General features: G+C 40.6%; 1 long non-coding RNA gene across 3 annotated transcripts; it reads right to left on the bottom strand.

The window, feature by feature from the left end:
- Positions 1-147,673: 147,673 nt before the first annotated feature.
- On the bottom strand, positions 147,674-287,285 carry LOC102452623 (uncharacterized). 3 transcript variants are annotated; one of them, XR_001367901.3, is made up of 12 exons: positions 287,005-287,285; positions 255,859-257,073; positions 226,851-226,944; positions 217,061-217,197; positions 183,064-183,267; positions 180,695-180,877; positions 177,950-178,171; positions 177,019-177,207; positions 157,796-157,894; positions 157,121-157,264; positions 151,490-151,648; positions 147,674-151,398 (listed from the first exon to the last, which is right to left on the bottom strand). It is a non-coding gene; the product is annotated as an uncharacterized LOC102452623 (long non-coding RNA). The 3 variants fall into 3 exon arrangements; XR_001367904.3 differs by lacking the exons at positions 255,859-257,073; positions 287,005-287,285 and adding an exon at positions 251,415-251,858; XR_012905267.1 differs by lacking the exons at positions 177,950-178,171; positions 255,859-257,073; positions 287,005-287,285 and adding an exon at positions 251,415-251,858.
- Positions 287,286-288,358: the final 1,073 nt, after the last annotated feature.

Below are 288,358 nucleotides of genomic sequence, written 5' to 3'. Positions count from 1 at the left end.
CACATCCTGGAGCGCACAGCTGCTGACCCTCCCCCCCCCCCCCAACTCTACCCTTGCCTGGAGCACAGACTTGGAGGAATGACAGAGTCACACAGACCTGGGATGATTATCAGTGTGTCTGGAACTTTCACATGAAGAAATACATTTCTGGATCATTTCATGAGGCGTACCGGAGCAGTCGACAAAGGCTTTCTTCTTGATCGTGGTGTGTCCAGACTGCCCTGCTGTGCCGCCAAACATCTGATCGGCACAGCGTGGTGGCCATTTTGATGTAAATGAAGCAGCGATTACTTAAATCGCTGCTTCATTTTCCTATGTCTAGTAAACTCATCTACATGGCTCGACGGAGCCATGTAGTCTAGACATACCCTAGATTAAAGAGTCAGCTTAATAAGGCAGTTTGTGGAGATATAGCTTATTGAGATAAGTAACACTAAAGGAGATAAATAAAAGGAATTATCTTTGCATTATTTCACTTTTATGACATCCTATGGCAGCCTGCAGCCTTTATTCTCCTGACCAATCCTACTGATTTCATCTGGACTACTCAGGTCAGTAAAGATGGGGCCTCTCTTACAGTTGGTAGAGGGTTTTGTATGATTGCTAACTTAGGTATGTTTACTATCTAGCTCATCTTTTACTAACAAGAAATTGAAGGATCTCATCACTAACTAAAACAAATCATACTATATTTTTATCTTCACCATCCCTCAGATATCTTACTCCTTCACAGCTGTCCATAGAGGACATCATGGTGATAACTGATTTTCACCTCATTGTTTGTTTTCCCATGTGGAGGGAAGTTTATTGAATGTGGTATTTGTGATGCTTTGACGATGCAAGGTTGAATTCCTGGCCCTTTGAACTCTACTCTTATCAGAAAGCAATGTTAGCTTTATTTTAAAAATCCATTGTTTTGACTGCAGTTTAGAGCAGTGTTTTGCCAAACTATTCCTCACATTTCTTCCATCTATTCCATTTTAAAAACGGAAAAAAATATGGCTTTTCCCCCTAAAAAACAAACTATTTCATGTACATTTTCTCCATCTCTGTCTTCTTTAAAAATGTCACTGAGTCAAATTCTGCCCTTAGATGCATGTTCAGAGGTTCTGAATAAAGTCAAGGGGACCTGCACATGTACAGTTCAAGGTAGAATTTATCCCTAGTGTAGATGTGTACAAATTCCAATAGAAACAATTCACTTTTCCTGAAGAAATCCCTTCAAGAATTTTGTTAAGTTAAAAAATATTTTTCATTTCCTTTACAAGGAAGACTACAATTTTAATAGATTTATATAACCTGCCTGCTTTTTAATAGAGCAGGGATGGAGCAAAAATTCCTTTTTTTTTTTTTTTTTTTTTTTTTTGGAAAAGGATGGATCCCCAAACACTAGTGCTATGGAAAAGTAAAATATCAGAAATTCTTTCAACAGAAACAAATGACAGCCTAATATCACTATCAAATATATTTCATAATGTAGGGTTATCATTTTCAGAACTAATATAAATATATAATATGAGGTTGTCCAAACACAAATGAGTCTTTCAAAGTTAACCAATTTAAGTCATGAATAAGATTTGTTAACACTTGTTAACATCCATTTATGTTAATAATGATAAAATTAAAAAGTTAAAATGCAGTTATGGTCTGAGAAGTATTTATTCAAAAACGTCATCAGAGCACTCAGTATATCAGCTCTTAATATGTCAACAGAAATGTAGGCAATACTTAAACTGTGAAAAGTAAGGGTTTTAAGTACTTTGTTGCATTATACATTTGAAAATGGGCCCATTGTAAAGAAAAACTTTACTGTGAATATTTCAATTACAAATTTTCTAAGAAGGACGGCTTCTGACTAAAAGAGGGAGAATTTTTTTGTTGATTATGGTTTTATTTTTAAAATATAAAATTCCCATAAGTTAAAAATGTAACTTAAAATTATAAAATTCTGTGCAACAGAAACTTTGACCTTTTCACAGATCTAGGTACAAAGCCACCAAATCAATCACTTATGCATGTGACCAGTCACATACACAACTTCACTTTAAGACTCCAGGAGGAGATTTCAGGCCTGAAAGTTAGAAAAAATATCTTTTGATTTGTAAAGTGAACACATTAAAAAAGTACAAAGAAATAATAAATATCTATGCTATATTTAGATAATTACTTTTCAGAGGGATAAAAGGAATGCTTTTATACTCTACCTGGTCTCAGCAGTGTCTGTGTGTGGTTACTATTTTAGCAGCAAAATTGTGGGTACCAACAAAGCCCACTGAGTAAAGTGAGATTTCAGCAGTTAAAGTATATTCTGGAACCATCACTGCAGCTAAGTTTTAGACAAGGAAAAATGGCCTAAAACCCTGTCAGTATATTACCATTACTGAACAGCAATGTATTGCTAGTAAAATTTTGTTCATTAAAAGCCAGAGGCATTTATGAAAAGACATTTGAAAAATGGAATGGAAAGTTGCTGTAACACAGAGGAAATGAACATTGAGGGTGTGTCTAGACTACAGAGATTTTTCGAAAAAAGTGGCCTTTTTTTGAAATATCTTTACTTGCGTCTAGACTGCTGCTGCGTTCTTTCGACCGTGGAAAACCTCGTTTTACGAGGAAGAATGCCTTTTTTCGAAAGTGCTCTTTCAAAAAAAGTGCTATATAATGCAAACTGTGCGTTTTTGAAAGAGAGCATCCAGACTGCCTAGGTGCTCTCTTTCAAAAAAGCGGCTTTCTTTTTTGAAAGTACTGATTGTACTCTAGACACACTTTTTCGAAAGAGGCTTGCAGTCTAGACATAGTGAGTGATGAATGTTATGTTAACATCTGCACATGGAAAATAGTAAAACATCAAAAGGATAACATAAAAGAAGCACTAGGCACTGGCACTGGAACATGTGAAGTGACAGCATCAATAATGGAACAAATATTCACGGAAGATACCCAACAGAACCAAGAAAAGAATGGACACAGAAGATGCTATATACATTATGTAGATTCTCAGATTCCAAGACCAGAAAAAACCATAGTGAACAACTTGCCTAATCTTCTGTATAAGCTCTGTTACTTAGTGAGGGTACAGAAATAGCAGAAAATGTGAAAATAACAAGTGCTCAATGACTCTTTTTTCAGTTTTCACCAACAGTTAGCTATCCAACTGCTACTTAACTTAATGAATGCCAGTGAAAAAGAGGTATTATCAGAGATTAAATGGGAGAAAAACAAGTTAAAATTTGCATAGACAATTTAGATATTTTCAAGTCACCAGGGTCTGATGAAATACATCTGAGAATAGTCTAGAAGTTGACTGAGGTGATATCTGAGTCATTAGCAATTGTCTTCAAAAAGTCATGGAAGACAGGTGAGATTCCAGAGGACAGGAAAAGAGCAAATCTAGTGCCAATCTATAAAAAGGGGAATAAGGACAACCTGGGGAAATACATACCAGTCAACTTAATTTCAGTACCCAGAAAGATAAAAGAGCAAATAATTAAGCAATCAGTTTGCAGACATCTGTCTTACTTCAGAGGTTGGGCTAGCCAGACTCTGCTCTCAGGTTTGGAGGGTAACCAAGAAGACACAAATTGCTTAATTCGAATAAATGCAAGGTTTATTAGATATTACAGATGATATAAAAAGAAAAGGCAAGAGGAGGCTTACAACATCCCTTTGGCTTCCTGGGGACTCTGACTCAGCAAAGGATGGTTTCCTGGGCCAAGTCAAAAAGGCACCTCTGTACAGTTCCAGGTTCTTCGGGAAGGCCAAAGGGCATTGGCAACAATAACCGATATATAGCCTGTACACAAAATTCTAGAAGCAGCAACTAACTATGTGCAGAGGAAAAAACAAAAAAACCAAATACCTACCTCTGTGAGAAGAGTCCCACAGACAGGCTTGTTTACCCCAAAGCTTATCTAAACTATCTCTCTAACAAGTTAGCTAGTGGGGAATTTTCCTTGCTAACGGCAGGCCAAAGCCTGCTTTCTAGTTTGCAGACATGAGAACTGGGAATATTCACTAACTTCTCAAAATACAATGGTCTTCTGGTTTTCCACCCACAACAACATCTAGAAGATAATAAAGTGATAAGTAACTGTCAGCATGGATTTGTCAAGTACAAACTGGCTACGTCTACACTGGCATGAATTTCCGGAAATGCTTAAAAAGGAACAGTTTTCCGTTATAAGTATTTCCGGAAAAAGAGCATCTACATTGGCAGGATGCTTTTCCAGAAAAGCCCTTTTTTCGCGATCGGGGTTTTTTTGCGGAAAAGACTACGGTGCTGTCTACACTGGCCCTTTTCCGGAACAGTTTTCCGAAAAAAGGAATTTTGCCCGAGCGGGAGCAGCATAGTTTTTCCGGAAAAGCAGCTGATTTCTTACAGTAGATCGTCAGTGCTTTTCCGGAAATTCAAGGGGCCAGTGTAGACAGCTCGCAGCTTATTCCGGAAAAGCGGCTGATTTTCCAGAATTAGTGGCCCAGTGTAGAGACAGCCACTGTGTCAAAGCAGCCTGATAGATGTCTTTATAGTGTATTAGGCTTTGTATATAGGAGGAAGCAGTAGGTATGGTATATCTTGATGATAGTAAGGCTTTTGATACTATCTCACAAAACCTCATTAAAAAAATTAAGGAATTGAACCCTAGACCAGGACTGGGCAAAATACGACCTGGGAGTCAGATCCAGCCTATGAAGCCACTAGAACCAGTCCATGGACCATCCTGTCAGGACCCTCAGACATACAGCTGCTGCTGGTTCAAAGTGAAGACCAGCACCTCTCTGCTCTAGATTGCGGGGGAGACTTCATGTGATATCTCTGCCCCTCACCCAATCCTCAGCCTCTATTGGCCAGAAACAACTGGCCAATAGAAATTAACCCAGCCAACCTCTCAGCTCCTATTTGCTGGAAACAACCAGCCAACAGGAGCTGAGAGATTGGCCTGGGGCCTAGGGTCAGCATAAGCCTCTTTCCCCTCCCAGAGCTGAGACCCACATGGAGGGAACAGCCTGCAGCTCTAAGTGATCTGGGGCTGCAGCAAAAGAGAACCCAGCCTGCCTTGGAAGTGCTTCAGGGCTGCTGGCTTAGGTAAGCGCCTCCCACCAAAGCCTGCCTCTGGCATCCCTGCCCTTCCTATACCCCAACTCCCTCCCCCAGGTCACCATCCAAACCCTCTGCACCCTCCTTTCCTAAGTCACAATACCGTCCCAGGCCCTGTACCCCTTCCTCCCCCAGGCCAGAATCCTCTCCTGCACCCAACACCCTCCCAGACCTTGCTCCCCAATCTCCTGACCCAGGTCATAACACCCTCCTTCACCCAAACTCCCTTTCAGACCTCACACCATCTCCTGCACCCTAGTCCCTTTCCCCGGGCACCCTTTTCCACCCAACCTCCATCCTAGACCCCACATCTCTTCTACAGAAAAGTGCAGCCCTTGACCACTTTCCAAAATCTTGGAGTGGCCCCCACCAAAAATTATTGCCCACCTCTGCTCTATATGGAGGTGGATGCATAAATAGTTGGGTAACTACTCTTTGGAAATTGTTATCAACGATGCACAGTCAATCTGGAAGGTCATGTTGGGTGCAGTCCCACAGGGATCAGTTCTGAGTCTAGTTCTAGTCAATGTCTTCATCAATTAGTTAGATAATGGCACAGAGCGTATACTTATAGGCTGTCTCTACATTGGCACCCCTTTCCGGAAAAGGGATGTTAATAAGACACTTCGGAATTGCAAATCCACGGGGGATTTAAATATCCCCCGTGGCATTTGCATTTACATTGCTGCCGCTTTTTTCTGGCTCGGGGTTTTTGCCGGAGAAAAGCGCCAGTGTATACACGATTCTCCGGAAAATAAGCCCTTTTCTGGAAGATCCCTTATTGAAAGTAGGCAAAAACCCCGAGCCGGAAAAAAGCGACAGCCATGTAAATGCAAATGCCACGGGGGATATTTAAATCCCCCGCGGATTTGCAATTCCGAAGTGTCTCATTAGCATTCCTTTTCAGGAAAGGGGTGCTAATGTAGACACAGCCATAAAGATTGTGGATGGTACCAAGCTGGGAGGAGTTGTAAATGGTTTGGAGCAGTGGTTCCCAGCCTTTTGTTACCAGGGACTGGCAAACCCATTCATAAACTTCTGGTGGACCGGTAACATTTTATTTGCATATTCCTTATGCAAATGATAAATACGCAAATAAAACATTACTGGTCTGCCAAAAGCCTAGCCCCCAGAGTCCCTTCACTACCCCCAGCATCAACCACTAACCGGAGTCACCTGTACCCAATCCTCCCAGTGCCAGCCCCCTGCCACTTAGCCTTCTCCACCACCAGACCCCCCAGTACCAGCCTCCTGTTTCCAGAGCCCCACTGCACCCAACCCCCCAGAGCTCCCCAGTGCCAGCCTCCAATATTAGTCCTGTCCTCAGAGTCCCCCAGTGCCAGCCCTGCCCCCATAGCCCCCCACTACTAGCTCAGCCTCCAGAGTCCCCCATCACTAGCCCTGCCCCTCTCACCTAGCCTTGTGCTGCTGCCCATGTCACAGTGGCATTGGGGGCTGGGGCTGGGGTACACCACCCTAGTGTACCTCCCCTCCTGACTTGGCTGTTGGGAAGTGCTCTTCCACAGCTGGAGGAGACCCTGCCCTGGCCTTGTGCTGGTTGGCTGAGAGGCAGGATACACCTCTCCCAAGCAGCCATGGTGAGAACAGTATACACCAGCCCCCAAATCCACTGCTGCCTGACAGCCAGAGGTCCACGGACCAGCAGTTGGCCACAGCCCAGTGGTTAGAACAGCTGGTTTGGAGGCTAGGATTAAAATTCAGAATAAACTGGCAAAATGGTCTGAAGTAAATAGGATGAAATTCAACACATTCAACAAATGTAAAGCACTCTACTTAGGGAGGAACAATCAGTTGCACACATACAAATTGAGAAATGACTGTATAGGAAGAAATATCACAGAAAGGGTAATATTGGATCAGAAGCTAACTCTGAGCCAACAGTGTAACACTGTTGCAAAACAAACAAACATCATTCTGGTATGTATTATCAGGAGTGTTGCAAGCAAGATGCAAGAAATAATTCTTCCACTCTACTCTTCTTATAAGAAGGGAGACAAATTATTCTCCTAAACCTCTGAGGCTAAGTCAAGAAGCAAAGTGCTTAAATTGTAGCAAGGGAGGTTTAGGTTGGATATTAAGAAAACTTCCTGTCAGGGTGGTTAAGCACTGGAATAAATTGTCTAGAGAGGTTGTGGAATAACTATCATTTTCTAACCCACTCTTAAAAAGTTCCAGATACCTGACAGGGAGGGCCCAACTAATCCTAGCTCTGCCTTGAGTATAGGAGACTGAACTAGAAGACCTTTTGAGGCCCCTTCCAGTGCTATGATCTTTTGATCCTATAACAATGGTCACAGAACTTCTGTGGTAAGTTGTTCTGATGGCTTATTGCTTTCACTGTTCAAAAGGCACACTTTATTTCCAATCTAAATTTATCTAGCTTCAGCTTCTAGTCATTGGACCATGTTACAGCTTTCTCTGCTAGACTGAAAAACCCATTATCAAATATTTGTTCTTCAAGTAGGAACTTCCAGAATGGACTCAATTCAACCCTTAAACTTTTCTTTTTAAGCTAAATATATTGAGCTCCTTGAGTCTATCACTACAAGGCCATATTTTCCAACTCTTCAGTCATTCTCATGGCTCTTTTCTGAACCCTTGCCAATTTTTCAACATCCTTAATTGGATTGATGCAGTATTCTAGAAGCAGTCATGCCAGTTCCACATACACCAGGTAACATAACCTTTGTAATCTTACTTGAGATTCCCTCCCCTGTTTATGCATCCAAGGACCACATTAGCTTTCTTGGCAACAGTATGACACAGCAAGCATATGTTCAGCTAATTATCCACCACAACCCCCAAATCTTTTTCAGAGCCCCTGCTTCTCAAGATAGAGTCCCCCACCCTGTACATGCATTGTTCCGAGGTGTATACATGTACACTGGGATGAATTCAATAACATATTGTTTGCATGTGGCAAACTTAATAAGTGATCCAGATTACTTAGTATCACAAACTAGTCCTCTTCATTGTTTACAACATCCACCATTCTTTGTGTACCTGTAAACTTTATGAGTGACAATCTTATATTTTCTTTCAGGTCATTAATATAAATGCTGAATAGTGCAGAGCAAAGAACTGATCCTGAGGGACTCACTAGCAACACAATTGATGACAATGCTGCATTTGCAATTATATTTTGTGACCTATTAGTTAGTCAGCTTTTACTTCCTTTAATGAGTGTCATGTTAATTTTATATCATGGTAGTTTTTTAATCAAAATGTTGTACAGTATCAAATCAAGGGCCTTTCAAAAGTCTAAACCTATTACATCAATACCATTACCTTTATCAACCAAACCTATAATCTCATTAAAAAAAGATTTCAAGTTCATTTAATAAGATCTATTTTTCATAAACTCCTTGCTGATTGGCATTAATTATATTACCCTCCGTTAATTCTTTATTAATCACATTCCAAACAAACTGCTCCTTTATCTTACCCAGCATCAATGTCAGACTGACAGCCTATCATTATATGCATTATCCTTATACCTTTTTTATATATTGGGTATAACATTATCTTTCTTTCAACATTCTGGAACATCCCCAGTGTTTTCAAGACTTATTACAAATCAACAATGGTGATCTCATGAGTGCCTGAGCCAGCTCTTTTAAAAACACTTGGATGCAAATTATTTGAACCTGCTGATTTAAATATGTCTTTAGAGCTGCTGTTTAACAATCTCCTTAGATATAAGCAGAGTCTCCCTTGTGTCCCTTTAATTCTGTTATCCATTTTCTACAACTCATTACCATCGATTTCCACTTTCTTCCATTTGTTATTTACATATACATTTTTATAATGGCCTTCACTTCCCCTCTAAACCAGGTCAATTTTTAACCAATGTGACCTTCTTTCTCAATTGTAGCTATTGAAGCATTTCAAGTATTCTTTAAAACTTCCCAGTTACATTCATATTTTGTTAATTACATTTTTCCTCCAGCTGATTTGATTTATAATTTTTCATCTTAAAACCATCAAAAATATATATTATTGCTCTGGACTTTATTCTGTTTGCATATTATGAGTCTGGTCACGTTCCAATCACCTATACCTAAGCTACCACTAAGTTTTGTTCTGTGATCATTTCTTCTTTATTTGTTAAGAAAAGGTCAGCTAAAGAACTCCCCAGTGTTGGTGGCAACACTTTCTGTGTCAAATCATATAGAACATTTGTATGGTGGGAATGAAGGCACGGTGGAAAGAATTTGTGAATACATATTCAAGGCCAGTTTAAGATCTGGAGCAGTAGGCACGACGTAACTTGGATAGCTTGCTGTGTCACAATGACTCTGCCCTTTAACTGTGGCCCACTCTTGGAAAATCCCAATCAGAGAAGGCTACAACCCATTAAAGAAGGACAGAGTGAGCCAACAGGAGGGTGTTGGGACTCTACTTTAAAGATACTGTTACCTGATTTGAACATATTGGAAACTCAGAGCCAAAGGGTGCTGAATGCATACAGACCAATGTGCTAACAAACAAAGGAAGGAGTCTTGGTTATTCAGAACACCAAATCGAACCAGAGTACATGTAAATACATGTAAATGTGGGTGGTAAGAAAAATTATGTTGTTTTGGGGAACTTCCACTTAGGAGTCATATACTGGCAGTCTCATGCTACCAGTGATAAAATATTAAGAGATTCTAAAAATTACAGATAATAATTTTCTAATACAAGGGGTATCACACCCCACACAAGGAAATCTCACAGATGAAAAGACTAGAAAAAGGGCCTTCTAGTGAGAGCCTCAAAGAGTTCAAACTGTTTAGCTTCTCAAAAAAAGATTGACAGGCGACTTTGTTGCAGAAAATATCAGGTATTAAAGGGTTCTTTATTCTAGCAGAGAAAGGCATACCAAGCATGCACTCAGTAATCAACCTGTGTATATACATTTATATTTCAGTACTTTGGGACAGAGGGGTGATTTTGTTTTTAACTTAGTTTAAATCAAACACACACACAAAACCATCAGAGCGATAGCAGAGTTACTCTGTATCTAGAAAAACTTAAAAAACAACAAATAGTCTATTAACATCTTAAAGGCTAATAAAACATGTAGATGGAATCATAAGCTTTGGTGGGCATAACCCACTTCTTCAGATGAGAGGAGTATTAAAAGTCCAGATCCAAGAATGAATAAGGGAAGGGGGAGGGAGGAGGAAAAAAGGAGGAAAAAAAGACAGCAATAGATTGTTCAAGTAGTTACAAGAGGTTAATAAGAACAATTCTCCAACAGGTTTCTGTGTGTTGCCTTTTCGGATATTTGTTTTGTGTCCATTAATTCTTTCCTGTAGAGACTGTCCAGTTTGGCCCATATACATGGCAGTGGAGCATTGCTGGCATTTGATGGCACAGATCACATTAGTGGATGTGCAGTTAAATGAGCCCTTGATGTAGTGGCTGATGTTGTTAGGTCCAGTGATGAAATCGCATGTGTAGATGTGTGGGCAGAGTTGGTATCGAGGCTGATTTCAGCGATGGGTTCCTGGATGATTATGATGGAGGTGTGTTGTGTGGTTACTAGAAAGAATTTGTTTGAGGTTAGGGGATTGTCTGTAAGTGAGGACTGGCCTTTCCCCCAAATGAGGTGTCATTTTCCAGGATAGGATGTAGATTGTTGATAATGCGATGGAGAGGTTTAAGCTGTGGGCTGTAGGTGATGACAAGTAGAATTTTGTTTTCTCTTTTTCGCCTGTCTTAAAGTAGTTCATGTCTGGGTATTCTTTTGGGTACACTATAACCTGCCCGGGCACTCATTAATTGATCTCCAAGTCACTGTGTTGTTTCAGGGCAATTCTACAAGCCAAATACATAGGGAAGAGTTGGAACTTAACTTCATTTACAAGTTTGAGTCTTATCAGAATGGAATGAACAGGTATATCAGCTAGCTGACACAGTTACCTTCCACAACCTAATGATTTAACCAACCAAACAAACAATGGAGGTACTAATTGTTCTTATCAGCCACTTGTAACTACTTGAACAATCTATTCACTGTCTTTTTTTCTCCTTTTTTTCCTTCTCCTCTGCCTTTTCCCTTATTTATTTTTGGATCCGGACTTTTAATACTCCTGTCATCTGAAGAAGTGAGTTATGTCCACAAAAGCTCATGATACCATCTACATGTTTCGTTAGTCTTTAAGGTGCTACTAGACTATTTGTTGTTTAAGTTTTACAAAAAAACCACAACCCATTTTCAGTAAGAATAGTTTATAAACAACCTCTATTTTTTACCTAGAAACTATAGAATCCAAAGCTCATGTTTAAAATATGTTCCCATTTTTAAACAAGTGACTGACATCAAATCTCTGTTGTACAGTGTATCTGTATTCCCCACTGATCTCAATAAGAATTTTACTATGGACATTAGCGGAAACTGTAGCAGAACCCAAACCATGTTAGCAAATTGTTGAGATTTGCCTGCCATTTCCCCACCAAAACATTCTTTCCTAGTTCCACCTTCACCTTTCCCCCCTTATTTTATGTAATGGGTTATTTATTTCAATAATTTGCCCTAAGCCTTCATGTTAATTAACAAACAGTATGGGAACATTTTGTGCCTTGTGGTTGTTCTTCCTTCTTTTACTTCTGTCTGTTTTGGTTTAGCTTTTCCTTTGCACCTTTCAGTGTTGTTGTCTTCATCGTCTTCATCTTCTTCTCTCTCTCACTTTCCTCTTACATTTGACCCTTCTCATCCATCTCTCTTTGCTTGCCCAAGATTATGGAAATGAAGAGAAAGGATCATTGTGAGCATATGACTTTTGTGAGTGGGAGATGGGCAGTGCTATTCAAGGGGACCCTCATGGAGATGGACAAGGAGGGAGATATTTTGGGTAGGATATGGAAGAGAGGAGATGGATATTAGGCAGAAGCTCGTTTGCTCCTTGAGTATGGAAGAAAGATGTAAAAACCCATGTAATTCTAAAACCATCTAATTTCAACCAAAGATCCCTAGCATTGCTAGAGGTAAGCCTGATGCATTAGCTATTACAATAGGGAGCATATTGCTGGAGCTCTGCTAGCAAAACAGCATTCAAGATAAACCTGAATCAGTTTACTTATACAATAAGTTACAGAAATGAAGAGGCCCTTCTGGCTGTGAATGGAGTGAACAGTTTGGGCCTGAGGGCTCCATGGAAAAGGGAAGACTAGGCAGTGATGTAGAAACGCTGAGGTAGAGGATCTGACAGGTGATGCTGAGAGAGGAAGGGAGAGAAACTCTTTCCTCCTCTTCACCATGCTGCTACGAAAGGCTTGTCAGAAAACCAAGAAATCAGAAGCATGAAAAATTCTGAGATTGACATTTGTTTTCATTTTACCTCAGAATGAAGCCTTTTGAAATTTCTCACACAAGGAGAGGGGGGAGGGACAGAGAACACCTGGGAGGGGAAGCCCAGAGTCATAGAATCATGGAACACTAGAACTGGAAGGGTCCTCAAGAGGTCATTGAGTCCAGGCCTCTGCCCTCACGGCAGAACCAACCACCATCTAGACCATCCCTGATAGATGCTTATCTAACCTACTTGTAAATATCTCCAGAGTTGAAGATTCCACAATTTCCTGTTCCAAAGGACAGAAAAACTGATGCAGGCAGGTCCACTGGAATGAAAACAGAACTGAATATCAGCATTATATTAGTGATACTGTATCCCATAACTTCTTCTTACAAGCTCCCTTACTGGCTTCACATATATCTACTATATATTTGAGAGAGTTTGTTTGTCTGTTTGTTCAAGAACTCCCCTTAAATGGCAAGAGCTAAGACCACAGAATTCAGTATACAGCTAACTCTTATCATAACTTAAAGCAACGTAAGGGTTTGGCTGTGCCAACAAAAATGGGATTGCTTCTAATAAAACCATACTGAAAAGAGACAGAATCACCAAACAGGTGAAAGGGCCTAGCTGGAGTATACCTCATTGCTCTAGCCCCAAGCTTCCCATCCCCCAGGTGCCCTTTAGGGAGGACAGGGGGAGAGGGAGTTGAAGCTCCCCCCCTATTTTGTACTAGGACATTGCTGGCTATTCCCTTTTATCAAGGAGCAATGTGAAAGTGCACAGTTTGCTGCATTCCTCATTCTTGTCTGAGGAGTGCAGGGGGCAGACAAGTTGTGCTCTTTACTCTCACTTCCTGACAGGGACAGGAAGCAGAAGAGCAAGCAGCAGTCATTTTCCTTTTAATTAAAAAAGTTAATTGAGTTATGGACCTGAACAACAGTAGGTGAATGTGCTAATGCAATATATTAAACACATGGATGACAGGATTGAACTCTGTGGTATTTCTAAAGAGAAAGAGTCATCAAGAAAGATCTATTCTGCCCCACCCCCTCACACACAGATGCTGTACTTAGTAGGATAGTGCCCTGTAAAGAAATATTTATTGTCTGATGTTTCGTCATTTTCCCCATTATTCAAAAATATGATATTAATGCTAAGAGGTAACACCCTTTTGGTGTATAAAAATCTATAGAATGACATTATAGTTATTTTACTGCCTTACTGAATTTACATAGCAACCTTAGAGCTACCACCACCACAGGGTAACTTGTGTTACCTATTCAAAGACCTCTACAAGAGCTGGAAGATGCTAAGATTAGAGAAAGGGGAACAAATTTGAGGAAATTAGCAGCCCAGACACACAAAAAAGATTCATTAAAACATTCCAAGGGTCAGAAAGGAAACAGCTTGTTTTCTCTGCTAGAATATTTATGATAGAAATCATATAGCTGTTTTTATTACTGACTCTGTGCATGCACTTGTAGAAAAGCTTTTGTTATCCACCAGCATGATGCTATCCTATATCATTTTCTTGTTTTTGAGGGTCACTTTTCTTCTTATGATTGCAAGCTATATCAGAGTACACTTTCTTTGAGCATTCAGAAAAAAGCATGCCTTTTTATTATGTGACAGCAATTTTTAAGTTACTTTGGCTGTATTTCTCCCAATAATACAATAAATAGCTGACCAGATGTATTGGTTAGGTTTAGTAGATAGATTCCTCTCCAACATGAAAATCTTGTAAATGTTTATTCAGTACTTCTGCTTTCGCTCTAGTATTTTTTTGCCTGAGTAAGACTGAGATTTTTGCCTGAATAAGACAGCAGCATTGGGCTTTCTAAAGGAGCCTGTTTTTTAAAAAAATCTTTAATTTACTATTTTATACTAATAGAGTTCCTAAAATACACTTGAGTTGGCTAATGTCTGACTTTAAAAATATACAAATAATATGCAGAAAAATCACTAAATTACTGAAAATGTATTGGACAAATAACACAGCAGATGCTTTAGATATATGAGTGATGCTGTGATCCTATTCTTACGAGTTTTAAATAGTAGTTTAAGAATGAAGTGAAATCCTGATCAACATTGAACTGAAAGACAAAATTCCAATGCGATCAGGATTTCACTTAAGGATATTTACAAGCTCTATGTTTCCATTAAATATGGCTGTTGTAGAGGAATAAGTGTCTTTTAAAAGTTTCTAGAATGGCTGAGGGCAAACTGGCTAAGGCATAATCTAGAGAAATCTGAAGTGATGATGCTGGGTTGTGGGAAGAAACTGGATGTTTGTAAGGGATATATCTGCACTTGTGGTGGAAGTGTATCCATTATTTGTGATTCAGATCTGCAGCCTTGGAGTTTAATTATATCCTGGACTGCTTTTGCCAGATAAAATAATCGCTATAACCAAACATGTTCTATTTTATTGGTGCCTACCTAACATCATCCACCCTTATCATCTCACAATTATGTTGTTGCAATGAACACTGCATATCAGGATCACTCAGAAACGTGAATGCCCACTGATTTCAGTTAGGTTTCTGAATGGATTTCAAGGTGGTGGTTTTAAGCTACTGTATTAGGTTCTGCATGGATTGGGGTACATTAACCTCAGGGATTGTGTCTCTCCTCCAGCCATCTTTTTCCAGCTGAAACTCTCTCAATGCAAGGAGATGCTGCAGTGTGTCCTCTTGAATGAGCTTCTCCCTTTTGTCCATCTCACAGCCTAGATTTTTTAATATTCTAGGTATAGTGCCAACCCATCTTTTCTCATGAGCATTAAGATGATTGGAGTTGCAGGAGGTTAGCAGATTATTTATGTGGGATCTTACTTTAGGTGGGGTTAGTTGTAGTTCTTTTTGTGTCTTTGGGCAAGACTTTTAATTGGATATCAGTCCTTTGGAAGTTTGAAGAAATGAAATACAGAATAGATACATTTTAGAATGTTATGTTCTTGAATTTTGGGAGGTATCTACAGTTCTAGATAATAAAATAAATAATGGAATGGCAATATAAATTTTGAGGTCTCTCAAATCCTGTGCTGTATATGAAGCTGAAGGTCCAGCGTGTTTCATCTGCACTCCTGGGAACTACAAGTTGTGGACTACAAACTGGGTCATGTTGGGAGTTCCTGCCAGGATGTACCCTGTGTGCCCAAGAGGGTCTCAGCAGGGACCGAGCTAGAAGCAGCAGGAAGACTGCATGGAGAGAGGAGGCAGGGGCAGCCCGTGGATGTAGGCAACCTCGGCAGTTGCTTAGGGCGCCGCGTTTAATGCGGCGCCCAATGATGACGTCACACCATTGAGGGCTATGGAGGCAGGGGCACCGATCATGCATTCCGTCTAGGGCGCCAGTTGCCGGCAGCTCTCCTCGAGGGGCTGCTGAACTGTGATCCTGTTCTGTGTTGTTTGCAGAATAAAGCCTGTTCCTGGTGGTTTGTGTGAGTGGGTCCAGTCTGAGATGCACACACACTAATACACAATGTAGAGCACACAAAGGAGCCTCAGGCCTAGTCTCCCAGCACTGGGTAAAAAGTCACAAGGCTTCCCCTATGTGGAATGACTTCATACTAGGCTAGTGAACAGTAGGGGTTACATATATCATACCAGTATTGAGAAGTTCTAGACAGCACATTTAGTGCAGCATACATTTTAATGTAGAAATGCTCATTTCTAGGCATTCTTACATTAAAAGCATTGAAAAAACCCCCATCCTTTTCCAAATGAGTCTCATTTGCAAATTCAACGGTAGGGTAAGGCCTAAAATAATTTTAACAGCCAGCTGTAAATCTCTTACTGAATAGGAACCTAATCTTTTGATCAAAACATGGGGTATTCCTTCCAGAAATTGATTAGCTGAATGTACAAATTGCAGAGAATTCTAAGTATTCTCGTCATCTCTTCTAATTAAAATTTAAATTGAAAACTGGGTTCTAATGAAGAGAAGCTTAGTATTGGTCTTGTGGGAACTTCCTTCAGAGGGCAAGAGGGGGAGGGAAATGAACAAAAGCAAAAGAGATTTTGCCCACGCATTTCCTTAGTATATTCCATATTGCAACATCAAAAACCATAAAGCAGGTCCCCTGTTTTGTTTAAAGGAACCAAAGCAGGTCCCATTGTTCTTCTCAACATTGCAAACAAGTGGGAAAACATTTCTATTTCTAGTGGAGGAGAAAACTGTGATAAAGCAGAAATTATATCAGAATTTTGTTTACTTCAATAAAGTTGCTACAGTATTTGTGACCTTCTGATTGTCCAGCAGCTCAGCTCTGCCCATGCAGTCATGATTTATGGTAATAAACACGCATTGATACAGACTTCAGAACCTTCAGATAGAAAGATCTTGACCTGCTCAGATCTTGCACACTGAATAGTCTAAATTTGCTGAACTATTAGAAAACATCTTAGGGAAGTACAGAAGCCAATCTCGCTACACTGATCTGTTTCCACAATGCAGATAAATTAGTTTTTAAACTTTAAAATGATGATTTAATGCATTTTCCAATGTGATAAAACACAAAGGTGTCACATGCTTAAGTTAATAAATTGCTCAATGCATTGGAAAATTCCATGTGAATCAAATGATAAATTCCCAAATAAATGAAAACATGAAAGCAATATCATGTCTCAGAAAATGGCTGTGTTCCTGTATATAGTGGTCTAATATAAAATAATGAAAAATACTGCAAACACGTTGTATTTTGAAAGCCTGTTTCTGTGCTTGTCAAGAGCTAAAGTTTAAATGAGCAGTTATCTAATTCACCATCAAAACTTTCTACCAAGGTCTGCCTGCGTTCAGAGATAAAAATACATTGCAGAAAATGCATGAGACTATAAAGGATCAACCAGATCACCTCTGTCTATATAACAAAATAGGTCACTCTATATCTCTCTATATGTGCATTGAATTATGCTCTGTGCAATCAGGAAGTGTAGTAAATTACCTTCGGAAAAGAAAACAGAGAGTTCTCATTTGCTGGAGAATCTTTGCAATTTTTGCTAGGTAATAAACGTGGCATGAAGACAGCCTCTCTCCCCAGCTGTGAGCTTTCTTTAGATGAAAGTTAACTCCTGTCTTTCAAACACTCTAATCATCTAATAAACCATCTTGTTAGTCTTTAAAGTGCTACATTGTCCTGCATTTTGTTTCAAACACTGTGAGTGACAGGTTGCATACCAGAGAGAGATCTCACAGCTAATCTATCATGAACAAATACAATGTCTTTTCACAAACCTCACTCTGTCAACTGTGCTCAGAGGGTTGCAACAGCAATATTCCTCCTGCAACATTTACAGTAGAGAATGCTGAAACATAAAAAAATCACAGGGACAGATTTGACACAGACTACCAGTTGAGTTTGATTAAAATGTACTAAAATTGTATTTTTTCCCCCTTTCACTGTAAGCTTCAGTCAGTGTTGTTTAATGTCAGTGCTGTTAATGAAGTTGTCAGGCTTGTCACTTTCATTGAATACCAACTTTACTAAGAAACTGGTACTGCAATTACCTCCAGCTCTATACGATTAAATTCATCAAAGCACACCCAGACTCCAGATTGTGCCAGACTTTTGAAGAATTTTCCCATAGTTTTGTAGTCTAGTCCATCAGAACTCCTTAACACAATGCATGACAAAAGAAAAGAGCTTAAAGAAATCATTTTTATTCTTTAAAAAATGTACAGAATTTGGCTACACTTGATGCCACAATCCAGCTACAAAACCCACAACATATATTCTTATGCATTCCATCCTTTAGCAGAGAAGAATTTTCAGAGACTGTTAAATATATTAACACATTTACAAAAAATCAAGAATAGCAAAATAAAAAAAGATGAAACAGTAGCACCTAACATGCTATATGCACCCTATCTAGGGGGCACTTCCAAGTGGAGTATGAACACATCATTAATGATCTCCCACACCATTAAAACAACAACAACAACAAAATCACAGAAACATTAAGAAACATATGAAATAAAAAACTCAAAGACATCAACCTGGTGCCCCAAAGCAATGGAGCAGTGTAGGGAGGAAGGAAGCATGCTTTGTGAATTAAGCACAGGACTGAAAGTGATGAGTATTAAGTTCTATTCAAGACTCTACTTCAAATTTCCTCGCTGTCCCATTGAAAGACATTCAGCCTTTCTGTGCCTTCATTTGTGAATCCCTTCCTCATGGAGTTTCAGAACATTTTGAGATCCTAAGGTGTTTGAGACAGGCTGTGAACAGAGGTTACCTACTTGGCATGCTGAAAGATAGCAAGCCCTAAAATCTGGCCCAGTAGTGCCTCAAGGTTCCTGAAGCAATTGTTTTCACCACCCACTTAGGTGACATAGCTCTCAAACAAAGGGTGCTTGCTAAGGCTCCTGGTTGACTTTTGGAATGAAGGATGAAAACTTACTAACTTGGAAATGAGCTAGGGTTAATTCCAGGGACATATGCAGCAGTCAAATAAATATTGTGTACTAAATATCCTCAGAAGACACTCTCCCCAAACTAGGGTTTTCCAGATTGGCTGATGGAGATACAGAGTGATTGTCATATCAGAAGGGGACATGCAGATCTTTCCATTTTTCTCATCTCCTAGACAATGCCACAAAAACAGGGAAAACCCCAATACAGTAATATTCTGAATTGTCCCAGCACTTTCTCAACTGAGTGTCTTGGTACCAATCCTCTACCCTCTGCTGAATCTGAAAATCCATCTCAGACTAATCTGCACCTGGGTATCAACCATTGAAACTACTAGAAAGAAAACAGCAACACATTTCACAGGATCACAGGGTTATTGGTATTTTACTTGAGGTCTGAATGAAGCGCAGTGCCTTTCAGACCCCCCATAGTAGCTGAAGACAGTCAAGAAGGTCAGAAAAGCCATGCATGATAGGAATGATTCTAGAAAACTGGAAAAGGGAACATATAGTGCCCATCTATAAAAAGGAGAAATAAGGACAAACCAGGAAATTACAGACCAGTCAGCTTAATTTCTGTGCCAAGAAAGATAATGCAGCAAAGAATTAAGGAATCCATATGCAAATATCCGGAATATAGTAAGAAGATAAGTAATGGTCAAATCAACATGATAGTTTTCTTTGATAGGATAACAAGCCTTGTGGATAAGGGGGTGCAATAGACATAGTATACCTAGACTTTAGCAAAACATTTGATACAGGAAAATATGATGAAGCATTTGATAGGTGGGTGTATAAGTATTTGGATAACTGTTCTCAGAAAGTAGTTATCAATCGTTCACAATCATGCTGAAAGGGCATAACAAGTGGGGTTCTGTAGGGATCAGTTTTGGGGCTGATTATGTTCAACATCTTCATCAACAGTTTAGATAATTGTATAGAGAGCATGCTTCTAAAGTTTGTGGATGATACCAAGTTGGGAATAGCTGCAAGTACTTTGGAAGATAGGGTCATAATTCAAAATAATCTGGATAAATTGGATGTAAATAGTTCTGAGGTAAATAGGCTGACATTCAACAAGGACAAATGAAAAGTACTCCACTTAGGGAGGAACAATCAGTTTCACACAAACAAAATGGGAAGAGACTGTCTAGGAAGGAACACTACAGAAAGAGACCTTGGGGTCATAGTAGACTAGAAGCTAAATAGAAGTCAACAGTGTGACACTGTTGCAAAAAAAGCAAACATCAGCCTGGGATCCATTAACAGGAGCATTTTAAGCAAGACAGAAAAAGTAATTATTCTGCTCTACTTGGGTATGTCTACACTACAAAGTTAGTTCGAACTAACAGATGTTAGTTCGAACTAACTTTCATAGGCGCTACACTAGCGCTCCGTTAGTCCGAATTTAATTCGAACTAACGGAGCACTTAGTTCGAACTAGGTAAACCTCATTCCACGAGGATTAAGCCTAGTTCGAATTTACTAGTTCGAATTAAGGGCTCTGTAGACCCTTAATTCGAACTAGTGGGAGGCTAGCCCTTCCCAGGTTCCCCCTGGTGGCCTCTCTGGGCACAACCAGGAAAACTCTTCTCCTCTCCCCCAGCCCCGGGTCCTTAAAGGGGTAGACTCTGGCCAGACGGCACTGGAGTCAGACAGCCCTGCCAGCAGTGTCTACCCCTGAGCCAGTGGCCCCACCATGAGCCAGGCAGCCAGTGGCAGCGAGCCGTCCCCTGCCCAGTCCCTGAGCACCCAGGGGCCAGCCAGGGGCCGTAGATGGCGCGCGGTCCCCTGGACTAGTGTGGAGGTCATGGACCTCATTGAGGTTTGGGGGCAGGCCCCCAATGTCCATGATCTCCACACTAGGAGGAGGAACGCGGCCATCTATGGCCGCATAGCAGCCGCCATGGCCCGCAAGGGACACAGGCGCACCAAAGTGCAGGTGCGAATTAAGCTGAAGCAGCTGCGGCAGGGGTACGCCAGGGCCACAAGGGGCGGCGCCGCTGCAGGGGATGACACCTGCCCCTACTTCCCCGCCCTCCACCAACTCTTGGGGGGAGGGGCGGTCCGTGCCAGCCCTGGGGACAGCGAGCCGGGACCGGAGGGCCCTAACCTGGGCACACCGGAGGGGCCACCGTCAGCTGTTCCAGTAGGGTCATCCAGGGAGACCGTACCAGGTAAGTAGTTTGAATTAAGTAGTTCGGGGGGGGAGGTGGGAGGGAGACCAGAGACCGCAAGCATGGGCCATGCCTTCCACGGATCACGCAGACACCTGTGCATGTGCGAGCACGTGCCATGCCACCCTTGGGCAGGTGGCTCCAGCTGCGTGACACCCAGGGGCCATTGCCCAATAGGCACATGCTTGTGCAAAGAGACGTGACATGCTCCCGACCCCGGGGCAGGACCCAGCAGGATGCTTTCCCTTCACATGTCCCCTCTACATGGAGGCAGGGGACATCTCCCATTCCCCCCCACCCCCCCCCGGCCACACTATACATGGCACAGGGACATGGGTGCGGTCTTGGGGCAGCTCCCAGTCCCGGGGAGAGCCAGACATCCTGACCATGGCCTCTGTACAAGCACAGCGGCTGTGACGGTGCAGGACATGGTCACCCTCACATTGCGGGGTGAGGGAAGGGGCTGGGCATCATCCTCTGCGCCCCCAGGGAGAACTGACCACTTCTCTTCTTTCTCTACAGCTGCACCAGCTGCTTGTGCAGGGCGCACCACCCCGCCCGGGACATGCTCCCACACCCGCGGCCTGCTCCGGACCGCCAGCACGGAGCAGGAGTACAGGGACCAGCACCTGGGGGCCCTGCGAGCCGTGCACCACACACTACAGGCCTGGATGCGGGAAGACCTGCAGGTCCGCCATGAGCTGCTGGCTGAGGTCCGAGGGTTGAGCACCAACCTGCAGGTCCTGCTGCAGAGCATGGTGCCCAGTGCTGGTCCTGCGCCTGCTGCCCCCCCAACTGCTGTCCCTTCTCCCACTCCTGCCCCCCCTCCCACCTCTTCCTCCTGCACCCCCACAACCTCTTCCTCAATGTCCACACCCCCCACCTCAACCTCCGCACCCTCCACCCCATCCCCCTGGGGACACCGAGGCCCCCTCCCTCGCTGTGCTGGGAGGCGGTTGGCCCGGCGAGACCCCCACCCCTGATCCTTGAGTTTCCCCACCCCCTCCTTTCCCTTGCTTCCCCCTTTCAGCTCCCTCCTCCCAGTTTTCCCCCTCCCCTCTCCCAGCCTCTCTCTTCCCCTCTCCCACCTCCTTTTCCCAGTTTCCCCGAGTTTTGTTAAATAAAGAGAGTTTCTAGTTTTGACCACGCGTTATCTTTATTTTGTACATCAGGAAAAGGGGCTAGGGAAGGGTAAGTGGAAGGAGGTGAGGGAAGAATGGGGCACGAGCCCCTGATGGGGAGGACTGGGCTGGCTCTGCAGGCTTCTGGGGGTGGAAGCTCTCCTGCAGCCCCCCAATTGCCCCCTCTCCCCAGATGGCAGCCTGCGGCAAGTGCAGCCGGGCTGATGGCCGAGTGCTGTGATGTGCCCAGTGTGGGTAGTCCGGGCACTCCAAGCCAGGACTGCTTTGCAAGCGGGGCACCCCTGAGAACTGTCTGTCCGGGGTAGAGGTCGGGTCCCTGTAAGTGCAGCCCTGGGCTAGCCTGAGGCAGCATCTCCACGCTCTAAGTCCTCCTCTGATGCCCTGCCAGCACTGCTTCCGGCCATCCTTAACCTCTGTTCAGGGTCAACTTAATGTGGACATGCTAGTTCAAATTAGCAAAACGCTAATTCGAACTAGTTTTTTAGTCTGGATCCGTTAGTTCGAATTAGCTTAGTTTGAATTAACTAATTCGAACTAAGTTAGTTCGAATTAACGTTGTAGTGTGGACGTACCCCTTTATACTGATTAGGCCTCAATTGGAGTATTGTGTCCAGTTTCTGGGCACCAAATTTCAGAAGAGATGTACAAAAAATAGAGAAGATCCAGAGAAGAGCAATAAAAATGATTAAAGGTCTAGAAAACATGACTTATGAGGGAAGATTGAAATAATTGGGTTTCTTTAGTTTGGGAAAGAGAAGACTGAGAGGGGACATAATAGCAGTTTTCAAGTATCTAAAAGGCTGTCATAAGGAGGCGAGAGAAAATTATATTACTTAGCTCCGATGATAGAACAAGAAACAATGGGCTTAATTTTAGCAGCTGGGGAGGTGTAGGTTGGACATTAGGAAAAGCTTCCTATCAAAGTGGTTAAGCACTGGAATAAATTGCCTAGGGAGATTGTGGACTCTCCATCTCTGGAGATATTTAAGAGCAGATTAGATACACATTTCTCAGGGATGATCGAGATGGTGATTGGTTCTGCTGTGAGTGCAGGGGACTGGACTTAATAACCTCTCAAGGTCCTTTCTAGTTCTAGTATTCTATGAATAACAAAAGGTCTAGCTGGAAGAAAATGTTGCATTTGATCAATGTATGTTCCATGGCTACGCCAGATGCATATATGACGGGGATGAGCAAGGAGACCATCTCATTGTTCTTTCAATATCTTTCTCAGGGTATAAATTGAATTCAGTGTAGAGTTAAAGCAGCACACCTTCATCGTTACTCTTTTCAGCATCTTATATGCACTTACAAGTTAGGTTTTAGTAGTGTGTGGCGAGGTCCGTACCATCCATCCTTACGGCACCCCCCTTTTCTTAGTCTTTCCCCTTAAAGTCCCATCTCTTGCCCGACGTCTCGGGTGGCCGGGCGTACCCCCGGCCCCGGCTTTACTCTTTGGTGCGTTACCAGCCGATGCTGGGCCTGTCCAGGTTGGGTGTTTGTTGCCGATGGGTTCCGCCCATCGCCGCCGAGCCTCCCGCCGGGGTCAGTTGCGGCGTCCTGGGGAACCGCCGCTCGGGGCTCCTCCCATCCTCCACACACCTCGTCTCCACCTGCGGGGGTTGAGAGCACAGCCAGCTCCTGCTCTCCCCCCCCCCCCCTTGGTTCCCACGCTCGCCCTTTTGGGGTTTCCAGGCGGGGCCCCGCCCTCCTGCACTCACTGCGCTGGGGAGCCCCTCCTGGGTCCTAATGCCCTCCCGCCTGGAGTCCCACCTGCCGGCGGCTGTGCCGACCGTCAGCTCTGGGCTGTCCGCAGCGGCAGCGGTGCTCTCCCTGCCTGCGGGCAACAGCGGGCCGCCGAGACTCATCGGGGCTCAGTCCTCGGTAAGCCGTGCCCCCACTACGGCCACCTTTGGTTCTTCCCAGCCGTCAGTGCCCGCCGACCAGCTGGGTCGAGTGTGGGGATCGTCTTCCCCGTCACATAGTGATTCATAGGAGCCCAGTCAACCACCTGTTTCAGTACCAGGAGAAAGCTACAACTGCTTTTCAGTTGTAAGCTATTAAATAAGCTCTGAACTCCAGCATGGGATGCAGAAGTAAGCCACCTCCTTCCATTGGCATAAGGGAGAAACAAAAGTTGGCATATATCTAATGTGAGATAAGATCTGTAGCCTGCCAGTCTTTCATGCCAGTGGCTTCCTCCCTGACCCAACCCCTTAGTTTTTTTATGAGTAGTATGTATGTGTTTTATGCATGGTAACACATTTAAGATATGTGTGAATGCACCTAAATATAGGATGAAAACACTGTTCATTATAGTAGGCAGATTATCTTTTTAACTGTGCTCACTCTTTAGGCTGCTGTGGGATCAGCACTCTGATATCCGTATACGGAAAAAGAACCTGGAAACAGGCCTGCCCTATGACTGATAGGGAGTCTCAGTCATACCCAGCGTAAATTCTTTCTGTGACTCTTTCCACTCACTTGTGTCTAAATATTCTGGAATATAGGAATTGCCATACAGCATCAAACCAGTAGTCCATATAGCCCAACAGCACTCAGTGCTAGAGAAAGAGATGAGAGACACTACAGGAGGCCCCTCACTTGTGACCACCCGAGTTCCAATCCCCCGTACTTACAACCATTTTTGTAAGTGCGGAAGGGGCCGGAAATCCCTGACTTACGTCCTTGGCCCACATTTACGACGGCTATCTTAAATGCAGGTTCGAGTTATGACGCCTCCCGACTTGCGACGCTTCCCCTTGAACCAATCACTTTGCAAGTCGGGGGCTTCCTGTATACTGCAACAAATACCCTCCCAAAAGAACTTTCTATCAATCCCCTGTTAGGTATTGGAGTATCCCCTGCAACATTTAGATTTATAATATTACAGCTAAATATAAAAGTTACCTTATCTAATGTAACTGAATGTTCTTATTGGCCATATAAACATCTAGTCTCATTTTCTCTTAGTAAGCCCTGGGCCTTAATGATACCTTCTGGCACTGAGATCCGCTGCTTAGTTATTATGTAAACAGCTATTTCCTTGTATCAGTTTTAAATTTGTTGACTTTCAGTTTCCTCTTGCTTTGGCATTAAGAGAAAGGGTATTTAAAAGTACCCAGTTTACTTCTTCCATACTGTCTCTGCTATAAACTGAACAGACCCAGGATATTTTCTATCACTTCTCACACTGAAACTTTTTTCTGTCACTGTTCATGTTTGTCGTCGGTCTCTGCATAACCTCTATTTCTATTAGATCACGTCTCAGATCAGGTGAAAAGAACTGAACACAGTATTCCCAGTGAAGGTTTACCATCCATTTAAAGAGTGGCACTGTAACATTTTCAGTAGCATTACCACCTCATTCTTTATACAGACTAAAATTTTCTTTGCTTTTTTTTTGGATCTGCTTCTGCACATTTGCATATTGAGCAGAGGCTTTCACTGAGCTGTCTGCAGTGATACTGACATCTTTTCCCCCCCTGAATGGTTACAGTTACCATAGGCCTCAGCAATATACTAAAGTGGTCCAAATTATGCCTTTGAATGTCCATTACCATGCATTTGTCAACAACGATGTTATTTGCCATCATGCTACCTATTCATTTCGCTTTGGTCCTCCTGAAGTTTGTGCTTAGCTCCCAACAGGTCACAACAAAGAAGCACTCTAATGGGGGTGGCTTGAGGCAATATATTCTCTCCACCCTCCTGCTAGTGAGATGCAAAGATACCTCGTCCTCAATGGAGAACTGTGGCTTAAGGTCACATTTTAGCCTTAGGGAGGGCCAATGGGTCACCACAAATATAACTGATTTCACCCCCATGCACGTGTCTCTATTCTGACAGGCCCACTTTTAAAAAGCTGTGAATTCAGGGGAGCTACACCAGGGAGGGTCTTGGCCCACTATGTTTTACATGCTGCACTGCCTCTGACTTTATCTGTTGGTATCATCACTCTGTCAATCCTCACATGGCCACTTATTTCTGTCCCTTCTGCAGGCTTGCAGGAATGGAGAAAGGAATATTTCTTTTTTTTTTCATACTTTCTTCTTGTTTTCAATTACTGCTCTTTTTTCCTAGTACCGTCAACTTTTACTTTCTCCCTTGCTCTTTCTCTCCAAGGCTGGGTCAAACAAATCCACCACTCTCTCCAGAGTCATCTGATTGGACTCAGGTCTGCAAGGACCATGAGTCAGACATTCTCCCTCAGACAACCTGCCTCATACAAGCTTTGGGAAGGCTGAGGCTTAGATGAGTCTGAAGTTGGGAAAAGAGAAGTGGTGTAACCAACAAATGGTGCATGTATTGTGGAAAATGGGGAACAACAAATAGGGGGTTCCTGTTAAACAGGAGTTGATTCCAGCCTTAACCATGACAAGTGGAGAGATTCCTAATTCCCCCAGGGATTTAAATGTCCTTTGGACAGCTCTGAAACATTACAAAGTGGTTCAGACTTCATATGTTTTCCTAGAGCATGAATAGTAAAAAACACATTATTTTACATGGGCCTCCCATGAACCTAGGCCTGCTGCAGCTGCTGATATGGCAGCATTTCTGAACCAGCTAAGTCTCCTTCAAATACCTTTCATCTCTTTCTCCTGCTTTGACTGTACTTCTTCATATTGTGAGCAACTCTCTAGCCTCTTAGTTATTTTCTCCCTTTTTAGAGCCTTCCAGAACCTACCAGTTCTGAAGGACAGAAGAGATGTTCCACTCCACACAGCTAGCCAATTCAGGCCCCTTGATGCATCAGCTCAGTTACTGAGCAAGGGATGCTGAACAAGTGTCAGGGAAGGGAGCTGCTGAGCGTTGAGATTATTGCTCTTCACACCAGTGCTTCCAGCTATCACTTTCTGACCACAGCGCTGTGGATCTCACAGAGCTATACTCCACTCCGCTGTGGAACGCAGGTTGGGAAACACTGAGCTGGAGCATCATGGAACATGGCAGAAAGTTCCCTCTTTCCTCAAGTAACCAGCATTGGCCAGAAGTGTTTTGTTGTAGCCACGTTGGTCCCAAGATATTAGAGACACAAAGTGGGTGAGATACTATATTTTATTTGACCAGCTTCTGTTGGTGAGAAAGACAAGCAGCTTTTGAGCTTGGCACAGAGGTCTGGGAAATGTACATAGTGTCAAAGACATAAGTAATTAGCTATCCCTGTCATTGGCCCTGGCTCAGGAAGCCAGTGAAGCATGCACTTTAAAGTGCTTTGCTGAAAAGCAGTGGAGTTCAGCACATGCATAAAAGTTTAGCATATACTTCAGTGCATTGGTGAACTGAATCCCTTCTTAGCTAGAAATTAATCACCACTCACGCATTACTTGCTGTTATTCGGTGATGACAACAAGAATCTTTCACTGAGAGAGTACACGTTTTGGGATCTAGTCCCCTTAATTTGAATACACCAACAGGATTCACAGATGTATCTAGAGGAGAAAAATCCCTCTCCCACATTTTGTGATTTAAATTAACATAAGAAACACTGAAATATTCTTCCTTTTAGGGCCATTGGACTCTTACTCTTATAAATACAATATTTCTCTCCACGTTCCTCTTTCATTTTATGATTTAAAAGAATTGTATTAAAAATTCAACAGAATACCCCTATGTTCGATTTTGCTACCTTATGGATGCAAATCTGCACCTGTCATATCAGTCTTCTTACCATGCAAATCCACTGGTCACACTCGTCTACCTATCCAAAAAAAGTGTCAGTAAATCTTTTACATATAACATACAAAGACACAGACTATGTCTAGACTACATGCCTCTGCCGGCAGGGGCATGTAAATTAGATTACCCAACATAGTCAATGAAGTGGGGATTTAAATATCCCCCACTTCATTAAAATAAAAATGGCTGCCGCATTATGCCGGCTCAGCTGATTGTTGGCACAACGCAGCAGTCAAGACGGAGATCGGTTGGCAAGGAAAGCCTTTGCCAACCGATCCTGTAAACCTCATTTCATGAGGTATAAGGGGCATGTAGTCTAGACATACCCAGAGTGAGAGAGAAATATATAGGATTGATCTTATTACACTTTAGATGAAATTCACATCTTCTCTTCTGAAATACTGGTTCATTTTACCCAATACACAAAGTGGGAATCTTTCCAATGCCACACTGTGCTTCAGAGTTCTGTATGTACCTACAAACTGTGTTTCCCTAATCAGTGTAAATTCATCCTGCAATTTTCTCCCCTGACCATTATCCCCTTTAGCAACTGCTTCTTAAAAAAATAAAATCTGCTTAGCTACTCCCAGCTTTGAGTGCAGCCAGGTCTCCTTGGTAGGTCTTTGGGTAGATGAGCAACTGTGCTGACTCCAATGACTCACATACTTGTAATTATGTGCACACAGGGAATCCACATCCTTAATTTGTTTTTTGCCCCATGTGGTGTTTAAATCATGAGGCTTTATTTCTTTTTTTTTCAACCTGCTTTGCTGCAGCTCCAGCTAGGTCTTTGCAAGTTTCAGTTTCCCCGTTCCTTCCTGCTGGCCCTTGAGGTGCTGTGCCAAGGTTTAACTGTAAGGCTCCCATTAGGGTCTTTAAAGAAGAAAGATTTCCAGGGTGAGTATACTATATTAATAAATGAAACCCAACCTTTTAAAAATTACACTGTCAGAAAAACCCATTAGGCTGTAAAAGAGTTGAAGTAAACATTAGATTTTAATATCTACTGCTGCTTAGATTTTTCTGAACTGAAAATCCCCAGTGAGCACTTAAAACTTCATTACTACGCTGAAAGGTTGTGAAAGGCTCTTTAAAGGTTTTCAATTTTGCTGAAGTCTAGAGGTTATTACAGCTCGAAAGAATACCAATCCTAATATTACATGGAATGAAAGGAATCAAATTTTATGTTCTCGTCTCTCCTGCAGTTTAATCCAGTTCTATTAGATTCATTGGAAAAATTAGGGTAGGTTGAAAACTTTTTAGAGGTCTGATGAAAAATAATATTTGGTCACTGTAGAAAAGCATTTCTGTCTATTACCCACATTCAGAAAAAATATTCCTCTCTCGCATTCCCACAGTCGTATGTTATACTATTATCAGTCTCCTACTCAGGAGCCCCTGGGCTGTGACCTGTGTCAGATTTGTACCAAAAGTGTCCACAACTGTATCTGACTTCCTTCTGAAACTTCAGATTATCTATAACTTGATATTTAGTTTTTTATGATCAATGTTTCTTTGCACTATTTGCTTTGTTTTCCTTGACACATTAATTTTCTTGAATGTTCTGACTCAAGTCTCTGTTTATCAAAATAGTAACTAGCGGTAGTGGAATCGCACCTAATAGTGTAGTAGTAATTATGATATGGAAGAACTAGTAATGGCTCTTGTTCTGAAAAAGAAATCAGTCTCCCCCTTTATTCAATCCTGAGCGTACAATGAACAGACACTGTACTTTCCACATGGTTATTGTAAGGATGTGTGCTCATTGGGGGTTAAATCTTCAGTGTTCTTGGGTCTAGAGAAACATGTAATACAGTTCTCTTCAGTTCTATGCATTACACATTGTCCATCTCACATAGCTGAAAGAATCTGTGACCCAGTTATAATGAGCATCTCCTTTTTAATTGACATCACTGTACCTTATAGTAGTCAACAGTAAATTGTATTCTATTTAACCTCTTCACATACTGGTCATACCTACATTTGAGATTTTACCTTGAGTTAACTGATTGCCAAATAGCTAGAGGTAATTACCACATCTGCATACACACTCCTGAAACATTCATTCTAGGCTATAACTGCTGCTTGTTTGCCATAGAGATCAGCTTTAAGGTTAAAAAAATTGGAAATAAAATATTCTAGTGAACCCAAGCTAATAAGAGATAAAAATAGACCAGCCTTTTGAAGACTGCTTAATAGAGAGGGAATGACAGAGGTTTATCCTTCCATGCTGGAACAGTGCCCCCTAGGAACCAGTCTGCTGGCCAACAATCACCAGAGAACAGCATTCTTAGGCTCACTTATGTCTTATTGGGGGCATCTCTGGTATAGCTAGGTTCACAAGAAGGATGCTTTCACACAGAAATATATCTTTATACTCCTCTCTCCAGTTACAACCCTCTGCTAGGCTACGTCTACACTGCAGGTATTTGTTGGCAGAGACCATGCTCACGAAGCACTCATTAGCATTTGTCGTGTTGTCATTTGCATATCTCTGCCAATGCTTTTTGCACAAGAGGTTTTTGCGCAAAAACAAGCAGTGTAGAAGGGTCCGTTTTGCACAAAAAAACCCTTTTGCGCAAGATCCTGTATACCTCCTTTTTTGAGGTAATAATGCCTATTTTCTCCTTAGAAAATAAAAAAACCTTCAGGAGCTGAAAAGCTCAGTTGCAATCTAGTTTTCAGAAATAGGCAAATTTGATGGGAAAATTGCTGAAACAAAACAACATAGACCAGGCTTTAGGCAGTAGTGACTGTACCTGTGCAGAAGAAATTGAGAAGTGAAGCATAAATGATGGAAGTCCTATCTCTAAGGAATTAGCAGATTTACTTGAAGATAAGGAATGGAAATATGAAGAAAGTGATGGCGAGTCATCCAGTTTTCCTCATAACATAAAGGAGAGTGGCGACAAAGAAGAATATGGCTCTTCATGAAAAGAAGAGAAATGATAAAAAAAAGTCAGTCTCTCATGATGACAGAAAGAGCAGTGAGAAAATTTGCACATCACAGATTGATACATCAGATCTGCCTGCATGGCAGTAATCCTAATTCTGCTGATATTAAATTGAAATTTTGAACAGCTGGGCAAAACTGAGGATATGATATTTCCAGTAAACGAGCAGAAGTGTTACTTCTGAAAGTCACACTGCAAAAGAGTGCCTGAGAATGGCAAGAAACTGAAGCAGCTTTGGCTAATTTACTCAAAGTCAATGGACAAAGTGTTCTGGTTTTGTTGCAAAATATTTGACAAAAATGCCAAATTGTTGCTTGTGCCTTCTGGATACAATTACTGGCATAACTTGGCTGATGCTCTGAAGCAATATGAAAAGTCTCCTGATCATTTTTTTTTACAGCCTACTTCAAATGGATGGAGATAGAGTCTCAGCTCAAGATAAATAAATGCATAGATGCAGAAAACCAGCATATTATTAATGTGGAAAACTAGCACTGGACAAATGTGTTTGAGACTCTGATCTCAATTACCCTATTCCTGGTAAAGAATAATTTCCAGTTTTCCAGGGCTCATTGGATAAACTGTTCACTGAACGTAACTGTAATTTCCTTGGTTTGACATCGCTTTATGGGAAATAGAAGGACATCATGTGTAAGTACCTACATCAAGTAATTCATAAAAAAGCTATGGAGCATTACTGCAGCAAAACAATTCAAACTGATTTGATGGACCTTATGGCAAGAAAGGTGCTTGATAACATATTGATGCAGTTCAGCAAAATGAAGTACTATATACCATAATAATGGACCATGCTCCAGATATAGGTCACAGTGAAAAGATGTCATGTACAGTAAGATTTGTTGACAATGAGAATGGTTGTATCCAAGTAAAAGAACACGTTATCTGTTTCCAGTCGTGAATGAAGCTACTGGAAAAGGCCTAACAGAACGCCTTATGAACGTTTAGAATGAGAATAAAATGCAGTTTCAGGGCTGTCGTGACCCAGGCTCCAACAACAGTGTGAACATAAAGGGAAGAAACAATGATATCCAAGCAAGAATCCTTGCTCTGAATCCCAAACCTTTCTTCAAACTTTGTGGCTACCATTGCCTCACCCTGGTTGTGTCTGATGCTGCATCATCTTCTTAAGATTCAGTATCTCTTTGGGTATGTCTACACTACCACCCTAGTTCGAACTAGGGTGGTTAATGTAGGCAACCGAAGTTGCAAATGAAGCCTGGGATTTGAATTTCCCGGGCTTCATTTGCATCTTGCCGGGCGCTGCCATTTTTAAATGTCCACTAGTTCGGACTCCGTGCCCGCGGCTACATGCGGCATGGACTACACGCGGCACGTGGAACGAGGTGTACCGGTAGTTCGGAATAGGAAGCCTAATCTGAAATACCTAGTCCGTGCTGCGTGTAGCCGTAGGCACGGAGTCCGAACTAGCGGACATTTAAAAATGGCGGCACCCGGCAAGATGCAAATGAAGCCCGGGAAATTCAAATCCTGGGCTTCATTTGCAACTTCGGTTGCCTACATTAACCACCCTAGTTCGAACTAGGGTGGTAGTGTAGACATACCCTCTGTGACATACTGCAAAGGTTGTACGCCCTTTTTTCAGCATCCTCATGGATAATGTTAGAAATCTGGCTGTGAAGCCACTAAGGGTACGTCTACACAGAAGCATTATTTTGGAATAACTGACTTTCAAGGAAATAATATCAGTTATTCTGAAATAACATAGCGCACATCTACACTATGGGCCTTTATTTTGAAATAATGTTGAGCTGCAGGACTTCTTTCTCTGACTCGTGGTAACCCTCATTTCACAAGGAGCAAGGAAAGTTGAAGGAAGAGAGTTCTACCTTCGATTTCCTGCTGTGAAGACAATGCCAAAAGCTGCATTAAACTATTTCGACATCAGCTATGCAATTGACTTAGCTTAATTCAACTTTTGCTTTGCTGTATAGACATACCCTAAGTGACACTGGCTGGAAGAGCTTCACTGATAACATAAAGCCAGATAAGTACCAAGTGACTGATGTTTACAAAGCCCTGATAGAACGGGTTTAATCAAATAAAGCCAAGGCCAAAAACTGACATGAGGAGCAAAGGCTGGTAAACTAGATCACTGACCAAATTTCTGATCTCAATTGTGGTATGGCGTGATATCCTGTTCCAAATAAAAGTTGAAGGCAAGGTATCATAAATTCAGTTAATGGGTATAGCAACCTCTACTACTTTGAGAGGTTGCCTTGATTTCATTAATCTATTCAAAAAACAGATTTGAAGATGCCATCATTGCTACCTAACAGAAGAAAACTTAGGAGTTGAGCCTATCTTCAAGGTGTGATGTAGTGTTGGTACCTTGCTGGTTACAGGAATGGGGGCTAGGAGGCCTCAGTGCCCCCCCTTGAGATGGGGGGTGACTGGGCCCTACAATCCCAACCCCTTTCCCTAGGCTGTCTCCTCCATGCTCCCAGACAGAAACTAACTCTCTTCCAGCCCTGCCCCCCAGCCAGGGGCGGCATTCCACCCTCCTTTGTTTCTCTCCCTGGGGGGTAGCTGGTCAGACAGGTTGAGAGACCCTGGCCTAGTGACTCATCCCCTGTCCTGCTGGGCCATGCTATAGACAGCAGCCAGTGGGGGTCACCCACAGCTCCAGCATAGCAACCAGCAAGGTACCAACACTATGTCAAACAAGGAAACTCCTATTCAGTGGAAGAAGTGACAGTTTGGTTATAAGGGCAGAGATGAGGTAATGAGAAGTTTGGAAGAAAAATTCAGATAGAAGTTTTTTGTTTACTTATTGACACTGCTCAAGAGCCCATCGAAGACAGGTTTGAACAAATGAAGCATCACAAAAATACCTGGGCATTTTGTATCATCTTAGTAAGCTACTAGCAGACAGGAAAACACTCATGAACAACTGCATGGATCTTCACTAGATGCTGACACACGGGGGATGTTTGGACATCAATGATAAAGACCTTTACGTCGACTTGGACAACATCTGTGACATTTTTGCAACACAGGATGCACTCATCTCTCCAAGTTCTCGAATTCATTCTTGAAGCAGAGCTGAAGGACACTTTTCCTAATGTGTGGATAGCTTTAAGAATTCTGCTTGTGTTGCAGGCTGCAGTCATGAGTGTAGCTTTTCATACCTCAGGCTAATTAAAACATATTGTGATTGATGATGGCTAATGACAGATTGACATCATTTGTTATTTTATAGCATGGAAATGCCATTGGCCAGTCCCTGGATCACTGTGAGGCTATGCTTCAATCTGTGAGAGCAAAGGTGAGAAAATTGACCTTTCGAACTAACGGACCAGCATTAAAATTCCCAGGCTATTGTCTATAGTGCCACTATTTAAGATTGGTCTACCCAGTGTTGGTGTATTGTTCCATTTCTTGATGTTAGTACATTTCACTTCTTCTTAAAATTAAAAAAATCCAGAAGCTTAGTGGAAACAATTTTTATTTGCCTATGTATGGCATGAATAAATACAGATTTACAGATTTAGCTTGCAAATTTATCTTACATAACAGGGAGAAATCATGCCTGCAAATCATGCATCAATGTCATAAAATGAGCTATAAATGCAATAAAAATATTTAAAAGTTTAACAAATGTAGGGGGGAAAGCACCAAAGATGCTCATTACCTGGGGTGCTATTTGATGTAGGGGTGGCCCTAGGGACCAATATAACCTCTACATCATATTTCCACAGTGTATTGTAATTTATGCTTGTGCACAATTGATGTAACCCAGAGGGCATACACACAGGCACAATGCATGGAACTATCTACTGAATTTAATGGTGTAACATGGTTTTAAGACTTGAATTGCAATTTATCAGAAGCCAACATCAGACCTCCAGTTTCTTTCATTTAGGAGAGCATCATGTTGCACTTAAAGCGTAGACAAGAAATATCAGACTAATATTTTTTTATTAGCTCTTTTTGTGGCATGGGGGATGATGCTGAGCACATTTATAACTGTGCTAAACAAACCGACTGTAACATCTCTTTTAAAAATATGAATCTTTAACACATTAGGAAGTTTTTACTAAGAAGCAGATAAGCTTTCTAGGACATTTACCATTTTCAGTGTTAGCATTATTGTGCACATGTATTGTATTGGGAATGTATGAGGAGCCAGCCCTGACACACAGATCCTGCCTTTTCTTTTCTGTTTGTTTAGAGACAACCTGGATTTAATTTCTTAAACGTTGGCATGTATGCAGTTTCCACCAACCCCATAAAGGTCAGTGAGTGTGTTATGAAAGAGAAATAAGTAAATAAATGCTCATTTGCCCAGAAAGACAGGTGATATTTGAATCACTCTTACTAGGCAATTTTCTAAATGTATTAGTTGTGTCAGCATCAGCAACAACAAATCAAATGAAAACTGTCTAGCCACATGGATACTATTGTTTTATTGCAATCTGGGGGAGGCTAAATTCTTGTAACAAAAGTAAGGGGTTGGTTCATCAATGTTCAACTGATGGGTATGGTGAAATTTGCTTTGTGTGTGTTAAATAATTGCTTTGATTGAACTTCAGAGATTTTTGTCCTTATCTTTAAAGCCCTAAATGAGCATAGGGCTACATCCATGAAGGGTTGTCTATTATTATTAAGCAGCTAGGCTACGTCTACACTGGCCCCTTTTCCGGAAGGGGCATGTAAATTTCACGAGTCGTCGTAGGGAAATCCGCGGGGGATTTAAATATCCCCCGCGGCATTTAAATAAAAATGTCCGCCGCTTTTTTCCGGCTTTTAAAAAAGCCGGAAAAGAGCGTCTAGACTGGCCCCGATCCTCCGGAAAAAGTGCCCTTTTCCGGAGGCTCTTATTCCTACTTTGAAGGAAATATCCCCCGCGGCATTTAAATAAAAATGTCCGCCGCTTTTTTCCGGCTTTTAAAAAAGCCGGAAAAGAGCGTCTAGACTGGCCCCGATCCTCCGGAAAAAGTGCCCTTTTCCGGAGGCTCTTATTCCTACTTTGAAGTAGGAATAAGAGCCTCCAGAAAAGGGCACTTTTTCCGGAGGATCGGGGCCAGTCTAGACGCTCTTTTCCGGCTTTTTTAAAAGCCGGAAAAAAGCGGCGGACATTTTTATTTAAATGCCGCGGGGGATATTTAAATCCCCCGCGGATTTCCCTACGACGACTCGTGAAATTTACATGCCCCTTCCGGAAAAGGGGCCAGTGTAGACGTAGCCCTACAGTTTATGGGATTCTAAAGGTGATGGATCCAGGTTTGAACTCACTAGAGCTGGATTTTCTGGAGCAGGCAGATGACTCTGGAAGTTATTAGACTGAGGCTATGTCTAACACAGCAGTTTTTGTGCAAAAACTTGCGGAGCATCCACACTATAAGCATGTTTTTGCGTAAGAAAAAGTACAATAGATCAGCAGAAGACAGGGTTTTTTGAGCAAGAGTTATTCCTCTTTCTATGATGAATAAGCCTTTTTGCGCAAGAGCTCTTGTGCAAAAAGGCTTGTGTGGAAGGACAACAGGGGTTTGTTGCGCAATAAATCCCTGTTGGAAAAAAGCACAGGTGCTCTAATGGCCATTCTGTGAAAGGCCATCAGAGTTTCTTGAGCAAGAGCGTCTATGGCAGTGTGGACATGCTCTTGCGCAAGAACGTTTTGCGGAAGATCTCTTCTGCAAAAAGTTCTTGCGCAAGAAGCCTGCAGTGTAGACGTAGCACACAAGATCAGGATAAGCTGAAATCTTGCAACTTTTAGGGAAAAATGTGGAACTCCACTGGCTCAATCATCTGTCTTCTAAGAGGACAGAAAGCCTCCTGTAGTACCTTCAAGGAAATATGCTACTTAGCTCTGTTTGAACCAAGTTTAATGCGTAAATATATATAGCACAATGCAGGTGTGTTACTATGAAAAACTTACCATTTTTGTGATTGAAAATATAATCTTAAAGGGTTTTAGTTATTTGCTATTTAATTTTTATTTAATATATTCAGGTGTCAGTAATTATTATAAATGGTTATAGCACAAATGTCAGCAATCTGACTTAGTTACCAAGTGGAGTAGGTATCATCACTGATTGTTTAGGAATACAGGAAGTCCCCAACTTACAAATGGGTCATGTTCCAAAAGTTCTTCTATAAGTCAGTTATTTGGAACTTGGAACCATTTTCCCATAGAAACAATGTTATAAACGGTGTTTAGGTTCCCAGGTTAGCTCTCATTGTAGCTTGAAATACTGTATATTTACAATGAAAAATGGTAAGAATAGTTTTTTTATTTAATTTTGAATGCTGGTGCTTGAGGAAAGGCAGGTTTAATTAAAGGACAATGAGGAGGTAGGTGGAGATTTTGAAGGAGACTTCTGGGCACCTCCCGGTGCTTCCTAGACCCCCCACAGGCTCAGCACTGGCTTTTGGATTCCCTAGCCCCATCCCCTGGCCAATCTCCATCCAACCCCCTACAAACAGTGGCTGCTCACCAGGAGGCTGTAATCTGGAAGACTTTGGAGGATCAGGGGGAGGCTGTGCAGGCAGTGGCTAGAGGGAAGTGGAGGATTCCTCTTCAGAGTGCTGCTTCTCTTCAGGTGTGGCCATCCCCTGCTCCTCTGAAGTCCTCCAGCCAGCACTCATGCTACATTCCACCACCTTCACCTCTCTTTTGATTCCCTGAAGCTGAGGTGAGCTTTTCTTTGTATGTGCAAATGTTTGTAAGTCTGATGTTTATAACTTGGGGATTGCCTGTACTACAAATAAATACATTCCCTGCAGAACAATAAAAGGTCTTGCTTCTACAGTCACAATACTCTAGTTTTACGTGGAGGAGCCATACAAATATCTGAAGCCATTAAAACCATTAAAAACAGCACATGATCTGCAAGATCATTTTTAAAACTTGTAATAATTATCAGTGGAATTAAGGAGGCTGAATATAGACATTTCTAAAAGGATGCACTCATCTAGGCCCTAATTGAGCAAAGCAGTTAGGTACATGTTTAAACCCATATCTACTCAGCAAACCTCTTCCATATATACTTAAGTCCATCCCTATTTAGCTAGTACTTCAGAGTGCATGTTCAACTGCTCAGTGGGACAGAGATGGATTTAAGCGCATGCTCAAGTGCTCTGATGAATCGGAGCCCTATTTAATTCTCAGACAAAAATTATATTAAGATAGTGTGAAGGCTAAAAGAAATTTAGGGTAAAATATACTGAAGGAAATTATAATTATCATGAAACCCAGTGCGATAAAGCCAGGACATTCAGAGTTAAGGTTAAATTTGAAAGAAATCATTAACAAGTGGAAGTGCACAATTAGGCTCCCAAACAATCTTAGTTCTGCCATATAATGACACCATTCAGCAGCCATGTTAGCACAATTGTGCCCCACAGATTAGAGTAAAAAAAGATATACTAGCATTAGAAAAAGTTCAGAAAAGGGCAGCTAAAATGATTAAGGGTTTGGAATGGGTCCCATATAAAGAGAGATTAAAGAGACTAGGTCTTTTCATCTTACAAAAGAGGAGACTAAGGGAGATATGATAGAGGTCTATAAAATCACGAGTGGTGTGGAGAAAGTGAATAAGGAAAAGTTATTTACTTGTTCCCATAATATAAGAAGTAGGGGCCACCAAATGGAATGAATAGGCAGCAGGTTTAAAACAAATAAAAAGAAGTTCTTTTTCACATAGTGCACAGTCAACCTGTTGAACACGTTGTCTGAGGAGGTTGTGAAGGCTAGGACTATAACAGGATTTAAAAGAGCTAGATAAATTCATGAAGGTTTAGTCCATTAATGGCTATTAGCCAGGATGGGTAAGCAATGGTGTCCCTAGCCTCTATTTGTCAGAGGGTGGAGATGGATGGCAAGAGAGAGATCGCTTGATCATAACCCTGTTTGGTTCACTCCCTCTGGGGCACCTGGCATTGGCCACTGGGATACTGGGCTGGATGGACCTTTGGTCTGACGCAGTATGGCCGTTCTTATGCTCTTACTTTCTTATGTTTTCTTTTTTTTTTTCCTTTGGTGTTCCTACAGGGTAGCTTTCATATATGGCAGAGATTGAATCTCAGTTATAATAGCAATATTAATCTTAGTCTTAACAATGAAGCTGTAACTTATACTACCATAATATTTTTAGAGGTAATTGGTGTATTTGTTTTAATATGTTAAATTTTTCTTAATGATACATAAAATGGGATGATATACAAAAAAATGTAAATGTAAATGTAATAGACTTTACCAGGACTAACTTTATAATGTGATCTAAGCTACGTGGGCTTTTAAAGTTTACTTTACTGTGGAATAAATTAACAGTACATGAACCCCCTGAGTGGGTTAAAAGATGGGATAATTTCTACTATAAGTACTCCAAACTGTTGCAAGGGAGGAATTCGTCTTTAATTTATATACTGAATACACTCTTGCATAAGTCTGCATACGTATTTTGTATGCCATGTTGCTTCATACTATACAAGAAACCACTTTCAAAGGAGCAGCTCTTAAGAGGTTAAACATAAAATGATTATATGCTGAGGTTTTTAATGCTAATGTTTAAATGGAATCTGGTTGATTAATGAGGTCTTTCATTTGCACAGTCACTATGAAAATGGGAAAAAAGTCTTTTTTATCTTACTCACACAGTGTACAGTACTTTCAAAGGCAGTGACTGCTCATTATGAATAATCATAGTACTCATGAAAGACATGTACACTGAAAATAACAAAACCCCTAAGTCATTAAGGCACAAATATTCTGATAGAAAAACACCATGGTGCTGAGATGCCATTTATATAAGTTCACCGTGTGAAAAAAAAATATACAATTTTACTTTTTTAATCCTCTGGTTAATATTCACAACAGCAAGAATGGATTTCCACCAAAAATCAAGCTCTCTCATTTTAATAAAATAGCATATACGTTTGCTATGTTCAGACATTAAGCCAAATATTCTTTTTTTAAATATTACTAAAGAGAGAGAACTGGAAGCATCAAGCAATTTGTCTATTAATTAAAAAAAATTGAGTTTTATTTTTTGCCATATTTGTATAACAAATATATGATATAGATATATAGATATAAGTAGGGATGTAGCTGTATAGAATCATAAAACTGGAAGGGATCTCAAGAGGTCATCAAGTCCAGTCTCCTGTACTCATGACAGGACCATGAGCCACTTTTATATAAAAATGTTAATGTTGCATAAAAAGCTCCTAATTTCCAAATAATATTGAAAATCATCCCACCCTCAGAGGAACATATTTATACAGAATTTCTGCAACTGTCTCCTTTGTGAGCTTCACTGCTTAAAATATTAAAATAAGGAAAGAAAAAGAGAAGGCATATTTTGAACTTTTAGTGACCTTTCCTTCTAAAACAAAAAACAAGGGGAACACTCAAAGAAATAAAAAAGCAGCAAATTCTAACGTGATGTAGGGAAATTCTTTTGCACATAATTATTCCGAGGAACACATTGCTGCTTAGCACAATTCAAGGCAATGTTTATATGGATAACAAGATTATCCAGAGCGATAATAGTATCTATTTTTTAAAATGTTTTGGAATTGATATAAACTCACATACTTCAGGGCATAAACCAGACTCTAATTATTGGAAGTTAGGAGGAAATTTTCCCTGGGGGAAGATTCTCCATAATTGAAGAGTTTTTATACTTTCCACTGAAGTAGTTGATAATAAGCCACCATTGGAGACATGATACTGGATTAGACAGACCACTGGGGTGATCCAGTATGGCAGACGATGCCTATTTTCCTACATTAAGACCCTGTTTACATTATGGTTGAAATAATACCAGAATCAGGTATGAATAAGGTCCTGAATTCTACAAAAGCTTACAAACCTGTTCAGATTTACACAAACATTCCATGGGGCTACACCGATGCAGAAAGTTACTCACATGCATAAGTGATAGGACTGCAGGATTAGGGACCAAATCTGATATTTGGTATTGGCATTCATCAGCATTTGTACAAGGTTCAAATGCACTTCTCGTTTTCCAGCTGCACAGTATGTATGGGCACCTTATTCTGGTGGAGACCTCTCTCCCTGCTCTCAGTGCTGCCAAAAGAGAAGATGGCTGACATTTCAGTATCATTTCATAGCTACAGAACACTGAGGGCCTCTGAAAGGTATTCTGAATTTCATCATTTCCTCAAAACTTAGTGTTGTTGCTTGAGAGCATTTCTAAGACTGATTTCTCTGTAAATTAATTTCTAGTGTTATATTCACTGCTTTTGGTTTGCAATAATTTAATCAGGGTCTATAATCTTCAACTAGTCATCTTGCCATCCTATTGCACCTTTACACTTAATAAGGTCCATAATCAGCCTTCTAGCCCATTGAGAAGAAATGCTTTAAATATCACTGGTACATTTCAATGGATGAGATGCTGAGAAATAATTGATATGGGTTTATATCAACTTTAATATTCGATTTCTCTCCCATTTTATGGGCATTTAGTATAATATAAATCTGCCGTGAGAGTTAAAGAATTTTATACTCTTTATATCTGTTCCATTTCTCAGTGGAGTTCATTTTGAAAAAAGGGGGGAATTCCCCCTTTACAAGTATGTGAAGTGCCCTAAAAAAAGTAAAATAAACTACCTTAATTGTACTAGGATGCTCACATACAAAATTTGTTTTCTGCAGTAATCTTTCCTCCAACTTTACAGCAATTTAGAACTGATTTATTCCCCAAATCCAAGTTAAATCCATCATTCTTTTCTGCTATAAAATAAAACAATGCTTTTATCCTTTAACCTGACCCTAGTGCTGTAATATTTTTCTAATTAGGATCACCTTAGAATTAATCCTTTCCTCTACCACCTCCTCCACCTCCCATTCCCAATTTCATCTCAGAATAACTAGACTATCGTTTCTGCCTACTCCCAGCATAAATCAATTCATCTCAAATAGCCTTGTGTGATATCTATTAACTTGTCACCATGGGTAAAATTTATTTAAAACTTAAAGACATCTTGCAATATAAAACACTACCGAACGCTGCCATAAATAGCACATACTTGACTAATAAAGCTTTCCTCAGGAATCATTTTGCAAAATACAATTTACCTTTACTTTAAGTCTGAATGAAATTCAGATATCATGAACATCTGTCGTGATGAGTGCCACTAGAGTAATGCATGCCATTTTGGTCAGTAAGCCTAGGATTAGGTAGACAAGATCTTCCATTTATTTACTGCTTTAAAAAATAAGCATGTGGAACAGCTTGTTTTGAATAATGGCCTAAGAGATAAATGAGGCAGGTGGTTATTCCAAATAATTTAGTGGTATATGTCAAGGCATGCAGCCCAACTAATTTCACTCTTCTATTTGTTTTATGGTAATTTGATTTTACAGACTTCACAAATGGTATTTGTTAATCAATTCTGACACACCTCTAACAGAATATAAGAAATCTCTCAGTATTTTCAATGTAGATGAGAAAAACTCTTTTTTAGGGAATCACCTAGTTTGCTAGTCCTGTAAAATAAACATTATCAACTTTAATATTTTTATCAATCAAAAATTCAGTGCAGTATTTGCTTGCTTAGTCACAGCACTTGTACCTTTATTTTTATAAGCTTTACTTATAGCCATCTAATCAGAAAGTCTGGCTATATCTAGACTGCAGGCTTCTTCTGATATATCTTCTTTCAAAAGAGCGCGCCCACACACAAAAGCACATTGAAAAAGCGATCTGCTTTTTCGGAAGAGAGCATCCAGATTGATTGGATGCTCTCTCGCATAAAAGGCCACCTGGAACCACTTCAGGCCGGGCTTTAGGTCAGGAGCTGCTTCCGAGTGCTCATGTCAGAGCCTTGCAGAGACTCGTGCTTAAAGGGACCCTCCTGGACAGCCATTTCTCTGCTTCTGCTGCGTGCTTGCCTACCTCTTCAAGGGACAGCAAAGCTCTCACATTTCCTGCTGTGGTTGCCCTGCTTTTTTGGACGCCACAGCTTTTCTTTTCATGCCATGGAGCCAGAGATGCCCATAAGCATGCAATGGCCCCACACGGCCATGCTGCAGTTTCTGCAGCACTTGTGCCAGCTGCCTTCCTGGTCCTGCATGAGCTCAACCGCGAGCTCATTCTGGGGACCCTCTTCCTGGGTGCAGGAGCTATATTCTGGCAACCGCACCCCACAGTGGCCTCCCCTGATCCTGGCAGCAGAATCCCACCCATGCTCAGGGGCTGCTTGCTGAGTCCCTGTGCTGCACACCAACACAGCACATGGTTCCATGTGCATGGACTACAGCACGATGTCCAGCCCGAGTGACACTCACACCCCGCCCCCTGTGTGCCCACCTCCCCTGCCCTGTGTATGCAAGAAACTGAGAGCACTCACCTGAAGATCCCTCCCCGGCATCAGACACGGCCTGAGGGATGTCCTTTGTCCTGGCTGACAGGCACTGGCTCCAGGGACAGGGTGACGGTGTCCGTCTCCTCCTCCTCCTCCTGCTGGCTCTGGTCCTCCTCCTCCGCCGTGACCTCCAGTCAGGCAACAACAGGGGTCTCGAGGCCTGAGACCATGACGACGGGAGAGGAAGGCATGTCCCAACCGCCCAGTAGTTGTTGCAGCTCCTGGTAATAGGGGCAGATGTGAGGTCCTGCCCCTGAGTGTGAGCTGTGCTCTCTCACCCTCACGTATCCCTGACAGAGCTCTTTCACCTTACTCCAGACCTGTTCCAAGTTCCGGGGTGGGTGTCTGCACTCTGCCAGGGACTTGGCCATGCACTCGAAGATCTCGGTGTTGCAGTACTTGGAGCGGAGATCCTGCAATGTCTCTTCCTCGCCCCACAGCTGAAGGAGGGACAGGATCTCTGCTCCAAACGAGGAGGGTGCCCGTCTCTTGGTCCCCCTGGGTGGGTCCTGGGACCCCTGGGGCTGCTCCCTGTGAAGGCCAGGGCGGTGTCGGGGCTTGTGGCTTCACCATGGATGAGCAGGCCTGTGGCAGGGGGAGCTGTGCAGTCAGGGTGCAGTTCTCTTCCTGCCACAAGGCTTGTTCAAGGTGCCTGCAGCTTTAAGAGCTGGCAGGAGACAGGAACTATAGAGTTGTGATTAGTGTGTATGGAGTGTCCACCAGGGCACCCATGTTATTTCCTGGAGGCCTCTTCTTTCAAAAGAAAACCCTCCTCCCCGTCCACACACACCTTTTTCTAAAAGAGCTCTTTTGGAAAAAGGCTTCTTTCTTGTAGAATGAGGAGTACCTTTGTCGGAAAAACCCCACTGTAATTTTGATTTATTTTTGAAAGAACATGATTGTAGTGTGGATGTAACTGAAGTTTTGTCAGAAAAACGGCTGTTTTTCCAACAAAACTCTGAAGTGTAGACATACCCTTAAAGAAAAAGAAAATAACAGCTACGAAGAAAGGCAAAGAAATTAGAAGAACAGGAAATAATTGACAATAAAACTGAACATATGCAGAAAAAGAGAAATGACAACTTATGTCTTAAAGCTCTCTAAAGGAGCAGCAATGACATCTTGAGAAAACAACCATAAGGGGAAAAGTGGAATTATATTTTTAAAGTTCCATTCAATTGCAAAAGGAGAAATGTTGTGTTTTTCAAGTTCTGTCCACCGTGCAATGCTAAACTCTCCTTAGAGATGTATTGGATAGATAGATCTATTTAGCAATTTTGCATAAATCAGGAGGTTTCAGATTTCCTTAATCTGAGTATAATTCATTTAGCCAGTAAAATCAATATTGAAACCCATTTTTGCTTCATTAATTGGTATTATTAAATCATTCAGTACACTCAGAAAACACAACCAAGGGAAAACAGTGTGTGTTAGTGTGAAGCACTTTTGATAAGCTCTTATAAATAGCACTCCAGTGTATAAATCTATAGCTTGTGGCAATAAATGAAGAATGGCACAAGTTTACCTGCTGTTGATGACATCACAGATATGCGTGTTGTACCTTTCATTTTAGATGACAGTGGTGGTGTGTTTTGCAATGTAATTATTATAACTTTGTTTTCTGTGTGTTGCATATTTAAATTCCTATTGAGCTAACTAGATAAAATACAAGGCAGCCATGTTTAAACTTCAAGACAAACTGTTACAGAGGGGAAGAATGAATTTATGGTTAAGGCACTGGGACTGAGAGTCAGAAGATGTGGATCCAACTCTGCACTCACTTCCCTGTCAATAAAATGTGGATAATTATATGCCTTTTATCCCATGCTTCACCTGCCTTGTCTACTTAAATTGATTATAAACACTCCCTGTCCCAAAGAATTTACATTTATATATACAGTGTCAAGCACAATGAGGCCTTAATCCTGCTTGAGGTTGTATACATTAATATAATACTATTAATCAACCAAATTATAATGGTAAAGGGACATTGCACACTTTGTACTCTATCATGGAGAGTTTGATTTTGCTCTTTGCTAGATCTTAAATAAAATCTATTCAAATTGAAAGCATAGTTATTTTTGTCTTGATGAAAAATATAAGAGTGAAATAAACCATTATGGCAAAATTGCATGAAACATTTTGTGAGAGAAGCAGTTGGATCCAGACAACACATGGGAAATACACTCCAAGGCTGGATTCATCATCAGTTAGTTGTTTGTGTCAGAAAATATGTTAGCTGCTCCATGTGACAGAGTACTCAGGATATTTGTTGTTTGTACCATCATGATTCTTGCCCCTTCTAATTAATTCCCATTTTTCTGGGGAAATGTACAGCAAGAGGCAGCTGCAGGCAGGCCCCAGCAAGGAGATGGAAGAAAATGGAAAATGAAATGTTGGTTGCCTGGCTGTAGCAGAATGATGAATTCTGTGGCAGAAAGGCTGAATTCCATGACATGTTGGGAAAATGCTAAATTGGGTGGTCAAAGAATTATGGAGTCCAACAGGAAATGAGTGAGATGAATGATACAAGTCACAGCTCTTAGAATGATTGTTTCGGGGTCTCTCAGTTTATACTTATGAAATTTCTTTTTTCATTGTTAAGGGCCAGAAAGCTGAAATTCTGTAGCAAGATGTTAGTACTGCTACAATTTCTGTGGCCATGGGATTATAGTATACCAAGGACACTGTCTATAACCTATGAGAAAGCATTGTGATTAATGGTAAAAAAAAGAGTTTGTGTTTATTAGGAATATGTCCATTGCATTCTACAGTGACTGCACAAGGAGAGTTTAGGGACCAAGCCAAAAAGTATTATCTGAAAACACTTTTAAGGGTATTCATTCATTCTACAGATGACAAGTCTCAGAGGGGTAGCTGTGTTAGTCTGTATCTGTAAAAACAACAGGGAGTCCTGTGGCACCTTACAGACTAACGGTTTTATTTGGGCATAAGCTTTTGTGAGTAACAAAGTGTTTTTACCTAGGGAAAGCTTATGCCCAAATAAATCTGTTAGTCTTTAAGGTGCCACAGGACTCCTCGTTGTTTTTACATTCTACAGATGGTTATTTTTTCCTATTATAATTTGAGGCAATCAAATTGATTGATGCTGAAAAAGTCCAACTGAGATACAAAGCTGGATGCATATGATTATTTTACTGCATACCCCAAGTGCTGTAAAACATAATTATGATTTACTGCCAAAACCAATATTTGATTAGTGATCCGATATCATTCCTACCCCACAGGTTTAACCAAGCTACATATAAATACAAAGCTCAAATCCATGATAACCATTCAAGTAACCATCCCTTATTTGATTTTCATCAATCTTTTTAATTGAAGTTTTGCCTCTTTTCTTTTCTCATCTGTGTTAGGCAAGAAGATAGTTACTGTATTAAAAGCTGAGCTTCATTTACTTCTGAGGCTGCCATTCTTCAGTGCACAGTGCTAAATGTCAAACAGCCCTTTCCTGCCCAGTGCAAAAACACTTCTTCCCTTGGGTTATCTGCATAAGCTGTGATAGACAAGATCAGCTTTTCCTGAAAAGATTTCTTCCTTTATTTTCTTATCTACAAACAAAAAATATGTAAAATATTAGAATAATATTTTTTACTTTTTCCTAACAGATCTATTGTAAGAAAATTTGGAAGTGATGCTCAGATGACCATTTTGTATCTTCCCAGTATCTGTCAGGGGGAAGAAATCAGTCACATATGCCTCTAATGGTAATGGGTATGTGACAAATGTTCTCACAGAAAAAAAATGTTCTACTGGTTTTCCTGGAGAACCTATTCTTCCATAGAGGGCTGGATTAATTCTACCAGAAGTTAGGGATGGAAATTGCCTGCCCGTATAATTAATTCATTGGCCGGGGTGGCCCTAGACTAGCTGCCAGCAACTGGTGCCCTAGGCAAACCATGCAATCGGCGCCCCCACCTCCAAACCCCTGAATGATATTGCGCCACCATTTGGCACCCCATTTAACTTGGTGCCCTAGGTGACTGCCTAGTTCGCTTATATGGACAGGCCGCCCCTGTTCATTGGTAGAGTTATACCTGTGGGAGCCCCTCATCCATGCATTGCAAGGGTCTGAGGGCTGCATTGTAAGGTGGTCACCTATTTGGAACATTGACTTTGTGTACTGTGGAGCTATGGATAAGGGCAGAATAGGGGTATAGACAGGAAGTACTCCATTACAGGAAAAGTTTGTGCATCTACATTCTCCTATGAGGGTATGTCTTGACTGCATCCCTCTGTTAGCAGAGGGATGCAGATTAGGCAGGTTGACATTGCAAATGAAGCAGGGATTTAAATATCCCATGCCTAATTTACATAAAAATTACCGCCACATTTTGCAGACTCAGCACTTTGTCAGCAAAAAGCGGCAATCTAGAGGGGGATCTGTCGAGAAAGAAAGCCTTTTTCGATGGACCCCTTATGCCTCCTGCAAGGAGGTTTACAGGATCTGTCAAAAAAGGCTTTCTTTCTCGACAGATCCCCCTCTAGACTACCGCTTTTTGCGACAAAGCGCTGAGTCGGTAAAAATGCGGTGGCCATTTTTATGCAAATTAGGCACAGGATATTAAAATCCCTGCCTCATTTGCAATGTCAACCTGCCTAATCTTCATCCCTCTGCTGACAGAGGGATGCAGTCTAGACTTACTCTGAAACAATAAGGAATCAATACGGAAATATGGAGCAAAACTTCTTACTAATTTCAAATGCTGTGTACAGACAACGGTCCTGCTGTAGGAAGCAAGATATGAAGGCTGCAAGGAGAGGACATGTGTCTATGCCTGTGTCACTTCTTGGAAACAAGTCTGCAGCTCCCCATGGGTCCCACCCAATGCATATACTTCCCAGAAAACAGGTCCAGAGGAGATGGATGATTTAGAAATAAACACACTCCACTGCTTATATACCCTCCTAGAATATTTTACCTGATGACTGCAGAGCCAGGCCACAGCTTAAGCAAAATTAATTTCACTGGTGATGATCAACACCTATTTCCAGACGTATAGTGATAATAAAGACGGCGATGGCACCCAAACAAGGAAATAAATGGATCACAGGCATTATCTTGGGCTCCATTCAAAATCATACTCTAAAAATCAATGGGAATAAAATTACTGCTGGAATAAGAGATGTGATTCCCACTGTCAACATTGTTTGTTTTGTCACCACTTAAAATCATTGTATCTCACATGCTGCAGAAAGTATGCTGGGTTTCAATATCCAAGGGAAACATTGCCTACTGTGGCTTATGACTCATTATAAAGCTTCGCATATTTTCCTTAGGGGAGTGTGAGCTAGCTGAAAGGTGACGGTGTACCATTAATTGAAACCTATTTACTTAGGAATTGTATCTCAATGTAAAAAAGAAAAGTATTTTAGATTTTTGCTATAATCAAATGAGATTTAAAGCTGCTCCCTTTCAAACACAAAATGAAAGTATCCTGGCTCAAAATGTCAAGCATAATGCTGGAAATCTTGCTCACAAGAGCAGCTGCCACAGAGAACCCCATGAAGTGATTCCTTTATGCCTGTCCTTGTTTATACCCCAGTGGTGATCTTGCCAATAAGGGTACATCTACACATCAGGGCTAAAGTTGAATTCAAATATGCAACGTCAGCTATGTCAATTGTGTAGCTGAAGTCGAAATAGCTTAATTTGGCTTTTGGTGCTATCTACAAAGCAGGAAGCGAAAGGAAGAACACTCTTACTTAGACTTCTCTTACTCCTCATAAAAGGAGAGTTACAGGAGTCAGAGTAAGAAGTCCCCCATCTCAACATTATTTCAAAATAATGGCTTGCTATGTAGACATACATTTTGTTATTTTGAAATACCATCAGTTATAACAAAATAATGCTGTTGTGTAGATATACCCTTAAAAACTATACACTACAATAGGTGTAGCCAGTTAGGCTACGTCTAGACTACAAAGAAAAATCAGAAAAAGATACACAAATTGCAAATCACAATTTGCATATTTTTCCCCCACTTTTCTTTTGAAAAAGGCTTTTCTGAAATTTGGCATGTCTACATGGCGCAAAATTTTGGAAAAATCTGTTCTTTTGAGCCATCCTTTTTCCTCTTAAAATGAGATTTACAAGGATGGCGAACTAGACGTAGCCTTAGTTCCGTACACAGCCAGAGGCAGTATAGGGCAATTTACCTTCACTAAAGTTCAGCCCAGGACTATGGATGTCATGTGCAGAAAAGAAAGGAGAATGCAACCGCAAATTGAGCTGAATAAATATATGATTTTTTCATTTTTGTTTTGGTGGCCAAGAAGAAAAATCTGGAAAAATTGTTTCATTTTATAATCAAATAGTTTTTTTTTTCATTTTTTCCTTTACTGAAACTATATCAATCATCTAAAATAACTGTTCAGGTTGCACAACATTTTAAAATATCATTTTAAAATGCAATGTTAAAACAGTTCATTTTGAAAATATCAAAATTTCCTCCAAAACAGTTCTATTTTATTTTAGGCTGAAATAATGGGCTTAAGTTTGATTCAAATTTACCAATAATTTCAATTCTTCTCTCCCCAAAATGCATTTTTGCTAAAAAAAAATTTCTTTCAGACCTGCTCACAGTATTGTGGGAATATTTATTTGTATTGTTAATTGAATGAACTTTAACCAAATTAGTCTTTATACCCATTTACAGTCACTTTTCATTAATTTTTTAGCAAATGAGTTTATTGGCCAGAATAGTTTATGAACAAATATTAGTGAATTTTGGCAAAAAGCAAACTTTGAACTAAAAAATGCAAGTACTCACAGAGTACCTTATTTAGAGTTACACTAGTCCAGCCATATAACAGAAACATACTCTGTGACCTATTTTCCAATTATCATAGTTCTAATTTCAAACAGTGAGGTATAGATTTTGTAGAAGTTCTGACTTGAATCACCTGAGTGATTAACCTTTGCTCACAGAGAATTCAAAATATAATTCATTAGTTGTTATGAATTGTTCACCCACTTTCAAACACTATACTCAGGTGATGTAAAAGGGAGTTTCCCAGGCCAAGCCAAGTCCTGATCTACATTAGGGTGTTATTTTGAAATACCCCTGCTTAGGTCAAATTTAGAAGCAGAGTGTCCACACTACCAAGCTTTCCTCAGGGAATAAGGCTAATTTTGAAATAGTTACTTTGAAATAATATTAATGTGGATGCTCCGGTGCTGCTAATTTGAAATAATTGACTTCCAGAGGCCTCCCACAGCTGTAGCTCTGACCGCTCTGGCCACACCTGGCATCTCCACCTCCTGTAGAGCTTAAAAGTCCCAGAAGCAGGAAAAGGGCTTGTTCCATGTGGTGAGCTATGAAAACCCCATGTGAGACAGCAGCAACTGAGGCAGATATGACCTACCCCAATGCTCCCTCAGCCTCTCCTTTGGTTGCTAGCACTTCTGCTGCTTGCATGTCAGCCACTGCCCAGGGACACAGGAGAACTCCAGCCTGGACTGGTGCAGAGATCCTGGACCTCATCAAGGTCTAGGGCAGGGAGACCAATCTCCAGGATCTCTGCACCAGAAAAAGGAATGCTGTTATCTATGGCCAGATGGCCACCAGCCTGGCTAGCAAAGGGCTCACCCGGACACTCGATCAGTGCCTAATGAAAGTCAAAGAGCTTCAGCAGATCAACCACAAAGCCAGGGAGCAGAGCAGATGTTCTGGGGCAGCACCACACAGCTGCTGGTACTACAAACAGTTGGATGTCATCCTGGGAGGGGGGCCAGTCACATCCCTTGCCATGGTCACCACATCTGGCCAGGACACACCCGGTGTCAACCTCCAGGAGGGCAGGGGTAGTGGAGGATGAGGAAGAAGAGGAGGCGGCCAGCCAGGCGACCAGCCCACCAGTCAGTACCTGCTCCTTCCCCTGGAGCCAGTCATCCAGGATGTCTCCCAGGCTTTGGAGAAACCCAGGAAAGGCACTTCAGGTGAGTTCCATAACTTTCCCTATCTACATGCGAGGGCAGGCGATGGGCTGAGAGGGGCTGTGTGCTCCTCTCTTAGCCTACTCATTCTGGGGGCTTGCACAACAGCCTGTGCACATGGGTGCACATGAAGTGCCAATCCGGAGCACTGAGCCCCATGATGGTCTCGCAGAAGAGCCCCTTGGTCCTTCTTACAAGGTTCCTGGATAGGCCTGCCTTATTCCAATCTCCATGGTGGGACACCTTCCCATGACAAGTCATCACTAAGGAGTCTGGGGCCATGGAAACACACAGCAGTAATTCACATTACACAGGATCATGCCCGGACTCAGGCAGCATCTACCCCAATCAAGTGCAGTGATGCAGAGGAGACTGATCCCATGCATGTGAACCTGCTAGGGGGAGCAAGAGGAAGGGAACCCAGAAGCTCTGTCTCTAGTAGCTGCTAACTCATGCCTCCCCCAACATTCTCCTCTCCAGCAGGCAGGGATAGAATTTCTTTCTCTGTGGGATGCTGCCAGTGCCAGACCTGACATGTGCGGGACATAGTAGAAAGCCACCCCTTCCCCCCATTCTTCCCTCCTGGCCACAGGCTTCTGGCCTGGCCAGAACCTTCTTCATGCCTGCTTGTCCCCAGACCTTGGCTGTTGCGATACTCCCCTGGAACGTTTGAGCCCCTACTGGAAAGTGCCTGTTGTCTAAGCAACATATGGCTTTGCTCAAAGCACATCACCATCATCTGAACTGAGACCTTTGGTGTCAGCTCAGAGAGGAGGTCTGGGCTTCATACACGGCATCTCCTGTGATGGCTGCCTTTGTAACTTTCCTTCATAGATGGGCCAGCTGCAAGCTTGAGCATCCCACACCATCTACCTGATTCTGCAGGATCTGCAAGAGCAAATGCACCCAGGAGAACCTCATAAGAGAGCAAATGACCTGCCTGCAGTCCCTCATCTGGAGGCTTGAGGATGACTGCCAGGAGTGAGCTGACAACTGGGAGGTGTGTAGGGCCAACCAGGAAGATGCCAGGCTGCAAAGAAAGGCCATCTGGGGCCAGCTGGCAGGCCAGCATGACGCCATGTGCTCCTCCTAGATTAGGTTGCCTAGGTGATGGAGTATGTTGTCATGCATGGAGCAGACAACCAGACACCTCCTCACTCTCACCTTCACCACATGGCTTCCACTCCTAGCCTTTCCAGGGGTTGCTGAGAGCCGAAGCCTCCTGACCACTCAGGGGCAGCCAAAGCCTCCCAACCACTCGGAGGCAGGTGCCACTCCCAGCACCATCCCTGAACCTATCTCCCTGATTCCAGGTTCTTTACCCAGTCCTGGTTTTGCAACAAACATGTCTTTATTATTTGTTCTGCAAGGGAGCGGAGGATGGTGGGAAGGGGGGGCAGGAGAAGGAAGAAGTGGGGGAAGAAAGGCACAAAGAGGGACTGCGGGTGCCCCTTCTGGAGAGGCACAGAGGAGAGTCTCACAACTGGCTTTACATGAAACTCTCCCTAAAGGCCTCTCTGATGAGCACAGCCCCTTGATGTGCTTGCCAAATGGCACTGATATTCAGTTGCTCAAATTCCCTGGCCAGCCATTCAGCTTCAGCACTGCACCCTGGCAGAAAACTCTCCCCTGTGTTAGGTGTCTCCTCATCTCCAGAGGTTGTGGAGACACTGCAGGCCACCACTACAAAGAGGATGTTGTGCTGGCTGAAGTCCAGATAGGTGAGGAGACTCCTGAACCTCTCCTTTAAATGGCTGAATGCACAGTCAATAACCATGCTCAGTCTGGGGTTAGAAGTGCTCCTTGCTGGGGTCCAGAGTGCCTGTGTAGGGCTTCATGAGCCAGGGGAGAAAGGGTTAGGTTGAGTCACCCAGGATGATGATGGGCATGTTCACCTTCCCGACTCTGATGGTGCAGTCAGGGAAAAAAGAGCTGGTGTGAATCTTTTGGAATAGGCAGGAGTTCTGGAAGATGCGGGCATTGTGCACCTTTCCCAACCAATCAACACTGATGTTGATGAGTGATAGAAATGTAGCCGTGTTAGTCTGGGGTAGTTGAAGCAAAATGCAGGACAATGTAGCACTTTAAAGACTAACAAGATGGTTTATTAGATGATGAGCTTTCGTGGGCCAGACCCACTTCCTCAGATCAAATAGTGGAAGAAAGTAGTCACAACCATATATACCAAAGGATACAATTTAAAAAAATGAACAAATATGAAAAGGACAAATCACATTGCAGAACAGAAGGAGGATGCGGGGGGGTGGGAAGGGGGAGGAAGGAAGGTAAGTGTCTGTGAATTGCTGATATTAAAGGTAGGGAGAGTGGGATGTTTGTGAGTTAATGGTATTACAGGTGATAATTGGGGAAACTGTCTTGATAATGGGTGAGAAAGTTCAAAGACTTGTTAAGTCCCTGGTGGTAAGTGTCGAATTTTAACATGAATGACAGTTCAGAGGATTCCCTTTCAAGTGCAGATGTAAAAGGTCTTTGTAGCAGAATGCAGGTGGCTAAGTCATTTAGAGAGTGTCCTTTCTGATGTTGATGAAGCATCCTTGGTGATCCAGGAATGGCTGCAGCTCCATGGAGAAGTACCCCTTTCTGTTGAGGAAGTTTCAGGCATGATGGTCGGGGCCCAGAAAGGGAATGTGTGTGCTGTCTATGGCCTGCCCACTATTGGGGAAGCCCAAGGTGGCAAAGCTGTCCACAATGCTGCCCATATTACTCAGAGTGACGATCCTCCTTAGCAGCACATGGTTAATGGCCTTTACTACTTGTGTGAGCCTGGTCCTGACTATGGATTTCCCCATGCTGAATTGGTTCCTGACAGAGCAGTAGCTGTCCAGTGTGGCGAGCTTCCTGAGGGAAATGGCCACGCGCTTCTGCATGAATATGGAGGGTCACATGCAGGTGTCCTGTCACCTGAGGGCAAGAGCGAGCCACTTGCGGAGGTGGCCTTCTACATGTGGAAGTTCTGCAGCCATTGCTGGTCAACCCATACCTGCAGGATGATGCTGTCCCACCAGGCTGAGATTGTCACCCGCTGCCAGAACATGCATTCTACAGTATCCAGGAGACTAGGGGGCATACACAGCTGCTGTCACACCAGGACCTGGTGAGCAGGGCCTGCGGTCCACACTGGGGTTTGTCCTGCAGGTCCTGCTGGAGCAACGTGGGCAGTCTGGAAGTACTGCGCCATGAGGTTCAGCACAAGGTCTGTGACCTAGCACTGCTTTGCAGCACCTCTGGCTCCATGCTGTGAGTGCTGTGATATCTGCAAGGGCAACCAGAAAACGAGAAGGCACATGCCCACTGTGTCCCATGGGGAGGTAGGCAATGTAGGAATGGCTTGTGAGATGCAGCTGTAGAGAGGAGACCCTGAAAACACGCATCACAGCTTGCCTGACCAAGCAGCCATAGGAAGTATCCACCTTCCTGGAGTCCGCTCCAGAGTGCTTGCAGGGACTCTAAGTCCAAAGCAGGCACCAATCAACGTGGATATGTATTTCAGACTAATTCTAACTAATTTCGATGCTTCCCCATAAAGTGGACAATCTATTTTGATTTTGTTAAATTGAGAGTTATTAAGTTAATTTTATTAATTTTGAAATAATTTCCTAGTGTAGACATGCCTCAGCAGTCCCTGGACCAGTTTTAATCTTGTGTATTTTCCAGACAGCAAGCAGTTAACAAATTTCATAACAGTGACTTTGATTTTGGTTTTCTGCCTTTTCAGCAGTAAAGAGAGAAGGGTAAGTGGTGTACTTTTTAATTATACCTAAACAGAGCTGGCTGAGAATTTTCCAGTGATAGAAAATGCAGCTCTTGTAAACATTAGATTTTCTATGCAAAAATTTCAGTGTTAGGGGTATTTTTTGATTTTTCACTGTGGAAATTCAAAACACAGTATTTTGCTACAGGTTGAGTGAACCTGAAAACAATAATTTGTGTTTGTCTGAGTTGCCATGGTGCCTCTTGGGGGTTGGAGTTTTGGTGTACTATTAGATTATGGCATAGAGAGTACACTGATAAAGTTTGCAGACTATACCAAGCTGGAAGAGGTTGCAAGTGCTTTGTAGGATAGAGTCATAATTCAAAATAATTAGGACAACTTGGAGAAATAGTCTGAGGTAAATAGGATAAAGTTTAATAAGGACAAATGCAAAGTACTCAACTCAAAGGAACGATAAGTTTCATTCATACAAAATGGGAAATGACTGCCTAGGAAGGAGTATTGCAGAAGTATTTTTTTCTGCTCTGCAGTGATTAGGCCTCAGTTGGAGTACTGTGTCCAGTTCTGTGCACCACAATTCAGGAAAGACATGGAGAAAATGGAGAGGGTTTAGAGAAGGCCAACAAACTTATTAAAGGTCTAGGAAAGGTTTGTTATAACCAGGAGTGCTGACCAGCACCTGGTGACAAAGGGATTAACTCTGTACCTACCCAAGTATCGGGTGGTCAGCCAGTAACAATACAGGTAGGAATTTCAAACTGGAAAAGAGGGGTTTTCTCTCTGTTCTTTGGTTGAGGGAGATGGGAGACACTTCTCTGTCCAAGAACAGACTTCTTACAAGGTGTAAGTAGGGAAAAGTTTAGCTGGTCCATCAGGATTTATTGTTTTCCTTGTTTGGGGATATGGAAATAATGTCTGAGCTTGTTAGGTGTGAGTTTTTTTTTTCTTTTGTGACTAAGCTTTTAGCCCAGGGATTTCCCATGAGTATCTATATCAATTGGTGGCTCTTTCCATCTAGCCACTTTGATATGCTTGCAACTGTAGTTTTGTTTTGATAATAAAAGTTTGTTTCTTTTTTCTAATTAGCCAGTATTGGTTGATTTTTGTGTCCTGGAAGGTCTGTCTGTGTATATCTGCATGCCTCAGACTGAGGGGTCAGCTACAACAGACTGCAGCTTTTTTTTCTCTTTTCTTTTTTTAAGCTCTTTTGGGGGAAAAGAGCTTGGGGTATCCCTGGAGTTGGTTTTAAGTGTCCACTGTTTGTGGATTCAAAAACACTTGATGGTGGCAGCGGATTCCCCAAAATCTGGGTATTAGGATTTTTGGGGAAAGCTTTTTCTTACCAGAGCTTGTAGAAGCAAGGTTTAGAGTGCTCTTGCGGGGCCCCACTTCTGCATTTGTCATGCTAGAGTGGGGAACAGCCTTGACAAGGTCTATTAAAGGTCTAGATCATTACATGATCTATGAGGGAAGACTGAAATAACTGGATTTGTTTAGTTTGGAAAAGAGAAAACTAAGAGGGGACGTGATAGCAGCTTTCAAGTACCTACAAGGAAGTTACAAGGAGGAGGGAGAAATATTATTCTCCTTAACCTCTGAATATAGGAGAAGAAGCAATGGGCTTCAATTGCATCAAGAGAGGTTTAGGTTAGACATTAGGAAAAACTTTCTAATTGTCAGGGTGGTTAAGTATTAGAAGTAATTACCAAGGGAGGTTGTGGAATCTCCATCATGGAAGATATTTAAGAGCAGGTGAGATATACAACTTTCAGGGATGATCTAGATGGTGCCTGGAACTCCTGTGAGGGCAGGGGACTGACCTGATGACCTCTTGAGCTTCCTTCCAGTTCTAGTATTCTACAATTATATTTGTTTTCTCCACAGGGCTGGGTACCCTCCGGGAACTACAGCTGCTATAGCACAGAATATGGTGATGTGAAATCAGGCAAAACTTGGCTGTTTCAATAGTGTTTCTCTTTGAAATATTTTGTCTGTGCAAACCTGAAAATTCAGAGGAAACTTGAATGAGAGTGCCTGATTCCACCTGGTTAGAAAGCTAAAAAAATATTTGCCCAAGAGGCAGTGAAGTGACTCAGCAGAATTTTACATAGCTCTAGGTATAGGCCCTGATGCTCAGATAGCTTGAGGAATGGACTGGTGCACTTGTATGGAGCCCCAAAATTAACCCGATGGGGCTCTGTGTGAGCACAAGGGGCTGCCCCTCTAAAGTAACTTGCAGCATTAGGACCATATTGTATGTACAGTGTCTCTGGTTTCTGAAGCTTAACAGAAAAATATGTTCAAGATCTTCATTTGGTTGCCTAGAATTTTATATTACAGTGATTCAATGTGTAAATCATGTTCAATGATTACCAAATGTATGATTTCATTGCACTAAAAGCCCAATGAACCGTGTTCATTTAAGAATAAAGCTGGTAACTCTCCTTCCACTGCTGGATACCAAGTCATTGACTACTTTCCCCTCATTTTATTTCTAGCACATTTTCCAAATTGATCCCCTTTTGCAAGCCTTTCTTTCAAGAAGCAGAGGATTTTAAAGGGTTCAGCCGCAGATTTAACAAGTGGCTTTGCCACTGAAAATGCAAGGGTGAAACAGTACATATTTTAAAATGAGAGTTTCAACATTTTATTTTAGCATAAAGGTTCTTTCTTGCTAGGCCACTAATGAGAAGCCCATACAGAAAAAAAATGACATACACAGGTGGCAAAGAAATTGCAGCACAACTGTAAGATTCCCTTTAGTGAAGGCATATTAATGCCGACCTGCTGTTACACCAGGTTGCTGGCTCAGCTGTGCCAGGTCATTCCAAACATTCCCTCAGGACTTTTCTTCCCCTCTGAGGGTGGGAAGGCAATTTATCCGAGAAAGTCTGCCTTGGCTTGACACAGGGAACTGAAAACTCATTTCAACCACTTCCAATTACATTCCAATTGATCTTTTATAATGGGACTTGAAAAATACTTAGCATTTTTAGGGTTAAAATCATATAACAATTGTTTTTCTTCACTGACTAATACAATCTCATTTAGTCCAGAATACTTTACATCTGTACACAGATACATTACATTCCTCACAAAATAAACCTAGAAATAAACTATACCTTCTCTTTAGTCTCCATAGCATAAGTAAAAAGAAATATATATATGGAGATAGATCAATGAAGTTAATGGAACTATGCTGATTTATACAATCTAAGGATCTGGCCTATATTGTTTTATTTCCCGTATTATTGGGCAGAATGAGGTCTTATTTGTTTCATAGGATCATTAGAAATGAACAAATTGTGCAGAGTATGTTCAAAATGTTTTATTTAGTTGGCAATACACTTTTAATTTGATCAATATGATATGACAGGGTATACATTACACTAGATGGAATATTAGGCACTTAGCAAAGTAAAATCCCTCCAATAAATCAAGAAGTGGCATTTTCCTTGCATAACACTTCTCCCACAAGTGTCCTATTGTAGCTGCATTTTCTAACAATACCATTGTAGTATCTTTCCTAATTTTTCTTGATAGATTCTTTATTAGATTAGTGGATACAGTTTTCTAAAGCACCTTAGGAACTTAAGCCTGTTTTCCCAAGACACTTATGTACATAGGAGCCCATGTCTTATTGAAAGATAATGGGATTTAGGCCTGTCTGTTTTAAAAATGGAACTTGGATGCTTTGAATGTTCCAGCTATCATCTATTAGAAAAGGGATAACACCGAATAACAGATTATGCTACTATTACTGTCACTTTTTTTATCTTTAAGGCCTCAGTTCCATAATAAACATCTAGCCACAATTTAGTGTACATGTAAATTCAAGTTCACTTACATTTATTGACTGAAAATGTTAATAAACTGACTTAAACTGCTAAATGTATTTCCCATCCTTTTTTTTTTTTTTAATTGAACCACTGCACTCTGTCAACTGGAAGTTTTTTAACAACAAAATTCAAAACTATGACTAGGAATAAATGCAAATGTGACTCAAGGTGCTTTCATTCACAGAGCTTCAAATCATAATTCGACAGTACCCACAGCAGAAGCATTCTAGGACCTGAAGTACTAAGGTCTTTGCAATTTTCTCTTCATCACGACTGTTAGTGGGAAAGCTGTTGGACCATAAATATCAATACTTCACAATAACAGATCTGTAGACAGCACAAAGGGCATGAATCTAGTCCCAATGACACTTATGTAAGTCTTCAGACTTTACTAGGATTGCTAATGACTCCTTTTTGTGCCAATATCTGAATCTGGTTTCAAAAATCTGTGATTTTCCGTGCCTTCCTCTAAATGCAGAGAACCCATTTTCCTGACAAGCCTGCTTTATTGTGGCTTCTAATCAATACAGTGAAATATATAGCAAAATGGGGGAGGAGTAGCTAAAGAGCAGGGCCTGCACTTCTTCCTCCCCTTCTTCCTTACGCTTGCAGAGTCCTTCCACCCCATGTGTGAGGGAGTGAGAGCACCCTGCATCAGGAGAAGTCTTGCTGGGGGAAGGACAGAGGAGCTGTCCCCTTTCATGTCTCCCATCTGAGCTCACTGAGTATCCAAGAAAGTTAAAGAAAGAAAGATAATGCTGGTACAAAAAAGTCACCCCCCTGCCCAGTGAGTCTGTGTGCAGGTGCAGAAAGATGACACAGGAGGATTTGCTGTGGTGCTGGTGGAAGTGGCGAGCACCAGCCCTTTGGGAGATGAGTGTTGTCACATACTACAAGGTTTAAAGCAGTGGTAGCCACTTGTGACCCTCCAGGTTCTAAGTTGTGGCCCCCGAGTGTTAGGAACTTTTATATTTCACTCTACACTGAAAATGAGTTCCCTGAGCTGCTCTCTGCTGCTTTTAAGGAGGACTCTTTAAATTAGTCCTGGTATGATGGGGAAGAGGTAGGAGGTGCTGCCATCAACTGTCTCCCAGGTACCCCATAAGAGCAGCTCCCCCAGTGGCTGCCTTATGTATTGCATGGGAGAGAGATGACAGCTCTAGCTGCTCCTCTGCCTACTAAGACTAGCTAGAAAACAATTTCATCTCAAAAGTTGTTTTGTTTCCACATTGGGACAAAGCCAAGAACTTTCAAAAATATTTCATGAAAAACCAGACTCCCCATCCATTGCTCTCAGAACAGCAAATAGGTCAGTGGTGAGAACACTCAACTGGCATGATGGGCAAAAGCCAGGTTTAAACCCTTATGTGGTTTTAGTCATGGCTCAAAATTGGCCAGACCGAGGGCTTGAACTTGGAGCAATGACTGGAACCTACCTTAGGCAATGGAAAGAGTTCAGCCTCTGTCTTCCACATTCTAAGTCACTTTCCTAACATCCTAGCCAGACTGAGGACCTCTCCTTCATCTTTCATGCCCACCTCTCAAAAGTTTATGCTGGATCTGAGAAACTTTTCCCAGACAGCCCTATTGCCTACTGGACAGTGGAAGGAAGATCTGAACAAGCACTTGATCAGCTCTGCCTGAGCCTAGCAAAGAAAGGCTTCCCTCCCCCATCCAGAGGAGGAGAACCAAAACTCAGATCTGGGTTCCCTGATTTTCTGCTCCAGCCGTAGTGCAGTTACAGCAAGACTCCTCCAAAATCTGAGTGACCTTAGCAGTGGTCTTCTGTTCACTAGCACCCATTGAGTGGCACAAAGGAAGTGAATCAGGCTGGAGAACTTCTTCCTGTGAAACCTCCTGGACGTTTTTTGAGATGCTATGGTTCTCAGGCTGGAAAGGATGGACACCAGTAGTTTACAGGCTATCTTAGAGAAGTTTCATCTTTGAAGAGATCTAGGACACTCTATATAGAGAGCCTTGCAGTGTTGTCTGTGCTTTCTCTCCCCCAGATTCATTGAAGGCTTTCATATGGCTCTACAATTTCACTATAATCCCTCTCCCCACAAGGAAATAATGTGCAGGTATTTTCTATCTGATCTTTCAAGGAATTGTCATATTAATTCAGATTCCCTCCCCCCACAACCAGTCAGTAGTGAAAGGAACTTACATTTCTTGCAGGTACTGTCCTATTGCAACCTGGGTCCCCACCAGCTCTTTAAATAGCTTCCTGCTGGGTTTTGCTGCAGCTCAGTCAGTTCTTGCTGCAGCTGTGCATTGGGGAACACTCCTTTACTTTCATCTCTGCAACCAGCCCAGTGGCCCAGTGGCCAGCATCAGAGGCTCCCAAAGAAAGACCAAGATGCAATACTATGCATTTGAATTATTTCCAGTTGATTAAGTATTTCTTCTTTTTGTGATCACTACTTCCTTTCTAATGTATGTCTGGCACACTGCTAAACTAAAACAGCCAGAAATAGAATCTATTAAATAATGTTACAAGGCAAACATTGTGTTTTGTTTCTAAAACTAAGTAAGCAATGGCAGGCAATCGGTATTCATTGTGAAACATTTTTTTTCTTTTGCACCTACAAAATAAAAATGTCAGGTTTCTGAAAGATTATAGTAGATGTTGGAAGAGAAAACAAACTTCCACTATGGGCCTTATCATAAACAGAACATTTCTTTCTTTATAAAGCAAAAGATCAGGATTCACACTGCTGACACAGCCAAAATGGCTTCCTGGTAGGTACAACTAACATATATTATCATTCAACAGCATCTTTAAAAAGCCAAACTTATTTACTGATCTTACAGTTCTATGTTATCTCATACAAGCAATAGGAAAAGTAATACACTTTGTATAAATTAATCCTTGTAATTCTACACAACATACTGAAAGAGATAACATACACTCACTTTGTCTTCTCATTATCTAAATAGACATGCCTTTCCTTAAGTCATCAACAGAGGTCATCACACCAATGCCCTTGTGAAATATTCATTAATCAAATAACTAATTTGAAATGGATCTTCAAAGCATTATTCACTCCCCGTCATTCTTCATACATCAATGTAAATGCTTTATGTGTATAATGAGTAGGTTGATGTTTAATTAATTGTGAAAATGTGAATTAAAGCTAAATTACAAGATAAATTATTCCTTTGCACACATAAAAAAACCTGAATTCTGTTCTGTTGAGTTTGGAAATCTTGGGATATTTCTGTAAACATTTTTATCTAAAAGCTTTGTACTGTAAGATTACACTAAGTCAGCTGGTCACGTTGCTTAGTAAATTACATTTTCTGAGCAGAGAGGAGCCTTCAGTCATACAGCTGAAGTGAGAGTGGGCAAAAGGGAGGGACAGTGGGGATAGGAGCAGGGAGAAGACCTGGGATGGCCAGACAGCCAGGGTACGTCTACACTACAGCGCTAGTTCGAACTAACTTAGTTCGAATTAGTTAATTCGAACTAAGCTAGTTCGAACTAACGCATCTAGAACTAAAAACTAGTTCGAACTAGCGTTTTGCTAGTTCGAACTAGTAAGTCCACATTGAGTGGACTCTGAACAGGGCTTAATGATGGCCGGAAGCAGTGCCGGCAGGGCATAAAAGGAGGACTTAGAGCATGGAGATACTGTCTCAGGCTAGCCGAGGGCTGCGCTTAAAGGGTCCCGACCCCCACCCCGGACACACAGTTCTAAGGGGTGCCCCGCTTGCAAAGAAGTTCTGGCTTGGAGTGCCCTGAGTGCCCACACTGGGCACATCACACCACTCGGCCATCAGCCCGGCTGCACTTGCCGCAGGCTGCCATCTGGGGAGAGGGAGTAATTGGGGGGCTGCAGGAGAGCTTCCACCCCCAGAAGCCCGCAGAGCCAGCCCAGTCCTCCCCATCGGGGGCTCGTACCCCATTCCTCCCTCACCTCCTTCCACTTGCCCTTCCCTAGCCCCCCTTCTTCTTGATGTACAAAATAAAGATAACGTTTCTTCCAACATTGACTCTGTCTTTATTGAAAAAAACTGGGGGAGACTGGGAAAAGGAGGTGGGAGAGGGGAAGAGAAAGGCTGGGAGAGGGGAGGGCAACTAACATGATCAGGGGTTGGGAACAGGTCCCAGATGAAGAGAGGCTACAGAGACTGGGACTGTTCAGCTTAGAAAAGAGGAGACGGAGGGGGGACAGGATAGAGGTCTGTAAAAGCAGGGGTTGGGTGGAGAGGGTGCATTCAGAAAAGTTCTTCATGAGTTCCCATAAAGAAGGACTAGAGGACACCAAAGGAAAGGAATGGGTAGCAGGCTTGAAACTAGTAAGAGAAAGTTGTTGTTGACAAAGCAAATAGTTAACCTGTGGAACTCCTTGCTGCAGGAGGCTGTGAAGGCTACAACTAGAACAGAGTTTAAAGGGAAGTGAGATCAAGTCATGGAGGTTGGGTCCATGGAGTCCTATTAGCCAGAGGGTAGGAGTGGTGTCCCTGCCCAAAGTTTGTGGAAGGCTGGAGAGGGATGGCACGAGACAAATGGCTTGGTCATTGTCTTCGGTCCATCCCCTCCAGGGTCCCTAGGGTTGGCCGCTGTGGGCAGACAGGCTACTGGGCTAGATGGACCTTTGGTCTGACCCAGGACGGCCATTGTAAGCTCAGGGCTCAGTGTCGGGGGTCTCAGTGGACCCCCTTGATTTTCATGCACACCTGGTCCTGGGTGGCCAGGCTGGCAGCTCTCCTGCCCTAGACGGCCACTTTCCTGTGCCTAGTGCGGAGATCGTGGACGAGGTCCACGATGTCCGCACTAGCCCAGGAAGGTGCCCGCCTCTTGCGGTCCAGGGCAAGCTCCCGGGAGCCGCCAGCCTGGTCCCGGCAAGAGGGGGTGGGCTGGGGGGCATCGGGTGGGTGGCTCTGTGCCGTGCCAGGTGCAGGGTCTGCTAGCTGGGTGCTGGCAGGCTTGCACCTGGCACGGGCACCGTAGCCAGCCCGTGCCCCTTTAAGGGGTCCGGGGCCGGGAGGGGGGCATAGAGTTTCCCTGGTGTTGGCCAGAGTGGCCACCAGGGAAACCTGGGGAGGGCTAGCCTCCCACTAGTTCGAACTAAAGGGCTACACAGCCCTTAGTTCGAACTAGCTAGTTCGAACTAGGCGTTAGTCCTCGTAAAATGAGGTTTACCTAGTTCGAACTAAGCGCTCCGCTAGTTCGATTCAAATTCGAACTAGCGGAGCGCTAGTGTAGCGCATAGGAAAGTTAGTTCGAACTAACGTCCGTTAGTTCGAACTAACTTTCTAGTGTAGACATACCCCCAGAGAGGAGAGGAAAGGAGCCAATGTATGGCAACCCCTTGACTGCAGTGCAAGTGAAATGGAGAGCCAGGCTGGCCAGAAGGGCCCCTGTTGAGTATGGGCCCAGCACCATGGCGCCTCTGGCACCATTGGAAATTTGGTACAGGTGACCCCCGTATTTACGACCTAATTGGTTCCTGAAGAACCATTGTAAGTCAAACTGTTGTAAGTCAAACCCTTATTCCCCATAGGCACAATGTTATAAATGGTGGTTCTGTTCCTGGAAACCCATTTCATACCCTAAAAAAAACAAAATTGACTACGGAAAAGGAAGAAAACTAAACTAAATAGTTCAAATAATGCACAAAAATAACTAAAAAGTGAAGACCAATGTGGCAAAGATGCACACAGGTTAAGCAGCAGCTGCAGACTGGTGAGTCTGACTGACCTTGTGCATTTTCTGTTTTGGGATGACGTGTGGTGTCTGCATTGTACACGGTCGTAAATATGAGCTGCGGACGTAAATTGGGGCGTTTTAGGAGCAATCTTGCATGAAAAAAATGGTTGTAAATTCGGGGGATTGTAAGTCGGGCAGTTGTAAGTTGGGGGTCGCCTGTACTGGTGATGGAGGATGTTGAATGGGGCTATTACTGGTTAAATAAGGGCAGATGATATAATTTTTCCAACTTAAATGTTAGCCATTCAGGGAAGCCCTTTCACGTGTAAGGGCCTGATTCTGAGAAGCGTTGAATAGTCACAACACTCACACTGACTCAGAATCAGGCACATGACCAACAATTAATTCATTCTCTTAGGGTACGTCTACACTTGCTCCCTAGTTTGAACTAGGGATGCAAATGTAGGTGACTGAAATTGCTAATGAAAAATGAGGAGTAATGTTAGTTCGAACCAAGGGGTTTGGTTCGAACTAACGTGTCCCAGTGCCCACTTTCATTTTTGAAACAGCTGTTGTGTGGAGTAATGCACCAGCGAGATCATGCTAATGAAGCGCAGGATATTTAAATCCCTGCTTCATTAGCAATTTTAGTTGCCTGCATTTGCATCCCTAGTTCAGCAAGTGTAGACGTACCCTTTTATCTACTTTGTCTGAATAATGTAGAAAAAAAAACCAACCGTAACAATCTGTGCCATTGCAGCATCTTAGTCAGCATCCTAAAACTTGTACTGCTTGACAAGCCAGTTCTTAAGTTCTTAATGCAGCCTAGGCTATTCGTCACAATGAATTTCCAGATGACATTATTGTCAAAATACAATACTGAAAAGCCAAATAGTCAAGCAGCATTTCATTAATTTTCTTGTTTGGGGAAAGTTCAGTAGTCGGCTTCAGACAAACCAGGAGTTTTTAATTTGTGCCTTGAATAACAAGTGTTTCCTCTTTGCTCCCTCATCCCCCAGCCGCTGTTGGTATAATAGCCTTAAAGTCTTAGACGATGCTAAGAAGGAACCATGTCCAAATTCCACTTCAGCACATTGCAGCCCTTAGCAACCAATAAAAAGCAACATTAATAAACCTGTTCTCCACCAAGTCAAAGCAAATATCACTCAGAATATGTAAACTACAGCAAAAGGGATTCAAATGCATGTCGTATTAGTAGTGATTTATATGTGAAATTCCTGTGGGGAGGGTAGATACACAACAGTCTCAAAGCTGTAAACTGTGGTATGAAGGGTGCTAGAATATATACAGCAAATGATAATTTAAACCATAGAAAACTATATCGAGAAAGAGACAAAACAATTCTGGCTGGGAACTTACTGAACAGCTTGTTTTAACAAATCGTATTACCCATGATGAAAGCAGTCAATGTAACAACAATTCCAGGTGACTGACAAGATGCCAGACATTTCCACCAAACCAAAGAGTCCTTGTGGATCTTGCTCTAATAAGGAACATGGTTTTTCTCCTATCTGGGGGTATGCTGCTTGAGGTAAATTAGATCCAGTAAATATAAACTATCTCTAGAACTAAAAGAAATAAATTTAACATCAAGACAGATCTCAATCCACCCACCATCAGGGTTCTGAGAATTAGTAACAGAATCAGAGATGGGAGAGAAAAATATCAATTATATAAATCTGTGAATTTCTCTACATTATCAAGTGCTTTGTCTAGTGTAGCTGTACATGGCTCATCAAGTAGAGCTCCCAATGGTCCTGAGAGATGTTTCCATAACTGAACACACATCACTGTTAGAGTTTTGTCTTGATACCAAATCCAAATTTTCTTTTGCTCCATTTAATGCCATTATAGACCCTCTACCTCCTTAAATAAGTCCTCGTCTTGGATTTGTCAAATATTTTACACACTGTTATCAAAAACAACCACCCCACTTAACGCAGGCTATGCATATTTATTTTGCTTAAAATCCATTAAAAATTAGTCACTTATTTTTGCTTGCATGCTTTTCATTTGTTCACTATTCTCACAGAGTTGCCTCTAAGGCCGTGTCCAGACTCAGGGGTTTTTTCGGGAAAAGTAGCCTTTTCCCGAAAAAACTTCCCCTGCATCCAGACTCAAGCCGCGTTCTTTCGAAATAATTTCGAAAGAACGTGGCTTTTCTTTCGATGGCGGTAAACCTCGTTTCACGAGGAAGAACGCCTTCTTTCAAAAGTTCCTCTTTCGAAAGAAGGCGTTCTTCAATGTAAATAGGGCTTCTTCAAAAGAGAGCATCCAGACTCGCTGGGTGCTCTCTTTCGAAAAAGCGGATTGCTCTTTCGAAAGATCCGCCTGCAGTCTAGATGCGATCTTTCGAAAGAGCCTCTTTCGAAAGAAGCCTGCAGTCTAGACATAGCCTAAATGTTCAGTACACCCATGAATCTGGTTTCACTTAAGCTCAGCTATGCTTTTTTCCTCCTGTAAGATTATACTGTACCAGACACAAGTTCACCAGTGGGTAGTGGGAGGGCCAAAGGGAGCAACTGCCCTGGAGCCCAGCAATTGAAATGGTCCCAGAGCTCCTGGCCGCAGCTGCTGCTACCAGGACAACAATGGCACATAGAGCCCTGGCCTTTAAATTGCTGCTGGAGCACTGTGCCTCCTGTTGGGTGGGGTGGAGCGGGGAGCATGGTCTGGATGACACTGAAGGCTGAGGGGGGAACATGATCCAGGTGGCTCTGAGGGCTAGCTGCTCCTAACTCTACCCCTTCCACTCAAGGCCCTGCTCCTCCCAGGAGTGTGGAGTCCCCCGCCCCATCTTGCTTAAGGGCAAACCGAGTCTGTCGGCTCCCTGAACCAGACATATGCCATTCTGACTGGATGTATTTTCACATTATTGTCAGTTTTGGCCACAATATCTTTATTAAGGTTGTATAGTGTTTCCATAACATATTTATGTCAACCCCCCTATATCTGTATATATTAGGAAAAATGTTGGGAACTTGGCATTTTTTAAATTCTCATTTAATTTTTATATAAAATAGAGCCAGATGGCAAAACATATATAAATACATCCACAAGGTGAAAATAGCATATAAATAATAAAATTCAATGTTCATTATTTGCAAAATCCCAGGAAATAAATAGAAGTCTTGAAGGGCATCAATTATTAAAGTAACAAAATAGATAAATAAGCGATACCATAATTTATGATTACTAGAGGCTAATATATACTAAACAAAAAGATAAGTAATTGTTTCATATGTGACCAGGGAGTCTCATCATTTTTCCAAGTGTTTCTGTTCATAGAATCATTATTTCCATTAGTGCAGGAAGAGAGCTCTCACTAAGCCAGTTTGTGTATGAAGAAGGAACTGCAGATTTCCATTTTCTCAAAATAATTCTGTGCTAACTCTTTAGGGGACAGAAATCTGTTTCCTAGGCTATGTCTACACAACAGTGTTGTTTCGGAATAATGTCGTCAGTTATTTTTATATAAAACAGAGCCCAATAGCAAAACATATAAATACTGGCACAAGGTGAAAATAGCATATAAATAATACAATTCAATGTTCATTATTTGCAAAATCCTGGGGAAAAAATAGAAGTCTTGCAGGGCATCAATTATTAAAATAACTAAATAGATTACTTTAGGAATAACAGTCAGTTATTCCAAAATAACATTGTGCACGTCTACACAACAGGCCCGTTATTTTGAAATAAATTTGAAATAATGGATTTCTGTAAGCCTCATTTCATGAGGTGTAAGGGAAGTTGGGGGAAGAACGCTCTATTTTGTAATAACTACTATGTAGACAGTAACAAAAGTTGAAATAATCTATTTCAACTTAAGCTATTCAATTAGCATAGCTCAAGTTGCGTAGCTTATTTTGAGTTTATCCTTGATATGTAGATGTACCCTTAATGTTAACCAGTAATACCAACTCACAAAGCACCCATAACATAAACAGAGAAGAAAAGATAGTGACATTTTACATTTTTGAAAAAACAGTAAATATGATGCTCAAGAACACATGTATTTTGGGGCAGGTACAGATGACTTGCAAAAGGTTGACATGGCTGTTTGTATTTCCAACATTTGCTGTGTAATGCCAAAGGGAGGGAATGTCACCTCTGAAATATCTACATATTTTGTTAGTCTATAAAGTGCTTGTGACGGACCCGGCGGGGTCCGCACTAGAGGAGGGAGCGGGACTCCTCCTCCCTCGGGAGAAACCGCGCGCCGCAAGCGGCGCGCTGACCAGCATCACAGCCCCAGAGTTGGGGCAGCGGCAAGCCCAACCCGGGGCACCCCGCCAGGAGCGGGGGAGGGCGCGGACCGCGCGGAAGCAGCCAGCCCGCCCGCCCCGGCTTGCGGCTCTGAACGGGGCACGGGCCCGCGCTGGGGCAAGGGCGGGAGCGGCGGTGGCGCACGGGCGTGGCGGAACGCCCAGACATCACTCCCCAGCGCCCATAAAGGTGGCGGCCGGGCAGACGGAGGGGGGGGCAGGAGCGAGGAGGTGGCGACCCTGGCTTCCAGGGGCACCAAGGGCTTGGCCCCCGGGGCGACCAGGAAGGACGGAGTCGGCAGCTGGCGGCTCGCACTGGGACGCACCCGGAGACTTCGACGTGGTGAGTGTACCCCGATTAGCCCCACCGCCGGGGCGGACAAGCAGGGAGTGGAAGGAGCCCGAGGCAGGGCCCTTTTGGCGCCCGTGGGCGGAGGAGTTGAGGGCTGCCGCCCCATCCGCCATGGAGGGCGACGTTTAGACGCCAACTCCACTTAGGGCCTCGGGCTGGGACCCGGTGGTGAGGGAGGGCCCGGGTCCCCCACTCCCCCACCCTCCCTGCAACCCTCAAGAACTGGAAGCTGGGTGAACTGCACCAGCCACAGAACCTTCCAAGGGCCAGGACCCCAACCCCTTTTCCCCAGACACGCCACGACCAAACCCCCCCTCTCCGGCCGGAGGAGGGGGTCTGAACTCGGGGTTCGCCGAGCCCTCTCGGCCACCCCTGGTCGGGAGGTGATCGCACCCCCCCCCCACAATAGACCCTGCCAACAAACCCGGGGGTTAGGGACAAGGAGAGCAACGAAGGCGGTGGGTCCGCGGAGCCCCGCCCCTGGCTCTGTTCGAAGCCAAGAAGAGGGGGCGCGAGGCGCTCGCACCCGTAAACCCGCCACAGTGCTACCAGACCATTTGCTGTTTTTTAAGTTTATCCTGTACAGACTAACTCAGCTACCTCCTGAAGATTCAGTCCACCGGTTTCTGTTTAATATTTTTTTCTGGAAGAATCACAAGGATAAAAATATGAAGCATTTTCCACATTCAGACAGCTACCCATCCAGATTTCTATTAGGAAAGTAAGGCTATATGTTCTTTTTCCACTTTTGTTTGGGACTGAGGGTACTGAAAGGCATTAAGCCATCAGTAAATAATTCCTACGAGGTTATTTTGGCTTCCATATTTTTTAACATGCTCTCAAGGTGAGAGAGTTAAAAAAGACCAATTGTCCTTTACCCTTGCATGAATCTTTCTGCATAGCTTGTAAGGTGATGAGTCCCTCTTATATTAGGCTCTAACCAATCCACAGGGCAAGAATTGGCCTTACAGCTCCCAGACTGGATACTCAAGTTTCACAGGAGGAACAGCAGCTCAGTCTGGTCAATGTCATGCCAGGGTTTGAAACTTGCTTCTGACTGACGGTGGCAACAGCCTCTCCAAGCCTTACCCTACTCCAGTCCTGCTGTTGCCACTGCCCTGCTCCAGCCTTCCTCCAACTTGGATTCCTGTTTCTGACTCTGACCACTTGGCATGACCGTCTCTCAGTTTCCAACACAGCTGCTGAAAGACAGCAGAAGATGGCACTTGTTACACATGTAATCAAAGGAGGCTAGTCTATCATCTTGTATTATATCTTTAATTTTTCAAAAAAATGGTTTCTCTCCAAATTGTCTTATGTATGGAGCTGGTCTAGATCCTGAAATGCAGGTAATTCCATAATGACCTGAGAAGAGAGTCAGATTGAATGCTGTAATCATCTTAATATATTACCAGAAGCCCCTGTCTGTGCAAAGATTGGATTTTTCCTTAAGAGCATTGATAACCCTCTTAAGGTATGAAAAAAAAAAGAGAAGGAACCACATGACATAGCTAAGCTTTTATTTCAAACCACACCAGTGGGTATATAGAGCCACTGGAGTGGAACCATCTCACCATAGGACACATTTGGAATGCTAGATGTTATAGATACAAATCTGGCAAACCCATCTTCCAGTTGCCCAGGATTTTATTTTTTAATATCTTGTGTGACAAACAAGGCTGTTTTTTATTCCATATAAATTCACAAGCCTATTTTTTCAAGCGAAGAACAAGGGAAAGGCTTAGAAAAGCAACAGGCTAATGATATATCTTGATCTTATGCAGCTCCTCATTTTGGCTATTTCTGTTCTTCTCTATAAAGATAAAGGGAGGGCACGACACCTCTCTATATCTTTGAAACTTTTAAAATATATAGTCCATATTTATAGAAACAATTCTGGGATGATTAAGACAAATCTTAAAATCTAAATGAATGATTTTCTTGCACATTTGAAATGGCAAGCTCTGAAACTGGGAACAATCTTGTCTTTTGGATAAAATAATTGCTTATAGTTTATTTTAGTTAATGGAAAAACCATGGCTCTCTCCAAAAATGCCAATTACATTCAATAACAATTGAATCAATGATGGTGAATTTTTCATTAATAAAAAAATCAGCATATAAACTAATTTTGTATTTTGCCTGTTCACAGTCACAACATCAGTGGCTTAATGCTGATGTGCATATAGTACCAATGGTTCAAGAGAGGGGATAGCCTTGTTGTGTCCCTCTTTCTAGCTGAAATATGAGAGAAAAAAATTTCATTAGTTGATAGTAAAGAGAGGGGAGAGTTATATAATAGAGTAACTCAATTCAGTAATATTTGTCCACATTTTAAAGGATAGCCATTCAATAAGACCATTCAACCATATCAAAGGCTTTTTCTGTATCTAGTGATAAGTCTGTAGAAGCAATGTCTCACATCTGATCAAATGACCAATTTTCTCTCATAGGCAACGGCTCTTCTTTTAATGACACCAGTCTGATCTGTATATATAATTGATGGGCTGAATGTGTTTAGTCATGTCACTACATTTTTTGAATTTATTTTGCAAGCTGTGTTCAATAGAAGTATGGAGCTGGAGTCATTCCAGTTGTGACCATCTTTTTCTTCTTTAATATTAAAATAGTTCTGATGTTGCCAGATTGGTTCCTTTTTGAAAAATTTCAATTATAACCTTAGAAAGAATATAAGATAGCGGTTTATAAAACATTTTGTAGAAATCTACTAGAAAGCCATCCATCCCAGGGTCCATGCCAAAATTCATATTGTAGTGCATATTCCATATTTTGTGTTGAGACAGGTAGGCCTTCAATGAAATGATCAAATGTATTAGATCAAATTGGTTGTTCGATTTATATAAAGCTTGACTGAACGAGTTACATTGATTGTTAGTATCTATTGCTTCCAAGATTGCAGTCCAGATTTCTTGTAATAAGGGAGAAATATTCTTGTTGTCTTGTTCCATCATAAGTCTTCTGGCAAGAAATTTATCTGCTTTAGCTCCCCATTCATAATATCTTTTCTGGATCCCATTGAGTGTTAATTCTACTTGACTGGATAAGCATGTGCTATATTTATATTTAGCACCAATGAGAAAACATAGGAAGTTTTTGTTATTTGGGTCAGTGCATTCTCTCCGAATCACCTATTTTCTTGACCAGGGAAATTGGTAACTTGAGTCTAGCTTTTCTTGTGGGAAGGAAACTCTATGTATTATGAAGTTGAATAAGGACAACTGCAAAGTGCTCCACTCAGGAAGGAACAATCAGTTTCACACATACAGAATGGGAAGTGATTGTCTGGGAAGCAGTACGACAGAAAGGGATCTATGGGTCATAATGGCCCATAAGCTAAGTATGAGTTAACAGTGTGACGCTGTTGCAAAAAAAGCAAACATGATTCTAAGATGCATTAACAGGTGTGTTGTGAGCAACACACGAGAACTCTTCTGCTCTACTCTGAGCTGATTAGGCCTCAGTTGGAGTATTGTGTCCAGTTCTGGGCACCACATTTCAAAGAAGGTGTACAGAAATTGAAGACAGTCCAGAGAAGAGCAACAAGAATGATTAAAAATCTAGAGAACATGACCTATGAAGGAAGCCTGAAAGAACTGGGCTTGTTTAGTTTGGAAAAGAGAATACTGAGAGGGGATATGATAGTGGTTTTCAGGTATCTAAAACAGTGTCACAGAAGGAGGGTGAAAACTTGTTCTTCCTGGCCTCTGAGGCTAGAACAAATAGCAACGGGGCTTAAACTGCAGCAAGGGAGGTTTAGGTTGGACATTAGGAAAAAGTTCCTAACTGTCAGGGCGGGTAACACTGGAATAAATTGTCTAAGGAGGTTGCAGAATCTCCATCTCTGGAGATATTTAAGAGTAGGTTAGATAAATGTCTATCAGGGATGGTCTAGCCAGTACTGGGATCTGCCATGAGGGCAGGGGACTGGACTCGATGACCTCTCAAGGTCCCTTCCAGTCCTAGTATTTTATGAATCTATGATTCTATGATTCCTTACAGTAAATTTCAGAGCTTCCCACATGTTGGTATCTCAGATAACTGAGTACTTATTTTCTCATATATGGCTGAATCAACTGTGCAATAGAATTTTGCATCTGTCCCCCTAGAAGACTTCAAGGAGGCACAACCAGTGTCTGTGGTAAGTATACCTGGACCATAATCTGAAATTAATATATTATCAATATTTTCTTCTAGTTATGATGGAATCAGCTGTGAAAACACAGGATAAATCAACTATGGAGTAAGATGAATGTAGTCTAGAGAAATATGAGACTCCTTAGGGAGTCTCAGACTCCATATATTTTTTTAAAAAAACAAGATAATTCACTAATAATGACCATTAACGTGTTGTACTTTGATATCTGGGTCTCATGTAATTAGATTTTTCTAGAAGTCTATCCAGTTCAGTATTCCAGTTGGGTCCCCTCCCCATCATATTCCAAGAACAGCTTTTTTTATCAGAAAGAATGTCTGCAATGTCTTTGAAAAATTCACAACTACCTCCACGTGGATTGTGAATGCTTCCGACAATTAACTTTCTTTAGTTGACACAGCCTTCAAGAAGGTTGTGTCTTCCTTTGGGATCAGACCTGGACTGCATGCATTGAAAATATACATTTTCATGAATTAAGATAGGTTTTCCTCTCCTTTTAGAATCAGTGATGATGAATACTCAATACCTACCCACATCTTGTTTCTATCAGAATTTATTTTTGCTAGATGAGATCCCTGCAATAAAGCTACCTGACATTCTTTTTCATCTGAGGTATCTCAGTATTTTAATTCTTTTGGAAGGTCAAGTCTCCTCACATTCCCAGAGCAAACTTTTATTAGGAAATTTCACAGCAAAGATTTAAAAGATATATTAAAATATATAACCTGCTTTAAAAGATACATATTTTCCTATTGACATAGTAAAGCCACATCTCCACAATATGTTCTGAATTGATATATATATGATACTGATTAGGACTAAGTGAATCTATGCCTTCAAATAAGCTTTTAAAGGTGTAAAAGAAAACGAAAAATTTAACAGACTTAAACCAAGACACTGTGAGCACATTCAGTGCCCTGGTGGCTTCTTTTCTATTCATTCCCCTCTTCCCTCTGCCCAAATTACCTTATAGTAGTCAAAACTTCTCTAAATTAAAATACAGATTTAAATGAAATGTTACAATGTAAATACGGTAAAACCTATGTTATCCAGTATGCCGGTAACCTAAAAATTCTGGTTATCTGTGGTGGGGTGTGTGTGTGTGTAAGCTCTGCAGGGCCTACCGGGGGGGGGGGGGGGGGGGGGAGCCATGCGAGGGCCAGGATGTGGCCTGCGGGGGAGAGGGGGTCATGAGCCCCTGAGAGGGAGGGATGTGGCCTGGTGAGGGGGGGTGGAAGAAGAGGGTGCGGGAGGCAGAGATGGCAGGGCTGGCCTGCCCGGGGGGAGAGGGCGGGATGCTTTCTGCTTGATTCCGACTGCCATTCCCCCCTCCCCCATGTACAAGCTGCACGCTTGTCTGAGGAGCATCTCGGCACTTAAAGGGACAGTTTCCTTTATTTTGTTGTTGGGGTTTTTTTGTTTTGCTTTTCCCGGTGTCAGAAATTTGCCGGTTTCTACAGTTTTCTGGATGCTTAAGTTCTGAAGAGCGCAGGTTTTACTGTACCGCTGAATATTCTAAGAACATTTAAAATATATTCTGACATACAGAAATGTATATGTTTGTATATATATATATACGCAGAGGTATAAACATATTCATATATATTGAGTCATCATATGCAATTTGACAATTCATTTGGTAAATCAAGTACAAAATAGTACAACATCTAAGTGTGAAAAATACGACAACATACATATAAGAAGTTTCATATTGCTAGTATGTCAACTACCCTGAACAAATGGAATAACTAGTTCTTTGAGGGTTAGGACACAATCTACCATACAGGTAAGGAGTATTGACTCCTCCAAAAGACCTGTGGTTATCATAACATGATCTATCCCAGGAAAAAATTGTGAAGAGATTCTGTCTAGCAGTGCATGTTGTGATGACTAGCACAGACAATGCTTCCATCAAGAGATGGTGTTATAGCCATTGGTTAGTGTTAAATTCTTACCAAATGCTGTTGTTACTAGTGCTCCATTCCAAAGAAGAGTTTAGTCTCTCTAGTTATCAGCTAGAAGCTGGAAGATTATATAAGTGAGTGTTACCATATCCACAAAGATACACAGGAAAAGAAACTGATTTTTAACTTGTTTAGATATGATGAAAATAATCATTCTGCTAGTTTTGGTCAAATCTGGTCTCAGTCTTTGAGTGTCTGCCAGTCTTCTGAGGGGATTTTTGCAAAATCTTATGGAGCCAGCTAAATCCATAGTGAAGATGGATGAGTACTTAATGCTGCATCTGACATTGGTCCCCCTTAGGATTTGCTTTTATACCTTTGAGTGTAGTCTTCTTTTTTTGTTAAACTCGGCTGAGAAGTCAGGAAAAAGAAGTGTGGCTGTTGTACATAAGGGTTTCTGCTTTGCTGGCAGCTTTCATTAACATTAATTTATCACTGAGTTTCAGCAGTTTCAAGATGATGAGGCTGGACTTGTCAGACTCCTGCCTTCTAGAACCAGGCATTTGATGAGCTCTTTTAATAGCTAATGAGGGCAACCAGAGGTCCAATTTAAATATGTCAGAGAAATATGCCAGAGAATGTTGATAATATTTTTCTCCTTTAGCTCCTTAGCAATGCCCTAGAGGCAAAGGCTTTTTCTTTGAGATCTTTAAGATTTCTTTCCAAATGTAAGAATCTGTAGGACTGGAAGACAACTGGTGCTCATGAACAGCCATATCCAAGGATCACTGTGGAGATTAGGTGCTACAGCAGGAGTGGGAAACGTAAGGCTTGCCTGGAGCTGGCCCTGAGGCTTGGGGTTCCTCCGCAGTACTGGGGAGCCTGAGCTGGCACTCCAGCCCCCCTTCATTGTTCTCCCCCATGGGGCTGGAACATACAAAATCTACTAGCCTGGGCCTAACTGATATTCTGTGGGTGAGTGACCCCCGACGCAAAAAAGATTCCTCACCCCTGCACTACAGAAAGTGCCACCCAAAGAGTCCAGAGTAATTGCATTTGTGGTAATGTGAATGTCCCATGATCACTATTGAATCCTGACAGGGGCCCCAGGAAGATGACTGAACAATCAGAATGACTTTAAGTCTGCTGCCAATCCATATCTCACTTCGCTTTCTGATCACTAGACTCTGATTCCAGTTTGACTGACCCTCACTCTCACCTGCAGATTCCAGTCTGGAACTGCCTCTGATCTCAAAACTCTGTTTCCAGTCTTGCTCTGGGTTATTGATCCTGGCTCCCGTGATTACTTTGATACTGCTCATTATTACCTCATGAACATCTTTGACTTGTGGACACCAGCCCAGCCATGACTTTAGGGCAGACCTCCTACACCATATTCCTCACCTCAGTTTATCTGTTGATACTTTATGGAGGCAGTTTCTTCTTTAATTTCACTAGTTTCAATGGCAATCTGTTGTAGCTCATTTCCCAAGTGAGCCATTTAGGATTTACATCGTATACATCTGTAGTCAGTGAAGAATTTGTTCAGTGGTGTGACATTCTAGATTAGGGTCTGCTGCGACTTTGTGGTCTCTCCCTTCAGCTGCTTAGATGATTCAGGTTAGGTCATTTGCTGCCTCATTTTTTTCACTAAAATCCATAGGCAACAGTTGGAAGTTAATAGGATGTTAAGTTTTATGACAGAAATTGATTGGCAATTTGTTAGGTAAGTAATTATTAGAAAACAATTAATATGTGAATAGTAAGGTGGTCTGGGACTAAGCAGTCATCTTCCTTACAGGTACCATGTGACTACCAACAGTTATTTTTAAGGGCTATATTTACATCTATATCAGCAAAAGTATGTTTAAAGCTGGGAAGACTCTCAGCCTATACCTGTGTCTGTGAGTTGCAATGGACTGCAGTAGCTCTGCTTCTCATCCCTGTGTCCAGAAAGGAATAAATTAAAGACAGGGTGTTCTCTACTGAAATGCCCCAGCTATGGAGCTCTGTCAGAGCAGGTCTCCTGGATTCCAAACTTGGTTACCATCAGAGCACTATGTTCTTTGGTTGCTGCCTCCCTTTCTTAACTATTATTTGCATTAAATTATAGCTGTTTACATCAAGCAATTAGGTTTAATCTCATTAAGGTCCTGACACAAAATCCACTGTAGTCAATGGAAAGACTCCCATTAACTCCCACAAGCTTTGGATCAGGTCAAAGGGCTGATCAGGCAAGCCCATGTTCTACCTGCCTAATTACAGTATTATACAGCTATGGAAGTAGCTTCCTTGAATTCAATAGGATTACTCAGCTCAGTAATGGGTTTGCAGGACTGGACCTTTAAAATCAAGGAAAATATCTCTCCAGAGTATCTGTGTTTTTGCTGTAAAAATCTATAGCTTGTACATTTTACATTTTAATGTCAAATGATATATATGTATTTGATCTGATCTACTGAACTATAAAAGCAAATTGTGCCATTGTATGACAGTTTAAAATGGTAGCCGGGATATGAGTTGCCAGCTCTCCGCAAGCCAGAACATACACGGCTCCTATTTCTAGATACCATAAAGCAAAGCAACAATTTAAAAAGCAAGCACATACTCATAATATTAACTATAATGAACAACAAACTGAATATACAGTGGGGAGTGGGGGATTGTGCTGAAATTTCATTCTTTACAGATGAGTGAATTGCTTATTAAACCCATTCATGATTCCATTTGGCCATTTCAGAGTTTTATGAGCTCATCCTATCGCTTGTGATATTTACAATAATTACTTCTGGATTTGTTTCTGTTATCCTAGGAGAGTGTGGGAAAAGTTAGGGGATGGCCACATTGAAAAGGACAAATGTAATGGAAATACTACCCTTAAAAAGGTTATTATTTAGAACTCAGTGATGCACTTCCTTTTGTCCCCACAATTTTGTTGCTGGTCTGCAGCTATACATAGATCTTGAATCTCAATGCAGTTTACTTTGATGGTCTTTGGATTTTACCCTTGTTAGGGGTTTAGACACAGAGATCCCCTTGAAACTGTCACCTGATGGGCTGATTACACCACTGAGCCTATTTAGCTATCCTCTGGGGCACCTTGTTCTGCTGAGAATCTTTGGTTTCCCCTAGCAATGGCAGAGTTGAGTCATAGCCCACAAAAGAGCAACACAGACACCAAGTTGCATTCAGCTCTAGGAAGGCTCAATCAAAGGGATTTGATAGGGCACTCAGGTGCACAGTCCTAAAGGGACTGGAATCCCAGATAAATCCTTCCTACAAGGCATAAAGGTTTTATAAAGAGCAAGTTCATAATTTGTTTGCTTCCTTTATCAATGAAAGAGACATATGCCCAGCTGTTGTCCCACCTCTCACGATAACAATTACTTATATTTGGTTTAATAATAAACAAAATGATTGTATTAAATATAATATTATTATTATTATTATTTAAAAAGAAGGCTTTCAGAAATTGCAAGTGATAACAGACAGCTCAAAGTAAGTTACTAAGTTAAAAAAAATGAAACATGTCAGCTAAGCTTAATATTTAAAAAAAATCCTTGTTACGTGCAATTTCTTACCTGAACTGTAGTTTTAATTATCTTTTCTCACAAGCTAGGCAGCCTGCTAGTTTGGGCTTGACTATTTCCACTGGTCAGTCTTAGATGTTCCCAGCAGTCATCTGGATGGTAAGCAGCAGGGCCGGCTCTAGGTTTTTTGCCTCCCCAAGCAAAAAAATTTTTGGCCGCCCCCCCTCCCCTTTTTTGTTGGCTTTTACACCTGTTTGTACTTTGCAATATTTTTGTTTTGGTTTGGGGTTTTTTTTTGACTGTTTAAAATTAAAAAAAATGAAAACAGAAAATTTGTAGTTAGTGAAATAAAACAATTTCCTGCTAGTGTACTCATTTAATTTAACAAAATCACAATTACGAACTATTTTGGGTTCAACTATACACTGTAATGAAAAAGGTTAGTGTCTTCCGGTGCACCCAGTTTCTTATAAATTAAAAGAATTTATATGAACTGAATTGTTTTAGTTTTTATACTTGTGTAGCCTTTTAATAATTCAGTAAAATTGAAATTTTCTGCAATGGTACTTTCAATTGAAATTAATGCAAATCATGACAAACGATTTTGAGACATGGTGGACCTCAAATAATTTTTTAGTAATTTCAGTTTTGAGAAACTGCACTCACCAGAAGCCACTGATACTGGTAATGTTATAAGAATGCGTAATACTATAGCAGCTGACATGGCCCTGGACGGAGGGGAGACTGCGCTTCCTGCACCAGGGTCATCCCTCCATGAACCCATCCCAGTCCCCTGTGGGCAGGGCTGAACCAAAGTAGGCAGTGGAGCCAGGCAGCAGCAGGAGGCAGAGGGCAGCCAGCAGGCTCCAGGCGCACATGGTGCCAGCGCTGCACAGCGGGTAGTGGCGTGTCCCACGGCCCTTTAAAATCAGCAGGGTTGGGTGGGACGGGGACGGGCATTGCTGGGGTCAGCTGCTTACCTGGAAATGCTGCCTCTGGAAATGTGCCGCCCCAAGCACATGCCTGATGTGCTGATGCCTAAAGCCTGGTAAGCAGGAGGTATCTTGGGGTATGTCTACACTACCACCCTAGTTCGAACTAGGGTGGTAATGTAGGCAACCAGAGTTGCAAATGAAGCCCGGGATTTGAATTTCCCGGGCTTCATTTGCATAAAGCCGGGCGCCGCCATTTTTAAATGTCCACTAGTGTGGACTCCGTGCCACGCGGCTACACGCGGCACGAACTAGGTAGTTCGGATTAGGCTTCCTATTCCGAACTACCGTTACTCCTCGTGGAACGAGGTGTACCGGTAGTTCGGAATAGGAAGCCTAATCCGCACTACCTAGTTCGTGCCGCGTGTAGCTGCGGGCACGGAGTCTGAACTAGCAGACATTTAAAAATGGCGGCGCCCGGCAACATGCAAATGAAGCCTGGGAAATTCAAATCCCGGGCTTCATTTGCAACTCCGGTTGCCTACATTAACCACCCTAGTTCGAACTAGGGTGGTAGTGTAGACATACCCTTGGAGTCTATCCACTGCCCACCCCTATTGTTTGGTTCACTGCCTATAAACAAATTTTGCCCAAGGCTGGAATCCTTTGTGTTCAGTTGCAACCCTTTCCCCTCCCATGGAAAAGTACCACATCCAAAATGGATTCTAGCATCAGGTGACCTGGCCACATCTCTTAGCAGGACCAGCCATAGTCCAGGCTTACAAGAAGAACAAGAATATTCACAGGTAATTGTATTGAGTATATGGCCATTACGTTCCTTGAGTATTGCTAAATAGCCTTCATAAGCACATGTAGATATATAAACAGGTTTATACTTCATATTTCTAAGTTCAAATATAGGAATGACACATGCACTCAAATAGAATATATACTTTCAGTGGATTACAAGTTTTTTTAATGATAGGTTACATACTATATTTTGCAAAAAGAATATTTGAGTTAATTATATTCATATTCAAAACATATGTCCATAAAGAATATGGAGGTGCAATGTCACAACCCCATCCACCTCTATTTATCTCAGAGTATGTCTATGCTATGGAGACTTTACCAGTATTGCTCCATAATGTACATTCTGCCTACACCAAGGGAATCTCCAACCCACTGGTCACACAAGGTGAGCCCCAACAGGCTGCCAAACGCTTTGTTTATCTGACTGTCCATAGACATAGCTGCTCACAACTCTCAGTGGCCATGGTTCACCATTCCCTGCCAATGAGAGCTATGGGAAGCAGTGGCCTGGCCCCTGCCACTTCCTGCAGGTCCCATTGGTGAGGAACGGTGAACTGCAGCCAACAAGAGCTGTGAGCAGCCATCCCTGAGGATGCTCAAGTAAACAAAGTGTCTGGCAGCCTGCTAGGGGCTAACCCTGGTAAACTCTGTCAATCTGGTGTGCTGGAAGTTCCCCACCTCTGGCCTACATCAAACGAGTGAGTTTTATTTCGATGGAAGAATACTACTTTCCTGAACAAAGTTAGGTAAGTCAATGGAAATTGTCTTCTGTAGATGTAGCAGCATTAGGCACAGGTGTGCATTTCCCCCTGGCTGACTGAGGTAGGTATGCCACTGTACATTTCCAGTGTAGACAAGACATACGTTTTGAACTCAGCACCATTCAAGTTCACAGTGAAATTAAGTCAACTGTTTACCATCACATTCACCCACTCTCTATAAACATTTTAAAAATCATTATTTTTTAAAAAACATTAAATTCCTGATAGACATTATAAAAATATCCTTAGTAGTACATCTTGTTGCTCTACAAAGACAGCAGTGAGGGAACTGGTAATTATGAAGAGAACATTTATTTTTTTATGCTTCTGCCAGCCTCCTAGCCATTTTGTTTGTCTGGTCTGATATTTTTGCCTAATCTTTTTATTGATATAAAAGTAACATATTTGAGGGTTTCCATATTTCTTCTCTACACCATTTCCTGTTCTACTAAAATCAACAGTTACAAGTTAAAGGAAATTAAAGTCCAATTTATTTTCACTACAGAATTTCAAAACTTCTGGCCAAGTCTCAATACAGCAGGAGGCAATAAAATAAATGTGGAAGTATATGCATGTTTTATAGACAAGAAAATCAACTTATTACCCCACTAACTTGTTATCAAAAGATGTTTACTAACCCTTAACCATTTCTGTTATTAAAAATAGTGTTAGCTAGAGACTTAAAGACTCTTTTAGATCACCTTGGAGATCTCCTTCTTCAGGTGTGACTTGGGAAACCATCAGAGCTCACTTTTCCTTTGGATGCAAGAAATGGAAGCATCTTTATTAGTTTTAAATTCCAAATATTTTGGTAGTTATATTCAAATCTATTATGCTTTTCCCCAAATCCTTCTTCCAGTGCCCAGCAACTGAGAGCACATCTCTTCCCAAACTTGATGGGGTATAGGAATATGGAATCCACCTGTACACTTACTGTAAAACTTTTAATTCTTGATATCAGGAATTTTTCCATAATATCATAGTGTACAATTCTGTAAATAAAGCATGCAATTGTCAGCTAAAAAAAGCAAACATTTGTAATTGCCCTCATTCCATTAAACAATGGAAAGTGTTTAGCCTTTAGGTTTTTTTACAAGACAAGTACACTTGTTACTGAAGAATAATCTTAAAAACGACCCTATAGTTCAACAATTTCCAATCAGTAAATTGCCCTGATGCTGAGTGATTTAATTAGACACTCAAAATTAAAGGTTGAAACTCTCTTAACCAGGATTCTCCAGTCTGGCAACATCCATGGTCCATCATGGATGTTGCAGGACCAGAGTCCTGGCGGAGGGCCAGTGGCAAGGATCCCTGGAGGCCAGTAGAGCAGTGGGCTGCCCACAGCAAGCTGATTGCAGAGCCATCCAGCACGTAGCAGCAGGTCTGCCCAGAGAGACGTGCATGGCTACCCAGCAGCATCCGCGGCGCACAGCTGCCAGGCAGGATCTGGAACCCCAGTACATGCACGGTTGCCCAGCAGGACCCGGAGCCCCAGCCAGGGCAGTGATGGCTGCCCACTATGTCAACAGGGCAGTGGGGCCAGCAGAAGGTGAGGAGATGGCTGGGAGGCCAGTGGGCTGGGCCAGGAGGCCAGCAGCAGGGAGTCTAGAAATGAACTCCTTTGATCCAGCAAAATCCCTCATCCAGAACCAATCAAGTCCCAAGGGTGCTGGACCAGGAAGGTCCAACCTGAATTTAAGAAAAGGTGAAGGAGGTTATTAGCTATTTACAATAATAAAGCAGTGGAGATTTTAACTATGTACATGAATTGTGCTTCCGAATTAACATGAAAATACCGTTGTCATTCTCCAATAATGCAACCCTCAGTAACTACACTTCCAAAATAAACCTCAGTGAGTTCAAATATGGTTTCTGTTAATCTGAAAACAGTGTGAGGCATGAATCTTCCAGGTAGTATTATAAATTACTTTTTGTTCCCTCTTAGTTGGTGTAATGTGTTGCTAAATGTGATGGGGCTAAAAGTAATCTTAGAATAGTGTAAGGGCTTTAACTTTCAAATCTGTGAATAACAAATAACAGACTAACTTAGCTACCCCCCTAAAGCTCCTGAAGTCTGTAAATGGTTGATGGTATCAGTGCACATGGACAAACATCTCTGGGATGGCCTGCCTTATTCCCCCATGTATCTTAGTTTATTTTCTTGTGCTTACAACTGTTGCATCTTCACTATGCCTAGATTATTGTTCTCCAAGCTCTGCATCCACTTTATACTCACACTTGTTTCACCAGTCACAGCTATCTGGTGCTCCAGCCCTGCAACTCCACTCCCCAAATGCTTCATACCAAACTGAAAGTAGCAAGAGGCCACTAAGAGTTTCTTCACAGTTTTTGTCAATCTTAAAGTTTCTTGGAAAATTCCTCTGAAATATCTGTGGCCTTGAGTGCTCCAAGGACTTCTCTGTATGAGGACGTTCTACCTTTTTGACTATACTCATATAATAAAAATGGCAACACCTCTTTCCACTTCCAAGCTTGGACTCAGTTATTCTAGTATGAAAGTTCTTATATCAGGAAAGTTTACTCCAGCTTGGAAGCTGAAATAAGTGATACTGGTGGAAGTCACCTTTATAAATTATACATGTTAAATTTTGCTGACCTTATGGCTTGTACTGGTATAGCTAGAAGGCCAAAAGAAAAAATAAATCATCCCCCATCCAACATAGTTCTACTGGTAAAACTTTTACGGATGGACCATCCAAAAAGTCCTTCTGACTTTTTGAGTTACTTCAACATAAGGGGTATGTCTACACTACATGCCTCTGCCGACAGAGGCATGTAAATACACTACCGGACATAGTCAATGAAGCGGGGATTTAAATATCCCCCGCTTCAGTAAAATAAAAATGGCTGCTGCATTGTGCTGGCTCAGCTGATTGTCGGCACAACACAGCAGTCAAGACATGGATCAGTCGACAGGGAAAGCCGTTGTTTACCAATCTCTTATGCCTCGTTAAAGGAGTCTAGCCATACCCTAGGTTACTTTTGAAGTCTTCTTACTCTAGCATGGGAGAGCCATATTAGGCCTGGTCTACACCTAAAACTTAGACTGACCTAGCTATGTTGCACAGGGGTGTGAAAAATTCACATCCCTGAGGCCTGGTCTACACTGGACCAGGTAGGTCAGCTTAAGGTATGTCATCTAGCTACATAAAATACCTTGGAAACTGGCAAGTTCAATAGAGGCAACACTCTTACTTTTCTTAAATTATCCTGGGATCTTTAATGATCACAAATGGTCGGAAATCCAGTTCTATACCTATAAAAGATGGCGCCATCATTCGATCAGTACCCCCTACGGATGTCAAAGTGTAACTGTGTACACCGATAACCAATGAGCCTAGGCTCATCGGTTAATCTTCACGGTGCTCTTTAGTTACCCCTCCCACACAACTTTACTGCTGCATCTGTATCACTTCTCACAGAGTTGCCTCCCTCCATCCCTCCCTCACGCTGCCATGTCTGTATCAGAGGGAACAGTGCAGGGGGGAAGGGGCAGGTGGAAGCCTGCCCTCATGGGGAGCCAACTTTTAAGCTGACTCTCCATGCATAACAGCTGCCACGGAGCTGCCTGCCCCCCTCCCACAAACTGCTGCAGCATGGGGGCGGGGGCAGGAAGTGCCATGGGAGCCACCCCACCCCTCACATGTAAATGTGCAACTGCTGAAATTTTCAATGGTTACATGTTTACCTAAATAAACACATTTTAACATCGCTATTACCCCGAGTACCATTTTGAACAACTGGGTAATGTGCCTTGGGTGAAATAACTTCACCACTTTCTGCAGTATTTGGATTTTTCTTGGCGCTTCCCTGTCCAAGTTCTGACCCCATGTGATCCTATCTAACTAGTGAAATCTGGGGAAAGCACAAGTTAAGATAGTTTGAAACATCATAATTACCTAAAATATTTGTTGTCAATCCAAATAGAAATATCTCAAAATAACTACATATACTTAGGTATGATTATCATTTTGATTAAATTTATGCGGACAATGAGTAATGAGAGAAATGCACCCAACTATTTAATTATGTGAGACATTTGCTTAAGCGGAGCTTATGCATAAGCTTATAAAACCTGCAGGCATATGAAGGAATATTTGATGCTTTAAAGACAGGGATTGTCGGGAAAGAATTCAGCTTCAGCAGCAAGTTAGGTAACCCTACAGGGAGGAAATTTCAGGCTCTTTCCAGTTTATTTTGAGACAAGAAAGAAAAGGTTATGAATATTCCCCAGTACTAGGAGAACTGACTGCATTCAACTGGACTATCACAATAAAATGCTGTCTATGTGGAAGCAAATGGTTTTAGAAATCAAGCCAATTTTAATACCTAAGGGCTAGGCACATTTTTCTCCATAAGCTAATGAGAAGGTTAAAGAGCCAAAGCAAATGAAGGGTAAATGGTCAGCCCTGTGTAGTACCTAGTAGTAATGGAAAGGTAGCTGAGATGTTAGTATTCATTAGGCATCAGGGGCTTCATTTGCAGAAATACTGACTGCCTACAACCAATGCAAAGGGAACGGTAAGTACTCATCACCTTTGAGAATCAGGGCTTACGTATATTGCGTTTTAATGATCAGACTGAAACAGCTTTAATCAGCACTTACCAATTCATCTCATTTATAAAAGTTGCAGGCAAAATGCTATATATTGGCAGGTAATGGAGTGAAATGCTATTCACTGGGGGCATTGCCACACAGAAAGTTACTGCCTGGCAAAGCAGAGGGTGAATCTACAGTACACTGTCTTCCCATGCAGTGACAGCCTATATGGTTACTGCTACAGTGCACTGACAGTCCCCAGTAACTTGTAGGTAGACAAGCCTTAAGTGCACTGGAAGTCCCTCACTTTGCAGCAACTTGTGGTTAGACAACCCCTAAGTATAGGCAGCAATAGTCTCCCTGTATTGTGGTATTCAGGTCTTTTGGTGCCCCCGGGAGAGGACCCTAACCACCAGTTCCACAGGCATCCACAGAAAAAATCCTATCAAGGCAGACAACAGCCAAGGACTTGGCAGAGTACATTCTAGGCAGAAATTCATAGGCAGTTCAGGGAAGAGCTCCCATCCAGAAGCTAGTTAAGTGCAGATGGACTTATTTAGCTACAGTATTTTAACAGCCAGGGGTGTTATCCTCAGAGACGAGAAAGGAGAGGATTGTGCTGACCAGGAGTTAGGGTAGGGAGCTCTGAAGAAATGTAGGAGTTGAACAGTATGGTTTTTAATCCTTGTTCTTGTAGTTTTGAGTTTAATGTTTGTAAAACTCTTCACAATGTGTGTGACTTTGCCCTGGTGAACCTTTCTGCTCCTGACTTTGTCACTAGTTTTGACCTGCACCAGTAGTTGTGTATGCAAAATACCCCTTGCTTTAAATGGCAGTTTGGCTTATCTAGGAGATGTAGGATCAGGCCTTTTGTTTTGAGCTGTGACTAGAGCAGAGGTACAACCAGATCTCTTTTTTTTTATGTATATTTATTGCATTTCCAGGCACTGGAGTAATAATTGAAAGTGTCAGTAGAAAAGGATGTTGGGTTGTGAGGCACACTTCATTATAGGCTATTTACGCAGATGTAAAAACTCATATATGGGACACAAATTTTGATTATAATTTTTATGTAGAGTGCTCACACTATTTAGTTATAATTCAGAGTAAAAGCTGCCATATATGTGCACCATCCATTGTAGGGAGAGTTAAATAAAAAGGGAAAAGATTTACCATTCTGCATTCATTTTGATTGGACTCTTGAATTCACATTAAAATAGTCAATTCAAAGTCTGTTAAATGGTCTGAACACAACTGCAGAAAATCAGCAGTGAATAAAGGAGCTATTTATTGTATCCCAGCATTTTCTTTCTTTCTTTGGTAAGGAGGTGTCTAGCTTTATACATGCAAAATGTATGCTAATCATTTAAATCATTATAATATAGTCAGTCCCAGACCTCTCCCAGTGGTCTCTTGTATAGCCACACAAAACATGTCAGTCCTGAAGTCTGATAGTTGATCATCAAGGATGTCCACAGCTGGTTGCCAATGACTGTGTGAGTATGTACTGCAACATCCGCACTCTGTGATGGGCCATATTAATGACAAGCTTTCCATATCCCAAAATTGAAAGAAGTAATCCAATCTTCCTTCATAGCTCAGCCTTGTGCGCAGAGCTAGGATTTCCATGCCCCTGCCAACACCATACATCGAGACTCTATAGCACCTGTACCACCTGCTTGGGGCATTATTAGCTCCTGCTTGGTGCAAGCTTCTGGAAACCTGTCAAACTGAAAATGAGACAAGGTGACTTCTACGTCATTATCCATCATGGGTACATGCTTGGGAGAAAAACAGATGTAAACACTGTAGTACAAATGCCCTTACTAAGTTCATAACCGTATGTGATTTGGAAGCTTGGCAACTGATAAGATGTACCACTGCTATGTTGTTGCATCAGAAACACGCCTTCTTATTGGCCCACTCTGATTCCCAGTACCACTGCAACTAAAATGGGGGTAAATATTCAGTCAACAGAAGCATCTGTAAAAACACCTCACTAAAAAAACTCCTGCAAATTGCAGCATTGTCAGATACCTTCAAAAGGCCATTCCAGGAGCTGGGGAATGCTGAAATCCTCCTGCACTAGCAGTGAAGTAGGGGCAAGATTGGAGCAGCTGTGGGAGATATCAGGCACCCAAGGATTCCCTTATGCAGGCAGAATACTTAAGGGCCAACTAAGCTTTTGCTAGGCAGTAATTTAAGAAAACATTTGCTGCTTTGCAGCCACTCCCGTACCATAATATCCTCTTCACTGAATAGGAGACATTGTAGATTACCACAGGTAACAGAGATACTGAATTTTTAATTGTGCCCACTGACTGTGTGCAGTGACTTGAATACCTGAAGGGCCAAATTTAATGACTTTCAGGGAAAATTCACCCTCCCCCCCGTGTTTGCTCACCTGAGACCTTCCTTATTTTGGTATAGTTTTGTGCCAACAGTTAAGGTCTTTATAACTTTCTAAAGAAAATATCAGATCTCTCTGTCTCTCTCTAAATCTCTCTGGATCTCTCTTTCTCTCTCTCTTTTTCATACTGCCATCAATCACGACAGTATCTGAGCACCTTGCACATAAAATTGATAGTAATAGTGAAGCCCCCTCAAGAACAACATGAATTTGGAAAGGTTTGTCTCCAAAGTCAACACAATTTGAGGCAGAAAGAGTAAGCTAATATCAGCATTACGTGCTTGCATGATCCTCAAGCCAGGGATATATATTTGTAAAAAATATTAAAAATAAAGATCAGGAACTAAATGGTAAAGACTTTTCTCCTGCTCATTTTTGTTACTTCATCGGTATTAATATAAAAGAGGGGAATATTGCTAATGAGTTATCTGACCAGCATGTTATTTTATATGAATGCATTCCTATGACATAATCAGATTGCTCTCTGAACCTGAGCTATTTTATCATACAGGGGAACTGTGTTTCAGCTGGTGTGATATAGATTCTGGAATAGCAATTTAATGCAATCTCTCATCTGTTTCACTGATTGCAACCATTTAGTGCAATCTTTAAAAAAGATGATTACAACTCACTGGTTCTTAATGTTTAATTTATTTACATTCATGTCTGCTAGAGAACCATTTCATTCATCTCCTAAATGATGGCATAAAATCATTGAAAAATGATGTGCAATAAACATTATTATTATACCTCTGTCCTCTCTGGAAGATAACTACTTCTATCATTCCTAACACTGATTGACCTACATGGCATAGCTCTTAAAATTCTCGACATTATAGGAAAAAAGCTCAGGCAGAAGATTTTGTTACTGGTTCTTGGTGCAATAAGAGTTTTTTTGTTAAAATAAAATCCAGGCAGGCAGGTTTGGCACTTCTGTACTAGGAGCTACAGCAAAGACACACACACACACAAAAGAATAAATGTCATATTAGCTGAAAGAAAGGGTGAATTTTTAGAGCCATGACTGCATGCTAATTGGCACTTCTTGTGTTGTTGCCTAGTGCACAGATATTCACATTAAGCTGAACAAATGCCACATTTGCATTTCCGATAAATGCTAGCATTTTTCATGTCTCATGAATCCCTTATTTAAATACACATACCTGAAAAGTTACCTAAATTAGTCAGCCACGATAGCCTATTATCTCATCCTAATTGGCAGAATTATGGAATTTTTATAACAAGAATCTTGACTCAGCATAAAGAACCCAGATAACAGCATTTTGGGATTAAACTGCAACAACAAAAAGTTAAAGCGGCTGGGATAGAAATCTTCTAACAAAGACGCAGACAACAACCTCTGCCAACAAGCAGGGGGTATAAAGTCCCTGGCAGCATTCATGAGCATAAAACCTTTTAAAAAAACATAATGCAGACATCATTATGTGACTTCAGTATTGAAACCACTGTCTTTTTTACTTAGCAAAAGCAAATTTACTGTTTCTTTCAAAATTACTTCATTATTTTATTCTTACAAACATAAAGCATACTTATTCTTGAATGAATTAAGATAAATGATTAATAAAAAGTAATTCCTCAATTACAAGTGTATATTTCAGGTTAAAAGTTTTAGAAAGAAAACTGGAGGTGGACACAGAACAGAGAACCAGGGATCTGAGGCAGCACTACACATTCTCTTAGCAACTTGGCTGACTGGTTCTTGGTCATGATGTTCAGGGTCTAGCTGATTGGTGTATGTGGGGTTGGGAAGGGATTTTCACCCAGGTCAGATAAACCAGTGCCCTTGGTTTGTTTGTTTGTTTTGCCTTCCTCTGCAACATGTAGGTATAAGTCACATGTCAGGAGTATCTGGGAATCTCTCATTTAATTACTTCCCTGCCATCACAGGGACCTGAGACTCTGGGCACCTCAATTCCTTCTAGTCTCTGCCTCAGGCACATCACAGTCTACTTTCCTGTGGGCTGTAATACTTTGGTCTAATTTCAGTTTGAGTTTAGTGTGCAGGTTCTGGGGGGTGTTGGCAGGCTGTGAGATACCGGAGGTCAGATTAGATGATCCCTTCTGCCCTTAAGTTCTGTGACTCTCTTTTGAAATAGAATTGCCAGCTTTCCCAACCAGACAGACCGAATGCCAACCTTGGCAATAGTGTCTAGGCCATCCAGTTGGGAAAGTGGGCAACCCTCATTTGAAAAGCACATGTCACTTGGGACGTTCCATTGTACCACCAAGCTATTTTGTATATTCATTATATTCAACATAATGGCACAGAGCGTGTAGTTGTATGGTTCCATCATTCTAGCATCAAGGTGCAGAGTCTCCCCCTCTCACTTTGCATGGAGATGTTGTTCACTACCCATTCTGTTGTTCTACCCTCTCTGTAAGGGTACGTGTAAACTACATGCCTCCGTCGACGGAGGCATGTAGATTTGTGTATTCAAAAAAGGGAAATGAAGCTGCGATTAAAATAATCGCGGCTTCATTTAAATGTATGTGGCTGCCGCGCTGAGCCGACAAACAACTGATCAGCTGTTTGTCGACTCAGCACGCTAGTCTGGACGCTCCCCTGCCGACATCAAAGCCCTTTGTCGGCAGCCCCGGTAAACCTCATCCCACGAGGAATAATGGGGCTGTCGACAAAGGACTTTGATGTTGGCAGGGGAGCGTCCAGACTAGCACGCTGAGCTGACAAACAGTTGATCAGCTGTTTGTCGGCTCAGCGCGGCAGCCATGTAAATTTAAATGAAGCGGCGATTATTTAAATCGCCGCTTCATTTCCCTTTGCCTATCTGTCTAATCTACATGCCTCCGTGGACGGAGGCATGTAGTCTAGACACAGCCTAAGGGTTTCAGAGCTATGTGGCCTCTCTCAGCTAGCCCCATAGTAGGGCTCAAACCAACAAAACTCACTGCCTAGAATCAGTTCTTTGTTCTGGCCAAATTGTGATTGCTATGTTTCACCATATACAGAGACATTAGAGAAAAGCAATGTCTACTCTTGCTGTAAGGTTGCAATGTAACACTGCTCCATTTCTGAGAATTCAGAACAGCAACACACAAGAACCTCAAAGGGAGTGGGGAGAGAATAGACAGTCTGCTCCCTAGGGCAATGACCCTCACCTTGCATTAAGCTGACTCCCTGCAAGAGGGACATTGCTCCCATATTTTGCTACAGAACCCGTTAGCCTGCAAGTCCTCCTAATAGCACAGTGACTGGCAAGGAAAGAAGTAGAGAGGAAGCAAAGGTAACATTAATGTACTTTGGGACCTTCTGGTTTTCATGGCTGTCTGGGAGCCAGTTTGGATTTTGGCCTAAGTGTTGAGCTTCCCCTCAGAGCAGCTGCGAAGGAAGAGGTAATGTATGGCAGTTTCCCTGCTCTATACCATGCAGGGATCAGCCCTTATGTGTCAGTGAGGGTATGGGGGGAGGGGGGTTCACTGCAGTAATTTCTAACCACTTAATCACCAAAGTAGCATAAGGGATGGAGGCATTGGGCATTGACACTAATGACTTTTAGTTATCAGAGAACAAATGAAATTAAAAGAGTGGAAGGAGAAAGAGTCAGAACATGTCATACCTGCAGTAATAAGTCTGCAGAAGACATTATATTTTAGATTTAATCCACCCTAGAAACTAACAAACCCACCAACTTCTTTTGATCTAATTTTCTCCCACTCAGGAAACTTAGGTAGACAGGCCTCTTCTGACTTCTGAGGCTGGGGAAAGCATACAGCATACAAGCTTTCATTTTTTATACAAAGCAGCGTAGTCTCCGAATAACTCCAGTGGCTTGCTTTTAAAAGTTCAAATTTGTCATGTAGTTAATCTTGAGTAAGGATCAGGTCGTATGACACATTTGAAAGGAACTGGTTTAAAAATAAAAACTATATTAACATTCAAATTGTTTAGCCTTTTCAGTGACATCATATTATATTAGTGCTAATTGTACTGTGTATTTGGACCCCGTGAATATGATCACACCAGACATACCTCTCAAACAGTTCCACTTACCACCATTCAAACAACTGGGCAAAGTCCAGGGCAGAACTAAACCCCAATTGCTATTTTGAAATACAAACTATCTGTTCAATTGCAAATCATACCTTGCTTCTACAGATCCTTCTGGTTGCAGCAGGGGCTGTGATGACATCAGGAGCAAAAGAGCTGTAAGTAGCCCAGAGGTACACATATCCCAGACTGAGAAACATAGCATTAGTGCATGTGAGATAACATGAAAAATTATAATATGCCCTATTTCATGTTGCTGAACATCCTGAAAACAATGGACAATCCATAATAATACATAAAAATATAAAATGATGTTAATTCTACTTGGAAAATATCATATTTTATGTCAGTTAGCACAACAGACAGAGATTCCACTATTAAAAGTATAATCCAAATGCACTTTGCCCCCACTTCAACATTGCATACATTTTCTATGTAAAACTCACAAGTGGTGTAGATATTTTTGTCTTGACTGCGAGCAGTGGGTATGGAACAAAGCAGCGTCACATAAAAGCAATCCTCTAAACACCAAAATCACAAGGATTCCAACTAGATTTAAAAGGAATTTCCTGGTAATGTTCAGACCTAACAATATGACCCATGTTGCCTGTACATTGTGAAACAGGGAGCAAGCCACATCCAAAAAAGCTTTTAGTAACCATTTAATATTTCTAGAGCCATTAATCCCAAAGATACCAGTCTTACACTAAAGCCTGGGATTTAAAACACCTGCCAGTAACAATTTTATTTGCAGTTAGTACTAAAAAAACTCTAACCTTTTTTCAGCACTTGCAAAGTCAGCTTAGAATTTAGAAATTATATAGCAGAAGCTGCTGTTGATGTCAGCTGATATCACTGACATTTCTGGGAACTCTGTCACTGATCACAAGGGAAAGAATCAGGCCCCTTGTCCCAGATATCACAGGAAGAAAGACAAGACACCAGAAATGCAGTTTAACCAGGCCACAAGTCTGTTAAATAACAGAGCTGGCAATAACTTGCCCAGTGGAGCTCACCACTCTTTGGTAAGCTATTCCATTTGGGGGAGAGCTGCCATCGGCCCCTTCTCCCATTAACCTGGTTCCCATTACCCTCACCTCACACAAAGGTTAAGGGTGTGAAGAAGGGAGCATAGCCCCTCAATGCACCAGACATTGGGAGCCCCAACCCCATTCTGCAACTTCTTAGAGATGCCTTCTCCTAATCGGCTTCTTCTGTCCCCCCACCCCACTTCCTCACACACAATCACCTGCAGTAAGCACTTGCCACCAGGAGGTACCAGCAATTTGTTTGGTTGTCTCCCCCCAGCCGGATTCCCAGTATGTTAACAATTCTTTCTCTAATAGCAGCCTAAGCAATATTCATTCCCCAGTCACAGACATAGACAATCATAAATCTTTCCCGCCCATATTATTTAGCCAATAGCTGATTTACCCTCTCCTGGGCTTATTACCTGTGAAAACCAGTTTGTTCCTTTGCTGGACCCTTCTCCCCCATGTCATCTCCATCTAGGCTACACTCATATGCCAGAAAAATTACCTGTATCCACCTAATCTCTTTTTGTCCTAAATCTTAACTCTACCCAGCAATATTTCTCTTCTGTAATTGGGAAAAAACAGATGATGTCATAGAATCATAGAAGATTATTGTTATCATATCATATGATAATACTCTTTTCATTCCATTGATGTCTTAGGAGGATGTTAAACAGGAGCTGCTGAAGTTGGACATTACAGGGCTAAACTGATTTTCAGTAAGTCTTGGAACACCAGGAAAGTTCCAGGTGACTGGAAGAAAGCTTTTGTTGTGCCAATATTTAAAAAAGAGTAAATGGGATGACCAGGTAATTATAAGCCCGTCATTCCGACCCATAATGGAGTGGCTGATCTGGGAATTTATGAATAAAGAATCACAGGAGAGGAATATAATTAATGTCAGTCATCCTGCATTTCAGAAAAATAGGTTATTGTCAAACTAACTTAATTTTTTATGAGATTACAAGTTTTGGTTTTGATAGAATATGCCTAGACTTCTGAAAGGTATTTGACTTGGTACAGCATGACATCATGATTTAAAAAAGCCTAAGAAAGATATAAAATGAACATAGCACACATTAGACAGATTAAAAGATGTATAATTGATAGGTCTCAAAATGTAATTGTAAGAGGGGAATCATCATCAAACCAGTGTGCTCCTAGTGGGGTCGCACAGGGATCTTTTCTAGGCTCTGCATTATTTAGCAATGTTATCAATGACCTGGAAGAAAACTTAAAATCATCACTGATCAAGTTGTCAGATGAGACAAAAATTGGGGGAGCAGTCAATAATGAAGAGGGCAGGTCACTGAACCAAAGCAGTCTGGATCACTTGATAAACGGGGCTCCTGCAACCAATATGAATTTTAATATGATTAAATATAAATGTATACACCATGGATGCATAACTTACCTCAATATTTGACATGGATCAGGCTACTGCTGAAATACTGTATTCAGTTCTGGTGTCTGCTATACAAGAAGGATGTTGAAAAATTGGAAAGGGTTCTCAGAAGAGCCACTAGAATGATTAAGGAATTAGAAAGCATGCCTTTTCATGATAGACTCAAGGAGCTCAATTCACATTAACAAAGAGAAAATCAAGGGTGACTTGATTGCAGTCTATAAGTAACTACCTGGGGAACAAATATTTAATAATGGTCTCTTTAATCTTCTAGTAAAAGGTTCAACATGATCCAATGGTTGAAGCAAGATAAATTCAGACAGGAAATAAGGTGTGTATTTTTAACTGTGAGGGTAATAAGCAAGATTGGAACAAGTCACCAAAGGTTGTGGGGCAGAGCTAGGTGCAGACTTCAGCCCAAAGCTGGCTGGCTGGGGCAGACAGCAAATGCAGTTTGGTGTTCTGGCCTTCAGGGCAGGGCAAGGCAAGGCATAGCCTTCAGTCTAGCCTTTGGCTAGGGCAGACAGCAATCAACAAAGTCAGAGCTCTGACCTCCCAAGTGAGGCAGAATAATAGGCAGTCTATGGCCCAGCTTTTGGGTTGGGCCAGACAGCAAACACGCACAGCAACAGCAGCCTAAGGTCATGCTCTCGCTGGGCAGACAACAGACAAAACAGGCCAATTAGCCTAAGGTGCATAGGCTGTCACTTCAAAGGTGAGGTTGATATCAGGGGTTGGGAGCACCAGAGACTATCCTACTCCACTAGATCCCATCCCAGGACCCTAACAGTGGTGGCAATCCTGCTGAAACATTCTGACTTGAGTGCTTACAGCAAAACTGGACTAACATCTGGTTTCCCTGGGCTACTTCCTACCACAGTCCAGAGATAATGCTCCTTAGTTGAAGGGTCCTTCATCTCCTCAGGGTAGTTGTCAGTCAGCAGCCTTCAGTCTATTGCCTGTCTAAATGCACACTGACCCATTCACGTGGCTCCTCCCTGGCTTACAAATGTAAGAGGGGCATCCACTGACCCTAGAGCATAACCCTTCATCCAGGCCAACACTCTGCTGAGACCCAGACCTTCCAGTGGAAACTGACTATCCTCCTTTGGATGAAATGACAAATAAATCCAAACACCAGCTACTGTCCTTGGCCCTCAAGGCAGGGGTAAAGAGGAATATTTAGCACATTCATCCCACTGAAATATTATTCCCAAGGGGGGGTTCTCAATAGCTATGTATGCATTTGAAAACCACCAATGGTAGCCATCACTTTTTGGTCTCCTTTTCCAAGCTATGGGCTGGATTTAACTAATCCAGTCCTAAACAAATGAGATGCCAATTCACTGGAGAAAGGAACCTCACCACCATGCACCCTTTGACACCAGAATGGACTGAAATTTTCTTTCCCCATAGTAACTCCCTTCCCCTGAAGAGAGGCCTGGCATTGGTTCCACACCCTGGGACCAGCACCATGACTCACCTCACCATCCCTTAATAGTTTTTTTTTAATGCCCAGAGCCAGGGAGTCCAATCCCCTGTTCCATTGCCACTCAAAACACCAAAGCCCTATCTGAAACTTCTCTTCCCCGCACTGAATTGTGCCAGGCAGAGAAAAGGCTTATAAACTGTCTTCTTCAGTGTGCAGTAGCTAATAGGTCAGTCAGTCACAGTGCCCCTCCCACCTCCAGCCCCTGGGGAGAGGAAAAGGGACACAATCCTTAAAGAAACAAAAGGTGGCCTGTGCCCCACTTGCTCAGCCAAAGCCCACACTGGGAGTTACAGGGGTGAATCAGAAAGGGAGAAATGAAATTATCTCTGCCATCTCTTAGGCCTGTATTTATAGTACATGTCAAAACAACACTTCTGTGGGCAGCACAAGCTCTTGCTGAGTGATGCGTATGTATCAGCAGGACTGCAAAGGCTATTTTGGTCTTTTCTATCGAGCTTCTTCCCGAAATGAAAGCTGGGTGGAGGTTTCATTATAATCTACAGAGATTTATGACATAGTGTAATAAAATGAGACTTTGGTATAATGTAACCCTTCTGCAAGGTGGTCTCTGGTCCGATAACTAGGGGTTTAGTACCAAAGGGTTTCTCTTAATCATATAAAATTGAGCCAGCTCAAATTCCATCCACTAATATGGGAAAACTAAATACCACTCAGGGGTATCTCTGAGAGCCAATTCCTCCCCCAGGCAAGCACTGAGTCTGTCTATATCTAAACAACATTGTTAAAAGGGAAAAGGAACCCAGCCTTATGGTGTGGGAAACATGGGTTCAAAAGCATCTAACCCTAAGCAAACATTGGCGCACAATTCATTGGGCAATGTCCTTTGCCTCAGTTTCCTACCTTATGATGTGAATGCCTGATGAATGACAGTCACTCCCCTTTCCTTCCACTCCAGTTGCTTGATCTAGTCAAAGATGACCCAAAATTCAAAGGTTCATTCATGGGAGTTCACCTTCCACCCCTGACAAGGGGGATGGGGTGCCAAGCAATTCCTTTGCTCCTGCTGCTAATATCTCTGGTGCTGGCTTATTGCTGCTGTGGACACTGTTTCTCTCTGCTGCTACTGCTCACTGCCAGTTCTGTGTGCTGCTTTCTGCAGTCCCTCCACTTAGCCCAACTTTTAGGAATTTCACCTTTTAGAAATCTCACGGCATAGCAAGGAATCTCTGTGATGCTGTCTCTTCATTGTCTTTCCCTGCAATGCTGTGCTCATAGTAGGCTTATGGTTTAGCTCCTAGACCTGTTCCTCAAGGATCACAACTTTAGTAATCACCGCACAGAAATACGGCCCCTTGATTAAATCCAGTCAGGTCTAGCTCGACATGTTGCAGAGAAGAGGATCAAATGGTGCTTAGAAATTTTTCGGCACTGCCCACACCGTCAGAAAGGATCACCTACTCCCACCCCCTCTCTCTCACCTGTGCCTTGGGGCTGGCATCCCTAGTCCCACTCATCAAGTGACGTTCAGGTTAGGGAGATACCCCCCATCAGGCAAGACTGATGACAGATTTCTCCAGGCCCTCGGTGCTGCCTGAACCATGGTGCACCTGCCCCCAAGGGCCACTCAGGCAGCGCTGTGCAGGGCTCCAGCAGTGAATTTTAAAGGGTCTGGGTCTCCGGCTGCCACAGTAGCAGTAGCGGTGACAGCTCGGAACCCCAGATTCTTTTAAATCACTAGGCTTCAGGGCAAGTACCCTCTTTGCTCCCCATGTCAGTGACCCTGCCATCAGGGCATGCCAAGTACAGTTCTGCTGCTCTTTACTCATATAATAAGACAACCATCACATTACTCTTGCAAAATCCACACTTCAACCCACTCTGAGAGTGGAGTGTTTTGTGTGTTATATTATAAAGTAGAGCTCTGAGTGATGAACACCAGCGTTATGAACTGACTGGTCAACCACACGCCTGATTTGCAACTGGAAGTACATAAGCAGGCAGCATCAGACGCACACATACACACACACACACACACACAAATACACACACAAAGGCCAATACAGAATGGGACTGTCTTAAAGAACTGCTACAAAATGAAATAGGAAAGTTTTAAAAAATTGACAAGGCAAGGACATTTTCTGTGTTTGTTTCGTGTAAAATAAGATGGTTAAATGCAGCAGTTTTTTCCCTGCACAGTAAAGTATCATAGCTGTATTAATGTTCAAAAAAACAGCCATAACTTTTTGTTCAGAGTAATTTCAGAGTTACCAACAACTTCTATGCCCAAGATTCTACTGTTTTCCTCTGCTTGACTAGAGTCACCTGTCTTTCCACAGAGAACTGGGGGCCCATGGAGAAAGCAAGTTACCAAACTAAGGGCCTCTTCTGAGGGAATTCCGCCATTTCTGGAAAGTTCAGCATGTCTCATATCCTAAGGACAACTCCAAATCATAGTCACTCCCCTCTTTCATAGCTAGCACCCACAACATATTATTGTTAATATTGTGGCTAAAATTTTCTATCAAGAAATCCATTTATACTTTTAGGTACTAGGGAAAGTCACCTTCACATTCCCAGCTTCTTGCTCTCTGTTGTTTCTTGTACATTTTTGTAGACACACACATAAACAATCTACTTAAAGACTCCAAGAAATAGAAACAACTATAGTAGTCTGCGATTGTGCTGGTGATTGTGGAGCTACCTCCATTTTCTCTCCCTTTGCTTTAATATCAACAAGTTTCAAAATAAGATTCTGCTAGCTGTTTTGGAACTGCTCTATCTAGAGAGGGTATTTCAGGAATAAGAGGAACTGTGAGCTGCTGTTGGCAAACCTCTCTTCATCTCCCTCTTGCTCTTCTGCAAATTTCCCTTTCACTTCTGACTGCAGGTTGGCATCTCTGTCACTCAGATTCAGTCAGTCTGTCCTGGAATAATATACTGGGAGCTTTCCTTTGTTCCAATTTTTCTACTGGGAGGGGGAGTGTCTCTTTCCCCCCTCTGAAAAAGGAATAAGGATGGCTCATAATGTGATACAGTCCGTCTGACTTTTGAAGCCCACACTAGTTAGAGATGCAGTGATATCCTCAACGTTGCCAGAAAGCCGTCTGTAATATCCAGCAAAGGAATTTGCTGATTTTCCATAAACTAATTGTGAAAATCCCTGCCATTGGAACAGGCTCACCACACTTTTCAGCTGACTGCTCTGTATGATCTTTTGCCCATCTACACTTCTACCCATCTGTTAGGATGGAATGGTGCCTGCTCACAAATTGGACAGACCCTGGCTCATAGGTGCCAGATGTTGAATGAATACCTGAATAGCAGAGAAAAGCAGCTCACAGGCACTTCTGAATGCCAGCAAGATAAGGCTGCATCACAGAAAGAACACACACAAAAAATCAGTTGGGGCTAACACTGCAAATAGATATAACTGATTTACAGGTGCAAAATAGACCATAACCCAGCCAATCAGATGTGTGAGGGCATCTGCAACATTTTCAACAGAAAGTGAATAAGCACTAAGACATGTGGGATGAATAAATTTACGAACAAAAGTAACTGGGTCAGCCTGGGGCTGTTACTATTTAACTCTTATTATTTTCAACATGTATGTGAATGAAGAAAGTGACAGTGACCAGTGTCCAGTTATCAGCACAAAAATTAATTCCTGAATGTGCTGAAAAATCTAAAGGTAGGTTGCACACATCACTGGGTCCACTAAGAAGTTTTGCCACTGAACACTGAAAATACAACTTATTTCCAGCTGCACTAAATACCTCATAAATGTTCTTTGCATTCACAGCTTTGCACACCACTGCCCCTAATTGTGTGCTTTTGAAAAAGGAGCCTTTTTCAAAAAAAACTTCACCTGTGTCTAGACTACAGCCGCGTTCTTTCGAAATTAAATCGAAAGAACACGGCTTTTCTTTCGACGGCGGTACTCCTCATTTCATGAGGAAGAACACCTTTTTTCGAAAGTGCTCTTTCGAAAAAAGGCGCTCTTGAATGCAAACAGGGCTTTTTCGAAAGAGAGCATCCAGACTGCCTGGGTGCTCTCTTTCGAAAAAGCAGATCACTTTTTTGAAAGAAGAGATTGCAGTCTAGATGATCTTTTTCGAAAGAAGCTTGCAGTCTAGACGTAGCCCCAGTGACATTGGTGGTAGTTCAGACTGTCCAACAAATCAGTTGTTTAGAGCCATTCTGCCAAACCTGATGGGGGTTGTCACCATAAACTGAACTTCACTTCTGGAATCATTGAAGATTAGTGCCAGAAGAGACCTCAGGAGGTCATCTAGTCTAACCCCTTACTCAAAGCAGAAACCAACCCCCACTAAATCATTCCAGCTAGCACTTTGTCAAACCTCACCTTAAAAACCTCTAAGGATGGAGTTTCCATCACCTCCCTAGACAGCCCATTCCAGAGCTTCACCACCATCTTGGTCAAGTAGTTTTTCCTAATAGACTCTCACCCTCTATAGCCCTTCCCTCATTGCAACTTGAGGCAACTCCTTCTTGTTCTGTAATCTGCCAACACTGAAAACAGCCTCGCTCCATCCTCTTTGGAAGCCCCCTTCAGGCCGTTGAAAGCGGTTATCAAATCCCTCTTCCCTCACTTTTCTCTTCTCCAGAATAAATAAGACCAGTTCCCCCAGCCTCTCCTCATAGGTCATGTACCTCCTCAGCCCCTAATCATTTTTATTTGTCCTCATTCTTTCTGTAGTAGGGGGCCCAAAATGGATGCAATACTCTAGATGTGGCCTCACCAGTGCCGAACAGAGGGGAATAATTACTTCCTTTGATCTGTTGGAAGTACAGCTCAATATATTGTTAGCCTTCTTGGCAACAAGGGCTCACTGTTGACTCATATCCATCTTCTCATCTACTGAAATCCCAAACTCCTTTTCTGCAGAACTGCTGCCTAGCCAGTTGGTCCCCACCCTACAGCTGTGCCTGGGATTCTTCTGTCCTCCTTGTTGAACCTCATCAGATTTCTTTTGGTCCAATCTTCCAATTTATCTAGGTCACTCTGGACCCTGTCCTTACCTTCCAGCATATCTTCTTCTCCCCCCAGTTAAATTTCATCCACAAACTTGCTGAAAGTTCAAATCAACCCATCATCCAGATCATTAATGAAGATAATGAACAAATACAGCCCCTTGCTAACCTCCTCTCCCTCAGCTGTCACTGCCATCTTGATTATTGTTTCTGTTTGCCATCCCCAACAAGTTTCTTCTCAGCATTTTAAAAGTACAGTAAAATAAAGGAATATCATGTGTAGACTAATGGATTTTTGGGGGGTGAGAGGTTTGCTTAGATGGTGGCAGAAATAGAAGATCAGAAAAGGTGGCACTGCCTATCTGCTTTTTTATTGTTGAAACATTAACAGGTTATCAGTGTCTCTTAATGCTATAGCAATTTCATTTTGAAATTGGTTTCAGTACTCCCCTCTTTTCCTTATTTCTTGTGTCACAAGCTCTATTTATTCTCTTCCTCAGACGGCAGGTAGATTGAATGGATACTTGGATTCTGGAATAATGTTCAATAAAGCTCAAATTTGCGTCCTCGCTTTTCTTGATCAAGGCTTTGTTTTGATCGGTCTGCCAGCAAAAGCATCAGAAACCTTAGCAAGAAGCCAAATAAATAGCCATATTAGTGATTTTGGAATACCTTGGAATCTTGCTGAGGATTGCAAAATCTGGTTGCTGATGGCATATATAAAAATCTCCCTGCAGTGAAACATAATCATAAATATTAATAAAACTTTTAAAACATGCTCCAGAAACCCTGATTTCAGCTAGATGCCCTCCTCAGTGTTGCAGGCTCCAACTTAATTGTTTCTTGTTATGCTGAGTGCATCTTTTGATTCCATATATACATCCCAACACTTTAAATCATCACCCTGCATCTTGAGCGGGGTGGTGTTTAGCTAGCTGGCTGGCTGGCTGAGAGAAGAGAACAATTCTTGATGGCTTTGGGGAAGCGGAGGGAATTTGTAAAACTGCTCCAAAAAGGAGTCAGCCTGGTGGTCAGCTCACCACCCAGGAACGAGGGGTTTACAAAGGTCAGCTTGTGCTTGAACCTTCTCGTTCACATGGAACAGGCGAGGCAGCACCGTCCCTCTCTGTTCAGGTGGTAAATATACCAGGTTGTTGGCTATATCTGCTGTGGGCATTATACTAGCTGCCCTGTAAAAGGGAAATTTTCCATTTCTACCATATTGCCCATGTGCAATTAGAGTTTTTTGCCTTCCTCACAGCAAGTTCATATTGGGTGCTCAGTAACTGAACAAGCTGGGGCTAGTTGGAGATGACTATGATTTGGTGTAGCAGGCAGCCAATCCCTCCCCATCATTATACTTTTCCTTGCCCCTCCTATGGATCCTGGCAATGGATTTACATAGTCATGGGGAAAGCGGGACAGTCCTCCCATGGATTGATAACTGTCTAAGAGATAGGAAACAATGGGCAGGAATAAATGGTCATTTTTCAGAAGTAACTAGTGGTGTCCCTCAGGACATGGAGGGCATCTGTATGGAGGCCAATCCTATTCAATATATTCATCAATGATATGAAGAAAGGGGTAAAAAGTGAGGTGGCAAAATTTGCTCAAGTTACTAAAGTACAAAGTAGACTGTGAAGAGCTTCAAAAGGATCTCACAAAACTAGGTGAACGGGCAACAAAATGGCAGATGAATTTCAATGCTGATAAATGCAAAGTAATGAATATTGGAAAACACAATCCCAACTTTATGTACAAAATGATGGGGACTAACTTAGCAGTTACCACTCAAGAGTCATTGTGGATAATTCTCTGAAAACATCCACTCAATGTGCTGCAGCAGCAGTCAAAAAAACAAACAATATTAGGAATCACTAAGAAAAGGATAGAAAATAAAACAGAGAGTAACTTATTGCCTCTATGTAAATGCATGGTACACCCACATTTTGAATACGCCATGCAGATGTAGTTATCTCATTCCAAAAATAGATATATTGTAGTTGGAAAAGGTTCAGAAAAGGGCAACAAAATTATTAGGGTTCTGGGATATCTGCCATATGAGGAGAAATTAATAAGAACATAAGAATGGCCATACTGGGTCAGACCAAAGGTCCATCTAGCCCATTAGCCTGTCTGCCGACGGTGGCCAACACCAGGTGCCCTGGATGGAGTGGACCAAAGACAATGATCAAGTGATTTGTCTTGTGCCATCCGTCTTCAGACTCTGACAAACAGAGGCCAAGGACACCATTCCTACCCCCTGGCTAATAGCCTTTTATGGACTTAACCTCCATGAATTTATCTAGCTTCTCTTTAAACTCTGTTATAGTTCTAGCCTTCACAGCCTCCTGTGGCAAGGAGTTCCACAGGTTGACTATGTGCTGTGTGAAGAAGAACTTTCGCTTATTAGTTTAAAACCTGCTACCCATTAATTTCATTTGCTGTCCTCTAGTTCTTATATTATGGGAACTAATTAATAACTTTTCTTTATTCACCCTCTCTACACCACTCATGATTTTATATACCTCTATCATATCACCCCTCTGTCTCCTCTTTTCCAAACTGAAAAGTCCCAGTCGCTTTAGCCTCTCCTCATATGGGACCTGTTCCAAACCCCTAATCATTTTAGTTGCCCTTTTCTGAACCCTTTCCAAGGCCAAAATATCTTTTTTGAGGTGAGGAGACCACATCTGTACACAGTACTCAAAATGTGGGTGTACCATAGTTTTATACAGGGACAGTAAGATATTCTGTGTCTTATTTTCTATCCCTTTCTTAATAATTCCTAACATTCTATTCGCCTTTTTGACCTCTGCAGCACACTGTGTGGACGTTTTCATAGAACTATCCATGATAACTCCAAGATCTCTTTCCTGATTTGTCGTAGCCAAATTAGCCCCCATCATATTATATGTATAGTTGGGGTTATTTTTTTTCCAATGTGCATTACTTTACACTTATCCACATTAAACTTCATTTGCCATTTTGTTGCCCAATCACTCAGTGTGATGAGATCTTTTTGAAGTTCTTCACAAACTTCTGTCTTCACTATCTTAAGCAGTTCAGTATCATCCACACACTTTACTACCTCACTGCTTGCCCCTTTCTCTACATCATTTATGAATAAATTGAATAGGATTGGTCCTAGTACTGACCCTTGGGGGACATCACTAGTTACCCCTCTCCATTCTGAAAATGTACCATTTATTCCTACCCTTTGTTTCCTGTCTTTTAACCAGTTCTCAATCCATGAAAGGACCTTCCCTCTTATCCCATGACAATGTAATTTACACAAGAGCCTTTGGTGAGGGATCTTGTCAAAGGCTTTCTTAAAATCTAAGTATACTATATCTACTGGATCCCCCTTGTCCGCATGTTTGTTAACCCCTTCAGAGAACTCTAATAGATTAGTAAGACATGATTTCCCTTTACAGAAACCATGTTGACTTTTACCCAACAAATTATGTTCTTCTACATGCCTAACAATTTTATTCTTAACTATTGTTTCGACTAATTTGCCCGGTACCGACGTTAGACTTACCGGTCTGTAATTGCCAGGATCACCTCTAGAGCCCTTTTAAAATATTGGTGTCACGTTAGCTATCTTCTAGTCAGTAGGTACGGAAGCTGATTTAAGGGATAGGTTACAAACCACAGTTAACAGATCTGCAATTTCCCATTTGAGTTCTTTTAGAACCCTTGGGTGAATGCCATCTGTTCCCGGTGATTTGTTCATGTTAAGTTTTTCTATTTGTTCCAAAACCTCCTCTAATGACACTTCAATCCAGGACAGTTCCTCAGATTCATCTCCCACAAAGAATGGTGCAGGTTTGGGAATCTCCCCAACATCCTCAGCCATGAAGACTGATGCAAAGAAATCATTTAGCTTCTCCGCAATGGCTTTATTGTCCTTGATTGCTCCTTTTGTATCTCGATTGTCTAGGGGACCCACAGGTTTTTTAGCAGGCTTCCTGCCTCTAATTTACTTAAAAAACATTTTGCTATTGTTTTTTGAGTTTTTGGCTAGCTGTTCCTCAAAATCTTTTTTTGCTTTTCTTATTACAGTTTTACACTTAATTTGATAGGCTACGTCTACACTGGCCCCTTTTCCGAAAGCGGCATGCTAATTTTAAACTTCGTAATAGGGAAATCCGCGGGGGATTTAAATATCCCCCGCGGGATTTAAATTAAGATGTCTGCCGCTTTTTTCCGGCTTGTAGAAAAGCCAGAAAAGAGCGTCTAGACTGGCCCAATCCTCCGGAATAAAGCTCTATTCCGGAGGATCTCTTATTCCTACTTCAAAGTACTTTATTCCGGAAGTATGGCTTGTGAAAAGCAAGTATTTTTCTGTGCCTACAGAGAAACATTAATTCTGTAGGCAACATCCTAGTATTAGAATTACTGATGTATTGGTTTTCCCTATCATACATGAATAAAAAGCAAAGTTGCTCTATCATATCACAAGGTTGTGTGGGTTTGGAATGCATGCACATGAGTATGCATTAATTTTGTTCCATCTTGAGTTGCTCTGTAGTCATATAAATGAGGTCTTTATCTGTAGAAATGTTTGAGCTGCCAAAATATAGACTTATTCAGGATACGGCTAGAAAGTAGCTTTTGTCAACAGTATCATTGTTGACAAACAGACATTGTTCTCAATGTCTTCAGCTACACACAATGAAGATGACTACAATTTATCACCTACAATAATACCAACATTTATTTTACAATTTACTTACCATGGAGAACCACAAGAGAAACCTCAGGTATGTTCCATGCCATATGTAATACAGGTTGAACCCCTCTAGTCCAGCACCCTCAGGACCTAACTGGTGCTGAACTGGAGAATTTGCACAACCATAGGAGCTCAGTATTGCCTAGCAGCATTACCAGCACTTCTATTGCTTACTGGGCTTTTAGGAGACATTTAGGAGTAAATCAGAGCAAAATAACAGTATGGAATTCAAAAAGCCTCAACTGGTGGCTGTAAACAAACTCTATGGGACAGAAGGAAACTTGGCCCCACCCATGATAAGTGGACATTTGGCTAACTAAAATCATGCCGGACCACAGATGTTGCCTGACCAGAGTGTGCTGGACTAGAGAGGTTCAACCTATAGAATAGTAAAAGCACAGAACACACAAACACGAATATGAACATTCAATCTAATTGTGCTAAATCAGATACTGTTTCTTCTAAGCTGCATCATATATTTACTCAGCTAAAGCATTTCTCAGCAAAGGAATGAACTACTAGAGAATATCTTATTTCTGTCTATCTCAGGAATATCACCACTAAAGTCACCAGTGTAAACTGAAAGAAGATTTAACAAGACACCTAACATGAGGGGAGTTAGCATTCCTAATGAGAAATTTACCAAACTTCTGAACATCCACAGCAAGGTAATTCACTTCTTAAGAGAGCCCTCATTTTACTGTTTCTGTGTAATTAGAGCAATTTGTGGTTAAGACAATATTGATTTTAGATTATAGCTTGCTATTTTATTACTCTCGGCATAATTTGCCTATTTAACTATGTCAAATGCAGCTAAAACCTTTTCACTCCAAAGAGCACTGCAAAAGCAACTTTGACAGTTGAAAGGAAAATCACTTGAAACTGCTGTTAATTGTTCCACCCAATAAATAAATATAGGATTTAAACTATTAAATTAGGATAGCAAGAGACTTGTTTGACTTTGCTAGATATTTCTGCTGCAGCAGGGATGCTTTTTTGGTTGTGGTTTTTTCTATTTTGACGGTCTCCTCTATGATCATTGTTTGATAAACCTGTCCTGTGTTGGAAATATATATTTTTAGGTTCATATCCCACTGTTAAGTCTCACAGATCATGCTGATCTCTAAGATGGCAGCCTAGTATTTACTAATCATCATTTACAGTTGCCAGCCAGAAATGTACCTTCAACACTACTAACATCTATCCGTACAAAATGTTTCGAGCCTGAACATAGGGGCTCTGATGGAACGGAGCAGCCTCTTGGTCACAGAGTGGAGCCCTTCACATGCAACAACAGGGAAGTTGGAGACTCATATGATTATAACTGAAAGTACAAGAACAGCACCCTTGGGAGTACAAAAAAGCAGCTGTGCTGCAGTGCATCAGGGTGATGGAAGTGCAGCTGTTTTCCTCCCCAGACAGGCTTCATAGCTAGAAAATCAACATGGGTACAGACAGATGGAGTAACAGAAGGCATGCACCATACCAAGATCAGCTCTCATTTTCCATACGAGGTGCATAAAGTAGGGTTTGCGAGGGAACAGCACAGGCTACTTTGCTGTGCTGGGGAACAATTCCCAGATCGAGGCAGTGGGAAAGGAGGCCTACTGTGCTGTCTGAAGATCGTACAGCCACAAACACACACTATATATACTCAATAGGGAACACAGCATCACTGCCTACTTGGGTGTCAGCCTGACCCAGCAGACTGGTGTGAGAGAAGTCATGAAAAAAAATGGGTGAACAAGGAGAAGGTGGGGAAAATTAGTGGAAAAGGTTAGTATCAAGCTGTGGAGACTCATTGGGTCAACTGTGGCCTGGCCATTTGAGCCTTCATACAGAAACTAAGGCCCCCCTCCCCATATGAAAATGGAATCTTTTGCAGCAGAATCCCCACTTGCTTTAATCCGCATGATTACACACACTTGCCACATCGACTGCAATACCTCATGTTTTCTTGCAGCCAGAAAAGAAGCAGTTCCTTAATCTTTAGACTCATAGTGCTGCCCAGGTCATGCTAATTTTTCCACACGACACATTCATTATGGACTTGTAGTTGCTGCAGTATTGCCAGAATAAAGAGAAAATTTTAGTCATTTGGGTCATCTTTTGTATTTAATTTTTTTGTAAAACAGGGCATGTTTGATCATTCTGAATATGTTTCCTTGCACAGGCTGTTCCTCCCTGGTTTGGCACTCTTGGGACCTGACCAGTCACTGTCTGCAGGGCTTCACTCTGGCAGCAGCAGAGCGGCCAGCACTGACTGGGCCAGGATTGGGGGAACTACTTGGGGATAGAGGCAGGGTGGCTGTGGAATCACACAGCTGGGAAGCCAGGAGTGCTATCCTGGACCCCAGCCCCCATCTTCTGCGACCACATTGCCTCTTCCTCTGAGCATCCCTCCTACCCCACCCCTGCTCTTCTCCCTTCCTCAGCATGAGCACTGTAAGGGTGTGTTTACACAGTGGCGCTAGTGTGAAATAAGCAACCCACTTTGAACTACTCAAATTGCATAGCTTATTTTGAGCTTATTTCGAGCTCGTCTATTTCAAAATTTGGCGCTGTCTACATAGTGCTAAATTTCAAAATAGAGCGCTTTTCTGACAAATCCCTTAATCCTCGTGGAACAATTGCATTTCGAAATAATGAGAATGCTGTTAAGATGCAGAAAACATTATTTGGAGGTCTCCCGAAATAGTGCCGCTGTCTAGACGTACCCTACGTGAGCTATTTGCAGCACTCCAGAAGCTCCAGGAGGCTGGGGGAGGAGTGGCTGAGTGCAGGGCCCAGCTTTTCCACCATGAGTGCTCCACCCTGGGAGCACCCACAGGATGTCAAATCACAGGTGTTGCTGGACAACAGAAATCCAGAGTATGGAGGTCCAACCTGTATTAAATTCCATATATCCTATGGACTGTGTTGTTAATAAGATCACATTTACGGGTGTTTTGTACATTGTTTTCTCGACATTATAGGGATTTAAGGCATTCAGTACATTCATTGGGTATTGATCTTGGCTATAGACTAATAGCACATCACCTACATACCTTTAAAAATCTCAGCCTGAGATTTTAAGCTCATTGTTGCACAGGCCAAGTTTTCTTTGGCTGTAACTTACCTCACTCTCATCCTAATGTCCCTGTGATTTCTTTTAAGCTCTGAAGAGAACATCTTGTTTTCTTTAATGACCAGACAAATTCATTACATATAGGTGATATTACGGAGAACATTTTATATGATCTTCATAGATTATGTGACTTATGATTCTTGATGTTGCCTCACTTTTGCATTTCAAACTGCAATATTCCAGGGAAGACATTTCAGAGGCCCTGGATTACAGCAACTTGTTTATTTCTGCATTTAGTTTTGTACTTTCTAGCAGAGAGTGTGACCTGTCTAAGAGGCTTTTGGTAGACAATGAAAATTATTACACCGACTCTAATTAATTAGAATAACTTATAGCTACATATTTTTGTTGCTGTTATGGTTAACTGTCTTTTGTGAAGCCTACCAGCATACATATTACCAAAAATAAAAGTTACTGTAAAAAAAATCTTTACTGGGTCTCCAAGGCTATATCTACACTGGCACAATCTTGCGCCAGAAATATGCAAATGAGGCTAAGCGTGGAATATTGTTGAGCCTCATTTGCATATCTAATGAGCTGCCATTTTTGCGGAAAAGTCTCTTGCGCAAGAAGGAGCTGCCTACACTGCCCCTTCTTGTGCAAGAAAAACCCTCTTGCGCAATGTTGTTACGCTGATTACGTTCACGCTTAGCCTTATTTGCATATTTCTGGCGCAAGATCTCACCAGTGTAGACATAGCCCAAGTGTATGTACATGTTGTCTATCTATATTATATTGATCCAGGTTTTTAAAGGTATTTGGGTGTTGCTCCATTTAATTTTGCAAGGCCTAGGTGATGGTTAAGTCCTGTTTCTAAAATTCACTTAGGGCACATCTACACAGAGGGCTAAAGCTGAAATAAGATATGCAACCTGAGCTAAATCAGTTGCATAGATTAAGTCAAAATAGCTTGTTTTGGCTTTTGGTGCTGTCCAAGAAAGAGCACTCTTCCTTTGACTTCCCTTATTCCTAGTAAAATGAGGATTACAAGCGTCAGCGTAAGAAGTCCTCCAGTTCGACAGGATTTGGACATTATGTGGAAATAACTGCTTGGAGGTTAGATGTGGATTATGTTATTTCAGAACAACGTCAGTTATTCCAAAATAACATTGCTGTGTAGCCGTACCCTAAGGTAGTTAAAGACCTAAGACCCACTGATTCTCAATGACCCTTTTATGTATCTAAGGCCCAGATCCTCCAACATCCTGAAGTATCTAACTGCCACTAAATTCAGTAGGACTGTGACAGGTGGACTTGACCCTGAGGCCCCCTGCAGGAGGCCTTATGATCCTGCCACATCACAGCACAGAAAAGGACAGTAAAGAGATCTTCAGGCAGGTTAGAATGGCTTTATGGGAAGCTGCCAATCAGGGCCCAGGAGAGCCATACAAAAGGAGCTGCAGAACAGGGTAGCAGTTAGTTGTCTGGAGCTCAAGGAGTGAAGACTAGACGATGGACTGGAAGAGTAGGACTTTTGTAGACAGCTCATGTAGACAATTTTGTGGAAGGCTCATGGCAAACAGGACAGAGTCCTGAGACAAGAGTGAAGATAGCACAGGGTCACGGGGATGTGGCCCAGGAAATTAGATCAACAGCGGAATGGTCACAGCTGCTATCTATAGGGTCTTTGGGCTGGAGCTCAGAATAGAGGGCGGGAGTTTCTCTCCGAACTCCAATTAGACACTGGGGAATGTGGCCTGGATACTGAGGCATCCAAGAGGTGGGACTTGAACTATAGTGATCCAGGTACAGAGTTGGACCTGAGGGGTCAAAAATATTGCCTCCAGGGAAGGAACCCTGGGGCATCACTCTTTTCTGGAATGGCGACAAACAGAGACATTACAGAGGGCACTGAATGCGAGACCCCTGTGAGACTTATACCCTAGAAGGAGTCTGTTTTATTTTGCACACAGTCTGTGTTTGATTTGGCTATGGTGTCACTGAAGAGCCTACATAAACAAAGAGAATGCAGATGCACACACGTGACCCCATTATTCTTAGTCCTTCAATCCATATGAATGATTTTGTGTTGCTCACGAGAGGTGTTTGCAATGCTTTTATAGGTTGAACCTCTAAAATCCGGGATTCTCTGGTCCGGCAATATCCATGGTCTGGCAGCACCACAGATTTTGCTGGACCAGAGAGCCCCAGCTGCCCAGTTTCAGAAGTGCAGCCTGGTAGTGAGGAGCACATCCCCAGCGGGGCAGGCATGGTGAGGAGCACAGCCCTGGCCAGGGCTGTCAGCAAGGAGTGCAGCCCCACTGAGGCTGGCACAGTGGGGAGCATAGCTCCGGCTGAGGATGGTGCCGTGCGAAACACAGCCTCAGTAGGGGCTGGTGCGGTGGGAGATTGCAGCTCTTGCCAGGGTGGGAGGCAACAGGGTTGGCAGTCAGGAGTGTAGTCCTGGCTGTGGTTGGCAGCGTAGAATGCAGTCCCAAACAGGGCTGGAGTCAGCGGGGATGGCAGCTAGGTGTGCAGCCTGGACCAGTGCCAATTGGGGGTGCAGCCCTGGCTAGGGTTGGAGGCAGTGGGGCCAGCCCCTGTCTGGAGCTGGAGCAGTGGGGGATGTAGCCCCAGACAGGGCTGGCAGGGTGGGGGGCTGGAGGCAGTGGCAGGGAGCACAGCCCCAGCCGGGAGCAGCAAATTCTGTGGTTTGGGACCACTCAGGTTCTAAGGGTGCTGGACAAGGGAGGTTTGACCTGTACTGGGACTTAGCCATGCAAATCACAAAGGCTTTTTGACAATGAGCAGCACATTGCCTGCAGACCTATACAAACCTGGGCCTTATATTTTAAGTTCATTGTAGCAGAAGCCAGATTTTCTTTTGCTGTAACTTGACACAACACTGGGGGTTGAAGCAACGTCAAGGGACAAAGCACTGCACTGTCAATTTTCTTGAACTAGATGACACCTCAGGAACATTCAAAGTGCTGGGGAAATCGGGCTAGAAGTGCAGAAGTTTGTTGATGCTAAGACATATCTTAGTTGAACTGCAGCTTCAATGGATTGAATTATCTATATTTCACTAACAAACTGAACCACTTCAGGTTCAGGACGGAACCAACTTCCCTTCTCTCTGTCCTCCATAGGAATACATTTTTGTTTACTCTGTCTGAGAGCCAATCCAGTTATGGTTGGCATGAGACAAGACATATGGGTTCAGGTCTATTAAATCCTTAATATCCTGCCATTTGACCTCTTGCTCCTAAGGCTAGTAAAAGATGGGAAAGACACAGATCTCTCTTTTTGAGGGCAAAGTTCAAAACCACAAAACATCTTGCATTTATCACTGACAATAGCCAACCATCTTCCATGATGCAATCTCAACCGAATCTCTCCAGGAAGAGAGAAAGAATGCTTACCTTTTCATGGAAGGCATTATGGAGGACATTCTGCATTTTGTACAAGAGGTACCATAATTAAAAAGTGACTTTTCTCATGGGAGAGGGGCAGTGTTAAGGTAGCATAGGGATGAGAAAGCAAGGAGAGACACTTCAGTGCTATGAAAAGATTGTGGACAGTTTTTTCTAAAATGTTTATTTTTAAATTAAATAGTCAAAAGTTGTAAAAAGTTGAACATTTCTGGGTAATGAGAGATCTAAAAAGAAAAGGAGACAGAAGAAGAAGAAGAATCTTAGATCTTACTTTGTTTTTCTTGATACGTTTACAGAAAACATGAAGGTCTTTTCTACAAACATAACAAGAAAAAAGAAAGGTAAGTCCTAAGATTAGCCAGCTGTTCCCAGGTTCAGTTTTTGTTCAGTTCAATGAATTGACTTGCTCAGTTGTGACTAAAGTAGATTACTGTTAATGGGCTTCTTGGACAACAGCACATCTTGATAACATTTTAATTAAAATGAATATATGTGTAATTTGCTTTTTGGAGTCTCTTATGTGACATTTTAGAACATCTACTCTGTCAGATGCCAATGTTTTTAATTAATTGGTTTATAATTGAACATGAGTGGCTGGGAAGAGAGCAACTCTTTTTTGTTCCTGGTGCATTTATTACTTTGATTTTTAGTCTCAATGACTGTCAGTGGGTACAAGAGAAACACTTTCCTCTTGCAGACAGGATCCTATGTTAAACTTACTAACTGATAATGTGCCTTTTGTCAAACTCAGGATGCTTCACAGCTTTACAAATGACAGGTTGTACCTCCCTGCTCTGGAACCCTCAGACCTGACTATTCTCAAACCAGGGAATTTGCTGGACCAGAGGAAGTCAATGCAGGACTCCAATCTGGCAGCAGCAGAGGGGTTGGCACTGACCAAGCAGGGACAAAGGGGGGGGCACTCGGGGGAAGAGGCAGGGTGGCTGCATAACGCAGTGGCCAGGAGCACAGCCCGGTGGGAACACACCGAGCCCTGTGGCTGCTGGGCTGCACTTCTGGCCCCCCGCCATGGGGCTCCGCAGCCACACTCCTTTCTTCCTCAGAATCCCCCCATCTCCTCTTAGTCAATGCTGGGCCCTTCAGCTGCCACCAGCTGCTGAGCAGAGATGTGAGGGAGTTGGGGGGGGGGACGGACGGGGACGAACGACTCCTCTCTGTCCATCCCTGAGCTTGAGCACCACAAATGAGCTATTTGTGGTGTTCCAGAAGCTCTGGGAGGGCAGGGGAAGAATGAGCACAGGGCCTGGCTTTTCCTCATGAGTGCTCCAGCGTGGGAGTACTCAAGGGGATGCTGGACCACCAATGTTGCCAGATGATGGAAGTCTGAGCTATAAAGGTAAAGTCTGTACAGGTACAAAGCTAGAACTTCCCTTGCCCTCAGAATACAAGCACCCTTATGGATGGTGGCCAGCAGCCAGTGTGAGACCACACAGTAACAATTCATAACTGCTTAAAGCAAGAAATACAGAAGAATACATTAACCAGCGAAACCAACATGGAGACTTAGGTAGAAAAATCCATCTGAAGTTTACTCAGCCAGGACTCCAAGGCTTTGTCTACACTGCAGGGTTTTTGCACAAGAAGCTTTTTGCGGAAGAGATCTTCCACAAAAACTTCTTATGCAAAAGCTCGTCCACACCTCAAAAGCGCATCACAAAAGCGATGCACTTTTGCGCAAGAGAGCATCCACACTTCATGGACACTCTAGCGCAAGAAAGCTCTGATTGCCATTAACAGAATGGCCATTCAAGCACCTGTGCTTTTTCTGATAAGCTCTTTTTACCAAGAAACCCTTGCGGAGCATCCACACATGCCTTTTTGCACAAGAGCTGTATCGCAAAAAGGAGTTATTCCTCATAGGGAGAGAAATAACTCTACTTGCAAAAGCCCCCTGTCTTGTCAATTTACTGTATTTTTTGTGTGTGCAAAAACGCACTTGAGGTGTAGATGCTCCAGCCATTTTTGCACAAAAATCTTGTAGTATTGGCATATCCCAAGGTTTACAGCTTGACTTTTTGAAAAAGTTCAATGAAAACTTTACATCAAGCTTTCTTAGGTAAGTATATGTCTCCCATCACCACAGTATCTGAGCATGTCACCATCTTTAATATATTCACCCTCACAACAACCACGACTGATCAGAATCTCTGCTTTACCTCATTCAAAGGATACCTTTTGGAAGACACATCTCATGAGTGAGTATCTCTTCTTGGCCTGTTCCTGCAACATGGCCTTTCTCTCAGATACACGGGAAGACAGACAAGATACAAGAGATGTGGTTTAATTAGGCCATAGTTTTATTATCTTAATTCATCCAGGAACTATCTAGAGAACTAAGACAGCATAGATCATCATTCTTCCTTAACTGTTTCCACCTGGGGGAAGCCCTCCTCCCCACCTCTATTGCTACTCGGATCCCTGGGGTGGAAGGTGGGAATGCCAGTCTGGTTGTGAGAGAGGCTCTTGTTGGAGAGACAGAGTTTATAGAGCCTCTTTCTATGAACAAGGGGGTCTATGAACAATCTGAACCTCACTGGCCAGATCCTTCCATCCCTTTCCCAGTTCAGCCTCTTTCCAATTCTAAGGTAGGAAGGAATACTAAGAAAGGAGCTGTTACCCTTTCTTTCTCAGCACTCCAGTCAAAGACATTGAGGTTGCTGAGGTGCATCCTTTTCCTTTCATAGTTAATCTTGTAGTGCTAAAATAAATAAATCCTCTGAGGGTACAGCTTCACAGCAAGTCTCAGCATCTACAGACTCCGGCTTGCTCTACAGTGCTAAAAATAACCGTGTAGATGTTTGGAGTCAGGCGGGAGCTGAAGCCAGGTTGGGTGGGGAGAAGAGGGAAAATAGAAATGGAAAGATCAATCTGGAAACCCAACAGGGATAAATGAAATTTCTAAATACATCTGTTTCCTGAGCAATGATAAATTGATTTAACCCCAATATTTTATCATGGATAATGATTTAGATCCTGGTTGAAGAGTTTTATAATTCTCCTATAGAAATCAATGGGAGTGAGGTTTGCAAAAGAACTGCAGTATTCACAGTAAGATGATATCAGCCAGTGCCTACTTCACAGTTAAGATATATGCAGAACACTGCAATCTATTCTTCATTATAGACATAGGTGTTAAGTGAACAGTTCAAAATACTTTGAATCTAACAGAATCAAATTATATTCTCTACCAAACATCTGCATGTGAATTTGGCAATTGCCACACCCTAACAATTTAAATTAAAATGCCTCAGAGGGGTAGCCATGTTAGTCTGCAACTTTAAAAATGAGTAGTCCTGAGGCACCTTAGAAACTATAACGTAGGAATGGCCAGACCAAAGATCTGAGTCAGACTAAAGATTTATCTAACCCAGTATCCTGTCTGCTGACAGTGGCCAATGCTAGATGCCACAGAGGGAGTGAACACAACAGGTTATCATCAAGTGATCCCTCTCCTGTCATCCATTTCCAGCCTCTGACAAACAGAGACTAGAGACAATTTCTGCCCATCCTGGCTAATAAGCAGGGCTCGACAAATAATACAATCTATTCGCCCGGGGCGAGTAGATTGCAACCTGGAAGAGCTGGGTTCGGGTGATCTGCACATGTGCAGAACAATCTGCACACGTGCAGATCGCCAGACAGCACGGCTGGCGAGCGGGGCTCGCCATGGCTCAGCAAGCCCTGCTAATACGTATTGATGGACCTAACCTCCAGGAATTTATCTAGTTCTTTTTTGAACCCTGTTAAAGTCCAGGCCTTCATTACAGCCTCTGGCACTAATATTTTTCGTTCGTTTCTAAGGTGCCACAGGACTACTCTTTTAAAAATTTAAATAAGGCATTTTTTATTCTTCTGTATTGTAGTAATTTGGGGGCATTTTTCCCATTATATTTCTAACCTATTCATTGTGCCACTTTACTATCTAATGAAGATAAATGCCAACAGTGTAGCAATAAATTCTGGTAATGACAAGGTGTGCAGTAATACAGAGTAATATAACCAGACCAGTAAATTCTAATTGAATATTTTTTGGATCCTTTTCCCATTAATCTAATTTCATCCTGATTCATGTTAAAACCATATTGCTTTTACCCATGTATAAAATGTTTTAAAGAAACAGCTTCTGTGGCTGTTGTAAAACTGGGTTTTTTCCTTATCAATAAAGGTTCTTTATCTGACGATGAGCCACTGAATGTTTGAGGGAGGGAATATCACATAACCTAGACATGACACTTAATTGGTATGCTAGCCCACACAGAGCTATCTGATTGCATTCAGTAACTGGCAAGGACAGAAAGCATTTCCTAGGGAAATAATATCTAGCTGTGAATGTGGGAATATGTGTGCAAGAACTGAACAGTAAACACGAGCCTTAATTTTAATATCTCACATTATGCAAAACTTAAAAGAGATGAGTGCTCTGATATTCGAGCAGACCTCTGTGGGATAGAAATGTTATCATAAGAATATTATGGGAACCAATGTCAAATACCCAACTGCCGTGAAAAGCAGTGAGCTGTTTAGTGGCATCAAACATTTCTGAATCACCATTCTCTTTCATAAAGGGAAGTATTTACCTATTAAGAGTAGCAAAAGTCTATTTCATAGGCATATATGACTGAAGGCAACAGTGCCTTTCAGGTTAGGCTTTGATAGGTTAGCATTTAATGGCCTAAATAGCCCTGAAAAGCTGCAAGGTGCAAATGTAAAACCATAATCCAGCTCTAAATGGTCATTTTACAAATGATCAGCCAAAAGCTCAGGAGAGCCTTTAGCTGTTTATGAAGCATTCTAGTTAAAATAGTTATGCTAGAATTGTGTTGAGGATGATATCTATTTAATTTTATGGTGATTTTGTTCCTCTACAAAGCAAAAAGATGGATGGACCTATAGAAAGAGCCACATTCTGCTCGCCTTATTCCCACAAATAATCACATTGACTACAGTGGGAACACTCATGTACAACAAGCAGGATTTGGACTGTACTCTTATTACGACCACAATTTATCACAAATTATGCTATCTTTCAAGCAGATGTGCATATTGTCCTTTGAGCTAATTATATTTTAGTCAAAATATTACTGTTGTATTTCCAAGTAAAATATGCAGTGGACCAGTGGTTTTCAACCATGGGACTGGGTCCCACAAGTGGGTTAGAGGGAGGGCTGACAAACAAAACCAGCATTAGATTCGCTGGGGTCTAGAACAGAAAGCTGAAGTCCCAGTACGCGGGGCTGAAGTCTGAGGCCCCGAACCCTGCCACTTGGGGCTGAAATCAAAGCCTAAGCAATAAAGTTTTGTGAGGGCCCAATGGCATGGGGCATCAGGCAGACTCCCAGCTTGCTACACCCTAATGCCAGCCGTGGCTTTTATATGCAGAAAACCAGGTTATGTCTACACTGCCACCCTAGTTCGAACTAGGGTGGCTAATGTAGTCATTCAAACTTGCAAATGAAGCCCGGGATTTAAATATCCCGGGCTTCATTTGCATGTTCCCGGGCGCTGCCATTTTTAAATGTCCCGTAGTTCGAACTACCTGCCCACGGCTACACACAGCACAAGCTAGGTAGTTCGAATTAAAGCTCCTAATTCGAACTACCATTATTCCTCCTGCAGTGAGGAGTAACAGTAGTTCAAATAAGAGCTTTAATTCGAACTACCTAGCCCGTGCAGCGTGTTGCCGCAGGCAGGTAGTTCGAACTACAGGGCATTTAAAAATGCCGGCACCCGGGAACATACAAATAAAGCCCGGGATATTTAAATCCCGGGCTTCATTTGCAAGTTCTAATGACTACATTAGCCACCCTAGTTTGAACTAGGCTGGCTAGTGTAGACATACCCCCAGTTATTATGGCAGAGGTGGGCCGTGGAGTTTTTGTGGCGTGTTGCGGGGAAGACGGGAGGATCTGAAAGAAAAGATTGAGACGCCCTGCATAGATAGCTACAAAGACTGGACAACATCAAAATGAAATGAAAGTTTGCAGTTGCCGTTTCATATTTAAGACTAACGTAGCCTGCTGAACATCTCATCTCGGTCGAAAGGGCACAGTAGGGAAAGATTTATTTACACAAGATAACTGAGACCATGCAATCTGGTAGCACTTTATAGACTATCAAAACATGTAGAAAGTATCATGAGCTTTTGTGGGCACAGCCCACTTCTTCAGATCCAGTCATCTGAAGATGTGGGCTGTGCCCATGAAAGTTCATGATACCATCTACATGTTTGGTTAGTCTATAAAGTGCTACCAGACTATTCATTGTTTTTTCAGTTTACCTGTACAGACTAGCTCGGCTATCCCCTGAAGCTTCTGAGACCATACATACATTCTTCAGCATTTAGCATTTGTGTACTTTCCCCCCAAATGTGAAAGCACAACAAACTTTTGACATTCACACATAATTATGTGCAAATCCTAACACATTCCTAACGCTATTGCAAATGTCAGCAAGTATTATAAACTTTGGGGGTTGAACAATTTTTTAAAGAATGTACAACTAAAGATAATTAAGTACTTATCAGATTTGACAGTGCTTCAGACACACGAAATGAGTAAGCACAAACTGTCTGCAATGCATAATTTGTTATTTAAATCCTGCCTGATGGGCAGCCATACCAGCTCATGCTTTGAGCTTCTCACAAGCTAATTAAGGGCAGGCTGGGGCAATAGTTGGTTAGAACACCTCTAAAAAACCTGCATGGGGCTATTGGAGATAGGCTAACTCGGCACTTAATCAATTAGTCAACATAGCTGCAAACCCCACTTTTTGGAATAGAATGAAATCTAAGGTCTTTGTCATTTTTTATAATTAAAATGTCACTGTCCCTTGTTGATCGAGTATGAGTGTTAACCAGTGTCCTGGAAAATTTCAGCTTGAGGAGCTCAAAGTCTGCTTGCCTAAATTCCCTCTGCAGGTTCAGCTGAAAATGGAAAATTTGTTCCTGTTTTTTTTCCTTTTTGGGAGTGAACTCCTTCGCCAATCTAGCACCTGTGGACTTTGACTCTTTCTGTTATTACCGGACAATAAAGAGAATTGCCCTGTTTTGTGCACTTTTTCTTGGTGATCTTGGCCCTTCAAATTGCATTTCCTTGGATTTTGGGGCAGGTAGAAGAACCTCCACATCCTGGGGAGAGAAGTGACTCCCTTTGGCAAGGTTTAGTTCCCTTGTGGATCTCTTATGTTGGGAAGAAATATGTGAACCTGATCCCCTTCCTCTGACGTAATTAAGAGAGGAAGGCAAAAGGTAAATTTCCAGAAAAGTCCCAGTCCCCATCTTGAGAAGAGGAGGAGTCAGATAAACAGCTGGGTTCTTTTCTAGGGATGATGGGAATGAGGTAGACAGCACTGTGGAAGCTTTTCCCCTTCATGCTTAATATTGTTAAGAATTTCCAGACTTATCTCTGTAGACCCTCACTGACGCTTAAAACCAGAAAAGGACAAACCAGCCGAGAATATGACCAAGTATATCTAAAAAGTTTCTAACAAAGGTTTTTTAATACTTTGGATTATTAATTATTATTATTATTTAGGAAAAGCTATTAGTTGTGTATTTCTCTTGGGATGGGGAAGTCCAGGGTATCTGCAAAATCTCTTCTGATGGCTAAAGCTTTGAGGAGTACCCAACAAAAATACCACTGATTACAAGTCTAATAGATTGTAAGGCCATAAGGGACCATTATGAACAACTTTTCTGACTTCCTGAGTATTGCAGTGTTATTACATAGACTCTACCATTTACTCTAGTTTATGCTATCAAGTGATTCATGGCCCATGCTGCAGAGGAAGGTATAAACATACAGGGTCTCTGCCAGGCTGACCTGTAAGAAAAGTCTAGTGAATATTTGCCAGAGATAAATGGTCACCCTGCCTCTTAACTATGTTTATTGCAAACTAAGCACAAGTACAGTCCCTGTATTCTATGTAGTACCCTGATATTTGAATAGGTTAGATTACACCTTTGAATAAAAGAAAGTTTCCATAATTAAAGGATTATAGATTTTACAAATTCTTAACCTTCCTGAATAAAACTTTTTAAAAGACTGAGGGATGGGACATTAGATTTGTCTAAGCACAGACATATTGTACATGATTTGTCTGATGTTTCCCTCATGCATTTTGCCAGGGACCAATCAAGTTTGGTTGCCCGCTAGTAAATTGGGAGAATATGCTAATCTTGGTCCATGTGAACTCCATACTTCAAGATAGGATAATAGTGTTTCGTGGGTGAGTACTTCTAAAGTCAAAGGAGCAATTTTTTCTCCTTGAACATCTGCATTGATCAAGTAAATGCATTTTACATATTTTAAGGTACCTTCCTGTCTTGCCCAGCAGGCTCCTGGGAATGATGTGGTAAAAGCCAATTTCTTTCTGTTCTATGAACACATTAACATTTGAGAGAAAAAGGTCTTCAGAAAAATCCATTAATCCCAGGCATTTTTGTCCATAGTTCCTTGCGGTATTATCAAAGTGTCTGGGATATTGACCTATCATCCATTAATAGGATTTTTAAGATTTCTGGTATAGTCAGATATGAAGCAACATTGAACAGGTGAGGAGGATGGTCACCTCATTGCTGTAACCTTTGCCTAACAAAGCTGATTAATTCAGCCTTTCTAGTTGATAAGGTATCAACCGTGGTTTTGTCTACAGATAATTGAGTAAGATATGAGGCAGGGAGAGTCAGAGAAGGTGGACAGCAAAATGATCTGGGTTAAATCCCTGAGCCTGAGAACCAAAAGAAAAGGTGATTTGTATGATGCAAGAAGTGAATCACCATAAATTGGCATTAATGGGTGCTAGCTTATGTTAATAAAAGTAACACAAAGGGATGGAAAGGTAGAATGGTAACTAAAAAACCCCAGCGAGAACAGGAACAGGAACGATTGCAGTTACTGGAGTTCTCAGAGCACATTACCTTTTCACCGCCATGTTTCATTCATTATTAATCATGCTTGTTAAAGCAGTGTAAACTGAGAATCGGTGGCCATTGTGTTAATCGCTATACAAACATCTTATGACACACAGTCCTTGTCCCAACAATCTTATAAACAAAGAGTAGGAAAAAAAGATACAACATAAAGAAGTGAGAACAATGCAATGGCTGCAAACATCAGGGAGCAAATTACATAGCTATAGAGTCCTCCTCGAGAACACCCTGCCAGCTGCCTCTTTTATAACACGGGGAATCCAGCTCAGTCACCATGAAGGTGATTGGCATTGGGAGGGGAAAAGCCATTTCCTGCATAAGCGACGAGGAGTCCTGTGGCACCTTATAGACTAACTGAAGTGTAGGAGCATAAGCTTTCGTGGGCAAAGACCCACTTCGTCAGATGCATGTAGTGGAAATTTCCAGAGGCAGGAATAAATATGCAGGCCAGGATCAGGCTGGAGATGACCAGGTGGATCCAATCAAGGAGGATGAGGCCCACTTCTAGCAGCTGATGTGGAGGTGTGAATGCCAAGAGAGCAGAAGCTGCTTTTGTAGTTAGCAAGCCATTCACAGTCTTTGTTTAATCCAGAGTTGATTGTGTCAAACTTAAAGATGAACTGTAGCTCAGCAGTTTCTCTTTGAAGTCTGGTCCTGAAGTTTTTTTGCTGCAGGATGGCTACTTTTAGATCTGCAATTGTGTGTCCAGGAAGATTGAAGTGTTCCCCTACAGGTTTTTGTATGTTGCCATTCCTAATATCAGATTTGTGTCCATTGATTCTTTTACGTAGGGACTGTCCTGTTTGGCCGATGTATATAGCAGGAATTGTGGGCACACTGGATCAATGGAGCCCTCAGGCTCCCTTTGCCCGTCCTGGGCTACTTCCTCTCTCCGCGGTCAAACATGCCCTTATCGTCGGGCTCACCTCCTCGCCTTGGGTCCCATCCATCGTAGGTCCTCAATGCGGGGCCGCTCTCTCCGCACTCGCCCTTCCCCTTCTTCCGGGGTTTAAATCCCCGCACCCGCTCCCAGTCCTCAGCGTCTTGCCCCTTCCAGTGTGCCCACAATTCCGGTTTGTCGGCAGGGCCGAGCGCCGACGTCACTCCACCTGTGCCGGCGCCCGGGCTCCCAGCCGTACCCGGGCGCCCGGCTGGGGCCGCCCAGAAACAGCGGGTGCACCACTAGTTGGCAAGTGCCGGCGCCGCTCAGCCCGCAGCCAACAGCGCGCCCTGCGCTGCTACTCCGCCCCTCACCCCAAGAGCTGCCAGACAAGTGGCCGCCAGTGGGACCAGAGTGCAGGGCGCTTCCGCCCCGTCGCACAGACCAACTGCCTGGCTTTCACGTACATGCACAACATCATCATAAACACGAGCACTTTTTGGCTATTAACTGCATCCTGCAAGCACGAAAGCTTCTGAGCAAACCAAAATCTTGTAAGTTATATTTTATTTATTTAAGTTGCTTTTATCACTTAGATCCATATTGTATCTTTCTAACTGTTTCCAAGACCAAGGTTAATATTATGCGATATTGCCTTCTTCATAAGCAAAGAAATATGCAGTATTTTGAAATGTTAAAAATATTTACATATCTCTATTTCATTTAGGAAAAGAATACAATGTCTGCCGGATAAACCACATACATTATATCATTTTATGGGCACTTCATAGCATAGTGTGTATATCAAACGCAGCCTGTTAAGAACTAGAATTTCAGGAAATATGCAAACAATTTTGGCTACTCAATTTGGAAGAGCAAGCATTTAGAGTAAAGTTCTTTACTCGAGTAATACCACTAATGCCAGTGAGGCTATGCATGTGAGTAAGGCAAGCAGAATTAAGCCTAGTGTCTTACTGTTAAAGCATCTAATAATCAAGAAATGAGTATGAAAATTGGGGTAGACTTGAATATTTATTAGCTCAATTATGTTTGCAACCATTCATATGTTAACCACTGTTTATGCTGAGATTTTCAAACCATTGGCACACAGTTTTAGTAGCATCTATCTTGGCTATTAGACTTTCCTTAAATGGAAGTCATTAGCAAACACTCCATTATAATATTATTTTGCATTATATGCTCAGTGTACTGGCTTATTTTGTAAAGTAAATAACGACATACAAAACAAATCACCATGCCTCCAGAAAAGGTGATTTAAAAGTCTGACCTAATCGAGTCCATTATTGTATTATGTTAAGAAATATTTTCAGCATTTTTACCAAATAGCTACCAAATAATGGAGTTTATTGTAGATCATTAATTATAGTAATTGATTATTCTCACACACCCATGCTAGAGTATAATATTTTCACCTTCTAAATCACATCAGGAATGAAATGATTATCATATTTATAAATTAGTTTGAGCCATATTTTATGGATTCTAAGGATGCACATAAATTATTCTGAATTATTAAACTTGGCTACTGCAAAAGGAAAACCAGTACAGTGGTGTTGCTCGCCCTTCAGTCCCGACTGGTCTGGCTGTGTAGAACACAAAGAGGGAGAGGCAGTCAGTCATCCATGCAGACACTGCCCTGAGACTGTGCCCTCTTTGAGCAGCGACCAACAGTCATCAGGCCAGAGGAGGGGAATGTCCTGGGAGCAAGGTCATGTGTGGCCTGCATAGCAGACCCAGCCTCACTGGGTTCCCGAGGTGCCCAGGGGACCATGCTGCCTGCTTTCCCATTCCTCTTACCTCTGGCCCATGGACAAGCAGGCAAGAGAAATGTCCGGCCACAGTGGGATCCCATGGGCAGCAGAGGAACCAGGAGCACGTAGCCCTCTCTGGTGTCTGCACACACACCTGCAGCTTGCAGCGTTGCCCACAGGAGCGGGTGGTGCCTCACATGTGCAGGCATGCCCATGTGCTGTGTGCGGCACTCCTTGGGGTGTCTGGGGTTGTGCCTGCCCCCTTGTGGTTAGCCTGCTTCCAGCCATGTCAGGTGCTGAGGGCCCCTCCCACCGGTGCAGGATGTGTGTGTGGCTTGCCTTGAGCCTAGCAGCAGGATCCCAGCCATGCTCAGGGGCTGCCTGCTGAGTCTGCGTGCTGCACACTAACACTGCACATGGTTCCATGTGCATGGACTGCAGCACGATGTCCCGCTTGAGCAGCCCCAGCGATGCTCGCACCCAGCCCCCTCTGCACCTGCCTCCCCAGCCCTGTGTGTGTGACAAACTGAGAGCACTCACCTGAAGATCCCTCCCCGGCATCAGACGCAGCCTGGGAGACATCCTGGCTGACAAGCACCTGCTCCAGGGACAGGGTGATGGTGTCCGTCTCCTCCTCCCCCTCCGCCATGACCTCCGGCTGGGAGACAACAGGGGTCTCAAGGCTGGAGTCCATGATGACAGGAGGGGAAGTTGTTACAGCTCCTGGTAATAGGGGCAGGTGTGGGGTTCTGCCCCTGAACACGAGCTGTGCTCTCTGGCCCTCATGTACCCCTGACAGAGCTCTTTCATCTTACTCCAGACCTGTTCCAAGGTCCGGGGTGAGTGTCCACGCTCCACCAGGGACTCAGCCATGTGCTCGAATATATTGGTGTTGCAGCACTTGGAGCAGAGATCCTGCAGTGTCTCCTCCTCGCCCCAGAGCACGAGGAGGAACAGAATCTCTGCTCCGGATCAGGAAGGTGCTTGCCTCTTGGTCCCTGTGTGTGGGCCAGGGACCCCTGGGGCTGCTCCCTGCGAGAGCCAGGGGAGTCTCGGGGGCCTTGAGGCTGGGCCATGGGTGGCAAGGCCTGTGGTAGAGAGAGCCATGCAGTCAGGGTGCTGCTCTCAGGCCGGCTTTCTGCCACAAGGCTTGTCCAGGGAGCCTGCACAGGATCTGACAGGAGACAGGAGGGTCCACCAGGGCACCCATGTTATTTCCTGGAGGCCTCTTCTTCCAAAAGAAAACCCTCCTCCCCATCCACACACGCCTTTTTCTGAAAGAGCTCTTGGAAAAAGATTTCTTCCTCATAGAAGGAGGAGCACCAGTGTTGGAAAACCCCCTCTGTTCTTTCAATTTACTTTTTAAGGAATGTGATTGCAGTGTGGACGTAACTCTGTAGTGTAGACATACCCTTAGTGGTTTCAACCATTTTCTTCCTGGGACCCCAAACCACTTGCTTCCGAATCTTGCTGAGCCCCACAGCTCCTTTCCCATGTGGTGGCTGCAAAGGATTATGGAACGGGGGCGGGGCGGGGGAGGGGGAGGAATAGGGGAGGTCTCAAAATAAGAAATACAGCTGTTGGGGGAGGGGGATTCTGTGGGTTAGCTGTTGGTTGCTAGTATATCCTGAACTTCATGCTTGCTGGTGAGTTTGTGTAGGAATACAGGAAGTGAAGGTTTAAGGGAAATAGGTGGTGTGGAGGGAGTAGGTTTTCTTTTCCCCTCCCCACTTGCTTAGCACTCAATTTTAGGTTAGCGCTGCTTCAATTGAATGTGGCATTTTCCTGAAGTGGCTCTTTTCCCCCTCTAGGGCTGAATGATGCTCAGACAGGGGAAAAGTAAAGAGGTGACATATCATCAGCATTGCTTAGTGGAAATAAAGGATCCAGGGACAGACTGGAGCAAGTTGTCTTTACCCTTATTCCCACTAAGCCAGGGGCGATCAATAATTTTTGCAGGGGAGCAATTCACGAATTTTGGGAAGTTGTCAGTGGCCTCTGGCAGAAGGGGCAGAGCTGGGTGCTAGAGAGAGTGACAGACTGTGACAGACACTGTGACACAGATTTTGTGGCACAGAGCCTGGTAGCGTGTGCGTGTATATACAGTGTCTGTGTGCATGAGGCAGAGACACAGGCTGTGTCTACACTGGGCCACTTATTCCGGAAAAGCAGCTGCTTTTCCGGAATAACTTGCCAGCTGTCTACACTGGCTGCTTGCTTTTCCGGAAAAACAATGACTATCTACTGTAAAATTGTCAGTGTTTTTCCGGAAAAACTATGCTGCTTCCATTCAGGCAAAAGTCCTTTTCCGGAAAAACTATTCTGGAAAAGGGCCAGTGTAGACAGCACAGTAGTCTTTTCCGCAAAAAAGCCCCGATTGCGAAAATGACGATCGGGGCTTTTTTCCGGAAAAGCACATCTACATTGGCCACGGATGCTTTTCCGGAAAAGCGCTTTTCCGGAAAAGCATCCTGCCAATGTAGACACACTTTTTCCAGAAATACTTATAACGGAAAACTGTTCCGTTTAAGCATTTCCGGAAAAGGGTGCCAGTGTAGACACAGCCACAGTGTGTAACAAACTGTAACATGTGGCAGAGTGTGTATATACAGTGATTAAGTGTGTGAAGGAGGAGACGTAGTGTATGACAAATCTCTGTATGGGACACAGAGTAGGGATGTCATGGTATAAACATGTAATCAGTTAACTGGTGATCCTGTGCTCATCACTTAACCTTCATGGTTACACACAGTCTTTCCAGCCCCGTGCTGCTACCTCTGTATCAGAGGAAGCAGCTGGGGGAGAGGGGCAGGTGGGAACCAGTGTGTGCAAGGAGCCTGCTTTTAAGTTGGCTCCCCATGCGCACCAGTTCCTGGGGATCTGCCTGACCCCTGTGCTTGTGTGTCTGAAACAGAGGCAGCAGCACCTGGGGATGAGGGGCAGGCGGCTCCACAGGAGCTGCCTTCCCCTTGTGTGTAAACATGTAATCACTGAAATTAGTAACTGAGTAGTTATCAGTGGTTTACAGTCAAGCTGGAAGGGCATATTGAGGGGGTCCTGCAGGGATTAGGTCTGGGTCTAGTTCTGTTCAACATCTTCATCAATGATTTAGATAATTGCAAAGAGAGTAGAATCCAAAATTTGCATACAGTATCAATCTGGGAGGGGTTACAGGTGGTTTGGAAGATACGATTAAAATTCAAAATGATCTGGGCAAGCTGGAGAAATGGTCTGAAATAAATAGGACGCACTGCAATAAGGACAAGTGTAAAGTATTCCACTTAGGAAGGAACAATCAGTTGCACACATACAAAATAGGAGTTGACTGCCTAAGAAGGAATACTTAAGCAAGAGATCTAGGGCCATTGTGGATTGAAAGCGAAGTATGAGTTCACTGTGTAACACTGTTGCAAAGAGAGAAAAAAAGCTAACATAATTCTGGGACGTATTAGCAGGATTATTGTAAGCAAGACACATGACATAATTCTTACACTCCTCCATGCAAATTAGGCCTCAATTGGTGTATTGTGTCTAGTCCCCAGTGCCACCTTTCAGGAAAGATGTGGACAAATTGGAGAAAGTTCAGAGAAGAGCAACAAAAATGATTAGAAAATATGACTTCTAAGAAGATTAAAAAATGCATTTACTGGTATTTAGTCTGGAGAAGAGAAAGCTAAGAGGGGACATGATAACAATTTTCAAGTACATAAAAGGCTATTTCAAGGAAGAGGGAAATAAATTGTATACGTTCCTCTTTAAGAACAGGACAAGAAGCAATGGGCTTAAATCGCAGCAAGAGTGGTTTAGATTGGACATTAGGAAAATCTTCTGAACTGTCAGGATAATTAATTGCCTTGGTAAGTTGTTGAATATTCATCATTGGAGATTTTTAAAAGTAGGTTAAACAAATATCAGTTAGAGATATATTTAGTCCTACCTTGAGTGTAGGGGGCTGGACTAAATGACTCTGTCATTCAAGTTCCCACTCTAGTGTTTTAAAATATAGGAGACCATCCTCTCTAAGGCTACGTCTAGACTACAAGCCTCTTTTGAAAGAGAGCATCTAGACCGCAACAACTTCTTTCGAAAAAGCAAGCCACTTTTTCAAAAGAGAGCACCCAGGCAGTCTGGATGCTCTCTTTCAAAAAAGCCCTGTTTGCATTCAAGAATGCCTTTTTTTTTTAAAGAGCACTTTTGAAAAAAGGCGTTCTTCCTCGTAACATGAGGTTTACCGCGGTCAAAAAAACTATCGCGTTCTTTCCATTTAATTTCGAAAGAATGCAGCAGCAGTCTAGACGCAGGTGAAGTTTTTTTTGAAAAAACCCTAGACACACCCTTATTTCCCTGGTGTGCCTCATTCACTATCTGGCCTATGCTTTGTTCTCCAAGACCCATAGCTGAATGAACAAATAAGATTTACCACACAGATCTTTGGCTCTAAAAACTGTCACAAAAGCAGTGATTGTCATGTCTGCCATGCTTGCCAGCATGATGCAGAGGAAGTAATCTGTAATGGTGTGTCTAGATCTCAGGGATTTAAAAAAAAAGTGGCCTTTTTTCGAAAAATCTCTACCTGCGTCTAGACTGCTGTCGCATTCTTTCGAAATTAAATCGAAAGAATGCGGCAGTTTTGTTGACCGCAGAAAACCTTGTTTTACAAGGAATAATGCCTTTTTCAGAAAGTGCTCTTTCGAAAAAAGGCGCTGTGTAATGCAAACTTTGCTTTTTCAAAAGAGAGCATCCAGACTGCCTGGGTGCTCTTTTTCGAAAAAGCGGCTTGCTTTTTCAGAAGTACTGGTTGTAGTCTAGACGCTCTTTTCAAAAGAGACTTGCAATCTAGACGTAGCCTAAGAGTTCACTTTATGGTTCTTAAAATATTATAATGTCATGGGAAATGCAAGGAAAGCAAAAACTACAATTTGTGGAATCACTCCTATCACAATGCTTTCCTTTTGAAATATATTTTCATATACATGTTATGTTCAATAACTCTTGGCTGAAAGTTTAGGTGCAATGTGAATTTCTTCAATATAGATAGGCTTCTATGTTCTTGAACTGTCAAAGCAGCCAAAATAGTCTGTGTGCCATGGTTTATTTCCATTTTGTACCTCTTCAAGGTTAGAAGGACAATTAACTGTATTCTTTTAGCTATATTTTCCACCTAGCATCTTTCTTCCTGAGCCTGTGTAATGGAGTTTTTCCTCTTAATCTGCCAGGAGACAGGTTGCCAACTATAAGAAGAGAATAAACTAACTTCAGAATTTTTTAAAGCAATGTAATTTGGTTTTCAATGAGAATAGCCTTTGCCAGTGAATGTTTTCCTTAAAGATTTTATTTGCATGGCTAGATTTATAGCTTTGAATGGTCTTCACCCATTTGTTGATAGTGAATGGAAAGGAAAAAGAAGAATATGGTTAGAAATGTAAGAGATTAAGTGAGGTCATACAAAGATGAAAAAAAATTAAACTCCAACTTGTGTTTCTACAAGTTAGCAAAACACTTAGGAAATATCACTGCAATGCAATATTATGTTTAATATGCACCTGTATGTCAGGTGTCCAAAGACATTATCTTATGTTAATTATAATGAAGTTCACCTCATAGGAGATGTGTAAATATATTAAACATCCAGTTTATTTTCAAGCACTTCGTACTCTTGTACAACATAGATATTGAATCCATTTTGATTCTGCCACCAGGCAATTTCATCCAGTAGCTACACAACGAGCTGACAAAGGTTAACATTCATGTCAGATTTTTTCTCCTAGGGCATCCTCATGAACATCTTATAGAAACAGGGAAAATAATACCAGAGAAAATTATAGTATATTGTTCTGCTATAGTGTCTAGAGGGTAGAGTATCAGTCCCTTAGACATCAACAAGTGTGTAATCTTCAATTACTCATTAGCAGCTTTTTAAAATACAGTATATCCCAGACAGGTATATTTTTTCACTAAGAAATAATCCATTAGAAATGTTATTTCAATTATTTACTCATTCATATGTTATTGAGCTTTAAGCATCCCTTCCTCACAGGCAAAATTGGGAGGTTGATCTACGGATGCAAGCACCACCATTTAATTCCACATGATCTATTACTGCACTTCCCCATCTGTCAAAGCCACTGACTCCTAGCATTGCTTGTAAGTGGAAATTTGGAAACCAATCATGAATTTCATCTCTCTGGGGATTCCCTAATTTTCCCCAGGTTTTCCTTCCCAGCATTAGTTTAAGAGATAAATTTTGCTATTGCACAAAGTTATTCATTTATAAACTTTTCTGCTTGGCTAGAATGGTTCTCTTAATTTACTGGCCTAGAGATGAAGCATCATCTATTAAAGTTTGTCTAACTTAATCAGATACTCCCTCCCTTTGGAGTGTTTCACACACACAGATACAGGTTTACCGTGATAAATGTACCCACGCCTGGGATGACCCCAAATGAACCACTACAAGCAATTTTATTTCTTCTGCTAATAACATGAGTGCAGTATTCAATCTTTGTTTGGTACATTTTGAATACAGCTGAACAATGATCTATGATTTTGGTTTTCTATGCTGCATAAATTGCATATGATGTGCCTAACACAGCTACTTCTCAAGACTTCATTTTCCTTTCTGTCATTTCTAACTGGTCTTCCAATATCATTATCTCTTTGATGCGCTATTCTTCATCTTATTATCCTTGCTACACTAGTCTAAATATTATGTATAATTGTAGATAGAACAAAATTGGATAATTTTTAGGTTTAAAAAACAAAAACAACCAACCATCATTTTGCAAGAGAAGCCAGCGATTTTCCAACTCATTCTAAGATGCTGAGAGTTTCATTCTTTAACTTAGTGAAAACTGAAGGCCGGATCATCCTGTTCTGTGGTGCTAAGTTATGGCAGGAGCCTCTGACAAAGGACATTTTCACAAATAGGATGAACGGTTTTGCACCTCGGTATCTCCCAATCAGCAAGCTGAAAAAGGCTAGGGGGAACATTTCTTTAAAAGAAGGAAAGTATCTGTCGCTTCTGACAAAGAGATCAGTGGCATTTATAAAATAGGAAGGACTGAGGCAGCAATCAGAGTGGCTAAATGTTTGTGCAAGAATGTCATGGCTTGAGACTGTGCTGCTTGTAACTACTTAACTTTTAACCTTTTTGTTCACTCTGTCATTTATACAGTCTTGTGTGGGGGCTATCATATGGACTAGCATATGCAGCTACAATGGCATGTTGCAGCTGGAAGATAACTCTTAACTTCTCCATTAGTGGAGGTACTAGAAAACCATGCACCAATACACCATCGATGTCAAATGCCATTACTCACTATGAAGACCTCTGAAGAGTTTGTAAAAATAACAATGTTCTGTACACATTAGGTATGCACTGTATAGTATAACAAAATATTACTCAACTGTAACTAGAAACAATGTACCCTATTGGCCAGTGGTTAATCTAACTATGTAAGGCCATGTAAGAAGGCAGCATGGCCTCCTGATGACCTGGAGGAAGAAGTTCCCCTAAAGATCTCTTGGTGGGCAAAGCCAGAGCACCCTAGCCCAATTCCCAGGAAGCAGAAGGGCGGGGCTGGAAGTATAAGAGAGGAAGCTCCCAGCTCAGTTGGAGCCCAACAGCTGAGCAGGCTCAGACGAAGCTCCAGAGGCAACAGAGAGCCTTAGCCTGCCAACCCCAGTGGGATGACTGGGTTGGGCCGCCGGAACCACTGCTGTGCCCCGAGGACTGTTCCAGGCTGCTGTGACTGCTGCAGGAGCTCTGTAACTATGAGAGGCTTTCAGAGACCCCTGCTAAGGCCTGAGGCCTACCCTGGACCCCAGGATCCAGACCGAACCCCAATGAGTGTGCTGGGTCCCCTGGGCCTCTGCTTGAGCCAACCCAGGAGGAACCTGTGGACACTCTGCCACCTCCTTCAACCCTCGCAGAGCCTGCTGGCCAGAGGTGGAGCAAGGTAGGACCCCACGGGGGCTGGAAAGTTGCCCAGGGGAGCCAACCTAGCATTGACCAAGGACATGGAGGTCAGCTGGGCTGTGGGTTGTTGCCTGGACCCCCGCTAACCCACTGACCGGACCAGCATGGTGCAGCCAAGAGCCCCACCGACCCAGAAGCAACTAGCACTGCCACTGATAGGACCCTGGTCTGGGACAGTGGAACAGGTGGGCCTGTGTCTGCCATCCCCTGCCACCCTTTTCCCTCAGATGGCAGGTTCCCCCCTAAAGGGAGAAACCATCTGCACCTGTCAGCTCTCTGCCAGCAAGGAGACCCGAACCCTGGCTCAGCCTGCAGACAGGCCTCTGCCCTTGGGCCCTTTGGGATTATTTACTGTTTGTTTGCCTGCCCTGCTCTGCCCCCAGGGCCTGAATCATAAACTGCTTGCCTGCAGCCTTGCCCTGAACCAGGGCCTGGGCTTATAAACTGCCACTGTTTGTCTGTTCACCCTGCCCTGATTTCACAGCGGGGCTCTGAGACTGACTGAGGGGAGGTGGCGAGGCCGCGCACAGGCCTCTTTCTATCAACTGGTTTAAACCGATCTAAATTTGGTATCTTCACTCAAACTTTGCATACAAGTTTAGGTATCTCACAAAAAGATCCCCAAAATACCACAGTTGACTGAGAATGCACAGCAGTGGATGGGATCAAATGACAGAGTATGTTTTCATGTCAAGATTACTATCCCCTCCGATAGAGCAGTGTGATGACACTTGAACTATGATTGAGTCTAGTTAGTAGAAGCAGCTCTCTCACTGTTATAAGGACTAAATTGGCATCAACCCTAAAAGAACAAAAATCATTGTGACTGATATGAGTGGTGAGGATTCCAGTGTCTCCACTGATTAGTTCAAACAGAAAAAAAAAAAAGAAACAAAATCCTAATATTGTGAGTTGACTTGGCATTTGAATTTCTCTCTGCAGGTGTTGAACCAAAAAGCAGCATTCCTGGAGAATTAATAACACATCATCACGATAACAACTTTTTGCAAGTCTCATGAGAGCGTGTAATTAACAAGTTAAGCTGTTCTTAAAATGATATGAAGTATCATTATGCATAGGATAAATAATTCCTAATTACTGAATTATTTGCCAGTAAAATTACCCAGGTAATTTTCCAAACTTTACTAATAAAAGGTTTCATGCACTATATTGCATAGAATGAGTGCTTACGCACAGCGATAAATTATTGCCTTATAAACCTAAACTACTCTACAAATACTATTGTTTGTTTGTTTTAAACAACACTATTCATACCGGGATTGATTCTGGCTGAGCTGGCCATACCTTTTTGCCATAATTTCCCAGTATAAAATCCTAGTGGAGATCAATCACAGGTAGCTTTTACCTTAGTGTAACTAGTCAAGGTGAAACCCAGATGGGGCTATAGGGCTAACTGATTACATTGAGATAAAAGCTACCTATGACTTGACTCCACTAGGATTTTACACTGGGAAATTATGACAAAAAGGTGTGACCAGCCTAGCCAGAATCAATGCTTATTCAACGGCTTCCTGGAGATGCTATCACAGATGATTGTGCTATATGTTGCAATTAAGGTGGAAATTAAAGTTGAAGTTCCTCCTCTTTCCAGAACTGAGGCAGCTGACAGGTAGAAATACTGCTTGCTCTCCAAATGGGAATTAATTCCCTTCTAGAGAAACAGGGTTAGCAGGCACTGGATATGGATACATAACTGGAGAATATTTTTTACTTCCTTACTCCAGCCTCGATGAATTTGGCAGCTTGAATATAAGGGCATATTTATAAATACCCTGTAAACAGATTGAAAAAGAAACATGGCATATCTGATTGTGTTATATTTAAACTGCTAAAATCTGTTGTTTGTTTGTTTGTTTTTTGTGGTGGGACATATTTGTTTTTTACAAACCAATAGTTCTTTTATTATAGTGAGCATACACTGTGCAGGAGACAGACCCTCACGATTCGCAGAATTGCTATTCATGGTTTGGCATATTTGCAGGTTTCCTGTCCTCACCTGGAAGGCAGCAGCAGGGGCCAGAAGACACAAGGAACTCTCAACAGCTGCCAGGATCTGTGGTGAGTTCCCTGCTGTTCCTGGCATCTGCAGTGAATTCTCCGTAGCTGCCAGGAGATGTCAGGAGCCACAATTAGCTGTGGGGAACTCAGTGTAGCTCCTGGCACCTGCGGTGAGTTCAGGAACTGCAGGGAATTCACTGCGGAGGCTGGGAGCCACGGCTTCTAGGATTTGTGAATTTCACCATTTGTGGTGGATGCAAGGGTTTCCTGTAGAATGTTAATATGTAGAAGTCATACACATAGCACTGATACACCTAAAACTTGATTCTTACTTAACTGTAACATAACATTAGGGAAGATACTTGAAAGTTAGAAAATGCCAGAATTTAGGTTGTCCATGCCCCGCCCCCATATCCCACCATCCCATGTGTATGAATTATGATACAATCATAATTCCACAATCACATGCTGGGTTTTTTTTGAGAGAACCCCTTCTTCATTGGACAATAATGGAATGTACGACAATTCCAGAACAAACCGCTATTCAATATTTCACTTCATCCCCATTGTTTGGTGTGTGGCCCTACACTTTATTTACTTAAACTATTCAAACCTCACCTTTTAATGCAGAATTATTAACTTCCTTGTGAGATTTTCTCTATTGCTCATCACCACTACACTATCTGAGTGCATCACAAACATGATTGCATTTTCACAACCCCTTTGAGAGGTGAGGCGGTGATAGTATTATTCCCATTTGACAGATGAAGAGATTACATCTCTAGTGAAAATAAGCGAACTGTGATTTTCAAAGGCTCATTACGTGAGGGCTTTTTTGATGGGGCAGGGGCAGCAAAAAACATGTCTGATAGAAACGTGCCTTCCCTCCTCCGCCAAATTTCAAATAACTGCTCCAAAGCATGGAAGCCCTAGAGCATCTCAATGAAATGGTCACTAGAAATGGTTAAGATGGCAGGAAACAATGTATTGGTCCCTCAAACTCATTCTTCAAAATGGCTGAACCATTTTTGCTAAACTAAAATAAATTTTAAAATAAATAAAAATACATCACCATCGGGCAGTCACCAAACATGGAAAATATCAGCCTAAACAGTTAAAAGTTAGCAACATTATTAGAAAATAGGGTTTTCTGAGGTAAAATGTCAGGCAATCTTAATGAAAGGCATTGCTACCTATGCTGTCTATCATCATAACAAGACTTAGTGCTTATATAGTGCTTTTCAGCCTTGGATTTCAAATCACTTTATATACGGTCATGTTTGTGTGGCCCCTAATAGTTAGGATATGTTATCACTGCAAAAGAAAGGTATGTTCTTAACATGGTGAGTGATACCCAGAGAATTATTTTCACGACTGAGACATGGCAGGTAACCCTCTCAGTGGGAAAGTTCAGAGGCAATTTCATGAGGGTGAAGCATGAGGCTCAAATAGTTTATAAATGTTATGAAATCCTCGAGACTGAGATTTGTCCTTCTACACACCCCTACAGGGGAGTCTGGTCAGGAAAACGCATACTAACAAGACTCTAGTGTCAATTTGTTTGGATGCTTGCCACAGAGTGCCAGCATGCTTGTCTTCCAGCAGTACCGTGAAGCAGAACAGGATGTACAGTTAGGCATCCTCAGCATCTGCAAGTTTTTAATAGAACAGGACTTTGCAGCTGAAGTGAGAGCTTTCCCCAGCTGCTCCTCATTACCTGATGTGAAATGTATTTTGATGATGCATTGGCTGATCCATGTTGAGCTGGTAAAAACAAGTGACCTCCAACCTATCTGGCAACATCTAAGCTGGACCCATTACATTGTATACATAAATACTTGACATTAACGCACCTACTTCTTCCAGTGAGAACAGAGGACAACAGAAAATTGAAGCTAAAATTGTTATTAACCTACTGGTTTCAGCAGACACATAAGCACATCCCCCCAGGCATTTGTTTGGCAGGCAGCCTGGAAAATATCAGTGATGCAAGGGTTAAGACCATTTCTGACAACAAATCATTGTGAAGTTCAATTCTTCTATTGGCACTGAGTGATAAGAATATAAATGTCTGGGCATTTTAAGACTACCTCTCTCCATATGCTCTATTGTAATGATTGAGAATTGCATTTCTACACCCGGAGAGGTTTAGTCGAAAATGTGACACTACTAATAAAAATGTGAATTAAAACAAAAATTACTCAAGAAAGAAGCATCCACAATCTTTGTTTCGGGGAATCTGTGTTAAAGCCTGAAGAGAGCAAATAATGAGCAATGAAAGGAGTCTTTGTTATGCCGTGATTTCAAAGCTCTGCCAAAATGTCAAATAATCCATTTAATCAATCAGAAAATTAAGGAATGTTGTAAATTCTCAAGGTAGTTTGAGGTTACAGCTCTGTCAAGTAATCCCACTACTTGCATCAAGCTTATGTCACAATAGCAATTACTTAATAATTCATTTTTGTCTAACAGCGCTGATGTAAAAATACAATTTAGCTTTCAGGTTATTTGCAGCTGTGTTCACATTTGAAACCAGCACAGTCTACGCTAAGGAAAGTTTGCATCAGCTGCTTGGACCACTGATTTTTATTAGCGAGGCACACCCAGGGTGTGTCTAAACTACATGGCTCCGTCGATGGAGCCATGTAGATTAGGCTGATCAGCAGAGGGAAATGAAGCCGCGATTATTTAAATTTAAATGGCTGCTGCGCTCTGCCGACCAACTGATCATCAGCTGTTTGTTGGCAGATCGGGGCAGTCTGGACGTGCCGCGGTCGACAAGAAAGCCTTTGTTACTTTGAATAAGTAAAAAAATTAAGAACCCACAGAACAACAAAACTCCCACTATAGGAAGCACAGCTATCTGCACAAAAAAAGAACAGAAGGCCCTAATTCAGAAACTGCATCCGGGAGTACCCCTCCAGAGGGCCAGTGTGTCCAGCAGGACTTCTGTGGCATCATTGTCCCTCGGGGGGGGGGGGGGGGGGGGGGACGTGGGCAGAGGAAAAAGGCAAAAACAGACAAAAAACAAAACAAAACAAGGTTTCACGAGGCATACCTACGCCAGTCGACAAAGGGTTCATTGTTGACCGCGGCGCATCCAGACTGCCCGGATCTGCCGACAAACAGCTGATCATCAGCTGGTTGGCAGAGTGCAGCAGCCATTTAAATTTAAATGAAGCTGCGATTATTTAAATCGCGGCTTCATTTCCCTCTGCCGATCAGCCTAATATACATGGCTCCATCGACGGAGCCATGTAGTTTAGACACACCCCCATAGAAATTCTTGTTAAGTGAACAGAACAAGATAAGTATGCCTTAAAACATAGCTTCATTTGCTCATATTACAAAATCTTTTCTGTCACTGTTGGGTTGATGCTGTGCCCTTTGAAATCAGTGGTAAACACCCATTGTTCCCTAGGCTTAGGTCTCCTATGAATGCTCACATTTCAAATAATTTAGGAATTTATTGTAAGAAAGAAAGTACTTCTGTGGTTTCTGTTAGAATCATAAACTATACTTTATACAGTACCTTGTGTATAACTTTTATTTTGAGACTTTTTGAAAAGAAATAGCTTCAGATAAATATTTGTGAGCAAATAGCTCATTTTCATATGTATTTTTAGTGTATTTTTGCACTATTGAAAAGGGCACATTGTACAGGACTGGTTCCCAATGTGAACCTTTGCATCCAACATCCCTGATATAGTTACAGTTCTAATTTGTCAAATGTTTTGTTAAATAAAAATCTTCTATTAAATAAAAAGGTCAGGGAGCAGTTCATACACTATGTTGTAGTATAGTTAAATGAACGTAACTATTGACTTCCCAACATCTCTTCTACTATTGCCTCAAAATGAAATTTCCAGCCTGCTTTTCCCAGGTTTCTTCTCTGTTCCCTTCAACTTTAAATGCAGTTTTGTTAGCCAAACATTTCTGTATTTATTTCCAGGGATTTTCCATTTGAACGTGTATTTGTTAGTTGCATGGAAGACACACTGTCTTCATATAACAAGACGAGTATAATCAATCCTCCCTCCGACATGAAAAAAACAAAATGGGACTCTTGTCAGAAAAAAAAGCCAGAAATTCTGACAATTGCAAAACTGCACTTGAATTGTTAAGGGAAACCATTTCAACATCAACCTAAAACTGTAAAATACATGCACTGAAAATATTTAATAGTAATATTCCCCCTCCTACAACATTAATGAAGAATGGGATTATCTCTATAAAAAGCCAAAATACATGTTAATTGAAGAAAAATGAAAGCACAAGTGGTGATAAGAGTTGTTTATGCCTGCTAAAGCAATGATAATGTGAAAATATACTTGGGACCAATCTTGTTCTACTGAGGTCACTAGCAAAAACTCCTATTAACGCCAGTGATTCCCAAACCTTTTTAGTTGGAAGCAAACTTGCTCCTCCAACTTGGTTGATGGTTGCTCCCCCATTACAACCATTATTTTTATCAGATCCACCTATGGTACCTTGACCTTTTTATGCCCATTTCGACCCTCTGATTTCCCTTTATGTCTCTATTCATTTCCCCCTCTCATTTTTAACTCATTTTTCATGTGTTTCTTTTCTGCTTTCCCCTCCCCACCCATTCTCTCATGACTAGCTTCATGCTGCTCAAGGCTAGGGTGACATTCATTGGAAGCTCTACAGGGAGTTGTTTTCTCCTAGATGTGCCATGCATTGCAAGAGCAGACATAAAATTTGGGCTGGTCAGCTGCTTCATGATCCTGGTGACCCATAAGTGAGATCTGCTCCTGCGGCTGGTGTTATTAGGGTCCGGTGTTCCCTCTAAGCTGGGAGGCAGCACAGTTTCACAGGTGATTAATCAGCCTTGCCCAGTCAGTCAGTTCCGTGCACAGAGCCCTGAGCCTCTGACTAGGAAGGGTTGATTAATCACCTGCGAAGCTGTGCTGCTGCGCAGTTTAGAGGGAACACTGTCAGGGAACCCCACTTCTTTTGCACTAGTCTGTCTTCCACCAGGGAAGCACAGTGCTTTAATATCAAAATAACCTACAGTAATCTGCTGAAACTGTATCTATGAGTTGAGAGCTATTTACGGCTGTCTTAAAAGCACACCACACCTTTTCCAATAATTCAAGAATATTTGCTATAAAGCAGCAATGGGCAACTTAAATTAGTGAGTGGACCACATAAGTAGCCTTCCTTCATCTCAGTGGGCCACAAGATTTCTGTAACCAAGACAGTCTCTCAGGATAAAAATAGTTTTGACAACTGCGCTTGTGTACCTAGAATTTGCAGGAGGAGCCAACTGAACCATCGCCACACTTTGTTTGGATGCAGAGGGAGCGCATGGCTCATAGTCAACGTTGTGTGCAATCAGCAATGTGCCTATCACTTTAGTTATACTGATAGGAAAAAAATGCCCAGATGGAAGCCAGTGGACTCTGGCAACTCTGCACATGGACAACAGGAAAACAAAAGGTCTTCTGGGACATACATAGAACCCTAAGGAGCTGCATCTTGCCTTGGGCCACAGGTTGCCCACCACTGCCAGAAAGTATACAAAACATTTGTTTAGTTTGGCTTGTTCTTGCCACAAATAGTCTCCTCACGCTAGCGTGACAGTTTTCTTCAAACGCACATTTGTTTCCAACTTGAAGAATAGCAAAAAACAAAAACACAAAAAATTAGAAGCATTTTAACATTGTCCTCATTCTAATTATTTGGAAAACTCACATACTGAGTATGAGACATCAATGAGAACAGATAAGAACAATACCTGTTTTCCCAAATGGAGTTTTATGATCTGTACCAGTTCTCATGGTACAGTTTCAGAAGTAACTTAGAAGTATTATAATGTAAATGACATCATGACAAGCACATCTTAGTTTTAAGTGATACAAGAGCAGATAGCTGTGGCAATCTAAAAATAAAAGCCTCACCGATCTATTCAGGGGAAGGAAATATTAAAATTAACTGCAACATTTGCTTAAAAGCAGGGTGGATTGATTTACATCACAGTGATTTCAATCATGATTTCAATCAGCATGCAGAAAGCCTTGAGTTAAACAGTCAGATTTAATCTTGTTTTGCATATGGACTTTTCAGTTATTTCCCTAAAGAAAGGTCATTCTCATTAGTTGGAATAATTCTTAAAACATGTTGATTTGTGATCAAGTATAGCATTTACACTAAATTTGGGGGGAGGTGGTTGTTAACTAGGATATACTTTGTCCATACACATTTCTTTTAAGCAATCTCCTAGTTTAGTAAACATGTAAAAGTAATCTCAATACATTTGTTTATGTTGAAAATAGTAACTGTTGCATTTCTTATTTACTTAGAACATTTTTGAGCTGTGATTTCTATCAATTAGAAAGGAAGAAAAGAGCATATAATACAATTTATTAAAACATGTTTTATGTTTAAACTATCTGTCTTATTAAAGAAAAGAACTATTGACTGCAGTTTTTGAATTGGCAGATTTTTTCTGGTCATTCTAGGCCAGATTTTCAAATGATTTTAGATTTCTAAAGAAAGCAGACAGGTACTTAACATCCATTGCAACAAATAGGAGTTAGGTGCCTATCCTGCTTCTTAGGTGCATTTGATAATCCCCTTAGGCACCTAGCTGCATCTAGTTTTCATTGTAAAAGGTACTGGATTCTGAAATAAGCCCCAGAACGGCAAGAGAGAAAGACACATTCTGGAATCTGATGTGAAGAGAAATAAATCGAAAGATTAAGTCCAGATTCTTTTAAAAACTTACATTTGATCCATGTTAAATTATGGCTAGGAAACACAGCCATTCAAACAATCAATTATAAAGAAATTACAATCCTTTAAATTATGGTGTTATAATAGCATTCTGGAAGTATCATGGAAGACGCATAACCAGCGTGAAAGTAGTGGAGATCATTAGGACTTGGCAAGTACTATTCAGCCAGAGGTCTTATAAAAAGAAAGATTCGATTTGCAAGGCACAGGGTTCAGCAGGTGAGGAATGTTTATAGGCACTAGAAGGTAAAATTGATGGCAGAAGGACACGAGGCAGGAAAAGAACAGATGGGCATGTAGAATATTGGTTGGAGCGGAAGGATTAGTTACCTGTAAAGGTTAGCAGAGGATTGTACAGAATGACAACTCTACACCTATAAGCAAAGGGTGGGGGGTTTATTTGGCTGGGCTGAATGAAGGGAACAAAGCTTTATGGATGGGGGGAGGGGTGGAGAGACGAAAACTGCTGCAAAAAGGTCCTTGTGGTAGCTGACTCAACCCTTAGGAATGTTGGATTTAAAAGGGGTAGCTTTGTGCCTGAAGACCTCCTTTTAGGTATTCCATAGGGAAAAGATGTAGTGACCAGATAAATGGCTAGGAAAAGGTCTTAAAAAGAAGTATTTGTTAAAGGAATAAATAAGTGGGGGCAGTTGGTTTGGTTAGTATGACTGCTACAGAAGGGAGCCAATCCCCCAGTCTTATTGCCCACTTTAACCTTTCTATGAGGGGGAGGGTGGATGGTAAGGTCCCAGACAATGGATTTGTTAGAGGAACCTGGATAGAAAAAGGGGGAGCTGGTAAAAGCCCCCAGATAATTATGGAATAAACATGGAGTTACTGGCACTGTTCACTTATCTACTGAGTAGTCCCTGACATCTAATAATAAAGTTCTGGCCTGACTAAACCAATGTCACCTGTCTTCTCTCCTTTTGGTATAGCCAGACAACAGCCTTTGTACAAGAAGATCCCTTTGACTATCTGGCCCCATATCCTTCAAGTTTTGAAAATTAGTAATTTCATCCTCTACCAAATGGTTTTTATTCATAAACTGGAAGAGGAAACCAAACTTTCCTGCTTTTTCAGCTCCAAACTTGTTTCTCAACTTTAATTGAATTAATCCAAATGATGAAAATAGTCTATTACTGCTAGTTAAACTAAAACTAAAAGTGGTTTAAGCCAAAGATTTTCTGCACATCTGAGACTGGAAGTACCATCATTCACTCCTTTGTAAAGACTGAAACTAATAAAGATTTGTAATATGATACATAGCATTGTGAAATAGTTACAAAACTTGAACTGTGTTCAAAAGTAAAAGATGTTTTCCTCTGTTCCTGTATATAATTTTTTAAAAAATTACTCTTTAATTCATTACAATTTGAGAAGGGTTCATGGATGCAGCATTTTTAATCTACTATATATTTGAGAGAATGTATCCTTCTGTGCATGAGTCTGTCTGTCTATGCAAATGTCTGTTTAAGAACTCCTCCTAAACGCCAAGAGCTACGACTACCAAATTCAGTATGCAGCTTCCTCTTATCATAACTTAAACCAAGGCAAGGGTTTGTCTGTGCCAGGAAAATGGGATGTGCCTGGAATGGGATTGCTTCTCATAAAACCACACAGAAAAGACACAGAATCACCAGGCAGGTGAAAGGAGCTGGCTGGGGGTGATCTCCCCACCCCGAAGTTGGGACTGTCCCAGCCCCGAGTACCCCCACCAGGAGCTTTTTAGAGAGAGCAGGGGAGCTGGAGTTCCCCCCCACACACCTGATTTCTTTGGGAACATTGCTAGTGGTTCCCCTTTGTCAAGGAGTGAGGGGAAAGTTCACAGCTTGCTGAATTCCTCACTCTGCTGAGGGACGCAGGAGACAGTTGAACCTGGACCTCTCCCAGATGGGGGACATGCACCCCTCCCTCAGCTGTACCCACTGGAGCTGTAGTAGCCATGGAGGAGTGCTTTTCACCTGGCCCCAAGCTGTTGCAGTAAGAGAGGGCTGGGGGAATTCTCTTTCCCTGGGGCAGCCTGCATACTGAACCGCTCATCCCCATCCCAGAGCAATGATTTAAATGACCCCCCCCCCCACACACACACACACAAATCTGATTTATCCCAGCTGGGTAAATCTTCTAGTTTATTTAAACTATCTTAATAGATGATGGTAAATTTAGGGCTTAACATAAATTGTGAAGATTTCAAATTTAATTTTAAATGGGATTATTTGTATATACACATTAAATAAAATATTGATTTAAATGAAAAAATGATTTGTATCTAGGCTGATTACAAATGGTAATTCACAAAAATTATAGCATTACACACACACACACACACACACCCTACAGTACAAAAGCAATATTTTGGAAAATAGTTTATGCAACATCACGCTACACTGTTAAATAATGCCAAGACCAGTGTCACATCTAGTTCACTCTGTAGCAACACAGCTCAAATTAAACCCGTTAATGAATAAAAGTCACTGAATAAAATGATCACAACACTTCATATCAGTATTTTAAATATATATATATATATATATATATATATATATATATTATTAACAGTCCTGTAACTGAGACATCATATGAACATTTGGTTATATGCTGAAGTAATTAGTTTTTCAGTATCCAGCCAGTATAGGGTTTTGGATGGGTAGGGGAGATGGAAATCACTCCAGGTAATGTTAGTAGGGTAATAGAAACAGAAGGTATCAGCAAGTGGCTCCTTCATTCTGCATTTATATGGATGTTTGTAACGTGCACCCTCCCCCTCACAGTATGGCTTTCCAAGCAGTGAACACCACCTTTGTTACATATAGAGGGCTTGGAGAACTGTAATATACTCTATACGGCTAACCTGGAAGGCTGCTCTGAAGATACAATTAGCACAGAATGCAACTGTCCTTTATTTAGTGGTATGAGCCTCAGAGAACAAATTGCACTTTCTTTCAGAGATCTATTCCATAATGGCTCATTCTTTTCTTCCATGTGAACCTCATGCGGTTTTTAGTGAGCTAAAAAAGACCTACTGGATAATGATTAGATCCTAGATACCTATAAGATTACCTATCATGAACTCTGTATCATGACCTATTTGCATATTCTGAACAGAATGAAACATTGTTGATATTAAATCATTATTATTACTAAATAATAAATACACTGATAGATCACACTGGGTAAAAACAAATGCTGAGCTCTGTCAGCATGCAGCACTTGCATTTACATCAGCAGATTTTCTGTGAGCTAAGTAAATACAGAATACAGCTAAAAGTCCTTCTGTTTCAGATCCCTAATACTCTTTTTAAAATTAAACTGTGGGTTTCTATCACAGATGGCCGGGAAGGTCTGACCTACGTAGTCCTTGTCCTAGGTTCAGGCTCAGCAATTCAACTACATGTACTAGACAAAGCATATACACTTCTGGTAGAATAAACAATGGAGGAACAACTTGCAGTCAGCTTTGAGTTTAACATTTCACCCCGATGACAAGACATTCCCTTTGTCTGACAAGAGACTACATTTCAGAATGCTGTCCCACTACTCAAATTGACATTGAGGAAAAAAACTTTATTTTCCATCAGGTAAGGTGTCACCTAGGACTGGAACTCTGAGCCCTCTGAGTACAAAATTAAAAGATGGGTTCTGATGCAGGCTTACATGATTCATTAACAAACCAATCCCTTCCATTGGGGAAACAGCCACATCATTGCCTGGGATGGGGAGGAGGCTAATTTGGTGAGGTAAGTGAGTTTTACACCATAGTTACTTACAGTAAACTTCCGATAATCTGGCATCTTTAGGACCCAGGGGATGCCGGATTATCAGATATGCCGGACTATTGGAAGGGGGGGCTATGAGGGGTCTGGGAGGGAGCGGGGGGTTGGGGGATGCACCCCTTGGCACTAGGGGACCAACCCGGCAGCACCCTAGCTGCTCTGCCCCGGGCTTTCCGAAGTCAGCCATTGTTGAAACTGACCAGCAGCTGACTCCGGAAAGCCCGGGGCAGAGCAGCTCCAATGGTCTGGCTGCCCGGAGCACTTCCAGGTTTCAGATGGTGCCGGACCACCAGGAGTGCCGGACCATTGGATGCCAGACCAATGGAGTTTTATTGTACTTCTTTCTACTACTTACAGGAAAAACACCATCTTCTTTCTATTACATATACCCAGGTCATGTGTCAAGAAATGTACATGCATTTTTGTAACAGTGTAAGTATCCCCTTCTGTACTCAGTCCATAGAGGGCGAGAGTTTGTTACTGGCCCCAGCTGTAGCGTCTGCCTCAGTGTAGGTACTTTCAGCTCTGAAAGTTCTGAGTTGAGCTTCTCTTGTTGACAAAAGATGGAGACAAGCCATTACAAGTACAGTGAGGTTTATACTGTACCCATAAAGCATTAAGACTAGAAGAATATAAGAACGGCCATACTTGATCAAATGAAATGTCCATCTAGTACAGTGTCCTGTTTTTCAACAGAAGGCAATGCCAGGTGTCCCAGATGGAATGGACAGAGCAGGTAATCATCAAGTGTCACCCATTCCCAGCTTCTGACAAACAGAGGCTAAGGATACCATTCCTGCCCATCTTGTCTAATAGCCATTGATGGACCTAACCTTCAGTAATTTATCTAGTTCTTTTGTTTAACCCTGTTAAAGTCCCAGTCTTCACAACATCCTATGGCGAGGAGTTCCATAGGTTGATTGTGCATTGTGTGAAGAAATTCTTCCTTTTGTTTGTTTTAAACCTACTACCCATTAATTTAATGTGATGACCCCTAGTTTTTGTGTTATGGAAGCAAATAACTTATGTACTTTCTCCACGCCACTGGTGATTTTACAGACCTCTATCATATCACCCCTTAGTCTTCTCTTTTCTAACCTGAAAAGTCCCAATTTTATTAAACTCTCTTCACATGGGGATCATTCCATACTCCAGTCATTTTTGTTGCCCTTTTCTGAACTTTTTCCACTGCCAAGGTATCTGTCAACCTTGAGTTACCATAGTTTTGCACTGCACCAGATAGCCTATTTAAAAATAACTTCTTAATATTCAACAGGTAAGAGAGTCTGCTAGGGCTGCCAGGCATCCAGTTTTTTCTTGATATGCCCAGTCAAAATGGAACCGTGGTGGCTCTATTTATCATAGCTTACGGGACCACTAAAAGTTGGGTAAACAGTGTAGTGGGGCTAAGCCAGGCTCTCTACCTGCCCTGTCTGTGTGCAGCTCCTGATGCAGGGGATCCAGGGAGGCTCTGCATATTATCACTGCCCTGAGCACTGGCTCCACAGCTCCCACTGGCTCGAAACTGTGAGGGCAGGAGGCACACATGTCATGCAGAGCTGCCTGGACACAATTGCACCTAAAATCTGGATGTGGTGGCTGCTCCCAGGAGCTGTGTGAAGTCAGCGTGCCTGCCTTAGCTCTGCTGCACCACTGACCAGAAGCCGCTTGAGGTAAATACAGCCGGGCTGGAGCCCATACCTTGAATTTTCTCCCATGCCCAAATCACCTGTCTTTGGTTGGAACTCTTTGCCAAACCCCACACCCTAATTCCCCTCCCACACCTAATCTCTCTCCTGCAGCCCACATCCCCTTCCCCTCCCAGTCCTGAGTCTGCTCTCACACTCGAAACCCCTTGGCACCAGTCTAGAACTCAAATCCGTCATCACTGGACACTCCCCAGAACCCACACCTCTAGCTGGAGCCTTCACCCATCCCAATCCCATGCTCCAGCCTGGAGTCATCCTGGACCCTTCATTGCTGCCCCCCCTCCCCAGCCCATACCCTCACCCTCTTCCAGACCCTGACCTCCTGCCGCAGACATGTGAAAGTGAGTGAGCTTGGATGTGAGCAAGTGACGGAGGGAGGGTGTTGGAGTGAGTGGGGAGCATGGATTTGGAGAAGGGGTGTGGCAAGGGGCAGGGCAAGGGGTGTTTTTTTGTGCAATTAGGCAGTCGACCACCCTAGAGACCAAGCAGAACTCTATTCATTCTTGTGAGTCATCAATAGATTTATTTATGAAGTTCCATTTAGACACACCTGTGCAAACCTAATGAGAGCAATTTTTTTGCATCTGTATTACTGAGGATATAAATTGAAGACAATGGCAGTAGAGGGCTGTACTGCTGTAATTGAGGGTATAATTTTGCCTAAAACACCCTTTATTGTTAGTGATGCTGCATGAAAAGGAAAATACTCCACGTTGCTTTGCCAGCCCTGCAGATTGAGCTGTGAATTAGAAAAATGTATTTTTTACTTGAAAACTGAATACAGTTAGATTTCAAAATCATGTGGAGGCAATAAATATAGAGCCCTATAATGTCATTTATAAAGCACACATACATGAAAGTCTGCCCTGTTGTACTGAGAATGAACCCTCAAACTGCACATTATTTAGAAGGGACAAAAATTGAAATAATCTAAAATGTATTCTTGGGAAGGAAAGAGAGAGAGAGAAAGAGAGAGAGAAGAGGCTAATATGTTAATGATTAGTTCATTTGAAACTATTTAAAAAAATCTTCTCCCAGATTACAAAAAACGAATGGCCATATCCAAAGAAAATTCTGAAAACATTTGGGGGCAAACGATGAAGATGATTTTTTATCAGTACAATTTTTCTTCTGTTTTGGCTAACAAGCTCAGTTTTACTTTCTAAGCAGTATAACCTGTGTAATCTTGGAAGCAAGACTGCAAAAATCTCATTTCATTAAAACACAAGGAAGCAGATACTTTGCCTTTTAATGGAGGTCTGATTGTAACTTGCTTTGCAAATTCTGCAACTATTGCTTCACAAGACACTAATGATATAAACATCTAACATCTTTGTAAACCAAAATGATAATTACCAAATTCGGACTACTCTTGTGATTTAATTAAGATTAAAATATTTAGAGTGTTATTTTATTCATACTGACACTTATTTTTTTTAAAACATGTAAGTTACAAGTGAGAAACCTAAAGCAATACAAGGAAAATACCTTTTCTACTTAATTGCCTCTAGGGTTTATATCAGAAGAAGATTTGCTTGCTTATAGTTAATAGAAGTGTATGCCTTTTTTGAAAAGAGACAAGAAATCCATATTTTTCAGATAAATAAGAGAGGCAAAGTAACAAAAATGCTTTATTAATTTTCATTAGAAAAGAATACAGAAAGAAGACTGTAATAATAAATTTAGTTATATAAGAATGACTCTCAATCACAGAAGTTTTCCACAAAAATAATATATTCAAGACAGAAAGATATACGAAGATTGACATAACTTAGATAGCAAAGCAATATATGGGATGTTAGCACAATTATGAACATTGTCATGAGTACTTTTTCTGCCCTCGGAGCTATAATCCCTTGTCTTGTTTTCAGAATAGGAAAAGAAGAAAATGTATACGTTGAGAAAAACATGTCAATAGAAAAAGAATTATTTACTTGCTTGCTCATCATTCAGATCTATTATTGAGTGTGGGAGTAAAAAAAACCTGGACCATGGGCTAATGGGAAAACCTACTTTGGCTTCATTCTAAATTTAGGTATCCATCACATGAATTTGGTAATTCACAGGTCGGGCTTGTTTTGTTGGTCTTTTACTGTATAAACTAATTAGTTTCGTGTTTCATGTACAGTGTTATATTGAATAGAAAATAAAAAAGTATAAACAATTTAAACATTTAACACTGATGTAAAAGTGAATCAACCTGTTATAAACTAATTTCCTTACTTGTCAAGCTATATGGGTGAAGTATGAAGAAATAAAAAGCAAACATGGCAATCAACATGGTGACATACTAAACCATTTCCCAACAATTTTCATTAGCTCTACAACTATACCATTTTCTATTCTCATGGCCCCATCTTAGTTGATGATTTTTCACAATGTATTTCATGGCTTCCATCCCTACATGAGACTTTATTACTATCACATAGGAATAAAAAGCCATAAAACACTAGAGTGAATTTATCTTGATCAGATGCAATACTTATTTTCTTCACATGATTTCACAACCATTTCAAAACTAACCAATAATTTCATGCTACATTACTGAACATTTTAAACTACATTTCAATGACAAGAGACACACTGAAATTGTCACATCACAAATTAACAGAACTTTAGCCTTTAAAGACATTCCTACCTACAAAGATCAGGAAACAAATCACAACACACAACCAATTAAGTCACTGAGGAAGACAGGACACCACAGAAAAATACCACTTCCACATACATTTGTAAACACAGAAGGAAGACAAGAGACAAGAGAAGCACTGGCACAAATCAAAACTATGAGAAACACTACCAGAATCCTTTTTAAAAAGACCTTTCCCACAGTAGCTTCCTGGCTTAACCAACACAAGGATGGTCTTTCCATTGTCAAAGAATTTGGAAACCAGTACATGGAATCACCAAGACATCTGAGCTTAATTGGGAAAAAAGCAAAATTCTACATTATGGCACAATCACAGGGCCAGTAATGTGGCAAACTGATCTTTAGAATGTCTATATCCTGCCTATGTTTCCAATGCTCATATTTCTACTGATCAAATATGGAATAAGACAAATTATAATGTAGAGTCTGAGCCAGACTCTGATTTTCTAGGCCTTGCACTGAATACCATTAGTTATTAATGTAATTACTATTCATCTTCTGATTATCTTATTGCTACTATTACTACTAATTGGCCAAGTTGAAATAAGTCTCTAGGGTCATAGAAATGTCAATACAGTAATTTAACTGCCTTTCATGGCCTTTTGAAAATAATTTTGCTTGTACACTTACAAGCATACTAAACAATATCCAAAGTATCTAAAGAGGCTCAGAGTATATACTTTAACTATAATATTTTATATTAACCCAATTAAAGTTACACAAATATTTATTTTTATTTACAGTTGTCATTAGATCTAAAAATTAACACTTATTTACATACACCTATCCTTGCTGCCTATCAAATCCTATTTCTTGGATAGTACAATGTGGCTAGAACAGGAAAAAGTAGGAAATCATTAAATGAAAGGAAGTGCATAAATAAATTCAATTATCATGCATAAAACATGCAAATGATTTAAAGACTGCATATGAAACTCGATTTTATATTCATTAATCTCAGGTTGCACTTTTGAGGGAGAGAGAGAGATGCTAATTGGGTCCAGATTAATGCACTCCCAAACCTTCCCATTTGTTTTAAGGTGAGGGTTAAACGAGATGTATTGAAATAAACATGGCTGCTCATCTCCCTATCTTTCTCTCTTCTGTTAGAGAGAGTGAGACCTAACCAACCTATTGCAGGTTTTCCAGGATGGTGAGAGTCCTGCCTTTCTGTGGCTCAACATAAATGCATCTATCATACCTAGCCACAGCTCTCTAGTGCCAATGTTGTTCCAAAAAACATAATATTGTGCTGAAAAGGAGTACAAGAATAAAGTTTAATAATCTTCTTTGGAGAGTAAGGAAGGAAGGACTTGTGTCTAAGTTAGGAGAGGGCAAGGATAGTACCTAACTGTGATTAAATGTTTTCAGTTGTGTGCAGTTGCTTTAAAAAAAGATTAATTCTAAGTTGGCATGGTGATAGGTGGCTCAGTTATGTGGCAAACATGGAATCCTGAGTAGACCTGAGTGGTTTTGTTTTGCTCACCCAGCCTGCAAAAACTAGACACATAACAAAGGTAATACTCATAGCTAAAATTGTCTCTTAGTTCATGAGACAAATTTCTCTTCTTGCTTCCCCTCCCCCAGCAGAATCTACTTTGGAAAGAACATCCTGTGTGTGTGTTTTTTTGTTTTTCCTTTTCTCCCTTTCTAGTGTAAGGTATTGTTTTTCTCAGCTGTATACACTGATTGGCTGACAGTCTACTGAGAAAGGCAAGAGGTAAAGGGACAGATTCAATGGGGTAAAAGCAGCAACTTGAAATGAAAAGAGAAAGAGAAGCTGTGTACCTGGGGCTGATTCTGAAGGAAGGAAGGAAGGAAGGAAGGAAGGAAGGAAGGAAGAACGAACGAACTTGGGAATGCTTGGCCTAGAATCATATATCAGAGGAAGGACCCACTATGATTGTATAACAGAGGAATGTAAAAGTAAAGCCAACAAAAAGAGATCACACTAATTTCATACCGAAACTGATTAATCTGGATCATAGGCCCAAAGGGGAAAGGCTAGTATGTTGTCAATTAATTATTTTTTCTCTCTTTTACTTTATATGTATTGAAAATTAAGATTTTAGGGGGGATGGTATAAAAATAATTTCTTCAAGTTCCTTTCAGCTGCCTTTTTTAAAATCTATCCTTCCAGACTTTAAAAATTACAGGGAGAAGACAACAAAAATACATATACAAAGACTTGAACATATAGTCACATAGATGCTTTCAGACACACACACTTTTAATAACTCTCACACACACTGATAACCATTTTATTAAAATTAATTTTGCATGATTGCACATGTCAATTAGTTGTAATAAATAACAACAAGGACGCTGATATTCTGTCTACATCATGATAAATTCTCAGTGAGCTATTTAGTTAGGAAATATGCTTATGATATTCCTTTCTCCTAAAAGAGAAAATGATTATACAGTAACTAAACCCTAAGTAAGAGCTAAAGATATTCACCTCATGAAGCCATTTCTCAACTAGCCCCTTGGCACTTGCTGGAATTATTCGCAGCACGAGCTCTACTTTTTCATTTTCTGCTGACTCCATGTGAGTAATTTCTTTCTCATGATTAAAAGTGAGCTTGGCAATTCCTTCAAAGCATTTCTTTAGGTGTGGTTGGTCTCGGAGTGGATCCTTTGTCTCAGAAAGGATTTCTAAGCGCTCATCGTTGCACAGAAAGAAAAAAACCTAAAGGTGATAAAAAATGAACTTTATAGATATTTATATAAACACATTTTGTACCAATGCCTATAGCCAACAGATGAAATGGACTGTTTACCTTATAAAGAATAGTCTTTTCTTCTCCAAATAATCATTCAGGCCTTTCTGAATGTCATCCAAAAGCGATTCTGCCTCCTTCAACTTATCCAGCATCTGGGGCTGTGAGATAACCCTCATGCCATTGGCCTCCTTCACTGACTCCTTCATTATTAGCCTCCTGGTGGGTGAGATAGAATACAGTGAATGTAATAACCATACTTCACACAACAGGCTCTCTCTCTCTTTTAAATTGAAAATCCCCTTATTACAAAACAAGGGGTGTTCTTTTTCTTCTACCTTTAAGTAGGACTGCCACATTCATTGCTTTTTACAAAAACGCAGCTGCTTTTTAAGCTACAGATAAATAGAATCTGCTAGGCGGTAATTCCACTCAGTCTGAATGCATTATTTTCTAAGACACTTTGGTGAGGGACATTTTATTATAAACTGGAATGAACAAGGAAAGTCCTTTTCTCATCTAATTATGACTGTGCTTTGTTCTGTACAATTAACCTACAATGCCAGATTGATCTGCTACTTTTTGCTTCAGCCAGTTCAATAAATCAACATGTTTTTTTCTGGGGAAATTACAGAGCTAATTATTAAGACTTCAGGGACTAATGATAAAAATAGAAATAACATAAGACAATAGAGAATGCTGTATCAACAACAAAGCCAGACAACACATCAGTCTTTTGCTGTGCACAAAGCGATCTCATGCTTTTGCATCATTGATTAATATACAGGGATGCTATTTGAACTCACAGAAATTTCTTTTTAATCAAATATTGATCTGCTATGGATATTCTTCTCTGGACTGAAGAAAAAAGGTCAAATTGAAATGAATTATTTTGCATATATGTATTACTGTCCATCATTTTACCTGTGCCACTGTCACATTTCAATAATATAAATCAGAAATGAAAAAATAAAATCAGCTGTGCTAATATATAAAAATAGCTAAAAATTAAGACTAGTTACATTGCTTAATAATAATATATTGATATAACTTTGGATTTATAATAAAGAATGGCTTGGTTTTGAGTGCAAAGTTTGCTATTTCGAAATAATTCCCTTAAGTAGGCCATGACTTAAGGCTCCTGAAGCCTAACTGATCCAGAATGTCTTACTTTGACAAATTAAAAATATATAACTGCCTTTCAATTGCACAAAAATAAATTCTTCTCGAGTACTGGCAATAAATCAAAGCTGCTGGTACATAAACGCCTGCAATAAATGAAATGTACAGATTTAGACATCATGCAACAGACACTCAACAACTGATAAAAAGTGATTAACTGTGTGAAAACGAATGCAAAATCCTTTCTACCTATTCAAGTTTCTTTTAAATACTTATGAGGCTGAAAACTATGAATGATGGGAAAAGCCCAAAGACTCCTCAGAACTGTACCTGTACATGGTTTTAAATATAAAAATAAGCTTGATAGCACACATGTGCAATAAAAGAAATCTCATAGTGTGACAGTCTTAAAATCTTATATGCGCTCAAAACAGAACCACTCTAATTTAAAATGTTATGAGAGGGGCCATAATAAATGACTGATATGTTGCCTACATTTTTCAAAGTTTATACTGCAAGAAGATATATGAATATAGCCAACAGTGGTGTTCTTACTTTGAGATTTTAAAGCTTTCTACTGCTACAAGGCATTTCTTAGAGTTCTGATATTCTTGGCAAGCAATGAGTCCTTTAAGTTGCTTGTCTCAGTACAGCAGGAAAATCTAATGCTGTAGTACCAAGAGAAGCCTAATTTGCTCAGAATAAAGAATAGCAAAGCCTTTCCATGAAAAAATAAACTTAAGTGTATTATAGAAGCTTCAAAGCTGTGAGAATAAACAAACACATCAACATAAATATCAATTTAGCTGACTGCACTCAGCAAATATTATCTTAAATGAAGAAGACATTCAGCTATATATTTTTTCTTTTTTTAAGTTCCAGGTTAGTACCAATTAGCTTAGGGTGGTAAAATACATAGTGGCTACGTCTACACTGGCCCCTTTTCCGGAAGGGGCATGTAAATTTCATGAGTCGTCGTAGGGAAATCCGCGGGGGATTTAAATATCCCCCGCGGCATTTAAATAAAAATGTCCGCCGCTTTTTTCCGGCTTTTAAAAAAGCCGGAAAAGAGCGTCTAGACTGGCCCCGATCCTCCGGAAAGTAAGAATAAGAGCCTCCGGAAAAGGGCACTTTTTCCGGAGGATCGGGGCCAGTCTAGACGCTCTTTTCCAGCTTTTTTAAAAGCCGGAAAAAAGCGGCGGACATTTTTATTTAAATGCCGCGGGGGATATTTAAATCCCCCGCGGATTTCCCTACGACGACTCGTGAAATTTACATGCCCCTTCCGGAAAAGGGGCCAGTGTAGACGTAGCCCCTAGGGGTGTGTGTGTGTGTGTGTGTGTGTGTGTGTGTGAGATATATATATATATATATATATATATATATATATATATATATATATATGCTATCTTTGTTGCAAGGATACTCATCCCAGAGTCTAGATTTGGATTAGATAAACAATTCAGAGAAAAGAAAAAATAAGATGTGGCTGTGTAAACTTGTCTCCGTATGAAATAATTTTTGGACTGTTCACCTACCCAGCCTTCTTTTCTTGGACTGGAAATAAGGCCATAAAGCGATTACCATGGGGGCTATTGTTTTGTTTAAACTACTTACAAAATCTAAGAGTCAGTGTGAGTGGATTATTCTTACCATGGTTTATGATTATTTTTCAGAGTAATTTAGAAATATGGCTGTCCTACAGATTAATGTATACCCCCCATATATCTCTAACATTGCCAACATAAATAGTATGAAAACAACTTGATTAAAAATAAGACATAAAACCTCCATTTTTTTACAGAGATCCCCACTAAGCTATAGAGAATGAACTGGTTAGGCTATCCTCTACACTAGTCCAACACTAAGCACTCTTTAGTAAATACTGACAGATGTACTCATTAAGTGTTAGTTTTTAGGTATTGTCCACAGTTTACTAGAGTCCATTTTGAGACCATTAAAATATATTATAGGACATAAAACCATAATAAGATTTGACTTGCAGTTGTAATGGTGAAATAGTCTCTCTCGTTCTCTTTTGACATGGACAGAGACTGAGTATTCATATTTCACTATTGCAAAAAGGTGCCATGTCAAGAGAGGCATTAAAACACAATGTATTATTAATTATGTATATGAAGGCATGCCCGAGGGACAACTCAGAATGAAGTCCCACTGTGGCTATGTCTAGATTGCAGGCTTCTTTTGGAAAAAGCTTTTCAGGAAGAGACCTTTTGGAAAAACTTCTTCTGAAAGAAAGCGTCCAGAGAGCAAAAGCACATCAAAAAAGCGATTTGCTTTTTTGAAAGATAGAGTCCACACTGAATCTTGCATTTAAACTGTGATTACTATGGACCGAGTATCAGAGGGGTAGCTGTGTTAGACTAACAGAAGTGTTGGAGCAAGCTCCAACACTTCTGTTAGTCTATAAGGTGCCACAGGACTCCTCACCACTTATGGATGGAGTGGCCACCAGGGCACCTGTGCTTTTTCCTCTTTTCTCTTCTTTCAAAAGGACTCCCTCTTCCCCATCCACACCCACCTTTTTCCAAAAGAGCTCTTTCAGAAAAAGGCTTCTTCCTCGTAGAAAGTGGTTTACCAATGTCAGAAAAATCGCTCTGTTCTTTCGATTTTTTTCAGCTGTTTCTCCAAAAAATCTCTACAGTGTAGACATACCCACATGTGTAAGGCACTGTACAAACACAGAACAATAGACTGTCCCCATCCCAAAGAGCTTACTATCTAAATAGACAGGACACAGAATGGGAAAGAACACACAAGGAGAAAGAACTATGTAATGGCATCAAAAGATCTGTTATAGCACAGAAAAGTTTAGGGCAAGTGTTTTTGTTGTTTAATTTAAAAACAAATGTAATGTGAAATGATTTAGAAAAATTATGTACCTTGAAATAAAACTTTTCCTTATAGTGACTTAAAAGGTTTAAAGAAAAAATATGATTTAATATTCTTATTTTTCTAAGTTGTCTTGTTTGCAAAATAGGGAAGTAGATGAAACAATTGAACATAGAAAATATTTTCTTACAAATAAAGAATGATTTTATAACTCTACTTTACTCTTCTGTATTGCCTTCCAACAAAGGCTCTCAAACCACTTTAAAAATATTAAAGTAGTAAGCCTCTCTACATCCCTTTGAGGCATGAGAGCACTGTAGTAATAAAAAAATAGTAATAGTAATAGCAATGGTGATGGTGGTAATAACTATATACATCAGCAAAAGGCATTATTATTATCCCTGTTTTTACTGATGGAGATACTATGGAAGAGTAATGTATTAAAGGAGTAAATATACTAAAGAGTAAATGTTTTAAAGGAGATCACACAACCACAGCATGCTTGACCTATATACAAAACACAGATTTCCAAATTCCTTATCCTGTACTATATTTAGTAGGTCATGTTTCCCTTCACTTCAGAAAAAAATCATCAAGATCTTCTAAAGCAGAGGCTCTCAATCCATTGTACCCCTTTCAGGAGTCTGATTTGTCTTGTGTGCCCCCAATTTCACCTCGCTTACAAAATTAAACATAACATTCCAGGGGAGCTGACAGGATCTTCAGGCCCCTTGGCAGTGTGGGGAAAGGGAGGGCTCAGCTCCACATACACAAAAGGGGTGGGGCATCAGATAGAAGTGGCCCGAACGATGCCTCCACAGTTCACCCATCCCCCCACCAGCCCTCAGAGCTGGCCAGATAGAGCACCGCGGGACTCTAGTGTACACCACCTGGCATTCTGGCAGTGATTATGAAGGGGCCTGGGCAGGAGCATACTGGCAATCAAAATAGGCCCAGGAAATGGGTTGAGCATGGCCCTCCCCATGATGTCACCCCTGCGTGCCCCTCAAGTCCAGCCCCCTGCATCATGTCCGGCATGCGACACAGGCGGCGGGTCAGACTCTGCGTGCCGCATACAGCGCAGACACGGAGGCACACGGCGTGCGGACACAATGTCCCACCAGACAACGGCCCACCGGGAAATTCCCGGTATCCCGCTGGGCCAGTCCGCCCCTGGGCCTGGGCTCCCTTTGGTCCCCTCCCTTCTTCCCTCCCGATTGGCAGGCCTGTAAAATACAAAAGTGTCACAGCACATTCTTACTGAAAACATTTTCTCATTTTTATTATATAATTAAAAAAAACAGAATATAAATATTATACTTACATTTCAGTGCATAGTATCTAGAGTAATATAAACAAGTCACTCTATGAAAATTTAGTTTGTCTTGACTTCAGTAGGGCTTTTTATGTAGCCTGTTGTAAAATTAGGAAACTCTCTAGATGAGGTGATGTACTCCTCTGTGAGACTTCTGTATTCCCTCTAGGGGTTTACTATTCCTAGTTGAGAACCACTCCTAGCTATATTTATATTCAAGAGAAATTCAGTCATGGCTGAAAAGAGGTAATTGTTTTAGACTGATCAATTAATGATCAAGCCAAGCCAATTAAGACCTACTGAGCCCAATTCTTCATATCCAGTTGTGTAAAAAGCAGCTCCGGAAACAGAGAATGTGGAAAGGGAATTAGACCCTAAGTAGATAAGAACAACAAACTTACCAGTTCCTATTGACAATTTCATAGTGCTTTCCTTTTATTGATATTTGGTAACATGCGTCTTATGAACAAGAAAATGGGTTCTCAGCATCACCAGGGTCTTTTGAAGTTGCAGCCAGAATTCCATAAGCTCCTGCAGTAGTTACACTGGAGACAATAAACATGACATTTCATTTATTGTAAGCAATGCATGTGTTCCCTTACTACATCCAATAAATGCCAGGTATACCACATATTAAAAATAAAGTGAGCTGTTATCAGATATAAAATCACTCAACGCCACTATGTTCTTACAAAGTCAAAAGAAAATGATCTCAACTTCTGTTATCTGCTCTGCTTTGGGAAGCACAATGAAGAACGGGCCAGCACAGCTGCCTGTTTGTGAGTCTCACTTGGATGATTCGCTTACTTGCCGGATGACTGTGTCTATTGCATTTGGGCTCACATAATAAAAACTAAAGTGAAATCAATTTAACACAAAGAACTTTGTGCTATCTTCCCCACCCCCCTTTTTAATATTCTACACCGTGCAAGTAGCACAGCAAAGTTTTAAAAGTTTTATATAATGAAAGTTACTGAAGCATAAATCACATAGGGTGGTGAAAACTGAGATGTAGCATGGAAATGAAATCTAAAAGCTAATTAAATTCAACAAGAGCCTCTCAAAAGGCAACATACCAGCTTAGCCTCCCATGCTAATATTTCGTTTTTGAAGGGTGCAATAAATGGAGGGCCTTTCATGGTTGTAGTTTTCACAATGTGATCCTGCAGCAGAACCTGAGAGGGGAGAAAAAAAGATTAGATGCATGGATTACAGTACTGAATGGATGCCAAGGCAAAGATAAAAAGAATAGATAAGTTAGGGCTTCTCAGGAGCTAAATTTGAAGCCAACCAGCAAAACGGATTGAACCTTATTACCTCTAGTCACTGAGAAATTCCCCAGACAGTTGGATGTAATTTGAAAAGGTCAGAAAAAAATATCGTGCACAGTATTACGGCTTCATGGTTTAAGGGTGTACATTTGTGAGATGCCTGCTCTAATCATTTTTATTGACTTGGCATAGAGAGATAGACTGACATGCAAGGACTCAAGACAGATGAATCAGCTAGGACCTACCATTCTTTCCTATTCCAGTTTTAGGTAACTTTTTAGTTTGAACCATTTCTGCTTGCCCTTTGCTTTATTGACAGAATTGCCTTATTTCGCAGAAGAGAGAATGCATATCTCTTATGGAAAATCTGATATATATTTTTAAATTTGACCTGGGGGGGGAGGGGGTTCACTGAACTCCCTATTAATCAGAAATATATAACTGAAGTCCAGTAACTAATAGGATTTGCTGGACACTTTCAGGTACTTTTTTTTTAATTTAATGGAACAGCCTTCACTGCAAAGGATTATAACAATGACCTGGCTGCAACATATTCATACTACGAGCATTGTTATCAATATAGCTGTTTTGCAAGAAACAATCAAAAGACTTAATTCTTTGGTTTAGCGTACCCAGGATGCTTGTAATCAATATGAACATTTGCTAACATTACACAGCCTATTTTTCATGGAATTAAAACGACAGGCAATAGAACACCACCAAAGGGGTATTATGCACCCAAAGCCTGAAAATGTTTTAATTAACGTTAGACTTTCTTTCACTAAGAAGTCATTCTTCTTCCAGTCATAACACAAACAACACTATTCACTGTGCATTCGCTTTGCATCATCTGCAGAGAAATTTTTAACAGGCATTAAAGTACGCCTGTGAGAGTTCATCTACTGCATTATGTTTGAGGAACCTTCTTAAAGGCTCACTAAAACTGTTTCACTTTGATAGGGAAGATATTTCCATATGGCCATATTCTTCCTCCGTAAGCCCAAAACATTCAGTACAAGAAAAAAAATTGCAATTGAGAGTAGCATACATCTTCAGACATACAAAGTATTACATCTTTGAAGCAAGTCAGAAAGGATTAGTTGTAGCAAGGAATGAAAAGCACTGTGAATTGTTCTGCTAATGGAAGTTGATACTCTCAATTGAACTGGGGCTGTGGAAAAGATATACATGAGCTCCTAAACACCACACTTTCTCCAATCATTTAGGAAGCTTCAAAGAAAGACAAACACTTGCATATACTGGAGGAAACAAATCACATACTAGGGTTTAAAACAACTTAATTGGATTCCTCTAATTCAGCCTCAAAACTTAAATTAGTATTTTATTAGCTGTCTGCGGTTGTCTCCTGGGTCTCTGGAATACAGTGAGAATCTAATACTTTAATGGGAGAGAAGTGTGAAGGCATGGGAGCCCCCCCCCCCCCAACATTCTTTATAGGTTACATACCAACCACATTTTGATTTTGCTAAAAAAGGACTAGAACAGAAATTAAGATCTGGTTACTCCCTTGCTTTGAGCTCAGCCAACAGAGCTCACCTGTTCTACAAACTTCTCCATGGGCAAAATCCTGCAAGCTGAAAATGAGGAATATTTAGATATAAATATAATATACAATATAAGGTGCCAAGTCTCATTTTTTTAAAGAGACTGTCCTGTCTACATATTTTGATGCCATATGCTGGCTGTCCCTGCTCAGTTCCATCTTCCATGCCTTGTTCTCGCCTACTACTTCTGCTTCCTGTACATTAGTTTTGCCACCTCCAATGAGCATCTAAGTGTTATAGTAGCTGCGAAGAAGAACCACTCCTAGAGCAATTCAGTGCACTATATGTACTAAATAAGCCAATGTCATTAAAAGAGGGTCCGTCTCACTATTTTTAGGATTATTTGTTTTGAGACGTTTGATTGACAATGGAGTACTTATCTTTGGACTTCAGCAGGAGTGAGTTGTGCTATTCATTTATCATTTTGTTCTTTCCTTTTGGAGCATTACTCAGAAGGTGGGGTAGGGTAATTACTCTTATTCCTAAAAGACACTGTTATGGGGATTGGCACTGATTCCTATTTCTCCTGTTTCCATGGGTATTTGGGACAAGATAGTCCTAGGACACTTTCAGTACACTGACAGTACCCAGCTATCTCTTTCACAAGTGAGCGTGCCAGACACTGGGGCTACGTCTAGACTGGCCACAAATTCCGGAAAAGGGATGCAAATCAGGTAAGTCAGCATAGGGAAATCCACGGGGGATTTAAATATCCCCCGCGGATTTAAATAAACATGTCTGCCGCTTTTTTTCCAGCTTGGGGAAAAGTAGGAATAAGAGATCCTCCGGAAAAGGGCTTTTTCTGGAGGATCGCGCCAGTCTAGACGCTTTTTTTCCGGCTTTTCCCCAAGCTGGAAAAAAAGCGGCGGACATGTATATTTAAATCCGCGGGGGATATTTAAATCCCCCGCGGCTTTCCCTATGCTGACTTACCTGATTTGCATCCCTTTTCCAGAATTTGTGGCCAGTCTAGACGTAGCCTGGGAGAGAGAGGGGCGTGAATGGGAGCCATTTTCCTGAATCTTGATCCAGATAAGACTGAAGTGATGCCTTCTATCTAGGTTTTTAAGTATTTACTCATCACCATTGTCATTGAGTTTTCCCATGCTGCAATAAGCAACCAGAAGAAATGATGAGGGTAACACTGTGCCTGCCATTTATGATTCATACTATCATCCCAGGGCTGGAAATTGAACTACAAAAAAATTCAAACCGGAAATAAGATGTGACTCTTTAACAGTGGGATTAATCCATCACTATTCCTAATTACCAAATTGTGCGGAAGATTTTCAATTAGTTTGAGTCTTTAAATCAGAGGGGAAAGTAAGGTGGTGCTCTCTGGTGCACTGCTCCCACAAGAACTGGCTGAGGGTGCCATGCTAAGCAGCAGGCAGATGGAAGGGGCAGAATGAGGTTGTACCCCCACACTGGCTCTAGCCCTAAGCCACTGCAGAGTGTCCTTTGGGGAAGGTGATGGGCTGAGGCACCCCATTCCTACAGACTCTGCTTGTTGCTCCCCTTCCATCACTGTCAGAGAGTGAGAGAACAGCTCACAGTGGCCCCACGTTCCTCTCCCTCGTGGCCAATGCAGGAGGGGAGCAACATCTGGAGTATTGCATCCAATTCTGGGCCCCTCATTACAGAAAGGACATGGATGCATTGGAGAGGGTCCAGTGGAGGGCAACCAAAATGATTAGGGGGGCTGAAGCATTTCACTTATGAGGAGAGGTTGTGGGATTTGGGCTCGAGAAGAGTGAGGGGGGATTTGATAGCAGTCTTCAACTACCTGAAGGGAGGTTCTAAAGAGGATGGAGAGAGGCTGTTCTCAATAGTGACAGATGTCAGAACAAGGAGCAATGGTCTCAAGTTTCAGTGGGGGAGGTCCAGGTTGGATATTAGGAAAAACTATTTAACTAGGAGGGTGGTGAAGCACTGGAATGGGTGACCTAGGGAGGTGGCGGAATCTCCAACCCTAGAGGTTTTTAAGTCTCGGCTTGACAAAGCCCTGGCTGGGTTGATTCAATTGCGGTTAGTTCTGCTTTGGTGAGGGGATTGGACTCGATGACCTCTTGAGGTTTCTTCCAGCCCTAGGAGTCTATGATTCTGTGACTGTGTGTTTTCTTCTCACTTCCTGATAGTGATGGAAGGGGAAGAACAAGCAACAAGCAGCATTGATAGAAATGGAGAAGGGGCTTCAGTCCCTAAAGAGTGTGCTTGAACCCCCCCCCATACTCTCTCCACTCCCAACCCTCTGTCCTGAGTCCCCCAGACCTCAGACCTCTGCCCTGATTCCTGCATCTTCCCACACCCCAAGCCTCTTACCTGAAGCTCCACCCCCACCCCAGACTCTTGGTCTGAGTACTGCACCTCCCACACTCCAACACTCTGTCCTAAGCCCAGCACTCCACCCCACACTTAAATTTCTTACAGATGCTGTCATACTCCACCCAACGTCCTGCCCTGAGCACACCCCCCCAGGGGACAATACAACAGAACATCTAAAGAAATGTAAGTTACTTTCACACCTGGCTTAAATAAAGATAGAATATCTTCATTTTTAAAAGGTATTCTCTCTTTCCAGTGCAGAAATCATACTGGTTCCTTCTGGATTTAAAACTGTGAATTAGGGAGCAAAGTTCGATCCCTGTCTTCTGCCAGATGATTAGTTAGGATCAGTGGTCAGGCAGGCTTTTCCCACCTGTCAGGCCAGGAGAGTGCAACCATTTTTTCAGTGTACACCTGTTCTACTGTGCTCTGAGACTTTGTCTCCTAAAGCCTGGATTACTGCAACGTGCTCTGCCTGGCAGTTCACTTTAAATCAATCTATAAACTTGCCAGTCTGCATTGGCCAATTACTTGTTTTCAGACAGCAATTAAGGCATTGGTTTTAACCTATAAAGTCTTAAATGGCTTGGGACCTTCCTATTTAAAACACTGCTTCTGTCCTTGGGGTCAGTTGGATCCATCTTGATTATAACTTCCTCAAATAGGGGCCTGTGGCTTGGAATCAGCTTCCCAAACAGCTCCAGTCTAGCCCTGCATGGTTTACTTGCATGGCTCCTTATAAAGAATATCTACTTACTTTGCATGGAGGGGAGTGGGCTGAGGGTTATGTGCAATGTTCCCTCTAATCTTTTCTGTTCATATATGAATTTTTTCCATCCATGTGCGGAATACATTTTTTTATGTGCACAGAGCAATGTGTTGAATGTGCACTGCCAGTAGAAACAAAAAACTAGCTGTGGGCACTCTGCTAATTAGTAGGGCAGCATTATAATTTCTCCTCAGCACTGCACAAGGACACAGCTTATAGAGAACACTGGTCATGTGTGGGTCAAGAATCTTTGCTGGGGGTTAGCTCTGATAACCAGAGTTAGCTGATAGGTACTAGTTTTATTAATTGTCTCTTGTTAAAATTGTATAGATGGAAATAAATAAATGTAAACCCCCCTCAAAGTGAAATATTTATTCAAATATTCATCACCATCACCACCACCAAACTGTTCTATTTTAAAAATCACTCTCTAAGAAACACATCTTTTTGAATCCCTTATTATTGTGTATTTCTGAGAGCTGAGTGCTCTGAAAAAAGTAATCATTCATTTGTTAGTTGTAATGTTTATGTTTTAAATAGCAATTCGCTCTTAAAAATAAATTATATCTTCCTAAAGACAGATAATAAAAGTAGTTAGAAAAAGCTGGTGGACTTATTGTGTATAAAAATTTCATTTTACCAAAGCTCTCATGTGAGCACTGATTCAGCTCAGGCATTGATATCATTAGAATTAACTTTCAACAAATTAGGTTTGGGAACAATGAAATGCAATTAAAATATTGTATGTGCTTCATTGGGAGCTGATAATGTTTCATGCATGTTTAGAGAGAAAAAAATGAGAGAAACCTCTCTCCTCTGGTCATTAAAGAAGCTAATTAAAGCTCTTCTAACAAGGTAAAATAAGATTTTGTACATAGTTTCTTCAGCATTTCAATTTAAGATTTAAATGCTTTTATATGCATACCACAGCTGTTAGAACAAGAATTCCAGTCTCCATGTAAGATGAAAAACTAAAATAAACACCTTTCCAATCGATTTTCATTTTGTTAAGGATTTTCTCCAAAGTACATTCTTTACTGGCTTGGGAGCTAAAATGATTTAAATCTTCCAAAATACTTTTCAAGGGCAACCTCAAAAACTTTCTCCAGAGAAGATCCTTCCTGGAGGGCAATGTTGAATCCAACCTAAGTAGCACAAATTGAAACGATAAAATTGAAACAGTAACTTTTTAGCAGCAAAACAATTGCAACTCTCTACACTCTAAAAAATAGTTACCGCCAAATACTATGGACAGAGAAAAAGAATCAGAGATTTACTGCTTTGCACTAAAAGCAGAGACATCCAAATATGTAAGACCAGAAAAAAAGACTAGCTAAGGGGGAAATACCCTGAACGGAGGATTTGCTCTACATTTAACAAACTAACAGGTGAGTCATTTTGCCCATTCATTGTTGGCCACATTTTCAGAGATCTCAACTCAGCTTCTAAATGTATGAGCCCAAACTTGCACAATTATTTACACAGATAAATAATGTTGTTTGTGAATGCATACTGGATGCTCAGCTACAGAGTCTGTCTCTATCTGGACTGTATGTCTAAATTCTATTTGCCTATGCAAGTGAATGTGAATAATGGCAGGTGAACATTTAGAAACCATTTAAAAAGTTCTCTCGTGGATAATAGGTATGCATCTCTGGCATGGGAAAAAACTACAGGTTCAAAAAATGATCAAAATTACTGGGCTTAGTGTTAAATTGTTAAGGAACTTGATATGACACGTTCTATATTGTATCTACACCATGAAGTGGTTTTTTTAATCTTTTTTTTTTTCAATTCTAAGGCATCTTAAAACTGCCTGGTATTAGCTTATTAGCACAATTAAAGTCCAAACTATAACATTTTACATCACAGATAGTATTATTTACATTTGTACAGCTGAAATGCTTGCCTATTATAAAATCATTTGTGGTTATGGTAGTTTTGACTTCAGTTCATGGGTCAGGTTTTCAAATGTTCCCTGCCTTGGCCTAATTCTGCTCTCACTGAAGTCAACAGAATTCTTACTATGGGAGAAGAGTCATGACTGTGAAATACGCCTAGAATAAGGAATAAGGCAAATATATGTGATTAAAATGAAACCCTAATTTTATTAACTCTAAATAGCCAAATAGAACTAGAAGATGCTTAACCACCCTATGCTAGCAAGCAGGGAAATGCTAGCGCATTCCAAAACCGGCCTGTACACCAACTGCAGGACCAGCAAAACATTAAGGTTTGGGGAAGGGAAATCTACCTGTAGCTCTCAATGATAAGGAAATTGGCCTTGCAGCCAAATTCCTACCTCACAGTGAAGTGATGCTGAACTGATGGAGGGAGGGCTTAGAATACATAAATCCTAGAAAGAAAATACCCTGCATAATACACCAAACCCTTGAGCTGCCAGAGCCTAACTGGTCTGCCAACCTGCCAGCTGGACCTTACCATCTCCTATATGTTAGACACCTGAATATGTTATGACAAAAAAAATTAACATAAAACTTCAGGAACACAAACCTCATGGGTCATAAAGAAGAATTTAAAAGCCCTTTCTGACCCCAAAAGACAATTAAAAAATCCCTCAGCATCTCAGGATGTTGAGAACCAGATTAAAGTGGCCTATAAACCACAAGGAAGGAGGATAGGTAATAGCAAATTCAAAATGGCTACTGGCTCAGAAGGAATTTTAAAATCCCACTCAACAGCCAATGGACCAAATATGGTGAGACACCAGATCCTCTTCCTTCCAATCCAAAGAGAGGGCCCATGGTAGATGAATAAAACTCTGTACCCATTCATCCCTTTAGCCAGATCAAACCCTATAGCTCCTGGAACTGGCAGCATAATGCTTTTTGAGCCTTATTTTCAATCTAGAGTCTGCGCCCATCACTGTGGTATCTGAGCATCTAGCTTGCTGTTATAGTTTTATACATTTATCAAAACAGATAAAGAGACAAATCCTACGGTCATTTCTCAGATAAAACCCTCACTAAGAACACCAAAAACTGGACAGTGAATTACTAATTCCCATCAGAACAGCAGCTAAAAGTTACTTCTTGAAATGTGAATGTTGCTAAAAAGATTATGGACTTTACAAAGTGTGCCATCACTGATAAAACAAGTTTGACTCTGCAAACCACCATATGGAGACCTTAAATAGACTTTGTGTAACATTTTATGTGAAACATACTATCAAGTCCAAAGTGGATTTCCTACTGCATTCACTATGGAGAATTAACATCAAAATCTTGATGATATTCCGATTTACTATTCTTTTACTAATTTTTCTGAGGTTGTCCATGATCTTATTTTCCAATTTAAGGCTCATATCACAGGACACGGATGTTTTAAGTTTCTTGCTTAAGTTATATACAGGTAATATAGAAATCTTGTACATTCCTCATATTCTCAACTCATTCCCACTGTTTTCAACACTTAGGCTGTGTCCAGACTCAGGGTTTTTTTTCGAAAAAAGTAGCCTTTTTTCGAAAAAACTTCACCTGCATCTAGACTGCAGCCGCGTTCTTTCGAAATTAAATTGAAAGAACGTGGCTTTTCTTTCGACAGCGGTAAACCTAATTTCACAAGGAAGAACGCCTTTTTGCGAAAGTGCTCTTTCGAAAAAAGGCGTTCTTGAATGCAAACAGGGGTTTTTCGAAAGAGAGCATCCAGACTGCCTGAGTGCTCTCTTTCGAAAAAGTGGCTTGCTTTTTCGACACTTCCGCTTGCAGTCTAGACGCTCTTTTTTGAAAGAGGCTTTTTCGAAAGTATCTTTCGAAAAAGCCTCTTTCGAAAGAGGCTTGCAGTCTAGACATAGCCTTAGAGGTTAACTGTAGAACCATTTACCCAGTAGCTGTAGCAAAGAAACCTTCTGGATCCCAACTTTTCTCTGTTGTCTTCTATTAGCTGATGAATTTGATGCTGACAACTATATTTCTGTAATACTACTGAAATACACTAACTCTGTGTGTGTCAGTGTGTGTGTGTTCTCAGCTGATAAAACACTGGTTCTTGGTCGAGTTGTATCATTACTGAAACAACTATAATATTCATTTCGGTTAGTTAGCTTCCCCTTTCCTTCATGCATAGCCTCCTATCTTTATCAGTATTACATTATTTAATATTTGTATTCCAACGGCACCCAGAGGCAATGATCAGGATGAGGGAACGGCATTACTATGTACTGTACAAACAGAAGTAGACATGGTTCTTACTCTGAAGAGCTTTCAATGTAATTTAAAATAATGCTGATAGATAATTTTCCTATTGTTCTTTGTATCCACATGACATTCCATTATTTGCTCATCTACAGTACATCGGTTGCTGACATACAAACATGAAGTTTAAAGTGCTATTGTTGGTATTTATGCCTCTCATCTATCGTTCCCTATTTATGTACATTTCCATTACTTTAATTTAATATTTTTATTTCTGTAGTATCTCGTGCCCACTACCTAGAATAGGGGCCCATGTTAGCAGTGTACAAACTCAATGAAATGTATCTTTTTTTTTAAACCAGCTCTACCAAGATTCACAATCTAAATGGACAAAACAAAGAAAAGATAGAAGGGAAAAAGATGAAGTGACATGCCCAAAGTTCCTTTTTAACTGAGTGAAGAAATAGCATGTGATCATGTAACTAAAGACCATATAATAATTTGTATGCACAAGGTGGGGGGCAGAATTAAGGTTCCATATGTTTATTATGTGTTACTTGGAGGTAGAGCACATTTATAGCAACCACATTTCACAGATCTCTACAGATTAACAATAGTAGTTTGTCCAGATGACCAAATATTTTGCATTCCACTGGGAACCTATTTTCTCTACTTTCTAAAGGTATACTTCTCAGTTGGTGGGCCTGACTGGTGGAGACTGGATTTTAAAAGTGTCATTGCCTCATCCTGCTCAAGACCAATATAACTAATGGAGGAAATTCCTCTCATAAAGGGAAAAGAAGAACACTTCCCTTGCAAATTATTTTGCGAAAAGAAAATGATTGCTCTTTGAGAGTGGATGCTCAGAGCTTTGGAATGTTAGTAGCCCTAATTAGGTGAACTAGAGGAAAAAGGGCAGGGGAGGTGCTTAAGGGGATAGCATAAATGCAATTTTTTCACATGATTACTATATGCTATGGGTGTGCATGGATAGATCAGAAAAGGGGGGACACACTAGAGAACATTTTCAAGCACACACATGCAGAGTACACAGTGTAAAACAGCAAAACTACTTAGCCAGTTCTTTCATCCGTCTAAACATATAGCATAATCCAAGCTATGCATGGAAGATTGTTTTTGAAATCTGTAGCATTAGAAAATTATAATTACACTAAAATGGAAAAGTCTAAGCCTATCACAGTTTAAAGATGCTATACCCAGAACTTGCTCACAACTGAAAAGTGGTTGTTTGCAGAGATACGGTATGTAAATCTCTATAGTCTGATTAGCTACTAAAATGAACATTCAAATAGAGGAAACATTTAAAGTGTTTCATTGTTAGATGCTTCAGTGTATAGCAGGAGGGAAGGAAGGAAGGAAGGAAGGAAGGAAGGAAGGAAGAAGGTAGTGAAGGGAATAAATGGGTAACCGTATGAAACAAGACCCAAGATAAAGACTGGAGTGGCATTATGTGACATCTAGAATATGGGGCACAAATTTTAACTTAATATGGCATGCAGAGGAGAGCCAAATAGAGTGATTAAAGAAGGAAGTTGTGGCACATTCAGTTACATAGCTAGTTTACGTTATACTGCACCTTTAAATATAAATGAACATGGCTGTCTGCAGATACAGGGAACCAGTGTTAAAGGCAGAGCTAATGAAGAGTCTTAGGAGACACATTCTGTCATAGAGACTCTACTTTTGTTCTTTTGTTTTCTATAAACTAAAATAAAAGTATGTTTAGATTGAAAGCATAAGTCTTTCTCTGCATACAGAAATGCAACATGAATGGTGTGGTCTCGTCAAAGGTTGAGCTTTCTTTTGAGCTGTCCGGAAGAGCTGAATATGAGGTCAAAGAGGACAGAGAAGAGGAAGCTGCAGTAATCTAGATAGTAGACAACCAGGACGTGAACAGATGTTTCATTTGCACTTAGCTGGACTGATATTATGCAGATGACACACAGCTTTACTTATTCTTCACTTTACATGACCATACCACCAAGACTTGTACAACACCAGCAACTAAATGAACAGCTAGTTGAAACCGAACCCGAGCAAGATTCAGGTTATACCGGTTGGCAGAGAAAAGCAGCCATGGTCTCCTCTGAGGGCACACACTCCTAGTTGTCAGTTAAGTCCACAGTATAAGAGAGTTCCTAGATTCAGCACCCCAAAACAACACTTTCTATCATCTCCAGCCAGCCAGGAAATTGTCTGATTCTGGCAGATAATGGCTTGGCTTCAGTTACACATGCCTTCATCACCTAGCATCTGGACTACAGAGATGCACACTAAACCCAGGCTTAAAGCCATCAGTCCATAGGAAACTCCAACTACTACATAATATTGCAGTGAGGAACCACAACAGTACAGGCAATCACAAGCACATCACACCCATCCTTGCACTGAACATTGAGTCAAGTTCAAGGTCTTGGTCCTTATCAAGGTGCTTATTAAACTGGGCCTGGCATAACTAAATCATAGCCTAAAACTCCAGGACGAGGACCATGGTCAACAACTCCCCAGGGGAGAGGATGAGAAAAAGAATTATGTTAGTCATGCCATTTAATTTGCTAGTGGAAGGACCCAGAAATAGTGATGGGAGCAGTTCAAGAAGCCAGATAGAAAAGGCAGAAATGTGGATTTGGACATCTGATAGGAAGGAAGTGTCATTACTCAATGATAGCCTGGATGTGTAAGGAGATGAAATGTAAGGAGTTGAAGATGCCCGTAGGACTGAGAGTGAGTGACTGATGGGGAATATATCAGTATCCACTGCCAGGGATTACCATTATTACATATTACTATTTTGGCTATGTTAAAACTTGAGGTTGGTGGTTATGCAGTGTAATATGGATCAAATATATGGGATTGGACAGGAGGTTGGGGTGGACAGTTAGATCTGTAAACCATCAGCTGAGAGGATAATTTAATCATACCACCTCAATGAGTATGGGAAGGCTGACCACTGCTGCTGCCCCGCACCAGCCTCCCCCTGGTAATCCCTGTCCAAGGGTGGGAGAGGGTGCCATGAGGGTGAAGCGATGGTTAGAAGGGGCAGGGCTTGGTGAATGGGAATGGACAGCCCCACCCCGACCCATAAGGGCTCCCTGGCTGGATTACACAGGGATGTCGGGGGGGGGGGGGGGGCGGGAGGGAGGGCTGGGAATTTGTAAAGGGTGTAAAGGAGGGTACCAAGAGCAGAGACCACTCTTTCCTCCTTGATACTTTGATTTCTCTCGTCTTTCATGGCCCCTTGTTCTCCAGTCTCTCAGATCACTTTGCAGAAAGATTGAAGATGAGCATAAAGTAGAGGCCCTCTGACTATGTCTACACTACAGAGATATCCTGGAAAAACTCTGCTGTATCCAGGAAATGTGTCTGTTCTTCCGCTTTTTTTTGCGGAAGAGCAGATGCGCTCTTTCGGAAGCCCTGTCTTCCTCCTCCCATGAGGAAGAAGAGCTCTTCTGAAAAGAGAAGGCTTTTCTGAAACATGGCCCAGTGTAGACGGGCCAAATTTCAGAAGAGCCTCTTCTGAGAAAACTATTGCAAAAAGGTACGCAAATTGCAGAGCGCAATTTGCGTACCTTTTTCTGATAGATCATTTTATGTGTAGACATAGCTTCTGACTTGCCCAGGAAAATGTAACCAAATATGGTGCTGAGAGACATTTCAGTGGAACATAAAGGAGGCCAGGATGGAATCAGGAGAGAAGGGAATGCGCCTTGTGACAAGGTCACTGCCTTCTTTTAAAGTCATTGGGGTGCTAGCAGAAACAAACAGCAGTAATACTGGTAAATCAGTATTGCCAGCCAAAGAGCTTAAAGATGAAAGGGAGGAGCAGCAGTTGTTTAACAGACAGGTGGGTTCAAAAGTTAACATTTTGAGGAGGGACAGTGCACTGAGGGAAAGGAGAAAGGAGAGTGGATACTGAAAGGTTGAGGGTGGAGAAGAGGGATGCAGTTAGCTAATAAAAAGCTAAAGGAAATGGAGTGAAAGTAATTATGAGACAGCTCAAGGTTAGCAAACGGGGTGAAAGAAGAAACACCGTATTGAAGGAGGTTTCCAATTTTTGTAAAGAAGTTGGTGAGATCCTGAAAAAGAGGGAGAGGTAGAGTTCTGGGGTTGGACCTGAAGGCATAGAACTCCAGGGAGGAAGAATGATAAGCGTTGTTAAACAGACATTCTCAGGATGATGCAAGACTCAGTATTACACATCTCTCAAACATACTTGAAGAAAGGATGGTGGTAAGAATGCAGACAGGAAATACACATTTTAAAAGCTCTTATTTTTCATAGTGTGATTTTACACATTAAATCCAAGATTTAATCCAAACATGGAAGAGCCTAAAATTGTATAAATTGCAGGAGGACTCTTTCCCCTCACATCAGCCAGAAAAACCTATATGTTTGCTTCAGGAAAAGACTGACCCATATATATTTAGGAGACAATCCCCTGGAGAAATGAATGCGTGGGGACACAGCAGTTGTTCTTTTTGATACTTCTCTGTGGAACATATTATTAATAAATCTATAACAAATAGATGCTGCTGGATTAACCTGCATCTTGAAGATTTGGAAGGTTAAATACTGAGGAGATGTTTACGTCGTATGTTACCAATAAAAGCAAAAGCTCAATGCATACAAGCCTTTGAATGAACACTTGTAGGCTCCAGTCTTCCATGATGCTGAGTGACCTCAAGTCTAATTGTATTCAGGAGGTACTAAGCACCTTGAAGGTTTGGGCCTTTAATAAAGTAATTCAATACATAAAAGCCTTTATCATTTTTGTCTATCCTGAATAATTATTTCCTATAGTATATTTCTGAGTGCTTTGGTTCAATCTAGTGTGAAGTGATTCTTGTAATAGTATTTCCAATACTTCCCTCAAAAGAGGTTCTTTCTTCACGGGTCAGCTAACCTCACTATTTGGAAACATCCTCCCACAACATTGATCTATAAAGGTATTTCTATGGTGGCTATCATTGTCATATACATACTTATACATTTCATTCTAAGTCTCGGGAGATGGATTGGTGAGCCATGGATGAAAAGTAGCCATTGATATAGCAGAGTACTGGCCCATTTCTAGTTTTGAAGATCATAGAACAGTGATACAGTAATGCAGCCTATAGATAACAAATCCAAATCATTATGGCCAGAGCCTTCTGTGCAGTGAAAAGAAGAAGGAGGCTGTTTTCTGCCACAGATGCAGGCTGCTCTACTGTACTCTATGAAGCAACAAGCAGGACACTGAGAATGCAGATTGCTCAGTGAATGGCTTGCACTTTCCTGTAAAGTGGCCAGATTCAATTCTCCAAAGGAGACACTGATCATTTCTATTAGCAACCGACACACTTATTCTTTCCTGGCATTCACCAGCCTGAGCAAGCACTGGTGAGTTTTTAAAAGTGATGGGCCAAATATTCCAAAATCTTCTTGAGCTTTACCTCATGTGATGGGAACAATCTGCAGTGTGTGTGTGTGTGGGGGGGGGGGGGGGGGTAGGGGGAGACAGGGGGGTGGCTGGTGATTGCCAAAGGGGCTGTTATTGAGTTCTCTAGCTCTGTAAATTCCTGTTGTATTTGATTCATTTTCTCTGTACAGTAAAATAAGAGCTCCAGTGTCATCAGTTAGGAAAGGCTGTGATGTGGTGGGCAAGTATCCCATTTTCCCCAAGATCTTGCACTTGCTCAAAGTTCCACAGGTTTCAGAGCTAGGGAGCTAAGACCCAATTGCTTTAAAGCAGCATTCCCATGCTAAATCAATACAGCTGCTGCTGGAATGGTCAGGAGCATTACTCCATCTTGCATCATCACAACACCACTGAAATTTAACCCGGCCACCCCTCCATTCAGTGGCCGTGATAAATTGCATTGAAGCCTGGTGCACAGGATCTCAACACCACTTAAATTTGGCCTGGCTGCCACTCTGGCCAGCAAAGCACATGGAAGTTCTCTAAACAACTTGACTCCAGGGGCCAATACTCATGCACTGTGTAAGAGAATGCCTGGGGTTTCTGTGGGAGGTGCTGGTCCAAAATGGGGTTCCTGCTGGTGGGAGGGCTGGAATTTGCTTCCCCTCCTAAGAAATATATGAATTTGCAGTAGTTAACACTTGGCCAAGTATCTGGATTAGAGAGTCTGAACTGAAGAGTCAGTTCACTATTCAGAGTAAGTCAGTGAATCATAATTTTGCAGCTGTGATGGTGGTGTAGAATTTTCCTTTGCTTCTGTTACTGCAGTGGCACAGATTTGGCTTGCATCATTAGCGGTCTACTTTTTTGCCTTAGTAATTTTTCAATGTAAATCTTCCTGGTTGGTGAGAAAAGCTGGCCTTGCAGCTGGGTCATTTGCATTTCTAGGAAATATTACAACCTAGATCAATTCAAGAACCTTCAGGGAGAACCATCTTTCTTGATTTCTCTCCTAATGGAAGGGGGAAAGTAACAATCAGCACCTAAATGAGGTAGGGTTCAGCTCAGGAGAGATGAACATTTGTTAAGTCTCCAACATTCCTTCCTACACTAAAAGACAAGATATATTTTGTGAGAAATATATTGGCTACATGCAGAAGAGCAGTTCAGGTGCAATCACCAAGAACAATGTACTAGTTTACAGGTTTCGGGTTTTGTATGTATTTTGGGCACAGTGCAAGTATAGATTTAATCCTGGCAGGCATGTTTAAAGTGACATCTTCCAACTCAGTCTCTTAATTTTTCATTGAGACATATTTATGTCAAATTGCTTCTAAAATACTCAGTATACTGAGCACACACTAAGGAAAAATACAGGAAATATAATTAGCTATGCTGGCTTTCATGTAGAAGAGCCTACATAAGTAAGACAAGGCTTGACTGAAGCTTCCTGGCACAACACCCAGTAAATTACTAGAATAAACAGTGACATAAATTCCTAGTTGACAACCTAGAAAGTTGCATTTATTTATTTGTGCAAAAGCAAGACTGTTGCACCTTTGAAAATAATATTGTGCAACAACATACAATATTAGGGAAAAAATTTGCTCTCCATTACTCTGTTGTAAATATGGAGTAACTTCATTGGAACTACTCAATATTTATTCTGGAGTAACACAGAACCAAATCTAGCTCACTAGCCAGGAATAATAATTTGACAACAAGAAATACAACCCTACATGTCTCAGTATATAAGTCTGATTACCAAAGATTTTGAGAAAATTATGGCAGAGGTGTCAATTACAACTGTAACAACTCTTTCCTATTAATAATTAGTCACAATATTTGTAGGATGTGATTTGCATTTGGACAGTGCATTATACAGAAAGCTTGTGAAGGAATTATTAGGCTTTGCATTGAAGCTGATGGGTTCCCACTACAGATGTCCTGAAATTTTAGCTCTTATGCAAACATAAAAATAAAGAGGTTGGAGAATGCGCATATAGAATACACACATTATTGTTATATTCATTCTTCACTTTAGTTTAAGTCATTCAATACATGCTTACTTCTCTTTGGTACTAGACTGTAGCATATTTACACCGTAGTATCTACTATAATCGGTGGCAGGAGACACATTAAAGACAATACATTGTCTGCATACCAGATTGTCCATGTAAACTAAAATAACATGAAAAAAGACTATAGTGTGACACTTTTGGAATATAGTTTGATGTAATTCAATTTCAGTGTCTATAATTGAAATAAATCATCCATGTTCTCAGTACTGATAGTCTACCATTTTGTTTCTCCAGAACACAAACTGTTTTGTAAGATAAGGACTCATATATTTGTATCTAGAAGGCTTACTTGGCATTGCCCAGGTCTGGCCCATGGGACGGGGAGGTGGGGATGGGGGGCATGCAGGCCTCCTGCAGACATTTCCCAGGCTCAAGCTGGGTCTGGGGGGGGCTGCCAGCGTAGCGGAGCAGGGGGAGTGAAGGGCGATGGCTGTGCAGGCTGGCCGGCCCCAATGGCATTTCCCAGGCCTATCTCAGGGGATGGGGACACAGGCTAGCTGGACATGCTGGATGTCCCAGTGATGCTGGGGGATGCAACCTGTGGTTCCTACATGAGGCTGGGACTGCACTGACCAGCTCCTGGCAGTGCTCAAGGGTGGGCGTGGTGGTGGAATTGGTGGGGGTCAAGAGCCAGAGGGTACAGGTTTGGGAAAAGGGGGCCACTTACCTGAGCTGGTGGCCAGCAAGATAGTGAGCCCAGTCCCCAGCTGGCCACTTCCTTCCTGGTGCAGCTGCCCCCAGTGGTCACTTTGTAGTACAGCTGTTCCCCATGCTCACTGCCCCAGTGGTCACTCTGTAGTATAGCATCCCTCCTCTTTGCCCCTCCCTTTCCATTTTATGAAAACAATTGAATTCCAGGCCCATCCTGTTTTCCTGACACAACCAAACACTGAACTTGCTCTAAGTTAGGATATGAGGAAGCTTCATATGAAATGTGATGGTCCTATCTGTTACCATTTAGGCGGAATTCACAGACAGACAGATCATATATATATATACAAACACACACTCACACTCACACACTCTATATATATATATATATATATATATATATATATATATATATATATATAATGAGTCTCTTCGCTCCAAATTATATATGTAATATTAATTAATGGTAATGATAATTATTAACAATGGAAGAGAACCTCGTACAAAAGGTAAACACAGAAATGATGAATTTTCACTTTTTTTTAATAGTAATTCTTTAATACTCTGCCCTATGACAGTTTTAAAGGCAAAGAATGTATATTTGTTATCACACACAGAACTCCTCCTCTTAAATTGAAAGTTGACAGGTTGTTGTTGCAAAAAACGGGGGGGGGGGGGGGGGAAATCAAACATCTTTCATGGAGAGTTAGTTCTCTTTTAACCTTTCTGCATATGGCAAGATTAAATTTACCAACTGATTTTATTAAATTTGCATGATAGTATATTAATCTTCATTTTAGAGAAAGTGAGTGGATAAAATTTGTAAATATATTGGTCAAAAAATAGACCATTCTTGATGCACTGGGTTGGCATATTATCAAAGCACAGAGGGTTTTTCTCTCTCTTTCACACACACACACAAACACTCACACACATCGTGATTGTTGCCAATAGAGTAAAATTTTCACATTAATACTGGAAGCAACTCAAAAGAACCCCAGCCGACATCCCATCTGTTCTCAGGAATTAAATTTAGAAATCATATGTAATATAGACATTTCTGTCTGAATATCATAAAGCTCTGACACATCCAGGCTTTCATTAAAAAGCTCTGAGATGTGACTTGAATAACAATTTGTCTTAGTTAATTAGTATTTTCAGTTTAGCATATTCACTTTCAGACGTATTGCTGTTTGCACATGGTAATTTAGGTAAACAGATCCCATCCACAGCTGCATCAATTAACACTGCTAATCAAAACTGAATTCAGGTAATTAGGCACATTTATGCAAAAAGTGTGTAATTTGGGGGGAAAGCTAGATTCTTCAAGTAATATTCCAATAAGCATGAGTCTCTTTTTTGCAGATAAGATGAGGAAATAAAGAGTAAATCAGCAATAATACATAGCTGATGCAGCCTCAGTGAAAAATATCTAAATTAAATCTCACTATTTAATTGGCCTGTATTTTCAGAAATTGGTCTGTATTTTCTGTATAGATGTGTTCCTCAATGTTTCTATTTAGAACAGTTGCTCCATGTCTGAATTGAGGTTTAATGATCATTACATAGGATTTACAAGGTTAATATTTCTTCAAATATTTGTGTATTTATGGGCTATGCTGGTCAAACAAGCTCTCATATCTGACTAGCAAATTTTTGATGAAAATGCCTTCAGTGAATTTTCATTTTCTTTTTGTCACATAAGGTATACATTATCATCATCAAGAAAACACCACTAAAAATGTCTCTTTTCTTCTGTGCTTATAAAAGCTCCCTTCCCGTGTTCACCTCACTGTAACTGTAGTAAATATAAAAATTATACCAAAATACTCCTGTTACAAATCACTTAACTTTAAATGTTGACATCTGTGTTTTCAAAGCCACTTACTAAATACCATTTCCCATGTTTTCTATTTTAATGGTTTTTCTATATTTTCATCAAACAACATTTAGTAAAGCATAGGGACAACTGTATATTAATATCAGAGGAAATATTTAATTTGTATAAGACAATACATTCAAAGTAGGAACACATATTATGACAACAAATGTATAGCATTTTACCTTTTGATTCATCATATTCCAGGATCTTGGCTAAATCTCAGGTGTACACAGATCTTTTATAAGTGACATGCTGATTTTAAATTTTTCAGATTTCGTTTTCATATTTGTGGGCATTTTCAAAAGGCTACGCAAGTCTAGTAGGCAAAATACCTTTGTCAGTTTGTAGATAGTCTTCCATAAATTCTGAACCTGATGAAAAAAATTGACAAAGGGAATTATTGATTTTTAACAGATGTCTAAAATGAATCTACAATTTTGCCTACCTCAGGCTAATTCTTGTTCTCATAAGAGACCATATAAAGCAAAATTGATTTCTTTTCAAAATAGCATATTATCTTGTCTCAGACAATAGTAGGTCTTTCCTGTCCCGTACCTCAGAAATACTCACTTAAAAAAACTTTTTTAATATCCATATTGTCTGCTATAAATATTATAAAATACTAAGTCTACTAAAATATTTGTTAAAATATTAACTCTTTGTAATAATCAGTGGAAACACTAATCCAATAAAGATTTAAAAAATGCACAGCATTTATTTGAATCAGAAGACACATGCATACACTGTATTGCATAATTTCCTGTTGTATGGAATATATGAAAATGCTACAGTATCAAGTACCATAGTTAAGTGGGTTAACAAACCTCTAGTTTTAATTTGGCTGTCTGAGTTGAGTTAAATATCACTACACTATATTAACACATTATCGAGCGCTCTTTATCCACCACACAAGGAGTTCAAAAGAAAACAAACTAAAATGTATGGTAGAAAACAGCACTCTGAACCAATTTGCTGTTAAAATAGCTATTAGCCACACAGACTGCTCTTACAAAGGTCAAATTTTGGAATTTAGGATGAACCAATTTCTAATTTTCACTAAAATAAATTGAAGTTCCCCTGCCATCTGAATCTGAAGCAACAATATAACCTCACCTCCTTTCGACTTCCTCTGCATTGATGTGTACACTTGTCATACATATGTTAAACTGAACAGCAGTTGTCCATAGTCTCTCAAATACTTCCTTTATACTGTATTGACATATTCTGTATTTCATCAAAACAGTTGATTTGACCTGTCTCTGAAAGATCTGCCTTTTCTTTGATGAATCAGAGTTTCTCTTCACTGAGCACTACCACGGCACAACTCACCATTCGCTGGAAAAGTTAATACTCTATTAGAATACCAAAACTGGTTGCATTTTTCATTTATTAAGTGGTGTTGAGATTTACTAAAATGTAGTTGGTATTAACTAATATTTATCTAAGGATTATTGCAAAACTAAATAACTAAAAACAGGCCAATGTTGAAGTTGACTAGTACATGGAGAATTTCTCATACATATGCTTAACTATTCTCCCTCACATGTATCACTTTACTTTACAATAGGGGAGAGAGAATGAGCATATTTAATCACACTGAAAAGAAAAAAAATGCACATGATTGCATATGTGCCCTTTATTAATAAATGTGACAGAGACCAAGTATTAAATCCTATTATAGAAACTCAGGTCTCAGAAGACCAAGCTTGTGCAATATATAGTAAATAGCACTAAATACAATACTCTATGCATTTAAATGAATTTGGAAATTATAAGCGCACTTTTAAAACATTTAAGTTAACATTTATTTGGATTTGATTATTCATGATATTTCATAACAAATTAGTTTTGTAAATATGGGATCATCATTTTATATTGTAAGTTTAATGTTTGAGAACTGCAGAGACAAAAGCTAATAGCTAATAATTACTAATCTACACCCTCACAAAAGAGAAACAATGAGTTGTTTATAAATGTGGAATGGAATGCAAGTCCCATAATTAAGAATCAGGCAATGATCCTTTTAGCAAATGGATCTCTTAGTTAAACATGCTGCTAATCCAAGCCTCAAGGTCTGATTCATTACCCTGGAGAATCCCCTCTATATTTTTGCCAGCTGTTCCATCTAGGTCACTTGAGCACAAGTATAGTTTTCATCTCTGCCTCACTTTCTTCCTGGGGTCCCACAAGCAGAAGCCTGTCTTTCTGAAGGCTGTTTAAAGTGTAAATGAAAAGACTAGGCAGCAGTGAGCTGCTACCTCAGGCTCCTTAATTACAATGCTTTGGACTGCTCTACCTTGGCAGAATTCTTCTTTGATGAAAGAGAGGAAAAATGAATATGGAATGGAGAAAGCACATTAATTATAATTTTAATAGTGTTGCACTCTATGAAAGGATAGGAACTTTTTACTATGCATTGAGCCACTAATGGCCAAATTATTGCTGGGTTAGTGAAATGTCCCTTACACCCCTGATCCATATACCTGCACTGTGGGCAGCCATGTGGGAGGAGAACCAGGTTGCCAAGAAAGGACAGAATAGGGAAGTGAATGAGGGAAGACTTGCCCCTTGCAAGTGATGGCACACCAGGGAATCTAAGGTGTACTGGATGTGAACCTGATAGAGTTTATTCCTTCCTGATAAGAATGGGGTGGGGTGGGGTGGGAGCGGGACTGAGAGGGAAGCAATGACCTTCTGAGGGTTAATTCCTTCCTGATAAGAATGGGGTGGAGTGGGGTGGGGGTGAGACTGAGAGGGAAGCAATGACCTTCTGAGGGTTAGCTTATACACTAACTGGATCCAAAGTAACTACTCTATTTCATTCACACTTTCTGATATTTTGCTGAAAGCCTCTTATCCAACATGCAAACATCCCACATGCAGAGTTTTACCAAAATAATGGGAGGTCTGACTTAAAATGGATTGAACTATTTTGGTTCCAGTTTTTCAAGAGGCAAGCCCTCAGATGGTTACAATCTTCCTGCTGAACTGCTTCTGGGCAGCCCAGCAATACACAGATCCTTATCCCTGGTGCATCATTAAGACACAATTTTGCCATAAATGACCATAAAATATTAATTAACTTGGTGTTACTTTTTATTTAAAAACTAAATAAAAAGAATAAAATAAATAGTTCTGAAGCAATCTCTGAGCCAAAAATTCTGGAGCATGCAGTGAAGTAAGCACAAATCAAGACATTGCATTCTCATACGAATAAATTAATATGGTTTAATACTCTTTGGAATGTGTAATTTTAATGTAAAAAGAACCTAAATCTAAAACCAAAATTTTTGAAGGCTGTACAGTGGTCCTTGCAAACCAACCCACAGTCCTTCAAACAGGTTAAGCAAGCACAAAACTTTAAGCCTGTGACCAGTCCCATTGGTTTCAATGAACTACTCAGGTCACACATGTGCTTAACTGCAAATGTACTTTTGGGATCAATCCTGCAAGGTGATTTAGGCCTCTTCAGCACTTAAACATATTCTTAATATTAAACAACATGAACAGTATCACTGAAATCAAAGCATCTAGGTCTGTGAATAGCTCTTCACTTCAATAGAACTAATCACACACTTACATTTAAGCAGGCGCTTACGTGGTTTATTGATCTAAAATCAAAGTTCTCAGTCTTCCAGAGAATCAAGCACCAAATGCTTGTGTGTTAGATAAAAGCATGTTTATTACCTATAAACCAATCTTGAAAAAGATTGCGCAGGTTGGCAACATTACTCATGAGAGTAGTCTGTTGACTTCAATAGGACTACTCACAAGAGTAGCATTGATCACTTGTGTAAAGCTTTCCTGGATCAAGTTCTTAGGGAAACAAAACCTATCAATATGACTTATATATCATACCTCTTTAATAAGTTCCAATTTTCCGCCATTGATACCATATAGCTCCTGCATGTAAAGATTAGCTTCAGACAGTGGTTCTTTATTCCGGAATTCCTTTACCATGACAGCCACATCAGTTCTGCACTTTGCCACTGGACTAGTTTTGCCAGAACTAAATCTTCCTCTTTCTGCAATCGCATCTCACTGACATGTAAAAATGAAAATTAAAACATTTTTTTAAAAAAAAACTTGAATGACATACCACTCTTTTCTGTGTTTGCATTTAAATTAGATGGAATAATTTAGCACTGGCTTTTAATTTCAGAAGGGTTAATCACCCTAGCAAAGGTCAATAAAACTTTAATCTCTGATAAAATTGCTGCAGCTCCAATCACCTGCAGGACATTTATTATATTCTTATTTCCATGCAAAAGAATGCATTACTAATCTTCTAACTCTTTACATTAGCACATTTACCATTAACATTTTACTAACATTATTAATGCCTCTAAAACTATGACAAGAGTTCATTTCTTCACATCTCAGGAGATAATCCTGTTAAAAACCAGGCACATCTGCTGTGACACTGCTTTAGTGGACCTCTCTAATCCTCATAGAGGTTTGATACTCCAACTGAGTTCTAACAATGTCCAAAGTCCCAATTACATAAAATATTACGGGGTTTAGGTTAAAACAACAATACACTGTTTTAGCAACTCAATCTTGCCTATTGTCTGCAATTACATTACTAATCTATTTTGCTGCTATTTGCTGTATTGCCAATTCAAAACAAAATATTGATTTGTAATTTTTTAAAACTGCTCTTGAACAGCAACAGAAATACCAGAAAATAGCAACAGTAAAACTACTGACAATAGGAAACTGATCAGAGGGAATAACATTTTCCAGCCTGAGCAATATCCCCTTTCGACGTGAGGGCATTGCCCATTAAAACAGGAGGGTTTCAGTTGCCATTTTTTATTTTGCTTATTAATCAAAAATAAAATCTCACTATATTTAATTTGGCTGAAGTCTGCAACATATCTCTGTAAAATGCTATCCGGAATTATATTTAGTTAATAATGGTTTTAATGTATCTTGAAAACCATACAAATGACTTAACTGATAACAGAAAAGGTCCGCATACCTATTTCCATTTTTTATTCAAAATAAAAATAAATCATATTAGATAATTTGTAATGCAATCTCTCCAGCTTCTATCCAAACAATACAATTTGAATGATCCTAACAGTTTTACCTTTAAAGTTAAATAGGCAGAAGAGCAAAAGAAACCCAAAAGAAGACTAGATATAAAACCAAATGCAAGACAAGGAATTTGCTTCCAAAATTCTGGAAACTGATGTTGAAAAGTTACAATTTCTTGTGCATACAAATAGTAATAAAGGCTCTTAGATTGGCCTTACTAATCCCTGAGAAGAAAGGAAGGAACCTTTATATACTACCCCATTTATGTTTCAAATGTATTGTTTATAACAGCTTTGCAACGCACTAATATAAACATAATATTCTTTACCTTCCAATATTTCCTTTTCTGTCTCTCTCTTTTCCTTTTTTGTTTTTTTTCCTATGGAACACGGACACACACACACACAAACACTCCTGTCACTGTCAATATTCACACTCATTAGCAATATGTCAGGCTGGCATTTTGAACACATACTCCAGAGCATAACTGAACACCCAAGTAGAGCACACAAATATAAAAATACAGTTGGAAAGAGGAAAAGGCTCAATGGAATAATTTTTTAACTCTGAGAAACATGTAAATATAGAAAAGAGTAACTGAAATGCTTACTCAATGTTTTATAAATGCACTATGGATTGGGTCTCTAGATACCAGCTCAGAGATTGTTCTCCGTTTTTACATACGGTTGTAAATACAAACATGTATATTTTAGCACTACCATCCATTTAGCAACAACATTCCTTAACATTAAGTTACAAATGTTAAGAGCCCCAAGATTTAACTGTTTCCTTTCACCTTTCAATCAAATTGAAATAAAAACTCTGGGAAAATATCACCAAATACATTTTTATAATACCTATAACTGAAGAAATCAGCAATGACGGCAGCCACATTTACAGTTTTGGCAAACAATGTCTGATAAGACAAGTGGCAGTATAAAAATAAGATGCACAGTGCCAAATCATATTTTTTATTATTCACTGTTTTATTCTCAGATAAGATTTTTTTTTTTTTTTTTTTTGGTGGGGGGGAGGGAGTTTCTGTTATCTTTAAAAATCCTATGACAAAAAACCAAATTTCTCCATGCGGCACCATGAAACGAAAGCTAAAAGTCATAAGAACATAAGCTAGATTTAATGAAGGACAATTAGAACAAGTGGCATAATGAAAAGAAGACACATACCTTTAGCTGTACAAATGCATCCCTTCTCAGCACATCTACATAGCTCCGCAGCTCCATCAATGCAAAAGTCGACTCTGCAATGCTTATGATCTTCATGACAATGGCACCATGCTGCTGGTAAATTTTTCGATTATACTTCTCAGACATGGTAGCAACTTTGTTAATTATGATATTAGCCAGCTGGCGGGTATGATCAATCATCCACTGTAAGAAAGCCAGACAACGAGACATCTAATCATTGCAACCAGAGCAGATAAATTTTGTTCCTTTCTTATACGTGTCACAGATTCTATCCCTCCTGACCCTCTACACAGCCATCGACTGTCAAATTTAGATTCAGCAAGCTCCCAGCTTTTCTTTATCCCTGCCTCAGATCTGAAACTCCTGGTTATCAGGAAGACAAGCGTCACCAGCTGTCTCAGAGCAGGAAGGCAATCAGGTGAATAGTACTTATTATCTTTCATTGCTTTCTGAGGAGTGACAAGATTGATTTGGGACCAAAAGCACATCCATATCTCTAGCACGGTGACTAGGGCTTCAAGTTCAGACAGTGGTGCATATGTAAAGCTGCAATGAGGGACTTCAACCCTGACCTTATTCATAATGCATATTGAAAGTTTAAAGCATTGGAAAAAATAATTTGGAAATTTATGAAACTCCCTTTTTACAGTCACCGTGGATATTCCCTTCCATCCTCCTCCCCAAAAATATGGGTAAGATGACTGCACTGTTACCCAAGGGATTGTGTTTCACAGTTGGGTAGTTTTAATTGGGCCCAAAGAAGCAGTTAGCTGCCATTAAAGGCTTCTCTGTAGACATCATCCTTCTTAACTAGTCTGATAGTCTATAAATTCCGATTAGTGGAGCCTACATTGTGAGGAGGTTAAAAATGCAAATAAATAATAACCTCTTAAACAAAAAAGCATCGTAACTAAATGCAATCTGATTGTTAGTTTCAGCATTGCTGCTGGAAGCAATGCTATCTTTGACCTTTTTATTGAAGAGGAAATTGCAGAGGTTTGCATCCAGGCTTCAAGATTGTTGTTAAAAATTAAGCATTTTGTGAAGTACATAAAGTACAAGTTGAATTAAATAATGTGGAACTGAAAAAAGTCAATAGCATACAAATAGTGAAAAACAAAAATAAAAACAAAACAAACAAACAAACCTCCCCTACTACTAAACATGGTTGTGCAATCATAATGATGATTTTACATTTAGCAAATTAGGTATAAATGCGGACCATGAGAAGGGTCAATTTATATCGACATATAAATATTTTTGTGAACTCTTCTTTTTATATTCTATTTTGTAGCATTTACATAGGAATTAAAATAAATATCAAGGACAGACTTCAGTTTTGGTTTATCCATTTGCAGTGAATATTTAACTAATTGGATCAGGGACTGTTTTGCCAAAACCATATCCATTCAGAGCTCACATTTTTGGCTTTGTTCATTCACTTTTAGTGATTATATACAAAAGTAATTTCTTAGTTTTTCTTTCAAGTTTTCAAAAATTGATAAGAATTTAACATGCTTTGAAGACAAGGGAGAAAATAGCTGCAGATAGAAAATGTAACAGCTTGTGAGAATATCAGGTGTAATCTGGTTATGCTGCCTTGAAATTACAATGCTATCAGAACCTGCTTTGTCCTTCTAAGTGTGAAATTCTGTTTTTATGCAACTGTCTGATGTGATAAACATTTAGATCTATCTTAATAATCAAAACACAAATTGTCCAAATTGATCATTGAATTTTAATCGGCTATTTATTGCACTAAAAGTAGGAAAATATTTACAGCCATACAAAATGCTGCAATAGGGACCTCTGTTTATAAAGGTAAATTTTGACCCTACTTTGAAGTACATGGCGCAACTTCCTTTGACTTCGTGGAGCCAGGATTTCACTCATTATTAATAATCTCAAGAAATTATTTGTATACTAGGTCATTTATTATATATATATTTCCCTACTGCATATAGACCCTAATCAGTGTCAGATCTTACTGTTCTAGGCACTGTAAAAAAATGAAGATGAGAGAGGTGCTGGACCCAGCATCCGGCTTATGCTTAAGACCAGATGCAACAAGCAAGTGTAACAAACAAACGGGGGCAACATTAATATAACTTTATTCATTGCACATATAAGCTACATGCACAATATGTATGTAGCTAAGTGTTTCTTATTATAGAGTAATAGAACTGGACGGAACCTTGAGAGATCGTCAAGTCCAGACTCCTATACTCATGGCAGCACCAAGCATCAAATCTGCTCTTAAAACTCTCCAGTGATGGAGATTCTATAACTTCCCTAGGCTCGTTTAAACATTTTGGTAGTAGTATCACCACATAGATGCTTCCCTATGCTTTGCCAGCTGTCTGCATGCTGTAAGCAACACAGCAGAAGTTAGGAGGGTTGTGGAGGAGAGTAGGGTACTGATTTAGCTGCTTAGATTGGGGGGGGGGGCATCCATAAAGTGCAGCATGAAAAAATGTTCAAAGTACTACATCACTTACATTAAAGTTTGGCCATTTTGCCAAACCACTTGGTGGAGGCTTTTATTTGCTTGCTTGCTTGTTTTTTCATTCACTGCACAACTGAACTCTAAGGCTGGAATTCTCAAAGGGGCAAAGGGACTCAGACACCCAACTGCTATCAAAATTGGTGGGATTTAGGCTTTTAACTCTCTTAAGCCTTTGAAAATCCCAGTGTCAGTTGTTCTTCCTATAGACATCTAATGTCAAACGGTATCTCAGGAAAATATCAACTTGAGATGGAGCATATGGGAAGCAGGGCAAGATCACAAAGGGGATGCACAAGGAGGAAACAGAAGAAGAGCACACAGGGGAAGTTGCTATACACCGTACCTGGAAAATGAAGAGAAAGTAGTATGGAGGACTAAAGGGCACAGAAGATGCATAGCAAGAAAAATTAAAGAATAGACCCTGACGAATTAAAGAATAGACTCCTCAAGTAGGAGGGAGCCAAAGTATAATTACTCTGGCAGCTCCAACTTTACAGAAAGGAAAACACCTCTACTAACATCCCCAAACTGAAAAATGCATGGACCATAATTTTTGACCACCCAAATGCAATGGAAACCCCTGCTCAGAGACAACACAGTCCCAAAATTTCCACAGACTGCTGTATCAAGCAGACCCCAGATCATAAAGAAAAGGCAAAACAAGAGGAAACAACTTTATAAGGGAGCAGGAACCACCAACTAAAGCATAAAATAAAAATAAAAAAAGTTAAGTTGTTTTGATCAATGTACCTGACAAAGCTGCACCGTAGAAGCCAGTTTAGTATAAGCTTTTAAAGAAAATAAATGCACTTGTTGGTTTAACTGCAAAAATACAACTCTAATAAACTTCCACTGGTTACAACTCAACATTGTATTACAGAATATTAAGTTAACTGCAAGTTTTATAAAATGATATATGTAAATAATAAATTTAAATAAAAATGAAAACTATAATTAAGGGAAAGTTCTTAATATTCAAATATAATAGCTTTTAAAATGAGGTGTTTCCATGTCAGGCATTTGCCAAATAATAAGGGCCTCAAGTGGCTTGACTGCTCCAAGATACAGATGGGAACAGAGGAGCAATATAAAGGCAAGAAGCCAATGGATCATGACACAGTTTTGTAGATTTGGAGGAGCATACGGGGCAGGAGCACAGACAGATCTGAGACAGAAGCACCACTTTCTGGTAAATGCTTTTCCAAACCCATTAGGAATTAGTACTGCTCAATGTTCTATTAATTCCCCCCTTCAAAGCTATTATCCTCTGTGTGCAACTCCAGGGAGACAGCCCCTTAGAGGTGTTCAGACATTTGACAAAGGTTGTGTTTTGTTGTCAGAAAATACCAATCCCCAGAAATCACAATACTTTGTAGAAACACATTAATTTTAACAACATTTTCCTGGGCAAGGTTTCTCAGATATAGGATGGAATTTCTGGCCAAAATGGCAGACACACCCACCCTGAAATAGCCAATAGCCAGAGGTTAGAGCACTCACCTGGGATGTCCATAATTAAGTTCCTGTGCTCAGGGTCTTGCATTTCCCTTATATTGTTCTGTACCTTGTAGTTTTTCTGGATTGGGCTCCCTTGCACACACTCAAATACATATCCTTTTTCTTGAAAATTTTCAAAAGACGACAGTTTGGGTATGTCTAGACTGCATCCCTCTGTCGGCAGAGGGATGCAGATTAGGCAGGTCGACATTGCAAATGAGACAGGGATTTAACTATGTAAACCTGCAAGGAGGCTTACAGGATCTGTCGAAAAAGACTTTCTTTCTCGACAGATCCCCCTCTAGACTGTTGCTTTTTGCCGACAAAGTGCTGAGTCGGCAAAGTGCGGTGGCCATTTTTATGCAAATTAGGCACAGGATATTTAAATCCCTGCCTCATTTGCAATGTCGACCTACCTAATCTGCATCCCTCTGCCAACAGAGGGGTACAGTCTAGACATACCCTTTGATTCCAGAACAAAAATAAATTTTGAAACTAACATTTTTTTCAAAACAGAACTATTATTTTCCAGCCAGCCTTAGAGCCTATAGCAGTTTTGTTCCTGAGTGAGCCAAGAATGAGGCTCTTTAGGGGGGGGAAGGTGAAGGGTGTAGGGTGGAGAATGCAGCTTGCAGCTTATGGGGAGCTGAATGGAGGAGTTGTCTAACAACATGGATGGGTTTTGATTACAAATGAATCCTCAGGCTCTATTCAGCTTGGAGGCTACATACACATACACACACATCATAGCTCACCACCCAAAGGAGATGTGGCTGAAAATCAGAGCTTTGGCTTTCTACAGTCTCATGCAGCTTTTCTCATAGTTTAAAATTTTGAAGCCCTACATGAGTTAAACACAAAACTATGTTGATGAACTAGAGACTCCAGAGCCCTTTGCGCTATTCATTCCATGTGGACAAAAACCAAAATTTTTTCTAAACACACAACTGTAACTTTTCTCTTTGTCTACTTTTTCTGTAACAAATACAGTATGATATAACACACAATTCTACTCTGACAGCTGACTAGTCCATGGGTGACAACTAATAACTTTGTAACGGAGGGAATTATCTGAAGTAAAGGGGACACTAGAAAGGTGTATTTGACAATAATGCAGCTTCTTTTTTCCTGATGATGACGATGGATGGTGATGATGATAAATGAGAAGGAGAGAATCCATCCTGACTCATAAGACGGAGCAAAATATTTTTATTTATAATCTCAGCAAAATTTCAATTGAAACAGTGAGACAAAATAGACCTGAAACTCTGCATTGCCATAGTCACTTTTCAGTGACTTCACCTAACAACTCACACTGTGACATGCTACATACAAGAGTGTAGAAATGGATACCTTTTTTTTTTTTTGGAACTGCGGAAGTTCATCATAACAAACATACATAACAAAATATCTGTGTATTTTTTGAACAGAATGAACAACTTCAAAAGTTTTTCAAAATTCAATAACATCTCAGATAAATCACACTTGACATCTTCAGTCATAAGCACTGTGAGGCAGGTTACATGTTTAGCCAGCAGATAGCAAGCACATTGTGGGTATTATAGTAATACAGATAAATTGTAAGTAAAATAATACTACTTACACGATAGGGTGTTTTTATTTTATTTTTACAATGGAAAAAGACAACTTTATTCAGTAAGAACATTGTTGGCTTGAAGGGCTTTGATTTTATTGGGCTGTAACCAAGACAATAAAGGAGGAGAAGAGCCTGAGAGAGGCGAGAAGAGCCTCTTTTGCCTCTGTCAGCCATTGCCCTTTTCTTGTCCCAATAAACCTATTTAAAACATTTTCTTGGTTACAGTGGATATTCAAACACTGTTCGTACCAGACATAATATCATAGAATCAAAGAGCTAGAAGAGACCTCTGGATGTCATCAAGTCCAGCTCCCTGCCTAAGGCAGGACCAATCCCAACTCAATCAACCCAGCCAGGGCTTTGTCAAGCTGAGACTTAAAAGCTCTAGGGATAGAGATTCCATCACCTCCCTAGGTAACCCATTCCAGTGTTCCACCACCCTCCTGGTGAAATAGCTTTTCCTAATATCCAACCTAGGCCTCCCCCACAGTAACTTCCGACCATTGCTCCCTTTATTCTGCTATCCGTCACTACTGTGAACAGCCTTTCTCCACCCTCTTTGGAATCTCCCTTCAGGAAGTTGAAAGCTGCTATCAAATCTCCCCTCACTCTTCACTTCTGCAGACTAGAACGCCTCTTCTTCAAGTTCTAGAACACTGCAGCAGACTACCAGTACCTGCTGTACTACCCATTCTGACTTGCAGACATGCAACAGGTCCTGTCTATCCAGGAGGTGGATGGGTTGATGTCTATTCAGAAGATAGAAACAATGTGCACATTTCCCCCAACAAAGCAAGCAAGGAATCCCACCCCCATTGTAGATATTTGCAGAACCACTTTCTTGCTTAAAACAAGGATTTTCACAAACCCTTGCAATGGCACAGAAAGACAAAACTCGGTAACAATTGCATACAAGAAAGCAGACAGGTCAGTACATACTTGTGTTATGGGATGGTTCCATGAGATACAATAAAAAGAATTAATGCCTAGCAAAATAAACATACCCAAGGCAGAAAAGGGAATCCTAACTTCTGATTTGCAGACACCAAGCTGTCTAGCACAAAAGAGACATTACCTGGTACTTATACAATATGGAGTGCTTAGAAAAGATATGAATCATCCTTGAGAAGAAGAAATGATGTTTTCCACATGGGGAAAATGTGAATTGGGAATCCAACATGAGTCTAAGTCAACATGTCACAATCTGGCATTACACCATTTGCAGTGGCTTCATCCCTGGTGAATGCCAAATCCACGAATACTGGGGAAGGTGGCAGCTCCTGGCTGCTGTGGTGAGCTCCCCACGGTTGCTGGCCCCTGCGGTGAGCTGGCAGTGGCTCTGGAAATCACTGTGGCTCCCTTCAGCTCTTGGCCCCAGCACTGAGCGTGGGAGAGAGGAGGCTCGTGACTGCTGCCATCTGACAACAGGTATGCCACTGAGGCTGCGTTCCCCTCCTCCCCAGACTGGGGGATTGGGTGCAATGGGTGGGGGACAGAAGAGACCCACAAATAAACAACATTACAATTGTCCTTCCACATAACATTCCCATTCTGAATCCTGAGAGTCTCTCCTGATTAAAAACCAGGCATCCACTTATTTACAGAAAGCTGGAAAGTGTTATACTATGTGTGGGAAATGATAGCTGCACCTAATCTAAATTAAATTAATTTTTTACAAAGATAATGAATATCAACCATTTTGTTGGAACAAAATACTGAGCTAGTCAAGCAACATAGCATTCTATTTTATATATAATGACTGAAAATTTTAAAGCTGTGTTATATCCTTTTTCCAAAAATAAACCTACAGTTACAACAGAACCTCTTCTGAAAGAATGGAATTTATCTGTACTAAACTGTAACATGAATAATAATACAAGAGAAACATGTTCAAGTACATGACTCTTAATAAAACAGTTGAAAGAACGCATCTGTGGTGTTCTGAAGCAAATCAGGATAAACTAAAATACCAAAACCATCACGAAACAAAGACATATGAGAATGGCACATGTTCACAAGGCTTATCCTCTGAGGAGAAAGTTGAGAAAGCCCAACTACTCATATTTAGGATCTGGATGCACCTAAAATGGCATCTCAATGAAAGCAACACACTGCCTACCTCTGATCAAGTCAGAGTTTTAACAGGTTTCTTAATATTAAGTCTATTATTTAATTTCCTTAAAGATAATATGCTGCCCCTCTCTGATTAATCTCTGAGGCTTCAGAGCAGGAGCCCCAATGGCACATAAACAAGCAAATGGGCCATTTCAGTAGCTCTTTTTGTCAAAGTCTCATTTTCTTTTTCATAAACTCTAAAATGAAACTCACAGGGAAGGAAAACATCGAAGTTATTTTCAGTGGCTGCTGACAGCAAGCATTGGTAAGATTCCAAGTTCAAGTTGTAAATAAAAGACGATCAAACCATTTAAGGAACAAAATTAGTTGAAATGTTTAATATACTTTGGGAAATCACACATTTTACATGATTAATGTCAAAATATCCACATTACAGCACTTTCTTTTCTATAGAGAACAACTGTCCTCATGATCAGCTGTACCTACCCATGACACAATGATCTCAAGTAATCACAAAGCACGGCATTCAGAGTCCGCAGATATACATAATGGATAGTTCATATATATATATATATATATATATATATATATATATATATATATATATATATATATATATATATATATGTGTGTGTCCTATGTGGCTGAGATGTTCAGAACAATCTAGAAGATTTGGATGGCTTAAGTCCATTAGTATTGAAGCAACAGGTGACCTAATCATTTAGGTGGCTTTGAAATTTTTAAGCTATATTTTTAGGGTGGAGGAGGGTATTAAAGAAACTAAACTGTTCACAATATCACGTACCAAAACATTACTTAAGGACCAATTCATTAGTCTTAAAAAAATCCCACCTCAGACAAATGCCTGGAAATTAGAGATAGCACTGATGGTCAACAGAGTCAGGCTTTGTCAGATCAACTGAATAAGTGAATTTCTGTGTTGAGAGCACTCACAAATGAGCGTGAGAAATGCAGTCCCTAGTTGTTGGCTATTCCCAAGAGATTTCTTAACTCAAACTAGGTTCATCATTCTGTTTGTGGAGAAAAGCAGTAAGTTCATTTCCTTGTAGGCGAGGTGAGGCCTGACTACAGGTCTTTCAAGTGTTTTTGTATATTCTGTTTGTTATATATTATTTAGAACAATGAATGACAAACAAATATGCCAGTAAATGCCTTGTGAGAAAAGACCCTTTGATAACACTCTTGAACTTTCGGCTGTAGAAACCCCACAGCTCGTTGCTCGCTTGTAAAAGCTCTTGCAACACTGTACATTATCCACGCACATAGCAACTGGACTGTCACAACAGAACACTGACTACATATTATTAAAAAAAACAAAGAATTCACAGAAATTCACTGGTATACGCATTAAAAAAAAATCAAGCATACAATTATAAAATGCTACACTTTCACAATCTTTTGGCTGAAATGAAAAAATAATCTGAATTGCATGTTTCTTGGCTTCATTAAAACAACTAAAGGAATCCCCTATTTTCTGTTGTACTTGAAGCTAAAAAGCTGCTACCAATTAAATGCAAATGGAGCTACTACATGGTTCTATGTATATTTTTAATTAGAACTGTTTGATGTAGATTAAAGACATGATCCAGAAAAGCGCCCCTATTCAACACAACACTTAAGCAGTTGTTTAATTTTAAGTACCGTAAATACTTGTTCATAAGCCAAATATTTTTTAATAAAAAAATGACACATCATGCAGCGGGGTCAGCTTATCACTATAGATGAGGGGTTGGCCAGTTTCTGGTCCCAGCCCATCAGGTTAAACCACTGGCCCACAGCTCCCATTGGCCAGGAACAATGAATTGAAGCCATCGGGAGCTGAGGGGCTCTGTGCCTGCATAAGTTCCAGATACTCAAAACATCCCAATGCACCAGCAGCTTACCCTGATGAGCCAGGAACTGAAGTTTGCCAAACACTGAAATATACGGTCAGCTTATGAAAGGGTCATAGCATTTTGCCATTTTTACCTTTTCATCTTGGTGGGTCAGATTATAAATGAATGGGCTAATGAATGAGTATGGATACAGTACGGCTGCATCTAGACTGGCAAGTTTTTCCGCAAAAGCAGCCACTTTTGCGGAAAACCTTGCCAGCTGTCTACACTGGCCGCTTGAATTTGCGGAAGAACACTGACGATCTAATGTAAGATTGTCAGTGCTCTTGCGCAAATACTATGCTGCTCCCGCTCGGGAAAAAGTGTAGACAGCTAAAAACTGTTTTGCACAAGAAAGCCCCGATGGCAAAAATGGCAATCGGGACTTTCTTGCGCAAAACCGTGTCTAGACTGGCACGGACGCTTTTCCACAAAAAGTGTTTTTGCACAAAAGCGTCTGTGCCAATGTAGACACTCTTTTCTGCAAATGCTTTTAACGGAAAAACTTTTCTGTTAAAAGCATTTGCGGAAAATCATGCCAGTCTAGACGTAGCCTACATGTTTAAATGCTGTCCTGAATAGGGAAGGATTTATATGTAAGTGTAAGAGTCCCCTTACATAAGGGTTGTAATGAATTGGGGCCTATATCCTGAGATGATAATGGGCAATATCAAGAATGTATTATATGATGTGAGTTCTAGTTATATTGCTAAATACTCTTAGAAATATACCCTGACATTACTTTTAAATTCTAGTGGTGGGCTTCTCAAAATATGTATGCGGTTATACCTTCTGCCCATTCAGTATTTGGTCTGTTAAACAGAGTATATAATACTTAGCCGATTTGTAAAGATGTGTATGTCTCATTTAAAGATTTTGGTAAAGTCTCTAGAAATGTTAAATGCCAATTCTAAATAAACATGGTTGTCCTGGCCTTTCTCTGTATTTTTAATTACACATACCAACTTAATTATAATTTTATTAAAATTATGCAATCAAGTTCATTGCACATAAAAAGGAATGCCAAAAAGGGAGAACAAAGTAAAATTGATGGATTCAAGTGGAAAAATAAATAAATAAAGCACTAGCTGGAGTTGTGAAGATCATGCATTAAGACGAAAGATGAAACAGATGCAATACACAGAAAGATCAAAGAGCTCCATCAATTCATTCTGAGAGTCAAAATCCAGCTGAGCATCGGAGCCCTGTCCGCATAATAAGAAAGGTTGACTAAAACATAAGGATTAAACAGATGAGCTGTCTCCTGTGAACGCATGGCAGAGAAGCCCTGCTGAGCCACTTTTAAAGACACTCTGGAATTGTACACCTGCTACTCCACAGTCAAACCAACAGGAAGCCAAGCTGGAAGAAAAAAAAAATCAACTAATGGAATAAATAGCTATCTTTAGGAGACGGGAAAGTGTCCCAGACACACATTTTTGATAAAAAAATGTTCAGTTCAGGAAAATTACAGCTTATAAATTTGGTGTTTTACCCTTAGAGTTAGTTGGTTTACCAAACATTTTCATTACAACATGGATGTAAAGCAAATATCACCATTATCTACTACACTTTCACCTAAAAAGGAAACAAAAACATACTGGCTACGTCTAGACTGGCATGATTTTCTGCAAATGCTTTTAACAGAAAAGTTTTTCCGTTAAAAGCATTTGCGGAAAAGAGCAGTTAGATTGGCATGGACACTTTTGTGCAAAAGCACTTTTTGTGGAAAAGCGTCCGTGCCAAACTAGACGCAGTTTTGCGCAAGAAAGCCCCAGATCACCATTTTCGCCATCAGGGCTTTTTTGCGCAAAACAGTTCTCAGTTGTCTACACTGGCCTTCTTGCACAAAAGCATTTGCGCAAGAGGGCTTTTTCCCCGAACGGGAGAGTCATTGTATTTGCAGAAGAACACTGACAATCTTACATTAGATCGCCAGTGTTCCTGCGCAAATTCAAAGTGGCCAGTGTAGACAGATGGCAAGATTTTCCGGAAAAGTGGCCGCTTTTGCGGAAAAACTTGCCAATCTAGACGCAGCCAGTATTGTTTCTGTGGTGGAAGCCTGAGAACCTACACAACAGGGTCAGCCTAGGACCATGTAAAGAAAAATCTGCAACAATCCTTCTGGTTATAATCCATTTTCTTACTTTATAAATATGATACTATCTGGCAAAACTAGGTACATCTTCACTGCAACACTATTTTGAAATAACTAACGCTATTCCAAAATAACCTCGTCCATGTCTCAACAGCAGGCAGTTATTTCGAAACAGTATCAAAATACTGTCAAGCTGGAGGACTTCTTACTCCAACTCCTGTAACCCTCATTGTAGGAGGAGTAAGGGAAGTCGGAGGAAGAGTTCTCTATTTTGAAATATGTGCCGTGTAGACGCTCCCTATTTTGAAATAAGATATGCAATTGACATAGCTCAATTTGAGTAGCTAATTTCGAGTTAAGCCCTGCAGTGTAGATGCACCATTAATGATCTCTGAGGCATTTTCTTGTCTTAACCATTCAATAGACTAAAATGACAGATATTTTAGCAAATTAAACATCTCAGCATGAGACATTAATTATTTTGTTCTTATTTTTCCTCATCAGTAATGAGAAATAAAACTTGGAATATAGTGCAATATAGTGTTAAATTGTGGGCTTGACAACAAACCAATTAAGGTGACATTTTTTCAAGTGATGTTGGAACAGAATCTAGATTAATTTTAAGTATAAAAAACTTAATTTTAAACGGTTTCCTATATTGTCCACTGCTTAGAGTTTCAGACACAATTCCTACATAAAAAAAAGTAGTAAACATTTATTTCAGTTCTTAGTACAAAGGGTAAATTGCTGAGTCTTTCAAAATTTGTGACATCATCAACATGTTATTTCAGGTCCCACTCAGTAATAGATCAAAGCAAGTCCACAATTCATAAACTGAAAGTGAGTATTATACAAAACAAAATAAGTTTACAATAAACTTGAAGATTTTTATGGCTTTGATTTGATTTTCACCAACTTTTCAATTAGATATGAACTAATTTCCATAGTGGCTTCTCTTCCTTTTTTCTTTAATATAAATGTCACTAACCTGTTTGGCCTATGAGTGTTATTTACAATCACATCTTTTACTCTTGTTTTAGCTGACAGTACAATCTCTTCATGGATCTGTGTAGGGCTGATATATTTGATTTCCAGGTTATCTACTGCCTGCAGATACATGCACTTCGATTGTTTACAATGCAGGAGTAATTGGTAACAGCTAAATAACTCCATAGAGACTGATTTAAGAGTGCTTCACCTATTACAAAAATGTGGGACTTGATCCTGCAGTCCCTATTCTGGCAACACTCCCGTCGACTCCAGTACGAAATACAATTAAAAATGAATACATTAATCAATACAACAACATTTAATTATCAATAACACATGTTCATTATTCATAACTTTGTTGATTTAAAATGGATTTGTATTTAGAAAACAGAAATTAAAATAAATGACTTACAGTTTGTGAAATTTCAACACATATTTGAAATATACCTGTAAAAATAAGCAACTTCTATGTGAAGCTATTTCATAAATAAAACTGAATGTTGACAGTTTCTTTAAGAACACAGACCCAAAATTAAAATGCTCATGACTAATTACAACAAAAACAGCTGTAATTGATTAGATGGTCCTCTCCTCTCTCTTCAATAGGTTTGGGATACATTCCTATCACATCACTTAAATATAGAATATGTTTTTTACATCCCTTATTATTGAAATACCTACATTATTCAGACTCAGTTAAATTATTCTAAGGGTCAATGGGTAGTAGATAACACTTTTTTTTTTTTTTTTTTTTTTTGCCATTTAGTGTATTGCTTCCTCATTGCTAATACCGGTTCTAAGTTTAATTGTAAAAATAATAAAGATTGTCTCTGGGCCATAAGCAGCCAAATAACAAACATCATTCTCTATTTTAAAGGAGAATAATAGAGCACTTTTAGCTTTCATACTTTGTAGCTATTTTATGACTACTTTGCAATATGATGTGAATGTGTAACATTTTCGAAGACAGTTTTATGGAATGATATTAAGAGACTATTAAAAAAGGTCACACAACGTATTGTACTGTATTATCTGAGAAACAGTAGGTGATCATGTAATTACAGTATAGTAAAATGTATATTTAAGAAGGAATAAACTAAGATTTTTCCTGCAACTTCAATATAATCATTTCCTGAGTTTTCAGAACATAACCTTGAAATATTAATGCACTATCATCATCATGGAATTGAGTAGTTGGATGGGGATTTAGAGTGTGTGTATTTTAAAGAAAAAGATTTCCCAATTTTAGGTCAGTAAAAGATTCTATTTGGCTACTTTTATTACTGAAATATTCATCCATTGCATCCTGTCTTTCTTCCACTGCAGCCAGACAATGGGTATATTCTTTCACTCTCCTCTGAAAAAAGCTGGACCTTCTTGTTTAAGGTTAAAAAAAATCCCTTTGGGGCAGAGACCAGCTTTATAAAATGTCAATCTAATACGTGAAAAGAGTGTCTGCCCACAGAAACTGGCTTCATTATTATTTTTAATTAACAACTGAAGTTCCAAATAGGAGTAATGGTAATGGGAATAGTGGGCGTTCAGCTCTTGGTATATTGACAAACAAATTTTTCGCTATGAACTTATATATATATATATATATATATATATATATATATATATATATATATATATGTGGACATTTTTTCAACAGATGGGGAAAATCTGACATCTGATTCTTCCAATAGTGGTTTCTTTATCCTGCCTCTGCCTGGATTGGTTTTAAAGTTATGATGCTGATGTTTCGGATATATTTTTAACAAAAAAAAAAAAAAAAAAAAAATTTGAATACAATTTTAATGCTATAAATTGGAGGAACATTGTCCATCCATATGCCATAGCAAGTTTTTCCTTTTTTGAATTTGGCATCAGACTGTAATTCTTCTATATACCAGAGGTGTTTTTTTTTTAAAAACACACATTGATTTTGTTTGACAGAAAATAAGAGCCACAATTAACCTTTGATTTGTTAAGCAGGGAGGACTATTTTTTATACCTCATGTTTACCTGTGTTGTATGCACAAAATGTGAAATTTCATAATTTCTTTGTATTGCAACCAATTTTGCATCTGTATGTCATGCACAACATTTTGAAAGTTTAGCTTACAACATCTAGCATTTTAAATGTAAAACTTTAAGTACAGTTGTTAGTCTATTTTTTTCAGCAATGGATGAATAAAGTTTACTGCCAAGTACAGTACTAAAAACACTTTTAATTAAAGGGAAACTAGACATTACCTTTTGTAATGTTTTCCCCCTTGTCTTATTTTTCAACCTGCTGGTGATTCTCAATTCTACTGATAGTCACACCTCATTTTTTTAAATGTATAGGAAAAATACAATGTTTTCTAAAATGGAAATAATATTGATGAAAATCGAATAATGTTGTTCCTTTTACAATATGAAAACTAAAAAGGTATCAATAAGAGATTATCAGAAAATACTACATTATTGGACTAAGAACCACACTTATAATACACACATGACATTTTAAATTCTTTTAAGAGCCACACCTGAATGCCCAGTATAGGTTTTGTTGCTGTTAAAATTCACATTACTATGGCATCAGTGCCATCAATATGCTAGGTCTTTGGCAGATTTAGATACCCAACCTCATTCAGACACCTTGCCCTACTGTGGCCCAGTGAAGTTAATAAATTCCTAAAGTGTGAGGCATGAGAATTTGGTTCAAAGTTAACATGACTATCAGTAAATCAGTATCTATGAACATATGTCCACAATAACTCTTAATGGAATGAATTCTTTTTCGTGCTTAAAATTAATTACATAAACACAAAAACTTAGACTATCTCCAAAATTTATCAGATTAATTTTGTACTGTAATTAAAGATATGGGTTGGGTCCAGAACTATATAGTTAATAGGCAAAGAAGATTCTGAAGTCATGTTTAAGCTTGGGCTCTTAAGACTGATTACTAACATTTTTACAAATGATTTCAGACACTAGATGCTATAAATACATTTAAGCTCACCTCTCCATTCAGCAATGACCATGCAACTACAGTATTTTCATTATCTCAAAAATGCTTTGGCTTCATCAGCAACAGATGAACTCATTAATTTTTTTATTAATTCAAATGATTTTTTTTCAATTTTATATGCCCCAAGGTTGTCTCTACAAGATCAGCTCCCTCTGTGTTCTATAAAATTGTAATCAATCTCTATTATAGTCATGAAAATGGTATTTGTCACTTGGCTGGGAAAAAAATAATCAATATGTCTTGCAGGGCAGAACAGGCATTTAATACAGCGAATTGATGCCTCTTAGAGAAATTTAGCTTGCCAGCAGTTTGGGACAAACTAATAGAAATCCAGAAAATTCACCCAAGGTTGACAGATGAATATACAGACATGCCATAAAATTAATATTTAGGCTTTTTGAATGCTCTGTCATTTCATATGTTGAAAAGATCATACATTTGGAGACTCAAATCCCAGAAGAAATCCTTTTCCATTTTAAAGACAAAACACCCAAAAATATGTACAAAAAAGTATTTTTTTAATTTGGTCATCATGTTCATATTCTGGAAGAATAAATAGTCTCTGATGCTTTAAATTAAAGTATTGCTCCAGACAAGAGGCAGTATCAAAAGCACTGTTGATTTTTAAGCAACAAGACAATACAAAGGTTGTGGGGTGACACTGAATACCTGAACACTTCAGAGAGCACTGTGCAAGGCCTGTGTATTCACAGCTTAGCAACATTCTGTACTATGGCATTGTTCAAAGGCGTCTAGTGGACCATATGAAAAATCCACAAGTGCAATAGTAGTTTAAAGGTCTAGAAAATGTCAAGCTGTAAGTTTAATAACAACTAAAATCAAATTCTCAAAAGACAATATATGAAATATTCATCAATTTTAACAATGGTATCAATAACGACTTTAGGAATCAGGTCTCCCTACCTTCTTTCCACCGCCATCTGCAGAACTGTCAAAACCATCACCCTTGATTATGCCTGTAAGCCTATAATCTGTTTAATTCCCTTGTTTTGTTTGCTTTAATAAATAATGTTTAAAGTTGCAGGAGCATAAAAAGTGAAAATTGCACCTCCACAGGACATTGCATTTATGGAAAATAATGTTAGATTTTTAATGTTTATTAATCTGCCACGTCCTTTGCTTTTCTCAATCAGTCAATGTATTATACTGAAAGTTGTATTTCAGTTTGTAATCAAGTTAGAGACTTTAGTGCATTGTAGATAAGGTTGTACAATGGATTAAATGTTAGTAGAATTAGCAATGTATTTGGAGAAAAAGAGTTTTTCAGGTCTGATTAAACCGTATGCATGAGGCACTCTGTGATAAGGCACTGAAGATCCCTTTAATTGCTTGATTTGGACAAGTTACCCATAGTTGAGAGACAGGCTGTGGTCACTCTTATGGTAAGAATTAACTGTATTATGTCTTCTTCTGTCAGTAAGTCTGCTTCTACAAAAATTGTGACCATTGAGTCAATACTCGTTCAGGAGTCCTGTGGCACCTTATAGACTAACTGAAGTGTAGGAGCATAAGCTTTCGTGGGCAAAGACCCACTTCGTCAGATGCATCTGACGAAGTGGGTCTTTGCCCACGAAAGCTTATGCTCCTACACTTCAGTTAGTCTATAAGGTGCCACAGGACTCCTCGTCGCTTTTGCAGATTCAGACTAACACGGCTACCCCTCTGATACTTAATACTCGTTCAAAGTTTCAAGTGTCCAATTTATGGCAGATTAGAAGCATTATCCCATATATTGCAGAAAGGCAAGATACCCAGGAATGTGGTTTAAACAGGTTGCAACTTTTAAGTAAAACATCTGGGAACTATTCAGCTTTAACTTGCCCAGTGCAGGTAACTCTTTTTCAGTCTGGTGAAGGTTTTTTCCATCAGTTAACCTGGTCTCAGTGATGTTGCTGAGACCCTTTCATCCTCCCTTTATGTAAAGGATAAGGAGGAGTGGGAAGCGGGGATTGTCTCCCTCCTATGCCAGACCTTAAGAACCCCATTCCCCTCTTTCTATAGGAGATGGCTTCTAATCTGCTTCCTGTTCCAGTTCAGGGAACAAGACCCCTTTCTAAACAAGTACCTGGCACTGGGCACCTACCAAGTTGCCACAAAATAAATGTTACAACCTAACCTAGCCAGTAGGGCCCCAGGCTGCTGCGAAGATGAAGAAACCTCACACCAACTTAGCAGTGAAAAGGTAAATTCATTCCAAGCTCCCAGATAGTTACATGATACCACCACAAGGCCCCCAAACCTAGTGCTGTACTAATCCCAGTGCTAGATCTTTTCTTCCTTATGCAAATGGTGCCACTGGGGCAAGAGAAAGAGTTTATCAGCCCTTCTCTTGGGTGCATGGGAACCAATAGGCTTGCACTTTTACTTTCTCTCCACAGAATCTGGCTCCTCAACTTGACAAGGAAAAGATGGGGGCACAGTCCTTAAAGGGTGCATGTACACTGCACCGTTTCCCCAGAATAACTGACTTTATTCCAGAAAAACAATACTAGCATACACACAGCAACTGTGTTTTTTTGAAAGAAAATTGAAATAACTGAGGGCTTTTTCCAACACTGGTAAACCTCATCCCATGAGGAAGAAAACCTCTTCCGAAAAAGCTCTTTTGGAACAGGGTGTGTGTGGATGCTCCACTGCTGCTATGTCGAAATAGCTCCTCACCAGGGACATTCTAAAGTTATTCTTCCCCGGTGCCTCCTGAGGCTCCACTTCGAGATGGTGCATCTACATTAGGGGAGCCTGCCTCGTACTAATTTTGAGGCTTCCCTGTAGCGTGGACACTCTATTTCGAAAGGAGCTATTGCAGAAGATATCTTCCAGAATAGCTTTTTCTGAAATAAGCTTGCAGAGTGGACGTATTCAAAGGGAACGATTATTTTCTTCCCTCTGTTGGCCCAAGCAAAGCTCTGCACCTCTGAGTCTAACGGTGAGAGGCTAAAGCAACATTATGAAGGTTTTGCATTATCATTTTTTAAAATGTATTCATAGATGAATACATTAAACATAGGGTCCCCTATGGCCCCTTTCCCTTTGATCCTTGTGTCAGAAATACTCACAGATACCACAATGTGTTAGGCCCAGTCTTGCTCCTATTGAAACCAATGGGAAAATCTCCCACTGAATTCAATGGGGACAAGACTGTGACCAAAAAAAAAAAAGCAACAATGAAGCTATACTCCCCCTTTTTCGTCATATTTATTTATTTATTTGTTAAAGCTGGTTTTCTGTTCTCATTTTTTGAAAAAGAATTTGATCCTAAGGCTGAAAACACAGTCCTCCAAGTTTCTTTCCACAGCCAAATTTGTAGCCAAGTAATAAAAAGTTCTTGAAAAATCAATTTACATTGAACATGATAATTGACCGTTAAATGGTGCAGCACTCAGAAGAAGCTACAAATAATTCAATTTAAAATATCTCAGCATTCTTAAACAACAGAAGTCAAACTAAACAGAAATCCAGCAACACTGACATATGTTTTCCCCCAAGCAATCTGTGTAGTTACTATTTTACAAATGAGCTTCACCTGCTATTGTATATGTAGTAGCAAGCTACTGGTAAGGATGACAGAAGTTAGTGTTGCATGACACTGTCAACATTTATATTTATGCTTTGCATGAGAGCAAACATTTGTAATTCATACTAGGAAGGCTGAAGTGTTATTACAGAAGATGACAAAGTGTTACAACAGATAGGAATCTCTTATATTTTGAACTATCTACACTGTCAGGTCTGATGTGTCAGATTTACACGTAAAGTTACAAAATGGGCAAATGTATATCTATATAAGCCTTCAAAGATAGATATGAATTTGCATTTAGCTGTCTTTCCCTCTGCCCCTCTTCTACTTTTGTCTATAACATACATTTTTACAACCAAACCAGCATTTGAAGGACTTGCACACATTCTAGGTTCCTTATAAATGTATACGATGGATCTTCTTATGTTTCAGTTGCAAAGATATGAAAGTAATAAAGGTATTAAGTATTAATATTTTTATAAAGAGCATGCTAGGCCATGAGAAGAATAGTCCCATCGATTCTTCATTGGGCTTATTGACATAAATTTCACCCTCCTGATAACTGAATTTTACTTGTGTGAACGCATAAATTCCAGTGAGAAAAGGAAAGAGGGCATTTTTCAATTAAACTATCTTACATGAGCTTACTGACAATAGTGAAATAAATGTGAATGCACCATAAGTTTTAACTGGATAATCCCCCCATTCTCATTTCATCTGCCATACTCTTAATTCATCTCAATAAGGTCAGCTAAAGATTCTTCCCAAGTAGACTGGACACAAATGTTGCAACAACACTGGCAAAGAAGTGGGCCCTCTTTTTCATTCTCTTTATCTGGGTATAAAGTTGTATAATGAAATGTAACATCACTGCAATGTTTTTTGGAACTTGTTAGGTAACAATGCACATACCCTCTGTTACAATCTATTTAAAGAGATTTTGTCTCTTATTTTATGGAAAATAATATACCCTGTTTTCTCTGTATTATGAAATTCTTTCAATTTCTAGGTCGACTATTTCTCAAAAAATTACAATATAAGGGCTTGATTCTGCTTTCATTAAAGTCAATAAAAAAGTCCCCTAGATATGAAAAAAGCAGACTTTAGGCCTTAAGTGGTTTAGAAAATGTTCAAGCTTAAATTTACATTTTGCTGTATCTGACTTGATTCTAAATGAGCAGCAGCCATGATCATCAAACAAGGAATGAATTAATCTGATGAAGTGGTTTTTACCAATGAAAGCTCATGCCCTAATAAATCTGTTAGTCTCTAAAGGTATGTCTACACTTGCACCCTAGTTCGAACTAGGGATGCAAATGTAGGCATTTGAAATAGTCATTGAAGCAGAGATTTAAATATCCTGCGCTTCATTAGCATGATCTCGCCAGCGCGTTACTCTGATCAACAGCTGTTTCAAAAGTGAAAATGCGCTCTGGGACGCATTAGTTCGAACCAAACCCCTTGTTTCGAACTAATGTTACTCCTCATTTTTTGGAGTAACTCCTCAAAAAATGAGGAGTAATGTTAGTTCAAAACAAGGGGTTTGGTTCGAACTAACGCGTCCCGGCACACACTTTCACTTTCACTTTCGAAACAGCTGTTGATCAGAGTAACGTGCCGGTGACATCATACTAATGAAGTGCGGGATATTTAAATCCCCGCTTCATTCACTATTTCACATGCCTACATTTGCATCCCTAGTTCGAACCCTAAGGTGCCATAAGACTCCTTGTTCTTTATTTCATGTAATTTTAATATTTCAAAATAGAGGTTTTCCTACAAAAAACAACTGCTCCACCTTATTATTTTACGCTAAGCATCGAGAAGTCCCCATTTTGCTATTGGGCAAGTAGAACCTAGTCAAAGCTTAAAGCGAATTTTGATCACACTCAGACTGGTTTGGATTTGAACCTATAAATCAAATGCTCTACATCCTATAGTCTACCCTTGAGTCATACAGTTTCCCTCTTGCTTACTATTTATTAGCATCGCCTAGTCACAAATAGAAAGAGTAGTTTATGTATAAAATGAAAACCTATGAAAGCCAGTTTCTATTACTTTTCACATGCTGTATATGAACCTTGGTATAACTAGTATTTTTTATACATTTTTTTGAGTAATATATGACATTCCCCATTTAGGGTCAGGTTCAACCTTACATGCATGAAGAGTACCATGCTCCACTACAAGTCAAATAAATGTGACTGCTTACAGAGGAAAAAGTGCCAGAGTTTAATTTTCTGTGTAATTCCATTCACAAAAACAGAGTAAGAAATGACGGTGACAAAATCCCTAGTAAAGCATAACCCAAACCAGATTAGTCTGACTCTTAGACTATGACAATAAATATCAATCAGTTTTTCCCAACCTGAATTTTCCTCTTCCTACATATACCACCCAAACAAAAAGTTTCATAGGAAAGAATATTTTTTTCTATGCATTATCATTTTGTGTTAAGTACATTGCAAATTCAATTCACAGGCTTGAGGCCAAAGGGCACTGACAGATTAAAGATGGCTGTGCAATATCACTTATACACCACTGGAATGACATACAGTAGAACATGACTTACCGGCACTAGCAAGGGAAGTACCAGTATAGACCAGTTAGAATGCAGACTGGCAACTGCTGAGAGTGGAATTTCTCCATAGACAAAAGCCCACATTTCCTTCCATTTCTCTTCCTGGCATTCAGCAGAGACATGGAATAGGGTTTTTCTATGTACAGTTGATCATGCCTTTCTTCTCTCATGTGTGCTGCTGCTCAAAGAGGCAGGATGAGTCTTTCTGGTTCCTTGGTGGCCACAGGAATTGGACCACTGTAGTGAGCTCAGTGGGAAAGCTTTAGAGGGAAGGACTCCTCAGGGGCCCCTCCTCAAGGTTCCTTACAGCAACCAACCACCACAGTGGCAGGAGGAACCATGGAATTGTAGCAGCAAAAGTCACAGCCAGGTCACAGCGTCCATCCTGTGCAATAGCAGCTCTCAACAGACCTGTTTCCATTGCCACCCCAGTTCTTTCTTCAGTATGGAGACCAGGTGTGGGAAAATATTACATCTAGTCACATGTCGTTGATATTTAAAATTGAACAGCTCCCAACTATTCCCCCAATGTGCAGCTTTAATCTCTTCCTGTGGTAGGATTCAATGCTCTGGGCAGCATGGTGGACCCTACAAGATCTACCATGACCACCAGTGAAGGGAAGAGGGGCAGGGCAGCAACATTAACCTTTGGGTAGGCCTTTATGCACCAGGCCACAAGCTAGCTTCAGAGGCCGCATTGGGAACGCTATAAAGTTGCTCCATCTGCCTGAGCAACAGCAGCACTACTAAGTTAAGAAAAGGCCAGAGTAGGAGGAAGAATCAAATCTAAATAGAAAAATTCCATTTCAGGGCTTATAGGTGACTTCCAAAGACCTCTGACATTTTCTGCTTCAGCCCCTGGGACCGGAGCTGGCAGCCAGTGGGGGCTTTCAGGGTTTCAGTAACAGGTGACAGCCTCCTCAGGGTTACAGCAATGGGCAATTGTCTTGTGAGGAGTGGGACCCCACCACAGTAGCAGGGGAAACCATGGAACCACAGCAGCAAAATTCTAAGTCAGGTCACAGCTTCCATGAATTTCTGTTCATTGCCCATGACCTATTCATGACCTTTACTAAAAATAATCATGTGAAAATCTTAGGCTTACTTACAGGAATCTTCACAAGACCAAAGCTGTCCCTATGTGTGGCACAGCAGCAAAATTTTTACATTACAGGCTCCAGTAAATGCAAACCTGGAAATCTGCTTTCATTGTGGCTTTGTGGCTCACCAAAGAATACATTAGGTGAACTTTTATGATGTTGCTGGTATTGACTAATGAAATAAAAAAAACCTGCCCTACAAATGTCTCCCATTCCTTTTTGAGCAGAATTTAAATGACATTAGTCATCTTATCTCAAAGAGTAAGATTCTAATACCAGTCTGTTATTCATGCTATATATGGATGCCAACCAAACTCAACTGAAGTCTGAACCTCTACAGTTGACATCTTTCACTTTGTCACCTTTTCATTTTCTGAATATCGATTGAGAGCCTAACCATGCCCTTGAAACAGGGCAGCCAGATTAAAAAAACACATATCAATACAAGTATCTGACAAGGCCATTACCTACTTTATTATTAAAAGAAGTTGTGTGTAATGCCGACACACAAGGAGAGTTCTATTTTGCAAATAAAGCAAATGATTCAAACTGTTTGAAATGCATGAAAATACACTGTATCCGCCCCCTACTTACTTCATTTGTACTCTGACCACAGAATGAATTTTCTGGAAATGTACAGTATACTAATTAAAATAGCTTAAAATTAATAAAAAACTGGGTCCTTTACCAAATTTAGTATCTATGTCAGTCCTTTTTTATCCTTAGGTCATCATAATACAGCTACAATAGAATCTTCAAACCTTCCATATTGTAAAAAATAACTATAATATGAAAATTCTACATTTGAATAATATAGGTTATAATTAAACTAAGTTATTAGCAGTGCCAGCCCACAACATTTTGGCACCTAAGGCGGGGAGCTCAAATGACATCCCCATTCCCCCTCGCTTGGGCCAAAACTTTCAAAGGTCTCAATTCTGCCTTCTTCCTGTTCTGTTCTAGAGAAGAGAGAATACATATGCACCAGCAGCAGATACAATTTTCTACAGTCTGGGACCTATTGTCCCTCCCCCCGCCCCACATACACAGTCTGGCACCTGAGGTGGCTGCCTCAGTTTGCCTCATGGTAAGACCAGACCTGGTTATTAGGGATTTTTTTTTTCTTACCATGATTATTTAGGCTCCAGGTAGAGTCTGGTCCACCACCATTTTGACAATATAGGTAACTGAAGCAATTTGCCACCCTTCCCCTATTGTTAATTTGCATACTACAATTCTATTGGCTGTAATGAGTCAGTAATATAAGAGACTAGATTTATGAATCAAGGATTCTTACTGGTTGATTACTTGGACCAACCATCACTGCACTTTAAGAGTATGGATGCATAGGAGAAAAAAAAAAGCATGGCTGAATCTAGCACCTTGACAGATAGTGGAAATCCCAGAGTTTGAACTGGCCATAGACTCAAGAAGAAGCAGAGTGTGGTGGGGGCTGCTGCAGTTTCCCCAGGTTTGGGGCATTCTGCCCATACGTCCCTGCCATCTGGGCCTGCTGCTGCCTGGGGGCTCAGCTGCTGGCCCCATGCCCAGCTCAGTCCTGGAGTCCCATCCAGCCATCAGCCCTATGCCCTGGGGCTTTTCTACCAGGCCCTGAATATCGGGTCCTGGTCTCTACGAGGCATTTTGGGGCACAGATATGGGAAAAGGAGATGCAGTTCATCACCCCCACTCCCAAAACTCTTCCAGTGCTACTGGGACTGCAGCCCAAGCCTGGAAATCTACACAGCAGTAAAACAGCCCCATAGCTCGAGCTAGAGTTGGCTGGCACAAGGCAGCCCTGGGTTTTAGTTTGGAATGTAGATATACCCTAAGAGTTCCATGGCTGCATGCCAGCGTGGACATCAGTGTTTTAAAGGCTCCCCGTGGCACTGTTGCCAGGGCTCCCCTGTGTGCTGCCAGCAATATTGCTGGGGAAATGGACACAGAAGCATAAGGGAAACTCTTTAGATGCAAAGACATTAGTACTGAGAGAACTGGCTTCCTCTGTCCTTCCTTCACATAGCACTTTCTCAAAGTTCTCTAAGCCAGGGCTATTCAACTTTGGAAGCCCTGGGGGCCACAATGATACTCACAGCACATGCCAAGGGCCACAACTTAAGTGTGGTTGCATATACATGCAAATATATATGCAAATAGCTTCTTTCACACAATGCCCCAGAGCTCCCAGCACCTCTTCCCTGGGGGCTAGAAATGCAAACACCCTGTACCCATCTGTTCCAGCCAGCCCGTCCACTTGAATCTTTCAATGCTCAGCCCACCTGGGAGACTCCTTGCCATTGTGGAATGTGTTTCCAGTGGAAGCTATGTTCAAAGGATCCCACTTGCAGACCACGTGTTGAGCCCCGTATAAACCCAAACCACACCGCGGGCCACAAACAAATGGACCTTGGGGTGCATGTGGCCCATGGGCTGCATGTTGAGTAGTCTTGCTCTAAGCCAACAAATTGATTGCAGGACATATTAGTACACTTTGGCCGCTTTTTGCTGCTCTGTTTTACAAGTGAGATTGTTCTTAAAAGTTACAATTAATAAAGAATTTAAGGCTGGTATTATTTATTTAAATATTTTTACCCCGCCTTTAAAATAGTCAAGGCTGCTTACAAAAAAAATCCCTACAGTACAAATATATATAAAAATTTAAAATATGAGACCCCAGATGGACATAACCAGCTAAAAACATATATAGAGGAGGAACACACACATACAAATTTAAACATTAATAAAAGCATGAATAAAAAGGGTGACTTTAGCCTGATGCCAAAACAACGCTAGCATTGGCGCCATGTGAATTACATGTCTTTTAAATCATTCAAAATAGCAAATGGTAGTATTCTTTTGGGGGTTGTTGTTTATTGCTCATTTATGCAACTTTTAACAATTGATAAAAGTCCCCCTCCCCAGACATCTAAAAGATAAAAACTGTGTTAAAGTGGAATTAAGCTTCAGAGAACATATCAATAATGTAAAAGTAAGAAAAAACAAAAACAAATATATAAAGGTAATCCTCAAACTAGCATTACCAGGAAATTCAGAGTTAAGTTAAAATAAGAAATCCAAACAACTTAAGAAAAAGCATAGTCAATCAAATTCACCTGGGCCAGAAAGTGGTATCTTGAAGAGGGGGGAAAAAAAAGAATACAAATTTAAAAATTAATTTAACCTCTTGTGGGATCACAACCACTGAATGTCTTAATAATAATTATATGATAATTGCATAGAATCACTGTAGAGCAGAGTTACGTTTTGTGGGGTGGTTTGGTTCTCCCTTTCTATTGTGTCTGGATTTTTTGTAAGTATAACCTTAATTCTGAATTTCTTGGGCTTGTAAATGCTTGACTTTGAGATAATTATACTATCAATGCAATGTTTTCCCCTTTTATTATTGACACATGCACTCAACCTTAATGCCATTTTGAAGGTTAGGGGTTTGTTGTTGGTTTTTGCTGCTCTGTATGGGTTGTGTGCATGCACATGTTTGTCTTGGAATAGAAAAATATAGATGACATAATAAAATGTTTGTTAAAGTAATTTATCTGGAATAGTTTCCAAAAATTGTTTCATGAAACAGTACAGTGAGAGCACATATATAAATGTGTAAATGAGCTACGATCTACACAGGCAGAAATGTGTTATAAAATTGTAGCACATTATTGAATTCCCTTAATGTAAAAAACAGTCGTTACATTGACATATGTCCTTCACTTGCACACTACAGGTTTATTTTATTTATTCTAAAGAAGAGAAGGATGCCAACAGCTATGTACTATGTTGCGATGGAATCTTGGTATACTATACTTACCTCTCATGACCACTTTGATACGACTGCCCTAATAAGCTGCTAATTACATTATTTTGCTATATTAAACCTGTGTTTAAAAATTTACATATAGTTTTTAAAAAGAATAACATTTAACTCCCCCCAAACACAGGCACACATTCCGTTATGGAGCAGTTGACCTTTATGGGGAGTCAGGGCTCAGTCTGCCTGTGACTGCTATGTGAAAATCTCACCTGAAGATAGCTGACTGCCCCAGAGGCTGATCAGTAAATGAGCTCCTGGACTTAATAAAGTTTACCCAAGCTCAGTGAAGGACACACAAGGACCCCCAAACAAAACAAGGGCCTTCTGGGGAAATGAAATCCCAAGAGATGCCCAAATCAGAGGGCCGAGCAGGGAATCTGAAGGGTGAGATTTCTAGGGAAGTCACTAGAATAGAGAGACTGTCAAAGTACTCTGAGAGAAGGGAGCCTCTTAGATGGAGGGCTGCATAAGGCAGGCTTCCAAGAGGGCACAGTCTGAGCCAGCGGTCTCTCAGACACTGGCCAGAAGCCCAGACTGGCAAAGAAAACCCATTGTCCCTAGAAGAGTTGTAATGAATACACCTGCCTGAACCCCTGAACTGCTTCCATAAGAAGCAAGAGGTCTAATACCAGGGGAGAGACAGGACCTGAGAGCACCCCTAATGAACAATCTGGATAGAAGTAAACACTAGACTCAGTTCAAGTGGACAAACAATGAGGCAGCTAAAGATGCAAGAGTGAACATTATTTGTATGTTCTGCCTTGGCTTTTCTGTTAAGAAATGAAACCCCTCAAAAGAGGGTGCTCTTCATCATGTAACAGTTAGTTTGGACATGTTGATGCCCTGGCCAAGGGAAAAATCAAGGAAAGACTTCCCTGCAACACCACCACTGTTTTTAAGGGGGCACCTTAGATCAGCCTGGGATAATGATACCCCTGCTATCTCTGCCATCAGCCAGGCCACTCCTAAAAGGTCTGTCTGCCCCTTGCCCCAGAAATGGCTCTCTGCTGCTGGCTTGCTTCACTGTGGTAGTGGATGTTACTCATAGGGAGATCAAAAGATGCTTATACCCATGGATTAAAGGCATAGATAAGGATTTTTTTCTTGTTTCCTAGCAACACCTCCTAAGAAGAGCTCAAATGACAGCCAGCTGAGGTGATGGAGGTTACCTCTTTGTGTATTACTCAGAGTGAAGATGAAATCAAACTGTGAAAGTGTCAGGAAGGAGCTCTACAGGGTGAGGAAATGCGGGATGGTGACTGGTCATCATTCTGCCTGTCAGAGCAAGTGAGCAGTAGGAGCCCAGAATCTGTGCTGTCATAAGCTGATCCATAGATGTAGCAGTATGCAGGCAAGTGCAAGAAATATATATGGGCCAGGTTGGGGAGGAAGAACCTAAATTATATTATTATATGCAAAAAGCTAAATCACAGAGGCCACTTATGGAAGCTGGTCTGGATGAACAAATGATTATTAAGAGAGATGAGCTAACTATGCCAAGAGCAGCTGGTCAGGGCCAGGAACTCTGTGGAGTGTGAAGAGAACAGACAAGGAGAGGATTGGAATATATGGTGAAGGCCAATTATCTATGCCTTACATGGCAGTGAAGTCATATATGTAATGTGACTGACTGACCCATGTAATAATGATTCTGCTTTGCTCTGTCTACTAAAATATTGACTTTTACAGCACAAGCTGAAAATCAATATTCTGCTAAATGTAGCTAAGTGGTTGTAGTAGAGAAAAGCCCAGTCCATCACCTCAACACAGAAAACTTGCATCCAAAACCTGGAGTTTGAGATAACAGAGAAATTACAAAGAAAGGGACGAGATGTTGTAAATGTGAGGAAAGAATGGAAAAAAGGAGAAAACGGAAGGTGGTAAAACTGAAAACAAAGGGACATAATATTTTGCATAGCTTGTAAAGTAGTGACTCTGAAAAAGATTTAGGACTTATAGTGAACAAACAACTGAATAAGAGCTCCCACTGTGATGTTGTGACAAAAAGAGTTAATGCTAACCTTGGCTATATAAATAGGGGAGTAGGAAAAATAAGGTGAATTTACCACTGTCTGCAGTATTGTTGAGACATGTTAGAATAATATGTCCGGTGCTGATGTCTACATTTTAAAAAGGGTTTCAAAAAACTGAAGAGAATTGAGAAAAAAAGCATAATCATTTGAAGGCTGGAAGAAATACCTCACAGTGGGAGAATTAAGGAGCTCAGTTTGTTTAGCTTAGAAAAAAGAAGGCTCAGTTATTAAAGTGTGCAAGTACCCCCCAGGGGAAAAAAATGCCAGATATTAAAAAAGACTCTTTAACCTAGTGAAAAAGCACATCATAAGAACCAAGGATGGAAATTGAAACCATATACATTCTAATTAGAAATAAGGAACTGAATTTTTAACAGTGAAATAATTATCAATTGGAATTAACTCCCATCCTTGATGTATCCAAATCAAGTTTGAGATTTTTCCTAGAAAATGTGGTTTAGTCAAACAAATTATTCAGCTTAGGATAGGACAATATAGGTGAAATATTATGGCTTGTATTATACAGAAGGTCAGATTAGATGATCTATTTTTTTTTCTTGTTCTAAAATCTATGAATAATAACAGACAGATGTATGCTGACTTTTTTAAAAAGGTGAATGGAAACAGTTAAAAAAAAAGGAAAACTTTACTTTAAAGTCTAATGTAAACATGCTGCGCTATAAAGTTTGAAATGCCATACATTTGGCTGTTTTTTACATGATTTCTTGTTTAGCTTGTTTAGTACAGTCCCTTGTACTGAATGGACCATTACACACACAAATGTTTATAGAGTTGCCAATACAATGGAAGTAGAACAGAAAGAAGTAATAATAAAGGAAAAATAAGAACAAAAGATGGAGTTGAGGTGCTATTACTAGGCCAATTATTATTATTAATCATGTTATTAAAGATGCAGCAGTGTAGCCAGACAGGAACCCCCCCTTGTAACATCCATTTTTGCTTGCCTGGAGCATACAGGGCACACAGAGCAGAAGGCCCAGGCTGCTGTGACCGTGAATAGCTGTAACAGAGATACGCCAATTGCTGACCAAGAGGCTGCCAAGGAGTGTCCTTGACTTAACCTATATTGATATGAACACACATCCGTCCGTGGGGGGAGGAATCTCTCGCCCAGTAAAAAAATGTCTAATATTCACAATTTAGTTATCTCTCTTGCAAGTGTAAATTAACTTGAAACTTGCTTGTAAGAACTGGTGCCACAAAACGGACCAGTAGAATTTGGCCTCTTAGATAAGAAAGAGGATACAGGCCCCCAGGGCTATAAAGATGGGTCCAGCAGCGCATTTTCTCTGAGTGTCAATCTACCATCTATCTGCTGGTCGGGTTTGGTGTTTGATCTCCCGAGGTTCCAGAGGGGACGCCCACCTCGTATTCGTCTTTCCTAGGAATTGAGAATCCGGCCCTGGCCTGACACGCTGGAGTCGAGAGGCACAGAAAGGGGTAAAAATTGTACCTGGATGTGGTCCTTTGTTTAAGTATATATACACATAGACTTAGAGCTCTTTAAAGATTAAGCTGTCACTTGGTACCATTATTTCTATTTTCTATCTTTACCTTTTTCCTGTAATCATTTTTAAGACCTATATATATATATATTTGCTAGCATTTAAGAAATAGAGCAATAGCCATTGTAACCATATGATTTATAAGCTTCTTTAATAAACCTGTAACTGTTTAAGCTTTAACCTGACTCCTTCAGTTGCTGTAATAGAACCAAGCACAATTTAAAAGAACTTCAGCCGGTCATAAAGGGACAGACATAGGGAGAGCTTGGGCGTTTGGATCTGTGTCACTCCCAGGTGACAAGATCCGTTGGGGCACCTTTTCAGCCTTTCCTAGGCTGAACACTGCGAAGGAACCACTGTGTTCTAGCAGCTAAAATCTAAGGTGTAATAAGCTCTTCCTATATAACGGGGCATCTGTTGGCCTGCTGGCCACCCTCTGCGACGAGACCCCGGTCCTAGCAGTAAAGACACGGACGTTAAACCTTTTCTCGGAAACATACACACACACACACTGCCCTGACCGTCGGCTGACAAGCAGTAACAAGGGGAAATTTGCAGCGACTTCTGTATTAAAAGTGTTGGAGAAAAATTATATGGCAAATCTATTTCTTCCAATACATCAAAAAAATCCTGACTTTATTCAACCCAGTCAGTGCTATTGCTGGTCTTTTTTGTAAGAACAACACAGGTTCTCACTAAACTGAAAAGAGCAGAGAAAGCCAAACTTACAATCAAACTTTAAGTTAATTATTACCATAGCTGAGGCTTATGAGAATTATGGTGTGTACACAACTAAGGTACAGGAGGTACGTAGTACAGTGGCTACTTATGAATTGAGTATTGTCCAAAATTCTTCCACTATTGCTCCAGCACTGATGCTGATCCTCCCATATCAGCAGTAACGGGAGTTACATGGTAGATTGATCACAGACATGTTTTTCACTATATCATCTAACTCAAGTCAGGTCATGTCAGGTCTAAATGGCATGGTGATTGAAAATGCCTGAATATGCTCAGCAAGGACAAGGACAATGATTTAATAAAGCTTAATAATAATTTAATAATGCAGAACTTTAGTTTACTTCATAAACGTGAATAGAAATGTCTGAGAATTAAAAAAAAATTCTCACATTTCTTTTTAAAAGTTTTCTGAAAATGCCCTTTTATGGGAAAGTTATTTCTCTCTAATTTTGCTTCTCTGAAGTTATCATTTCACTGGACCACTACTTTTGGATCTTGCGTACTTAGCATATGATAGAAGGAAGTTCCTACAGTACTTTGGCCCTTTTGAGTGCTTAGTTAGTTCTGAGTTTGGGCAAAGTTGCCATTGAAATCATGAGGCTGCCATTGAAATCATGGATACTCGATTCACCAGACTATAACAGCAGCAGCTACCATTTGTGTGATTTCATTTTGTCATTTGCTTCACTTCACACAGTGCTCCAGTGATTAAAATGTTGCTCATTCTGACGATATACATCTTACAATCTGGTAGGTCACTCTACGCAAGTACCAAATGAGGAGGAAAGAAAGAGTGCCCTATCTTTGTCCATGGTTGCCTCAAAAATTAAACTTAAGTACCACCAACACCACAAAATAATAGCAGTATATAAACATATTTGAACAAAGCTTTTAAATGCCAGGCCTCCCGCTTTACAGGAGATACTGTTCTTGGTAGAAATACTGTTCTCACTGTACTAAATAAATAACAGAATTAATCAAACCAGACCTACATATTATATATATATGGAAAATTAAACCCCTTCCAAATTACGTTATTTATGTTTTATTCCCATTCCCAAACATTCATCAGAAATCCCCAAATCTTTCCTGTTAAACTGAAATCTCTGCTGCAAGCCTAACTATGGACTCTTGACCAGGCATGTATACAAAATAGCACAGTCCACAACTTCATGCAGATATAGGAGATATTGTCTAGCCCCTCGGGCTATTTTTTAAGATTATATTTGGCTCCTCACTTGAAGAAGAACAAGGAACAAATCTGTGCTTAGAGGCACCATGAGCATTCCACAGCAAAAGAGAGCACTCATGGAGGACCAGACTGGTAGAATTGTGTATGATCCTACCTAGATTTCAAGCCAGTATTTATATTATTATTTAGATATTAAAATTTGTACTTGAATAGGAAATAGATTATGATAAAGTCCATGTTCTGTCAGTCTGAGACTGATGGTGGCCTCGACATTTAATTTAGATTACAATAACAATAAAATTGAACATAATACCAAGTTATCATCATACACATTCAAAGAAAAGAACAATTGAGAGAAATCCTTGCACAATAATCCCAGTTAGAAAAAGCAAATGCAGAAAAATACTATTAGGCAGTCACAGCAACAAAATAATTCATTTTAATTTACTTAACTGAATGAAAAATGCCATCTTGAATGTGGCACAACCTTATGTTTTGTCATTGGAAATCCAAATATAAAGATGTAGCTATCTATGAACAAGAGGTTAGAATTGTTCCTCCTGAGCTTAGCTCCTTTAGGAGTGAAGCTATATGTACACTACACTGTTCTTCCAGAAAAAGCTATGCAAATTGAGAACCGCAATTTGCGTAGCTTTTGACACTTCTTTTTTCGGAAGATGCTTTTCCGACATTTGGCTCGTTTACACTGGGCCAAATGTTGGGAAAAAAAAGCTTTCGGAATATCCCTTCTTCCTCGTAAAATGAGGTTTACAGGGATGCCGAAAAAGTGTCTGCTTTTCCGAAAATTTTTTTTTAAAAGAGCAGATGCGTTCCCTGGATGCGGCAGATTTTTTCCAGGATACCTTCTAAAATGCTGAACCTGTCTTATCTGGAATAATTATCCCTATGGTAATTGTGCTTCTGGACATGGCTGGCATGTCTCTGCAGCCCCTGAGAAAGTCAGAGCAGGGGGTCTCCATATGCTGTCCCTACCTCCAGTATGCCAGAAAAACTCTATAGTGTTGACATAGCCTAAGAGGTAAAGAGCTTTCTATCCCCTGAGCATAATTAATATAATAAACAAATAAAGAAACTAACAAAATAGATATGGTGTCTGTGTGCATTTATGTGGATTACATTTGGGTTATAAAGAGTGTGTGTGTGTGTGTGTATGAGACTGAGCATAAAGTAAGTCACTGGAAAATATTGATTTATGAACTATGAGAAGGCATGAGAGCAATTATGATTCTTGTCAAAATATAAGTTTTGAGGAACAAAATAAACAAATAACCTTTCCTTGTCTAAAGATAAAATATTCCTAAGAGGAGACTAAAATGTATGAAGGACAGTCTCCAAGTTCTCTAAACTGGAAAGACCCTAATTTTCCTAGGCAGTTTCATATTCCCATGAATGCTGAAATCTCTTCCACAGACTGCATATAGGAGAGTTGGGGGAAGAAAACCTGAATAGATAAGAAGTAACAGGTGGCCAAGCCAGGACCATTAAAATAAAGAGAAGCATACATATAAATATATCAGGCATGGCAAGTCAGCTAAATAAAAGGATATACTCTTATTTACTTTAGTGCCAAATAATTTCCATCAAACATTAACAGGAAGTCCTGTAGATTTGCTCTTACATGTAACCACAAAATTTGGGAGACTTGGCCAAGAATAATAACAGAATGTACATAAACCAAAATATTTGAGGGAGCAGATAAGAAAAGATTCTCAAACTAGAACATTAACCTATTATAGCATATAGTTCAACACCCACACACACCTCCAACTGGAACACTGCTTTCAAAATGACAGCAATCCTCAGCTATCCACAGGGAATTGAAGGTGCAATGGAGACTTTGTTTTCCCAAGATAATGAAAAGCTCTTCATCTGGAGATGGTCAGCACATTTGATTCCACCTGTAATAACACAAACAAATAGCTGCAAGTATGGAAAATATCTTCAGCAAGTACCCACGGGTTTACATTTGACTGCATGACCTACTAATGAATTAAGACAGATCTGAATGCTGACCATGCAAGCCTTTCATGTTCAAGATTTGGTCTTCAAGCTGCAGGCTTATCATGCAACAGAATGGAGAGAGCTGATCATTTACTTTTTCCAAAGTGTTTTTTTTTAAATGGTAGTTACAATGACTATGGAACATATGTAATCAGAAAAAAATCTGTCCTCAATCTGTCTCAGTCAATACATTTATTTTGAAAAGTAGTGATGCTTGGTTAATCCAAATCACCTTTTGTTTGGTTGCTAGTTTTTATTCACCCATTGTGAGAAAATTTCAAAATACTTTAGAAATAAAAAAGTAGCTATAAGTCAAGCTAGTTGTTTCCTCCATGCAGAAATAGACTAATAGTAAATCCTGTCTGCTTGAATTGTGATCGGTGATGTTCAATGGGACATTGCCACAAATTTTCCATTCTGCACCTCCCTTTGCAACCAGTGCCATCCCTAGTACCTGAAAGCTACTAAAGAAATAACTTGTCCCATTACTAGTCAAGTTTATCAATTCCTCCCGAAGGAAGAATAGGATGTCATCTTTTCTTAAAGCAGTTGCTGCATGACCTTTGTTCGGGAAATCATCACTTGATGTAGATCATCTGGCCAACAATCATCCATTACCTAATCTTCTATTTTTGTTTAAGACTGTAGAAAAACTGTAGTGAGATAAGTCAAGAGCATTTAGATGCCTTACACCCAGAGTGGGGAACCTCCAGTCCATGAGACACATACAGTTCATCAGGGTTAGCTGCTGGCAGGTTGCCAGACTGTTTACGTAAGTGTCTGCAGTGGCTCTGTTCACCATTTCTGGCCCACACTGTTCCGCCCCAGTTCTAAGTGGCTGGAAACAGCAAACCGTGGCCACTTGAAGCTGCAGACATCCAACAAGCAAACAAACCATCTGCTGGCCTGCCAGCAGCTAACCCTGATGAAGCATGTGCAGCCCGTAGGCCAATGGCTCCCCACCTGTGCCTTACACAACCACTATTTTTAGATTTATCAGCTGAACATATAGCACTGATCACAATGTTCTGACAACCCACATGAGTGTACCAAGTGTGAACACAACTGCTCTGGAGCGGCACTGTTTCTTCCTGGAAGAGTTTTCCCAGAAAGTACTCCTGTGCAATTGCTCTTCATCTTTAAGGAAACTATCACCTGGATTTCCACAGTGTTTCAACTTGTCCCTCTGTTGAGGGGGTATATGAGGAGGTATGGGCTGCAGAGTTATCACTATAGTGATGACACTAAAGTGTATCAGTCTCATCTGACACCATAGCAGAGGTTCAACCCAAACACTGGGGCTGTGTCTACATTGGCACCCCTTTCTCCGGCTCGGGGTTTTGCCGGAGAAAAGCGCCAGTCTAGACAGGTTCTTGTGGAAAATAAGCCCTTTTCCGGAAGATCCCTTATTCCTACTTGATATTTAAATCCCCCGCGGCATTTGCAATTCCCACTGGTCTCATTAGCATCCCTTTTCCGGAAAGGGGTGCCAATGTAGACACAGCCATACTGTTTAAACTAAATTATAAAACACGGTCAGGAAATTAGAAAGTACCACCGTTGCTTACAAACCAAGTAAAAGAAGCAGTAAGAGATAAAAGGCATTGTTTAAAAAGTGGAAGTTAAATCATATTGAGCAAAATAGAAAGGAGCATAAATTCTGTCAAATGAAGCATAAAAATATAATTAGGGAGGCCAAAAAGGAATCTGAAGAACAGGTGGCCAAAAACTCAAAAAAACATGTGGTATTACTTTTTAAGTACACCAGAATCAAAAAGCCTGCTAAACAAACAGAGGGGCCGCTGGATGATCAAGATGCTAAAGGAGCACTGTGGAGAAACTAAATGAATTCTTTGCATTGATCTTCATGGCTGAGGTCATAAGATTCCCAAATCTGAGCCATTCTTTTTAAGTGACAAATCTGAGGAACTGTCCCATATTAAGGTGTTATTATCATAGAATCACAGAATCATAGAATACTAGAAGTGGAAGGGACCCTGAGAGGTCATTAAGTCCCTGCCCTCATGGCAGGACCAAGCACCACCTAGAAAATCTCTGCTAGATGTTTATCTAACCTGCTCTTAAATATCTCCAAAGATGGAGTTTCCACAATCTTCCTAGGCAATTTATTCCAGTGTTAAACTTCTTGTCACTGTCCTAATGTCCAACCTAACCTTCCTTGCTGCAGTTTAAGCCCATTGCTTCTTGTCCTATCATCAGAGGTCAAGAAGAACAATTTTTCTCCCTCCTCCTTTTAGGTATCTGAAAACTGCAGTGCATTGTACCAGAGCCTGGATGGGAGTGGGAGGTGTGACACAGAAGGAAAGGCCCTGCCTCCATGCTGGATTCCATTTTCCAGCAGGTGAAGCAAGATTTGGACATTTGGAGAGAAATGTTGGGTCCTGGCTCTGAGTGGCAATTCCCAAGAAGGTTTCCTGGGATCAAGCAAAAGTCCTGGGGGTAGGGGGAATCCTAAGGTGATGGGAGGGGAAAAGTCCCATGGCAAAGGGAGAGATCCTGGAGCACCATATCGGACAGAACCTCAGGCCCAGGAAGACGGAAGACTAGGACATCACAGATGGAGGGCCCTGCCTTCCAGCACAACATGTGCATCAAGTGATGCTGAGGTGGACTCCTCAAAATCTGGGACAATCTAAAAATCAACAGGCTGGAGCAGGGTGAGTGAAGGGTAGATTCAGCCCAGTCCCCTCAAGAATATTTTCACCAGCTTCTTATTAGTCTAAGATGTACAGGTACTGAGAGAAGAGTGGGCAGACACTCAGAAACAACAAACAACAACAAAAAAGGGAAAGGACAACATTGGTGGTCAAAAAAACCATTCCCCTTCCTTCACGCCCTAGTTTGGGATTCCTGGAGCTGCCTTTCCAATGACTACATATATTACTGTAGTTTAAAAGTAGGATAACATGATTTATCTTTTGACACTTTGTTCAACTTTGGTATCACATTACAACTCAATTTCTTCATCTCCTGACTTGATTAAATAAAATTAAATTCAATTACTCTAAATAATACCAGAATATTTTCTATCAAATTGCATTTCAAATGAATAAAGTTTTAACTGATTTTGTAACAGAGAACTATGGGGTAAAATTTTCAGAAGTGCTTAATTGACTTAGGAGCCAAAGTCCCTTTTTCCGAAGAAACCAAGGCACTTAGGAGACTGTTTCATTGACTGCCAGTGAAACTTGTGTGGCCCCTAAAGATATGTTTACAGTGCAGTTATATACATGCAGCTGACTTGAGCTCGCAGGGTTCAGGGTAAAGGTTATTTAATTGTGTGGTAGATGTTTGGGCTCACACAGGAGTCTCAACTCCTGGACCTGTCCCTTTGGTGTCCCATAGGCCAGGCTTTAACCCACATACCACACGTAAACAGACCCTTACCCCAACCTCCGAATCAGCCAGAATGGGCCAGCCACAGGTGTTTAATTGCAGTGCAGACATACCTTAAGCAACTAAAGGTATCTGGGCTCTTACCTGCATTTTAGCTTAAAACGTCTTAGAAAAACCTCTGGCACAGGTCTGGAGGTACTGTAAACCTGGATTAGCTTATCTAGCTGAAGCTACAGGTTAAAACAGAACCAAGGTTCATTTTGAAGTGAGAATGCAGGCATCATCACTTGAGTCCTGACAATCCTCCACTGTCTTCCCACAGTTCCCACCAAGATCTCCCACAACTGACTCAGAAGGAATCTTATAGCATCTCAACACAAAGGACTATAGGATATGCTCTGTACATACAAGCTCTCTCAGGAACAATGAGAACACAGTAATTCATGCAAGAATTTGCTGCAGCGTCACTTGTACCAAGCTAAGTTAATTCAGGTGTTCACAGTCAGGTGCCAATCATCAGGGCTAATTGTGCACTGAAGCCATAACCTAACTCGCTTTTAAACATTTTACCCTACACCAATGAAAATAACAAGTAGTCCTGTAGTTCCTTAGAGTGTGTCTACACGGCACCCTTAACTCGAAATAAGATACGCAATTTGTGCTAGGCAAATTGCATATCTTATTTCAAATCTATTTTGAAATAGCTTATTTTGAAATTTGGTGCGTCTACACAGCACCAGATTTTGAAATAACATGATATTTTTGAGACATCCCTTAATCCTCATCAAATGAAAGTTACCGGGATGCCGAAATAGCATGCCCGTTATTTAAAAAAATATTTCAAAATAATATGCGGCTTTGTGTAGACGTAGGGTAGTTATTTCAGGATACTCCAGTATCCTGAAATAGCCATGCAGTGTAGACATACCTCTAGAGACTAACAAATATATATATAAGCCAAGTTAATCTGTAACTTGAAAAAACTTGCACAATGAACAGTCTAGCAGTACCTTAAAGACTAACAAAATATGTAGATGGTATCATGAGCTTTAGAAGTGGGTTGTACCCACGAAAGCTCATGACACCATCTACATGTTTTGTTAGTCTTTAAGGTGCTGCTAGACGAAAAATATGTATGTAGTTTGGTCTCCACTCATCTGAGGACATAGGTTTTGCCCACAAAAGCTCATGATACTATATATATATTTTATTAGTCTCTAAGGGTATGTCTACACTACAAAGTTAGTTCGAACTAATGGACGTTAGTTTGAACTAACTTTAATAGGCGCTACACTAGCGCTCCGCTAGTTCGAATTTAATTCGAACTAGCGGAGCGCTTAGTTCGAACTAGGAAAACCTCATTTTACGAGGATTAAGCCTAGTTCGAACTAGCTAGTTCGAAGTAAGGGGTGTGTAGCCCCTTAATTCAACTAGTGGGAGGCTAGCCCTCCCCAGGTTTCCCTGGTGGCGACTCTGGCCAACACCAGGGAAACTCATCTGCCCCCCTCCCGGTCCCGGACCCCTTAAAGGGGCACGGGCTGGCTACGGTGCCCATGCCAGGTGCAAGCCTGCCAGCACCCAGCCAGCAGACCCTGCACCTGGCACAGATCGAGCCACCCACCTGATGCCCCCAGTCCTCCCCCTCTTCCCAGGACCAGGCTGGCGGCTCCCGGGAGCTTGCCCGGGACCGCAAGAGGCGGGCACCCGCCTGGGCTAGTGCGGACATCATGGACCTCGTCCACGACCTCCGCACTAGGCACAGGAAAGTGGCCGGCTAGGGCAGGAGAGCTGCCAGCCTGGCCACCCAGGAGCAGGTGTGCATGAAAATCAAGGTGGTCCACTGAGACCCCCGACCCTGAGCCCTGAGCTTACAATGGCTGTCCTGGGTCAGACCAAAGGTCCATCTAGCCCAGTAGCCTGTCTGCCGACAGCAGCCAACCCTAGAGACCCTGGAGGGGATGGACCGAAGACAGTGACCAAGCCATTTGTCTCGTGCCATCCCTCTCCAGCCTTCCACAAACCAGGGGCAGGGACACCACTTCTACCCCCTGGCTAACAGCACTCCATGGACCCAACCTCCATGGCTTGATCTCACTTCTCTTTAAACTCTGTTCTAGTTGTAGCCTTCACAGCCTCCTGCAGCAAGGAGTTCCACAGGTTGACTCTTTGCTTTGTGAAAAAGAACTTTCTGTTATTAGTTTGAAGCCTGCTACCCATTCCTTTCCTTTGGTGTCCTCTAGTCCTTCTTTATGGGAACTAATGAAGAACTTTTCTTTATGCACCCTCTCCACCCAACTCCTGCTTTTAGAGACCGCTATTCTGTCCCCCCTCCGTCTCCTCTTTTCTAAGCTGAAAAGTCCTAGTCTCTTTAGCCTCTCTTCATATGGGACCTGTTCCCAACCCCTGATCATTTTAGTTGCCCTCCCCTCTCCCACCCTCTCTCTTCCCCTCTCCCACCTCCTTTTCCCAGTCTCCCCCAGTTTTGTTCAATAAAGACAGATTCCATTTTTGAACACAATTGTCCTTTATTTTGTACATCAAGAAGAGGGGCTAGGGAAGGGTAAGTGGAAGGAGGTGAGGGAGGAATGGGGTACGTGCCCCCGATGGGGAGGACTGGGCTGGCTCTGCGGGCTTCTGGGGGTGGAAGCTCTCCTGCAGCCCCCCAATTGCCTCCTCTCCCCAGATGGCAGCCTGCGGCAAGTGCAGCCGGGCTGATGGCCGAGTGCTGTGATGTGCCCAGTGTGGGTACTCCGGGCAATTCAAGCCAGGACTGCTTTGCAAGCGGGACACCCCTGAGAACTGTCTGTCTGGGGTGGGGGTCGGGACCCTTTAAGCACAGCCCTCGGCTAGCCTGAGACAGCATCTCCACGCTCTAAGTCCTCTTCTGATGCCATGCCAGCACTGCTTCCGGCCATCCTTAAGCCTGGTTCAGGGTCCACTTAATGTGGACATGCTAGTTCAAATTAGCAAAACGCTAATTCGAACTAGTTTTTTAGTCTGGATCCGTTAGTTCGAATTAGCTTAGTTCGAATTAACTAATTCAAACTAAGTTAGTTCGAATTAACGTTGTAGTGTAGATGTACCCTAAGGTGCTACAGGACTATTAATTGTTTTTAAAGTTACAGACTAACACGACTACCCCTCTGAGACTACCCTGCAAGCTTAAAATGATCACACAAAGACTTTGTCTTTGACAACCGAGACATTTAAAAGGACACTGCAAAATAGTTAAGAGACAAAGTTTAACCTTTCAAAAATTAGAAAATTAATATTAATAAGAATGTTATTTTTTAAAATAATTGAAAAGAGGTTTTTATTTGGATTTGGACATTCTCTTGCAATATATGCTCTGAAAAAAAATAGTAAAATTATATTAGTGAAACTGAATAAAAATATTTTTCATTCTCCTACCAGATTAAAGTATCAAAACAAACAGCAAAAAAGTGAAAAGTAAATTAGATCATAACATTTAATCTGAAGTAAATAAAAGTTTTACATATTTAGTTTCTAAAAAAGAAAAACTAGTACATTATATATTATATTCCATGATATTAATGTATTCATCCTAACAACACTCCCAAATTTCACCTATTGTACTGGACCCTTTCTAAGTTATGTTGTTCCTACAATGAATGATGTGCCTCAATATCTTGATTACCAGTATCATTGTAATTAAATGTTTAAATTTAAGGCCCTTCCTGAAAGCCCCCTAGGTTTCCCAAATGACTTAAAAATGTCATTTAAAAACAATTTTGTGATTCATTTCAATATAACATGATTACCCTGAATACAAGATATATATTTTTCCTAAAGTGCACCTTTTACCTAAGTATCTAAGACATTATGATTATGGCCTGTAAATGTTAATGAACGACATTCTATTATTATTAGAAAACAAAACAGTAACAATATGAAGATTTACCATGTAAATATTTCTGAACAGTATTAATGCTATGTAATGTTAAACAGTAAATACAAAGCAAGGCAATAGAGTCTAAAATAATCAGTTTCATTTGAGAGACATGTCAGGGAAAATAGATGGCTTTTGAAAGAGAGAGCGAGAAGGACAAAAACATTGAGGCCTAGGGACTCCCACTCTCTTTATATTTCACTCTCATATAGGTTTCCTTGCTCCATTGCCTGTTCTTAAATATTACTGGACAAAGTTGCTGGCCTTTATTCTCAGGCTTGGCCGTTATAGCATTAAATGCAAATTAAATAAATAGATAGCATGACATTATCATCTAGTACCATTAGATCAAGTTTTGATATTAATTTTCAAAGACCTCCACACATGTCATTGTTAGGTGGTCAGTATATGTATTTATCAGTTTCATATTTAATCCATTATCCGTTCTCCTGTCTATAACTATTGATTAGACATGATTTTTTTCACACAAATCATGCTAATCTTACTTGATGTTTCCTCTAAAATTATATCCTGCACTGTTTTTCCACTTACATGACACAGAACATTGTGTGCATAATTATGCTCTGTGCACTACTAGTCAAAGCTGCAGAGTAAGCCTATGCAGATGTAATATAAAATAGAAATATCTGAATGAGATAATGCATTCATATGACATAGAACACTTCCAATGATTTATCACTGCAGAGCTGCTGTATGCATTTCATATTCCATTCTTGAAAGTATTATAGTTGCTTGTGGAAATAAGGAAATGCAAAACTAGCTGAAAAAAATAAATAAAATAAAATGGTTTCCTAAGGGACATTACAGAGTTTCACCTCATCATCCTGAGGCATCAAGGATTCTGTGTTGTCTCTGTTTTTATTAATAATGCAACAATAGTCTTTCAACCATTCTTCCTGCAGGATAAATGCTCTTTTTTGGCAACTAAAGGCATGTGATTAACTAGCTCATAGACTAAAACCTGACAGAAGTTCTAAATATCTACCAGTCTATTCATCTGGTACCTAGAGGAGAAGCAATAAATGGAATATGTATCTATTCAGAAGAGACTTTTATATCCCCACCCACCCACACACACACAAAGTCATTACATTACTAATAAGAACTTTGCTCTCTTGCTCATAATATAATGAATCCATTCTGTTACTAGTTTAATTCCTATTTAGCTTCGATAAGACAATTTTCTATACCTGGAATGCCGAAGGGAGAACAAGACTTCACTGACATATTTGAATTAAAATAAACAACATATGCATCTCTTGAGAGTAGAAAAGTACTTTGTGCTTAACATGCACCTCTTTTGCTATTCCTAATATTGTTTTCTGAAGAAAAAAATTGATACTCCCACTTTTTCATTAAAAATGTATAATTTCAATAAAGGAGCATTTATCTTTTCATCTGTATGTAACTGAACCAAATCAGCCTCCAACTTGTAAGGAAATTGAATTGTTTCTTGTTTATAATAGGATGAGTGATGTATAAAATGTTCTCCAACTAATATTGTGCATGATTTACACTTTTGTGGCAGTCAAATGTATCTCTATTAGTATTTTCAGAGAGCTAAAAAGATGACGATATATTCCGCATAATATCCAAACAAATTAGTAGGAAACTAGAGGGGAAAATGTATGCAGAAACTACATTTTTGTACCAAATTATTTTTATTAGGAGTGGAAGAATTATTGGAAAAAATTAAAACATTGGCGAACCTCAGATAATCTTAAAAAAAAAACTACTTGGTAGAAAATGTGTACAAGTTTTTTGTCCCATTTAGCTTTCATGAAATGCATTATAATCAGAGCTGGGCAAAAATTTTTAGATGACTACTTCATTTGCCAAAAATGTGGTTTCACAAATTCAGGATAGATTTGATGACTAGTCTCAGTAGAAAATTATTTTAAAAAGAAGTCTAATTATTTCATTTGATGTGTTAAAAACAAAATGTTTTCATTTTTCATTTAGTAATGATATTGGGTTTAGAAATTTATGTAGACATACAAAAAGGTAAAACACCCAAGAACTAAATAAAGCAAAAAAATATTAAAAATTAATTTTAGGTAAACTTTAAAAGATTTTTTTTAAATGTGGGTTGGCCACCAAAGTGGGAAAACTCACAATTAATTACAATGTGAGTAATTTACGAGAACAAAAAAGAAATAGTATAGTTTCAAACAAACCTGGTCAGTATTCTAAGAAAATTTAAATTGTAATTTGTATTTTATTTCCTCTGGCATGAAAAAGATTAACATTTTCTTTACTTACCTTTTACTGCAAAGCCTCTTTTGTTCTCCAGAAACTATATGACGTAGTCCAATGTTTATTTCTTTATCGTACCTGTATAAAGATCCCGTGCTTCCTATTCAACAACATACAACAAAGAACATGTATGCATTAAATCAATGTCACTTACTTTATCACAAAATAACATGTTTAATAATCTTAGAATTTATTGAAAATAGACAAAATAAATAAAATGTTTGTTGTTTAAATTCTGAATGTGTTACTTATGCAAAACACTTTGAATATGACGACAAAGTATAAAAACTCGGGCTTCATTTTAAGCAAACACCTCAAATGTTTTATATTGGCTCAGATTATCTCATTTATCATAATTATCTAAATCTCTTATCTCATGTTGTATCACACAATTGGCCTGATAATCACTTGCTTAGTGTTCAAAGAACTGATATAATATCAACACAAAGTAAACCTCTTAATGTAGGAGGAACACAAAAGAAATATAGATGAAAAGTAAAACACCGAAATCTAATTATATCCCCTAAAGACAAGGAGACACTTTTAGAATGTATATTTACATTCAAGAGAACATCATTCTCCCTTCCTTGGTTCTTCAAGAACACTGTATACACAAGGGAAAGAAAAGCCTAAAAATCCAATATTGCCGCCCATTCATGCTAATCTTGTTAATAAAAAAAATATTAAAGAACACTAGCAGGGAATGGAAGGCTTAGAGAAGAGGTAATGGGATTTAGGTCTTGATCCTACAAGCTTTCCTTTGAGGTGCCCACTTCTCATATCTGCTGATTTAAATGGAAGTTAAGCAGGCTCAACACTTAATAGAAATGAGCCCTCATAGCTTGCAGACTCCAGGTTGGAATGAGATCAAGGCCAATGGTGATGGTGACCAAATATTTATTAGTTGATGGGGATGTGTAGTGAAAAACTAGCCAGATGCCTCCATTCATCACTGAACACGTATCTCCACCATAAAATTGGTGTCACCCTTGTAGAGAGTTTCAGCAAGGAACTACAACAGAATAGACACTCTAGAGTCTCTCTCCACTCTAATGCCTGTCCTACATCATATCTGAGGAGGTTCACTAGCAAAGTACGGTAGGCAAATTTGCCAATTTTTTTTCTGTGACTCACATCTGTGGCTGGAGGATGTCACATTCTAGAGTTGCTAAGTAGCCACATTAAATTAATAATAAAATCTCATGTACAAATCATAAAAAACTACTAAAAGGGAATGTGTGTGCAGGTGTTTCTCTGAAAGGCGACCAAAAAAGAATTGTAGAAGAGACACTGTAAAACTGAAAATCCTGGGTACTTATTAGTGACCTTTCTCTCCTCTCATTAAACTCAATGGGAGAATTCTCATTGACTTTAAGTGGAAGCAGTGTTAGACCACCACCAAGCAGGCTTCTGAAAATACCATCCCAGATTCGCCTCTGAAAAAACTGTTTCCAGTGTTGCAGAGACTCACAATATTATACTGAATCTTGTTATATTTGGCATTTTTCTTAAACATACAGCTCCTGTAATCAAGTGACGGTCAGAGAATCTAAACAGTCATGATCATTATTTTTAAATAACATAACAGGGATCAAAGAAGAACTGTATGGACAGGGACAATGTCCCTACCTTCTGTTTGTCGGAAGCAGGGAATGGGCGACAGAGGAGGGATCACTTAATGATTAGCTGTTCTGTTCATTCCCTCTGCGGCATCTAGCATTGGCCTCCATCAGAAGACAGGATACTGGGCTAGATGGGCCTTTAGTCTGACCAGTATGGCCATTCCTATGTTAGTCTTCATGGTTGCAAAAAACGTTTAAAAACATCATACAAGTGAATCCCAAGGGCTCAGAAGGCAAATATATTTTGTGATGTCCTTATTATGTTTTTAAAGTTTCATCTCAAAAGCTTTTTGAGGCTCGACTCACAATTTGGCCTTAGCAATACTCTAGCTATAACTGACACAACTGGCCTCTGAGATTATTGCAAGAGAAACAATATTTTCTCTACTTTTCCTGCTTGTATACTTTGACATATAGTCATAGCCACTGCTCTCTTGCTGACTTCTCACCAGGCTCTTAAAGAGGGTACTTACCAATACGGACAGCAGCAAAGCTGAAAGGGAAACTGAAACTAAGGGGCAACATACAGGTGTGTGCAGAGAAAAAAAAAAGGAATAGGGCATAGTGGATCAGAGCATTTTGATGTTGCTGTTGGGAGTTCTAGTTCTGGTTCTAAACATCTACTGGGAGCAAAAGAAACCCTTATACATTAAAGGGATTTTGAAATATTCCAGTACATACTAATTAACGTGCTCTGTCAGAAAAATTCACATTTCAAAAATGTAAGGTTAACAGTGCCCCTTTAAACTCAGGATTAAGCTATTTTCAGAGAGAGTGTAACTATTACCATTATTGTATACAATGGCACATTTTTCAATGGCAATCATCACTGGAATACTCCCCCCATTGTACTTGTCAAACATGAGTGTAAAACAAATAATGAGCTATGGTCCCATCATTTTTCACACACCTGAATTAAATCCCAAAGGAATTTGTTCCACTTGGTGTAGTGTTCTACTGGGATATCTGAATAGTTTCCCTGCAGCCATTCTGCACAAAGCAGACTCACTACAGAAGGGTCGAGGGATTGTTCAATAAGCCTATAGTATCTGCAGAATGAAAATGCAATGTGAGAGAAAGATGATTTCTGGTAACTTTGCTGCTCTGTCAGCAACTCCTGAGAGAGAGAAAGCATGAAGGTTGTTTTCTACAATATATGTGACATCCTAGTTTGAAATGACACAGCTCATGTTATTGTGTGACAAGTCCCGTATTAAGACGTGACAGACATAAACCCAGAAGAACAGCTATCCTGCCAGATACAGATCCACATATTAATAGATTCTAAGGCCAGAAGGGACTTCTGTGAAGATATCACCTGACCTTTTGTATAACACAGGGCATAAAACTTCCCCAAAATAATTCTCAGCAGCTATCTTTCAGAAAAACATTCAATTTTGATTTTTAAAATTGTCAGTGATGGAAAAGCCACCATGACACTTGGTAAATTATTCCAATGATTAATTATTACCTCCATTAAAATGTACACCTTATATCAAGCCTGAATTTGCATAGCTTAAGCATCCAACCATTGGTTTATGATACCCTTCTTTACTGGACTGAAGTACCCATCATTAAATGTGTGTTCCCCATTCAGTTACTTAGATTATAATTAGTCCTTCTCTTAACCTCTTCATTGTTAAACTAAATAGATTGAGCTCCTCGATTATCACTAGAAGACATGTGTCCTAATCTTTTATTCACTCTCATAGCCCTTCTCTGAAACCTCACCAATACATTGATGTCCTTTGAGAATTGTGGACACCAGAACTGGACAAAGTATTTCAGCAGCAGTCACACAGGTGTCAATCAGATAACACAATTTCTCTACACCTTCCTGGCATTTCCCTGTTTATGCATCCAAGAAACTCATTGGCCTTGGGGCTATGGCATTACAATGGAAGCTCATGTTCTACTGATTATGCCCCATGCTACGACTCCTATTTTTCAAAAGATTCAGAGTGATAGCCGTGTTAGTCTGTAACTCTATTTTGCAGTTACCATTTTGCATGACAGATGCTCCCACTTTATAAGTAACACCTAAATTATTTGTTCCTAGATGTATACATTTACATTTAGGTGTATTAAAATGCACATTTTTTGCAAAGCCTAGTTTGTCATATGATTCAGTTTACTCTGTATTAGGAAATTATATTCTGAGACTTTTCAGTTAGCCAGTTTGTAAACCATTTAATGTGTGCCCTTTTATTTTTATATTTGCACTTTAAAGACTAACAAAACATGTAGATGGTATAGTGAGCTTTCATGGGCACAGCCCACTTCTTCAGATGAAGTGGGTTGTGCCCACAAAAGCTCATACCATCTACATGTTTTGTTAGTATTTAAAGTGCTACTAGACTATTTGTTGTTTTTTTAGTTTTTCTTGTTACAGACTTAACTCAGCTACCCTTCTGAAATATTTTTATATTGTGAGTTAAGCTCATGATATTTGTTACTTTCTTGCTTCATTGTTGCTGGAAAAAGTGTTGCTTCATTTCAAATGATAGATTAAATTATTCTTCATTTTATCATCAATTTAAGTCTCGGACACATTACAAGTTTCAAAATGCTAAACAGCTTACCATATGATGCAACACTGCTGATGTCATCGCAAAAGTCACCATTCTGAAAGAATATTAACTGTAATTGTTGTTCTTTGAGACAATGCATCAAAAATGATCACCCACACATGCCTTCAAAATGCCTACAACAAGGCCACGGTGGGAATCTCATAAGCTCAACATTATGTAGCTCTGATTGCATTAGGCTTTGCCAGGCATTGCAATGGAAGTGCATTTGCACTCCTTCCTGCTTTAGTCATCAGTTCCTTTTAAAGGCAAGATGTGAATAATGATAAAACAGGTTACCGAAGCATCAGCTCCCTTCTGAAAGGAGTGCTAGAATGCTATGATGTGCAGAGGACAATTACAGGCTATTCACACTCCCTTATAAATACCCTTCAAAATAGATTCCCACTCATTCAGAATTAAGGGTTCTCTGAATGAGTATCAGCAAAAGGCAGTGGAGAGCAAAATCATGTGAATAATTTTTTTCTTGCTTTTTTTAAATTTTTTTTTTTTTTAGAGTTGTTGGTCTTTAAACAGTTTCCACAACAACTAGGAAAAGAACACATAATTTGCTCCTGAACCCTGTCTGGAAAGAGGTTTTGTGATACACCAAATCTTGATTCCCATCTCTATAAATGGCATGGCTGAAAAGTAAGCTTTACTTCCAATCTGATCTATGTTCTTCGATTTTCTGTTTTGAGGTGCAGAGCTAAAAATTTACCTCCCTTTAGATCTATGAGAGGTTCCTACCAACACAAACTGACAACTGCAAAAGACAGAAGATTTCCATGCCACAGATAGGAGGTGGCACAGGGGGAAAGAGATTGTATCCACAGTTCCTAGCCTAGCTATGATGTCTAAATTGATTGGGAAAACTGTCATGATGTTAACAACAAATGGCCTGGTAGCACTTTATAGACTAACAAAACATGTAGATGGTATCATGAGCTTTTGTGGGCACAGACCACTTCTTCAGATGACCGGAATGCTGAATTTAGGATGTGCAGACCCAAAATAAATAGGACAGAATGGGGGGGGGGGGGGTGGTGGAAGGAAAAAAAGGAGGGGGATGAGAGACAGGGAGCAGAAGGTATAGAAAATAGAGGGGGGAAGGGAATCAGTGAATATCTGAAGATTGGGTAGTTAAAACGAAGCAGATAAGAATCGAAGTGGGCTGTGCCCACGAAAGCTCATGATACCATGTCCATGTTTTGAAAGTCTATAAAGTGCCATCAGACCATTTGTTGTTTTTTTCTGTACAAACTAACTCGGCTACCCCCTGAAATTTCTGTCATGATGTTAAGTATCAGAGGGGTAGCCGTGTTAGTCTGAATCTGCAAAAGCGGCGAGGAGTCCTGTGGCACCTTATAGACTAACTGAAGTGCAGGAGCATAAGCTTTCGTGGGCAAAGACCCACTTCGTCAGATGCATCTGATGAAGTGGGTCTTTGCCCACGAAAGCTTATGCTCCTACACTTCAGTTAGTCTATAAGGTGCCACAGGACTCCTCGCCGCTGTCATGATGTTGTACTTCAATGTTAGGACACTAAATATTTTGTGAATCTTCCCCCAGATAAACAAGGCAGAAAAGTTTATAGCTTTGGTCAATCAGATCCACAACTTCCCAAAGTACCTTATCATTATAGCTGGTAATAATGAGGGAAATTACACTGAGCTACCTTACATTTTAGATATGGCTGTCACTGCCTCCATGACCCACCCTCTCACCTCCACTTCAGACGCAGAGATGTTATCCTGGGAAGGGCAACACTTAGGAAATTTTTCTTTGATAGGATAGCTCATTCTATTCCATTTTCTTTTATGCTGGGGAGAAGTGATTACTGTGATATCTAATGGCGTATCTTGATAGCTCTAGAAACCCACCTTGTCAGTAGATGCTGGAACCCTGCTGAGAAATGCTAATTGAGGTTAATGACTCATTGTGGCAGATGTAGCTACCTGCATCCCTGGCTATTAAGGGAAGAGCAGAGGAAGCTAGGGTCTGGGACTGAGCAAACTTCATAGAAAAATGGTTAGAACTGGAGTTTACAAGCCAAATGCCAGGAAGGGGCTGAGTTTTGAACATGGGTCTTTTGAAGATTGCCATTTCCTTAAATGTTGATTATCATCTTACATTTGATTAATGCTCAGTGTCTTTCATTCCTACAGGATCTTTCATGCTAAAGAATTGCGAAGTGTCATGGAAATTATAGCATACAGGAATCGCCTGAATGCTGAAATGCAACTGTAACCCTCACACCTCCTGGGTGTGGTTCACTGTCCCATGTAGTGGCACTTAGAGCATTTACAGAGGGAGAGAAAGCAAATGAGTGTGCTCTACAGCCTTAGCTAAGAGGAAGTTGGCTTTTAGCTCAAACTATAGAGGCTCATGAATGAAGCTACAGAGGTCCTAGGTTTGGTTCTGCCTGTTGGCATTGCACAATCACATTTAGGGTGGTCGATGGCAGTGCAGCGGGCTAGCTTGCAAAGGTATTGTGAAAGAAGTAGTAGAATTTTGGCCAAAAGCAAACATCTAGGGTGCGTCTAGACTGGCAAGATTTTGCGCAAAAGCAGCTGCTTTTGGGCAAAAACTTGCCAGCTGTCTACACTGGCTGCTTGAATTTGCACAAGAGCACTGACTTTGTAATGTACAAAATCAGCGCTTCTTGCGCAAAATACTTTCCCGCTCCCACTCGGGAAAAAGCCCTCTTGTGCAAGAATACTTGCATAAGAGGGCCAGTATAGACAGGGAAGAACTGTTTTGCGCAAAAAAGCCCCGATGGCTAAAATGGCGATTGGGGCTTTCTTGTGCAAAATCGCATCTAGACTGGCCACAGATGCTTTTGCACAAAAGCAAATCTTTTGCGCAAAGGCACTTGCCAATCTAGACGCACTTTTCCGGAAATACTTTTAACGGAAAAGTTTTTCCGTTAAAAGTATTTCCGGAAAATCATGCCAGTCTAGACGCAGCCCTACTGTTTTGAAAACAGCCATGGGGTTTTTCATGTCACAACCTACCAGCTAGCACATTGGTTTATGAAGGCCTTTACCCAGATACTCATCACAAAGAAAATTGAATAAAGTTCATATGACACACCATGGAAGGATGAAAGACAGAATAGTTCCTTCTGGGATTTAAATTCGCGGTTGCAGGAAATTTATGTAGTTCAAAAGTAATGCTTACACTGCTAAGCATTTCCCTTCAATAATAATTGATGAATAATCAATGTTATGCTGAAATGCCAGTCTCCTAGCAGCTACTTCTAAAGAAAGGTATGTATTAAAATAAACTAGAAAAGAATTTCAAAAATTATTATATGCTAAATAGAGAGCTGATATTATGTAAATAAATCACAGAATATTCAATCAATTTTAAAATAATTAGCACTTATACATCTTAGCTTTATATCTTCAAAGTGCTACATAAATATTAGCTAATTAATTCTCATAACACTCCCGAGAGCTGGGAAGCAATTACTATCTATATCGTAAAGAGAGGTAACTGACTTGCCCAATGTCACAAAGTGAGAAAGTAACAGAACCTGGATTTTTAACTCCTGTTCTTCTTCTAAATAGTTCTATTGGGATCTTACTATTCTATTAAAACAATGAGATTATTAGAAGAATGCTATTTACACTTAAAACATGGCCAAACACTATTCTGTTACACAACATCTATCAACTACAATTCTAAAGATTTTGACAAATATGAACTAAAACTAAATATATATATTCTTTTATAACCCTAGAAATGGAAGTTATAGAACACAATTTCTAAAATTCCCATGAGGTCTACATGAAAAGGTAAAACAAAATTTACTTTAGCTGAGAAAGCAAAGTTTTCAGATCTTAATGCCACATGCTATACCTATTTTTTTAGTCACTGAAAATCAGGGGTGAAAATAACTTACATTTCTTACAGATACTGTAAGGGGGGGCTCAGGGCAGGGGAATGCAAGAGTCAGGACTTGGTCAGAGTTGGGGCTGTGAGGAGATGCTTAGGGCAGATGTGGAGGGGTGCAGGAATTGGGTCTGGAGGCCTAGGGGGACTCAAAGCAGAGAGTTGGGTGTGGGAGGGTGCAGTAATCAGGGCAGGGGGCTGGATGTGTGGGGGAGTACAGGGGTCCAAGGGCACTCTCTAGGGACGTCAGGGAGGTATTCCTACAGACTTTGCTTGCTGATCCCTTTCCTCACTCTCAAGAAGTGACAGGAAAGCACACAGCATGGGTCACTCAACTCCTCTGCTCCCTCCCTGCAGTGGTCAGGAGGGTGAGGCATGCAGGGATGTGGTGTGCTTTTCTGTCACTCCTTGACAGTGATAGAAGGAGAACAGCAAGCAATAAGCAGCATCGGTAGGAATGGGAGGGAGGAGCTTCCCCTTGCCCTCCCTAAAAGGCACCCTGTGGGGGGTCCCAGGGCTGAGGAAGTCCCGACTGATGTGGGGCAACCCCCAGCCAGCCCCTTTTACCTGCCTGTTGCTACAAGAGAGCCCTGGGAGCCTGGCTAGGAGCACACTGTGCCTCCTCCTGCAGTGGAGCACCCCAGCCAGCTCCTACCAGAACAGTGCACTGGCAAACACTGGAGTATCAAAAACAAATTTCAGTGCAGAAAACATAGTATTCAAAATAATGTAGCTCAAATAATAATAGGCTCAGATTGTCCCCCACCCCCCATCCTGAAGAGAGTATAACAAATTTACAGGTATCTCCTAGTCCTAAATTTTGCATTCTGATCTTTGATTCAGTTTGCAGATGTTTAAAAATGCATGTGACCAGACAGTTCCCCTTTGGCTACATGGCTCACTCATCTAAATTATTCTATCAAAGGTCAACTGTAACAGATACCAAAACTGGTTTCAATACACCTGGAAAGAACTACAGAATACAAAAGACCTATGGTGTGTGAGCATTTTTCTCTATTTTTGACCAACACTCATTTCTTTTGAGAGAGTTATTCTCACAGGCAGACAGCAGTATTTTGAAGAATAGAATACCTGGTGGTATGTAAGACAAGCTTATATCTTATATATTTTCAGAGTCACATTCACTTAAACCTGCATTACAAACAGATACACAGTGGTGATATGATGTCAGAATACCATATTGTGGTATTCAAGTCATAGCAGTACTAGCATTTTTCAGGTTACTGGTCACTGATTACAGCAAGTGCATTCATGTCTCAACACCGAGATCAGAAATGAGAAAAATTACATCCTTATTTACTGGGCCTTTGAAAAAGAGTCATAACTCCTCCCCATTTAATATCAGTAAAATACTTATGGCAGACCTTTGCATTGGTGCCCAAGTAATTTCATAGTAATTCTATTAAATTCAACCGAAATACTCTACATTTTAACAAGTCAAAGCAGATTTAGGCCCAAATTCAACACAGGAGTAAAGAGAAATAACTCCATTGACTTGAATGAAGTTGCACTCATTTAATACTGAAATAATTTTTACTCAGTGCACGATTCCCAACGTTATAAACTGGTAACTTGGGGAAAATTCACACTCAAAAATTAGCTTACACATAATATAAAGGTTGCTCAAACTGAAAAATGTTTCCAAATGGTGGATGATGTTTCATTTGATGGTGTCCAACCTACTGACATAAGCCCAATGCTAGAGTAAGAAAGAGCTATGCAGAAGTCAGTTGTTTTGTTTCTCAAGGATTTATGCAAACCATTATTTCAGTTTTGATGTGTATACACTTATATCCCTTGAATTTAAGATGTGTATGAGCCCCAAAACCTGAAAGTAAACTTGGATTTATATTTTCGTGAGTGTTGAGTGCCCTAGCACAGTGCCAAAAGCAGAATTACCGCTGGTAAAAGGTAACACGAAATACAGTTCCCCAAACCTACAAAATTAGCATTTTGTAGTGAACAGACCACATTTCAAAACTATTTAAATTTCTATCAAACATTTTAGAGGGATTGGAACATCTAAAGAAAAAAGCAAATAAACCATCTGTTTTCTCCAATATTGTTAATTAAACACATTCACACGCAGACAATATACTCTTTCTAATGTTACTCTAGTGCATTCTAAGTTCCTATTTAAATATGTTGGTAAAATGTAACATTTTTCACTAGGGACATATGATATAAGAATGGATGAAAACACATTCATTTACTTGTTTTTATCTCAGCAAACTGAAGAGGTTAATCATATTTTGGCAGTATTATTGGTATGCCTTAGTAGCAGCAGGACTACCATGGAGGATTTTTCAGCCAACACATTATTATAAATGTAAAAATACCTGCTCTAGGTATGCTATAATAATTTTTTAAAGGATTTATATGATTGCCATTTATCAACAATTTATAGAACAGATACAAAATTTCTACTGTGAGTATTTCTTCCAAAAATATCTTTAAAATAATAGAATATACTGAAGGAATATCTGACTCCCCCCTCCTGACAAAATAACAACCACCTTTATTGTTTGGTTCCACTTAGTAGTTGTTCTAACATGGATTATTTTAGTGTTATCTTCCACCTCCATAACAGAAAGCAAAGCCAACTGTGATGAACATGTAACAGTGTGAATCTACCAAGAGACTCAGACCAACCTTTTTAACCATGGGTGCCTAAAGTTGAGGGTCTAAATCTATAGTTTGGGCCCATTTCTGATTTGGGAACCTTCTATTATAGACTCCCAGGCCCAAACAAGAGTTCCAGTGACATCAGTAGGATTCAGCACAGACACAGAGGATCTATACTATCAGTCCAAGATGCAGTAACAGTGCTTCCAGCACCTACATAATTTTTACAGGCACTGAGCACCCTTCAGCTCCCGCGACAGTTTATGGGAGCTGCAGAATGTTCAGCACTTCCAAAAATCAGGATAAACTTTGGTCTTTAAGGTGGGCTAAATATGTATGAACTTAGTAGCAGAAATGTAGTCATCTAGGCCTGAAGATATTGGAATCTGATTTCAAGACATATGTATATGACTGAATAAGTATCAGTGTGAAATCATAATGACTCTTCACTGGATACTCAAGAGCAAAAATATTTTTGTTTCTCTTTTTTCAAATTAGACTAGTAATCGTTTGCAGTTGCTTAATAAGTAGTACATTTCTAGTACAATACAGTATTTGATATTGTCTGGAAAAATGGAGTAAAACCCACAGTCTATTTACTATAAAGTACTTTTTTCTGAGAAGATTTATAGAGAGGTTGCTAGTATTTTTTGTATCGTGTATCAAAAAACCCATCACCCTTACCGAGGGAAAAAAAGCAAGTACAGAATCAGCTACACAATGAAGCAAAACAAACCAGGCAGCTTTTAACTTGTTATTTGTAAGGATTTAATCCATCATAGAAGATGCACACACTATTTGGACACATTAGATCTAGAAATCTGTCTATGCCACTTGTGAGCCAGTCTGACCTATACAGGAGATAGACTACGTAATGGCAAATAAATAAATCAAATCCACACTATGATTGAGAGCTGCGAAGATGTTCAGGGAATGATCTCATATAAGGAATTCTGGCTTTATGATCGATATTACCTCACACTCAAGTCTGTGCATTTTCTCCTCACAAAGAGGGGAAAACTGAGGAGACTGTCAGTTCTTTTGGTGTGTTACTTTAAAAAAATGCATGCAGTTCAAGTGGAATGGGGAGAAAGGAACTGACAGGGCCTCCTGCCACCAGTGGTGTATGGTGCCTCTGAAAGCCTATGATGTGAGGAATTTGAGGATCTCATCCATTTCCTAGTATGCCTCGTTCCCCACTTTATCATATAGGTGGGGAATCAACTTCTTGATTTCCCCCCAACCAAATCCACATGAAAGAGCCGCCGACTGAAGAATTTCTTTGGGGCATGGGGCTATGCAATTTTTCCTGAGTTGACTGACATATATTAGATATTAGTTTAACCAAATTAACTATAGTAACTGTAGTTGTTGGAATTCCTAATTAGCTATGATTATTTTACCTGTCATTTGTTTTTTCTGCTTTAAAATAATTCAGACTTCTATCCTGCCTCAAACCAATTCCTTCTATGTGGGCCCCAGAGACACCATGAGTGTCAAGGACTGAGTTGGAAGCGATATTTCCTCCACAGAAGCAAAGTATCCGCCCAGCCCCCCCCCCCCACCCCACACACACCTTCCTCCCTCAGGAAGGAGTGCAGAAAGAAACAAAGAAATTGACTGAAAGGTTTAATTTATAAGGAAAGACTAAGAGTTAAATATGCATCATTTGTCTAAATGACAATTGAACAGACCAAATAGTCTGCAAATATTTGAAGGGATTCAGCACTAAAAGATTAGAGAAAAAATATGTAGGGTGGTAAAAAGAGGTGTAACTAGTGATAATGAAATGAAGAAAGGGAAAATTAAGATTGAATACAAAGAACTTGTATCAGGACAATGGGTTGCTGTAAAATTGACATTTTTGGAGATATTAAAAACTACATGTTAAGAAATGTATTAAAATACATTGTCAGCAGGAATTGGAATAGGCCACCTAATAGGTTTGTTTCCATCTCCAACACCAATGATTCTGTAATAAATAGTGGACTCTAGCCTTAGACAGCCACCTCAGCAGAGTTACAGAGCCTGACTGATTACCATATTTATAGCACTCTATATGGCTCCTGCACAATTGAAATTATGTAGAAGGATGCATGGGATTCATTCTAGAAATCTAAAAGACCTCTTCTCTCATTCAGCAGAACCATTACTTCCTAGGATGGCTATGTTCCATTGGAACAATGGTGGAGAGAGGCTAAGATCCATGGAAGATAAAATTTTCACAGGAGCCCACTCCTGGCTAAAATAAGAATGGCCATTAGTCTTGGTGCATTTCAAAATTCATGTCTTTGCACTATACTACAATAGCACCCTTATATGCTGACTGTACATATATAAATGCATATCTTTTAAAACCCTTGTTGGAATTAGTCACACAAGAAGAAAAAAACGTGTGCAGCTTTACTCCTGGGGGTGCTCAGGTATTATGGTGATGAGTGCTAATATAAGAAAAGCTGGAGAGATATACAGATCACCAGACCTTGTTTGTAAATGTTTTGGTACTTCTATCAGTCTCCTCTGACATTAGTCCCATCACTAGCACTTTGCTGGGGCCTTGAAAGTAAACTGGGCAGAAGTCAGTGAAATTAAATTTTCAAAAGTGATTAAGGGACTTAAGTGTATTTATCCCACTTCCAAGAGTGATAAACATTAAGGGCAAGATGCTCCAGCAATGGGAATTTGGCAGCTAAAAACTGGATTTTAGAAGTCTAAGTCTTATTGAAAGACTTTGGAGAAAAGGTAGATTTAAATATTTTCATGAGGCTGCCTTCAGTTTTATGCAAACACTTCTGAGAAAGGAAAGGCCTTCTCAAAATAAAAAGGAAGATCTTTTGTGGACTGTGTGCATGGTGGCAGTTTTGGTAAAGATTATTTTAAAGCAGACAAATCGTACGATTTTGATGTACTTTCACCTATCATAATAGGTAGATTATCACTACACAAGCAATGTTATTCCTAATACTCTACCATCATACCTGTGTGTATGCAAACACAGTACACTATAGTAACTGATATGCTATTTAGCAGCTAATGATGTTTATAGTTTTAGAAGCTTTTCCACGGCCATAAGTACAATGTTTCAAAAACTGCATGTCAAATTTTCCATGCCTCTGGGAGGACAAATCAGTATGTAGAATGGAAGCATAGTAATAGCTAAATATATTATAATCAACAGTAGGAAGACAGATTAAATCATAGATAAGTAAAATTAATATAGTAAATAGAACTCAATTTTTTCTTTTTTGATAAATGCAAAGACACTGAAAAAATATTACATTAAAACTGTACTTTTATTTATGCAAAGCTTTTATTCAAAAAATAAAAAGTTAAATTATCTGTATCACTGGAAGTATTGGCAGAGTCTCCACAAAAAAGGTTGAGTTGAAATTTGCACTGAAAGCAGAACTAAAATCCCTTTGTTTCATACATCCATGAATACACTGAAGATTTTTAAATTTGGCCCAATAAATCATTAGAGGCTAACTATTTTCTATGACAATTTTTGAGAAATATTTTTCAATGCTCCTTTTTGAAATTTTGGCATTTTTCTCAAATTACTTTGAGTAACTACTTAAATAACGAGAGTCGCCACCATCTCCAAACATTTCTTCCTTTCTCCCTCTCTCATATCATGTTGTATCATAGATACTTCTGTTGTATTTTTAACTAGACACAAAGATGTATTCCTATTCCTCTGAAAATAACTAAACGTGGCCAAAATTAACTAACAGAATTGTCATGCTTCACTGTCTGTTTTGAACAACAAAACCTAAAGGATTTATTTTCATTTTGGTCAACATTTTCTCACCAGTCCTATTCGTAGACACCTATGCTGTGGATTTAAACCAACAGGCTGGGAAGAAGAATGGTCTCTGGGCATCAACAGGGCCACAGGTCGGGTGAGCAAGAATCTATGTGCGTGAGAAGGGGATAGGAAGAGTGGAAATTTGGGGAGCCTGGAGGCCCAGAAATTGTGTGCTATGGCATTTGTGGCACATAGAAAGGCAGCGGATGAAGCCAAAGATATATGGGCTATGGCTGTTATAAAGGAGATAGTTGAGGCTGAAAAGTGAATTGGCAAAGTGGCACAAAGACAAAATGTTGCATCACTTAGCTACTTATTTCATTGTTTTAGGGTGTGCACTGGTAGACAATGCAATGATAACCATAACACTAAGACACCATTGTATTTTGTGTGGAGGAGAGAAAGACATCTCTCTCTCTCTCTCTCTTTCTCTCTCTCTCTCTCTCACACAAACACTTCCCTCTCTTTTGCTTTAAAAGCTCTATTTAAATGACTAAATTATTAAAATAGGCTGATCATTAGGAATTCACATCATCATCTAATCCAGACCCTCTTATTCTAAAAGTAAATAAAAATGGATTTAACAGCAGTCAACAACCAAAATAATAATAGGAGCAATCTACCAAACTAAAAACATCCTTTGCACTTAATTCATCCATGTCACATGCAGGTGCATGATTCTCATGGATCTAAATGAGCACTGAATTGAATTTAGAGTCAATTTTTAAATTTTATATGGACTATGTTTTCCTATACTACTTCTACTGTAAACATATCTTTCAGAAAAAAAATCAGAAGAATTAAGCAAAGGTTTAGTAAAAATCTTTTTTATCATTATTTAGTGACCTTCACATAATATATCACTTGAAAAACTATATAAAAATTAATTTGAAGCACTATGAAACTGGGGCTAAGAGACTAAGACATGCTAATGCAAGGAGAATATTAGCAAAGATGAAAAAGAATAAGACAAATTAAAAGGAATAACAAATTAACCGTATTTTTTCTTTTCCATCAAGCTACATACACAGTTAAGAGCATGGATATATCTGGGTTTCTTCTGAGAATGTATATCTATATCTATGCTCTATTTGTAAAATGCTCATATTGGAAAAGAAGAGATTTCACAAATTTGTGAAAAATATTCTAACTGAGCTGGTCTCTGGCGTGACATCAGAAGGCTGGAAACAGCTAATATGCCATCCCTGAAGTCATTCCATTCAACAAAGGGGCAAAAATAGCATGGGAAAATAGCTTTAAAATGCCTTTCACACTTTTTTCTTCTTCTTTTTCCCAAAATTACAAATACAACACACTTTATGAACCTGCAGCTGGTTGTGGCAAACTGGCATTTGCAGGTCTCGCATGACAGACAGATGATGAAAGTGAGAGTTTTCATTCATTGCTGTTGGCAACCCACTGCCTTTCTGATCCCTTTCTGTGGAAACAGAGATTGGACGTAGGGGAATAAGGTAAAGGGTTATTTTTAAAAGTCCGTATTATCAAATCAGCATCCAGCAGCTGAGTCTGAGCTCTTGTTAGCTGCCTCAGCTGGCTCCCATCATCCCCTTCTGTTTCCATAGAAACCTTAGCAGCAGCATTCCCGATCTCACCAGGACTGTTCTGGAGTTTGCACATTTGACCATTTCCAAATGTGGCCTGGCCATAGCCCTGGGGATGACGGCTGCTGCAGTCTCTTAAATTCTGCATGGCCGGCCTCCTCCTCAAGGGGAGGCAGTGCAGATAGGAGGTCAACTAATGTGAGCAGAGTGGGTCAAGATGGCTCTCAGAACAGTGGGCACCTCTTCAGGCCTTGGCACAGCAGCTACTCCTTCCCTTCCACTGCTCCCCACTGAGCTGCGGGAACCAAGTGGGGTGAGTGATGGAGAGCAAAGAGATGACACATTTCTCTCCTCCAAAACTCACAGCATAGGGGACAGATATGCAATAGCTTGGTGGCTGCCACCATAAAGGCAGCTGTGCTGTGGTTCCCCAAGACAGAGCAACAGGAAAGGGGATTTTTAAAAAACCTCTTGCTCCCGCCCCCTAAAGAGAACAGCGATCAGTCATGGAAAGAGACATAGGAACATTCACTCACTCAAGCAATCTCATTGTCTGGCCATTCCTAGGTGTTCGTATTATCTTAAAACATTTTTTCTAAAGCACACATTACTCTAGTATCTAGCTGCTCCAAATTACTTACCCCTAGGAAGGCACCCCTATTTAAGACACTTTTCCCAGTGATTAGGTATCAGTGGTCAATTTTTCAGAATGGCTTTTGTGTTGGGGAGCTGGGAGTTACACACCGATGATCAATCTGCTGCTTTCTCCATCAGCAACCTTTAAAGGTGACCCAAAGATGAATATATTTTGGAAGCAGAATCTTGAGCTGATAAATATGAGCCACTGTCATTAAATCAGCAACAGAATGTGATAGCAGGTAAAAAGCAGACAGCAGCCCGATTTGCCACTGTTCCCTCTTGAGATTTCTGAAGCAACGACGAAAACAGTAGGATGCAGAGACTGCATCTTTTTGATCAAGCGGGAGCAGACCTATCAATGAGGTCACTGTTTTAGCCAGTGAAATGGTTTCTTCTGCCAGCCAACATCACTTCCACCTTATGGAGATTAAACTTGAGTCATTTACTCTCGGCACAGGTCTCATTTTCTCTCAGGCAGTGTGTTATCAGGGGAGATCTGTACTGACACAATGTCAAAGGATATCGTCTGCCTATTGATAGCAATGGAGTCTGTATGGCTCACTATCCTTACTGGTGTCCTTACATAAAGTCAGTGTTGAATAAGAGGTGGCAAGAACCATCCTTTTGGGAATCCTCAGGGAAGAGGAGCCATTATTAATGTCTGGGAACTATTTAGAAGAAGCGAGTAAAGTGAGCTCTAGTGCAGATTTTACCAACCTTTTGGTGCATTTGAGTGAAAAGTAAGGAGGATTTGTCTTCTCTTTCTAGCAGTAGGGTCATACTTGGCCCATTCAAACAAATCATGGTGCTAATGGAGGTAGGTCTCCCTGCCTCTTATCTGACAGATGGTAGATCCTTCAATCTCTAATGTGCCAACCCTACAGCTGAGAAGAGGCAGATGTACATGCAGATCCATGTAGAACACCAAGGAAATCAGTTGCAAAATGGGGGCCCATGTCACCAGCTTAAGACTGGAAGTTGCCACCACTTGATGGCTCTTTATAAATTAGTATTCGATGTGAAAGTAATTTATCTTAGTTTTGCTGAGCAGAGAGGTGTCTGTATCACAGTTGGCACCAGTGACACACTGGTTGGAACATTTATAAGCAAATAGTATGCGGTCTGAATTATCCTCTTATTTCAATGGTGGCACCTTTTGGGCCAGGTTTCAGGTGTATCATTGGGAAGTCCTGTCACCAGAGGACTTCAATTTATTACTTTTCACTAGTCCTAGAGTAGAAGAATGGTCCAATGGTAAGGGTAAATGGGGATAATAGTACTTCCCTACTTGACAGGAGTGTTGTCAGGATAAACAAATTAAAGGTTCTGGAGCTTTAGATATTGCAGTAATGGGGGCTAAATAAGTACCTAAGATAGATCCTCTCTCTGACTTTCTCTGAGAAAAAACATGTTTTACAGGTAAGGGATCTCTTCCCTTTGCTCTCAGAATAGTGTAAATTCTAAGAGGTAGATTCAAGCATTTAAAATGCCAAAAGGCATGCATAAAACTGAGAAAAGAGATTTCTTTATATTCAAGTCTATGCCCTCAGCAATGAGCACACTGCTGCCATTTTCTGCTGCTGCAGGCCCAGAGGAAGATGGCAACTGCTATTAAAGATAAAGATTATTTTGTAGCAGAAGTGCTTCAGGAATTACAAGTGAGAAATGAAAAACTGCAAACTTCTCTTAACTCTCTAGAGGAGAGGTTTGAAAGCAATGCGGCCATGATCAGCACACAGGATAAGAGCAAAAGAAGCTAAGGAGGAAATGCCTTGATGGCCTGGAGAAAAAACGACAAGAGATTTAAAAAAAAAAAGACACTGGAAATGTCATCTAATCCATTTTACTAGTATTTCCACAACTTGAATGTAGAATAGCATAGAAAGTATGCAAATAACTGAATGCACATCAAATACTTCTATCTACATGAGGTAAGAACAGGGAAAGAAATTCTGATCCAAGAGACTGATTTGTGGATAGCTCTACATTTTAATGTGATAAATGAACTCAGTACTCTGTGTGGGGAGAAATCTGATCAGATACTTTTCAAGGAGGAGAACACAAAGCAAGAAGATGGGTGCTGCTGCTGAAACTTGGACAACCAGAAGTTTGAGGGCAGGCACCTGGATGTGCATTGGCTGAATTGCAAGCACCCTTTATGCAAGGGGAGGTGAATTTCAGTCTTAAGACATAAAGCATTATAAGGAGTTTATTTTAGTTTGCAGATCTTCAGTGGCAGATATCTTCAGGCTAAGTAATTATGGGCTAAGCACAGATGGATTCAGGAGTTTTTAAGATGAACATCTCTGTATCAAACAATTCTAAACTTCAGAAGGCAAACAGAATTATTTCTTTTTTCTTTTGTAGGCACAACCTCAGAGCATGGGATGTATGAATAATCAGCAGTCATGCAATACTTGAGAAATCATCCAGCAGGTCACTAACCAAACATGTCCCTGGTCACCACCAGCACATATTGAACAGGATGGAGAATTAGAGCAAATTTACAGTACTGTGTTACACAATGCACAAACTGATTTTTTACTAATAAAATTTTGTATATACTTAATTTATAAATGACATGGACCACCAATGCATGCCTATCCAAATCATTCTAGCAGCTTTCACATTCTACCCCCTCCCCAACACAAACATTTAGTGTGACAGGGACACAGATTCACCAAAGAGTATTACAACATAATATTAATACCTACCTCTTATATAGTACTTTTCATCAGTAGGTCTCAAAGCACTTAATAAAGGAGGTTAATGTCATTGTTGCCATTCCAAATATAGAGAAACTGAGGCATGGAGAGCCCAAGAGACAATGAGAGAGTGAGAGGGTTGAGATAAAAAAAGGAAAACAAAACACAAACAACCTTGACAATACAACAATGTAGTTGAGATTTTACTTGAACAAAATTCATGACACTGAAATTTAGAATTCTCTTAGAAACTGTGAATTGGCTGCACTGTGTGTACATCTGTGTGTAAAAAACAAAAAAAACAAAAATGATATTAAAATAATATCAAGGGAAGTCAATCTTTCATGATAGGAAATGCCAGGAAATGCCAGAATTAACACTGCCCATGCAACCTCAGTTCTGCCCTCTTGTGTGTATACATAATGATGCAGTCTTTGATAACATGTTTCACGTACTGTATTTTCCAGACCCTCATTACCACACTTAGAGCACCGGTCAGATCCTCTGTGGGATATTTTACACAGAGGACCTTAAGAGTAGGGGTTTGTTCTGAGGAACAGAAGAGTAGCAATAGCAGTGGGCCTGACTTGGAAGTCAAATTAAACCTAGCACCTGTACTAGTGAAGGGGCAAAGATATACAGCAAACAAGAGGGGGACAAGAACCAGACTAGTGATGCTGTGGCCATGCATTTACCAAATGGTAATAAATCTTTACCACTAACCAGTGTCAAGTTCAAGCATTTATTTACATGTGAAATACCAATCTCTTGAGCCATCCAATAACCTACAAAATATCCTATGACAGCATAATAGAGTCCAGGCCAAAAATTAACATGTTCCAGTATGTTTTAGGACTTCAAAATCTGCCCCTTAATATACCAGTTAATCTAGCCAAAGAAAATAACAATTAACTTATATTAACAGAGTAGTGATGATTTTATAAAGTTTAAAAACAATTTTCCTGCAACTCTCTGCACTTTTGAAACATATCTACACTACATTATATTTCCAAAGTAAAAAATCAAGACATTTCTACACATATTAAAACCATATGCCAAATAAACATAACCTGGTTCATAAATTCAAGTAAGCCCTAGCCACAGGAGAATGAATTAATAGTGAAAATGCTGCAATCTGTTTCCAATGGGAGGGTGACAATGGAACTGTCTGTATTTTACTTTTTTAAAAAAAGATTATGAATACTGAAATACCATAGGCAAACTGTAAACCTGAAAGGATGATGTCCCATTCCTTTTTGAAGATGAGAATATTACAGCTTACTTATTTAAGCTATGTTTTTACATTGCATTCTGCTTTTATTACATGTTAAGTGAAAGTCATCAAAATGTCATTAAGGTCTTTGCGCTTGTGTTGTTGGAATGTAAACATTTCAGCAAGATGGTTTTGAGCCATGCAATACTGATTTTTACAGTTATAAACATCCAATAAATGAATATCTGAGTGTTATGATTAGACTTAAAAATAATTAAACAGGGTATTTTTGGTTTCCTGTCTCTTAGCAATTAATTGTAAAGATGGTCTAACACAGTGCTATGCGTAGGCCTTATCTATAGTTATAGGAAGATCAACGCTCCATAGATCGATCTTCCATGGTTCAATTTAGCAGGGCTAGTAAGGACCTACTAAATCAAACTCTGATGATGTCCCCGTCTACTCCAGAGTTGAGAGGAATAAAAACATGCAATGGGAAAGTTTCTGCCATTGATCTCTCATAGTGGGGATGCCAAAAAATATCAATTTAAGGTACATCGACTCCAGCTACACAATTCCCATAGCTGGAGCTGTGTATCTTAAATCGAATTTATCATGTAGGGTAGAGCTGGTCCAAGGAGCACTAGCAGGAATGGCCTGCCAAATTCTATCATCAATCCAATGCTGAAAAACAGCTCAATGGTGTTGTAAAGTTCCACCTTGCAAATCCCATTTCTTTGAGCATTGATTCTAATGGCAATTTTACCTGCCTACTCTAGTGAGAAACTTTCTGCCATTGCAGTAAATTCTTATTTGTAGCTCAGTTCAACGTGTTCAATCAAAACACTAACCCTTATGCTATTATGTTACTGACAACTTGAGATAAATATGCATCAGATCTTACTAATATGAAAAGATCAACATGCACTATTTTGATTTTCAAAACAATATTTTAAAGACAATAGACACTATTTATTAAAAAGAAAATCTCAAATTGTTTGGGGAACTAATTTTAGTTCTATTCAAGTAGCATCTGTTTGGGCCCTCCTTAGGGCTGTCGAGAGGAGGTAAAATGGGGGACAATTGTATTGGGGTCTCATGCTCAACAGTCCCCCAAACATGTTTAACATCTGAGTAAATGAAGTGAAATGGCAGGGCATAGGGCCCCAGTGACCATAGTGTACCAGGGCTCCAAACTCAACTGGCTGTGGTTTAGTCATGTCTACCTCCATTAAGGTAAACTGTTATTTTTTCCCCTGACACTTCTTATACAAGAGGAATATATTAAAAAAAATGACTTTCTTCAGAAAATCTTATTTTAAGTTATTACATGAAGATAGAGAGAAATGGCCACAAACGCTACAACCAGCTTTAAAATGTATAATTACTGATTATGTTTTGCTTTCTTTAACAATGTCAACTGCCAGGTACAACACTTGATTTGGCTTGTTTCCCCTCACCCCCTAGTAGTAGTAATCTGTGATAATAATTTTTGTACTAAATTGGCTAACTCATTACTGAAAGAAAAGTATTATGAAACATTACTCTGTATGTGAAGTATGCTATAAACACAGCAAATGATTTTGCCTCTGTTAATCTGTGATCATTATCACATTAGCCTAGCATGCATACTGCAAATGACAAATGAAACCAGTAATTTTAATATAAGAAAAATATTATTAGTCATCTCCTCAAACCCACTCTGCATTCAATAAACACTTAACCACAGTAGTTTCTTTTGAAAGAGATTCTGTAATCCATGAAGGTACAAGCACCATTAAGTATCACATGTGAAGAACATTTCTGATAGTAACAAAAATCTGATACTATGTGAATTTAAGGCATCTGCCTACCACTGAAACTAGAAACTTCCTTGTGCTAAGTCACAGTTTATTTGACTGGATGTACTTTAAGACTTTGTGATAACGAAGTGGCAGACAAACAATATCAGAGAAAGCACTCCTGATTTTTTACTATTTCTACAGAATAAATGCATTCAGAATCTATCCTTTATAGAGTCAGATAGGGAAATGGAATGTTAGCCTTTCATTGTCAATCTACACAGAGTCTCATCATCAGATAGCACAAATGAAATGCTAATGTAAGAAGATGAATGCCAATTTCCTTCACTTTGCTCCAAGTTTCAGTGGCTCTCTGCAATGAAAGATAGCTGTTTGTGGAGACTGGCTTGTTCCATACCATTAACTCAGAACAAAACATATTTTTAGTGGGACAGCCGTGTTTACTTGTAAGAACTGATGAATTGTATGCCACCATTTATCACTTGCAGACAAAGACATTCAGGCTCAATTTTGGACATAAATCAAGGTACATGCTCCTAAATAAAAAAGGATTGCTTAAGTCCCTAAAACTGCATAGATTGAGGTCAGATTGGCCATAGCAACCACGAATGGTACTTAGGCCTCCAGTAGGACTTAGCAACCAACAAATGAGCTCAGATCTCTTTTCATCTCCACTGGTGTGAAAGCCAAAATTAAAAAGATTAGATCACCCTGCACCCATCACAATAGGCTTCACAATGAAAAAGTCATTTCTAGCCTTTGAATCACATCAAATAAATAACATTCATCCCTTCTATAATGAACAACTTTCAAAGTAAATTGAATCTCCATAGTGCTACTTTCCCTTGCTGCACCATATTTACATAACAATATATCAGAGGAAGCTTAGAATCGGTCTTGTAAATGGGAAACTGAATAAAATTAATCTTTAGTGCTGATTACTGTATATTCAGCTTCAAACTGCCTTCCATTTTACCTCCATTTAAACAACGTACTGCAGATTACAATCAATATAACCAGCTTGCAATTTGAAAGTTTGTTATTTCTATATGGGAATTGTACGGTAAACAGATTCCTCCACCCCCTCCATTTGAAGATCAATTGCAAATTCCTTTTTAAGTGTTGAAAAGTTATGTGGTTAATATTTAATTGAAAACAATGGCACATTATTCTACTTTATCATAACCGGCTTTCATGCTGTAGTTGCTTCACTTTATTCCAAGTTACTCTACCTGCCCTTTTAAACCTGCTTCACTAATATTTTCATTTTCTATTTCTACATGAAACATTGGGTTTTTTTTATTTTTCTAGTCTTTGGAATATTAGTTATTTGTAAACATTTAACAAGTGTACAATATCAATGATTACAACTGTAATAATCAAAACAATTGTTATTTAAACATAATCTATCAAATTTTCTCGTCTTGTCATTACAGGAAAAGGCATTTTTCTCATGCTTAACTTCTCATTGTTAAAATGGATTGTTGTCCCCTTTTCATCACAGAGTGTATAAGCTACTCTTTGAAGGAAAGTGTTCCAAAAGCAATATATTAAAGTCAGAAGGTTATACCTACATTAAAAGTATGCTGGAATAATTTCAGGCTTCTGCAGCAGCAGCTCACGTAGATAATACTATTTGAACTCAGCAGGGAACCTCATTAATTTTTAAAACTCTCTGACCCCAGTACAGTTAACAGTGTAAAAATAATTACAAATTAGGGTTGAGGGAGCACTGTTTTAATATTGCATGGGTACTGTCAGCAACACACCATTTCATTGCATACATGTATATATTACGGCTAAATATAATTTTACCTTACCTAAACTGAAGATTCATGGTGAATTTTAAAATTCTCAACAGTAGCAGAAACCTTCATTAAAGACCAATTGTAATAGCTACTGTGCAGGAGAAGAAACCTTGCCTATTTGCTGCAATCATTCTGGTAACACAAAACATTATAATTACTGGTTTACAAGCTAGCAGTAGCCTCGATACAACAGTAAAATAAAATATTTGAATAAGGCGGCATATATTAAACGTAACAATTTCTAACTCATCTAGAAGGTTTTAAAATACTTGAGTGATATATAAATATTCCCTCTTACCTAAAACTTGTCAGAAGAAGAGATCCTTCTCATTGTTGTCACCTCCAGTGCCCCCTCTTGCCTCCATGGAGATTGGTTCTGCTATGTTTATTGCTCTGTGCCTCAGTTACAGCTGTGACACTAATCTGCCTGCACAGACTAGTGTGTGTGTGTGTGTGTGTGTGTGTGTGTGTGTGTGTGTGTGTGTGTGTGTGAGTGTGTGAGTGTGTGAGAGAGAGAGAGAGAGAGAGAGACACTCCTGACTTCTAAGCTGGGAACCTAAATCTCAGGCCAAGTCAAGGCTGAACGAAAATGATCAAAGCTCTGTCCTTCATCAAAAGAGAAGACAGGATTTTTTTTTCCCTCCCCAGTGAAAAGTGGGACTGTCATTAAGAATTCTTACTAAGAAACCTCTAACAGAGACAGACCTTTTCCAGATTGCTAGTGCCTGCCCAGCAGTCTGTACAGAATACAGGTAGCTATTGTTCCTGAGACAGATATGTAGCCAGCCACTCAGACTCTGACAGATCTCAACAAACCAGTGAGCCTGCCTTCACTTTAACTCTTTACTTACTAGTGCTATACTTTTTGCGAAATACAAAGATCTCTTTTTATCCCCGTGGGGAAAAATAAATTGTAAATAACTACATTTTGATTAAGAAAAGAGCCACATATCTTATACAAAGAAATATTCCCATTTAAACTTAAAAAAATACTAACTTCAGTTCAAACTCTCTCATTCTGAAATCTGATTGAACCTAATGTTAGACATAGTAGAACAATCTTATACCTCAGTAGTAATAGAGAATTTAAATTATACCAGGTCAGTAACTGATGCACTGTTCTTTGTGGAACATTCATAATTTAAGGCTAAATAAAAAAGTTCTGGATAATCGCTGCCATGTATTACAGATGAGTATTTTAGCCTTTAAATTTGATTTCCTTTTTCCTCTGTTTAAGCCAGTCTCAACTTTATTTTAAACATTGTATGTGTGCACAGGTGAGTGAGTGAGTGAATACTTCATGAGGAGGAACTGTTTGATTTGGTTTTAAAAAGGCAAGTTAAAGGATGAGAAAGGCAGAGAGCAAAAAATAAAATATTTCACACCAAAATAAAACATGAAATATTTTACCACTGCTCATAAAAATGCAAATGAGAGATATCACTTGAAAAACATGGATTTCTAATGTAATAGAATATTGGTTGTTACTGTCTGTGGCACAAGTAAATACAGAGTTTTCCTCATGTGTCATACATAGAAGTACAAAATAATGACCTTTATGAAATTCTTTTGGAAAAAAGATCAGTGGTCATTTTTTAAAGCTACAGAGCATTATTTTCTACTTGAGTGAGGATTTCATTATGTTTCTCCATTAAGGAGAAGGGTCACATGGCCTTTTAAGATTATTGATGTCCAGCAAGAAGGGAGGAGTGTCTTTTCAATAGGAAATCAATGTAATTTAATGGAACTCACCCTGCAGGACAAAAAAATCTCAGCAGCTCAGGATACACATTACATAGACAGGACTGTGGATTTGCATGCTCTGCGGTTAGGTTATTCCTGAAAGTCTCATTATAGGTTGTTTTTTTTTTCTTCAGAATATCAGTATATAAAGACAATGTTGAAAGAACCTTATTTATTTCAACAATTTTAGTATTCGTGGTGGTATGTGAAAAACCATATTACTGCATACATGTGTTAAAAGTGAGTATTTTCCCCCAAGTTAAAAAAGACATTTTATTACAAGTTTCAGAGAGTTTTAGGATGATTCCCTTTTCTATCTTATGCAAGTTTATAACAAAATAACTGGAGGGGGGGTGGAAGAGATAAAGGGCTAGCGTCCTCATCTGGCGTAAATCTGTGCGCCATTGACTTCAGTAGACCCACACTGATTTACATCAGCCACAATTCCAAAGAACAGCTTGACTGTATATACCATAATATGGCAATTTCTTTTCAACGCAGCATGAGTGCTACTTCTGGGAAGAGCAAAATGAAGACCACTCACTTTGTATTATAAAAAGAGCACTCTAAACTCCAGCTGTTGATCATATGAGAAATGTCTGAGTGTGGTCACATTCAATGTCAACATTTGATTAGACCCTTCCCAAGAACATTAGCTTTGAATATTTCACTTTGAACCAAGTGTGTCATATCTTCCAATACTTGCGTCCTCAACAGAACAATTCTTGCATAGGTTTTAAACAATTGCATCTTAGCTTACGTAGACACAAGTCAAAAACTTTGTAACTGAAAGGATGCAGGAGTGATGTGAAAAGAAAAATGTTCAATACTGAGATATCACTGTGCTGGGTCCATGCTAAGAAGATAAACTAAATAGATCAGTCTACATTTCCTGCAAATGCATAGCTCCCTTCCCATTCTCCTCAGTGACGTTATAGGAAGAACTCTACATGTCTTTTGAGAGAACATTCTTTATGCTATGCGGAAAAGGGAAGAGAAGTTTCTTATGGAAGTTTTACTAAAGTTCCTAAAAGCTGCCTTAGATATAAAAGATTCTTAATTCCAGACAAGTCATTCACAAGCACCCAATGACATACATTTTGCTATAAGACAGAAAACTCGAGTGCCAGTGAAGTCACACAGAAAAATGGAGTTCATTTAGCTATACACTAAGAATCTCTTTTTAACAAGCCCAAAATATGAGAAATTATGTTTAAAGTGTTACATTTTTCTAAGGAGGACATTGTCAATTCTATATATTATAGTAGAAATTAAGTACACAACTCCCATTAACAAAATCAGGTGCTATTCACCTATAATTCCCTAGGTACAATGTCAGTTATTTACCCTCAAATATCCACATGACATAATTTGAAAAATTTGAATTATATTTCCCAAAAGGAGAGTGTAAGGAAAACAGTACTCCTATTATGTATTCCATAATAATCTAGTGTCTGAGAATTTTACCTGAGGATACACTGTTACCATATTCTCTTTCAGCCAACTCAGAGTGTTATACATTCAGACACAAAGCCACATACCAATATCAGGTATCCATTTCCCTTCAGGGATACTATGTTTTAATGGTTCTGTAATAAATAGCCATGTACTAAGAAATTATTCATACCAAATGTAACAGAATAAAAAATTGCATCAACTATATATAACAGTTATATATGCAAAAATACATACAAAACTCAGAGCATGTAACCTTAATTAACCTTTTATCTCAGTTTGTACACAAATTATGTGTAAAAAGTGAACTTTACCAGGGACAAAAACACTTATCGACTTAACATTTCCTAGTAAATGGCAAGTGTTCCCAAATGATATAATTGATATTTAACATAATGATTTCCTAATAAAAAGCAGAACTCTTTCTTTTCACTTGTTTATTTGCCTTTTAAAGTTACTTGCTGCAAAACACACATATATGATTAAAATATTGGATCTTTATTATTGCAGCAAATGTTTACAAAATAAATACCAACTACAAAAATAAAATATCTAAATAGAGCAGAGCCAGTCCCTATTTTGCTTAGCATTTGGGCAAGCACAATGTGCAGTTTAGAAAAAAATGATGAATTATATTGAATATGCTCAATTTTATTTAAAAATAACACTATAAAAACAGGGATTTTTTAAAAAGGATAAATAAGCTCTCAAAAGAGACATTTATGTTATGTTACAATGTTAATAACTTTTTTTTAATAATATAGGGATGAAGATCTTTTATCTGAATTGTTTTCATAGAAACATAATTACGGTACTGCACTATCAACCAGGCTTTTTATAATAGTAAATGTCAAAGACTAGGACTCATCAAGACGGTTAAAAAGCTTCCACATGACAATGTAGCGCAGTAGTGTCAAAGACATATTTCATCAGTTCGTATTCCTAAATCAACAAATTATACATTTGATACATGATCTGCTGATAAAAAAAATCATTCCACTTGTCATCTTTTTTTTAGCTAGCCCATTTTTAGGAGTTGTGTCACTGTATCTCATCTTTAAAAACAACAACAACAACCCAAAGCTTTTCTTCTCAAGGTTTAGGATTCCTTACTTGCAGAGAGGCTATATTTTGGTCTTGTTCTCAGCCACAGTAAAATAATAATAATAACAATAATTATAATTTAAGTCTCTTGTTCAGCATTGTGCCTAGAACTCATATACAGGTTAGTGTTATCACAAATAAATTGCTACAAGGAGTCTGTATTCACAAATGTGTTGGGTAAATGAAACCATTTATTTTCTGTGTGCATGTCAATTCTAGTCTTACTCATTTCAATAGTTAGTCAATAAATAAATAACCTTAAACAGCATAAGAAAAAAATACAATTTTCATAAAAATAATTCAAACGTGGGAAACATAAAAAGGATAATATCACACTTTCCCCTCACATATTAGATATAGTCTATTTAAGTAGTACATTACACATTATAATTTGATTATTCATTTATTACTGTCATTCACTTGCACCAATTTTGACCTACCGCAGTAAGTGCATTCTGTGGGAGTTGCTCATCTTGAAAGGCCATGTGTACAGTAGCTTGATGGAGGGGAGAAAAAAAGTCAGAGCTTCCTTGTAGCTTCCTTGTGCCTTATGCAGTTCTCCTCCTCTGTGTCTTTTGATAAAAGTCAGAATGCAACATGATTTATTAATATAGCAAAGGTATTACAATTCAGAGCTAAAAATATTATTGGACTTCTCCCTAGCTAGTGCTGTTTAGGGAAGTCTTTTAAAAAGCTATTTAATTTTATTCTACCACGTCAAATTTTCTCCACACTTAATTAGTTTTCATTATATGCATAAGAAGCCAATTTTAGGATTTATTTTTATTACAGAAAGATATACCAGCTTTTGAAAGAAATGTTATTGTCAGTGTTTCCCCATTGCTAATTTACAAATCTTTATTGTTAATAATACAATACTCCACAGCAGCATTCACCAATGTACCTTAACATCCAAATGTACTTGAGATTATTTTCTGTACTCTCCCACATCAATAATTTTTCTGTAAAATAATTTCAGATCATACCTGTTATACATTTAGTATCAATATTTTAAACTGAATCCACAGAAATTAAAATACCCACCATGTGTTTTGAAAGCTTGAAATGTGGTCACTGACACCAAACCTCTTTCATGTAGTCAAGAAGAACTATAGTTTACAATTGCCTCAGAACAGCAGACTAGCAGTGTTTATAAATGTGTACACACACATGCACACACAAATACTGGAAGAGCAAAAATTTTCAGGGAATTTGCCATAAACTTAACACACTATCCCATTCCCCCATCCCATTCCTTTCCCTCCCAAAATACTTAGGTCTTGCTTTTCTGCGTTATGTGCCTTGAGCAAGTATCCTTCAAGTTTACAGCCACAAAGTGTAATGGTAGAGATCTACTTACCACGAGCCTTGTCTTGCTTAGACTTCAGGGTATTTTCTGTGACATGAGTTTGGGATTTAGATTTACTGATGCCATCCTCTTCCTCTAGTTCTTCAGTTGCAGGTACAGAGAAAGCACAACTAGTACTGTTTTGAAATTAAGACCGTGGCCTGTGTAAGCCAAGATACACTGCACTAAAGATCTCTGCAGTGCTCTTAAACTCCTTCCACTGAAACAGGTATGTGTTGCTGCCTGGTGTCCAAACAGGTTCACGGTAGCAGTCAACTTCATTTTCCAGTCTTAGAGGCTATGTGGGCTGAAAGAAGAGGGGGTTTCTTTTCTTTAGTATTTATTTGCTTCTGGATTGGAGGAAGAGTGTCAGAGACCTTCAATTTGAGATCAAAGACAGGCATGTAATGGGAATGAAACAAGTTTTCTGAATTGCATACAGCCCCCTCAGTTGCTGCATTACTAAAACCCTCATAGTGTTCCTGACTCTATAAACCTTGAGGTCTGTGTGATTTAAAAACAAACAGACACATTTTAAACAAATTAGTTGTTCCCCCGTGCAGCACTTGCAGCACTGCAACCTTTCCATTGTTGAATAGTAACTATTTCTAAAAAGGAAGCTCTTAATAAAGCTAAGGTCAGGCTGCTTAGACTTGGCATTTGCTGTGATAACAAATCAGAAATGATAGCATCATACAGATTTATGAATTTTGTGCCCCCGCAGTCACAAACATCAGACATTTACTTTATAAAGAAAGCTTTTAGATTCTTCCTGCAGTTTCCATAGTGATTTCATTTTTTCTCTTTTATCACAGATTGGCTGGAGTGCTGCTACCCTTTGTGCTTTAAAAGGCTTGTGCTACCAACTGTCGATATAAAGGTACTGTAGCAAAAGCACACATGGAATACATACCGTCAAAATAATTGAAACGGATAAATGTTGGCAAAAAGGTTTCAGTAATTTCCCCCCCCCCCATTTCTGTAGAATAATATGGTAGAATATTACTTTATCTGAATAAATGTAATTAACTTGAGCTGTGCTGCTGTTCTATTTTACCGTAAACTATGATACCTCTATTAAGGCACTCGTCATACAAAAAATAATCTCTTCATAAAAAGCTTTAATATAGCTTAGATCATGCAAAATTCTTGAGCTTGTTAGCCATAAATGAAAGCAATTTCTCTCCAATTATTTTAGTCTCATCTACAATGTTTATATCAGTGATATTTTTCTACCACTTTCAAAACAGTTTATTCTCTTTAAAAGTGTTCTCTAAAAATAATTAAATTGTTTTGGCAAATTATGTCATGCTCTGTACTACAAAAAATAATAACCTTTCCAAATACACAGGAATACTAGTTTCCATGTAACTCTTGTTGTAGATATCTCCAACACAGCATTGATCTCAGGTATACAGTTTTACGCTGTTATCTGCTGTTAAAATGGAGTCTTTAGATTATAAAATGTGTTTAAAATATTTCATTCCTTCTCTCTTGAATCTCATTTAATAGTAAGCAGGTACATAGTTAAGTCCAGCCATAGTTTGCTCTAATCCTGTGAGAATGTGTGTTCTTCTGAGTTGGAGACTAACTCCTTAGAGATACTGAATTCATAGCACAAAGTGATAAATGTATTGCAAGTAAACTCTTAGCACTGAAAATAGTTTTCTAGTTGCTTATAAAAGAATAAAATTGCCAATTAAGTATGAAAATAGGAAAAAATGCAAAATTCACATGAACAAATATAAGAAAATCCAACATATAAAATGAAGTAACAGTAAAGCAGATGTTCTAATTTAAAAAAGGGAAGTACAGACAACTTAGCTTTGCATATGTTTTAGAAAATAAATGTAAACTCAATATATTATGGAGTGATGCACTATCAAACTCTTTATTTTTAATGTCATCTATTTATGAGGCAGATTGTGCATCTGGCTTTGGTCGATGGTTATAAAATCTACCAGTGGGTATTCAAATCTATTAAACAAGCAATAGCTTTGAACATAAAGTATGTTAATACTTACTGCTAGTACAGGTTGTTGGCACAAAGAGGGGTTTTTAACCATATGATAAGTGAAGCATTACATTTGAATGGTTTCCCAACACAGATTTAAAATAGAAATAGACAACTGATCAAATTTTTTACCCCTATTTGCATTGAGTAGTATCTTACTCTGCAAATGGTCACAATGAAATCAGTGGGGCTACTCACAGAGTAAGGTAGCACACACTGTGAGGAAGGATGATGGAATCTGCCCCTACCATTATACTCATTTTCCACAGCAACCTCTGTGAGGGTCATGTTACAGACCACTGAAATACTGTATGCAAATTAGTGTCAGGTGATTCTCTGAATCTCAATGTTTAAAACAACAATGCTATCTTTGTTTAGGTTTCTCAACTTCTTTTTCTAAACTATAAACGACTATCTATGCCAACATAGGTAACTAAATCCCCATTCTTCCTGTAAGGTTTGCATTTTTAAATGATTTAAAGATTAGGACTATACAAAACCCACATAGCCACAAGCAAACTATTGGTCCTTTAATACAATTTTTAATCATTTCATAGACAGCTTTCATATGTCTATGAAAAGCTCTTGTTTAAAAATAAATCAGCAAAAGAGCCATTTTTAATGGCTTTGTCCCAAAATTGTAGGAATGAGCGAATTTACTTGGATAACACAAGGGGCAGCTGAAACTGAACATTTTTTTAAGCTTTTAAAGTTCACATCACTTTTTTAAACAACAAATTATAGTTCATTTTCACACACACCTCTCTGTTCTTCCTGGTGTAGCTATGATGAGAGATGGAAATCCAAAAAAATCAGTCTCATGGCTAGCACCCTGTCTGGATACAAAATTTGTATCTGCAGCCAATCCACAATCTGCAAACATGGTCCACAGATATCTGGAGATATAAAGTGGATATCTGCAGATTTGCAGGTCTCTATTCATACAAGCCACAAAATACCAGAAATAAAAAATAAATCATATTCCCATGAGATTTCCAGTCCACTTTCCACACTTCAGGATGTTTGAATAATTCATCTAAGATTCACACACAAAAATCTGATTTCCTGAGTGCTTATTCAAGGGATTTGAAGTTTGTCCATTGCTTATTTTCACAGGATAAGGAGTTGCCCAGATGGCCTGGGTGCCTAGAACATGGGGAAATTGGGATGCTGCCTTCCTTGTCTGAGCAGGTGTTATGGTACAGGCTTATCTGGGGAGAAGCCCCGCCTTGTTTGAGTATATAGATATAATCAGGTGGAGGTACAATACGTTTTTGGGGAACAAGAGATCACAGGAATAGTGGCCTATTCCTTGCACTGCAAGCTTAGGAGGGACACGAGTCATGTAGTAATATTTGCTGGGCATTTAACAACAATAGTTGTTTTCGTAGCATCCGTGGATTCAAGCATATGTGTGAGACATGCTTTGGGACCCACTAGACCCTTTCTTGCCAGAGTACTAAGGGATGATTGCAAGGAGGAAACACAGGATTGGGGGTGAGTTCAGTGCCAGCTGCACGTTGGGCTGGATTGAACCAGGTCATGGGGTACAAAACACAGGCCAGGAGGAGGGCAAGTTGTGGGGCAAATTTGTAGGTGGAGGGGTTTATGGATTAAAAAAATTAATCAGTGGTGTATACGGGACCTAAGGGTTTCCCTTCCGGCTCTGGTCCCCAAGAGTGCTCCAAGGGAATATCCAGTAATACATCATCTTTCATACCCACGAGGCAGCTCTGTTAACAATGCAATGAACTCGGTGGCCTGGCAAAACCATTTGTGGGTATCCCTTGCAAAGGATGAAACAAAGGACCCTTCCACTACACTAGCATGCCTGGGTGTCGTGCTGAACATAGGGGATAGCCTATTACAGCTCCTTCCCAATAAAAGGCGGGTTTCTGGCTGGCAGGGGTCACGCCAGTCAATGACAGGGAGGGAGCAAAAGGAGCAGTTGCCCTAGGGGCCGTCCCCCCACACCTTGCCCAGGGGCTTGTGGAGGCTGTCAAGACCCCTGGCTGGGATATATGTTCTCAGGGCCAAACTTTGAGCCTTAATAATTCTTTCCTCCCAAGCATGCCCCTGTGGCTGGACACTGGCTTATCAGATGTCCTACCTTGTTTTCTGTTCGACAGAGTGTAGTGATTTGATGAAGACAAGCAGATGCTGCTGGCACTATGGAGCCCTGGCATAAGTGGATGCAGCATGCTGGTCACCGATATGGCCCATCAGCTGTAGTACATGGCATTGGCAACCCAGCTGCAGGAACAACGATCTTCTGCATAGTGCAGGGGGCAACCAGTGCATTTGGGATAGTGTGTTTTCTCCTATGAGATTTAGGGGGAACATGCTTTTGGGCTGCTACACAAAAGATGTCTGGGAACCTGAGCAGGGGAGGAGAAACATCCAAGCTAATTGCTGGTGCTGCCTTGTGGGGAAGTATCTGGTGGATATTCTCCTTAGGGAAGGCTTCTAGTGATCAAGCCTGGTAAAGGACTTAAAAAGGGGGTGCTGGTTACAGGAAGGGAATGGTGTGGGTTTTGGGGCTCCCATGATTATAATTGAAGGGAGCCATCCCCTCCTTTCCGATAGCCCACATTACTGCTCCTACAGGGGGAGGGAATGGTAAGGTCCTGGCAATGAATTTGCTGGAAGGATCTGGATGAAAAAAGAGAGGACACTGGTAAAAACCCCTCCCCAAGGTACAATAAGGTCCTGGCAATGGATTTGCTGGAGGGACTCAGATGGAAAAAGTAGGGAAACTGGGGAAAGTCCCACAAGTAATTACAGGATAAACAGGGGGTAACCTGTACTGTACACTCTGCCAGTTAGTCCCAGACATCTAATAATAAAGTTGCAGCCTGATTAAATCCACATCAAATGTCTCCTGTCCTTTCTTCAGAATAGCTCCACAACATCTGACTTTCTGGGTGTTTATTCAGGACTTTTGAAGTTTGTCCATTTCTTTTTTTAATCCAGGGAATTCTTACGCAATTAACATTATCAAAGGAAGACGCAAATAAAAATTCTTGAGGTAGCAAGGAGCAAACAAGGCATTTAGAATAGATCATTTACAAAAAAATCCAGTTAAAAAATAATTATGTGCCCTCTTCTAGCTATTTCTGCATACTTGCCTTGCAGAAAACCTCAAACACCATGAAACTTACTAAATAATGAAACTCTTAGTTGTCATACATCTCCTTCCATGAAAGTGACCTCTTCTGTCATATAGCCGATAGTTGCTCAAAATATTCTTTCCTTCTCTTTATTGAAAGTTAGGTGTAACGCATGCTTACTCATTGTGGCTCTCTGTTCTCCCTAGACTAGCCCATATAGACATTTATGAGTCTGCATAATCATGGAGCTAACAGAATTAAGATTTCTTAACTTAGACAGTATTAAAGGCTCATGCTTTCAAATCCGGAGTTCCCAGGTTGTTAGCTATCTGTTAGCCAAAGCACCAATGAGTCATGCTTTTAGATCTAAGGTCCTCCCAAATATCTGATATTCATTAAAACATATTTTAAGAAGCTCATTTGCTGTGACATGTGGTCCAGTTTCTTCCTGCAGCAGTTCACTAGCAAGCCAGAGGGAAAAAAGGAACACGTAATATACTGTAGGAACAATTTACTTCTTCACTTTGGGAACCCAGCCTTCAACTGAAATGAAAGACTATTCAGATGCTGAACCTCAATTCTTTCCCTTTTATTACAATGCACATTCTACTGAACCATTGTAATATAACTTGGGACCAAATTCTCCCCCGGGGAGAAAAAGGAAAATCTTTGTGAGAGGTAAGAGAATTCACTAGTTTCAAGTCATGCCATTTTCTACTAATCATTCCATGATTCTGCCACTCTCCAGAAAGAGCAGAGGGCTAAGTCCCCTAATAGGCAGATTTCTGGAAATCCTCTTGGATCTTTGTGTAGTTTCCCAGGCTACTCATCCCCCCCCTGGAAGGAAGCCACTGCAGAAGCCATGACAGCTGGGCTGCAATTGCACTTACTCAGACTGAAAACTATTCTGAAAAGTAAATTGCAATACTTTAAAAATGTTTACAAGTTTAAGATCCTACCTCAATCAAAATTTTTCAGTTCCAAACAAAGCCATAACTTCTATTTCCTCATCAGTTCCAGGATTCAGGACTCTCTTTTTATGCCAGTTGGCAACATCACTAACTAACTCGAACGGTTTAAGGAGCATAATTCCTTGTTTGAAGTGTCATCAAAGTTAGTAACACTAAATAGAAGAATCAAAGCCTGCCACTAAGGTCTTGCAAGGTAAAAAGCCTTTTAGTTCAACTTTGAGATCATGATGAAGAATATGCCTTTTCAGTTTTGCAGTAAGTGGAACTTACAGAGTAATGGTCTCTTACATTCTAACTGAAAAGAAAGCAATATAGTAAATACAGCACTGCAGTTTACCACTAACATGGACTAACCCTTTTGATCTTATTGGTTCTTTACTATAACTTTCTAAAGAACAGGGTTAAATGCATGCATTGTTTGGGCCCATATTAGCACACATCATAATTCTTTATTGTGTTGTTTATACTTCCGTTCCATCTTGCTAAAATATGGATATCTGAGATCGTGATATTTTATTTATTGAAAGCATTCATTAATGAATGTAAGCATCAGATGTGTTAAGAAATATGCCAACTCTGATCCACACTTGCAGACTATGCCAGTTGTATTTGTTGGAGGAGTGCACATATTTATTTTTAAAAATTGGAAGCTTATGGGTCACATACTGGAATGTCATGACTGCCTTATGTAGCAAATGTGGTGAAGGCTAGGACTCTAACAGGGTTCAAAAAAGAGCTAGATAGATTCATGGAGGTTAGGTCCATCAATGGCTGTTAGCCAGGATGGGTAGGAAGGACAAATGGCTACCCTCTATTTGTCTGAAAATGGGTGACAGGAGAGGGATCACGTGGGGATTGCTTGTTGCGTTCCCTCCCTCTGGGGCATCTGGTATTGGCCACTGCCGGCAGACAGGATATTGGGCTAGATGGACCATTGGTCTGACCCAGTATGGCCGTTCTTATGTTATTATGTTAACTATCATCATATATTCCTTACTTAATGAAAAGAGTATTTTCCTACAAAATGAATTTCAGCTAGAAGGGAACTAACCAGAACTCCATCCATGCATTTGTAATCTGCCCATCACCATTATCTCTATGGGTGTGTCTAGACGACATGGCTCCGTCGACAGAGACATGTAGAAGAGGCAGGACAACAAAGGGAAATGAAGTGTCGATTTAAATAATCGCTGCTTCTTTTAAATCAAAATGGTGAAACGAGACTTACAAGATCTGCTGACAAAGGGTTCTGGAGTCAGCAGATCCCCGTCTAGACTGCTGCACTGTGCCGACAAACAGCTGATCGGCACAACGCGGTAGCCATTTTGATTTAAATGAAGCGGCGATTATTTAAATCGCCGCTTCATTTCCCTTTGTCGAGTAAACTAATCTACATGGTTCCATCGACAGAGCCATGTAGTCTAGATGTACCCTAAGTGTCAATTCACAAGTTTATGCAGAAAGGGTTTTTCTTCTTCCGGGAGGAGGCAGAACAAGCAGCACAACATATAAACCGAAACCCTAAAAGAAATCCATAACAAATCATAAAGAGATATTTTCAGTGAGCAGAGGTCCATTTGTCCATTGAAAAAGTACATGTATAGTTGCATGGTTACTTCCACATATATGTACCATAACTATGCATGCAACTATACTTACCACAACTGTGTGCAAAAACAGGTGGACAAATAAATGTATTTGCTTGCAAAATTGTGGTCAATTGGCATTCATACACAAGTACTTGTTTGCTCAAGGGGCTCTTCCTTGGGAAAAGTACTGACCGAAACTGCTATGTAAGAGCTTAGTATCAATTGGAATTAATGGCTACAGTGAAACTGTTCTGTTTTCCCCCAAAAAACGGATAAATACTTTGATTTTTTGGGGGGTTCTATTTTTGTCTGTCATTTTGCATTTGAACTCTTTGATTTTCAACTACCTCCATCTGCAGCTCAAATATAATGGGAGAAGGGGTCTGCAAAGATCATGAGCCCAGCTTCCACACAAGTTAAGGAAGTCAGGGTTCTTACACTGCAACCTACCCCAGTGGAGGACTAAGTGTGGCAAACATCAGTTCCACCACACACTCTTCTTTACAGCATCATAGCATACATAATTATAGTATCTGAGCACCTTCGGCCACATGCCCTGCATGCTTGTTCTCTCACCCTGTCCCCCAGGGGAGAGGTGTGTGAAGTGGAGTGTCTTGTTTTGGTAAGTTTTTGCTTTTTTAAACTTTAAATACTTACTCTGTATCTATTTTACGGATGGCAAGGACAAAGCAATGTGCCTTGCACTTGGAGCAGAAGATTGTGAGGTTTGTGATGGTCCCAGTTCTTGTGGCACTTCATCCCACAGTCTTGAACCAGCCCATAAGCAAGTTCCATCTCACACAAATACATGTTTTGGCTGAATACTCCATTGTGCCAGAGGAGTAAATCTGTTGGGCACATGGCCTAAGGCTTCATCCAGGAGCTGAAGGTATTCTATTAGCTGGGTCCAGGCCATGGAGTCCCTGGAAAATATGGGCCTAGATTTTGACCTTGATTGGATAGTCCATCGGGGGTCACTGTAGAGAGCAGAGGACAGGTCTGATAAGCTTACTGTAGTCAGCGTTGCTACAGTGCTCTGTAGCAGGGGTGACCAAACTTACTGATCTTCTAAACTGCAAGGGACAGCCTTCACAAGTTCAAGAGCTACTCCTGCTGGAGCTCAGAGCTGAAGTGGGGTAGTGGGGCTATAGCAAGGATTGGCAACCTTTGGCTCTCGGCCCACCAGGGTAATTTGCTGGCAGGCCATGAGACGTTTCGCTGACATTGACCACCCACAGGCACAACACCTTGCAGCTCCCAGTGGTTGCAGTTCAGCTTCCCCAGCCATGGGAAGCTATAGGAAGTGGTGCAGGCTGCTGCAGGGCTAGAGAGGGAGATCTCAGAGTTTCAGCTCAGCAGGAGATGCCTGCCAGGGTGCAGGGTTCAGCCCTGCAGGGAGAGGGTGGTAGGGCTGAAGCCACGCTGGTGCACCCTCCCTGGTGGTCAAATACCCTTGGGCCCCCCACCCTGCTGCAGGGCAGAAGCCCTGATCTCCCTCCTTAGTCTAAAAGGCAGAAAATGGGGCCTGGGGTGAGGGACTCTGTGAGATCCATTTTAAGGCTACGTCTAGACTGCAAGCCTCTTTCAAAAAAGAGCATCTAGACCACAACCAGTCCTTTTGAAAAAGCAAGCCGCTTTTTCGAAAGAGAGCACCCAGGCTGTCTGGAAGCTGTCTTTCAAAAAAGCACAGTTTGCATTACATAGTGCCATTTTTCGAAAGAGCACTTCCAAAAAGAGGCGTTCTTCCTCACAAAACTAGGTTTTCTGCAGTCGAAAAAACTGCCACATTCTTTTGCTTTACTTTTGAAAGAACACAGCAGTCGTCTAGATGCAGGGGAAGTTTTTTCCAAAAAAAGGCCACTTTTTTTGAAAAAACCCTGTAGTCTAGACACACCCTAACTGTAAAAGATCTGAATGTGGCTCACAAGCCCTGGTGTGGCCACTCCTCCTCTGTAGTGTTCTGTACTAGCTGGCATCTCCTAGGCACTGAAGCCTTTATGCTCAGGCATATTGCACAGTTGAAGCGCTGCTGAGAAGTGACAACAGTGTGTATAACTGGGGCCAGGTCACCATCCTACAGAATGGGGCAGTGTCTCCTAACCAACTAGAGAGGGTAGAAAGTGTTACTCACACATGCTCTGTGTGAATGCCTAGCATCAATGGGAATCTTAACTATAGACCAAATTGACCAATTGTGTGTGCACCTTCATCCAAAAGATACTGCATGAGGGCTGCAAACTTCTCAACATGCTTTTGTCAGCTGACCAGCTTCACTCTTCTAGTTGCAACATGGTAATAGTCTATCCTGGGTATACCTTATCATGCTTTCCTTACACTAGAAGAGAAAACACTGTGCCAAAAACAAAAAACCATGGTCAGGAGGAACTAAGGGGAATTCTTCACTGTCAACCTCTGGATGAATGGCTCTCAGCCTTTTCATACTACTTTAACCTTGTAGTGATGCGGAGTGGCCACCCACTGACCTGGAGGGAGAAGAGCCCCTCCTTGAGCCCTCTTGGGCAGACCCACTCACCTGACCAGAAGTCAGGAGATGTGGCTAGTAGTATAAGAAGCCAGCCCAGGAGCTTAGTTGAGTGCCAGCTGCAAGAGGAACCAGACTTTATCCTGTGGTCCCAAGCTGGGAGGCTGCTGAGGGCTTGCAGGAAGTTGAGGACTAGCCTAAACTACTGGGACCCCAGATGGACTTTGACTGGGTGGAACTTCAATCCCTGCTGGAGCTGTCAACCCCTGACTCCCCAGAGGACCTTCTGGAGAACCAGGTATGTGCAGAGGGGGAGAATAGAAGGAGCCCAGGGATAGTCAACAGTAGTCTGGCTGATACAGAGCATCTGTCAGCATGTTGCCATGAGGATCCCCGCTGATCCAGCATCAGATTGACCCACTGTGCTGGGATTCAGTGGAGTGAATAGGCCTGCACCCCTCCTGCTACCTACCTCTGGGTGGCAATCTCCCCCCCTGCAACTCCAGGTCAACCGCCTGCGCTCACTGGATCTCCTCTGGGACAAGGAGACCCGATTGTTTGTCTGCCCCAGTTTGAACTACTAATTGCTCTTTGCCATCCCACCGGGAATCAGGACGTGGGCCACCCTACAAACTGCATGTTTTTTGCCCTGCCCTGAACCTCTAATTGTCTAGAGGGGGGCACCTGACGGCAGCTTTAAGGGGCGCCATGCACCCGGCTGTGCAGCATCTCTTAGAGCTGCCATCAGGCACCACATGCCCGGGGCCAGGGGCCACACGGCGCCCCTTAGAGCTGCCATCAGGGGCTGCACGCACGGGGCGAGGGGCCACACGGCGCCCCTTAGAGCTGCCATCAGATGCCTCGCGCCCGATTGCAGCTGTAAGGTGCACAGCGCGCTGTGGGGTGGGGCCGCACATGCGCCATGCGCCCAAGGGCGGAGCACACACACTGCCCAGGGCGCAGGAATGACTTGAGCCGGCCCTGCTTTGGGGGTAAACAGAGCTCCCATATATCAAGAAATCCTTATGTATATATGTATTCAATTTGAAATCTAAACAATTAAATACATAGGTTAATAGTAATTTCAGATTTTTCACTACCATCTGCATACCTCTATATAGCTTATGCAGATTTTTAATCACGTTTTTTATTATATCAATATTTGTTCTCTTTTCTATTGCTCGAAAAGAGATCTGCAAAAATAATAAGGAAACTGAATAACTAAGGCCCTCATTTCCCCCAAGAAGTTTCATAAGGGGTACCCCTCTACTAGAACATGAAGCATCACTGACTTCTGACTCTTCTTTCTGGAGCAGGACCAACTGCTCAAGAAAGGAGGAACCAGTGAAATTGATGATACATCTACAGTCAAATATATAAAACAGGAAAAAAATACAAAAAACCCACATTTCAATTCCTTTTAGTTGTAGGGATGCTAGGTGTTGTAAAAATAAAACTTAAAATACTACTCAAATAAGAGTATAATTTTAAATTTCATTTTATTCCTTTAGTACAAGTTATAGCTAAAATTAGAACCTGAAGGAAATAATTGAAGAAAATATACCATAAGAAATACATTTCACATTTTTAATATAGTAATAAGCATATACCCTTCAAGAGGATAAGTTTGAATAATATTTGCATTTCAAAGGCAATATCATTCAAGAAAATGTTGATTATGAACAAAGCTCTATTACATTTTTTGGCTTTTTTAAGAAGAAATAAATCTTTGAAAAATTAAAATGATTCTACTACAAGTTTTTCTTAGACTAGTGGTCCTGTTAAATCCCATATTAAATTTAAGTGATGCTTTGCGAATACCTAAAGTAATTAATATTAAACTTTACCACATTTAAGCTATGTGTTAAAAGCTTAAACTTGATCTTTTCAGGATGCAGTCGATCTTAGTAAAAATAGTACTTAGCACATATTAACTCCCGTAATTATTTTCAACACCCCTGTGAGATAGGCTAGTAAACACATATTTTACAGACTGGAAAACTCACAGTAGACAGAGAGGTTAGATGCATAGACTACTTCAACTAGAAAGAAGACTCTCCTACTTGGATCTGGGATCCTTTGGATGTTCCTGAATGTTCTGTGCCAAATATGGAGTCAACTAGAAATTTAAACTACTAGGACCTGTGCACTTAGTCTAAAAACAAGGAACACTTCGGAGAAGATTATAAAAGGACACAAGTCACTACCAACAAGCCCTCAGTTCCTTATACTCACTTAGAATTCAATATAAACACTGAAGAAGTGGTAATAGCACTTACGTGTCTGTATTGACACTCTACAGATTTCTGATCCAGTTCAGAGTTTCAATAGAATTCAGGACATTTTCTTGGTTATGGTAGAGGATGGAATGCCTCAAAATAATGTCTGATTCAATTCAGTAAGATTACATCTGTCAGGAAACAGGAATTTGAATTTCTCTGAAGCAAAACTGAAGGCACTTGATATTCCCTTGGATAGAAAAGAGATCTACTTGCCCAACTACAAATTAGTGACTTGACTACTAAGCTTTAGAGAGCACATCTATACTTACCAGAAGATCAATGCTCTAGAGGTCGATCTTCTGGTGTTCAATTTAGTAAGTCTAGTATAGACCCATAAATGGAACGCTGAAGACAGCTTCCACCAGCATCCAGCACTATTCCTTTTGCAAGGAGTAAGGGAAGCCACCTCCTACAACATGGATGCCACCAAGGCTTCGTTTAAAGTAAGCATTTCACATAAGAACATAAGAATGGCCATACTGGGTCAAACCAGGTCCATCTAGCCCAGTAGCTTGTCTGCTGACAGTGGCCAGCGCCAAGTGCCCCGAAGTAGGTGGACCAAAGACAATGATCAAGCGATTTGTTTCGTGCCATCCTTCTCCAGCCTCTGACAAACAGAGACCAAGGACACCATTCCAACCCCCTGGCTAATAGCCTTTTATTGACCTAATCTCCATGAATTTATCTAGCTTCTCTTTAAACTCTGTTATAGTTCTAGCTTTCACAGCCTCCTCTGGCAAGGAGTTCCACAGGTTGACCATGCGCTGTGTGAAGAAGAACTTTCTTTTATTAGTTTTAAACCTGCTACCCATTAATTTCATTTGGTGTCCTCTAGTTCTTCTATTACGGGAACTAATAAATAACTTTTCTTTATTCACCCTCTCCACACCACTCATGATTTTATAGACCTCTATCATATCCCCCCTCAGTCTCCTCTTTTCTAAACTGAAAAGTCCCAGTCATTTTAACATCTCTTCATGTGGGACCCGTTCCAAACCCCTAATAATTTTAGTTGCCCTTTTCTGAACCCTTTCCAAGGCCAAAATATCTTTTTGAGGTGAGGAGACCACATCTGTACACAGTATTCAAGATGTGGGTGTACCATAGTTTTATACAGGGGCAGTAAGATATTCTGTGTCTTATTTTCTATCCCTTTCTTAATAATTCCTAGCATCCTATTTGCTTTTTTGACCGCCGCTGCACACTGTGTGGAAGTTTTCAGAGAACTATCTATGATAACTCCAAGATCTCTTTCCTGATTTGTCGTAGCCATATTAGCCCCCATCATACTGTACGTATAGTTGGGGTTATTTCTCCCTATGTGCATTACTTTACACTTACCCACATTAAACTTCATTTGCCATTTTGTTGCCCAATCACTTAGTTTTGTGAGATCTTTTCAAAGTTCTTCACAGTCTGCTTCTGTCTTGACTATCTTGAACAGGTTAGTATCATCCGCACACTTTACTATCACACTGCTTGCCCCTTTCTCTAGATCATTCATGAATAAGTTGAATAGGATTGGTCCTAGGACTGACCCTTGGGGGACACCACTAGTTACCCCTTTCCCAATTCTGAAAATTTACCATTTATTCCTACCCTTTGATTCCTGTCTTTTAACCAGTTCTCAATCCAAGAAAGGACCTTCCCTCTTATCCAATGACAATGTAAGGGTATGTCTACACTACCACCCTAGTTCAAACTAGGGTGTACCAGAACGAGGTGTATCGGTAGTTCGGATTAGAGAGCCTAATCTGAACTACCTACTCCGTGCCGCGTGTAGCCGCGGGAACGGAGTCCGAACAACCGGGGCTTTAAAAATTGCGGCGCCCGACAAGATGCAAACGAAGCCCGGGATATTTAAATCCCGGGCTTCATTTGCAACTTCGGTTGCCTACATTAACCACCCTAGTTCGAACTAAGGTGGTAGTGTAGACATACCCTTATTTACACAAGAGCCTTTGGTGAGGGACTTTGTCAAAGGCTTTCTGAAAATCTAAGTATACTATATCTACTGGATCCCTCTTGTCCGCATGTTTGTTAACCCCTTCAAAGAACTCTAATAGATTAGTAAGACATGATTTCCCTTTACAGAAACCATGTTGACTTTTGCCCAACAAATTATGTTCTTGTATGTGCCTAACAATTTTATTCTTAACTATTGTTTCGACTAATTTTCCCAGTACCGATGTTAGACTTACCAGGATCGCCTCTAGAGCCCTTTTTAAATATTGGTGTCACGTTAGCTATCTTCCTGTCAGTAGATACGGAAGCCAATTTAAAGGATAGATTACAAACCACAGTTAACAGTTCTGCTATTTCCCATTTGAGTTCTTTTGGAACCCTTGGGTGAATGCCATCCGGTCCCGGTGATTTGTTAACATTAAGTCTTTCTATTTGTTCCAAAACCTCCTCTAATGACACTCAATCCAGGACAGTTCCTCAGATTCATCTCCCACAAAGGACAGTGCAGTTTTGGGAATCTCCCCAACATCCTCAGCCGTGAAGATGGATGCAAAGAAATCATTTAGCTTCTCTGCAATGGCTTTATCGTTCTTGATTGCTCCTTTTGTATCTTGATTGTCTAGGGGACCGGCTGGTTTTTTAGCAAGCTTCCTACTTCTAATTTACTTAAAAAACATTTTGCTATTGTTTTTGGAGTTTTTGGCTAGCTCTTCCTCAAAATCTTTTTTTGCTTTTCTTATTACATTTTTGCACTTAATTTGGCAGTGTTTATGTTCCTTTCTATTTATCTCACTGGGATTGGACTTCCATGTCTTAAAAGATGCCTTTTTGTCCCTCACTGCTTCTTTTACATGGTGGTTAAACCACGGAGACTCTTTTTTAGGTCTCTTACTATGTTTTCTAATTTGGGGCATACATTTAAGTTGGGCGTCTATTATGGTGTCTTTAAAAAGTTTCCATGCAGCTTGCAGGGATTTGGCTCTTGTTACTGTGCCTTTTAATTTCTGTTTTACTAACCTCCTCATTTTTGTGTAATTTCCCTTTTTGAAATTAAATGCCAGAGTGCTGGACTGCTGAGGTGTTCTTCCCACCAGAGGAATGCTAAATGTTATATTATGGTCACTATTCCCAAGAGGTCCTGTAATAGTTACCTCCTGGTCCTGATCCTGTACTCCACTCAGGACTAAATGGAGAATTGCCTCTCCCCTTGTGGGTTCCTGTACCAGCTGCTCCAAGAAGCAGTCATTTAAGCCATTGAGAAATTTTATCTCTGCATCTCTTCCTGAGGTAACATATACCCAGTCAATATGGGGATAATTGAAATCCCCCGTTATTATAGAGTTTTTTATTTCGGTAGCCTCTCTAATCTCCCTTAGCATTTCAATGTCACTATCACTGTCCTGGTCAGCTGGTCGATAATATATCCCTACTGGTACATTCTTATTATTGGAGCATGGAATTACTATCCATAGTGATTCAATTGAACATGTTGATTCATTTAAGATTTTTATTTCATTTGATTCTATGTTATCTTTCACATACAGTGCCACTCCGCCACCCATACGGCCTGTTCTATCCTTCCGATATATTTTATATCCCGGTATGATTGTGTCCCACAAATTTTCCTCATTCCACCAGATTTCTGTGATGCCTATTATGTCAATCTCCTCCTTTAATACAAGGTACTCTAGTTCACCCATCTTATTAGTCAAACTTCTAGCATTTGTGTAGAAGCACTTTAAAAATTTGCCACTGTTTATTTGTCTGCCCTTTCCTGGTGTATTAGATTCCTTTATATGTGGTTGTCTGTCTGTTCTGGCCCCTTGTTTGTCCTCTCCCCTTCTCTCTTTCTGACTACAGCCCAGAGAATCTCTATCAAAGGATTCTCCTCTAAGAAGTCTCCGTCCGATTTATGTGCATCTCCACACTAATTGGCTTTCCCCCATCTCCTAGTTTAAAAACTGCTCTACAGCCTTTTTAATGTTCAGTGCCAGCAGTCTGGTTCCACCCTGGTTTAGGTGGAGCCAATCCTTCCTATATAGGCTCTCCCTCTACCAAAAGTGTCCCCAGTTCCTAATAAATCTAAACTCCTCCTCCCTATGCCATCGTCTCATCCACACATTGAGACTCTGAAGCTCTGCCTGCCTACCTGGCCCTGTGCGCGGAACTGGAAGCATTTCTGAGAATGCCACCATAGAGGTCCTGGATTTCAGTCTCTTTCCTAGCAACCTAAATTTGGCTTCCAGGACATCTCTCCTACCCTTTCCTACGTCATTGGTACCTACCAATACCACGACCACCGGCTCCTCACCAGCACTACACATAAGCCTACCTACATGCCTCAAGAGATCCGCAACCTTCACACCAGGCAGGCAAGTGACCATACGGTTCTCCCGGTCATCACAAACCCAACTGTCTATGTTTCTAACGATCGAATCACCCACTGCTAACACCTGCCTCTTCCTAACAACTGGCGTTCCCTCCCCCTCAGAGGTATCCCTAGTGCGAGAGGATACCGCAACATCCTCTGGAAGGAGGGTCACAACTATGGGATGGGTTCCCTCTGTTCCCATTGAATGCTCTGCTCCCCTGAGCCTTTCATCCTCCTTAAGAGCACTGGGGCTCTCAGACTGGAAGTGGGACAGTACTACAGTGTCCTGGAAAGTCTCATCAACATAGCTGTCTGCCTCCCTTAGCTCCTCCAGTTCAGCCACTCTGGCCTCCGAAGCCCTAACTCGGTCCCTGAGCATAGGAGTTCCTTGCAACGGGTTCATACATATGCCACCCGCCCACAGGGCAAGTAATCATACATGTTACACTCAATGCAATACACAGGATAGCCCCCACTCTGCTGCTGGGCTTCTGACTGCATTTTTCTTATGAATAGGTTTAATTATAAACTGGGCTTCTTTTTAAATGTCTGGAATATAGATTATAAAAGTCACATTTAAAGAAGGTCAGAAATAACTAGCACCCTCTAATCTCCCCCTTTAAGCTCCCCTCTCAAAACTCCCTCCTGTTCACAAGTGCCCTGGTCGCTTACTAGCAGGCTTTATAAGCTCTGGCCTCCCTGAAAGCTCCTCCCTCCAGCTACAGCTCAACCAATGAGCAGCGAGTTTGAGATTTCAAACCCTAATCAAGGCTAACAGCTTCCAACTGGCAGCCTGAGCACACGGCCTTTCAAACAAATAAAACAAACACACAGCTCAGCACTCTAATCTCCAAACAAACACAGAGAAACATAAGCCCCAAACCCCCAAACACAAACACCCCCACACTCCAGACAGATAGTTACCACTAAGTGCTGTAAATCACCCACTCCTTCTCCAGGAGAGCCCCTCTCAAAACCCCCTCCTGTTTGCAGCTTCCCTGTTCGCAAGCACCCTGGTTGCTTAGAAGCAGGAAACAGGAGTTCCCTACCTTAAGCTGACCTTCCTGGTCTAGCGTATACTAGGCCACAGTGTCCACTTGTGTTTAGAGCTGTGTGATGTTGCAATAGGAAGGAAAGCTCTGAATGCAAGTCTGAAAGCTCAATTCCAGATTATTACTTCCTAACTGGATCTCCACAGCCTTTGGAAACAATGAGAAATTGAAGACAAGAACATCAGCATCTTGGAGGTGCTGGTAACTGAGACAGAAGAAGAGATTATTCACCGTATTCAGTAACTAGAATTCTTTGAGAATTCTGAGAGTCCTTATTTGTGCTCCACTTCAGATATACGTATGCCAGATACACCTTTGATTGGTGATTTTCAGTACGTGTCTTGTACTTAAAACATCCTTCCTTGTACGAAGGATATATAAGAGTTGTATGGATGAACCACCTTCAATTTCTTCTCTACCTTGAAGTCCTTTGAGATAAAACTCTGAGGCAGAGAGGAAGGAGGGCATGTAGTGAAACACCTGTAAGGAGAGAGAGCTTAAAAAACTCCAGTTATTGAACAAGTTGAGTAACCTCTCTCTTTTCTTCAAGTAGTATCCTGATGGCATTTCTCTTCAGGTAATTCCCAAGTAGCATCCCTGAAAGAAGGTGGGAGCTTCGAAATCAGATCTAATACTGAAGACAAGACAGTAGTATCAACAGTAGTAGCTGATCTGTAAGCATCACCCAAAGGGTAGTATTGGCAAAAGCATGTACTGAAGTGTGAGTTCCAGAAGGGGTATCCAACATTAGGTAAGCCAATGAGTGGCACAAGATCATTTCTTCCTTGGAAATACCCTCTCAGGGAAGGTGACAGGGGAGAGGTCTGTTCTGTTATATACAGGGAATCCTTGGACAGAGACCTAAGAATTATAGGAATCGTCCACACTATAATCCAGAGGTGGGGTAGATAGTGAAGGGTAATATGATTACCTTTTTTATGTGGGAGGTACCAGGGAACTGGGAGTTCCCAGAGAACAGTGAAGTTACAATGATTCAGCAGATCTTGACACCGTCATTAGCAATTAGGGACTTCAGCTTGTCTGAAGCAAACAGGCCTCTGGAATATCTGAACTCCGGCGGCAATGACTGTAGCTAAGTTGAAGCTAAAGGCTTTGCAATTAACTTTGGTACTAAGAGTGCTATTTCAGTGGTGCCTGTTGTGAAGATGGAGTTGGTAAAGAGGATGCTACAGTGTCTTTACTAATCTACTAGAGTTCATTGGAGGGTAGGAAGGGAGGGTCAACAAGCATGTGGACAAGAGGGTTCCAATGGTTATAGTGCACTTAGATTTCCAGAAAGCCGTTGACAAGGTCTCTCATCAAAGACTCTTAAGTAAAGTTAGTAGTCATGGGATGAGACATGGGTAGCATAGAGGAGTCCATGGCTATTACTGGTTTCTTTGGCGAAGAGTGCTTAGAGTCTCTCTGCTGGACTGATCATATTTTATTGGAATGGAGGACGGTTTAGGTATGGAAGAATACTTGAAACTGTAGCTTCCGAAGAACTAGTTCTGTACTGTGGCATGAGTCCACCTTAAAACACGTTATTTATCAGCACAGAAAGGTCCTGAGTCAGCAGAATTCCTACCTCACTTTTGATTATAGGATCTAGATTTCTGTCTTCCAAAACAACATGATTTCAAAGACCTTATTCTCTGTTGTTTTGGCACTAAAAAAAAGTTATTGTGAACTAAAAGTACTTTGTTTTCAAAGGTGGCTGATAAATATCAAAAGACATTAAGTATGCACTGCATGTATGACAGTCCTGAAGAAGAGCTTTGGGTGGCTTGAAAGCTTGTCTCTCTTGGTCTGTGATGGGGCAGCATGGCCCCATCCTGAAACTAAAAAAGTTCACCTAGCGGGGGCGGGGCAGACCCCGCCCTTGCAGCCTTTCTGGGCATGCACACAAGTGTGGCCTGGGATAAAAGACAGGGAAAACAGGCAGGCAGGAGAGGTAGTGGATGAGGCCAAGGTGCGAGGAAGAGATCCCAAGCTGCCCCAGCTGTCTCTGAAGTCAGACCAGCCATCAACGCCACCTCTGGAGCGAGGCCTGCTGCTACAACCACTCAGGAGCCGCCAGCCTAACTACAGACCCCAGGACATCGCCGCAGCCGGGGAAGAGGTAGGAAGCAGCCCAGGACGGAGGAAGGACCCTCCGGGAGGTTGGTGCGTTCCAGGAGACATCCTCGCCGACCAGGCAGTGGTCACTGACACTGCCAATAGGGCCCTGGGCTGGGACCCAGTAGAGCGGGAGGGTCTGGGTCCCCCTACCTCCCCGAAAACCCCTGTAATCCAGCCTCCAGGACTGTGAAAAAGGCTTGGGTGTGTAGACTAGGCCGGAGGGATGTATGTCCCCTGAGAAAGGGACACTGGGCTTTGAGGGCCAGGCCAAAGTGACTACGAGTTCTCTGAGCCAAGGTGAATTCGCTCCGGGACTGGGGCCTGCCCCATCACATAGTCCAATAAAAGATATTCCTTCACCCACTTTGTCTCTATAGAAGACATTATTGTTGTTCTAGAATTTCTCCTTCTCCATCATGTCATTTGTGTGAGAACTGAATTAGTCCTTCAACAGGGAGTTCTTCCACCTTTGTGTGTGTTTCTGGAGAAAGACTTCAATCAAACTGTTTGATGGTGACAGCTCTGGCTACAGACATAGCAGCAGCATCTGGAGCATGATAGGGAATGTTTTAAGAATGGCTTTCCACTTCCTTTGACTTTATGTCAATGACTCTCGCTCGCCCCCCTTTTGTATTTTTCAGGAGAGTGAGATAACTAGGAATAGATTTTTTTCCAGCTCTAGAAGTCATACCAAATCAAGAGATCATGGCAGTTTGCCACTCCTGTCTACTAGAGGCAGATGGCAATTACTTATAACCAAGAAGATCCATCTTTCTGGTATCCTGAACACTCTCGGGGGATGGCGAAGGGTTACGTTACTTGCCTTCTCTTGTGTTCTTGTTTGCTGCAGAGCCACCAAAGAAGACAAATGTGGGTAGTGAGGCGTAATCAACACCTTGGATACAATTTGTCTGTCTGCTCAGAAGCCAATGGAATACTTGACGATATCAACTTTAAATCCACAAAATCTTGGGTGTAAGGCATTAGGTTAACCCATTAGGGACAGAGAAAAGTGCATTCTCCCATTTAATTTCTCTCACAGCCATCTTTAAATATTGGAGATCAGCACTTGAGTTCACAGAGGGATGTTGAGAGTGGTGATGCTTTCTTCTCTTCCTCTTTGGAATGAGAAAGTGGCATCAAACACAATCCAATCCCATTCTGTGTGCTACCAGACTATAAGGACCCTCATTGGCATACTAGATTATCTCTTGGCATGGAACTTTAAGGCATCCTGAGGTTGGAATTTCAAAGAAAGGCCCAGATCCAGCTCCAACTCAAGAGCTCCTGGCTTCCCATCCATTGCATCAAACGCATTTCTCACCATGGTTCATTATTTTAAATGATCTGTTCTAACTATTTGTGTAAATGGCTTACTGTCACTCTGTTTTGATACATGTGTTTACTAAACAAGATTGCCATAGCTCTATATTGCATTTGTATTCTTCACTCGGCTTCCAGTCAAATAATAGATTAAATAGTTAGCATATAATTTGGGTGCATATCAGCCAAATGTTTATCATATTCTAAACATTGGCTTCTCCACATTAGCACTGTTGTTAGACTTTGAAAAAATTAACTACACAAATGATATACACTTGTTAGCCTTAGAATGATCATAACAGACAGATACCATATCTTTAAATTGCTTTTCAAAGCTTGGGTTTCTATTTTTATAATCAATTTTCTAACTAAACTACATTTGTTATTAAGAAAACAAATCATGTAAGTCATACACATATTTCTGTCTCCTTATGACAGGCACTGATTGAGAAAGGAAGGACTAGTTTCCACCTCCAGTAAACAGCTGGTATCCTTAGATAAGAAAATCTCTGCATATGGCCAACCTTCCAATATTGTGAAAAAATGATACAGTATGAGAAGACAACAAAAAACCCAACTGCTCAGATGAGACAAGGTAATTTATAACCAACATCCATAACTTAACTTAATTATCACATTACTTTTTGTACTCTTTCATTAAATAGCAATCATTACCGCCTTTGGCATCAGTGCATTCACTGCTGGCAAAATACATCACACCAGGAAAGAGCTGACTTTTTGTATGAGAGGATTAAGGGAGAACAGTTGAAGGGTAAACTTATGACATAATTAAGCCTTAGTACATAATAGTTAATACTTTATGACACAATCGCATGATTTGGGTAAGCCGAAGAGACTGAAACAAAGCTCAGTGCATATAAGTGCATTACAATTGGGGCTTTCATGTGTCCTATTGTCATTTTAATGCAAATACTCTACATGCAAGTCAAATACATTATACTACTTAAAAACATTTAATATAGTTAATATTAAATTACATTGCTTTACTTAGCAAATGTCTAACTTCTTATATCAGAAAAGGCAAATACATTTGACAAATGCTAATATGTATTACAGTATGATTGGGGTTACTGATTGCACAAAGCCATATTCTGATTGGGTCTTTTAATTCTACCCCTGTGACCTAATCCACAATGGCTCACATCTAGAACCCCATCAATGAAAATCAAAAATTCACAGTCATCATATCAAATGGAATGCTCATTGGTGGTGGTTCAGTCAGGGGAAAATAAAACTAGATGTCAGTGTAGGGTGAGGAATGGAGAAAGGAATCTGGAAAGACAAAAATAGGAAGATCTGAAGTATGATGACAAGTGAACAGTTTTAAGTGGTCTCCCGAGTGCCAAGCTGCATGTTTAGTTTATAGAGCGCCTGTCATTTTAGTTTCATTTTCTGTTGTAAACTTTACACTGGAAACCTAGTATACCTAACCCAGGTCTAGGCTGTAACAATCTGTCCTGAGGAAGGGGAAGTGGGAGCAGAGCCGGTCTTAGGAGTGGTTGAGCCAGGCAGTCGCTCAGGGCCACTGTTTTCAAGTGGCCGCCAACAGAGCTGGTCTTAGGGGTGGGCCACAACCGCATTTTGGCCCAACCTCCCGAATCCTCCCCCCAGGTTTCCCTGATTACTCCCTGACCCGAAAAGTTTTTGTCCAGTATTTTTTTAAACCATCTGGCAATCCTACAGGCAAGCCAGGCAGTTGCCCAGGGCTGCCAGTTGGTTAGCACTGGTCCTGAGTGGGTGACAGAATCCTCATTTCCTCTTTGTTTCCTCTTTTGCAGCAGTAATCTCTACCAGTAGCAGTTCACCTGCCCTCCACCTCATGCTGGCTCAGCATCACTGGGGAGGATCAAAGCTCCAGGATTCCACATTTGTCCTTCCCACCTGTGCAGAAAATGGAATGGCAACTCTGCGGCCCTTTCCCATGCAAGGGTCCATTCTGATGGAATGAACCCTTGTATTCACACCCTACACACCACAGTAATAATACTGATACATAATATGCCTGCTGAGGTATCACCTGAAAACTAATAACTTGTTGGTCAATAATATCTTGGTGAAATGTATACAGCTACATTATATGTCAAGTTATGAACAGAATCTGAACTCCTCACATAACCTCACATAATTTGCTACATTGTAATAGGAGAGTCGGGTATCAAATAGCTAATCGGTGGCTATAAAAGAGGTTTTTCTGTGATATTTAAGAAAAAATCATTATAGTCTGTGTCTGCTTGTGGGGTGAGAACTGGAAGGACTGTGAGGAAGGCACTTGCCCATATAAAGCAAAATTAAGTTCTCCCTCCATTGCAAAAAAATACAACCCCACCCATCCCCGCTCTATCCCTTACTTTGGGGGTTATTAATTACCAATTATTAAAATGGTATCAATTTCCCAGTTGATAAAACCAGATGAAGTTATTAATTATCATAACCAGGGATGCATTTGCATTATCAGTGCAGTTGGAAAAATACCAATTATTTTTCTCAGGATTTAAAAAAATATTAATAGGAAATAGATTTTAAGATTAGCGTGGAGAACCAAGATCTCCTGTGCCGTTGTATGCATGGGCCTGTAGTGTTGATTAAGCCCTGGAATGGATGCAAGACCCATAGGGCCTCAGATTTAAAAACAGGCTGAGGTTTTGCTGGGATGCATAGTAATGCTCTGATTTGAGGATCAAAAGAGAAGAAAGGTGACAATTCAAGCCATGAGTTGCTTTCCTCCTTCAACTGCTGCCAAGACAGATGGATTTGAGCAGTAATCTTATTTGAAGTCAAGAGTTTAATAAAGTCTAATTTCTCTGTCTCGTTGGGCAATTTATATTTTTAGTGAGTGTTCTAAATGCAGCTATAATTTTTATGTAGAAATTACAGAACTGCAGTTCGCATGCGTGTGTCGGAATATTTTACTTTTGGTCAAATTTTACATTGTTTGCTGAGAAGAATGGAGATCTTAGTGAGCAGTGAGTGTTGGGGGGGAGGTAGCGGAGGTTGAGAAGCAGAACTGATGAGTAGCGTATAGATAGGATGCTGCATTACTTATCTACTCATTTATTTGATTTTTATGTTTTGCAGTGCTGGAGGAATCTGCAGTCTAGCGCATTTAGCACAAAGTTGATGGGTTGTTTTAGTGTTGCTGAATATTTCAATTGGAAAACATACACTAATTTAACTTTAAGGTTACTGCTCCATACTCAACATTCAGAAGTCAAGAAAAGAAAACATGATTTTCATATTAATTTAACTCAGGGGGCACATCCTATACTTCATTTTTTACTATTATCATGAACTACCACTACTTTTACTATTTAGATTGTTGATAGTGCCACAAATGCACTAGGTACTTTGCAAGCACATAGGGACGTAGTTCATGCCCTGAAGAGCTCAACCGATGCAAACATAATAAAGCATTTTTTTAAAAGAACAAAAGAACAAAAAATAGTACATGTGTATAAATGTCTGAGCTAATATTACTATGAGAACCTTAATGTTTTCATTTCCCGACTTTTTGAGTGACAGGAAAATGTACTTTTTATTAAAAAACTAATCCAAAAGATATGAACTGCACCAATTTTTCATTTTCCTTTCTGTGATGTAAACACACATTAACCACACACTGGGTTGACAATACCTTACTTCTGACCTAACCAACATTTAAATCCAACTCTTTTCCTGTTTTTTCTTATATTATTTTTTCAAAAGTAAAAATCCAGAGATAAATAGCAACCAGTGAGAAGACATCACCCTCTTAAATATTTTAATAAAAGGAGAAAGTCAAAAGACACATTGTTGCAAATGGAACATTTTGCTATTGGTATAATGGTCTAGAGCAGTGGTTCTCATACGTTTTGGCCTACTGCCCATCCCACTCAACACAAACCTTTCCATGGACCATCAGTCGACCACCCATGATGACAAAATGGGGCAGAGAGAGATTGGGAGCATTGGGTCTGGTCAGGAAGTAGGATGCAGCCAGGCCTGCCTACAGTGGGGAGCAAAAGAGGCAATTGCCCTGGGGCCTGGCCATTCACAGGGACCCAGAGCTCCTTTGAACAGTCACAGGAGAGCCAGATGCCACTCTGCACAGCTTTCAGGGCTTGGGGGGACCCAGTACTGCAGCACTAAGTGCTGACTGCCCTCAGCCCCACCTTTTCCAGGAGTGGAGAGCTGACCCATCCCCACGTTGCCCCAGGGCCTGTGGCAGCTGTCAACTCCATTGGGTGCAGAAGTGGGATGGCAGGAGGAGGGTGCAGGAGCTTTCTGAGGTTGGCGGGTCTGGGATGGATGGATGGAGGGTACAGGAGTGGCCTGTATTGTGGGGTCTGGATGACGGGGAGGGTGCAGGAGCAGGCTGGGTGTCCAGCTGTCTGAGAGGGTGCAGGTGCCAGGGAGGATGCAGGAATAGGCTGGAGATGCAGGGGTCTCGGCAGAGCGGTGCATGAGGGGAATGGAGATGTAGAGTCTGGGCATGAGGAGGATGGGGTGGCACTTACCTGGCTTCATGCACCCCACTCCTCCCAGGCACCACATCCCAGGCATCACCTCCAACTGCTCCCATTTGCCATGACTCTTGGTCAATGGAAGCAGTGGAAAAAGCCGCCAGGCAGCACTTCCATGAGCTGCTGTTTCTCTAGAGCCAAATCCATCTCGCAAGGCTTGGGACACTCCCACCCCGCAGCGGGAAGCTAGCGCTGGTGTTCTAACCTTACATGGGGATGCCGCACTGAAGTGCCAGTGCGAGCTCCCTGCTGCAAGGGAGGCCTCAGCCTCCAGCCGTGGCCTACCTACAAGCCAGTCATGGACCACTAGTGGTCCACAGTTCACATTTTGAGAACAAGTCTGCGCATCTATTGACCTAAGATCCAGCTTATGATACGTTACTAAACAAGCTGTAGTGGTGACTTAAGAATTGCACATACTGCAACTATATAAGCTACATTGGAGCTTAGAATACAGCTATTTTTGAGCACAACAACAACTTATTAGCAGGTAATAGATAAATCTGCCAAAAGCCAGCCTAACTACCTAGGTATTTACACAAGATTCATCATAATAGTATCTGAGTGCCTCACTATTAAATATTGACCAATTTTTCCTTTTCATATAAAATGACAGAGAAGCATTCAGATTAACATTATATTTTGTGGGGTTCTTTATTAAAAACAATTGTTATTGTCAGAAATCTGAGGCACAAAGATGGGTATTATTACATATAAATAGGTAATAAATATTGAGCTTGCCATTTAAAAGTCAATGTGAACCAAACTGTGGCATTTAAGACACCACAGAATTTCTTTACACTTGAAAGAGGGATTACTTACCATCAGGGCTGGCCTGAGCCATTTGTGCGCCCTGGGCCCCGGGAGCACAGTGCTGCCCCCAGGAGTAAGACGCATGTGTGGCCCCACCCCTAGCGCATGTGTGGTGCTTCCCCGGGCGCGCAGAGCATGCGCGGTACCACCTCCGCCCGTCCCAGTAGCCTCGCATGGCGCCCCCTACAATGGGGTGCCCCGGGTGGTAGCCTGGTCAGCCCGTAGCTTGGGCTGGCTCTGCTTACCATATCTAAGACTTCATATCTTGAGTAACTTGTTAATGGCTTTCCATTAAGCATAGAAAATATGTTTTGTCCCATTGAAACAGGGGGGAAATATTTTATTAGGTTATGTTTTTTTACTTCATTTTTCTCAAAACAAGCAAAAATGGAAAAGAGAGAGAGAGAAAGAGAGCAAGAGAGAAAGAGAGAGGAGGGAGGGAGGGAGACAGAACAAAGCTATAGCTCGTTGGGGGGAGGTTGTTGTATATATGACACTAAAGAATTTAAGACCCCACACCAGAATAATACAAATGCTGTAAACTCTATAGCTAAAATAAAGAGATAAGAATCAAATTATTTTGGCATAAGAGTTTGTTGTGCCACATAACCTGAGAAGTGAAAAATATCTTTTTTACTTCTCACAATTTTATTTCAGAAATATTGCTCCCCTGGTCCCAAAAGGGAACATGAACATTTTATGTATTTCATTGTTATTACAGAGAGAGGTAGATTGCTTTGTATATATACATGGTACCTGGATCCAGCCCAGGGGAGGGGAGGAAAGGGAGTAGTCCTTCTGCCAGTGCATCCTGAGCTAGCCCAGGACCACATGGGAGGGCACCCTAGGATAATGGGGGGAGGACGCCTAGCCCAGGCTTTGGGAAGGGAGGCCCACTTGGGATCTGAGATTGAGGAGCAGGGCCTAGAGCTGGGGTTTGGGGAGGGTAGGTGTCCCCCAGCAGCATTCCCCAGGGCCAAAGGCATGAAGGGAATGCGGATCCTTGCAGACCTCTCCACTAGTGCTTACCTGGTGCCTGTTACCTGAGGGTTTACAGGCCTTGCCTGGCAGTGCTCCCCACACCTGCCCCGGGGTGAAAGGGTAGGGGGTGCCACAGATCTCCCCCGATGCTCCCTGGTCTAACAGGAGGGAGAAGGGGAGCTATGGAAGCTGGCCCACAGCTGGGTCCTATGGGGGCATCTGGGGCTGGGCTGGCTGGCCCCAGTGGTGCCCCTGGGGGTGGGAGTGCAGTGATGGGGGGATGGGTTTAGCCAGGGAGGCCACTTACCAGTGTCAGACAAGATGGTGGAGCCCCATTCCTAGCTAGCAACTCTGTTGGTAGTGTGGCTGCCCCCAGTGATCACTCTGCAGGATAGCTCTCCCCTGCACTCACTGGCCCTAGAATGAGGATCGCATCCCTCCTCTCTCTCCCCGTTATGGAAAACTATCAATTTCCAGACACAATCCATTTTCCTGGCACAGCCAAATTCTGACCTTGCTTTAGGATAAGAGGAAGCTCTTAGGATAAGTTAGGATAAGAGGAAGCTCTTACTGCAGTGGTTTTCTAACTTTTTTCTGGTGATAAAATTGAAGAAAATTGTTGATGCCTGAGGCCCAGCAGAGTTGGAGATAAGGACTACGGGGGTGCAGAAGAGAGCTTAGGACAGGGGCAAAGAGCAGGGGTGCAGCGATGAGGGCAGTAGGGTGGGGTTGGGGATGAGGGTTTCATGGTTTAGGAGGGTCTCTGGGCTGGGGTTGGGGTGCAGGACAGGGTGAGAGCTGGTGATGCAGGCTATGAGATAGAGCCATGGATGAGGGATTTAGGATACAGGAGACTCTGGGTTTGGGAAGGTCTGGGGCTGGAGCAGGGGACTGGGACACGGGCTTTCCTCCCATGACTTCTCATCAGCAGGAGTATGTGAAGGCAGGCTTCTTCCCTGTCTTGGCACCATGGACCACTCTGTGCCCCAGAAGCGGCCAGCAACAGGTCCAGCTGCTGAGCACAGGCATGCAAGCAGCTACACACAGCTCTCACCTGCAGACACTGACCTTCCTCAGCTCCCATTGGCTGGTTTCTGGTCAAAGGGAATGTGAAGCCAGTGCTCATGACAGGTGCAGTAGGGTGATCCCTGTGGCCTTACTAGCTAGGAGCCGGACCCACTTCTGAGGCACAGCAGGGTGTCAGAACAGGTAGGGATTGGCCAAGGGTTTTCAAAGTGTGGATTGTGACCCAGGCTTAGCTGGCCATCAGGGTCCCTGGGTGCTGAGCAAGACCACCCAGTGCCTTACATTCAATGACCCAGTACTGAGTGATAACTCACACATTGAAAACCACTGTCTTAACATACAGGAGGAGTACCTGAACTAACGGACCCGCAGATAGACACAAAGTCAGACAGAAACCTCTAAAATACACATCTATATAGAAGAGTGAAATCAAACCTCAGCCTAGATCATTTAAGTCTGTCATTTCAATATTTTGCCTCAGCAGAGCATTCAAAGTGACCAAAACAGTGGATCTACTCAGTATACACTTCACTGCATCCATGGTTAGAAATATCCTCTTGAGATATGACTACTGTACATTTATCCATTCAGAGAGCAGGATTTCCTGATCTTAGGTTATAACTCCATTTACACTGTATGTCAAACAATTCTGGAAGAATCAATCAGCCTTTAAATAAAACACAATGTTGTTGTCCAAAAAACCAAATCTTATATATAAAATGTCTAAGAACAGAATTTCCAGCCTACTCATTTTCTCTAGGCTACAAACACAAACATTTTAACCATTTACTATGAATTCCTTTTAGCAAACTGATGGTTTTTAGCCACTGGCAATCAAACATAACAGGTAAAACACAAATATATTTAACATACTGCCACAGAAAAATGTACTGTAAATTGAAAATTTATTGGAAATGTTTTTGTACTGGAAACAAGAAAGCAAGAGGGAAGACAACTTACACTGCAGAGATAATGTTCCCTTCAAGTTTATTAAAATGCTACAATCAAATGTGCCTTTAAAGCATCCACAAGAGCTTAATTTCTCACGTGTTATTTTTATAGAATAATACAAAATTAGGGAAGTGACCTCAGGAGGTCACCTCATCCAACCCCCTGCTCAAACATGAAACATTTTACCTCATGGCCATTTTTCTGGATGCTTCATATCACACTGCTCTCTGTAATCATATTCTACTATTGCATATGTTCCAGACAAAGGAAGCATCACAGCAGTCAGGAAGCAAGTGGGCCTAGTGATGTGAGAGGTGCATGAGCAGCACATCTATACTAATAAATGCAAAGAGGAGTTAGAAAAAGGGACAGAGGACTAAACAGAAAGGATAAATAGCCTGGAAGAAGGGAGAAAGTATGTGGATGATGAGAGAAAAGGGAATAGTAAAAGTACAAAAGCAGCAAGAGAGAAAAGTCATATCCCATATTCAGGGTCAGTTTTAAGGTTTGTTGAACATTTTCTATTAAAATGTTTTTTTGATGGATAGTTAGGTTTTCAATTAAATGAAATCTTTTGGTGGTGAAAAATATCTGATTTCCATGGAAATGCTCAATTTTTGGTTAAAAAAAGTCCCAAAACCAAATTATTTCAGTTTGGATTTCTTACCTCAGTGCCTTATGGAAGTTGTAAGCAGTTTCCTCGTGTCTCAATTATGTCTGAGCTGGACTTTACGGCTGGACTCCATCTTCCATGATGCACCATGGTCAGGGATCCACATGACGCAACCATCTCCCCAGTTATAAAGAAAGTCCATGTGTGAAATGATAGTCCAACCAGGGAGTCTGGGCTGCATATATGAGAATGAGCACATGAAGCATCTGAACTATAATTTTCATGAAGCACTATAGCAGCATTTCAGAATCAAAACATTTCAGTGTTCAGCTGAAGTATTTTTGTGTTTGATATTTCAGAGAAAAGTAGAAATATATTTTTACATGGATAATTTTAGTGAAAATTATATATTTTTAATTTTCATGAACAAGTTTTATCAAGAGGATGAGGAAAGCACATTGTCCAACCAGCTGTAGTCAGTTCCCAACAGCATCCTATCATCTGGAGATCTAGCTCTCATTATTGTGGTGCTAAGAAGGCAGAAAACCTGAATTTTTAATATTTGTATTCCCAGACAAATTGTCAACCATTTCTGTGGCAAATTAATCATCATTTTTTGTGGGATACAAATTTTAAAAAATGATCCAAGAATACAAGTGACCTAACCAAAGTCAATACATTCTCTTTTACTTTAGTAGGGCTAGTATTTCAACTGAAACATTTACTTCCAATATATCTTGTGAAAAAGTGGTTTGTTTATTAGCTGCTTTTGCTAGCAGTGTAAATTATTTTGACACAGTCTTGCTGAAAATGTTACCCTATAAGTGAACCCTAAATCTTAAATGTACTTGGAAAATGCACTTGAAAACAATAATCTTAATCCCAACAAATGAGTTCTTATATTAATTTATTAATTTGGTCTTTTTTAAAAAAAACACTTGATTCTGGAATCTGAGTGTATTATTTTGAGAGATGCTGTTGGCCCTGATTCAGAAAGAGACATTGAAAATGTGCTTACTCCTAAACTCACTAGCAGTTGCACTGAAACCAATGTAATTATTCATGTGGTTAGACACAAGCTAAAAAACTTTCCTGAAAGTGAAAGTGACAATGAAATCTCTAAAAATATTTACAATTTCTGTGTCTTGAGGATAACATTGTATAGTTTAATATAAAGACTTAACAACATTATGAATTGATTGTAAATATGTACATGAAAATTATCTAGGTATATGCATCTATATTTGAGGCTGAGCAATGTTTCTAACGTACAAAGATCTAAGGCCATGCCTTCACTATGGGGCAGATTGATGCTGCCACAATCAATCTTCTGGAGTTCATTTTAGTGGATCTAATAAAGACCCACTAAATCGAACTTGGAAAGTGTCCCTGCTGGCGCTGATACTTC

The sequence above is a fragment of the Pelodiscus sinensis genome, chromosome 1, assembly GCF_049634645.1.
Source record: "Pelodiscus sinensis isolate JC-2024 chromosome 1, ASM4963464v1, whole genome shotgun sequence".
Lineage (NCBI taxonomy): Eukaryota > Metazoa > Chordata > Testudines > Trionychidae > Pelodiscus > Pelodiscus sinensis.
The sequence above is the reverse complement of the archived record's forward strand: the minus strand, read 5'-3'. Positions and strand labels throughout refer to the sequence as shown.